The sequence below is a fragment of the Macaca nemestrina genome, chromosome 11 (genome assembly GCF_043159975.1).
Source record: "Macaca nemestrina isolate mMacNem1 chromosome 11, mMacNem.hap1, whole genome shotgun sequence".
NCBI lineage: Eukaryota > Metazoa > Chordata > Mammalia > Primates > Cercopithecidae > Macaca > Macaca nemestrina.
Genome location: NC_092135.1, coordinates 108,666,174 through 108,954,531, shown reverse-complemented (window position 1 = coordinate 108,954,531; position 288,358 = coordinate 108,666,174). Strand labels below are relative to the sequence as shown.

General features: G+C 35.8%; 2 long non-coding RNA genes across 2 annotated transcripts; both read right to left on the bottom strand.

Moving 5' to 3' along the window:
* Window positions 1–54,189: 54,189 nt before the first annotated feature.
* On the bottom strand, window positions 54,190–191,539 carry LOC105481140 (uncharacterized). Its single transcript, XR_986783.2, has 3 exons — window positions 191,132–191,539; window positions 66,285–66,342; window positions 54,190–54,314 (listed from the first exon to the last, which is right to left on the bottom strand). It is a non-coding gene; the product is annotated as an uncharacterized lncRNA (long non-coding RNA).
* LOC139357003 (uncharacterized) lies at window positions 75,761–77,579 on the bottom strand. Its single transcript, XR_011609608.1, has 3 exons — window positions 77,478–77,579; window positions 76,583–76,666; window positions 75,761–75,827 (listed from the first exon to the last, which is right to left on the bottom strand). It is a non-coding gene; the product is annotated as an uncharacterized lncRNA (long non-coding RNA).
* Window positions 191,540–288,358: the final 96,819 nt, after the last annotated feature.

Genomic DNA, 288,358 nt, shown 5'->3' with positions numbered 1-288,358 from the left:
TTTTAGAACCAGAGTGAATACAATGATATTGAGATAGAGAGGTTCATAAAATCTCAATAACAAGATTCATAATGAGGTATTAAAAATATAATGAGATTCACAGAAAACTAGAGAAAACAGAAGAAATTTCTAGGGAGAGAAAGATATTGCTTACTCTTAAAATACTGGCATCATTTACGAATATTATGAAAAATAAGCCCATCAAATTAGGTTTAGAAAATGTCATCTTGTTTTGTATGAAGAACTCATTTGATGTGTTCCAGAGCTTTATATAAATTTATCTTCTATATGACATAAACACAAATAATGGCCACAACTAAGCATATTGATTTTAATATTGAACCTACTCTGTTTTTTGGAAAGATCACCTGAATTAAGGTTATCAGATGTATTCAATCTGAATAATCTAGATTGAATTCATATCCCACTCAAATCGCTGCCCCACATGTGTACCTTATCACATCAAAATGAAAAGTAAAGAGAAATTATGTTCATTCTGCTCTATTCACTAAGACAAGAAAGTAGATGTATGAATTTTGTGAAGATTATCAACAATAAGGAATAAAACAAAAGAGGTTTCTGATTTATTCTGATTTAGCTAGAAAATAAGCTTAATCAGAGCACCTGTTCCACAAGCAGGCTAGTTAATTGATGTTTTACTCGATCACCTGAGATTTCAGTAGTTACGTAGTTACTCAGTGGATAGAAGAGATGCTAAAGACAGGTAATTCTAGAAGCAAAGCAAAGCTTGCAGATTAGGTACTTATTTCAAAAAGAAATATAAAAATAAATGAGTTCATCTTTGAATTTTATAGTATCTTGTTTTTGTTACACAAAAAAATCTATTTTTTATCTTGTAAAACTATACAAAGTCCCCCAAAATAGACAAATTTATTGCAAAGATCACCCATGACCAATAACCATGCTTTAATAAACTAAATGCAATTATGTCACATACTTCTGTTCCCTAAAGCTACTTCTGACTATCCTGTTCTTAAAATCAGGTTCTTTAACAATACACTAACTGTATTAGTCTATTTTCACATTGCTATTAAGAAATACCTGAGACTTATATTTATATAAGGTGATTTATAAAAGAAACAGGTTAAATTCACTCACAGTTCCACTGAGATGGTTGGGGAGGCCTCGGGAAACTTAAAATCATGGTGGAAAGGGGAGGAAACACATCCTTCTTCACAGGAGGCAAGAGAAAGACGTGCAAAGCAAAGGCGGAACAGCCCCTTATAAAACTATCAGATCTCGTGAGAACTCACTCACTCGCACAAGAAGAGCATGGGGAACCACCCCCATGATCCAATCACCTCCCAAGATGTCCCTTCCCCAACACGTGGGGATTACAATTCAGATTACAAGAGGAGACTTGAGTGGAGACACAGAGCCAGATCAAATCACTAATGTAAATTTCCTAAGTATGTATGGTTGGCAATCTTTCACACTCAGTATTTGATTTATCTATAACAGGGCCTAATCTCTTTATTGCCATTCTTACTATGTCAGTTCAAGAGTAAATCATTTATTTCTGGATCAAAATATCTTGTTTATTTTTATTATGTTTATTCTTTCTCCAACTCCAGTTTATCCTATATAAACTAAATATTTTCCAGGTTCGCCCTTGATCTCTCTGAATAAAGCCATTCACATCTGAAGAAGCACTGCTCATAGCAGAAATCACTTTAACAATCATTGCAGTTTAGTGTGTATTCCTTTTCGCTGTTTTCCAAAATCTTGCATCCCAAAACTCTTCCTCCAATTTCTTTTCGGCATCTAGCTACATTGCCCCATCTCTCTGAAATCTTTATTATTTTTATATCTCCAACATCTATTTAATTTCCCTTTCTCTTCTGCTGTAGGAGTTTTCTATTGCTGCTGAAACAAATTAACAAAACTTCTTAGCTTATAATAACATACATTTATTATCTTTCAGTTCTATCAGTCAGATGTCCATGCTGAGCTCAAGTGGGTCCTTTGCTTAGGGTTTTAGAAAGATGAAATCAAGATGTCAGTCAGATAGGCACTTATAGGTAATCTCTAGAAGAAAATCCACTTCCAAACTTAGCTGCCTGGTTAAATCCTGTTTCTTGCTGTTGTAAGACTGAATTCTCTCGTTTTCTTGCTGGCTGTGAACTAGGGATTAGTCTGTTTTAGAGGCTATTAGCATTCTTTGGATTGTGGCCCCCTTATCATCAAAGCCAACAAAGATAGACTCTTGCTTATGGAAAAAGGGAAGGAAAATGTAAGCTCCCTGAATCATTTTCATGCTTTGAATCCTTCTGAATTCTTCTGCTTCATTCACATGGCAGATTTCTTAAGCTTTTAAAGGCTCTCTGGTAATCCACGATAATCTTCCTGTATTGAGAGCACCTGATTACTAATAGCTGCAATTACACCTGCAAAGTCCCTTTTGTATGCAACTTTACATAACCATGCAGGTGTAACAGAATGCAAAGGTCATGGGGACCAAAAATCTGCCTCTCATATCTTCCATTGCTAGAAAATATCACAAAAGAGGATTGAGTCAGCAAAGACAGTTTTTCCTTTTCTTTTTGTCTCTCTAGTTCTTTTTCTCTTTGCTCATTCTTTTAATTCTGATCACCAAATGCGTAGGACCAGGACTGCTTAGAGAATGAGGAAAAGCAGATGTAAATTGGTAATTACATATTTCACTATAGATGCTGGAGACATAGCAAACAGGAATCTCTTTTGTTAACATTCACATATTGTTCATTTTATCACAATAATTATGCTAGCATTATTTTCCTAAAATATTTTTTCTCTCCTTCTAACATTAGTGTTTTTCAATCATGACAATTACCTATTCATAAAGCTCTGCCTATGAATTAAAATCCAGTCCAACTCTGTCTGCACCAGATTGTCAAGTGACCTTGTCTTCACTGAAAGTGACAAATTTATCTCTGTCATAATTTAAGACTCATGCATCAGACAATATGGTACCCTTGCAACAGCATAAGGCAGATAGGACATGGAAAGGAATCAAAACCTGGACAGAGACCCATCAGCAGAGCAAAACAGAAGTGAATAAAAATCTCGTTAAATAGCATACAAGTAGCTTCATCATTATATATGGGACATAGTAGTAATCAGTAAATGTTTAATAAATAAAAGTGAGAAAAAGTATATAACTATAAATATTAGTCTGAAATTTCCACAGATAAGAAAAACTTGTCTGGAAGCCATGGAAAGTTTTGTAATAAATATTTGAGATGCCAGGGTGAACAGCAAAAAGACGACAGAGTTTTGAGTCTGAGTCTCCGGATCGACCTTACCATTTTCTGCACATCTGACTTTTTTCTTTTTTTTTTTTTTTTTTTTTTTGAGGCGGAGTCTTCACTCTGTCGCCCAGGCTGGAGTGCAGTGGCACCATCTCGGCTCACTGCAAGCTCCGCCTCCCGGGTTCGCGCCATTCTCCTGCCTCAGCCTCCGGAGTAGCTGGGACTACAGGCGCCCGCCACCGCGCCCGGCTAATTTTTTGTATTTTAGTAGAGACGGGGTTTCACCGTGTTAGCCAGGATGGTCTCGATCTACTGACCTCGTGATCCGCCCGCCTCGGCCTCCCAAAGTGCAGGGATTACAGGCGTGAGCCACCGCGCCCGGCCACATCTGACTTTTTTCACTTGCACAATGAAAATAACTGCATTAGTCAGATGTCTATTGCAATGACGCATTTTAGGAAACAATGCAAAAATCTCAATGGCTTTTTACAATAAGTGTACATTTCTCAGTCTGCAGGTCCTCTTGGGCAATATTCTTTCAGCTGTGGATTATGCTCAGGAGTGTTCTGTGTCTCATATTCTGAGATGATGCTTTGAGGGGCATCAACTAATGGGGCATTTTTTTTCTTATAGTGGATGATAGAAGTTCTTCAAGGGGTCATTAGAAAAATGTGACATCTTTTGATTCCTAAGAACTGGTACACCAACATATACTTGGCCAGAGAAAGTCACACAGCAAACCCAGCACTAAGGGAGTTCTAAGAATACTTCTCCCTTGGAGACTGAAGGAGAAAGAATTATTAGTTGTTGAACAGTAATCTAATCACTACAAACACTAACCTTGAAAGTTTGTTAACAAAGCCAGCCCTTATGTTTAATCAAGTAAGTACAAAACATTAGTCTCCAATACGTTACCTTTCTAAGGAATTTTCACAAATACTTGTAACAATATAATTTTTACTTTATGTTATGACTTTAGAGCCAATATAAAATCCAAGTCTAGCATACAGTTCCTACCGCATTCAGAACATCAATTATATGTAACTTACTCACCATCTTCATCACTACCACTGTAGCTAATTCCCCTATTATCTCCTTCTCAACATCCAAAAAAAAAAAAAAAAAAAAAAAACAGAAATTCTGTTGGCTCTACCTCCAGACTGTATCAAATTCACCTCCAACGTAGGATATCCAAGCCCCAAATCTTTTGCCAAGCCCAGGCTACTAAAAGGGCCTTCTTCCTGGTCTACCACTTCCATCATTTCTCTCCTAAAAATCTTCTTAACACATCAATTGAGGATCACTTTTTAATAAAATCTCTTTTCAGCTCAAGATACTCCAGTGGGTCCCTATTTTAGCAGAATAAATTATTTATGATGGCCTATAAAGCCTATGTCGTAGGGCTAGCCTAAGTCTAGCCCTAGGTCATCTCTCTGATTATATTTCCTGCTCTTTTCCACTCACTTGCTGTGCTCCAAACACACAGTATTCAGCTGTTCGCTTGTTCTTTGCATGTGCCAGAGATGCTCCTCCTTCAAGAGACTTTGTGTCTCTTTCTAGTGGTTTGTTAACATTATTAGTGTTTTCAAAGAAAAAATAACTTTGTTTTAATCCTCTTTATTAATTTTTGCCTATTAATGTAACTTTCTTTACCTTACTTTGATTCTATACAATTATTATTTCCTAACTTCTTATATGGATGCTTAGCTCACTTACTATCTTTTCTGCTTTTCCAATTCATGAATCAGGCTATAAATTCTTTCTAAGAGCTACTTTTTTATATTCCATAATTCTGCTGAGAGGTATTTTCATTATCATTCAATTCTAAGGGTAATTACCATTGATAATTTTTTCTTCAGCCTACTAGGTATTTAGAGAAGTTTTGTTTGTCTTTTTAGTATGAGGTGTATAGTTTTAAAAATACGCTTTTTGGTATTGATTTCTAAATGAATATCATCATGCTCAGAGTATGTGTCCATATCATATGGGGTCATGAAAAATTTTTGAAACTTGATTTATGGCTAGAATGTGATCAATTTGAGAAATGTTCCATAAATGCTTGAAAAGTTGTTGCGTGGTAATGTTAGTTAGAAGTCTTATTTGAATAAGCTTGTTATATGCATTGCTCAAATCTTCTAATTATCATTGATTTATTTTGTCTGCTTGATTAATCAATAAGAGAAATGTATTAAAAAATCTCTTTTTTTCTGCAGTTTCTCCTTTTAACTTCTTCAATTTTACTTGATCTATCTAAAAACTATATTAGGGTCTTGCTAGTGCCTATAATGCTACCTTGCACAGAGTACAGGTTTGATACCTATTTGCTGAGTGAATGCATGAATGGTTATGGTTCCTTTGGATTTATTTTTGCTCTGTCTTTTTTTTTTTTATGGAGATATAATGGTATTTGGTGGTTAAGAGCTTATATTCTGGAGCCCAACTGCATGGTTTCAAATTTCATCTTTGACACTCAAAGTCCTATGATTTTGTGCAACTTTCCTAGTCTTTCTGTGTCTCATTACTTCATCTGATAACAGGGATGACAGCAATACTCTCCCCCTAAGGTTGTTGTGAGGACTAAATAATTTAAAACACAGAAAGCATTTAGAACAGTATATTGCACATAGTATCATATAAGCACTCTTATTCCCCCTTTTCCACCCCTCATTAAATTAGAAGTTTTATACTTTGTAGATATTGTAAAATTTTAATTTACCTACTTAACTACACAAAGTCTAAAATTAATGCCAAAGAATCATGAAACACTTAAGTTCTTATTACCATCTCTTGATATATCTGGAGTTTAGGCCAAGATTTTACATTTAATATTTTTAACCTTAATTAGACATAATAGCAGATGATTTATACTGCTACTGCTTACTTATATATGAACTTATTTTTGTTAATTTTAAAAATGCATCTTTCCCTCTTTTTCTTCTCCAATTTTTTTGAAAATCCTTTTAATTATTTTGTTTTTAAATTTTTTACTTGATGAATCTAAGTACAAGTTTCTTTTTAATGTTTTTATGGTTGGCTTTCATTGTGCCTCTTGAATGTGAAGGTTCATGTCTTTCTCCTACTCTGGAAAATTCTAAGTTATTATCATTCTAAATATTGCCTTTCTTTCTCTTTATTCTCACCCAAGACACCAATTAATTTCATGTTTTACCTTTCCTACTCAATATTTGGACTTTATTTACCCATATTTAATATATACTTTCTTCTTGTATGTCTGTGCAACCTCACTAAATATTTCTCTGAGTTCACCATTACTCTTAATGCTCTATTCGGCTATTTTCAACGTGTTCATTTATATTTTTACAATTTTAATTTCTGATAATCTGTTTCCTTTTTAATCTATGTTTTTGTCTTTTTTTATGTTTCTGGTTCCTTCTTCATACATTTTAAATTCTCTTTTACTTCTGTAATAAAACAGGCAAGTGTCCTCACAACTTTATACTTTTTAAATTCTCTTTTACTTCTGTAATAAAACAGGCAAGTGTACTATTGCAGAGTAGTGTTCTCCTCATGCCCCTAACCCCTAGTTTACTCAATAAAAGTATTTATTGTCTTCTAGTACAAAGGATGTCTCTAATTCAGCTCAGTCCTCTGCCTCTGGGCCCATGGTCCTGGTCTCTGCACCCAAGGGTCTGGTCTCACAGTAGTTTCTCTTTTTTCTTTAAGGATAACTGATGTTTGCAACTGAATAACTCCATCAGCCTTTTTCCTGAATGTAGAATTTTGGGAGTCTGATAACTTTGTCTCGTTTCATTCAGTCTTAGTCCCTTTCAGTCTAATATGATAGCATTTTTGGTGGTATGACATTTCACAAAAACCTCATGGGGCTCCCATATATGTCATAAGTATCTCCATCATTAGACAAGAGGCTTCACTACAGATTTTTCCTGGATAATCTCACCTCTCTTTATGGCTCCAGCTGAGATGGCTGAATGGATATATGAGTCTCATACCTCATCTCCTCAGTAAAATATTGTCCAGTCACAACCTAGGACCTCTCTCTAGGGTACACTTTCCCAACAGTGAATATCTTCATGTTAGCATTCTTAGAAACCAAGAGAGGCTAAGAAGCTTCCAAACCATCAAATGCTGGTTCCTTTTTGCTTAATAGTTACTTCTTCAATTTATTTCCTTCCTCTCTCATCTTACTATAAGCAGCAAGGAGAAACCTGGCTGTATCTTCAACACTTTGCTTGTAAAGACCCTCAGCTAAATATCCAAGTTTATCACTTACACATCCAACATTTTACCCAACAGTAGAATGTGATTTAGCCAAGTTTTCTGCCACTATATAACAAAGGTTGCCTTTCCTCCAGTTTTCTATAACATGTTCCTGTTTTCCTTCTGAGATCTCACCGGAAACACCTTTAATGTTTATATTTCTATGAATATTCTCCTCATGATTGTGTGCATGTGTATGTGTGTGTGTGTGTGTGTGTGTGTGTATATATATATATATATTCTTTAAAATGATAGAAGTTTTTTCTGTCACATTCTTTATTTCCTTGTAAACCTACACCAGAATAGACTTTAATTTCTACATTTCTATCAAAAGTCACTTCATGGCAATCTAGGCTTTTTCTATCACATGCCTCAAAGTTCTTCTGGCATCAGCATCTACCCATTATGCAATTCCAAGCCACTTCCACATTTAGATATTTCTTACAGCAGCACCTCAATGTTCAGTATCGAAATTTGTATGAGTTTCCTATGTCTGCCAGAGCAAATAACCAAAACATGATGGCAGGAAACAACTAAAATTTATCTTATCATTCTGGAGCCAAAAGTCTGAAATTGAGGTATTGGCAGGACCACAGTCTCTGAAGTTTTAAAGACGCCTCCTTCTTTGTGTCTTCCACTGCTGGTTGCTCTAGGTGTTGTTTAGCTTGTGGTAGCATAATGCAAATCTCTGCCTCTACTGTCATATGGCACTCTCACCTGTGTCTCTGTATTGTCCTTTTCATTGTGTTACAAAGACATCCTGGATTGGATTCGGGTCACACCCTAGTCCAGAATGATTTCATCTTGAAGTTCTTACTTTACTTTTATCTGCAAGGGCCATTATTTCAAATGAGGTCATATTCTGAGATTCTGAATGGATATAGCTTCCGGGTGGCACCATTCAACCCACCTTAAATATTTTTAAATAATACACCTATTTTAGACAGATATAAACTCATTGTTATTGAAATAATTGAAGTCAAACCTATCTACAACATTTATTTCTTATCTTTCCCTCTAATAGTATAAGAAAATGATCAAGGATTAAAATTTAATAACAAATAATATGTAAAAATTCAGGTCTGAAAATTGAAACTAAATAAAACAAAAGGTGAGGGGCTTTTATGATTTTTGTTTTCTTTCTTATATTGCAATAATATTTTAAATTACATTCCCAAGGGCACAGATATAAAAATATCCTAATGATATAACAAGGCATGGTAAACACAAATGATTAAGGTCTAATAATGTGACCACTTGAGGTCACTGAACACAACAAATCCTATGTCACCTATTCACACTGAGGTACAACATTCTTTAAAGTAACTTAAAACAACAAGCTGCTGCTGCTTCAAAGTACTCAAAAGGATTTCAAAGTCAAGATAAAAAGGATTTTGTTGGTTGTCTTTTCCTTGAAATAATGAAAAATTAAATGGAACTCCCTTTTACTACCACTTCAGTGCTATGCTATGTGAATATAAAATGGACATCATAATGCATTCAATATTATAAACTCTTAAAGCTTTATCTGGCATTTGTCCGTGAAATTCTTGCATTGCTGATGGGGAATCCCTAATGGGAATTAACTATGTTGTGGCTGATTCAAGGAGAACACAAAAAGTTAGGAGGGCAGGAAAACTTTTCTATGAATTGATTATTTTCATCCTCATTAGTAGCTTTGAAGAGAACAAGAGAATCACACAAAAAAATAATTCAGGACAGACATTTCTCAATAATGATAACTGCCAGCTATAATGACCTAAAGACACGTACCTAATTTTCACCACAACAATGCATGCATGATAAAATCAGAACCAGTTCTAGGAAAAACGAAGAGTTTGTCTTTAATATTCAATAATAGGTAATGGCCTCCTTTCCCCGTTTAATGTCTATTTTACAGAATTTATTACAGTAACCCAATTTCTTCATGCTATTCTACAATAATCCATAGTTACTAGTATAATAGTCTAAAAAATATTCTTTCTATTTGACTTCTATTATTATTCTTGTCTCCCATTATAGGCTTCTCTTTTGTCTCCTTGATATAGAGAAACCTTATGTCTACTATCAATGTCCAATGACTAATTTACCATAAAAATAATAAATACTTGCTAATTTGATAATGTTATAGTCAAAAGCACTGTTTTCCTTGTTTTGTTTGACTTTGTTTTAAATAGGAAAAAGGAATTATCACGAGGTACAAGTACACTTCAGGGGAATGACAAATATGTTCACAATCTTGATTGTGGTAATAGTTTCACTAATGTAGACATATGTTCAAACTTATATAAAAATTAATCTCCAGAAGCTAGAGACTAATTTTAGCTTGATATCATGCAGAACTTCAGAGCACAAATTATTCCATAGTTTTAGCCTTACCTTGAAACAAGGTGTTAATCAGTTATTGGCTGTAGGTTGTCCCAGCTAAGGGCCTCTGGCACACCTAAGGACAATCCTTTCATCTAAGAGAGCAATTGTGAGCATTAGGAACCAATATGTACAGCAACTGAGGAACAGGTACAAAGGTGTATTTGAGGGGATCTGAGTGGGACACCAACAGGATCCATGACATCAGTCTTGCCATAGTGTTAGCAATTTTATTAGCATTTTCAAAAACCAACTTTTGGCTTCACAGATTATTTTTTATTGTGTGTTTGTTTTCTACTTCTTTTGTTCTCTGTTCTTTTAAAATTAATTTATAATTGATAAAATTGTATACATTTGTGGTACACAATCTGATATTCTATAATATGTATTCATTGTGAAATGGTTAAATCAAGCTAATTAACATGTCTTTCATCTCAAATACTTATCTTTTTTGTGGTGAGAACATTGCAGATCTACTCTCTTAGCAATCTTCAAGCATTTTTGCCTGTTCTTTATTATTTTTGTCTACATTTGTAAGGTTTAATTGGCAATACCATTTCTAGATTCTTGAGGTGGACACTTAGGTTTCATTTTTTAGTCTTTTAAATATATGTATGTTTATAATATAAAATATAAAATTATGGTAGCATAATGCCAATCTCTGCCTCTATTGTCATATGGCAGTCTCACCTGTGTCTCTGTATTGTCCCTCTCACTGTGTTACAAAGACATCCCGGATTGGATTTAGGTCACACCCTAGTCCAGAATGATTTCATCTTGAAATTCTTACTTTGCTTTTATCTGCAAGGGCTATTATTCCAAATGAGGTCGTATTCTGAGATTCTCGGTGGATATAGCTTCTTGGTGATCTATATTTCCTTTAAATATTACTCTTTTTGGATTGCACAAGTTTAATATATCCTATTTTTATCGTTTCATTCAAAATATTTTCCAATTTCCATTGTATTTTCTTCTTTGAAAATATGGCACTTAAAAAATCTATTTTTTTAACTTCAAAATATTTAATTTCTAAATATATTTATTTTGGATATTTTATCTTTACCTTTTTTATTGTCGATTTCTGGCTTAATTCCACTATGATCAGCGACCACATTTTATGTGACTTAAATCCTTTGAAAGTAGTTTATTTTTGCTTCATGGCCTAGCATAGGGTCAATGTTAATAAATGTTCCATGAATATTTTAAAAGAATGCATATTCTACAGTGGTTGGAGGTAGTGTTCTTTTTAATGCCAATTAGGACAAAATTTCATTTAAGTCTTCTATATCCTTACTGACTTTATTTTCTATTTGTTCTACTTCTACATTGATCAATGACAAAGATATCTTAATGTGTTTCAACATTGTATATTTGTGTATATTTCCTTTTAGTTGTGTTAATTTTTTCTTTATTCTATTGAGTCTATATTATTAAATGCATCCATATTTAGAATTTTTTATCTTACTGGTAAATTAACATTTTTATTGTTATAAAGTGTCCTACTCTAACTTTATTTCAAGTAATTCTTATTATATTAATACCTACCTTGTTTAACACTAGTATAGTTACATAACTGTTCTTTAGGGTAGCTTTTGCATGATATGCATTTTTTCACTTTTTATTTAAACCACTTTGTTTCCTCTAGATTAGGATGGATCTCTTACAAGCCATGTATATTTAGTTTAATGATGATTATTGAATCAGATAATCCTTTTAATATTCTGATCTGTAGTTCTGATAGTCACTCGAATACTGTCACAATGAGGTGTGATAAAGGAATGAAATTATTCTAATAACATTTTTTGAAACCATTTTCCTGATACTATTGTAAAAGGACACTGATAGAAAATTCTTAAAAATTCAAAATTTTAAGAAATATTTTCTTTAAAATATTTAATGTAAAATATTAAATATTTCAAAACTCCCTTCAAGAAACAATAGCTCCATCTTGGTAAATCAAATCTGAAGAATTAAGAATTTCTCTAATGTTTAGAACTTCTAACTCAGAATGAGTGATGACAAACTAGTGGATAATATATTTTGGGTTTGTTTTGAAAGTCCCCCAAAACCTTATAGGCACATGTGACCATGTAATGAAGTCAGATATACACATCAACACCAAAATGTAGCCTCAGTTGTATTTCAGAGTAGTGTTCATAGTCACGTTTACAAGGCGATGGTCAAACATTTTTGAAAAATAAATTATAAGACGATACAGTAATGTAAATGAAAGCAAATATACCACAATAGTTTAAATAATTTACTTGTTTCTATTTTGGATAACTAATTGGGAATGAAGAGAGGAACAAACAACTTTTATTTTTAAAGAGCAGAGCTTTGTTTGTGTCACTGGGTTGATATATCCATCCTAGAAGAAACTTTCACATTACAAATCCTGAATAAGTTCTGCATTTGAGATCTTCTACCTGTCTTTAAAATAATTTTATACTAAATCCCAATTTTCTAAAATGTCCAGTAAAGTGCTTCAAGAAGGAGCTTAAAGGCAGACTAGGGCAATGGCAAAAGCACAAATAACAGAATTTTTAGTAGAAATGAGGCATGATCTGAACTATACTTTATGGACAATTGGTTTGACCGCAGTGTAGAATAAATGGAAGTGAGTTAGATCAATGGTGGGAAAACAGCGGAGAAGTTGTTACAAATATCTAGATGAAATTTAACAGACATGTGGACTATAATAATAAGTATATAAATGGGACAAAGTGGTAGAAAAAAGAAACTTGGAGAAATAAAATCCATGCAACTTGCTGGGTTTGGCAACAAACTGGGGAGAAAGGTAAATTCAAAAGTAGTGTTTCAAGCCTGGGGAGAGGGAAATCAAAAGGAAGATACTATATGGAGAAGAAAATCATGAATTTTTCCCCACATATATTAAATATAACATTTTTATTATATTATTCAGAGACATATGTTCTACTGCAACTGAAATTATGGAAAAGGACAAAAAGAAAGGCTGTGATTATTGGAATGAGTTATGAAGGCATTAAAATCCAATTAAATACACACGTAGTATAGAGAAGGAAGTGAATGGAAACAAAGCAGAAATTTTTGGCAATCCATGATTAGGGGTAGAAGACAGGAAGAAGAACCAGAAAAGGAGATGAACACAGCTCATATAGAAAGCAAAACTCCATGTCTCAGAATTCCTGAAAGTAATTATAAGAACAAGTGAAACAGCTTTTATCTTCTAGTATTGGTTTTACTAGAGTGAAAAGATTGTGAGCCAGATTTTAGGGGTTAATAGGTATATAGAAGTGGAGGCTGATAGCAGAGATTTCTTTTTAAATAGCTTTTGACTGAATATTTAGAAAGCATCAGGTCAAATCAGTAGACTAAGGTAGACCTGAGTGCATTTTTACATTTTAAAAAAACTAATTTTCAACAAATGATGCAGGAACAATTGGACATTGACATGTAATAAATAAATCAATCTTAAACACTGATCTTACCTTTGCCACAAAAATTAACTCAAAATGATTCATAGACCTAAATGTTAAATGCAAAACTATAAAACTCCTAGAATAACATAGCAGAAAATCTAGGTCACTTCATATTTGGTGTTGATTTTTTAGCTATCAAAGGGACAATCTATATAAAAATTGTTTGATAAGTTGGACTTCATGAACATTTAAACTTTTGACTCAAAAGATACTGCTGAAGAGAATGAGATAAGCCGCTCACTGGGAAAAAAATTAATAAGGTACTGCCATCCAAAACATACAAATAACTCTTAAAACTCAACACCAACACAAAAAGCAACCAAACTATCGCAAGGACAGAAAACCAAACACCACATGTTCTCACTCATAGGTGGGAAATGAACAATGAGAACACTTGGACACAGGGTGGGGAACACCACACACTGGGGCCCGTTGTGGGGTGGGGGGAGTGGGGAGGGATAGCATTAGGAGATATACCTAATGTAAATGATGAGTTAATGGGTGCAGCACAGCAACATGGCACATGTATACATACGTAACAAACCTGCACCTTGTGCACATGTACCCTAGAACTTGAAGTATTAAAAAAAAAAAAAAAGCAACCGGATAAAAAAAGTGGGCAAAAGACCTGGACAGACACTTCACCAAAGAAGATATGCAGATGACAAATGAGCATATTAGAAGATACTTAACATCATATGTCATTAGGGAATTGCAAATAAAACACTGAGTTACTACTGCACATCTATTAGAATGGCCAAAATCCTAAACTCTGACATTGAATGCTATTGAGGATGTAGAATAATAATAAATCACAATTATTGTTGGTGAGATTGCAAAATGGTCACTTTGGAAGAGAGTTCAGCAATTTCTTACAAAACTAAAAATGTAAATATACAACCCAACTATTAGGCTTCTTGGTATTTATCCAAATGAATCAAAAATTTATATCCACACAAAAACCTGAATTCAGACAATTATAGCAGCTTTATTCATAATTGCCAAAACTTAGAAGCAACAGAGATGTCCTTCATCAGATGAATGGATAAACTGTGGTACATTCAGACAATTGAATTACTGAAAAATAAAAATAAATGAGCTGTTAAACCGTAAAAAGACATGGAGGAATCTTAAATGACTATTACTGAGTGAAAAAAGCCAATCTGCAAAGGTGCATGCTGTATGATTCCAACTACATGACATTCTAAAGAAACCAAAACTGTGGAAGTAGTGAAAAGATCAACAATTGACAGTGGTTTAGTGGGTGGGAGGGAAGAATAGGTGAAACAAGAATTTTTTAGGGCAGTTAAACTAATCTGTATGATACTATAATGGTTAATACATAGCATTATAAGTTTGCCAAATCTATAGAATGTATAGCACCAAGAGCTAACCCTAATGTAAACTGTGGACTTGGGGTGATTGTGTGTCAACGTAGGCTCATCATAACACACCCCTCTGATGCATTATGTTAATAGTATCAGAGGCTGTGCATGTGTCAGGGCAGAGGGTACATGGGAACTGTATTTTCTGCTCAATTTTGCTGTGAGTGTAAAGTTGCTCTAACTGTAAAGTCTATGTGTAAAAAAGAGGGAAGAAGAAAGGCAGACAGATACAGGATATTAAAAAATTACAAGGAAGAAAGTAAGTAAAGTAATTGGCAGAACAAGAGGTAAAGTGTATATACGAAAAAAAGTAGAATAAGGTTTGGCATATGGTAGTACCAAAATATACATTTTAAAAATACAATATATATCTACATACTGAGAACTACTATAAATAAATATTTAATTACTTTTAGAGGAGCTAATAAAATGTATAAGATACAGTTTCTCTCATAAGAACTCAAAATCTAGCTGACGTAGGCAGAAATATATGGAAAGTTCTATAACAATGCTAGCGTTAAAAGTAATTTTAGAATATTTTTATATCTTGTCATAAGGCAGTACCCTTATGTTTATGATCAAAACAAGCATATGATAAATACTATACAATTTTTAAATGCAAATAATTCTAGACATTCATGACAAATGACTGACCCCTTAATTTCTGCCCTGCCCATTTTCCAGTATACCTTAATGTGTGAAGCGAAGAAAAAACAATCAAGCCAAAACTTGAATCCTAGATGGACACTGTATTTCACTGTCACAATTTTTTTTTAAATAATGGAACAAGCATTAAAGTAACCTAATTTTCTAGATGGATTTTTTACCTTATAAAATATTAACTCGAGTTCAAAGATTGGACTTATAATGGAAAAGATATGGGAAGCACAGAAACCAATGTCATAAAAGATAGCAATGGTATCAAAATAATCTTTTCATGGGGAAAGTTTCAGAAATCTTTATCATAGGATTTAGTCATTTGGGATTAAAAATCAGAACTGTTATAGTCAGTACATAATATGCACTGTGATAAAAAGCATCAAGCTTGAAATCAATAAGCTAACCACATCCTTCTAGGATTATCCCCCAGTATTTTAACCATTCAAATGGGATTCAATGGTCACTGTACTATAATTTTAATTATATTTAAAATGTGGGTGACTATAGATGAAATAATAACATCTTGGATTTGCATGAAATTAATACACAAACTGCTTTCACATATTCTTTCTTACATTCTTAGAAAAAAAAGCCTTTTGTTCAGTTCATTTTCTCATCTTCTGCTCCCTCCTACTTCCCCTACTGCCTGTTTTCTTTTCTCTCTTGTTCTCTCTCATACAATCATGTTCACACACACTTACATAGACATATAATACACAAAGACACAGTCTGAAACAATTCTTTTCATATCTATGGTTCTAAAAATAGCTTCCTCACATGTGATTTCCTTTTTGGTTGCTGTTTTAAGGACGATTGCATTACTTATAATTGGGAAATGTTTGTTTCGGTAAAGTAATCCAGAGACCTAGTCTGCTATCTGGAGGACTTCAGTTTTAAAAAATGAAATCAAACATATCTGTTGTGTTTACTCGTTTATCTATAAATAATTCAACTAGCATTTATTAGGTACATATGATGACTCTAGCTAGCACTATACATTTTTCCCATTTGCACAAAGAAAGGAGAGTGATGGATTTTGACATCAAAAATTTCATAATCTTGGTCTATAAAAGCACAAACATTACTATACTGGTCCAAAGCAAACACTTAGGTAGGGATATCGTATTTCTTATTGGTCACCAATTACTGTTCTGTGGAATGTAATAGTACTTACATGAAATACCTTTATAATGTTAAAGGACAATATATGAATAAACAAACATTTAAAATATTTATGTTTCTTTAAATTATTCTAAAATCCTTAACATATAGAAGTGATTTAATGGTAACTTTAATAAAAATATATATATTTAGAAACTCCTTGGTTGTTAGTGAACCTATTGGTTAAAGGGGCATTTAACTAACAATGGAAAAAATAACAACAGCAGAAGAAAGAGGAATAATGAATAATGAGTGAAATACATTAGTTACTAGATAACCAGAATGCATGTATTTTTATATTTAGAGAAAAAGTCAATAAATTTTAGCTTTAATAATTTTGCTTTTAATTTTTGGTAATTTGTTAGCTAAATCATATTAGATATAGATAAATAGATAATCTGTATCTATAGAAACGAGTAAATAGATAATTTGTAAGAATAAGTCTGGGAGAAAACACTCATGATCAGAGATGTTTTGAATGTAAATACATAAAGAATAGGCTTATTACATTAATAAATTCTTGATTCAAACTTATATGTGAATTTATCTTTGAACACAATGAAAAAACAGGGAACATATTTACCCTCAGTCTTAAATAACTAAGAAAAACTAGATAAAACTAACAAAATAATGACTTTCAGGCATTGTACAACAGGCAACATAGGGCAACGACTCCAGAGAAAATAAAGTGAGTCATATAGCTGAATCAATTTATGGTATTCAGAGATTTTCCAGGACACAAAGTAGAAGAAACCCAAACAGATCCAGATCCCGGCAGTTAGTTAATGTTGAGCATTTGAAGAAGTCAAGACAGCTGGCATTCACAACGCAGGGCACTGGAGTAAAGAGAGTTTCACAAATAGAGGGCTCTGGACATCTTCAGAGGGTCCCACTTCAGACTTCACTGAATCTATTTTTAACATTTTTTTATTGATACATAATATTTGTACATTTTATGGGGTATTTGTGATATTTTGCTATATGCGTAGAATGTGTAATGATTAAGTCAGGGTATTAAAGATATCACTTCCAGCACTTATTAAGTTTATGTGTTGGAAACATTTCAAATCTCTACTTGTAGCTATTTTGAAATATACAATACACTGTTTTTAACTATAGTCATCCTACTCTGCTATCAAACATTAGAACTTATTTCTTCTATCTAGCTGTATTGATTAGTGCATGCATTATTAAAAAAAAAAAAAAAAAAGCCTAAATGAGGAATGAGGCCAGGGAACAATAAACAAAGTAGCATGCAAAACAATTCCTAGTTCTAACACAGGGAAAGGAATATTTTATGCTTCTAATGGTCAGAGAGCAGAAGATTCATCAGAGGGAATTTGATTGAGTCATAAGGGTACTGCTACGGTGATAAGACTAAACTTATACTAGGATAAAGGTTGTTCTTGCTCAACATAACAAAAACTAAAAGCAAGCCTGAAAAGTTAAAGCTGTCTTCAAATAATTTTACTGTGTCTGGATCAAAGTTGAAAACATCCAAATGAATATAAAATTCCAGTGTCCAACTATATAAAATTTATAATGTCTAACATCCATTCCAAAATTAGTAGGTATGCAATAAACAGTAGAATATGACTGATAATGAGGAGACAAAATTAAGGAAAGAAAGACCCAGAAATGTCAGAGTCAATACAACTATTAAAAATATACATTAACACAGTCATTATTTAATTTATATATGTATGTGTATGTTTATTTCTTTCAATAATGTAGATAAAACATGAGCTCATTAAAGATACATGGAAGACATAAAAGAGTCAAAAATTAAATTTCTGGATATAAAGACATTCAATGTCTAAAATAAAAACACACTGGATAGGATTAACAGTAAAGATTGCGTGGAAAAAAGATTATTGAGTTTAAAGAGAACCATGGTCACTATCCAAAATAAAACACAGGGAAAAAACAACTCAACTATGTGAATTGATGAGTGAGCTGTAAGAAAACTTTATGTGGCCTCAGATATATATAACTGAAGTTACAGAAAGAGTAGGGAGGGGTGAACAAAATATAAATTATGAAATAATTATGGAAAGTTTTAAAATTTGATGAACACTATACCCATAGTAAAAATAATCAGAATGAACTTCAAGCAGAGACAACAATGCACAGCATAATCAAATGACAAAATCCAGTAATAAGGAAAATATTAAAAGCAGCAAGAAGGAAAAGATACATTACATAGAAAGGCATAATGAGAGAGATGACAACAAACTTCTCATAGGAAATAACAAAGCCAGAAAACAGTGTAGCTGCATTTGTAAAAGCCTGAATGAAAAAAAAAAATCAACCTAGAATTTTATAACTAATGAAAATATCTTTCAGACATAAAGGCTAATATTTTCAGCACCAGTAGAATAAAACTATAAGAAATATTAAAGAAATTTCTTCAAAGAGAAGGAAAATGATGCCAGAGTAATATCTGGATACAACCAAAAAATAAAGAGTACCAGAAATCGTATAATAGAGACAAATACATAAGACATTTTTCTTATTTGAAGAGTGCCTTTAAAAGACAACTGACAGTTTAATGCAAAAATAATATATTGTGACATTTATAACAGACAGAAGTAAAATGCATGTCAATAGGAGAAAGTTTTAAGGAGGGAAAAATGGAAGTATATTGTAAAACTTTCATACTATATGTAAAGTTGTATATTATTTGAAGGGAGACTTTAAATATGTATGCTATATACTCTATAATAACCAAAAACAAAACTAGTAACAAGAACAAAAATATAGAGCAATAAGAAAAATACACGAGACAAAATGAGATTATAAAAATACTCAATCCAAAAGTAGGCAGAAAAAGAAGAAAAGGAACAGAGGAGACAAATAGAAAACAAATAGAAATATGATGGATTCAAACCTATGTGAATAATCATATTAAATATAAATGGCCTAAACACCCTAATTAAAAAGCAGAGATCATCAGATTAGGAAAACAAAAAGAAGATCCAAATACATACTGTCTACAGAATCCAACCTTAACTATAAAGGCTTTCTTTTATCAAATACATTTAAAGTAAAAGGGAGTAATAAGAAAATACTATGCTAGCTCTAATTAAAAAAAAAAAAAAACTGGATTGACTATATTAATATCACAGAAAATAGTCTTCAGATCAAAGAACATTAGCAGGTATAAATGGGGTAATGTTATAACAACATTATAATGACAGAAGTAAACTTATCAAAAAGTCATATAATTTCAAATGGTTATGTTTCTTATAATAAAGTTTCCAAACAAATAAAGCCAATCAGATAGAACTAAAAGGAGAAAAAGATAAATCCACAAGTATAAATTAAAGTGTGTTTAAAGTTAAAAGATGGAACAAGATATACTATAATTATAATTGTGGATTTGCATCTTTCTTCCTTTATTTTTCAGTCTCTCTCAATAATTGATGAAGCAAGTTGAGAAAAATTCATTAATTAGATAAAAGTCTTGAACAACTTTATCAGTCAACTTTACATAACTGACATTTACAGAATACTTTTCCTCAAACAGTTGAATGTACATTCTTTTCAACTGCACCCATATTTATTTTTACTGATCATATTCCAGAGCATAATATATATTTTCATAAACTTAAAAGGATTAAAACTATACAACATATGATCTGTCACCACAGAGAATAACACTGAAAAATCAGCAACAGAATGTCATCTAGAAATCTTCAAGAATTTGAAAACTAAACACACTTCTCAGATGTTAGAGTAACCCAGGGGACAGATAAATTATCACAAGAGAAAGTAGAAAGTTTTTTTTTAATGAATGAAAATAAAAATGTGACATACCAAAATTTGTGTAGAACTGAAGCAGGACATATATAGAATTAAACACATATTAGAAAAGAAAAAAGTTCTCATTTAAATTATCTAAGCTGCAATCCTAGGAAACTAGAAAAGGAAAAGCAAAAATAAAGAAAAATAAATATTTTTTTAAAAAAAATTTAAAAAAAAAAATAAATATTAGAGTAGATGATCCATGAAACAGAAAAATAATTGGGAATATCAATTAACCCCAAAACTGGGTCTTTGAGATGTAAAAATGAAGGCACAAATATGTTTCATGTAAAAGGAAGCAACAAGATACATTATGCTGGAACTTACTTTAAAAAGACAACTGAAATGACTATATTAATATTACACAAAATAGGTTTCAGTGTGAAGTATATTACCTCTAGCCAGACTAATCCAGAAAAAAGGAGAGAAGACACAAATTACTAATCATAGGAATGAGAGACGAATGTTGCTATGGATTCTCAGACATACAAAATTTTCTTACCAAGTAGTAACATCACATAAATCTGATTTTGCAATTCACTTCCAGTTTCTAGTCAGAAAGGAAAATTTAGAGGAAAAAAAAAAAAAAAGGATGGGAAGCAATTCAGTGGGTTTTGTTTCTGTGAAAAGATAAAAGAAAGCAACCAAGTATTTTTTTTCTTTCTTCTTCTCTTACATTTTTAAACAACAGCAATGAGTTGTGACATATAGTTGCTGAGAGAAAGGACATTCGTTTTCCTGACTCAGTCCTGTTCTGAAATCCTACTCATTGATAAATATCTGAACAGAGTGAACCAGAACACTGTATATAAACTTACAATTTTTTCACGGATCCAGTACTGCACAAGCTCCAATGCCAGACTAGACTAATCTCTGCTGCTGCCTTGTTTCAGCCAGTAACTACTGCCAAAGACTTCAAAAAGATAACAATCCTTGCCTGTTCTGGATCAAATTGTCCCACATTTTGACATTCTGGAAAGAATCTCTGTTTTCAGGCCAGGCGCGGTGGCTCACGCCTGTAATCCCAGCACTTTGGAAGGCCGAGGTGGGCGGATCACGAGGTCAGGAGATTGAGACCATCCTGGCTAACACGGTGAAAGCCCGTCTCTACTAAAAAAAAAAAAAAAAAACAAAAAAATTATCCGGGTGTGGTGGCGGGAGCCTGTAGTCCCAGCTACTCAAGAGGCTAAGGTAGGAGAATAGCGTGAACCTGGGAGGCGGAGCACCACTGCAGTCCTGCCTGGGTGACAGAATGAGACTCCGTCTCAGAAAAAAAAAAAAAAAAAAAGAGTCTCTATAAGGTTCTATACCCATGTTAATTGATATTTTGGCACTATAGAATTATTTTTTCATCTGAGATGTTATAAACATATTTTCTGTTGTTAATAAAAGCCAAACAACTATTTTTATGACTTTTAAAAATGCGTTTCTCTAACATGTTGAAATTTTAAATACAAAGTTTGTGGATGAGAGGAAAAAAGTAATGGAATCTAAGGAAGCATGGCAAAACCATTCCCTTGAATCACTAATATAACAATAACATTTGTTTTGACTAAGTACTTACTACATTCCAGGAAGTAGGTTAACCACTTTACATGTAATGTTTTATTTAATCTTAAAACAATAACCCATTGAGGAAGTTATTATTCTAATTTTGCTTGTAAAAAAATGTTAGGCTTGGTGAGATTAAGCTACTTGATGATAGTTGCACAGCATATAGCAGCCTGTTTGGCTCTACAGGCATGGCTCTTAACCATTAGATTGTACTGCCTTTTTAAGAGGAAACCGAATCCACATGCATTGAGCATTAAAAATACAAATGTTAAAGACAAAGACAAGTTAGCATGACTGAGGACACACAAGGCTTTAATAATTGCAAATAAAACGATCCTGACTAATGAACAACTTACATGTTTTTCCTATCACATCCAGACAAATAATCAGCGTTTAAAATAAATTGTAAATAATTAATTTATAAAAATGACATTAGAAGATTCTTAAGGTTCTACTATATTGTTTCTTATTACTTATGCATTATTCATTATATGACTTCTCTAAACATTTCTATTAACTTTCTAAAATACCACTTTATTCACCTAAAAGTTTACTATAACTTCAGATTCCATAAAAGTTTGCAGATAATTTAAATAGAAATTTTCTTTGGGCAACATTCCACACTTTTCTGTGTCAAATTAACTGTCTAATTTCCAAGATTTCTTGTTTCATTATATCTCTCTCTTTTTAAAGTACTTCTGGTGAGTGTATGTGTGTACTACAGAGGTCTTATCTTTAATATAAACAACTCAGGAATGAACTCTTTTGTTAGAACTCTGTTCCATTCTGAATATATAGACCAGTAATTTGCTTATTTTACTACAATAATATTCGATATAAAAATATTATTATCACATCTGAAAGCATTTCTGTTTGGCGGCACCAAATAGAAATTTATGGGTTGTAAGCAAATAACTATTTTTTTTTTATCTCAGGGAGCAAGATTCCTGTCGACTGGCAGACGGTAATGCTCAACGGTGCCATTGAGAAAACAAGTTGCTTCTAGCTTGCTACTCTCCGTCCTTGGCACCAACATCTGGATGTCTAAGAATTGCATTTGTTTTAGGGAAGAAGGAGTAAGCTTTAGAAATTGCACAAAGTATTTCCATCTGATGGGCCAAAAATAAGTAATACAGCTATGACCACACCCAGCTGCAATGGAGACTGAGATATTTAGTTTCTGTTTTGTTTTGCTTAGCTTATCAGTTTTCAAGTAGAGAAAAGCAAGCAAGAAGGGAGAAAAAAAAAGGATGTTGAATGAACAAATCTACATCATTTGCTTGATTTTTATAGCAATATAATTGCAGGTAGTTGAGAAAAAGTACTATTCCAGCTGGATAAGAAGTCTCACCTGTTGAAGTTTTTATGACAGTAGCTGCTGTGATTGAAATGCTAGTTTCTCTCAAGATGATTTCATAAAAGGATTTAAAATATAAACACCAATGACAAATAAGTTATACTCGGTGCTATTGCTATACTCTTGTAGTTAACTTAAAACAGAAAATAATATGTTGATTGGTTTATCATTCACCTCATTTCAGACCTTAAGCATGAATCCATATATTTTTTCTAGTACATGATTTTGGGGATATATTTAAAGTAATCATTGAGTCCTTCTAATATCCAGTATAGGCTTCATGTATTTTTTCTTTTTTTTTTTTTGAGACCGTGTCCCACTCTGTCACCCAGGCTGGAGTGCAGTGGTGGGATCTCAGCTCACTGCAAGCTCCGTCTCCCGGGTTCACACCATTCTCCTGCCTCAGCCTCCCAAGTAGCTGGGACTACAGGCACCCGCCGCCGCGCCCAGCTAATTTTTTGTATTTTTTAGTAGAGATGGGGTTTCACTGTGTTAGCCAGGATGGTCTTGATCTCCTGACCTCATGATCCGCCCACTTTGGCCTCTCAAAGTGCTGGGATTACAGGCGTGAGTGAAGCGCCCAGCCAGCTTCACCTATTTTCTAAGGTAATATTTTTTGAAATATTTAAAATGACATTACTGGCCAGCCATGGTGGCTCATGCCTGTAATCCCAGGACTTTGGGAATCTGAGGCGAGCGAATCACTTGAGGTCAGGAGTTTGAGACCAGCCTGCCTGGCCAACATGGTGAAACCCTGTCTCTACTGAAAAGATACAAAAATGAATGAGGCATGGTGGCACACGTTTGTAATCCCAGCTACACAAGAGACTGAGACAGGAGAATCACTTGAACCCTGGATGCTGGAGGTTGTAGTGAGCCAAGATTGGGCCATTGCACTCCAACCTGGGTGACAGAGCAAGACTCCATATAATTACGAACTACACTACTCATGTGCGGTAATTTCAAATGAACTAAAACGCTTACTTTAGTTCTAAAATGAGAACTAAAATACAACTAAATGATCTTTAGTAACTACTAGTTACTACTAGGAACTAGTAACTATATAACTAAATTAATAAGAAGAACTAAAATAAAACTAAATTATCTTTAGTAACTAGTAATCCCTGGGCCACTGCTTCAGAGGGGCAAGCCCTAAGTCTTGGTTTTTGAGCCATGGCTGGGGCTGGAGCAGCCAGGATAGGTGTAGCAGTGTCCCAAGGCGGCACAGGGCAGTGGGGCCCTGGTTCTGGCCCACGAAACCAGTCTTCCCTTCTAGGCCTCCAGGCTTGTGATGGGAGGGGCTGCCTCCAAGCTCTCTGAAATGCCTTTGAGGCCTTTCTCCCATTTTCTTGGCTATCAGCATTTGCCTTGCTTTTAGTTATGCAAATTTATGCAGTCTTCTTGAATTCCTCCCCTGAAAATGGGCTTTTCTACCACATGGCCGTGCTGCAAATTTTTCAAACATTTACACTTTGCTTCCATTTTAAATATAATTTCCAGTTTCAGGATATTTCTTTGCTCATGTATCTGAGGATAGTTGTTAGAAGCAGTCAGGTCCCATTTTGAATGCTTTGTTGCTTAGAAATTTCTTCCCGCAGATACCCTAAATAGTCACTCTCAAGTTCAAAGTTCTGCAGATCTCCAGGGCAGGGGCACAATGGCCTCCAACTTCTTTGGTAATGCATAGCAAAAGCAACCTTTGCTCAGTTTCCAATAAGTTCCTCATCTCCATCTGTGACCTCATCAGCCTGGACTTTATTGTCCATATCACCATCAGCATTTGGCCAAAACAATTTAACAAGTCTCTAGGAAGTTCCAAACTTTCCTCATCTTCTTTTCTTCTTCTGAGCCCTCCACACTCTTCCAACTCTGCCCGTTACCCAGTTTCAAAGCCACCTCTACATTTTCAGGTATCTTTGTAATAATACCCAACTCCCCAGTACCAATTTGCTAGTTGATTCTTGCACTGCTATAAATAATACCTGAGACCAGGTAATTTGTAAAGAAGAAAGGTTTAATTGGCTCATGGTTCTACAGGCTTTACAAAAAGCATGACGGCTTCTGGAGAGGTCTCTGGGAATTTTTAATTGTGACAGAAGACAAAGGAGAATTAGGCATGTGCTACATGGCCAGAGCAGGAGGAAGAGAGAGGAGTGAGGTGCTACATACCTTTAAACAACAAGATATCATGAGAACTTACTCCGTATCATAAGAAGAGCACCCTGGGTGATAGTATTAAATCATTAGAAACCACCTCATGATCAAATTACCTCCCACCAGGCCCCACCTTCAATATTGGGGATTACAATTAGACATGAAATTTTGACACAGACACCGATCCAAACCATACCAAATAGTTTAGGAGAATGGAAGAGTAAATTCAAAAGGCAAATATAGTATGACTATGAGATAGCATTAAGAATCTCTTGACAGAGGTCAAAATTTTAACATGAGACTATTTCATTTTGGGTGATTTTTATTGTTCATCTCTTCCACTCAAATGCAGACACTATTACAAAAGAGATTTTTTTTTTTTTTTTTTTTTGAGACGTAGTCTCGCTCTGTCGCCCAGGCTGGAGTGCAGTGGCGTGATCTCGGCTCACTGCAAGCTCTGCCTCCCAGGTTCACGCTATTCTCCTGCCTCAGCCTCCCGAGTAGCTGGGATTACAGGCACCCGCCACCATGCCCGGCTAATTTTTTGTATCTTTTAACAGAGACGGGGTTTCACAGTGTTAGCCAGGATGGTCTCGATCTCCTGACCTCGTGATCCGACCGCCTCAGCCTCCCAAAGTGTTGGGATTACAGGCGTGAGCCATCGCGCCTGGCCAAAAGAGATTTTTTATTTGTGTGTTTTTCTAATTGTCATAGTCTTGGTGCCAAAAAGATTCTGTGGCATAGTGGGAACACAATAAATATTTGTTGATATATTTTCTGACTTTTATAAGTAATTTTTCATTTTAAAATTTTAACCAACAGAAATCCATACTTATGTACAATATTCTTACAGGTTTATTCATTCAATACCATCAATTTAAAGAATAATGTCTGATCAATTAAAACCCTTATATACCACTTACATGATCTCACACATACGTGCTGGGTTAGCACTGAAGAATCCTTTGTTTTTTGTTATTTTAAGCCCAAACATCACAGAAAAAAAATTTGTAGTATTTCTCCAGGTGGTTAATTTCTTGGGAGTTCATTTTAGTATACTTGTTCACTCCTAAATGATTATTTAATTCACATACTGGCAAATGTAATCACTTTGGAAGAGTGGTGTCTTTTGTGAGGGAGCAACGATCATGTAGTTCCTAACCCATTTCCAGTTAGAATCATCTGGGATGCTTTAAGAACATACGAATTCCAAGGCCTCACCCTTTACCAACTGAACCAGACTTTCCAGGGCTGTCCAGATATCAGTATTTTTAAATTATTCTAATGTGCATGTAGGGCTGATAATTTTCATAATTACTGTTGTATTTTTTTTCAAATAGAAATGATACGTTTTATGTATTTAACTGGTTGTAGGAGATATAATTTTAAAATGTAAAATTAATTTACTCCCTCTTTAGATCCATCTAAAGAGGGAGCAATTCATACGGCAGTGATTCATCTGCCGTAAGATAAGTCAAATTGTAATGAAATAATCCTTTAAAAGTTGCTCCATTGATTTGGTAGATATGGAGCAACTGTTGTTCAATATTCAAGCAGGAATCCAATAACAATGTTATTTTGCCTAAAAAGCTACCACTGGTGGTACAACGTTGATGGCAAGATGGCCGAATAAGAACAGCTCCGGTCTGCAGCTCCCAGGAAGATTGACTCAGAAGGTGGGTGATTTCTGCATTTCCAAATGAGGTACCTAGTTCATCTCATTGGGACTGATTGAACAGTGGGTACAACCCACGGAAGGAGAGCCAAAGCAGGGTAGGTGTCGCCTTTCCCGTCCCTAACCAAGGGAAGCCGTGAGAGACTATAGTGGGAGGAATGGTGTACTCCAGCCTGGATACTGCACTTTTCCCATGGTCATCGCAACCGGCAGACCAGGAGATTCCCTCCGGTGCCTGGTTCATTGGGTCCCACCACAAAAAGCCCAGCAAGCTAAGATCCACTGGCTTGAAATTCTCACTGCTAGCATGGCAGTCTGAGGTCAACATGGGATGCTCAAGCTTGGTGAGAGGGAGGGGCATCTGCTATTGCTGAGGCTTGAGTAGGCAATCTTACCCTCACAATGTAAACAAAGTTGCTGGGAAGTTCAATTGGGCAGAACCCACCACAGCTCAGCAAGGCCACAGCAGCCAGACTGCCTCTCTAGGCACCTCATCTCTGAAAAAAAGAAAGCAGCTCCAGTCAGGGACTTATAGATAAAACCCCCATCTCCCTGGGACAGAGCACCTGGGGGAAGGAGTAGCTATGGGAGCAACTTCAGCAGACTTAAATGTCCCTGCCTTATAGCTCTTAAGAGAGCAGTGGTTCTCCCAGCACAGTGTTTGAACTCTGATAAGAGACAGGCTGCCTCCTCAAGTGAGTCCCTGACCCTGTGTATCCTGACTGGAAGAAACCCACCAGTAGGGGCCTACAGACACCCCATACAGGAGAGCTCTCGCTGGCATCTGGCAGTTGCCCCTCTGGGACGAAGCTTCCAGAGGAAAGAACAGGCAGCAATCTCTGCTCTCCTGGAGTGTCTGCTGGTGATACCAAGGCAAACAGGGTCTGGAGTGGACCTCTAGCAAACTCCAGCAGACCTGCAGAAGAGGGGCCTGCCTGTTAGATGGAAAACTAACAAACAGAAAGGAATAGTAGCAACATTGACAAAAAGGACATCCACTCAGAGACCCCATCCGAAGATCACCAACGTCAAAGACCAAAGGTAGATAAATTCATGAAAATGGGGAAAAAACAGTGCAAAAAGGCTGAAAACTCCAAAAACCAGAACACCTCTTCTCCTCCAAAGAATCACAACTCCTTGCCACCAAGGAAACAAAACTGGACAGAGAATGAGTTTGATGAATTGACAGAAGTAGGCTTCAGAAGGTGGGTAATAACAAACTCCTCCAAGCTAAAGGAGAATGTTCTAATCCAATGCAAGGAAGCTAAGAATCTTGAAAATAGGGTAGATGAATAGCTAACTAGAATAAAAAGTTTAAAGAACATTAATAAACTCATGGAGCTGAAAAGCACAGCACTAGAACTTCGTGAAACATACACAAGTATCAATAGCCAAATGGATCAAGCAGAAGAAAGGATATCAGAGATTGAAGGTCAACTCAATGAAATAAAGTAAGAAGAAAAGATTAGAGAAAAAGAGTGAAAAGAAACAAACAAAGCCTCCAAGAAATATGGGACTATGTGAAAAGACCAAATCTACGTTTGATTGGTGTACCTGAAAGTGATGATGGGGAGAATGGAACCAAGCTGGAAAACACAGTTCAGGATATTATCCAGGAGAACTTCCCCAACCTAGCAAGACAGGCCAACATTCAAATTCACGAAATACAAAGAACACCACAAAGATATTCCTTGAGAAGAGCAACCCCAAGACATATAGTCATCAGATTCACCAAGGTTGAAATGAAGGAAAAATGTTAGGGCCATCCAGAGAGAAAAGTTGGGTTACCCACAAAGGGAAGCCCATTAGACTAACAGAGGATCTCTCTATAAGCCAGAAGAGAGTGGGGGCCAATATTCAACATTCTTAAAGAAAAGAATTTTCAACCCAGAATTTCAAATCTAGCCAAACTAAGCTTCATAAGTGAAGGGGAAATAAAATCCTTTACAGACAAGAAAATGCTGAGAGATATTGTCACCACCAGGCCTGCCTTACAAAAGCTCCTGAAGGAAGTACTAGACATGGAAAGGAACAACCTGTACCAGCCGCTGCAAAAACATACCAAATTGTAAAGACCATCAATGCTATGAAGAAACTGCATCAACTAATGGGCAACATAGCCAGCTAGCATCCTAATGATAGTATCAAATTCACACATAACAATATTAACCTTAAATGTAAATGGGCTAAATGCCCCAATTAAAAGACACAGACTGGCAAGTTGGGTAGAGTCAAGACCCATCAGTGTGCTGTATCCAGGAGACCCATCTCACGGGCAAAGACACATATAGGCTCAAAATAAAGGGATAGAGGAATATGTATCCAGCAAATGGAGAGCAAAGAAAAGCAGGGGTTTCAATCCTAGTCTCTGATAAAACAGACTTTAAACCAACAAAGATCAAAAGAGACAAAGATGAAAAGAGACAAAGAAGGGATTACATAATGGTAAAGGGATCAATGCAACAAGAAGTGCTAACTATGCTAAATAAATATGCACCCAATACAGGGGTACCCAGATTCATAAATCAAGTTCTTAGAGACTTACAAAGAGACTTAGACTCCTATATAATAATAGTGGGAGATTTTAACAGCCCACTGTCAATGCTAGATAGAGCAATGAGAGAGAAAATTAACAGATATCCAGGAATTGAACTCAGCTCTGGAAAAAGTGGACCTAAAAGACATCTACAGAACTCTCCACCCCAGATCAACAGAATATACATTCTTCTCAGCACCACATCACACTTGTTCTAAAATTGACCACATAATTGGAAGTGAAACACTCCTCAGCAAAAGGAAACAGAACAGAAATCATAACAAACACTCTCTCAGACCACAGTGTAATCAAATTAGAACTCAGGATTAAGAAACTCACTCAAAACCGCACAACTGCATGGAAACTGAACAACCTGTTCCTGAGTGACTACTGGGTAAATAACAAAATGAAGACAGAAATACAGATGTTCTTTGAAACCAGTGAGAACAAAGACATGATGTACCAGAATCTCTGGGACACAGCTAAAGCAGTGTTAACAGAGAAATTTATATCACTAAATGCCCACATGAGAAAGGAGGAAAGATCTAAAATCAACACCCTAACATCACAACTAAAAGAACTAGAGAAACAAGAACAAACAAATTCAAAACTAGCAGAAGACAAGAAATAACTAAGATCAGAGCAGAACTGAAGGAGATAGAGACACAAAAAACCCTTCAAAAAATCAATGAATCCATGAGCTGGTTTTTGAAAAGGTCAACAAAATAGATAGACCACTAGCCAGACTAATAAATAAGAAAAAAAATCAAGTAGATGCAATATGATAAGGGGGATATCACCACTGGTCCCACAGAAATACAAATTATCATCAGAGAATACAATAAATACCTCTATGCAAATAAACTAGAAAATCTAGAAGAAATTGATAAATTCCTGGACACATACACCCTCCCAAGACTAAACCAGGATGATGTCAAATAACCTAGAAAATCTAGAAGAAATTGATAAATTCCTGGACACATACACCCTCCCAAGACTAAACCAGGATGATGTCAAAACTCTGAGTAGACCAATAACAAGTTCTAAAATTGAGGCAGGAATTAATAGCCTACCAACCAAAAAAAGTCCAGTACCAGACAGATTCACAGTCGAATTCTACCAGAGGTACAAGGAGGAGCTTGTACCATTCCTTCTGAAACTATTCCAAACAGTAGAAAAAGAGGGAATCCTCCCTAACTCATTTTATGAGCACATCACAATCCTGATACCAAAAACTGGCAGAGACACAACAAAAAAGGAAAATTTTAGGCCAATATCCCTAATGAACCTCGATGAACATCGATGCAAAATCCTCAATAAAATCCTGGCAAACTGAATCCAGAAGCACATCAAAAAGTTTATCCACCATTATTAAGTTGGCTTCATCCTTGGGATGCAAGGCTGGTTCAACATATGCAAATCAATAAATGTAATCCATCACATAAACAGAACCAATGACAGAAAACACATGATTATCTCAATAGCTGCAGAAAAGGCATTCGACCAAATTCAGCCCTTCATTCTAAAAACTCTCAATAAACTAGGTATTGATGGAACGTATCTCAAACTAATAAGAGTGGTTCATGACAAGCCCACAGCTAATATCATAGTGAGTGGGCAAAAAATGGAAGCATTCCCTTCGGAAACCGGCACAAGACAAGGATGCCCTCTCTAACTACTCCTGTTTAATATAGTATTGGAAGTTCTGGCCATGGTAATCAGGAAAGAGAAAGAAAGAAACAGTATTAAATTGGGAAGAGAGGAAGTCAAATTGTCTTTGTTTGCAGACGACATGATTGTATATTTAGAAAATCCCATTGTCTCAGCCCCAAATCGCCTTATGCAGATAAGCAACTTCAGCAAAGTCTCAGGATACAAAATCAATGTGCATAAATCACAAGCATTTCTATACACCAATAACAGACAGAGAATCAAATCGTGAGTGAACTCCCATTCATTATTGCTAAAACAAGAATAAAATACCTAGGAATACAATTTATAAGGGATGTGAAGGACCTCTTCAGGGAGAACTACAAGCCACCGCTCAAGGAAATAAGAGAGGACACAAACAAATTGAAAATCATTCCATGCTCATGGATAGGAAGAATCAATATCGTGAAAATGGCCATACTCCCCAAAGTAATTTATTAATTCAGTGCTATCCCCATCAATCTACCATTGACTTTCTTCACAGAATTGGAAAAACTACTTTAAATTTTGTATGAAACCAAACACGCGCTCACATAGTTAAGACAATTCTAAGCAAAAGAACATCACGTTACCTGACTTCAAACCATACTACAAGGCTACAGTAACAAAAACAGCGTGGTACTGGTACCAAAACAGATATATAGACCAGTGGGACAGAACAGAGGCCTCAGAAATAACACCACACATCTACAACTATCTGATCTTTGACAAACCTGACAAAAACAAACAATGGGGAAAGGATTTCCTATTTAATAAATGGTGTTGGGAAAACTAGCTAGTAACATGCAGAAAAGAGAAACTAGACCCCTTCCTTCACCTTATACAAAAATTAACTCAAGATGGATTAAAGACTTAAACGTAAGACCTAAAACCATAAAAACCCTAGAATAAAACCTAGGTTATACCATTCAGGACATAGCAATGGGCAAAGACTTCATGACTAAAACACCAAAAGCAATGGCAACAAAAGCTAGAATTGACAAATGGGATCTAGTTAAACTAAAGAGCCTCTGCACAGCAAAAGAAACTATCATCATAGTGAACAGGCAACCTACAAAATGGGAGAAAAAGTTTTGCAATCTGTCCATCTGACAAAGGGCTAATATCCAGAATCCACAAAGATCTTAAACAAATTTACATGAAACAAACAACCCCATAAAAGTGTGGGCAAATGGTACAAACAGACACTTCTCAAAAGAAGATATTTATGCAGCCAACAAACTTATGAAAAAAACACTCATCATCACTGGTCATTAGAGAAATGCAAATCAAAACCACATTGAGATACCATCTCATGCCAGTTAGAATGGTGATCATTAAAAAGCCAGGAAATAATAGATGCTGGAGAGGATATGGGGAAATCAGAATGCTTTTACACTATTGGTGGGAGTGAAAATTAGTTAAACCATTATGGAAAACAGTGTGGCTATTCCTCAGGTATCTAGAACTAGAAATACCATTTGACCCAGCAATCCTATTACTGGGTATATACCAAAAGGATTATAAATCATTCTACTATAAAGACACATGCACACATATGTTTATTGTGGCACTGTTCACAATAGCAAAGACTTGGAACCAACCCAAATGCCCATCAATGATAGACTGGATAAAGAAAATGTGGCACATATACACCATGGAATACTATGCAGCCATAAAAAATGATGAATTCATGTTCTTTGTAGGGACATGGATGAAGCTCAAACCATCATTCTCAGCACACTAAAACAAGAGTAGAAAACAAAACACCTCATGTTCTAACCCATAAATGGGAGTTGAACAATGAGAACACATGGACATAGGGAGGGGAACATCACACATCAGGGCCTGTTGGGGATTGGGGGCGCTATGGGAGTGATAGGATTAGAAGAAATACCTAATGTAGATGACAGGTTGATGGGTGCAGGAAACCATAATGGCACATGTATACCTAAGTAACAAACCTCCAAGTTCTGCACATGTACATCAGAACATAGAGTATAAAAAAAAAAGAGAAGAAAAAAAAAAAAAGCTACCACTGGTGATGTTCACCCTTTCCCGAGTCTAAAAGGCCCTGCAAACTTTTTGAAGCCCAAACTTCCAGGAAACGGGTCTCAAATGTCTCTCTTTGCACTACTATCCTAATTGTAAGAATGTGTGTTGTTCTGTGTTGTGGTAAACTGCTCCCACCTTTCTTTGAGGGTCATAGTCTCAGAATTATGGCAAGAATTATTACCTTGTAATGTTGCAATCTGTGAATCAGAATAGTTGGGTTTAATATAGATGAAGAATTAAATCTAGATCTCAGATTTTTGTTTTGTTTTGTTTTGTTTTTGGAGGAACTTTAAAGCAATGGGCTTTTGCTCACTAGTGTTTTGAAGACTCTATTCTCCCAGGTTAAATCGGGAGCTCTTTATAGAAGGGTGCTACTTCTTTAGTGTCATATTTCCCCAAATCTACAAATGAACAAACAAATGAAAACTTCAGCCTGAATGAGGGTGTGGGTGTGAGATTGTTTGTCAGCTGAATGAAAACGTGGGTGTAAGACTATCTAAGAGAGTTTTGTTAAAAACTTCTTTATGTATGACCATTCCATGATGAAAACCATCTCAAATCAGTGTAGAGCATTATATTAAATTCTAGGTTAGTAACAATCCATCTGCTTCGAAGTCCACGTCATGAAATGCTAATTGATCATGGTACTATTAGTACTGAACCTTAGTATTCTCAGTGCAGAACTTCACAAAACCAATAACTGCTCTTTGATTGAGGTTAGCCATTTAATCAATGTGTAGCCTCAGTATCAGAGGTATTTACATAAATGATGAGACACAAGAAAATGATAACCATTATCACCACAAGTAATTAATATTCTCAGGACACTTTAGGTAATGCAATACAAGAAAAATAAGAAATAAGCAATACAAATATTGGGAAAAAATTGAAATACATATTCTTGGAAAAATAATTATCTAAAAATTGAAGAAAATCCAATTAAAATTTTATAATATATAAGCACGTTGTGTGGAGGTCAGTTATGATTATCTATCTACACACATAAACATGTGTGTATTAGCTTTTCTATATACCAGAATGAATTAGTAAGAAAATGTAATAAAAAGGTACCATTCCACAGAAGTAATATACATGTAAATATTCTATGGTTAAATTTAATAATAAATTTAGAGAAAATGTATAGAGAAAACAATAAAATTCTTCCAAGAAAGCTAAAATAACTCTTAAGAACATAGAACTAGCATAGTCTGTATGAGAATCAATAGTGTTATAAAAAGACTCCTAAAATTTATCTATAGATATAATTTAATTCCAAACAAAATCCTAATAATGGTGTTGAGATAAAAGTATTTCCAAATATTACTTGGAAAAAAAATGTATGAAACCAGACAATACAATTTTTGAAATGACTAATGAAGAAAGATTTGTCTTGCTAAATAAAATATAAATCATGGATCATTAAACTGTGAGGTAAAGGAATAAGCATTATAGCTATTAGACAGAATGCAACATCAGATATAGGACCAAGTATATATATGCTAAATAGTCAAAATGATGCTTTTAAAACCTAATCATTATATCCTTACTCTGTTCAGAACCTTCTCATGTCTTCCTAAATCACTCTGAGTAAATGCCAGTCTTCAGAATGCCTGCAGCACCCTACAGAACCTGACCCTTTTCCTAGCACACCCCCTTCACTCATTATTCCAGCTGAGAGTACCTCAGGCTTTTGCACTTACTATTATTCTACCAAGGATACTCCCACAAAATCACACTGCTAGGTCCTCTATTTTATTTTTCGCTCATAAGTCACCACAAGAGTGTGGAGTTCTCTAATTCACTCTTATAAGATAGCATCCTGTATCCAGCTGCCTTATTCTGCTTTATTTTTCCTTGGCATTTATTGACCGAAATGCATCTTTATTTGTGCATTGTTTTTCTCTTCTCACTAGAATGTAAACTTCATGAGGCAGGAAACTTGTCTTTTTTCTTCACTGCCTATGACAGCACGTAAAATCATGCTGGATTATTCTAGGCACGTAATCCTTATTTTTGGAATAAGTGAATGAATGAAAAATGAATGAATTGAAACAACTAACCTAATTCAAAATGCAATCAGCTCCCTAGCTTGCAACATCACCACTTCTGGGAAAGCATTAGATTAGGACCATAGTCTCACCAAGCAGTCTTAGTGGCCCTGAAGGGTTTGAGGCTCCCCCAAAGAAGAATCCAGCTGTTCCATAAATACACAGCTATGGTAGAAGATGTGTATTATGTTCCATAAATACACATCTTTCTTATGGTAGAAGATATCATCTTCTTTAATTCCCCAGAGTCTACTATCATGTACTATCAGATTTTTTTTTACAAGCTGTACAGGACGGTCGAAGGTACTCTGTGCTGGAAGAATAATATTAACTTTAGCTACTTCCTGCATAGTGGAATGCCCCAGTTGAACATTAATAAAATGTATTTCCCCAAACTGTTAAACAGCTGCACACCTCCATCAAGGAATACCCTTGGTTTTATTTTAACTGTGATTCATCCCCTTATCCCTCCATTATATGTATTTCTAAATGTAAAAAGTGATCATATCTGGGAAAAAAAATGAAAAGTAATTTTTATATTTTTGCCTCTTGTGTTTTGTACATCAAATATGTATTGCACTTATTATAAGAATGGAGTTAGAAGTTATAAAACTAATTGAAAAATAATAGAAGAATAAAATACTTAGAACCAAAGCAGGAAAGTATCACTTCAATATTAATCTCCTATCACAAAGACCTCCCTTACTTTATATTGTGTAGAAAGGAAGAACAGGATGATGATAAAGTGAATTTATGAATTATACCAAAAGGGGTTATGCTGTAATAATAGAGACCAGAAAGGATTATTTGATGTTCATTTAGCAAGCAACACAGTAAAATAATTTATTCCACTGTTTGTATGTATCCTTGACTATATCTAACAAGTGACCCATTCTTTCTTAATATGATTATTTCAAAGATCTGTTTCTCATTTTTTCTTCTTGCCTTCTCTAACATGCATCATTCTCCACCATTATATTTTGTAACAAAATGACCCAACAATATTATTAGTATTATATGCCCTCCCCACTCTCTGTTTTCTATGGTGGATAACAGGGACTCAGGGTACAAAGGAGTACAAATGAACTTTATGCAAGAAAAAAGAACCAGGAACACCAGACCAAAGATGAAAAGAATGGAAAGTAGAAACTTCACATTTAGAAAGAGTGATCCAGATTATAAAGATATACCTCTAAAGTGAGAAGAAAATGCTACGACAAACCAGTGAATAACTCAATTTCCATGCCTATGAATATTAGAAAAAGTATTTTAATCTAGTTGATTTTTAGTTTGTTTTAAAACTTTATCTTAAACTTTTTTTTGTACCTATCTTTGCACTACTTTTTTCCTCTTCTATGGCTACCATCAGTAGAAATACCATTAGAAAATGTCATAGGAAGTGTGGAAGTGTGTGCTCATTTCAGGGAACTGATGAGAAGAGGAACAGCCAGGCGTGCACTTTTCAGCTATTTCTTCTGTAGTCTCCTGCATTACAATAGAAGTCCTAATTTGCATAATCTCTTGGTTGGCTACCAGAATAGCAGTTGTCATGTTCTCAAGGCTAACAGAGAAAAAGACATGGGTCTAGCAAGGGAAGGGGGACTTCTAAATAAATTTCTAAACAATATAGACACTTTTTTCATTATAAAAGTAGTACACATTTTATTTTTCCACTATTGATGTGTAATTAGTTTAGTTCCATATCTTGGTTACTGTGAATAATCTTGCAATGAACATCAGAATGTATGTATCTCTTCAACTGGTTCATTTCATATTTTTTGTATATATCCCTAGTACATATTCCAATATTGGGATTTTAATATTCTATTTTATATATATGTGGTATATATATCCAATGAAATACTATTCAACATTTAAAAAAGAAGGAAATTTTGTCATTTCCAGCAGCATGGATGAACCTGGAGGACACTGTGTTAAATGAAATAAGCCAGGCACAGAAAGACAATTACCACATAATCTCGCTTATATGTGAAGTATAAAAATGTGAAACTTATAAAAACAGAGTAAACTGGTGGTTATCATAGGCTGAGGGTAGGGGATAGGGGGATTGGGCAAATGTTAGTCAAAGGACATAAAATGTTAGACAGAAAAGATAAGTTCTAAAGACTTATTGTACGTCATGGTGACTACAGTTACTAACAATGTATTATATATTTGAAAATTGCTAAGAGAATAGATTTAAAGTGATCTCAAACCAAAAAAATGATATGTGAGGTAATGTATATGTTAAATTCCTTGATTTAGCCATTCTACAATGCATAGATATATTAAAACATGTTGTGTACCATAAATATACACAATTTTTTCTTGTCAATTAAAATTGATTAGCCAGTTTTTTTTAAATAAAAGTGATTAATGTTTATAGCGGAGCATTTGGAAATACATAATGGAAAAGAAAAGAAATATATTCATAATCTTAATATCCATAGAAAACCACTGTTAATGTTTTAGTATAATTTCTATTTTTCTCGCAAGCACAGACACATATACAGTTGGAATATTATCACTATAGAGTTGTATGTTTCACATTTCTCACTTAATATTTTTATAATAATATTTGTATTAAATGCCTGACTTAGGCACTGTCAAATTTAGCTGTTACTTCCTTTCAGGGGTGAATTGTGGCTTAATTTTTATTTTCCTTTTTAAATATAACTGAAAGGAAAGTTTCCGGTGAGCAAAAGACACAGACCAGTAAAATTGCATATGAAACACTCTCAATCTTTTGATTACATATAAAATACTCTGTCAGAGATGAAATTCTTTGATAACCCAAACATTCTTCAGACACTAGAACTGTAGGAACACATCTTCAGCCTACACTGAAGACCCTTCAAAGACAACCTGGCCAATAGTCAAGTTTTATTACCTTCCTTACAGAAGAAATTGTGTGTCATGTGACATCTATGATTTTTTTTAAGTTATTGATCTACAAGGGAACCAATTTTAACTCAATTTACTTATAAAGACATAAAATGGAAATAATAAAGCAGGGCAGATTTCTAAACAAAGGAACATTAAACAGTAGTTGCAAATTCTCCTGTGTCATCTTCACAATGCATCCTGTATTTATTGGAAGGGGTAAAGAAACATAAGACCCATTGCTCAAGAATAATTTTTAAAACCATAGTTGATTAATTATTTCTGCTTCCCATAAAAATAAAAAGGAAAACAATGATTGCATGGGGTTTTCAAGGGGACATCCTATTACAAATTCCTTGAAAACACATTGCCCATGAATATGTGATAATTTGTCATGCAGATGGCCATAACTTATTCACCCATTTTTCTATTTAGTTCAGTTATAAATTCTGTTACAAGTCTGAAAATATAATACTGTGCAGGACAGTGATATATTGCCTCACCCATTGCTGGGTTCATGGCTGGGACCCTAAAACAATAGACAGGTTAACAAAACAAAAACATACACATTTATTTAAAATCAGTTTTGCAAGACACAGAAGCTTTCAGAAATAATGACCTCCCTAAACAGGGCACACTGTATTTTTATGCACAGTCGTGCAGGGTATTATTGGAGGACAAAAAGATATAGTATAAAGGTAATAAACTGGGAGGACATAAATAAGATCTGTTTGTTCAGACTCTTTGTATTCCTTATTCCTGTGTGACACTTCTTTCCTCTAGGTACAGGAAGGACCCCTCTGGAATGAGCGTCTTATGACTCACTTTACAGGAAGGTCAGATAATTCTTTTATGGCCTGTTTCAGGGAATAAGGGTAGGGGAAAGTCAGACTTTCCTGTTTCTGCTGGTTTTCCAAATGCTGAGGTGCCATATTTCGAAGTGGTATGTCCTGAACATCAACATTCTCCTGTCTGAAACTTCCCTAAGACATTGTATAGTCCAGAAACTGAGTTGGTGGATTGTCCCATAAGCCATTCAACCAGTTTCTCAGACCCCAGAATAGATAATATCAGTTAAACGATTAAATGGTATGTCTCAGTTCAGGAGATGATGTTGCAGGCTGGCTTCCATCTAAGTTAGGCCTCTATATGGTGTGATCAGCCAGTTACTTCATAAGAGGCATTTCTATAAAAACAAAAGGAAAACAAATGTTAGTGGTTACAACAAGCTACAAATTCAGATTTTTTTTTTTTTTTTTTTTTTTTTTAAGTCTAGAAAGCAACCGTTTGGGAAGATTTCTATATTCAAGCCTAAAGCACCTTCAAATGGAGTGAGGGCCGGCAGTGTCCAGCTGACAGATTTTCCTGGTTTGCAGTTTACATCAGGTGTTTCAGTGAACTTTTTTGAGTAGCTCATTTATCAACAGTACAAAGACTTTCTGTACATAAGCTATTGTGATGTTCTCTCCGAAGTCTGTAACTAGAATTTATTTTGTGCTTTCTATGTCCCAGCACTGTTATAAGTACTTATATTTAAATATTTACGTATCTTAACTCACCAAATCATCACAGCAGCCCTATATGGTAAGAACTATCATTCATCCTCATTTTATAGTTGAAAACATTAAAGCACAGAGAAACTTGACCAAGGTCACAGGGTAGTAAGGCATGAAGACAAGGATTTGCATATACTAATAGCTACTTGAAAAATTAAAAGTTTTAATAGCATTAACTCCAAATAGCTCTAGTTTGATGAACTATATTTTAACTATTTGTGCAAGCTTAGGCCAATATTATATAATTTGCTCTAAAACACTGGATAAAAATATATAAAAAAATTATACTTGTATTCTATAAATCTACTATGATCATATTTCCAAAGTCTAATAAAAGAAAGGGAAAACTGTGGTTTAATATTTATTCTAAATGTACAGGCAAAAACACCAAATATAAGCAAATTGAAATAAATCACTAATAAATAAAGGTTTATCTGCCAATTTACAAAGGTGACTTATGTTACTCATAAAATAAACCAGAGTCATATGCTGATTGCAAAATTTGTTCAGAAAGGGTAGCAGACTAGCACTTGCAAGATAAGCCTCCCGTGGTATATACTATGGTCATATTTGTCTGATCTACTTTCTGTTTAAAACATTAGTCTTGGGTAAAAATAATTGAAAATGCCCTCTTTTTTTCCTCCTTTTCCTCCTACCTGTTCAGTCTGGGAGTATTTCTCTGAATAAATATATAGAAAGAGAGAGAATGGTACTAAGTTGATCTTGAGAGAGGACTTTTGATGTAGCATAAAATTTCAGTCTTGTAATCTTAGATCATTGTCCCTACCCGGGTAAATGGTGGGCGGTATTTTGTTGCTGTTAGGTCTATTTTCTTCATCTGTTATTTCACATAACAGTAAAACAGAGATTCAGATGATTTATATAACTTTCATTAGTTTCATTAGGTGGTGTCTTAGCATTAGATGCTCTCTGAAAAAAGAACCTAAAACAAGGTGCATGTAAAGACGTTTTATTTGGGAAATGATTTCAGGCAGCAGTAAGTGGGAGACTGGTATGATGGAACAGAGAAGAAGGGCAAAGCAATGGAAAGCTGGATTCTCCAGCTGATCTCCACTGTGGGTAACTTGTGTACCATCCCACCAGGATCCTTCATGGAAATGTATTAAATGTGCGGCAGACTTGTTCATCTAAGGAACCAAAGATGGGAATGTTTATCCACTAATGCTAGTATCTCATGGTCAGTGATTGCCATAGGGGAAAGTAATGCCTAACACTTCTAGGCTGCACATGGGTGTTCGTTAGGCATAGTCTCTCAGGCATCTCCATTGCAATGTCAGCAAAGCTCTGGGGAAGAAAGATAGAAGGGGCCGGGTGCAGTGGCTCACACCTGTAATCCCAGCATTTTGTGAGGCTGAGGGGGGCAGATCACCTGAAGTCGGAGTTCGAGACCAGCCTAGCCAACATGGTGAAAACCCCGTCTCTACTAAAGTGACAAAAATTGGCCAGATGTGGTGGTGGGCACCTGTCATCTCAGCTACTCAGGAGGCTGAGTCAGGAGAATCGCTTGAACCCTCGAGGAAGAGGTTGCAGTGAGCTGAGATTATGCCATTGCATTCCAGCCTGGGTGACAGAGGGAAACTTTGTCTCAAAAATAATAATAATAATAATAGTAAATAAAAACTAAAAAGAAGGCTCTGCAGAGACACAACCGCACAAAGCTAGCTGGCTCATTCATGCCTGGAGTAAATGGTAGACCAAGATTATGTACCCCTGATTTTAAAGTCACACACAGAATAATCATATCAGTAAATATTTATTTAACCAATTATGTAATAGGCATTGTGGTAAGTGCTGGAATATAAAGGTGAACAGGATATAGTTCCTGTCATTGGGTGGCTTACAGTCTAATGTAAAAGACAGGCAAGTAAAAAGAAATTATAATACAATAGGATAAGTGCTACAATAATTATTAAGTTCTCCATGCTATGAGAAGATACAGGAAAGGCAACTAATCTAGACTTGTGGGAGTTGGAAAAGATTTACCAGTTCATATTAATTCCAAGTTAATAACTTCTTATGTTGTATTTGGTCATAAGGTTTTCTGAACCTTTGAGAAGATAAAATGAAACCAATTTTCATCTATTTTTGGACAGCATAAAACTCTGGTGGAATCATAGTTACCTGGCACATCTCTTCTTTAATGCATAGAAAATTACAGATTCCCCAGTTTGGATATGGAATTCCTTTTAGGTATGACTGTTGCCATTTTCTAATTATGTATATTTTAAATGAAAAAATGTTCTTATTCTTTTCATATTTTAGTAATATTATTTAATCTATTTCACCTTTGATGTCTGCTGATAAATACTCTCTGTGATTCTGGTCTATAATTTTTAAATGTATTCTTTATGCCTTAAAAAATCTCTAGTATAAACTACTTAGCCACATCCCAAGTTAAACATGAAATTATCATAAAAGTTTCAAAATAATATCTTAGTTATCAAAATGACCATTGTGAATACACACACTGCTTTCTGAAAACAAACACTTTAATAATGAAAATAAATGTCAAAAGTATTAACAATAAACATCATATCTAAGCTGAAAAGTCATTATGTATCAGTGACTAAAACATTTTGTCCTTGCTGACAAAAACTTCCTTTATGGTAGACTGTATTTAGGTCACTTTGATCCTCACTGAAACTGTTAATACACAAGAAAAATCACAGATGCATATATCTCTTTTGAGCAACAACAAAAAACATTAAATGGAGAAATGATTAAAGTTAGACAGCATCCCCTTTAAAATATGTAGGTTTTAAAAATAACATTATAAAGGTCTCAGTACTATACACTGGTACTTGATAAATACAGTTTTGAAATTAAAATTATGCTGTAATTTACAGTTTTGAAATAGCTGTATTCAAAAAAGTCTCTCTATGGTTACACCCAGAAAAGAAATCATTTTAAAAATCACTATAAATGGGAATATGATGACAATGGGGTGACTTTGGCTATACTTTACTAATTTGTCAGAATGCTGGTAGCCCAAAGAGATACTAAGTGGAATATTTTGTAAAGATTTTGAAGCATTAACATAAGTTTCATGATTTAAGGGGAAAAATGCCATAGACAATTCCTTCAGATTATCAAATAGTGCCTTTCTCAGTCTTCTACCTGGACTTACATCTGGATGATTCTATATGTCAGTCTGGCTTTGTCCTGCAACCTTCCATTGTCATTGTGGCTTTACACCCTAACCCTCTATGCCAGTGCACAAAACAGCAAATTTTAAGGAAGAGAGGTGGAGCTCAGGATATAGAAATGTTTGGTTGTCCCTGCTAAAGAGCAAGCAGAGATGTTTGAGCACCAGCTATGGATATACACAGACCTTAGAATCCCCTCTCTGCCACTCCTGCACTTAAAATGGCTGTTCAGTAAGGGAAGATAATGGAGACGGAGTTTTGAAACTGGCTTCTCTCAGAAGTGGCAGCAGGAAACTGGAAGTTGAACACCTGCTCTCCACTTAGGGTAGACCTACCTCCCAGGTATTGGCAAATTGGAATTTACCCATTAGCCTAGTCTGCCTGATTTTTCTCTTGACTCTATGCATTCTAAGGCCCACACAGCAGTTAAGGTCATCCATTTAATGGATCTTCCTTCTATCTTATTCAGGAGAATCGACAAAGTCCCTCCATAGCCTGCATGACCCTGAGCTGCCTGCCTCTCTAACCTCATTTCCAACAATCCCCTCTCTGTTCTCAGCCACACTTAAGAAACAAACACAAAAAGCAACTCACAAACATAGCATTTGCACTGTTCTTTCCTCTTCTCAGAATGCTTATTTCCAATATCGCTTCATGGCTTCTTCCTTAATTTATTCAGGTCCCTTCGGTCTTTCCTTACCAGGGCAAAGACCTCTGCCTACATATAGAAAACACTGTCCTCTCCACCACTTTCTATTCCTTTCCCTGCCTTATTCTTTACAGTACTTATCACCTAATATAATCAATGTGTATTTATTTTGTCAGCATCTTTTTGCCTTATATGAATTGGAAGTAGATTCAGGCATGAACTTTATCTGTTTTGTTCAATGGTACTTTTATCCCTAGTATCTACAACAGTGACTGCTACGTTGTTGGCACTCAAAAAATAGTTGTTGAGATATAGAAAAGCATGGAAGGAAATCTGACAATTTGCTCTATTTTATTAGCACTGTCAATAAGCTTATAGTTTCATTGGTCATAGCAAATTTTTCAAACCTCTGAAAATTCCGTCAGGTGGCAAATGGGATCCTCCAAAGCTACTCCAGTGTAAATTTCATTTGTCAAAGCCATCGAAAATGTTCAAGAGATATGAGATCTTATTGAAGGGTAATCAGAGAATCTTACCCTCAAGTACGTTTAAAAACAGCCATATTACAACTTTAGCATACTTTTAACCTGTTTCCAGGCCACCGGATATGTTTGATGCTAAGCATAACACAGTTAAAATTGGTTTTATGGAATTTTCTAGACTCACTAACTTGTGCTCAAATGGAACAATGCTGTTGATTAGAAATCCATTCATCAACAGACTATATGGGGCACTGACAGGAAAATGCCCTTGATTGCAAAATTGCCCACATTTTCTCTCAACGAATCTAGCAGTATAGATGTATCCTGTGTTCCCACTTAAGCAAACATTCTGTCAGGAAGACAGAAATGGAATTCTTCATCCTAGACCCTGTACTTTATGCTCTGGAAGACATACTATTTTTTAATACTCTAACAGCTTGTGTCCTAAATAAATATGAAGAGGAAATGTTAGAATTAGAAGGATTTTTGCTACGCGTGCAAGATGTGGCCAAATATTTAAGTCATCATTCAACTACCTCTATAGGATGGGTTGGGTATTACAGAAAACTAATTTGCAAACTTGCCTCTCAATTTCAGTCTTAATAATTCCTAATATGGGGCTGAAATCACACACACACACACATACACACACACACGTATATACCTCTGTGATCTAAAATTTAAATTTTATTGTCAACCAGATAAATAATCCCCTATTTATCTTGGAATCAGTCCAAAGAGCAGTCATCTTGGGATCAGAAGATTCCAGTTTTTCTCTCTCTCTATAATTCTACCATTCTCATTATACCAAATTACCATCTAAGGAGGACCAAACTGTCTTTGCCTGTGAAATAAATTAAATATCACCTACCTTAAGGGGTGGGTGAGAGGGTCGAATAAGTTAAATGATGTACATATGCCTGGTAGAGTGCGAACTACTCCAACAATATTAGTTATTTGTTCTTCAACATTTAACATCATATTCTAAATTATTGCAGAGTCAGAAGGATTTAAAGAAAACCAGTCGGTATGGAGTCAAGCACATTCGCCTTCCTATCATCTCCTCAGATCAGCACTGGTGATGTGCTTTTTACTGATGTTTTATGCACCCAAGTTTCACAGAAAACCCTGGCCTATTAATATGATTCATGATGAGAACAAATGCATTGCAAAATAATCTGTTCATAATACTCAGTTATTCTGTGGCAGAGCTCTTCTCACAAAATATTTTTTATTCATTTAAAAGGTCTGTTATGCAATTGCTATCTTGATAGCAAAATGACAAAAAAATTAAGTACTAGAAAACAATTTGCTCTCTTAATCTCTCTAGCCTCTTCTCATCTCCAGAAATCATTAGGAGAGAGAGAAGTTGTAAGCTTTGGCAGCTTGTGGTGGAGATCTGAGGCAACCTGATTTTCTTTCAAATTTTGCTTTGTGGTGAGCTAGCAGGAAGGTGGAAGAATATTTTCATATTCACAAATATGTCCTAGGTGACACAAAGCTCTGAGGACTCTTCTGGCTGCTATTGTCTGACAAATCATCTTAGAAGTTCACTGTTTAGCCGTTTTGTACTGTAAGACTATGTGCTTTTCACAATAGAACAACTAATGTGAAATAATAATTATCAGTGAAACGGGCATCCATATTACTTCTACTTGGTACTACCTAAGCAATCATTTTTCTCATTAAGAGACTCTTTTGCCCCTCTAGGTGTAGTTGGATTGGGTGTTAACAGAAAAATAATTTGCTAACTTGACTCGCAATGTTATTATCAATGACTCCTGATATGAAACTGAAATACGTGTGCCCTAACCTCCACTCATCATAACCTCAGTCTATTTATCATCCTATTTTTACTCATATATCTTACCTGATAAAGGAAGCCATTAACTGCAAGACTCCTATCCTGAAAATTCTCAGTGATAACTTTACTATTGTTAGGTGCTCATATTTGTAGAAAAAGTATAGATATTAAACATATATATATAAGACACAATTTTAAATGTACTGATGTCTTATACACACACGTACCCACATTTATATTCCACCCAATCAATAAACTGTATTTCAGTTGATCAATAAATTACAAGAAAAAGTCATTATTATAAACTGTAGCACGGAATGCTAATGGGTGAAGAAGGGGCAGCATGTTTAGTGGAAACCCAAAGGTTATATGTACATATCTACAGTTGCCAGGCTGCCACTACCTCTTGTATTCAGATGCATACATTATTTCACCCTGTATATTTCCCTGGTAATTCCAGAGGTTTTGTTGACATATCTTTCAAAGCAAACTTCAGGCAAACATTTGTTTCCATTGCTCAAAGAAAACCCCCTTAAAAGACAGATTGCGCGGTGCCATTGGCTAAGTAGCTTGGAAGATGGAGTTCTTGCAAATATCTATTAGTTACATCTTCCAGATCTGTAGAAGAAAAAATTCTCCATCCTGAGTCATCCAGGTGATAACACAGAGGAATTGTTTCCTGGGTGTTTTTCTCCCATATGACTCAGAAAGGAGATTTACTTTTTTTTCTCATCAAAATTAGCCCTCATTTCTTATTGTCTGATATTATGTAATCATTGTTAAGGTGTAAATCACCAGCAGGGTGCTTAAACAGTTACATTTCCCATACTCTGTAGTACAATTTAATCTTAGCTGATCCTCAAAGGATTCCTAAATGACGAAATTTTAGATATGATGGAAAGCCAATGGAAAATGTATTTGCCAGGAGTACCTTTGTTTTAGATGAAGTTGTTGAGATAACTATCATTTCCATTGATTTGCAAGGCTTTTCCTGCATACCTGGTCAATAATAAGATTATATCTAACCATTTTGTCACTATCACTGTTTCTTTCTAATATTGAACTAGATGTCCTGGGTAGTACAGTAAAAACTCAAGTAAACACACAATAATTGGAGATTCCATTTATAACAACAACCAAAATATTAGGTACTTTGAAATGTATCTACAAAAGATGTGAACGATCTTTATCGATATGAATTATAAATTTTATTGAAAGATTTAGAGAAGACATGAATAAATGAATAGACACATTTTGTTCCTGATAGAAAAACTCAAAGGTCATTTCTCTCCACGTTTTTCTAAAGATTCATTGCAATTTCAGCCAAAATTTCAATAGGAGTTTTTGTGGATGCTGGCAAGCGGCTTCTAAATATATAAAATATCAAAGGGCCAAGCAGAGACAAAGCTTTTTGAAGAAGAGAAGTACTGTGAAGAGTATGGTTAAAACAGCTAACAAATCTTATCATAAAGCTATAATATTAAGTCAGTGTCATATTTGTGCAGAGCTGGATAACTGGACACTTGAAGAGGATAGAGAACTCAGAAACAGCAAGTATATATGAATGAAACCGTGACAGAAGAAATGATAGCTAATAAAAGATACTAAGGCATATTGGCTTTCCTCTTAGGAAAAAAAGTGCATCCATATTCCACATTATGCATGAAAATTGATTGCAGGTATATTAAATACTTAAATGTAAAAAACAAGTCTTTTGAAACTTTAGAAGAATGTTTAGAAAAATATAGGAGGGATTTTTTAAACGTGATATAAAAAGCACAAATCATAAAGAAGAAACCTCTTTACTAAAAATTACTATGAAGAGAGTACAAAGACAAGTGACAGAATGAGAGAATTATTATCTATAACATGTATAACTAAAAAACCTTCACATCTTGAATCAGTAAAAACCATGATAGCTCTATAGAAAATGAAAAAAAAGTCAGTAAATATTTCATAGAAGCTCAAATCGCTAATAAACATAAAAGGTGCTCAAACTCATAGCTAACCAGAGAAATGCAAACAAACTAAAACCACAGACAGATGCTATTTTATATACACAAGAAAGACAAGGATGAAAATGTTTGGCAATCCTAAATATTGAAGAGAATATGGAACAAGATTTATCCTAAATGGTCAATGAAAGTATAAATTAACACCATCAATTAGGCACTTTGGCATCACATAGAACATACTCTAGGATTCTTGTTTACATTCAAAAGACCTCTACAGCAAACCATACACGTTCATGGCATCATTTTTATATCAATTCAAATATCAATTAGCAAAAGAATGAAATAATAAAATAAGATACATGTATAAATACACAACTAAAATGAGGCATATGCAATGGAAATAGCAAAACTCTTGTTATAAGAAATAGCCTGGATGAATGTCAGAAACATAAAAATGAGTAAGGAAAGCAAGTTAAATAATACACAAATTACAGTACCATTTATATACAAAACTAAAAATGTAAAAGTAAATGACAGAGTGTCAATATTCTACACATTTTAGCAAAAGTGTAATGACAATGAAGGCCACGATAAAGACAAACATAGGAAGTATGAACCTCCTGGGAGGGACAGTGATGAAATCAGAAATTATAACACAGATAACCACGTAATACCATTCTACTCTGTAAACCAGGCAGTGGGCACATAGGTGTTAATTTTAGTACAGTTTTATTCTCTAGTTGCACATGTCATATATACTGACTTATGTGTATTAAGTGTTTCATCATAATAAAAGCTTTAAAATTCTACTATTCTGAGGGAATACTTCAAAACATTTAGACCACATGTATGGCATTGAATTCTCTTTAGCACACCTACATGATTCACTCAGTCTACTTTCCTTCCTTGTTGGAGGTTATAATGATGCATTTGGAAACAAACTTGGTGTCTATTTTATTTTTGTTTTCATGAGTGATTTACTTTGTGGATTACATAAATTTAGTTTACTGAACTGTGAGAGGTTCTTTCTTTTCAAAATTATACATTATTAACAATATTCAGTGCTGATAATATTCTTATTCAGTTTATATTTCATTACCAGTGTTGTAGTTTTCCACTGTCCTAAATGAATTTTCTAAAGGAAAAGTTTTCATTGTTTCAAGGTCAAGTATAAATTTGGACAATGTGGTATATTTCAATGTGGCTAGGTGGAACCACTTAATATTCACAGTAATACATGATATTTATTGAGAGATGTCCAGAACACCAAAGCAAATAATCTCACAAATGAACACAGAAAAAGCTCATTGACAAAATATGCATAGTGTATGTTTTTTCACTCATAATTTAAATCATATTATGAAAACCTTAATCCATAATTATTTAGGCTGTGTTAGGCTACAATGAGTCAATAACAAACAGCTAAAGATGAGTTCATGACAAAATTCTATGACATAGCATCTTTCTCTTCGAAAAGAAGATGAAAGAGAAAGAGAAAGAGATGAGTAAGCAAAGAAATAGAGAAAGGCTGGTTGGGACAATCTCGGTTATCTAATACCTGAAGAATGTCAAGTCAAACCAACTTTGAATAATCAATCTGAGCATGACACAAATACCTTGAAAATACCTTGCCAAGAAAAACCATTCTGGGTTTTTACGGTAGCTGACCCCAGAACTGCTTTTACTGCTTAGCCAAGCAACTCCTGCTACAGAGAGAGCAGGCAATTCTAATGCAGAAAAGATTGTTCCAAACTCAAGTTGCTTTTTTGTCTCTTTGAGATAAGGCTTTCGATATACAGTTAAAGTATAAGTGCCAAAAAATAAGTAAGGTTAAAGTAGCACGGGAATTTATGTGGGTGTGCTCACATGCACATTTGCAAACTAGAAAATTTTTTAAAAATTATTTAGTCTTGAGCATCCCATACAGAAGGCATTTATAAGAAATATATAAATACATTGATATATTTGTGTGTACACTTTCAGAGTATCAAGAGTATCTTCGATTTTTATAAAATAAAACCACAAATGCATCACAGAGCTATCTCTTCTAGCACATTCTTCTTGAAATAAGAACTTCAGGGCTCACTTCTTAATATTTATGATTCTAGCATTCCTATCCTATTTTGTTTTATTTTTGTAGGACTAAGTCCTTATTTGTAGCTATTTTCTATAACTAGGATTTCTCATAGACCTTTATTGTACATAAACATAAGCATATTTTAGCTATGTTTTAATAAAAGAATATATTCATAACCTATGTAACTATATTAGTTGTTAATTTTTTGAGCATAGGATGAAGATTTTCTTTAGCTAGGCAAAAAAATTAACCTCTTCAACTTTTTTCTCCCCCCGCCTCCACCTAATTTTTTTATAGTGAGATGAAGGCTTTTGATGCAAATTTGAGGAAATAGGAGGCTATTTTAACTTAAATATAACTATATTATAAACTACTTGTTTCTTTGGATTCTGCTTCTGAGTGGTTATCAGGTGTCTTTCTAGCATGCTATTTTAAGCTAGTTAGGTACAAATGAAATAAATAACTATTGAGAAGGTTGTAACAGCAAGAGTAACAATGAGGTTCAGAAATCAAGCCTGGTTAAACAAAAACACAATAGAATACACATCGCAGACATAAGAACAATATAGACCATTTAAAAGGCAGGGACTCCGCTGGGCGTGGTCACTCATGCCTGTAATCCCAGCACTTTGGGAAGCGGAGGCGGCAGATCACCTGAGGTCAAGAGTCCAAGATCAGCCTGACCAATATGATGAAACCCCGTCTCTACTAAAAATACATAAATTAGCCGGGCATGGTGGCATGCGCCTCTAATCCCAGCTACTCGGGAGGCTGAGACAAGAGAATCACTTGAACACTGGAGGCGAAGGTTGCAGTGAGCTGAGATTGCGCCATTGCACTCCAGCCTGGGCAACAAGAGCAAAGATCCATCTCAAAAAAAAAAAAAAAAAAAAATAGTAGGGACTCATAACCCTACATTAATTTTCACCAATTCCCTCTTCATTTTAATTCAATAAATACTGTATAGAAAACTGAGAACCTTGATTACAGTATGACTTGTTATGAGGTAGGTATTTTTACTACAAGCTATGAAATTTTGGGGAAAATAACCACTGAAATATTTGCTTTCATAGATTTCTCAATGTTGCTTCCTACACACAAATAATTCACTTTGAAAATATGTTGTAATTCTCATAATACTTTCAGATGCTTTCATGTCTTTAAGACAAAGCGTGATTCTCTGTGGTAATATCTACCAAAGTTTTGTTTATACACACTAAAAGATAAATTTATACACAGAAGGTACTCTTTTCTGATTACAGAGACTTAAATGCCACCCTTCTTAAGAAGGAAAATTAGACTCTACGATGATTCAAGGTCATTTTTTTAAGATCAAGATGTTGTATGTGGCCAGAGGATTTCATTTTGAGAAAAAGATAATAGATACAATATATTGCACCATGAACTATGTGAAGGAAGATCTACATGTAACACCTGTCACTACCATTTACTACGAGTGTGACCTGAGACAAACCCTTCCCTGAGTCTCAAATTCCTTATCTCTTCAGTGAATCTCAGGAAGTGAATTAAATAATGTTTGCAAACAGGCTTCACAAATTATCAAGTGCTCATACATATTGGTGATAGGTATGTGATGTGTTGGTAACAAATAAACACCACACTATCAGGGTTTAATACTATAAAAGTTTGCTTTTCACACATGCAAAGATCATTATAGACCTCAGTTACTTTCTGACGTAACTACCTTCCACACTGTGATTCAGGAATTCAGATTGCGTTATTCGATAGCTCCACCATACCAACACACAGTCTCCTTGTTTGCAGGAACAACAGAAGAGAGAGAACTGTATGGTCACCACGCAATAGATGTCATTTCTGCCACTAAGACACTGCTCAGGACTAAAGACATAGCCCTACCAAACTGCAAGAGGTCTAGGAAATAAGGGAATGAAGGTGGAATTTTAGAAACTGCCACTGTCTTTGACTCAGTTCTAAAAACAATGCAAAACGTATTACTATTTTCCACCATTCCAGAGGGGAGATAACATATAGGATAGGCAAAGTAATATACTCAAAATCATTTCTATTTATTTAGAAATACATTTACATTTAAGTGTTACTTGAATCTGGGGCAATTGACATGTTTCAAGAACAATAAAGAAAATAAAAATAATTGGCTGAGCCGAAGAGCTGGCTATCACCTCAAATGGGAAATCTTTCTCTCTTTGGGGTTAGGTTACTATAGAAAAGACTGGCCAGGAATGAAATATTATGAAGATCATGCTACAGTGGCCTTATATAATGCTACTTCCACTGATGCCCCTATATCCAGGAATCTTCCAGGTTTCCTACTTTGGAACTAACCTTTTCAACTACAATGGAAGATAGAGTTACTGCAGGCCAAACATTATGTTATATATTTATTGTTTTCCCAAATGTTAGAAGGAAGATACACTAGCACATTCCCCAGCAAGAATGAAAAAAAAAAATAATTCAAAGTACGAAGCAAACAGAAAGACAATTCAGCTGAATCATTCTAAACAAATCAACAAGGTCATGTCTTAAAAATGGTTTACTGTTGCCTTGTAAGAGCTTGGGGGTTTGTAGGAAGAGAGTAAATACTTCAAAATAATCCAGCTGGAAGGTCAAAGAAGTTAGACGCCTGTGCACTCCTGGCATGTTGAGGGATAATATTTATTATTGACTCTTGGGCAATAAAATCGAAATCCCACATATGCTGGAATTGATTCTCATTGGTTTGGTATAGCTTTAGCTAATGGCTTATAGATTGTGAAACTGTAAGGCCCCGCTAGAAGAGCCTATTAAATCTGGCAATGGAAACAGAAGGTCACTGGGCCAGGGCCAGGTGAATAGATTTCCTCAGTCAGTCAGGAAAACCACTCCCTAACAAGGTACCCTACTTTCTGAAATCCAGATAAATAGAGACACCCAAAGAGGAGGCCATAAGAAATTACGATTATTTTGCATGACTGGGTCTCTATGAATGAAAAATTATGACTGCACAGGGTGTGAATGCTTTTTGAGCACAAAACAAGACCCACTTTAGTGAGTCAGGGCAATCCTCCATGAAGTCACAAAGGAACAGAATCAACAAAATGAGCCTTATACTTAATTCAGTGTACTTCTCTCACCTCCCTAACACCACTCAGCTGGGGGAAACAGACATATGCACGGCTCTTTATCTTAAAGGATTAAATATAAAGAAATGCAGAAAATGAAAAAAATATAAAAGTTGTAGATTTTGAAAGTTGCTCCCAACATTAACATTCAGAATACCAGATGTTATCTATTATTACATGCATATGGAGAATTTTGAATGCCTGCTTTTAAAAGGGAGAACTTTTTTCTCCTCAAGGAACTCTTGGAAACTCTCAGTTCAGCATTACACACATTAGTCCACAGAAGAGTTCTAAAACAAATTGCTATTATTTTAAGTTGTAGATTGAAAAATTGATTCAAATATGGTACAGAAAATACACCGTCTTCATTCTGGGTATGTTTGTAACCATTAAAGATTTGAGAATGCTATAGCATGCACTAGAGTTCCCAGGTTTTAAGTGTTGCTATTGGATCTCTGTGTTTAAATTGCTCACATGATACAAGCTGCTAGCTTGGTTCAGTCTTACTTGTTTTAAAAAAGAAAATATGCTGAGATCAGAAAACTGTACACCCAAAAAAGGGATACTATATCAATAGCATACACATAGAGATGAATATATTGAATTAAGCCATGCCTTACTAATATAAAATTGATCTCTAGATGTTTATCATCTAAATGTCCAATTATATCCCTCACTTAGTAAGGCCCTGGTAGTATTAGTTAAGTCTTATTCTAAATTGATACCAATAAAGACATGGGTAATACTCTCAAGGCAAAATAAATTAACAGAAAATGTACATGTTGCAAGTGTGTGCATATTTATATAGTATTAGAAATGGTCTGAAAGAACCATAAGATGTAATTTTATGCAAAATTATATATCAAGTGACTAACCATTGTATTTTCTGTTAATAGTTTAGGCTGATGTCTTGATAATCTTACAACTCATCTTTTCTCCTTGTAGGATTCATAAGAGATTATACAGAGCAAATAATTCAAAATTGTTCATATGCATTTAGAATAACTAGATGAAATATGCAATTCTGAGTGTTAATATTGGAAAGAGCATAAAATATGCATTTTACATTTAAAAATTTTTCTTTATTTATTTACATTTAACTATTCAAGGTAATGTCAAATACGAAAAACAATACCATTTTGTTGATATCTGGTAAACAATACTTTCCAGTGCAGGGATTATCTGATAAACTGTGCTCCATAACACAAATAGTTTCATTCTTCTTCCTTTCTTGCCCAGTACTGAAAAAAAGAGGATGGCTGGTTTATCTCAAGTAATCAGATATTTAATAATAATATAGAAAATATGCTCTATAAAATCACAAAATAGAGTAATTATTCTTCCACAGCACATCTGACACAGTGAATAAAACATATTATTACTTAAGGAAATGAACAATTTGTGGTAACATTTTTTAAACTTGGTATATGTGGCTCTGAAAGACATGCTGAACAAATGGAGAGCCCGAGGAATATCAAGGAAAACTAGTTATAATCTTGGTAATTGGTGTGATCTCACTTACATTTTCAAACAATGCATAGGACTGGTTGTCTATCATACTTTGGCACCAAATCAGAAGGTGGTACTTCTAAGAAACACCTCAAGATTTCTATCTCAATAACAAATTATTGCATTGTACAGTAGGGCACATTCTGCTGTAAATAAAACCAGAAACATTCTAGTTATATAAAAATATTGAACAATAGTAGCAATGACAACAGGCTACCCTTGCACTTTCTCTGCCTAAGTTTCACAAGCAGACAGAAGGTAGATACTACCCTATACAGTAGATGAAACCTGTATATAATATTGTATATAAAACATTGATTATTCACAATTTCATAGACATGTTTAATGAAGTAGAGGAACATGTTGGGGACCAATTTTTATTAAAAAGTTGTTATTAAATTATCATCCTGAAAACAAAGTTAGGGATCACCTAGCAATTAGAATCTTACTGAATTGCACTAGTGTCTTTTAAAACTAATGCCTATATACTGCATTGTTTCAAAACACTAAGGCCTGAGTCCAGTCTATGAGTCACTATGAACAGCCCTGGATGTTGGGAGATAAGAAAACCAATGAAGTCTCCATTGAAATGTGCACTGGGGTGAGGCAGTCTGTGGATAGTTATGAGGGGATGTGAAAACTTACCAGAGGAGACTTGTTTTAGGAGACAGGTGAAAAGGAGGCATTGCAAATTCTTAAAGGATGAAGAGTAGGGGCAGTTCTAGAAAGATAAGCAGAGTTCAGGGTGAGTAGAAAGGGAGAGAGATTGGAGTCAGTTCAGAAAGACAGTAACTTAGCAAGAATAAATGGAAGTTAGAGTAAGATTTAGCTAGAAACAGAAGCGTGGGATAAGAGGATGAGTAAATCCTAGGCATTTCATAAAAAGAAGCAACAAACCCTGTAGAAATACTAAATATGGGAAATGAGAGTAAGAAATTATAAACACGCTTCTTATAAGTGTATGTGAAATGAGATAACTCCAAACTTTTCTATGAAAACTGGAAAAAATAGCCGTCAACACAAAATTTGAAACAAAGACAGGGCAGTAAATCTGAATCAAGAGGGATAAACATGTAGCATTTACTAAATGTATTACCAGTGAAATACTTTCTTTGTTAAACTTGACCTTGGGCATGTTAAATTTGAGTAATAATCCAATTATTTTAAGGTTTTCACTGAGGGGTAAGAATTGAATCTCTAAAAGTGAATGAATTCAAACTTAGAGAGAAGTTGCAAGAAGACAAATAGCAAATTATTTTTTAATGTTTTTAGTTACTCCACCAATAATTGCCAAATAGATTTGGTTTGCCTAAAAATAACAGATACAGTTATTAAAAATCATAATTTTCAGTGAAGTCTAACTCACAATTCTATCAACAGAGATTTTATGCTCTTATTCCTAAAAATGAATAAAATATATCATTTTGCACCTGTCTTGTGGCTTTTTTGTAACAGAACTTCAGGTTTTTAAAATTCCCCAAACAACAACAAAATGCAAAATAAAAAAGCAAAACACCCAAAGCCTCATGCTTTCAATTAGAATTCGATGTACATTTCTTCTAGTTGTAATTTTCTTGTCTATCATTCCCCAGATCCCAAATTAGACTTATTTGGCACAATGCCAGAGGATTGGTCTCTAAATCATAATGGCACTCAGCTTTTATATACAACACTATTGATAATATCAGCAGCAAAGCTGGGCAGAGCTAGAAAGGAATAGGCCACAGATGTAGTTCCAAATCTGGCAGAGTGACTTAAAAAACACAACACATTCAATATTAAACACTGTTTAAAGAAATTAGACACACACTAACCATCAGTAGGGGCAGGGAGTGGGTGGGAGGGAGAAAGACAGATAACATCTAATTAAAATATTTTGAATCATGAACATTAAAAGTGTGTGCAGTTGCGCAGTATTTTTATTCTTCAAAGTAAGTTTAATGTAGTTAGATACTCCAAACACTTTTCAGAAAGGAGTTAAGACAGTTGATCTTAAAAACATGAAAATATTTTATCTACATGTGGGTTAGTTGGTATGTAAGTTTAGCAATAAAGATCTCAGAAAAACCCCACAGTCAAAAAAGCTTAAACCAGATGTCAAGAGAAAATGGAGTACCCCTTAAATTGAAACATTGATATAAACTTGAAGTATCAATTAGCAACTGGGAAAAGATAATACTAGAAGCTGGCTTTTCATATTTTTAAAATCTGAAAAAATAATTTCGTGCAACAATTTTACCAAAAAGAGGATTTCAGATTTTAGAACAGCCCTGTAACTAAAAGATCTTTAGATAACTTTCACACTTTTGATTAGTCTACATACAATAAAGATTTTATTTGATGTTAAAATCATATCAACCTATTTCTGTTTTAGAATTTTAAAAAGCTGGTACATATAAGTGTGTATGTTCATGTTGACATAAATCCTTCTGAAAATTTAGTGTGGCAGATTTTCTGTAATATTGATAAACTTTTGTGCTATTAAGTACGTAGCCAAACCATATGTATATTCACCATGAAAACAAATAGCAGGGAAAAGAGTATACCACCACAAGTAAATCACCATGTGTCTTGATGACTACTAAGATAAATGAAAAAACACTGCTTCTGTTGACATGCCAAGAACGGCATAATGAGAAAAAGGTTTGTATGTGTTTCTCTAAGAAATTCACCCTGAGAAGAGTCTTTTGACTTTATTTTTACCTTACTTTAGGAGACACTATTATTGACACAAATGCATACAAACCATCCTAGTCTTGGAGTTGGGCTTTCTGATAAACAGTTTTTCAGATTAAGTAAATGACATATAATTGTCATAATAAATTCCTTAGCCTCAAATGCTTCTTGAGAAGCATGACCTCAGAATTGTGGAAAACTATTCAAGATCAGTAATAATACCAATATGACAACATAGCATGTATAGATATTAACTCTTGTATTCAAAATCATTGCAAATAATCACTCAAATTCAATTTCCCTGTATAATTTGTATACCTCGATTTAACTTGTCAGTTGCTGTAAAATTGTTTCCAAAATGCATGCAAAGATAGCAGAGGAAGGTTGCCTCATTCTGTGAGCACATTCTCTCTAGGAGCCACCAAAAATGTTTATTGAAGGTGATCCCTGAAAATGCAACAGGAGGTACAATGTGGAAGCAACCAATAAATAAGCCAGATACCACCCAGGATGAATAAACCTTAATCCTACAGGGAAATTCTGGGAAAAGGTGCAAAACACATGGCTCAGAACCTTCCCACTCAAAGGACAAAGGAGTTGCAATATTTATCTACCAATTCTCAAAAGCTATTTGAATAGAATTTCTGGGAGAAGGTTTTGATTTTTTGGCACTTCGAACTTGCTGTGCACACGGACAGTGTGACTTTCTGCAGTTTCTTTGGAAAAGAAGTCATCAAACTCAGGTATTCTGATTATGGCAATTGGAAAGGTGGCTGGAATATACTAAAAAGTCCAATGAATATAGAAACAGTACTGACACTTCTATTAAATCTGTCTTTCGAGGGGAATAAAAAAATATTTATTTTTCTTCTCCATTTTTGCTACTCTTCAATTCTTTGAAAATAAAAGAAAAAACAGAAAGCACATCTGAAGATAGCACAATTTAATTTAACTGAATTTTAAAGTGTGAAATTCACAAAATTAATTCTCCAATATAGAATAAATAAGAATATAACATAATTTTTTCAGTTTCTTTCTACTAGAGACTAAAATTATGTATTCATATTAATAATCCTTAGCTCCATAAATTTGATTTTAATTCATAAGAATTATATGTTTCACCAACATCTTGAAAAATTGAAAGTGCACAGACTTTAAGTACATAGTTCGTGTGTTTGGGACATTGTATAAATTTATGTATCACCACTGAAATCAAGACATGAAATATTTCTGTCACCTCAGAAACTTTTCAACTACTACTTGCTAGTCAATACATTCCTTCTTTGCACTCATGGTCCTCACTTCTATTACTTTATCTCTTCTAGGCTTTGGTATAAATGAACTTATACTGTATGTACTCTTGCCTATGGCTTCTTTTGTTCAGTGTTTCAAAACCCATCCACGTTGTCGCATGCCTCAGTATTTTATGCCTTTTCTATTGCTCAGGAGAATTCAATTGAGTGAATAGACCAGTATTAGTTTATCTACTGTCCTGTTGATACGGATTTTAGATATTTTGAGGTTTTGGCTATTATGAATTAAAACTGCTGTAAATATTTTTGTCAAGTTGATATGATTTGGCTGTGTCTCATCTCAAATTGTAATCCAAATTGTGATCCTCATGTGTCGAGGGAGGGACCTGGTTGGAGGTGATTAAAATATGGGGATGGTTTCCCTCATGCTGGTCTCATGATAGTGAGTAAGTCTCATGAGATCTGGTTGTTTGATAAGTGTGGAGCTCCTCTCGCATTGTGCTCTCTTCTTCTCTCTCCTGCTGTCTTGTGAAAAAGGTGCCTGCTCCCCTTTTGCCTTCTGCCATGACTGTAAGTTTCCTGAGGCCTCCTAGCCATACTTCCTGTTAGACCTGCAGAACTATGAGTCAATTAAACCTCTTTCCTTTATACATTACCCAGTCTCAGGCATTTCTTTATAGCAGTGTGAAAACAAACAAATACACAAGTCTTGGTGGACATATGTTTTTCTTCTCTTAGGTAAACATCTAGGAATGAAATGGCTAAGTCATCAGGTAGGTTTTTTCTGTTCTGCTGATTTATTTGCCTATCCTTATCTAAATACTGCTTTCTGGATTGCCATAGTAATCAGGGAGTATAAGTCCACCAAATTTGTTGTTTTTCAAGATTATTTTGACTCTAAGAAGTCATTTACATTTTCATACACATTTTTAAGTGACATCATCAAATTTTACAAAAAAAGCTTACTGAGATTTTTTTTAGAAGGGTATTGAATCTGAGAACAATTTTGGAAACATTTATATCTTAACAATATTTAGTTTTCCAATTCCTTTTTTTTTTTTTTTTTTTTTTTTTTTTTGAGACACAGTCTCACTGTGTCACCTAGGCTAGAGTGCAGTGGAGGGATCTTGGCTCACTGGTAACTTCCGCCTCCCGGCTTCAAGCAATTCCAGACTGGCTGGGATTACAGGCGCCTGCCACCACACCTAGCTAATTTTTGTATTTTTTAGTAGAGATAGGGTTTTGCCATGTTGGCCAGGCTGGTCTTGAACTCCTGAACTCAGGTAATCTGCCCACCTTGGCCTCCCAAAGTGCTGGGATTACAGGTGTGAGCCATCGTGCCCAGCCTAGTGTTCCAATTCTTGAAGACAGTATATCTGTCAATCTACCTATCTTCTAAATGTTTTCTTAGAAATGTTTTCTAGTTTCTTGTACAATGTTTATGGTGTTTATAGTTAAGAGGTTTCCAAGACACGTTTTGATATGCTGCACAAATTTTTATTATCATTCAGGTAAAAACCTTTTTCTAATTTTTCTTGTGATTTTTTTCTTTGACTTATCCATTATTTAGAATTGTGTTGCATAAATTCTAAAACTGTGCAAGATATTCTAGAAATGATATTATACTGGTTTTTAAATATTTCTAATTGTGGTTGGAGAACATACCCTAAAGGATTTTAATATTTTAAAATCTGACTTATTTTTTAGCCCAATATATGGTCTATTATGGTGTTTGTTCCATATACAGTTAAAAATGAGGTACATTTTAGTGACTTATTAATGTCAATTTGGCCAAATGGATGTTGCTGTTTAAATCTCCTATATATTTATAGTTTGCCCGGGATTTCCTTACTTGTTCCATCAATTACAGAGAGAATGGTACTAAAAGCCTGCACTTTTAAAAAATTGTTCTCTTTATTCTGTTTTGTTTCATATATTTTGATAGTTTGTTATTAACCACGTGCATATTTGGTAATTATTCCTAATAAGTTGATCTTTGTATTATTATAAAATATTAAACCCTTCAATCATTTTTTAAATTAAATGTACTAATTTTTCCCAATTGTTGACTTCCCATATAGTTCTTTTTAATAATTTTCATATATGTCTTTCAATTTTCCATCTCTTAAAACATGTTTTTCATACATATTTCATTATGTATTTATCAGAGTTATTTTAATGTTCTTGGCTGATAATTCTAATATTGAGATAATCTGTCATTCTGTTCTACTAACACTTTTTTTTTTGGTATATTAACAAATCTTGTAATTGGGCATAATACCTTGAATATCTTGTAGATAGTCTGGATTTGTCATTTGCCTCTAATAATTTATTGAGTTTTATTCTGTCAGCCAATTACATTACTAACGGATCTCTTAATATGTGAAGGCTTGATTTTATGCTTTGTAAAGACTGATCTACTTTAATTTTTTTCCTTAGTCCTAGAGTCTCTCTAACTGAATAAGACTTTCTTTCCCCTCCAGGAAGCACCTGCTAAATTTCTGCTCAGTACTTTAGTTCAATTAATTCATGTTTTCCCCTGGACTACTTGGAATGTGTCCCATTCATGCATAGATTAGAGGTCGGCCAAACATTTGAGGGGTGTTGCATGCAGATTTGAAGGCTCCCTTTTATGCAGCGTCCTCACTTCAAAGACATCACCTTTCAATCTTCAGCTGCTTTTCAACCCCATGCTCCAACCACTGACTCCTCAGGTGATAAAACAGCAGCTTTCTGTATTCTAATTAGAGCATGTCATATCAATGTGGCTTTCACTCAGTGTTTTTTTTTTTTTTCCCCCCAAGGAGTGATTCCCCGCCCTGTTTCTGCCTACTTTTGATCACTCTCCAGTGCTTGCAAATAATTCTGTGTGTGTGTGTGTGTGTGCATGTGCACCTGTTACATATATATACACACACACAGATTATATATACACAGATATATATGCACACAGATATATATACACAGATATATATACACATAGATATGTACATATATATACAGATATATATATACACATACAGAGAGATATATATACACATACAGAGAGATATATATATACACACACATATATATATATATAGTCCAGAGTATTTAATTGCTTTTGACAGGATAGTTAGTTTAATACAACCTTTCTTGAAAGTCCATTTTGTAGTTGTTCTTCATGTGCATGTGTTTTATAAAATGCTAGTAATAGTAAGATAGTGCATTAGGAAAGTTTTGTACAAATATGCATAACCCAGCATCTGTTTATCTATTCACATTCATAGAATTATCAGTAGAACAGGTTAGTTTTTCAATGGAAGTTATTGCCACAATAAACAGCTTTCACATAAGTGATAGTTGAAGATAACAAGTATAGCAAAAGAAGACCCTACTAACAATTCACTTTTCAACACAAAAGCATATAGAAACATTCATCCGCTTGGGATTCATGTTAGAAAAGCAGACAATAAGTGAATATAAATGATGGAATATTTATTTGTTTGCTGAGAAGAGATCTATGCAACCTAGGAATTAAAAAAATGAGGAAGCAGCCTGTTACACATAGGAATAGAGCAGAGATAGGCAAGGCTCACCATGCTAGGAATTGACAGCAACTCAATTGTGCAGGCAGGTCACCCTGTATGTGATGAAAACCTGTTACTATTAGATAAGGTAATACATCTGCTGCAATGAAATATAAAGGTTTAATTAAGTACTAGCTGTGATATGCAGTTGGGAAAAGTGTAAGTACATTAAGGAAAATATTCACAAAGAAAACAAACAGAGGTAAGGGACCAAACCTATCATTTACTTAGGGATCCAATTAGTCTAGATTCAACTATAATCCAGGATCTTCTAAATTAATATATTCTTTAAAATTCCATCTATTTCCTAAATGGCTGACTCCCTAAAGAGAATGATCAATTTCATTATACTGGATAAAGCACAAAGAATATTAATTGCAGTTTCTATAGAATAAACGTTCTTGAAGCTCATTTTCCTTTCAGCCTTAAAGTTAATTCTATGAACAGGCTATTAGAAGTCAAAAGTAAGTGTATTGTTAATAAAAATTCAGATTAGTATATTATTTTCTAGCCACCTACCTAAAAAGAAAACAGTAGAAATGTTTTGAAGACTTCAAATACTTAATCTCAGTAACGGACAGTCTACCCATTATTCTTTTTAAAGTATATTTGTAGAGAAACCCCTCTATTCTCACATCTATTATAAGCTTGATGCTGGCAAAGGAATATGTAATGAAATCCCTACATACTCAATCCACACAAACCCGACACATTGTATATACAACTGAATTCCATTGATATTTCAAGATTCTTTTCAGAAAGGCCAATATTCACAAAGCTTTAATTACAGTACTTTGCTTTCACTCCACATCAATTTAGATTCTAAGCATCAGTTATGTCATTAACATAAATTTGCATACAAGTAAAGATTACATAAATGTCATTGCAAAGTTAGCACAGAGCAAATAGAAATAGATGAGTCTTGAGTTGAAATTTCTTTCAATATCCTTTTAAATAGTACAGGTTTTCACCTGGCCCATGAAATCCTTTAATGAGAATTTTCAGCTAGATAATTTGCCTACTTCAACATGAAATGTACTTATGAACTTGGATCATTTCTAAACGTAATCTCAGTATTTTAGGATACCAAATGCCTTCACTCCTCTCTGTATCTCCATTAATAAATAAAGGGAATGCAATTGTATGATTTCTGAGCATGGTAATATCATAACTGCACAAATAATTCATGGATTTATAGTGTTAAACACAAATTATGTGAGACCATTGTTTTCGACTGACCTCTTGCACTAGGTCCCAATAGACCAGACCAACCAAAAGTGAGTCACTCATGTTAAATGTCATACAATCAAAATGAAGCTTTAAAGAAGTGCATAGATCCTGAAAAGACTACTTTTTCCTAAAAACAGAAAATATCAGTCTACCCGAATCAACACAATAAGGACATTCCCTCTGCTTTAACCCTTAAAAAAAAAAAAAAAAGGAACCTGAATTTACTAAATATAAATCAATCAGCTTCTTCTTTTTCTCTATTGTTCTGTTTTTTGGCCCACACTTTATAAAACTCACTATTCCGCTATTGCTCAGTGGGAACTCCCATTCTATTTCGGAAAATCAAGACTGCCCCAATTCATGAATTGTGAATAAAAGCTGATGAGATCTATAAATAAATTCATTATACTTTTGTCTTTTGACAACGGTAATGTAATTTCTGCCTTAATATGGCATATTTGTGATTTTTTTTATTAATCTTGCCACTAATGCCAGTGTAACCCTTTTGCTTTCGTCACCCTCTGTTTCTTCCTAAAACTCTTACCATTCTGATCTTTATTCCCATTCAGATACAGAAGACTCCCAAATATACTATTCCAAACTCTTTCTTATACTTGCTATTACTTAAAACTATCTTAGAAGATCTATTATTCAAAAGCGAATCCACTGGGATTTTAAAGAATATTTTCCTATATGATGCCATTCTTAGGATGGTTTCACCATCTGTTCTTGATTTTCATAGTACCAATAACATTTTAATTACGTCTAGGAAAATTACTTAGCTTCTGTACCACACGCTACCGAACTTACTTTTGTCATATTATAAAAATCATCCAGCTCAATTGCCTTTTCTTTTCCTCATCTTAATTATTATCTTGGTAATATTTAACAGAGTTGATTACTCCTCCTTTTAAAAACTCTTCTTTTGGCATCTCATACTACACTTTTAGTAATATTCAAGCTCCCTCGCCATTCTCCCAATCCCTTTTGCTGTCTTGCCTTCCCAAGATCTACATTTTGAATGCCCAAGGGCTCAAATCTGCATAGTATTCTGTTACTTGCCCATGTAGTATCTCCCATGCCCATACATTTCTAATACCATATATTGTATTTTCTGATTACTCCAAATTTATGTCACTGGTCCTAACCACCCTCTTCAGCTCTAGAATCCTATGTCAATCTTTCTGCTTAGCATATATTCCTGATCAGGAATCTGTCCGAATATCCCATAGGCACCTCAATATTAATGTATTCAGAGCACTCTTAAATTCCCCCTGAAATGTATTTTTCCTGAGATTTTTTTTCAGTTAAGTGATTATGTCACTATCTACTCAGCTGTTTAGGTCAACAACCGAAAAATAATATGTGGTGCCTTTTTTTCTTTCCCTTGCCTTTGTATAGTATGTAAGCAAATCCTGATGGATCAACCTCAAAACCTAGTAAAATACATTCACATCTCAGTATGCCCACCACTATCATTCTAGCCCTACCCATTATTTTTTATGTAGACTACTGGAATAATGTCTAGCCAGTATATCTGCATTTTCCTTTGTTTCTTTTAATCTATTATAAGGCTTATTTTTATAAATATAAATCAGATTCAGCTGGGCGCAGTGGCTCACGCCTGTAATCCCAGCACTTGGGGAGGCCAAGGTGGGCAGATCACGAGTTCAGGAGGTCGAGACCATCCTGGCTAACACGGTGAAACCCGACTCTCCTAAAAACACAAAAAATTAGCCAGGCGTGCTGGTGGGCGCCTGTAGTCCCAGCTACTCCAGAGGCTGAGGCAGGAGAATGGCGTGAACCCGGGAGGCAGAGCTTGCAGTGAGCCGAGATCTCGCCACTGCACTCCAGCCTGGGTGACAGAGCAAGACTTTGTCATATATATATGAATGAATCTGATTTATATATATATATATACACACACACACATAAATTTATATATATATACATAAATCTATATATTTATATATCACTGAGTGCCTTGCCTAAAATTCTTAATTTTTCCTGTAGAAATTTCAAGCACCTTGTAATGTTCCATACGGCCATGGGTGACCTGCAGATAGATAATTCTCTGAGATCATTTCCACCTTCCCATGTCTGGCTCCACTCATTACTCTCTAGTCACACTGGCCTTCCTTCTCCTTGTCAAACATCTTCTAACCTCAAGACATTTGCACTCACTGTTCTTTCTCTTTAAATTATTGTCCCTAGATTTGCTCAGGACAAGCTTCTTCACATTATTTGGATCTCACTGAAAATGCCAGAAGGCCTTCCTTAATCACTGAATCTAAAGTCATCGAATCGACTATAATTTTCCAAACTACCTAAACGTGTTATATCATTATACTCTATTGTTTTCAGAGAACTTATAAACATCTAAAATTATTGTGCTTATTTTCTACTTGTTTTATATTTGCCTTTCCCCACTGGAAAATAAGTTCTGCAAAAGCCGAGATTTAGTCTCATTACTACAGTACATAGAACAGAAATTGGCAATCAGTAGGTGTTTAATAAACAGTTGTTAACTGAATAGATGAACACATTTTTTAAAGTGAAAGCTAAAAGAAATTAAATTTCTCAACATAAAATATCTAATAAACAGCAGAACCATGACACTACCTATAGTGTTTGCTTGAGACTATTAATCTAGCAAAAATGTGTGGTTAGAATGGGGACAGGTGGAGACTCAGACATTAGATAAAAAGCAGTTTTGACAGGAAAAAGAAAATTCAATGATGCCTAGGATGAAAATGAAGCAAAAAGAAATGGAAAGTGAAAGTGGATGCAAGAGTCTTAGAAGAATTAGGCCTTGAAATAATTGGAAGTTTACTGAATGTGAAGAAAATAGAGGAATCAAAGTTAACTCCAAAGTTTCTAGTCTGGGTGAGAGTAAAAATACTAGTTTTATCAGAAAAATCAAGACAAAGCTTAGACATAGATGTGCTTGGCATTCAGTATGCAATGTGTGTACCTGGTAGTACATCCAGGCGGAAATGGTCTTTAGTCAACTGGAAGTACAGTTTTGATATCTGAAAAAGAGATGAATATTTTAAGTCAGGATTATTAAGATATAATTTATATAGAATAAAGTTCACCCTTTTAAATATACAGTTTAATGATCTTGGAAAACATATAGACATTCACATCACCACCGCCACCATCAAGATATAAAACGGTTTCATCATCTCAAAGATTTTCCTCATGCTTGCTAGTAGTCAATCTCTTTCCCGATATTCCAATTCCTATCAATCACCAATCAAATTTTTAATGTTAGAATTTTGCCTTTCTCATAAAATCATTCAAATAGAATCAAATAATATATATCTTTTTACATCTGGATTCTTGCACTCAGCAAAATGCTCTTGTAATTCATTCATGTTGTCACATGTATTAGTATTTTTCACTGCTTAGTGGAATTGAATGATATCTCTCTATCCAGCTTATTAATGGGTATTTTGTCGATTCCAGTTTGAGGCTATGATCAATAAAAATGTTTACAAATATTAGTGTGTAGAACTTGGAATATACATTTTTATTTCTGTTAGGTAAATATACAGGAGTGGGATTGCTGGGATATATGGGAAGTAAGTGTAATGTTCTAAGAAACTGCGAAACTCTTTTCCAAAGCTGGGAATTCGTGTCATTTTAAATTCCCACTAGTAATATATGAGTTTAAGTTACTTTACACCCTCTCAGTACTTGGTATTGTACGTTTACATTTTAGCCATTCTAGGGGTTAGGGGTTAGTAGTAGTATTTCATTGTGGTTTTAATTTGTGCTTCCCTAATGACAAATGATGTTGACTATCTTTTCATGTGCTTTTTTGCTTAATGTATATTGATATGGTTTGGATTTGTGTCCCTGCTTAAATCTGAAGTTGAATTGTAATCCTCATTGTTGGAGAAGGGGTCTAGTGGGAGGTGATTGGATCATAGGGGCAGAATTCCCCCTTGCTGTTCTTGTGATAGTGAGTTCCCACGAGATCTGGTTGTTTAAAAATGTGTAGCACCTCTCCCGTTGCTCTCTTACTCCTGCTTCAGCCATGTAGGATGTGCCTGCTTCCCTTGCTTTCTGCCATGATTGTAAATTTTCTGAGGCCTCCCCAGTCATGTTTCCTATAAAGCCTGTGGAACCATGAGCCAATTGAATCTCTTTTCTTTAGAAATTCCTAGTCTCAGGTAGTTCTTTATAGAATGTGAGAACGGACATATATGTTTTGGTTAAGTGTCTTCAATTATTTTATACATTTTTGAGTTACAAGAGTTCTATGATATGGATATAAGTATTTTTATCAGGTGTATATTTTACAAATATTTCCCCAGTTGTGGCTTGCCTTTTCAACTCTTAACAAAGTTTTTGAAGAATAGAGGTTTTTAACTCTAGTAAAATAGGATTTATCAAACTTTTGAAAATAATTTGCATTGCTGTGACCTATATATAAAATCTATGCCTAATCCAAGGTCATATAAATTTTCTCCTGTATTTTCTCCTTAATAAATTTTATAATTTTAGCTCTTAGATTTAGTTATAGGATCCAGGTTGAGTTAACTTTTATATATAATGTACAATCGAGTACATGAAAAATTGAGTTTTTTAAAAAAATATATTATTTGTATAGTAATGTCCAATTGTTCAAATATCATTTGTTGAAAAGAATATTATTTCTCCATTGAAGTATCATGGCACATTTGTTGAAAATCTAGTGACCAATGGTGTGTGTTTGTGTGTGTGTGTGTGTGTGTTTCTGTATATGGCATCTTCATTCTTATCTGTTGTTCCATATGTCTATCTTTATGCCAATATGATTACTGTAGATTTACAGTAATACTTAACTCCTGATACTGTAAGCCTTCTCACTTCCTTTCTCAAAGCTCATTTTGCTATTTTAAGTTGTTTGCATTTGTATATTAATATTATAATTAATTTGCCAATATTCATTTTAAAAACATGCTAGTGTTTGGATAGAAATTAAATTGAATCTATAAGCAGTTCAAGAAGAAATGCCATCCTAATAATACTGAGTTTTCAGATACATTAACACAGTATATCTCTCCATTGTTAAGTGTCTTTAATTGCTCTCATCAATATTTTGTCTTTATCTTAAACATCTTTCATGTTTAGTCAGATTTATTCTTGTCATGTGTTTTATAATATTGCAAATGATAGTTTTTCTTTAAATTTATCTACATTTCCAATTGTTCATTGCATATGGGTCCAAAAACTGTGATAGTTCCAATATCTGCATCATCTCTTGATACGATTCTGTTGATTTCATTATCTCTTCACAATTGACCTCCTATAAAGCAGCTGGAATTTCAGAAGTATTTCAGTTGTTAATACTGTGGAGGAAAGACCACAGCTTTACAATTATATCAAGATCAAGGATTATTTTGTTGGAATAGAGAAAACACTAACCATAATGTTAAAAGACAGGAAACTAAATGTCCATCAAAAGTAATATTTATATATGGCATTAAATCAATGCAGATTGCAAATACAAGGGAAAAAGTTGAGCAGCATTATTTTGACACTTTCCTACAGCATAAGCAAAGCTGTGTTCTAATAAAACTTCATTTGAAAAAAAAAAAAGTTGATAGGCCCAATTTAGCCTGTGGGTAAAATTTACCACCCTTTGTCTTAGAGAAGTCAGAGAGGTATAAGATAAAATGCAGAGGAAGAAGAGAGAGAAAAGGGGCTCAAACTCTTTCCTATGTGCAAAGGCCTTTTCCCATTCTTCCCAAATTATCCTATAAAACTCTAGTAGATAAGTACATACTCAATGAAGTCTCTCCTTTCTTAATTATGGATTCTTCTTTTGGCCTTTACTTGACTCCATTATAATTCTACAAAGATACATCTATCTCAGCTAACATATTAAGAGGTCCTTGAGTGAAGGTAATAAGTCTTATTCATCTTTGTATAGACATTTTTAGGAGTATAGAAAAAAGTTGAAATAATCATGTGAGCAACAAAATGGACTTACCTGATATCAAACCATATTTATTTTGTTGTGGCAAAATCAGCTTCATTTTATTATTTTCTTGAGAAATTTTGGCTGTGAGAAAAGTGAAAGAATGTTTAAGAAGCAGATGATAGGGAGAGAGATCTGTAAGTGGATAACACAGAGTTCAAAAAATGGACTTCAAATGGTGGGTGTCCCAGAGTAATGAAAGGGGGATAAGCCGGGCGCGGTGGCTCACGCCTGTAATCCCAGCACTTTGGGAGGCCGAGGCGGGCGGATCACAAGGTCAGGAGATCGAGACCACAGTGAAACCCCGTCTCTACTAAAAATACAAAAAATTAGCCGGGCACAGTGGCGGGCGCCTGTAGTCCCAGCTACTCAGGAGGCTGAGGCAGGAGAATGGCGTGAATCCGGGAGGCGGAGCTTGCAGTGAGCCGAGATCGCGCCACTGCACTCCAGCCTGGGCAACAGAGCAAGACTCCGTCTCAAAAAAAAAAAAAAAAAAAGAAAAAAAGAAAGGGGGATAAAGGGGAATAAAAGTAAGATTTAGATAAGCTATAAGGAAGAAAGGAAATAAGATTTTTTAAAGTACAAAAATTATCAATGCAAATTTAATTACTTTGATACACAAACCCAGTCCACTAATTTTGATCATTCTACATGGAAAATGCAAACATGAATAAAGTTTTCTGTGAAATAACTAGATGGCACCTTCTTGAGGTAGAGAATGTTGTCTCTACAAGGCAGTGAGGTATTAAGAAGGTATTCACTAAAGGTGTTGATTGATGGGCAAAGAGTCTCTTTCCTCAGGTATTTCTAATTATTTCATCTGGATTGCACCAATTGAAGAGATAAAAATCAGGAAAAGAAAGACAGGATGTTTATGTTACAATGACAATAGAAAACCCTGTTGCTCCTGAAAAGAATATGGGTGTAACCTGTCAAGTTCTTCAAACTTAGAAAATGTGTTCAATATACAGTGAGATACGTATTTCCCACAATGTTTTTGTATTTCCTTTGAGCAATTCTTAGTAAATAGATTCAAGCTTTCTCAGTTGTGTCTCAAAATTCCAATTCTGATGTGACTTTTTATATTCCCCAGTGCTGCCGTGTTTCCAGACCTTTCATTTTTCTTCCATCTTATCTCAAGGCTGAAAGAAGTTTATCATATTATTAGACAACCTAGCAGAACAAAACAATACATCAAGCCTCAGCACTTGTTATTGTTTTGCAGAGAAAACCAGGTGAATTCCTTTATTGTATGATTAGTGAAACAGAAGGGGATGTATCAGATACTGTGTTTTAGAAATTGAAAAGAGTTGATATGTTTAATTAATGGTTAAAGGAACAAAAGTATAGCGAATAGACTAGAAAGTAATTGAAATAAATATGCAAAGCCTAAAAACACTAAGAGATTTATTTTTATAAAAATCTCAGGAACATGTAGGGGAGAAATAAATTCAGATGAGATATCTAAATTAGGAACATATTAAAACATTTTATTCAATAATATAAAAGTGGAATTCTGGGACTAATTGTTATACTTTTACATGTAAAATTCCATTATTACCATTAAAATAAAGATGTATTACAATTAATTCTAGTAACACACCTAAATTGATTATTAAATGTTCTCATCTATATAGTATCACATTGAGTCTTCTTCAAAAGTAAATATCTTAAATATCCATAACCAACATGTTTCAAGAAGTAACAAAAAAAAAAATTAACCTTTGTCATGTTAAAAGCTTTTCAGAGACAAAGTAACACATAGAAAATTATTTGTTGTTATATCCAAATAAATTAAAAAAAATCAGAATAAGTATCATCAAATCTTTGGGAACGAATATTGGATTAGTTTAATCTTCCATTTTGGAAATAAATGCTATGATTTGTGAGGCTATTCTGAATTCAACTTGCCACACTGAGCTTCAAATGTATGAGAAAGGTTGCTCTCTGGTATTTATAGATCTAAAACACAGCTGATGTCCTCATTCAGCTACACACTCTGGATGATTATTGCCTGCCTCAAGTGAGTACTATAAGGTACAAGAGATGTAGACCACATGAGAAATGGAGTCATTTTCTCCACATGCAGGACCTGAAAAATCCATCCGATTATGAAATGGAATGCGCATATTACAAGAAAGGCAGCCACAGGCATAAGTTAGGGGCTGCATGCTAGCAAATCATCAGAGCAAGAGCCTGTGCTAAACACAGAGCAAGGCTTCAAGGCAACTTAACTCCCCTCAACTTTCACCTTTAAACTTCTCTTTTTGGGTTGGGTGATAATAGATTCCTGGCTCTTATGCTTCTCAGAAAAAAAAAAAAAAAAGAAGGAAAATGATTATTGTAATGATTTAAAACATGCTTATTTTTCTTTTATCCCTTATTTTTTTCCTGTCTATACTATTAGGTTGGTGCAAACGTAACTGCAGTTTTTGCTATTTCAAAAACCTCAATTATTTTTGCACCAATCTCATACTATGTAAAACAAAAAGTAACTGCCTTCAACTAAACTAAATTAATTAAATTTTTGTATGTCAACTATGTTAAACTCTGTGGAAAGTTACCTGCATAGAGCTTATTATCTAATAAAGAAAATTCAATGAATCTTGATATTAATAGTACAGTGAAATTCAGATTAGCCATTGAAAACTTTTGAATTACTAAAATTATGTTAGAACTTAACAGTTGTTTGTTAAATGTAGAACTGTTACTCCGGCATTGTGAGAAGAAAAATAAATCTTCATTATTTTACAGGTGTTTTGGTTTAATGGATACAGATTAGTATATTATACTTAGACCAGTATTTGTTCATTTAAAAGTGAACACTTCTGAAATAATCAAGGCACTTAAAAGTTTATTCTGTTGATATTACTGACATTAAACATTCAGCAGTTGAAGTTATCTGAGAAATTGTGTTTGCATTGCTATCTACATAGCCATTTTTTTCTCTCTCTCTTGAATTTGTGCATTTTCAGGTAGGACAAAGAAAGAAAAACAGAATGCAGAAAGGGGAAAATATTTGGCATTTTCTGAGACCAACAAGTTATTCTCAATTTGGCTAGCATAAAGAATTCCTGAAAGAGAGGGGGAGCAACAGTGAGTGGTCTACCTGGAAACCTCATCATAGTTATAAAGAGAGAAGGCAGGTGCATTGGGAATAAAGGAGGAGACTGCAGTGGTGAAGAATTAGAAATACTATATGTAACATTTTGAATAAAAGATGTTTTTTCTTAGATATACAAAATTTTGTTCCAGTTTGTTTGACATAAAGCTTATAGACTCAAGTCAAACTGCTCAAGACAAGAAGGAAAGCTTTGTGATGCTGAAAGAAGCCGAAGTCCTTTAAAATCCTTTCAGTGTGTGGAATACATTTCAGGGTTGCTTTCCCCTGGAGCCAGTCAGCTTATGCATACTAAAGTTGTCCAGTTTTATTTTCCACACCAAATGCATTTGAAATCCTTGACCACAGTATATACAATAAAAAAGTAGAATAGGGCTCTTAAAGCAGTCTAATAATTTGTTCATATTGTCCTTTAAATTTAAATAGCAGGAGTAAACAAAAAGTTCAATGTTCCATATGTGAATTTCAAAGAGACAAAATTATATTTTTCTGTGGTGTGGTCCATATGTTTAGACTAGAGTTTTTAATGGGTGAGCCAGAAGACAATATATAGAGAGTCATATTTTATTTCCTTTCTCAACTGTAAATGATGTATTCCTGTGTTGTCTCCCGTTAACTACATCTACTATAGAAAATAAATCATACTTATTGCTCATCTTAGATTCTTGCTGAATTTCACATAGAAGTTTCAGTTTCCATGAAAAATACAGTGCTACTAACCTCAGAATTCTCGTTATAGTTACATCAAAATTTACCACATAAACAGGATTTGAAACATTAGTATTAATATCACATTTAACTCTGTCATATATTCAACTACATTATTTAAAATTGATGCAGCAAGAGACATATCCAAAAGAAAGATGTTATTGCCTATTGTTGAAATTAAAACCTCAAAAGGGCCAAGAACATACAACTGGGAAAGGATGATATCTTCAGTAAATGGTGTTGGGAAAGCTGAATAACCACATGTAGAAGAATGAAACTGAACCTCTCTCACCATATAAAAAAATCAAACCAAAGTTGATTAAAGGCTTAAATCTAAGACCTGAAACTATGAAACGACTGGAAGAAAACATTCAGGAAACAACCCAGGACATTAGTCTAGGTGAAGACTTTTGTGTAAAACCTAAAAAGAACGGACAACAAAACCAAAAATAGACAAATGGGATTACATCAAGCTGAAAAGCTTATGCCTGGAAAGGAAACACTCAACAAAGTGAAAATAGCCTACAGAATGAAAGAAAATGTTTGTAAACTATTCATCTAACAAGAAATTAATAACCAGAATATATAAGGAATTCAACTGAATAGCAAAATAATAACAACAATAATCTGACTGACAAATGGGCAAAACCATCCCGGCTTACATGGTGAAACCCTGTCTCTACTAAAAATACAAAAAATTAGCCAGGTGTGGTGGAAGGCCCCTGTAGTACCAGCTACTTGGGAGGCTGAGGTTGGAGAATGGCGTGAACCCAGGGGCGGAGCTTGCAGTGAGCAGAGATCGCACCACCGCCCTCCAGCCTGGGGGACAGAACGAGACCCTGTCTCAAAAAAAAAAATAAAATAATAAAAATGGCAAAAGACCTGGATAGATATTTCTCAAATGGAGACATAAAAAATTTAACATACTTCTGTGATTAAAAACTCTCAATACATTAGGTATTGAAGGAATGTACTTCATTATAAAAACCATATGTGACAAGTCCACAACTAACATCATATTCAATATTGAAAAATGGAAAGGTTTTCCTCTAGGAATAAGACAAAGATTCTCATTCCCACCACTTCTATTCCATATATTACCAAAAGGTCTAGACTTAGCAATTAGACAAGAAAAAAAAAGGCATCAAAATCAGAAAGAAAGAAGTAAAATTGTCTCTGTTTGCAGATGACATGATCATATATGATACCGTTTAGATGTTTGCTCCTCCAAATCTCAGTTGAAATGTAATCTCCACCACGGAGGTGGGAGGTGTTTGGGTCATGGGGCCAGATCTTTCAGGAATGGCTTGGTGCTGTCCTCATGATAGTAAATTAGTTCTCATGAGATCTGGTTGTTTAAAAGTGTGTGGCACCAGGCCCTCTCTCTTTCTTCTGCTCTTGCCATGTGATGTGCCTGTCCCACCTTCACCTTCTATCATGATTGTAAGCTTCCTGTGGCCTCCCCAGAAGCTGAGCAGATGCCAGCACCATGCTTCCTGCACAGCCTTCAGAACCGTGAGCCCATTAAATCACTTTTCTTTATAAATTGCCCAACTTTAGGTATTTCTTTATAGAGACTTAAGAATAGACTAAGACAATATATAGAAAATCCTGAAAACTCCACCAAAAGTCTGTTAAAAATAAAAGTTTAAAAATAAAAACAAAGATATTTGAAATTAGTAGAAAATCAGATATCTATATATGTAATGAAAGAAATGTTTTCTCCCCTAAGAAACAAATTTACCTATCATAATGGCATACTATGTATAGAAAAAAATTGATTCTGACCTATCAACAATATAATCTATTCACATAAATTTAATTAGTGACAAAGACAAAGGAAGGGACTCATGTATGTCTACATTAAAAATATAAGTCATACAGAATAAAAATTAATTTACTTGGCATCAAACATTTTTACAATAATCTCCAATACTATGCTACCGTTAAGCAATATTTTTAAGAGGAAAATAAATGACACTAAAAAAATAATACCCAGCCAGATGGTCCTTTCTGTATAAAAGAAACAAACAAGAAAATTTCCCAGTAAGTCCTTTCTGAAATAAAACTATTTTGTGCTAAAAAAAAAAGAGTTTTGCTGTGGAAAATATGTCTCTATGAGAACCATTTATATACAGCATTGAGGCTAATCAACTATGAGAATCATGGTATCAAAATGGAATCTTTCTTGCAAAACTGTGTATTCATCAATTGTGCCAATTAAATTACTTTCTAGTTCTGTTGAAATCAATTAATTTGAAGTATAACATTTTATTAAAATAGAAACCTATAGCATAATCCCATTCTTGCAATATTACCATCTCGTCCTTCTCTTAAATATTTATTCTTCTATTAATATCCAGAATCATGTACACCAAGTGGTTATGTTTGCATAGTATGTATTTTTTATAGTATATTACTTTTTATTAATTCTTTTGGTTCTATGTTATTTAAATTTTTGTATTTAGCATATTATATTTTAAAAACTTAATGGAATTATTTTTAAAATATAAAGACATTTGTTCAAATGAAAACAAACAAAAACCTAAGTACAAGTCCCACACTTGCTCAATCTACACAACCTGGTCATATAAAAGGAACCATAGAGCAATGATAGAACTGTGCAGTAAGTAGAGATTTACTTACCCAGAGTAACACTGTGGAAGTCTGAAACACATGGAATGAAGGACAACAATCAATATTTGTTTCTCAATCTATAAACATATGAGATGACCACTCATTCATAAAAATGGTAGTTTACATTTAAATAATATGCATACATGAGTCATTGAAAACAGAAGTGAAATCCTTGATTGTTACAATTTCTTAATACAAAAGATTTATTTTGGGAATGCATATTTTGTATAAGAAATTAGAGCATCAAAATTCTAATGCTAAAGCACTAAAGAATAATACAACCCAATGTTTATAATTTCTGAACAAATATTCTGCTTACAATATTAATAACAACAATGTAAGACCCTTCTACTTCCCTATGTGCATGAGAAGCGAGGGAGTGGTATTGTCGTTTCTAAAAATCTGTGGCTATTCTAAGTAATGTCTAACTACATGAAATAATATTTGCAAATATATCATCTATAAAGCTGTATACTACGATATTAGGAGGAATAGACATTATTTACATAGAGACTATATCTCTTATTTACACAAATCATTATGGAAAACTTTGGCTAAAACTGACCCTCATTATATGGGGAGATCCTGTTACATAACAAAATAGTTAGAGACCCAAGCACTTTAACTGAGAGGCACTAATTATTTTAATGAAGGAAGAGGACTTAAGTTCCAATAATTATTGTTGAAAAGTAATACCCTAAAATATTTTAATCAAGTGGTTCCTATATTTTACTCATAACACATTTTAAAAATAAGTTCCAAAAAAGTATTCCCTCAAGTGGCTCTTAGTTGTTTCAGTATAGATTCTGAGGTTTTAATAAACATAACTTACTTTCAGCAACTGAAGTTCATTAAACAGTCAAGGTCTATGCTTTAAGGTTTCTACTGAATGTACAGATCAATAGACTCAGGTCTTCTGGTTATTAAAGTAATTAAAATGTACATATCACTATACTCTTAATAGTCCAGTAGTCTCCATGTCATTCTAGAGTTAATGACTTTAAAAATGGCTGGCGGGGAGGTCTCAACAATTCACTGGACTCAGCCCACTACCTTGTGCAGATTTGTATTTAAACTCTCCAAGTTGGTTAGCTTTAATTCTTGTTTCATGTATCTCTAGAGATATGTGCTCATAAGTTCTCTGCTTTAAACAGAAAGAATAATTGTGCAATTTTCATTTAAAAGATGAATGATGCACTGACCATTGAATCAATGTTGCCTTTTCTCTTACAAACTAAAAATAAAATCCTAAGCCCCCATCAAATAAACAGACCTCCTCTTGGCCAAGGTGACCCCGGAGAAACCTTAAGAACTGAGTTCCTGGCCATGACAGGCAAGCAGATCAGATACTCCTCGTTGTAACCACTCCCCTTTGAAATTTAGACAAAACTGACCAGAATTAATGTGAAAATAGAGATGATAAGACTGATAAAATAGATTATTTTTGGCAATAAGATACCAAATTATTAATAAGACCTAAGGCCATGCAAGGCAAGGGTTAAGTCATGCCTGTATGTGAACAATCTTGCTGAACAGGTTGTATTTGGTTGACTCTGACATAGCATTTTTATCTTAACTTAAACATTCTTTTTTGCTAACTCCTAGTGTTTAGACACAATTTTGTTCCTTTAGTCAATGTATATTTTTAAAAAATCTCTGAATCCATCTGTAATTTGTAAGCCCCTGCTTCACTATTTCCTGCCTTTTTGGGCTAAACCAATGTATACCTTCCATATACTGATTTAGTTCTTTGCCTGCAACTCCTGTTTCCCTGAAATGTATAAAACCAAACTCTAATCCACTGTCTTTTGTATGCTTTCTTGGGACTCTCTGAGACTGTTTCTGTGGGCCACAGTTACTCATGTTGGCTCGGAATAAACCTCTTCAAAATGTTCTAAAGAGTTTGGTTTTTCAGTTAACATTTTTTTTTTCATTTGGCTTCCAAATATTTTACATTTGTGCTGTTTTCCTCTCTCTACCACGGAGGTAACATTTTCTTTCATCACATTTTTCATAAGTGATAAATATATTCTTTATGATTCTTGTATATATTGAGTACTTTAACTGCTTTACATATTTCAACATTCACAATTATTTTCTTATATAGTTTTGGAAGGCAGCTATGTTAGCCACTATACCACCAACGCAGCCTATATAGCTTTGATTCATTGTAGGCATTTCGTTGTTTTTGCTTTTTGAATTTTGTTTTTGAGACAGGGTCTCCTCTGTTGCCCAGGCTGGAGGGCACAGGCATCATCATGACTCACTGCAGCCTCTACCTCCAGGGCTCAAGCAATCCTCCTACCACAGCCTCCCAAGTAACTGGGACTACAGGCACATAGTACCATTTCCAAATAATTTTTTTGTTGTTGTTTTTTAGGGACAGGGTCTCACTATGTTCCCCAGGCTGGTTCAACCTCCTGGACTCAGGCAATTCTCCTGCCTCGGCCTCCTAAAGTGCTGGGATGACAGGTATGAGCTACCCCTGCAACGTGGTTTTTTTTTTTTTTTTTTTTTTAAACTTACTCTGAAAAATAGTGTTTTTTAACATATATTTTTAAAAAATTATTTTAGAAATCTTGCTACACGGGGGAAAAATGCAATTTCTGACGTGTTCGTGAAAAGAGTTAATCTCTATTACATCAATTAAATGGTCACAGTTTACAATTTACATCATATGGGTTAGTGAAACTAGTTTTGCAAGAAGGATGTTGTTAAATTATGTAAATCTCATAATAAATTTGTCTGCTAATATAATCAGTATAACAGACAATGGTTTGCTAATATCATAACTTTAAGTCCTCTTTTGTGATAAGGAAACTAAATAAACATTTTATCTATTATATATATGCATACCTCTTACATAGAGCTTTATTCACCTTTTACACTAAAGGAGTTGTTGACTCCATATCCCGAAGAACTTGAAAGCTAAGAAAATTTACATAATTACAGTAAAGCTTATACATAGGGAAGAGGGGCGAGAGACTAACCCAGAAATATCCAAATTTTACAGTTCTAGTGGGAATAGAAAATACATGCAGTGTGTGTGATGAACATTTGAAAAAGTTAAAGCTAGGTCTATTGTCCAGGTCAAGCACCAAAGAACATTTCACACTGGCAAGTAAGGCAGTGACTAAAGTGATGTAATTTGAAGGGTCCTGAAAAGTAGCCTCCAACTCTCTGAACAAAAATGTATCTCCCTGCTATCCCACCACAATGCCTAAAATGTTTAGTATTGCTACAATTACTTATGAATTAAGGTAAAATCTGTAAAGTGCAACACATTACTTAGAATGGTAGGACTGAATAATGGCCCCCAAAATATCCAGGTCCTATATTACTGTGTATGTATTTGCAGATGTGATTAAATTAAGAATCAGTAAGTGGAGAGTTTATTCTGGGTTATCTATGTGGGTCCTAAATGTAACCATGAGTGTCCTTCTAAAAGAGAGATAGAGGGAAATTGTACTATAGATTCAAGAAGAAGAGGCAATACGTTGACTGAAGCAAGATGCTACCCTCCTGGCTTTGAAGATGGAGGAAAGGACCAGGAGCCAAGCAAAGCAAAGAATGCAGCTATGGAAGGTAGAGAAGGCAAGGAAACAGACCTTTCCTAGATCCACTGGAAGGAGCTCAGCCCTGATTTTGGACTTCTGATCTCCAGAACTACAAGATAATAAGTTTGGGTTTTTAAGCCACTAAATTTGTGGTAGTTTGCTATAGCAGCAATAGAAATTTAATACAATTAGTAAGCTTATGGATGGTTAAGTCATTTGAATACCACCCATATAGGTGTATTCTGATTAGGAATGGTGTTAAGAAGCAAAGAGTAGCAACATGGATGGCATCAGGTATTACAGAATTTTATTCTGAAGTTGAAAAGTTGCTAAAAAAAATACAGGGGCTTCAACAGGTGACAATTGAAAATACCACATTTTCTATCACTACTTCATATTATTATTTATTTAATTCTGTTCTAACAAACATTATCAGACTTTGTCACGTAATCTCAATAAAGTAATCAACTTCTAACTTGATGGTGGAGTGGAATTCCAATCGCTTTTTTATCCTAGAAAATACATGGAGAGCAGACTCTTATAAGAATGCAAAAAAAAAAAAAATGTTGTAACATTCTCTTTTCAACTGAGTGAGAAAACACCCTACACACATAGGGTATTTCAATTTTTTCTTTTTTTTGTCATTTGTGTCAGAAATAAATGCCCTACTGTTGAAAAGGCTTGCCGTCTGACTATCTGTACTGTATTCAGATGAATGACTGAAACATTCAGACTGAATGTTTATGGAAGTATACCAAAGAAATAAAAAATGCTTGCTTAGTGAGAACTAACAATCTATTTATAAAGGTGATTATATCCTTATCATAATCTAAAAATATATTATTTATTATGAAATTTTTATATCAACATAAAAACATATGTTGTACATTATGTATTACATATTTATTACATATAATATATATTTTATATGTAAATGTATCATATGTAATATTTTATATAATACATGTAATAGAATTTTATAATATATAAAATTATATATAATATATGAAAATATATTTTATATGTAATATATATTTTATGTATATTTGTACATGTACTATATAATAATAATATATTTTAAACTTCCCTTCAAACCAATGTCAGAAATATTATTTATGCAGTGTTTAAGATATTGAAAGGAAATAATTGAACGCAACTAAATCAGGAAAGTTTCAAGATGTGTTTTTAACAAAAGACAGTCATGAATTGACAAGGAAGAAAACAAATTTTTGCAATCATTGAATCTGGATCTAAGAGGAAAAGCAGTCCAGTCACAAAAGGCTAGAGAATTTCCCACAAACCAACAAAGAGTGACAATGTAAGTGACACCTCTATGGTTTAAACTGGATATAGCAAGTAGAATCTGAGTACATTTTAAACCCCATTATGGCACTTCGTTTAATGGCAAGTGTGAAACACCCCTGCTAAATCATTCCTGGCATAATCAATGTAGTCACTGCCGTGTCTAACTGCATTTTCATAGGTCTGCTGCCTTAGCACATTTCCAGAGTTATTTCTTCCTCTCCTTCACCAGCTCTCTACTAAAATGCTCTGGTAATCATCCTTTACTGAACTTGAAGGCTGTGTCCTCTTCAGAATGTTCGTCTATGCCGATGGCCTTCTGAGTTTAATGGCTTGTAATTACTGTTCCCTCCTTAAACTGTGTAACTTTTCTAACTGTAAAAGTAAGCAGTATTCTGCCAAAATCCTTCCCTCTAGGAGAAACAAGAACGTGAAGCAAGGTTATTGGTATCCATGCCAAAGAGAAAGAGACTGACAAAGCCGATTCATCCACTTGTCTGCAGGATCAAATTAAAGGCACAAGCCAACGCTTTTCTTTAAGCCTTGACCTCGTTGGGGCAACATGAAATAACCTTATTCCTCATCTGTGTCAGTTGAAACAGGGTCGTTTTGAGAGTGAGCCAAATTTGGGCTATTTATTTCCGTTAATACAATCAATTATTATGACAGTTCATCAAGGTTGGGAGTGAGTGAAATTTCTAAAAATGCTCAGTCTATAAGAATTCTATTACGAGTGGTTCTGTAGATTAGTGTCAGCACACTAATATTCAAACATCCTTGACCTCATCTCATATAAATAAATCCAAATGCAAATATCAGTCAGTCAATATATATTGTATGTCTAGCTCCCACACAATTTTTATAGTACTTAGGCAGCTTCTCTACCAACAAAGAAAGTAAAGTAAAATATTTGTAAAAACTGACAAATATGGTTAGTGATGTTCTTCATAGATTTTGACTGACAATTTTTAAAAAGTGCAAAAGAATATCCCCAGAGCAAATATCACTAAAATATTTTTGAAGTAAATAAAATCTGTACAGAAAAGTAAAATTTTATTCTATTTACATTCAGATAGTATTTTAAATAATAAAATACACAAACAGAAAATACGATCATGAATATAGACAACTTTTAGCACCCTGAGGCTATCTCACACGTTTGTGTATACAGTCCTGTGTCATTGTATTGGTCCATTTTCACACTGCTATAAAGAAACTACCTGAGACCGGGTCATTTATAAACAAAATAGGTTTAACTGACTCACAGTTCCACAGGCTGGGGAGGCCTCAGGAAACTTAGAATAATGGTGGAAGGTGAAGAGGAAGAAAGCCACTTCTTACCTGGAAGCAGGAGAGAGAGTGAGAGCATCTGCAAGGGAAACTGCCACTTTTGAACCATCAGATCTCCTGAGAACTCCCTCACTATCATGAGAACAGCAGGGGAAACAGCCCCTATGATCCAATCACCTCCCACCAGGTCCCTTCCTCGACACATGGAGATTACAGTTCAAGATGAGATTTGGGTGGGGACACAGCGCCAAACCATATCAGTCGTATAACATTTCAGTCAATGACAGACTACAAGTACAATGGTGGTCAGATGCCTTGTAGCCAAGGTCTGTAGTAGGCTAAACCATCTGGGTTTTTGTAAATACATTCTATGATGTTCACACAACAATGAAATTGCCTAATGAGGCACTTCTCAGAACATATTCCTGTCATTAAGTGATGCATGCCTGTATACATCTGGTATAAAGACAATAACACTTTTTGCTTGCCAGGTATATATGAAAACACAATTTTCACAATGGCATAAGGATTGAAACTTCCATATTTAGAATATTTTACACAGTGTAAATGTATCTCAAGTAGTCCCTTTACCTCTATAAGTCAAATTGTACATGTGCAATCAATGCAAGACCATTTTTCTTTCCCCTGAATTACCATAATATTTTGAAAAAAAACTTCCCTTTTTCTCCAGTCTTGGAGGTGAGCTGAACTGCTTATATTTCTGTTTAAGAGAAACTGCTTGGGATGCATAGCCGATTGACAGTCTGCAGATGCTACAACTTTAGACCCACCCCATGCACATGCAAGGCCACTTCCAGTTTGCTGCTTTCAGTCAACAATTTAGTATGGCAGGGGGTGGCAGACAGTAGTAGAACTCTCAGCCACCTGAGAATTCTCACCCGTCCAATTCTACTTGATATGGGACGCCTCTAATGGGCAACTTTGGCTATGGGGCTCTCCATTGGCCTGGCTAAAGCTATACTTGCACTCTGAGACTCTTAATCCAATTTTTCTCTCCATTGCAATTGAGATGTGAAGCCTCTCTTTGCCTACTCCTGTTTCTTCTCTGTTTATCCTCTAGAAGCATTACCCTGGAAATCTCTTGCACATCTAGTTTAGTCTTGGCATTTTCTTCTTGAAGGGCCCAAATAGAAACAGGTGATTCCAGGAAAGGAGTCACCCCCATCATTATCATTCACAATCTTCTTCTGACTGTCACTGAGCTTCTCATTCCTATAACTCACATTCCCACAACTCTAGGCTCTGCAGGTTTAGAAGTCCTGCTCATCAACAAGTGTGTACTTTTGCCAGGGGCACAGCACAAGTTTCATTGAATTACAAGCTACAGCCGCTACCTGGGCTCTTTGGACTCCTTATGCTCAAGAATCCATAGACATGAAAGACTGACCATCGTGGCATGCTAAATTGACTGGGCAGCACAAGGAGATAGAATTGCTTTTATACAATAGAGTTGGGAGGATACATGTGAAAGCCTGGCGATCCATGTGAGTGCCTCCTGTACTCCCTTGCCCTATACTAATTATAAATAGATACATGAAACGACCTGAGAGTGAGAAAGATATAATTACCTAAGGCTTAGACTTCTCAGGAGTGAAGATTTGGAACACACTCCCTGGTAAGCTATTAAGACTTGCAAAGTAACAAGCTAGGATAAAAGGAATTTGTAATTAGAAGAGGAGTAATTCAACCTACTAGCCAATAAAATCCTTCTTCTAAATTTTCTCCTAGGAATAATGGCCCCCAGAATCATGGAATAACCACCCATATATAGGTGTAAAAATGGATCTCTGTAGCACGAGGAGACTGCAGCAGGTATGCAGGTGTCCCGTTTAGTTGTGGGAGCATAGCTGGTTGGAATCCTCCCGCTGCCATGACTTTGGATTCACCACAGCATTCACGGAAGTCCACACCTCTCCTGGGAGGTCCCAGCCAAAGACTGGCCCCTACAGGGGTATTAGAATCTGACCACTCCTGCCCCACGTTGATTCTCTGATGAGCAGCTTTCATCTGAGGACTCCTGATCAGCTTGGCCGAAACTTTCTCAGACCTGAGCTTTACCATAAAACTAGTTCACAGACAGGCAGAGCTTCACCATGACATGGAGGTCTTCATGCCTATGCTGGTTATCATCTTCTTTGTTTCACAACCATTTCCCCAATAAACATCTTACATATTTAGTCTACTCCTCAGAGGATATAAACTGACACGATTTCTTATTTTTTTTTTTTAAGGAAAAAGAAGCTCCACTTTAATTCAGCATACCATAAGCAGATTAAATTTCCTAAAACACAAGTTGGATTGTGTCACTTCCTTGTCACTATATATTTCAATCAGAATCAGTCCCAGCCACATTGCAATACAATGTTCTCACATGATCTAGTCAACAGCATTGCACATACTCTTTTCAAAAAACTTCTTGCTTCGATATGACTAGTCTTCTCTCGGACCTTAACTGGGAATGAACAAGCATTCTTCTTACTACTTCCACAATATTCTTTGTTTTCTACAAATATAAATCTTAATCTTTTCTCATGAAATATTTACTGATAACTTAAAAATTAAAATTTTTGTGGATTTTCATATCACTAAGAGCTATAAAATCTAGCAGTAGCATGAAACTTTTTAGTTTGTATATTAAACTTTTATTGTATTTACAAAATTGATTAGAGTAAAAATGGATTCTAAGTTTTAACACTATGGCCCACACTTTCTCTTTAGAAATTCGGCTTTTAAAAATATATATGCAAAAGAATTGTTTCAATTCAAAAAGCATTTTTACCATAGACCAATTATAAAATGTATAAAAACACAATATAAAAAATAACACCTGATCACATTGTCGATGGTTATTAACCATTAATACTACTATATAAATATCTAGCAATTTTCTATGCATGCATACATATATTAAATATTAAAATGTAGCATTTTACCAGCCATGGTTGCTCAGGTCTGTAATCCCAGCACTTTGGGGGCAGAGGCAGGTGGATCCCTTGCATCCAGGAGTTTAAGACCAGCCTGGGCAACATAGTGAGACCCTATCTCTAAAAAAATTTTAAAATTAGCCTAGCATGATGGTGGTACATTCCTGTAGTCCCAAACACTCAGGAGGCCAAAGTGGCAGGATTGATTGAGTCTAGTAGGGTGAGGCTGCAGTGAGCCATGATCACACCATTGCATTCCAGCCTGGGCAACAGAGCAAGACCTTGTTTCAAAAAAAATAAGTATGTAGCATTTACACACGTAAATTTGAAATCAAACAATATGGGCTGCTTTGTTGTCTGATATTTTTGCTAAACAATTTTGTTAACATCATTAACATTTAAAGGTTAAAAGTATCAGAAGTACTAGGATTCACTGAACCAATTTTATAGTATGCAAAGTTTAGTTTCTTCAGATTTTTAAATAAATAATTTCACAAAATATATACTTATAAAATATCTTTGATGTTTCCTTAAGGGTAAATCTCTAGGATTATGGATCAAATTTCTTTATCCCTTTTTTAGGCTCTTGATGTATGTTATCACCATGCATATTGCTAAAAATATTCTGCTAAATGTTAGTATTCTCTCAAATTTTAGGTTTTTAAATTTTTTTTCAATTTTATGGATGAAGTATTTTTGTATTTTCACTTATTTGTATTTTTACATATTCTTTTTTTAATACACTGACATTTTCTTAATGATATACTGCTTCTATTATGAGGGGGCATAGGAGTCATTCAGAGCTAGATTTGAGTTCTGGTTATGACATTTACTCTTGTGATTCTAAGCCAGTCACCTAACTCTTTAAGATCCAGTTTTAGCCAGGCTCAGTGGCTCATGCCTGTAATCCCAGCACTTTGGAAGGCCGAGGAGGGCGGATCACCTGAGGTCAGGAGTTCGAGACCAGCCTGACTAACAGGGAGAAACCCTGTGCTTATTAAAATACAAAATTAGCCAGGCATGGTGGCACATGCCTATAATTCTAGCTACTTGGGAGGCTGAGGCAGGAGAATTGATTGAACCTAAGCGGTGGAGTTTGCAGTAAGCCAAGATCGCGCCATTGCACTCCAGCCTGGGCAACAAGACCAAAACTCCGTCTCAAAACAAACAAACAAACAAACAAAAAAAAGACCTAGTTTTGCTGTTGTTTTTCTGTAAAATTGAGATAATAATATTTATATCATTCACTGGTAGCAAGGATGACATAAGATTAAAAAAGTTTTAATTCATTGCTTAGTATACCATGACTGTTCAAAAATTCTAGTTATTATTGGCATATATATCTTGAATCTTTTTTATTATTGTTAAATTTCTATTTCTATTCTTTCTCATTGTTCTCTCTGAGGTGTTTGATTGTCAGATCAGACATACAAATGTCAGTGGTTTTATCTACTATCAAGTTTCCAAAGTAGCATTAAGGATATGGGCAATTGTAAGACACCGGCAAAGCATGAAGATGTATTATATGGTATATCATATAATATATTCCTACTATTTCCATATAGGGAGTCAGTGACTTTTTTGAGCAATTAGAAATGGGAAAAAGGTAAATTACTCTTTATTTCTTTGTATATATCTTAGTTTTTTACTGGTAACATATTTCATTTTCTGAATAACTTTAACAGTTCCTATAGAGTAGAGCTGTCAGCATTAAATTCAAACAACATTTTTTTTTGTCAGAATATATTTCTACTTTACTAAATATTTTGCTGGATATAAAATACTGAACTGAGATATTTTTTTCCTTTAGCACTTTATAGATGCCCTCCATTGTCTTACAATTTACATTGTTTCTAAAGAGAAGTTTGCTGTGATTCTCATCTTTGTTCCTCTACATGCAGTGTGACTTTTTTTTTTTTTTTTTCTGGCTACCTTCAATATTCTTCCCTAGTTTTATGTTTTCATGTGTGTTACCTTTTCCTTTATCACCTAATTTTACTTTACTTTTTAATTTAATTTAATTGAAATCTTATCTTTATTTATTACAGTAGTTAACCTGTTTGGTATTCTCTAATCTGTGCTTTGAGTTCTATCATTAATTTTGGAAAAATCTTAACCAATAGCTCTTCAAATGTTTCCCCTATCCCATTCACTCATCACATTCTCAAATTCTGTTTACACATATTTTATTTTATTTAGAGACAGTGTCTCACTCTGTTGCTCAGGCTGGAGTACAGTGGTGCAATCATATCTCACTGCAGCCTCAACCTCCTTGGATCAAGGGATCCTCCCGACTCAGCCCCCTGAGTACCTGGGAAAACAGTTGTGAGCCACTATGCCCAGCTGATTTTTGTGTTTTTGTAGAGATGGGGTTTCACCATGTTGCCCAGGTTGGTCTTGAACTCCTGGGCTCCAGTGATCCACCTACTTCGGCCTCTCAAAATACTGGGATTACAGGCATAAGCCACCGTGCCTGGCCTATTTGCAAATATTTTAGATCATTTAAGATTGTTCCAGAGCTTGGATGCTCTATTCTTGTTTTAGCTTACAACTTTTTTTCTTTGTTTCATTTTGTGTAATTTTAATAGCCTTGTCTTCCTGTTCACTGATTCTTTCCTCAGCTGTGTTGAGTCCACTGAGAAATCTTCATAACCATTTTTGTGTTTCTCATTTCTACCATTTTGATTTCCTTCCTTATACTTTCTCTCTCTCTCTCCCTCTTGCTCTCTCAGAAGCTTTTGATTATTGTTCACTCTCTTCATTAGGGACTTTCCCATATTAATCATAGTAAATCATAGTTTTTTCTATTTCTTGTCAGATAGTTCCACCATCTTTAATATCTCTGTCCAGTTCCGATGATTACTTTGTCTTTTGGTTTGTGTCATTTTCTTATTACCATATTGTGTGCTCCACCTGATTTTTTACTGATAATTAGACATCTGTGTAGGACAGTAAAGACTGTGGCAAAAACTTCTTTTTAGGAAAATGGTCTTAACTCTATCTCAGCTAACCCTTTAATGTATGAGTTTGAGAAACAGGCTGGCTTTGCAGCTTGTTCTAGCTAGGTATAAACTCAGCACATTATAGACTTCAAATTCTCTTAGCAACACCTTGTGTTTAGGGTGGTGGCTTCTTTGCCAAAGAGAGTTTTGTTTTTGGTTTGTTTTGTTTTTGCTTAAATAACTGTTCCACACTCAGATTGTATCTGCTCTTTGCACTGTACATTAAGGAGGGTTTATTTGGTGCAAGTTACTTGCTACTTGATGTTTGTTAGCTTGGCAGTGGGGAGAGGGGTGTGGACATTCTGTGTTCTGTTAAAACTTTAGGCAGACATTATGTCTTGTGGGTCTTAAAGCTGACTTTTTTCAGTGCCCCTTTCTTCCCTTGGCCTTGGAGACAGTCTATTCCTTTCCCATGGATAGAGGGTTTTTCTCCTGTTCCCTTCATCTAGCTACAATAGATTTTCTCTAGTGTCCTTAGGACAACAGTATTTATTTGCCTCTCTCCTCACAAATTAAGGGTTTTTTTTGTTTTGTTTTGTTTTTTCCCTGGGGAGATAAAAGTGAGAGGACCAGTAAAGTTCTGTGCCTTTTTCACAACTCTTCTCCTTCTCTAGTTCTGTGTTATGAACTTTTTCAGGACACATCTAATTCTGTGTATGATTATCTGATGGGGTTTGTTTAAGAAAAACTTGCAAGAGGATGGGACATTTCTTATACTTGCAGTTATCTTTCTAGTGCACCTTTGGCTGCCCTCCTTCAATCTGCCATTTATTGTAAGTGTTAATAAGGAAAAACTGAGTTCTACTATTATCTAAATGAGCCTTTGAGGAAAGCACCAATAAGAACTTGTGGATAACTTGAGGTTTGTTAAAATAATAGTTTACATTTACATTTTTAAAATAGATTTGATACCGGAACAACAAGAAAGACACTGTTATTTACTGAATGGATCTGTTCTCACTTCAATCACTGATTGCCTTTTATCTGTCATTGACATGATTACTGTACAAAGATTAAACATCCAGTGAGTCGGGTTGTAGAGTTAAAAGTCATATGTTACAGAGTGGTGTTGTTTAGTACATGGAAGAAGAAAAGGAAATAGAAGAATACAAAGTCATCAGCCATCTTTCCTAACAACTAGTGGAAAGATAAAAGCTTTCCAAAGGCTACTAGGGCACTTCAAATTAAATAAATTTTATCAAAAATAGACTACATGTTGAGAAAAAACAGATAAAAGTAATTTTCTCATGTTATTTTACCCTAAATAAATGCCTAACCTTCTTGCTTAAAGGTGACCAGATATTCTCCACCTTGCAAGCAAAATCAGGCCTAGGCTCAGTCTATAATCAACTGTCATTTGGTCAAACCAAGAACAAAATGTGACTTTATGTCTGAGCAGTGTATTTAATTCTGTCAGCCTGACTTCTTGGGGTTTTACTCATCAAAAGCTCAGCACATAAACACACTGCCTGCAGCCTTGCATTGATTGTCAGCACAATTAATTGCCAGGAAAACTGCAGCTTTATTAAGTGTAGGGCACTAACAATAAAAACATCACTATTTATAGCACAGAGCATGGCGGGATATCTATACAAATAAAATATAACAATAATAAACAAAAGGCCAGCCTGTAGTTCCACAGAAGAACATCAATGAATTTGTTTTAATGCCAAGCCTCAACAGGATACTCAAGTGTCCCTGAGCATAAGATACTGCAACCTCTACTGAGAAACAAGAGCTTTTTGTGATCTCTGAAATGTGAAAAGTGAATGTCAGTCTCTTTAAAACTATTTCTTATAGTTTCAAATCTCTAATGCCCCTAAGCCCAGCTACAGAAATGCCATCTAGGTAGAAGAGAGAATAGAAACAGCATAGGGTTCAGTTATAGTAGTTCCCCCTCATCCATGGTTCTGCTTTTTATGATTTTAGTTACTGGTGGTCAACCTCACTCTGAAAATAGGTGAGTACAATAGATACTTTGAGAGAGAAAAAGACCACATTCATGTAACTTTTATTACAGTACATTGTTATAATTATTGTATTTTACTATGAGTTGTTGTGATTCTCTTACTGTCATAACTTATAAATTAAACTTTATCATAGCTATGCACATACAGGAAAAATATAGGACATATAGTGTTTGGTACTGTTCATGGTTTCAGGCATCCAATGAGGGGGGTCATGGAACATATTCCCCGCAGATAATGGGGGACTGTCTATGTATGAAGTGTTGAAGAACGTCCTAGAATTTAATTAGTGGTGGCATTTTAAGAGCAGATACATCTTGATACACCTTGGAAAATATAAACTGCATATATGTATCATTGAGGAAACTGTAGAATAAAAACCAAATAGTCTCCTTTACAACTTCAGATTAAGGTTTTGAAAAGAAGAGAGTAGTTTCTATATTATTTCATTTATATAGATATATATCTTTATAGCTATTTACTGTAATTTTACAGTGCAATGTTGTCAAAGTCTGAAAGAAGCTAACACACTTAAAAAAAGATGATGAAGAGTATAGAGACTAGCACATATTGAACAGTGTATGAATTGTTTGAGGACCAATGGTTGCCTTCAATACAACATCAGTTTGTTCCATCATATCAAAATATGTTGATTATCATGGCTAAAGAGTCTATGCAACAAGGCTTGTCTGCATGGGAATCATTTAAAAATGATATATCCATTCCATCTAAATTAGAAGGTATGCATTTGATCAAACATCCTTTTAAAAATTATTTTTCAGATATGTGTTGTGAGGCTCAGTGAAGTAATATATACAAGGACATCAAACTTGGCAGTAGTGATGCTGAGAATCAAACCAACCTTATTCTTCTATTGAATCTAATATATTTGCACTGTGTACAACAAGAAAAGTGACAGATGACTCCTTAAGGCCACTTAACTATGAAGTTTAACTGAATTGAAATGTAAACCGATTATTTTCTTCATAACGTCTTTATCGGATGTTTTGTTAAGTGCGTTATATACTTCACTGCAGACCTTCCAGTTCATGCACAGAAGAATTTCAAATGTCGTTGAGAACAAACTCTAAATTTAACAGGAGAAAACTGAGACTCAGGCTAAAATTACCTACTCAGGTTCTCCTGCTGATTAGTGACAGAAGCAGCACAGAACTATCCTTATTCCTTTCCTTAAACTCTGTCATACAATAAGATCCCATTAAACAAGCAACTATCATACATGATTCCAGGAAAAACTGTAAGAGTAGAGATATTTCAGTGAGGAAACAATGATTTCTAAAATGAAGAACTGAATTGAGTTTCAAAACTTTAAAATATTTTTTAACTTGTCACAGTACAAATGCAAAACTCCTTAAATACAGAAAATCATATCTTATTTATATTTGTAGTCTGAGCACATGGTACAGGTACAAATACAACATATTTGCAGTTCTTTCCAGTAACCTAGATCTTCACTCATTTGTTCATCTTTGCAAAATGAAAAGTTTTCAGTCTCTCACCTCAAAATAAATTTTCTACATGGAGGGTTTTCTTTAACAGAATTTGGCACATAATTTTGCTGTTACTATTCTACTTGTTGAGAAGGTGGAAGAGATGAGAAAACAACAGAAATCCCCCAGAGCTCCTGTGAAAGAAGGTTTGCAAATTATTCTCTGTAATCCTAAGTTACTCTCAGTCATGTAAAAGGATAAAACAAAACAAAATGGACCTTTGACAAGACAGAAAAAAGTTGAGACAAAACACCACACACACACACACACACACACATACACACACACACACACACAGCATCAGATGTTGAAAATACGATTATTTAAGTATCTGCACTCTGGACATCTATCTAGTTTTCTATTTCAGACAAGGCAAATGCCTGTGGCAACAGTGAAAACAGAGTAGGTACAAATACAGGCAAATTCTAAATATAGTCTTATAGTTTCCTTGAAAGAGAATGTCTAAATTTCATATAAATTATATGTACACATACAACACATATTTTTATATAAATTTTATATATACATACATATATATTTAAAATTTGTTTCTAGCTTTGGAGTCAAGTTCAAGCATGTGACCATATTCTCATAATTGTATGATCTTGAGAAGATACTAATTACTTTTGTCTTCAGTTTTCTCCTTTGCAAATTGTAACTAAGAGTATGTCATAAACCTTTTGTAATAAGTAAAAATAACATATCTAAAGTTTGTCACAAAGAGAATACTCAATAAATTTTTGTAATCTTCTTGAGAATGTAATTTTATAAGAGTTAAATTCTCTAGAAGCAACAAGATTCTCAGGAAGCTATTGATCCTACTGGTTAAACTTAAAACTCTTTCTGAAATGACTCCAATGATGGTAAGAAAGGTACCTCAATTAAATTCAATTAAGAAAGGTACTTCACAAGTTACATAAAATTTCTTTCGGTAAAGAAAATATTGGAGCATATTTTTGGATTCTATAAACTGCTGGGAGAGCAACATATTTTATGGCTGTCTATATTTTGTCCTTAGGACAGAAAAATCAGAGCATAGGAATCCTAGGAAGCAATACACTCCCAACAGCCATTTCTACAAAGAGCTACTCAAATTCTGTGTACAAGACCATATCCGGCCGGGCGCGGTGGCTCAAGCCTGTAATCCCAGCACTTTGGGAGGCCGAGGCGGGCGGATCACAAGGTCAGGAGATCGAGACCACAGTGAAACCCCGTCTCTACTAAAAATACAAAAAATTAGCCGGGCGCGGTGGCGGGCGCCTGTAGTCCCAGCTACTCAGGAGGCTGAGGCAGGAGAATGGCGTGAACCCAGGAGGCGGAGCTTGCAGTGAGCCGACATCGCGCCACTGCACTCCAGCCTGGGCAACAGCGTGAGACTCCGTCTCAAAAAAAAAAAAAAAAAAAAAAAAAAAGACCATATGCAATAACATATGGAGTGATTTTTATCTGACAACTGTGTTCGGCTTTTCAACACCCCTGTTCTTATTATTTGAGGAGTATTATGTTGAGAAACAAGAAGCAAGCAGTGAACTGACATTCCACAAGGAGGCCTTCGTTGTTGCCAAATTTACTCTTAACTAATCTCTTCCTTCTGTAAATTATGGCAGGCAACTATGGAACCAAAACAGAATAAAATGCTGTCATCTTGTAACTGTAATGTTCAGCAGAAATGTATCATAACATCTTTAAGAGAAAACATAAACGTTTGTTTTGTGGAGCTATTTTGTTATTTCAGAAAGAGAAAACACTTTTTAAAAAATTCAAATACCATATTTGTAGCTCTACCTCTCTTAATGGACGAATTTATGGGACATGTGAAGTTCAAAATATATACAACAGACAGGTGACTCATAACTACATTAAACAAAAGGTACGTCTTTATTTGTTGTTATTTGTGGTGTGTGTGTGTGTGTGTGTGTGTGTGTGTGTGTGTGTGTGTGTTTTCCGGTTGAATTAAGTAATTTATATATTCTAGATATTAGAATATTAGACCTTTGTTGGATGCATAGTTTGTTAATATTTTCTCCCATTCTGTACTTTATCTGTTTACTCTGTTGATAGTTTCTTTTGCTGTATAGAAGCTCTTTAGTTTAATTAAGTCCCACTTGTCAATTTTTGTTTTTGCTGCAATTACTTTTGAGGACTTAGCCTTTAATTCTATCCCATGGCTGATGCCCAGAATGGTATTTCCTAGGTTTTCTCCTAGAATTTTAATATTATGAGGACTTACATTTAAATCCTTAATCCGTCTTGAGTTAATTTTTGTGTACAGTGAAAGAAAGAAGACTAGTTTTATTCTTCTGCATATAGCCAGCCAGTTATTCCTGCACCATTTATTGAATAAGGAATCCTTTCTCCATTGCTTATTTTTATTGACTTTCTTGAAGATCAGGTGGTTTTAGATCTGTGGCTTGATTTCTGGGTTCTCTATTCTGTTCCCTTGGTCTATGTGTTTTTGTACCAGCACTATACTGTTTTGCTAACTGTAGCCCTGTAACATAGTTCAAAGTCAGGTAACATGATGTCTCCAGCTTTGTTCTTTTTGCTTAGGATTGCTTTGGTTATTTGGGCTCTTTTTTGGTTCCATATGAATTTTAAAATAGTTTGTTCTAGTTCTGTGAAGAATGTCATTGGTAATTTGATGGGAATAGCATTGTATCTGTAGATTGCTTTGGGCAGTATAGACATTTTGATATTGATTCTTTCAACTCATGAGCATGAAATGGTTTTTCATTTGTTTGGTTATCTACGATTTCTTTCAGCAGTGTTTTTTAGTTCTCCTTGTAGAGATCTTTCAACCAGTTGGTTGACTGTATTCCTAGTTTTTTTTTTTGTTTTGTTTTGTTTTTGTGAGCAGCTATTGTAAATGAGATTTCAATCTTGATTTGGCCCTCAGCTTGAATATTATTGGTATATAGAAATGCTTTTCTATAATTTTTGAACATTGATTTTGTATTGTGAAACTTCACTGAGATCATTTATCAGTTCTACGAGCATTTTGGACTGACGTTCCTCAAAAGAGAACACACAAGCAGCCAATAACATAAGGAAAAGTGCTCAACATCAATAAGCATTAGAGAAATGCAAATCAAAACCACAATGAGATAGCACCTCGCACCAGTCAGAATGGCTATTAATAAAAAGTCAAAAAATAACAGATGTAGGAGAGGCTACAGAGAAAGGGGAACACTTACACACTCTTGGTGGGAATGCAAATTAGCTCAGCCACTGTGGAAAGCACTTTGGAGATTTCTCAAAGAACTTAAATCAGAATTACCATTCTATCCAGCAATCTCATTATTGGGTATATACCCAAAGGAAAGAAATCATTCTACCAAAATGACACATGAACTAATATATTCATCATATCATTATTCACAAAAACAAAGACATGGACTCAACCTAAATGCTCATCAATGTTCGGTTGAAGGAAAGGTGGCACATATACACCATGGAATACTATGCAGTCATGAAACAGATTGAAATCATTTCCTTTGAATCATCAACATGGATGCAGCTGGAGGCCATTATCTTAACTGAATTAACACAAGAACAGAAAACCAAATACCACATGTTCTCACTTATAAGTGGGAACTAAACATTGGATATACATGGACATAAAGATGGGAATAATAGGCACTGGGGACTACGAGAGGGCAAAGGGAGGAGGGAAGGCAAGGGTTGAAAAACTACCTATTGGGAACTATGCTCACTACCTATGTTTTGGGTACACCAAACCTCAGCATTACACAGTATACCTGCGTCATGAAACTACACATGTACCCCCTGAATCTCAAATAAAAGTAGAAAAAATTAGTTAAAATAAATACAATTTTTATTTGTCAGCTTAAAAAAATTAAAAAATAAAAAACTTTTTAAAGACTGGAAGAACTGCTTTCTGAAATCTATGCTGAAAACCACATTCTCCTGAATGCTGAAACACATCCAGTTCACACATCTGTTACTCATTTATGCCACTGAACCAGAAGCTAGGTCAGAAGAGTGGAGTTAGAAACATTAGTTTGCTAACCCTTTCCTTCTTCATTTTTTTCCTCACCACTTCCATCTTCACAACAAGCAGCTTTTTGACTACCAGATGATAGAAAATGTATTAGTTTTGACCAGTACTAAGACTGTCTGCCAAACATTGCTTATCCACTTTTTTAACATTGGTTTTTAAACTTTTATTTTGTACGGTTTTATATTTACAGAAAAATTATGAAATAGAGTTCTTATACAATCCACACCAGTTTCTGCTTTTATTACCGTCTAACATTACTACAGCGTATTTGTTATAATTAATGAGTAAATAATAGAACATGTTAACTAACGTCTATTTTATTCAAGTTTCATTCATTTTTACTCAAAATTGTTTTCTGTTTCAGCATTCCAAACAGGATATCACAATATATTCACTGGTCATGACTCCTTGGGCTTTTTGTTGTGTTTCTAAAATTTTCCTTGTTTTTGAATGTGATTTTGAGGGGTGCAGGTCAAGTATTGTGTAGAATGTTCCTCCAAATTGGGATTTGTCTGATGTATTTATTATGATTCAACTGAGATTATTCATTTTGTGAGAAATATCTCAAAGGTAAAGTACTACTTTCCTCACATCCTCATATTAATTAAAGAGGGCAACTGTGTTAGTTCGTTTTCATGCGCTGATAAAGACACCTGAAACTGGCAACAAACGGTTTAATTGGACTTACTGTTCCACATGGCTGGGGAGGTCTCAGAATCATGATGGCAGATGAAAGGCTCTTCTTACATGGCAGCAGCAAGAGAAAATGAGGAAGAAGCAAAAGCAGAAACCCCTGATAAACTCATCAGATCTCGTGATACTTATTCATTACCACCAGAATAGCATGGGAAAGACCAGCTCCTATGATTCAATTACCTCCCCCTGGGTCCCTCCCACAACAGAGGGGAATTCTGGGAGATACAATTCAAGTTGAGATTTCGGTGGGGACACAGCCAAACTATGTCAGCATTCTATCAACATTACCATTGGCATTAAACTTGGTCACCCACATGAGTTAGTGTTTCACAACGCAAACCTGAAAATTGAGGAATTATGCTTTGTCTCCTTGAAGGAGGATGGACTATCTACATAAAATGGGATTATTTCCATTTGGAATTATTCTGCATGGGAGATTTGTCCATTATCCCCACTTATGTAAGTATTCAATAATTTTTATCAGCATGGGCTCACAGTTTTTTTTTTTTAACTCTGTTATGTAATCCAATATAATTTCATTTATTTTGTTGCTCAAATTGCTCCAAATTTATCTATTGAGAGCTTTCTCAATTATGGCCCTTTGCACTGCCCCACAATTGTTTGTTTTTCTTTTTTTCTGTTTTTGTTGTTGTTGTTGTTTAGCACCTTCTCACTTTCTGGCATTGCTGTATGTTCTACGTTCATGTTATATATTTTCTGCCACAGTTCTGGTATCAACCATTTTTCCAAGGAACCTTGGTTCCTTTCATTAGGGAGTGGTAGCAGAAAACAAGATCTCGATGCTATTAGAAGTCATTGCTTCTAGGCCCTCTCAGCTGACAGAGCAAGGATGTAATTATTTGCTACATATAACTATACATATTTCTATAGTTGACTATCTGTATCTGTGATAAGTTGAATATGAATTCATAAGATATCTCCAACTCTAATCTATTACTACATAGATCATTCTAGCCTCCTTCTCTATCTGTAATCAATAGGGAAAATTCGGCTCCCACCACCAGACATGAATTTACTTATTGGCACAATTCCAGCATACATGAATAGTGGTATCATAATTGTTAATCCATACCACCAAGGGAAACAACTAGAATAGAGTGCTTCTATAAAGCTTCTTTTACCTTTGCTCTTACAGATTCACTCATTTTCAGTTACTGAGATCAGAACCTCTCCTATACTCTCTTCATTAAGGACATTTTATACATTGAAACACAAGATTGTGTTGTTTCAAGCTATATTCTATCCTGGGATACCCAACTTCCTAAATGTATTTTTTATATTTTTATACATTAGGGTTCACTCTTTGCGCTATAAAGTTTTATAAAATATATAGTATCATGTATCCACCATTACAGTATCATACAAAGAAAATTCACTGCTCTAAATAATTCCCCTTTCTTCACCCATTCAACCCTCAACCAACTTCCCACATCCTTGTCAACCACTAATATTTTTCTCATCTCATAGTTTTGCCTTTTTCAGAATGTCATATAATTGGAATCATAGTATTTGTTAACTTTTTGAGCTGTTTTATTTCACTTAGCAACATACATGCAAGGTTTATCCAAATTCATGTGGCTTGATGCCTTCTTTCTTTTCAAACTTTTGTTTAATTGCTATAATAAAACGCCATATATAAGTGGGTTATAAACAACGGAAATATATTTTTTTAATTTTAATTTTTGTAGTACCTAGTAGGTATATATATTTATAGGATACATGAGATATTTTCATATAGGTATTGAATACGTAATAATCACATCATGGGAAATGGCATATCTATCCCTTCAAGCATTTATCTTTTGGGTTACAAACAGCCCAGTTATACTCTTAGTTACTTTAAAATATACAATTAAGTTATTATTGACTACAGTCACCCTCTTGTGCTATTAAACACTAGATATTATTCATTCTTTCTATTTTTTGTATCCATTGGCCATCTTCAGTTCCCCCTACACCACCCCACTACCCTTCCCAGCCTCTGGTAACCATCCTTCTACTTTCTACGTCCATGAGTTCAATTGTTTTGATTTTTAGATCCCACAAATAAGTGAGAACATGCAATATTTGTTTTTCTGTGCCTAGCTTATTTCACTTAACATAAAGCTCTCCAGTTCCATCCATGTTGTTGCAAATGACTGGATCTCATTATTTTTTATGGCTGAATAATACGCCATTGTGTGTATGTACAGTATTTTCTTTATCCATTCATCTGTTGACAGACACTTAGGTTGCTTCCAAATATGGGCTATTGTGAATAGTGCCACAATAAATATGGGAGTGCAAATATCTCTTCCTTTCTTTTGGGTATATATACAGAAGTGGGATTGCTAGATCATATGATAGCTGTATTTTTAGTTTTTTGAGGAGCCTCCAAACTGTTCCCCATAGTAGTCATACTAATTTACATTCCCACCAGCAGTGTACAAGGATTCCCTTTTCTCCACATTCTCACCAGAATTTGTCATTGCCTGTCTTTTGGATAAAAGCCATATTCACTGGGGTGAAATGATATTTCATTGTAGTTTTGATCTGCATTTATCTGATGATCAATGATTTTGAGCACCTTCTCATATGCCTGTTTATCATGTGTAGGTCTTCTTTTGAGAAATGTCCATTCGAATCTTTTGTCCAGTTTTTGATCTATTTGATTATTAGAGTTTTTCCTATAGAGCTGTTTAAGCTCCTTATATATCCTGGCTATTAATCCCTTATCAGATGGGTAGTTTGCAAATATTTTCTTCCATTCTCTGGGCTGTTCTTTCATTTTGTTGATCATTACCTCTGCTGTGCAGGACCTTTTTAACTTGACATGATCAATAACAGAAATGTATTTCTCACAATTCTTGGACTGGGAAGTTCAAGATAAAGGGGCTGGCAGAGTCAGCATCTGGTAAGGGCCTATTTCCTGGTGCACAGAAGCCTTATTTTTGCTGGGTCCTTACATGGCAGAAGAGATGAGGGACAACTGTCAGGCCTCTTTATTAAGGGCACTAATCTCACTCCTCAGGGTTCTGCCTTTCATAATCTAATCCTCTCCAAAGCCCTATCTTTTAATACCATTACCTTGGGGGTCAGGATTTCAATATTTAAATTTTGAAGATATATAAACTTTCAGACCATAGCAATTGCTGAACAATATTCCTTTGTATGGCTGTACCAGTTTATTTACCAACCACATACTGAAAGATATCTTTGTTGCTTCCAGTTTCAATGATTATGAATAAAATTGCTATAAATATTTGTGTGCTGGTTATTGGGTAGACATAATTTTTTCAAAGTAGTCATGTGGACATATATTTTTAACTCATTTGGGTAAACACCAAGAGCATGATTGTTGAATTACATAGTAAAAGTATGCTTATATTTGTAAGAAAACTGGCAGCTGTCTTCCAAAGTGACTGTATAATTTTGCATGCCTACCAACAATGAATGAGAGTTCCTGTTGCTCCATATGCTTGCCAAAATTTGGTGTTTTCAGTGTTTTAGATTTTGGCCATTCTAATGGGTACATACTGGTATCTCGTTGTTTTAATTTACAATTTCTTCATGATGTAGGATGTTGTGCATCCTTTCACATGGGTTATTTTCATCTGCATGTCTTTGGTGAGGTGCCTGTTCAGATCTTTTTCCCATTTTTAAATTAGGTTGTACCTTTTCTTCTTAGTGAGTTTTACCTTGATTGATTTTTTAATATTTAATTAACCTTGTATATCTGGAATAAATCCCACATGGCTCTGGTGTAAAATTGTTGGTATATATATATACATATAATTGGATTCAATTTGCTAATATTTTGTTTAGGATTTTCATATTTATGTTCGTAAGAGATGTTGGTCTGCAGTTTTTCTTTCTTGTAATCTACTTATTTGATATTAGTATTAGGTTATTACTGGATTCCTAGAATAAATTTGAAAGTGTTCCTTGTTTCTATTTTCTGAAAAATATGGAGAATTGGTATCATTTATTTATTTAATATTTGGTTGAAATCACCAGTGAAACCATCCAGGACTGGTGCATTTTTTTAGAAGGTTATTAATTATTGATTAGTTTCCTTTTTAAAAATAACTTCAACTTTTATTTTCCGTTCAGAGGGTACATTTGCAGGTTTGTTACATGGGTATATTATTGCATGACACTGAGGTTTGAGGTACAAATGATTTCGTGATCCAGGTAGTGAACATAGTACACAAATAATTTCTTTAACAGATACAGTCCTATTCTTATTACATTTTTTTCCTTGTATGAGTTATGGTAGTTTATATATTTCAAGGAATTGGTTTATTTCATCTGAGTTATCAAATAGTAGGCATAAGGCTGTTTAAAATATTTCTTTGTCATCATTTTGATGCTCATGGATTTAGTAGTAATGACTCATTTATTATATTGGTAATATGTATTCTTTTTCTTCCATTTTCTCTTCTTTCTTTCTCTCTTTTTCCTCCATTAATCCTGTTTGAGATCATCGTTCATTTTATGTGTCAACTTGACTGACCCATGGTGCCCAGATATTTGGTCAGGCATTATTCTATGTTTCTGTGAGGCTTTGATGAGATTTACACTCTAATTGATGGATTCGAGTGAAGTAAATTGTCCTTCACAATGTGGGTGGGCCTCAGCCAATCAGTCGATGGCCTGAATAGAATAAAAGCCCAACCTCCTCTGAAACAAGGGAATGTTTCAGGAAATAGCCTTCAGATGTCGTCTACTACAAAGGCTCTCCAGGGTTCTACAGCAGGCGTCTTAAACTGTAACTCTTTCATAAGTCTCAATCCAGCCTTGTGGTTCTCCTAAATCAGATTTTGGACTTCCCATAAAGCATCCAAAATTGTGTGAGCCAATTCCTCAAAATAAATTTCTACATATATACATATTATATAGGTTCTATTTCTCTGGAAAATCCTAATACAGAAATTTATACATTTTATTGATATTTTTAAAGAGCCAGTTTTTCATTTTATTGCTTTTCTCTATTGATTCTGTTTTCAATTTTATTGATTTCTGCTTTAACTTTTATTATTTCTATTCTTCCTCTTGCTTTAGAATTAAATTGCTCTTTTTTGTCTAGTTTGCTTCTGTTGAAATTTGGTCTTGCCGTGTGTGTGTGTGTGCTTGTATATATTTATACATACATGCATATACACACATATGTATACACATATATACAAACATATGTATGTTTTCCTCTAAGCACTGCTTTTATTTCATCCCATAAACTTTTATGAGCTATATATTGATTTTCTCTAGTAAAAAGTATTCTTTAAATTTTCTTGATTTTTTTTTTCTTTGACTCATGTATTATTTACAAGTGCATTGTTTAATTTCCAAATATTTGAGTATTTTTCGGCTATAGATCTACTGCTAAGTTCTAGTTTATTTCAGTTATGGTCTGAGTATATAGCTTGTTTAATTTATTTTCTTTTGAATCTGTTAAGGTACATTTTATCACGCAAAATGTTGTCTGTCTTGGTGAATGTTCCATATGGGTTTGGAAAAACCATGTACTCTGATGTTTGTTGGAGTATTGTAATAAACATTAACTACATTAAGTTCATTGACGGTTATCTTTAGGCCAGCTAGATCATTACTGAATTTTTGCTTCCTGGATCTGTCAATTATTGAAAGAGGGATATTAAAGTCTCCAACTATATTAGTGAATTTTTTGTTTCTCCAATCAGTTTTGTCAATTTTTATCTCACCTGTGTTGATGCTTGTATTAGTCCATTTTCATGCTGCTGATAAAGACATACCCAAGACTGGGTAATTAACAAAAGAAAGAGGGTTAATTGGACTTACGGTTCCATGTGGATGGGGAAGCCTCACAATCATAGTGGAAGGTGAATGGTACGTCTCACATGGTGGCAGATAAGAGAAGAGAGCTGTGCAGGGAACCCTCCCCTTATATAATTATTAGATGTCATGAGACTTATTCACTATCACGAGAACAGCACAAGAAGGACTTGACCCCATGATTCAATTACCTCCCATCGGGTCCCTCCCACAACATGTGGGAATTCAAGATGAGATTTAGGCTGGGGACACCGCCAACCCATATCAATGCTCTATTATTAAGTACTTACATGTTTAGAATTATCATGTCTTCTTGGGGAATTAAGTCTTTTACAATTAAGTAATGGCTTTATTTAACTTTGATAATTTTCCTTATTTTGAAGTCTACCTTGAAGTTAATTTAACTACTTCAACTTTCTTGTATTAGTGTTAGCATAATATACCTTTCTTTATTCTTTTATACTTTTAACCTATCTGGGTCTTTATATATATTTGGTGGGTTCCTTATAGGCAACATATAGTTGAGTTTTTCTTTTTTTCAATCCAGCAAGATACTTTTTATCTTTAAATTGGTATACTCTAACCATTATATTTAAAGTGATTATGAACATAGTTGGAGTAACATATACTATGTTTGTAACTATTTTCTGTTTGTTGCATTTGCCCTTTGATTCTTCTTTTCCCATTTTCCACGTTTTTAGAATTTTATAGATTTTCACTGATCTCTTCCCTAAATTTGTAAATTATACTTCTTTTAAAATGTGTTTCAGAGTTTGTCTAGAATTACCCATATATACAGTTAAGTAATCTAAATCCACATAAAAATAACACTATATTGCCTTATGTGTCATACTCTTTCATGTGTCTTAAAATAGAATATTTCTGGTTCTTCCCTCCATTCCCTACTTTGATAATTTCAATTGAATAGTTCCTTTATTCCTCTACCCTCTATTTTCTATTTTCTCTGCTTTGCTTGAATGCCTTTCAGAAGGCATAGGCTTCTAATACTAACACTGAGTTGCCACTTAGTGAATTATGCAAATGGATATTTGAATTCATAGTAAAAATATAAATAGTTCAAGGAGTTGGATGATGTTCAATCTTGATCAAGAAACCAGTGACTTAGGGAGTTGAAGGGGTGTCTAAGTTTGCTCTCGGGGCCCTTATGTATCTTTAGGATGTGTGTTACTGGATGGGGTTTTTATTAATACCTGCACTGACAGCACCTCACGGGTTTCCAACACAGCACTGCTGACTCACACCTGACTTTGTATGTGGTAACAGACTGAGAAGCCTACCTCAGTGTCGGTAGCTAATCACACACTTTGAAGGGCCCAAACAAACCTCAAGCATTTGAATATGTGAGAATATGTGGGGTAACTGCCTCTTTGACAAATGTCCAGTATCTTTATTAAGGGTGCTGACTGGGCACATGATAGAGATCTAACACACTGCAGTGAAATCTGTTTCCTTCCAAAACACCTGGTTTATCTCCACTCATTTTTATTTTTGAAGTGAAATGTTCCTGACAACCAGGAAATACACGTACTCCCTCTTGCGCACCTAAAACGTCTCCTCTCTTTTTCTTTTCTCTTCCATCTCCTTCTCATCACCCTCCTCCTTCTCCCAAACAGGCTTGAGAAATATAAACGTAAGAGAAATTATGCTGCAAGCTTGTTCTTCATAAAAGAACAGCTTTTAATTAAATTCGAAAAAAATACTGCCACAGGCAACACTTAAACTGACAAGGAATGCATTCTGTTAATCTTTGCAGAAAGGCTCTGTACACGGCATTTAATTTAATTAGGTAGAGAAAAGGCCTGTTCAGTCCTAGGGGGTTTACCAATGTCCTTTTAAATTGAGGACACAGCATTTATATAAAGTCATTTTAATATCAGGCAATACATTTCTAAACAGTAATTTAAAAATATTACTTGCTATTATTAAATGATACTTTGTTGCAACTTCTTATTTGAGACAACTTTCATTTCACAGAGAAACTTCACCCACCAACAGGCCTTTTGCTCCCCTCCAGTAATTTATTGTCTCTGAAAGTGTTAAGTAGTTAGGACTAAGTTCTCTGGAAACAACGGCACTAGAGAAATACATGTCAAACCTATATTACAATGGCTAATGTATTTGGATTATGTTTCACTTTTGGGCCATAGTAGTGAGTGATAACAAATAACTTTTTATATTAAAAATTATATTACAGTTGAGAAGTAGGTTATATTGTGAGTTTACTCCCAGCACTACAGACACATTAAGGAAAACTTTAGAATATTTTAGTTCCTGGTTTTTTTTTTAATTCCAAAGCTTTCTCTTTGACACTTAAAAAAATTCTCATTGACGATTTTTACCCCTTTGGACCACCTCAAGCTAGACAGGTTATCAGTCTGTCATGTTCATAAACTATAATAGAAAATCATCTAGGGATCACACTGAGTAGCCAGAAATAAGCAACTAGAGTTCAATGAGCAAGTTGGATACAAGAAATGTTTCATTTTATGCAGTTTTTTCTTTACTTTATCCAGAATCTCAGAAAACACTGTTGAAGTGTTCCCAGAGAACATTATATAATAAATCAAAATGAAGATCTATTTGCTAATTCCTTGGATTTTATTCATGAATTTATCTATTCAGGAGAGTTGTTGAGTGCCTAATTAAGGGTACACAGAAGCCTAGGTGAAAATGATAACCCATTGGATTAGTCACACCCAGTCTCTAACAGCATAAAGCTTAGGATTTATCAGTCTTAGGAGACGTTTCTATCTATGGTTTCAGGTTTAAGAAGTGGTTGGAGCAGTTTTTGAGCAATACTACTCTACTGAATAAGGGATTGATTAGAGATATGCTTATCCCATTATTTGTTATTTATCAGTACAACAAAACACTTTTCCAATTATAAGAATGAGATATTGAAGAAATTAATCCATAACAAGTGGCAAAAATTCACTTTGAGCAATAGCTAGTAAACATCTAATTTTTGGTTCTGGTCTGAGAATTCAAGCTGATCTCAAATTTAAAATTGCTGTTTAGGGACTAACTAAAGAGTCCATTTCCAGACAGAACATTTTTTTGGCATTCATTTGCATAGAGACTTACATAATTGGTCTAAATTCATCCCACCATTTATGCAAGAAGAATTCATTAAGTGCTCAGCACATGGTCAGGACAAGTAGAAGTCTCAACAAATGCTGGGTATCCTAATTACATAGGAGATACTACATCAGTTTTAGGAACACAGGGTTTGCTGTCAGGTAGACCTGGATTTGAGTCCTAGTTCTATCACTTATTAGTTGAAGTATCTTAAGCTTCTTACTTAAACTCAGATTATTCGTGTTTAAAATAATAATGACAGCTGTCCAGAGTTGTTGTAGTAAGGATTACATCTTAATATAATCCAAAATATTTGTTACTGCACTTACATATAGTGAGTACCAAAAAAATGTTGGCTATTATTGTATTTGGTAGCAGCAAACAAGCCTTCAAAATCATTTTGCAATCCTTGATGACTTAGATGAAATGCATTTGCCAGGTAATAGAAAACCTGCCTCAGATGGTTTAAAAAAAGAGAAAGTATATCATCACAACTAAAATTAATCTAGAAGTAGAACAATTACAAAAGTTGTGATTAGGGATTTAACAATATTTTCAATGGCCTATGTTCTCCCCATCCTTTTTGTTCTGCCATGCACGGCATTGACTGTTGTTTCCAGACTTGTGTACTCATGATTTTAAGGTGGCTGCCACAGTTGTGCCTCCATATTTTCACAGGGCATTATTTAATGGCCAAATTGGGAAAGAGAGTATTAAGAAGTGTAAAAGGTCTGAGATTTGACACTACTTGCAGGTTATCAAATTAGCCTGCTAGCTTCATGGATGCTGACGGAAGATGAGACCTCTGAGTAAACCAGAGATGAACAGTCTATTACTCATAACAAAAACAATGGCCACAGTATCATCATTTTTTGAACAATTTATCAAAGCTACAATTCCCACAAGCAAATGTGACAAGGGTCTGGTGATGCCTGCATGCTTGGCAGATTGTTTTCACAGGAGAGGAATTCTGATATGAGGGTATTATAATCTTTTATAATGGACTTTAAGCAATCCACTTGAGTTTTGTGCTGGAGGGGGATATTATCTTTGTTCTTCTGGGCAGTAAACAAACATGTCCTTGGCTCCAAAACTGTCTCTAACTTCAAAGGCCGTTAACTATACAAACTCCTTAAAAGAGTCTGGAATAAAAGGGCAGTAAGTACAGAACACAAGACCCCTATGCAAAGAGCATATCTCATCTTCGAGTCCCTTGTTAAAAATAACAAGAGCTTTCTCAGAAACTTCCCAAATTTATTTGTTTCATTCTATATATTTGGGTCTCATTTGCATTTTTAGTTCTAACGCTAGAAAGGAAAATGGGAGTGCTTGATTGACTTATTAATCAAGATGTAACTCCTAGGACTAAGGAGGAACCAGCCTCCCATATGGCACTTCAGCTTCCCCACATCTGAAAAAGGGATATTGGAGTTTTTCTTAAAAAGAGAAAATAGAGACTGGGCACGGTGGCTCACGCCTGTAATCCCAGCACATTGGGAGGCCAAGGTGGGCAGATCACGAGGTCAGGAGTTCCAGACCAGCCTGGACCAACATGGAGAAACCCCGTCTCTACTAAAAATACAAAAATTAGCCAGGCGTGGTGGCGGGCACCTGTCGTCCCAGCTGCTCAGGAGGCTGAGGCAGGAGAATTGCTTGAACCCAGAAGAAGAGGTTGCAGTGAGCCAAGATCGCACCATTGCACTCCAGCCTGGCCGACAGAGCAAGACTCCATCTCAAAAAAAAAAAAAAAAAAAAAAAAAGGCGGGGGGGGAAGTAGAGATTTATTATTAGGCAATTAACCAACCAAACAAGGTCTGCCATACATTTGTGTGTGTGTGTGTGTCTTTACGAAATGACTTCAGTCAGACACACATGTATGGCAGATACACCTGTATCAAAACATCTCATGTACCCCATAAGTATATACATCTGCGATGTACCCGCACAAGTAAAAAGTAAAAAATTTTAAAAATACTCTACCTCCGCTTCTGCTTCCACTTTTGGTCCCTACCAATTCTGCTGCTTTTTCTGACTATGCATCTTCTTTTTAAAAAAATTGTGGCGATAAGCACATAACATAAAATTTACCCTCATAACCATTTTAAAATGTGAAGTTCAGTAGTGTTAATGTGAATGTACATGTACATTGTTGTAAAACAGATCTCCAGAACTTTTTCATCTTAGAAAACTGAAACTCTCTAGCCATTAAACAATAGCTCCCTTTCCTCTCCTCTCCCTAGTCCCTAGCAACCACTATTCTAGTTTCTTTCTCTGCAAATGTGACTACTTTAGACACTTCATATAAATGGAATCATACATTTGGTTTTTTGTTTGTTTGTTTTTGAGATGGAGTTTCGATCTTGTTGCCCAGGCTGGAGTGCAACGGCACGATCTCGGCCCACTGCAACCTCCTCCTCCCAGCTTCAAGTGATTCTCCTGCCTCAGCTTCCCAAGTAGCTGGGATTATAGGCATGCCTCACTGTGCCTGGCTAATTTTGTATTTTTAGTAGAGATGGGGTTTCTCTAGGTTGGTCAGGCTGGTCTTGAACTCCTGACCTCAGGTGATCCACCCGCCTCGGTCTCCCAAAGTGCTGGGATTACAGGCATGAGCCACCACGCCCGGCCCATACATTTGATTTTTTGTGGCTGGCTTTTTAACATGTTGTAATGGCCTCAAGTTTTATCCATGCTGTAGCATGTAACATGATTTTCTTTCTTTATAAGACTGAATAATATTCCATGTTATGTGTATACTACATTTTGTTTATTCATTCTTCCATCAGTGATCATTTGGGTTGCTTTTACCACTTGGCTATTGTGAATAATACTGCTATGAACATGGGTGTGCAAATATTTCTTCAAGACCCTGCTTTCAATTGTTTCAGCTATATACCCAGAAGTGAGGTTGCTAAATTACATGGTAGTTCTAGTTATAGTATAGTTAAATAAAATAATGTGTACTTTTTTGAGGAACTGCATACTGTTTTCCATAGGCGTCGCATCATTTTATCATCCCACCAACTGTACATAAGAGTTGCAGTTCTGACTGAAGTCAGGTGTCTCACACACACACACACACACACACAATGAATCAGATAATATATACATTGAATATGTATTATGGTAACTGACTCACAGTAGGAGCTTTAGTTATTAAATTAATTAGCATGTAATTTTTAAAACCTTATAATAAAGGAAGTTTCTGTTGAGATACTCTTCTAAGAAAGATCATAGAGTATTAATAATATTGCCTCTTTTTCATTTGCTGTTCACTAATAATTATTTCCCAAAAGGGTATATTACTACCAAACGTCTGAGGAAGCAATATTTAATATAGCTACTGTGAATCATATACTACCTTCGTCATGCACTTGGTGCTTTACTTATCACCTCAAGTGTTTTTGTGGTAAGATCAAAAGGACAGCACCTTGGATTAGCCCATGTGTTCATGTGGGTGTCAATAAGGAAACTACCTCAGGAGTTCTAAAATTTCCTTTATAAGCAATAGATTTATGTTGCCTGTACATAAAAGATGTCTTAAGTGGAATATTTCTATTATTGCAGAAAGTGTTGAACACACTATCTTGGTTATTCCGTATGCAGAAAATAAAGACTTGCTCATGTGAAAGAATCAGCTAGAAGCCACCCTATAGCCTAGATAATTATGCTATTGAAAAGTTGGGCAAAAATTACATAGTACATACAAGTTAATAGACCCTTTTCATATTTTTTCTTTCTCTGTAAACTTACTGAGAAACCATGGTCAAGAAGCCATTCCGATTTGGGGAATGTTACTTTTGGACTGTGGAGCGCACTCCAGATGATTTAAACTATAGTTCAACCTCAAGTTCCTGCTAGGACAATCATAGGCCTGTGCAGATTCTCTAATAGTATTTCTTGCTACGATATATGTAATCATTCATTCCGTAAACATACAATGAAAGTTCATTATGTCTAGTGGATAAAAAAATGAATGAGACATAGTTTCCAACCTCAAGGGCATTCACAGGGGAAACTTCAATTAAATATGATTCTTTCTATAATCAAAGAATACATGAGATGCAGGAAGGGCATTTAACTGTTGGAGGGTCAAGGAACATCCCTAAAGTGTGCTTTAACCCATAAGTCTAAGTCAGTGAGGTCAAGGACAAAGATAAATCTTCCAGTACGGAATATCATGAAGAAAAGCATGGAGGCTTGAAAAAATATGGGAGAGGTCTCATTACTTAGGGACTGCTATGGTAGTTCCCTGTGGAAATGTAGAAATAGAGGAAACAAATTTTCTCTTTAAGGGTCAAACTGTAAAGCAAAAACATAGAGTGCCACATATAGGCAAAGTATACAAGGCAAACTGAATGACTTTCAAGAACAAACTGCCTGTACTTTGCTTGAAATTATAAGTATACACAACAAAAGAGGAGGGGTTTTAGTCTGCCCTGGAAATGAAGGATAAAGGAGAAGCAAAGAAAATTTTGACAGGCACAGTAGTTCTTTCGGTACTGTGGACTTTAGGAATTCCGGTCCCATTGAAAAGTAGTGGTAGACTTAATGTAATGCCACTGAGCACCCAGTTCTCTTCATTCCCCTTGTTTGATTCCATTTCTAACAGTCTGCTGACCCTGATTCAGCTTCACATAGAGATTTGCCTAAAATGATGGAATGCACTAATCTTGCCAACCTCAGGTTTTCTGTTCCACTTATGAATGAATATGCATCAGATCACAAATTAAGATAATACCTTCCATAAAAGAGAATGTGCCAATCATGCCAGGTACAGTTCTCTCATCCTTGTGTTGAATATGTTACTCATATAAAACTATTCCATTGTTATTTTTATTAAAATGGTTTAATAGAATAAGGTGATATAATCTTTATACCATCTTGTCAAACTTCTCATTTACCCTCATTTAATAGTTAGGACCACTAATTTTTTGTATATAGTTTTCACATAGTTATGTTTATAGTCATGTGTCCCTTAATGATGAGGATACGTTCTGAGAAATGTAATGTTAGGTAATTAGATCATTGTGCAAACATTGCAGAGTGTGCTTACACAAATCTAGTTGGTGTAGCCTACTACACACCTAGACAATGTGGTATAGTTGATTGTCTTTGGCTACAAACCTGTTCAGCATGTGACTGTACTGAATACTATCAGCAACTATAACACAATGGTAAGTAATTGTGTATCTAAACATAGAAGAGGTACAGTGAAAATATGGTATTGTAATTGTGTGGATCACTATTGGAGATGTGGTCTATCATTGACCAAAACATCATTACATGGTGCATAAGTGCAAATGTATATTATTTTTATATATGTACATATATATAGTTTTGCATAAAATTATTGTCAATTTTTCTAATATTTACATTTTACCTAAATAAAAGCATATGAGAAGCTCATTCTATATGATATAGAACAGTGGTCCCCAGTCCCTTGGCCTTGGTCTGGTACCCGTCTTGGCCTGTACCCGTCTGCTGAACCAGGCCGCACAGCAGGAGGTGAGCGGCAGGAGAGCCAGCAAGCATTACTGCCTGAGCTCTGCCTCCTGTCAGATCAGCAACTGCGCTAGATTCTCGTCGAAGCACGGACCCTGTTGTGAATTGCACATATGAGGAATCTAACAGGCTATGTGTTCCTTATGCAAATCCAACTAATGCCTGATGATTTGAGGTGGAACACTTTCATCCCAAATCATTCCCCTAAACCCAGGTCCATGGAAAAATTGTCTTTCATGAAACTGGTCTCTGAAGGTTAGGGACTACTTATGTACATTTTACATAAATAAAATTAGACATGAAATAAGGGTGGTTTATTTAAAGAAAGGGTATATAATAGTATTATCAGAGAATGGGATAACTACTGTAAAAGAGAAACAAAATCAGGCAAAGCGGTAATAAAAGCTCATTTAAAATGTGAGATCAAAAATTTTAAATATACCAGCTATTTAGTTGTGTTTTTTTTTTCATCTATGATCTGTTGTCTCCAATGACCATCAAATGCAGCTGTGCATGTGCAGACACTTACATACACATACACAGCACGGGCCCATCTAAGTTTGAGCTTTTCAAACAGAATTCCTAAAAGGTAGTCAGGAGCAAGGGTAACAGAGGTTTTTCAAAGGAATACTCATTATAAACCATAGAATCTGGGCCAGCAGAAAAGGAGTATGAGGCTTATTCAACTGAAAACAGTAGATGGGGAAGAAGGGGTCATCAATGAAGTGAATGTCTCAATAGAAATGATAGTAATGGAAAGAATTTAAGCAAGTGAGCTGTAAGGATGGGATGCTGCAGTTGGGAGTGGCTGTTTGCATTTGAGAAACCCAAAATAATGTAATTTAGGTGAATGACAAGGTCCAAGGTAACAATATGGAAAGAAGTGAATATTGAAGGCTACCAAACATGTGAGGAGATAGAAGTACAGAAGTGTAATGCCTGGAGGTATTTTTTTTCCAAATTGTATTTTAGGTTAAGCGAGTACATATGCAGGTTCATTTCATGAGTAAATTGTGTGCCATGGGGTTTGGTGTACAGATAATTTAATCACACAACTAATAAGTGTAGTACATCATGGGTAGTTTTAAATTCTTCCCTGTGCCTGCCTACACCCACAAGTAGGCTCCAATGTCTGTTGTTCCCTCTTTGTGTCCATGCGTATTCAGTGTTTAACTCCCACTTATAAGTAAGAACATGTGACATTTGGTTTTCTATTCCCTGCATTAGTTCACTCAGGATAATGGCCTCCAGCTCCATTTACGTCATTGCAAGGACATGATTTCATTATTTTCCTGGATGAATAGTATTTTATGATGTATATGTAACACTTCGTTTTTTTTTTTTTTTTTTTTTTTAATCCAGCCTGCTGCTGATGGGCACCTAGGTTGATTCCTTGTCTTTGCTTTTGTGAATAGTGCTGCAATGAACATATAAGTGAATGTGTCTTTATAGTAGAATGATTTATATTCCTTTGGTTACATACCTAGTAATGGGATTGCAGCATTGAATGGTATTCCTGTTTTAAGTTCTTTGAAAAACCTCCAAATTGCTTTCCACAGTGGCCTAACTGAATTTACACTCCCTCCCACCAGCAGTGCATTCCCTTTTCTCTGCCACCTCAGCAGCCTCTGTTGTTTTTTGATTTTTTAATAGTAGCCATTCTGACTGCTGTGAGATGGTATCTCATTATGGTTTTGATTTGTATTTCTCTAATGATTAGTGATGTTGAGTATTTTTTCATGTTTATTGGCTCCATGTATGACTTCTTTTGAGAAGTGTCTGTTCATGTCTTTTGCCCATTTTAAAAATTGGGTTGTTTGCTATTTGCTTGTTTATTTGTCTAAGTTTCTTATAAATACTGGATATTAGACCATTGTTAGATGCATAGTTGGCAAAATTTTTCTCCAATTCTGTAGATTGTCTGTTTGCTCTGTTGATAGTTTCTTTTGCTGTGTAGAGTTCTTTAGACTAACTGGATATCACTTGCCAATTTTTGTTTGTGTAGCAATTGCTTTTGGAGTCTTCATTATGAAATTTTTGCCAGGGCTTATTTCCAGAATGGTGTTTCCTAGGTTTACTTCTAGAGTTTTTATAGTTTTAGATTTTACATTTAAGTCTTTGATCTATCTTGAGTTGGTGAAAATTTTTATATATGGTGAAAGGAAGGGATCCAGTTTCAATCTTCTGCATATGGCTAGCCAGATATGACAGCACCATTTATTGAATGGAAAGTTCTTTCTCCATTGCTTGTTATTGTCAACTTTGTCAAAAATCAGATAATTGTAGGTGTGTAGCTTTATTTCCAGATTCTCTAACCTGTTCCATCGATCTCTGTGTCTGTTCTTGTACCAGTGCCATGCCGTTTTGGTTATGTTTGCCTTGTATTACAGTTTGAAGTCAGGTAGTAAGATTCCTCTAGCTTTGTTCTTTTTGCTTAGAATTGCATTGATTATTTGAGCTCTTTTTTGGTTCTATATGAAGTTTATAATTGTTATTTCTGATTTTTTTAAAAAAATATCCTTGGTAGTTTGAAAGGAATAGCATTGAATTTGTAAATTGCTTTGGGCAGTATGGACATTTTAACAATATTATCTCTTCTTATCCATGAACATGAAATGGTTTCCATTTGTTTGGCTCATCTGTGATTTCTTTCAGCCATGCTTTGCATTTTTTTCTGAGACGGAGTCTCACTCTTTCGCCCAGGCTGGAGTGCAGTGGCGCTATTTTGGCTCTCTGCAAGCTCTGCTTCCCGGGTTCACACCATTCTCCTGCCTCAGCCTCCGGAGTAGCTGGGACTACAGGCGCCCACCACCACACCCGGCTAATTTTTTATACTTTTAGTAGAGATGGGGTTTCACCATGTTAGCCAGGATGGTCTTGATCCTCTGACCTCGTGAGCCACCTGCCTCCACCCGCCTAGGCCTCCCAAAGTGCTGGGATTACAGGCGTGAGCCACCTTCCCCGGCCCATGCTTTGCAGTTTTCATTGTAGAATTCTTTCACCTACCTAGTTAGCTGTATTCCTAAGTATTTTATTCTTTTTGTGCTATTGTGAATGAGACTATGTTCTTGATTTGGCTGTCAGCTTTGATGTTATTGGTATATAGAAATGCTACTGATTTTTGTACATTGATTTTTATACCCTGAAACTTCGCTGAAATTGTTACTCAGATCTAAGAGGCTTTGGGCGGAGATTATGGGATTTCTAGGTATAGAATCCTATTGTCTGCAAAGAGCCATAGTTTGACCTCCTCTCTTCCTATTTGGATGCCTTTTATTGCTTTCTCTTGCCTGACTGCTTTGACAAGGACTTCCAGTACAATGCTGAATAGGAGTGGTGAGAGTGAGCATGCTTGTCTTGTTCTGGTTCTCAAAGGGACTACTTCCAGCTTTAGCCCATTCAGTATGATGTTGGGTATGCATTTGTCATGTATGGCTCTTATTTTAAGTTATGTTCCTTTGATGTCTATTTTGTTGAACTGTTACCCTGATATGGTTCCCTTTGTAGATGACCCGCCCCTTCTCTCTAGCTGCCTTTAATATTTTTTCTTCCACATTGATCTTGGAGAATCTGATTACTATGCATCTTAAAAATGGTCATCTTGTATAGTATCTCACAAGGGATCTCTGAATTTTCTGAATTTGAATGTCAGCCTCTCTAGTGAGGTTGCAGAAATTTTCATGGACAATATCCTCAAACATGTTTTCCAAGTTGTTTGCTCTTTCTCCCTCTCTCTTAGAGATGTCAATGAGTTGTAGGTTTGGTATCTCTACATATTCTCATATTTTTAGAGGTTTTGTTTTATTCTTTTTTATTTTTTATTTCTTTATCTTTATCTGACTGAGTTGATTTGAAGAACCAGTCTTCTAGTTCTGAGATTCCTTCCTCAGCTTGGTTTATTCTGCTGTTAATACTTCTGAATGTATTATGACATTATTTTGTTTGTTTGTTATTGAGATAATGTCTTGCTCTGTCACTCAGGCTGGAGTGCAGTGGTGCAACCATGGCTCACTGTAGCCTTGACTTTCCAGGGTCAAGTGATCCTCAGACATCAGCCTTTCAAGTGGCTGGGACTACAGGCAGACACCACCACACCTGGCTAATTAAAAAAATATATTATAGAGATGGGGTCCCACTCTGTTGCCCAGGGTAATCTCAAACTCTTGGGCTCAAGCAATCCTCCTGCCTCAGCCTCCCAAAGTGTTGAGATTATAGGCATGAGCCACCATGCCCAGACCTATAAAAATCTCATAGTGAATTTTTCAGGCCTATTAGATTGGCTTGAGTCTGTCTTAAAATGGCTATTTCATCTTTCAGCTCATATCATTTTACTGAATTCCTTAAATTCCTTGAATTGGATTTTAGTTTTCTTCTAAATCTCAATGAAATTCACTGTCAATCAGTTTCTAAATTCTGTGTCTGTCATTTTAGCCATTTCAGTCTGGTTTAGAACCACTGCTGGGGAGTTAGTGTGGCTGTTTGGAGGAGAAAAGACACTCTGTCTTTTTGAGTTGTCCTTTGGTGGGGCTTTCTGCTTTTATATTCTTTGATGTTCTTGGTGGTTTCACTGTGGTATAAGTCAGCTTCAGTTGACTAGCTTCATTTCTGAATAAGTTTAGGTGGTCAAGGCTTAGCTCAGCACTCCTGGGCTTGTGTTCTAACCCTGGGAGCTTGGTAGCATACACACAGCTTCGTTCTCTGGCCCCTCAAGGTTAGGCACCTGCTTCACTGGAAGGGCAGAGGATTCCCATTCCAACAACACTCTGATGGGGGGGTGCCAGCAAAAAAAATAAAAAAAAGAAACTTAATTATGGCAGTGGCAGTGGGGTCGGTGCTGCTCCATGTGCAATGTTACCAACAAGTTGGCAAGTTCCACATGCATGTGCCAGCAGAGCAGTGGGGGGAGGCTGTGGGTGATTGCATGCTGCCAAAGAATTGGGAAGGGGCCATGTGCAGGTGTGCACTGGCAGAGGCTCATCTGTAAAAGTTGTTGGTCAGATGGGGTCTGCTGGTGAAAGAACTATGGAAGTGGCTCCTGGGAAGCACCCTGGTTGGGCACCTGAGGTTGTGCTGCAAGTAGTTGAGGCCAGGCAGAGGCCCTGGGTGAAGCCAGACTGGCCCTATCCTATGGGCAACATAGCCATGTTCTGTCCAGCTTTGAAAGTCAACAAAGGCCAAAACCACCTATAGAAGTGTGGCAATCCACAGGGAGATGGGCTTCCCTGACTGTGCTCCACTGTAGCCGTGGCTGTGCCAAACCCTCTGGGCTCTATGGAGGCCTGAGTACTGTCCCTGCCAATTCTCCCTGCCATCTCAAATGTCTCTGGTAGTCATAGTGTGCCCTGCAGCGAGGATTTCAGAGGTCCATGGGGAGAGTGGGCCATTCCACACCTATTTAGCTAATTTCTTCCCCAGGAGCCACCAGGAACCAGGAATGAGTCCTGGTGTGTGGCAGCCTTTTGCAGGGTTCCCAGCTTTCTCCCACTTCAGCCCAGGGTCTGCATCCTCCCTCTGTCCACTTTCAATGCTTTCCTTCTGCTTGGAGTGTGCCCATCTTATTGACGGTCTAGTCTCTCAGTTTGAATGTATTTTTTTTTCCTTGTACTATATTGACAAAATCAGGTTTCCATGCTTTAAAAAATGCAGAGACAGAATTTTTACCATACTAAATTCAACAGAGTAATAAAGACTCGCTTATTATGTGGCAATAATCTTCCCGTGAAGTCTCTTAAGAGAACACCCAAGACATTTTTACCTTAATAGTTACACTTAACCCACACTTAGTAAGTATATAGGCGTTTTGAATATGAACCTGACATGCTTAAGGAACAGTGAGAACCTCACTGCCTTAGCTTGGGCAATCCCAAAATTAGACCTTGAGGCAAGAAATTGGAAAGCACAAATGAGCAATAGGGAAATGTGATAGGAAAGTCAGCGAGATAAAAGAGTATGTGTTAATGGGCAATTTGCTCTTTTAGGCTAACAGTGTTAAATCCTTCAGGGACTAGGTAACAAACTAAATATAACAGGCATCAACATTCTCACTGAACGATATGAGGCTGTGTCATTTACCCAGGACCCCCATCTCTCGTTATTGAGGGTTATCCTCAGAGTGGTTCTCTCTCCCCACAACTCTTTCCCCATACATTTACACATTTCTGGGTTACTTAGATGCAGAGAAACAGGCTCCTGATAACTTTGAGATAGCTTTCGAGCAAAGGCAATGTGAGATTCAAACACTTAAAGTAGGAAGCTGTCAGCCTGCTGGGTAACAGAGCTTCAGATGAACTTAAGTGGAACAAGGGGATAGGAGATAGCATCTGTGCCAGAACCCTCCTTGTATTGTTTAGCTTTATCATGCCTTACTTGGAATCGTCTTTGTTGAAATTATTCAGCATTATGCCAGTCAAAATCTCAAACACACACACACACACACACACACACACACACACACACACACACACGAAATAAAGCTTAAAGCAAAGTCGGGAAGGGGAACATCACACACCGGGGCCTATCATGGGGAGGGGGGAGGGGGGAGGGATTGCATTGGGAGTTATACCTGATGTAAATGACGAGTTGATGGGTGCTGACGAGTTGATGGGTGCAGCACAGCAACATGACACAAGTATACATATGTAACAAACCTGCATGTTATGCACATGTACCCTAGAACTTAAAGTATAATAATAAAAAATAATAAATAAATAAATAAATAAATAAATAAATAAATAAATAAAGCAAAGACGAAATTGGTGTAGCTTGTTCTATGAGCATACCTGGACTTAATATAAATTTCCCTCACCCTTACATAGTACATCCACTGATCTAGAGTAAATTGCCCAGTGGGGTGAACAAAACGTTATTTCAGAAGGGTCAAAATCCCTGATCATCTGCTCTCAGCAGGCTATGATGGGTACAATTACCCACTGTGTGTTATTATTAGGTATAGAAAGAGTAAGAGGCATCCTAGTGGACCCCTGAGTTCCAGTCACACTCTGCTCTCTAACCCCATTATCTAGCAGCCATCCTAGATCTCAATCCTGGGAGTCAATCAACCCTTCCAGTATAAAAACTACATTTTTTGTCCAGGGGTCTCTTAGCATGCGAACACAAAATGCATCTTTATGTTACTTTCACATATGTCCTTGTTGAAAATGTTACCACATATAGAGTTTCAGAGACCAGGACCCACAGCCCAGCAGAATCCATAGTTGTCAGGACAGGAAACACAAATATATCAAGTGGGTCAATTCAAGTCTTACTTCCATCCCCTTGGTTCCTGACCTTATGTGTATATTCACGTGTTTTAGCTACTGGGAAAACAGTACCTTATAATGTCTGTTGGTTTAATATTTATAATGCATTTTACGGGACAGTTCTCAAAACCTGTAAGAAATTTTTCCCAAGATTTCACTGTGACTGAAACTTAAAGAGGCATTTCCATACTTTGCAATGATGATAATTTCTAAAAGATGCAGTGTGTGGTAGAACCAGTTGATCCTGTGATTCTGTGCCCATTTTACCTTTTTTGCTTAAAACAGGTCTGTTTATTAAAGTCATGTTATGTAAGGCCTCATGTTGTTAATCAGATACTGTCTAAGCTAATAGCAGTGCTGATACCAGCACTGAAGACAAGAAAGTAACAGATACTTGGAACAGTATCAGTTCCAGTAAGAATAAACTGCTGCACCTTCAAAGATAGAAAGGATTTCACGTAATCAATTTATCATGAAGGGCTGGTTAGTCTCCTCAAAGTACCCCATCTAGAACTTTAGGCTGATTTTTTGCTTTTGATAGGTTGAACATTCAGCAGCGACAGTACTGCATCAACCTTCATGAAATGTAGTCCTTACTGACAGGCCTGTGTATAGCCTCCATTCCTGGCACCATCTATACTCTGGTCATGTACCTACTAGGCAAGCAAGGGCTGAAGATCAGAGGCTGATCAACCTTCACCAAAAAAGCCATCCTATCTACCTGGCTTCTCTGTGCATTATCTGTGGAGGATATTTTCTTTGAGATCAGAAACAAATACATACGTACCTTTAACCCAATCTCAGACAGTTCATCCACATGACAGACCACCTTCACTTTTCCAATATTGCTTTTTCCAGGCTTCTGTGAATGACCTAACCATTTACCACTGCCCATTAAATCACATACATACTTTTCACTGACACCTTTTCCAAACAAAGGAGATGATCAAGTATACTGATTGAATATATTACTCCTAGGAGGATTCTGCTCACCATTGACATCTATGACCATACCTAAATGGACTATAATGTAGCAACCATTCATTTTCAGTTAGTGCCAATGCATTCACAGATCCGTCTTCAAAGCAGGCCCAACATTATCTTCCTCCATCAGCTGGCCATACAGAACTCCTCATGAACCCATAGGTGTAAACTCAGGAAGAGTTGTCAGGGCAACCCATATAGGTAATGCAGGAGCCTGGGCCACCTACTTGTATAACTTACATATGTATTCTGGACCAGATTTAGCTCTATTCCAAGTATTCCATTTTCATCACATAATAGATTATTGCTGTACCTGCTATATCTTCTAAATTGGTGGATGTATGGCAATTCCACGGTCATAATAGATGGCTTTGCTTGCAATGTCAGTTGACGGCACTTGGTCAGGGGTTCAATCTGTACTCTTCCCAGAAGCATTCCAGGAGTTGCTTTTCAAAGAGTAAGTGATTATCTACTTCAGAATATATAGTCATGCATTAGAAGTGTAGGGGTCTATGCTATATCTCTCCTATCTGGACTTGTCAGAGACGTCACACAGTGTAGCTTCCATGAATACCTACAGCACCATTGGAACTGCTAAGTCATATGGCCTCAGTAGTAGGGAAGTAAGGAATCTTGCTGACACCACAACTTGAACATGCTGCAAAACCCTTTCTTGTTTGAAACATAACTCACAATTCCCAGTCTTCACTTATTAAATTGTTAAGAGCAGTACTGGCAATTGTGATATATATTCAGAGAAACCAATGGGTTAATTAAATAGAAACTACTCCCTTTGCATCTTTTTTTTTATTGAGACCTTACAGTCTGTCACCCAGGCTGGAATGCAGTAAATAGATCTTGGCTTGCTGCCGCCTCAACCTCCAGGGCTCAAATGATCCTCTAACATCAGCCTCCTGAGTAGATGGGACAACAGGTATAGGCCATCATGCCTGGTTACCTTTTTAACATTTTGTAGAGATGGGGGGTTCACTATGTTTCCCAGGCTGGTCTTGAACTCCTGGGCTCAATGTATCATCCTGCCTTGGCCCCTCAAAGTGCTAGAATTATAGGCTTGAGCCACCATGCCCAACTGTATCATTTTAAGTCTTTGAGAATGGCACTAACCTCTGAAATTCTAACATGAATGTGTTATTGCCTCTGATTTACTATTTTGACCCATGAGATAGTTTCAGGAGTTTCCACATGGTTCTTCTATCATAACGACTCATTCCATAGACCAGGAACCCATTTAAAGGGTTTTAGCAGCTGCTATGAATATCTATCCTAATTATGCATTCAGGAATCAGAGAGATAAACTTGGGCTATGCTCTATTTATGACTTTGCTCCACTTGCATCAATTCTAATAACAGGCGCATGAAGGTGTTTTGGGGACCACTGACATCAATGTCAGCTTAGATGCTATACACAATGACTCAGAGTATCTGAATATTACTTTGGGAAATGGGTGCAGGTCTCTTTGGAAAATGAGCAAATTGGGTCATATTTATTGTTAATTGTTGCTGTAGTGTTGTAGGGCTTCTTTCTGAAAATGGTCCCAGTCTCCTACTTAATTGATGGGCTCTAAGTCTGATAAATGTCTCCGGACTAGTAACTAGTGCAGCAGTGGCTACATGTCCCTGCTTGTGCTATACTGAGCTATGGTGGCAATAAAGAAAGTTAAGTTGTTCTTCAGAAAGAAAGCATTTTCAGATGAAATATCTGTATCAAATGAAGCCATCACATGGTCCCTAAGTAATGTGATACTATTTCCTCTAACAAGAAGGAAGACATTCATTTTCAGGGAATCTAGGTATTTCAAATGCATCCAGCCTAATAATCCAGGTTTCAGGGTTCCAATCCTTTCTTGTCTTGAGTATAAAACTGCAGGGTTGAGTATTCAGTCTCTCTAGTAGCTTTGCCATTTTTCCCATCAAACATTGGCCTGCTCTTCACCAGAATCTCTCCTCTAGCTGTAGCAGAAGTGGGTCTCTGAAAATGCTGGTATAGAAGTTTTCTGGAAGTCACAGCACTCCCTGAGAAGATAGTCTGTTAATTTGAGATTTATATTCTTTTTCTTCATGGATTCCAGAGCATTAAAAAAATTCCAGCCAACTCCCCCATCCTTATATTCACCTTTGACTTTATATGTTCCAAGTAACAGAACTTTTGTAGAAGCCAATGCTTGTCACTCCACCTCTACCTGGTCCCAATTTAACCTAGCACCAATGTCATCCCCACCTCATGTACCACCGGCAAAGTGATCCTTGTTTCCACCTCACTGACAAATGATCCAATTTTAGAGTCTAATGCTGAGGATCTGCTTTCAAGGGTCATTTCCAGTACTGTCTTGACTTTGGTTCCCCTAGAAAGCACACTTTTAGTCAAACACTTGGGTTCAAATAGTTTGGTGAGGTGATTCCAAGTAGTACATGTGAAGAGTGGGGAAACTACAAAGGGAGAAACATCACAACAAAGCATGTTATCAGGTCTAATATTGTTGATATAGCCAGAACTCTGTTTCACTAGAGAAGCCTTGAGAAATAATTTTAAAAAATGACTAAGAATTATCCCATTAGAGTGAGGGATATTTATCTACTGAGATATTTATGTAGTAACTGATAGTGAGGCTGAGATATTTATCTACTAACTCTGATCCCCAATTATTTGAGGGTTGTCCAGGAGTTTTAATTCCTAGCATTTCAAGTTGCACCTGGTGAGGCACCCCAAACTCTGGTTTGGAAGAGAAAGCCGTTGGTCAAAGAAGAAGAGCCACAGGACATTGATGGGGAGAGATTTCAGAGTGCTGAGAGGTAGAACCAGGTGGACTTGAGAGAACATGCAGGAGTATCAGTAGCATTTGCTACATCAACGATGGCTGTAATTTACAGCGTAAAAAGGTTGTCACAATCCTGGTTGTAAAATGTCTTAAATTATGTGCCAAAAATCTGTCATTTCATCCTGAAAGTAATGGAAGGACATTACAGAATAATAGCAGAAGTGTGCTAGGTGTGGACTTCCATTGTAAACAAGTCTGTCTAGTAGACTTGTGGAAAGTAATCTGGAAAGACTAACACTAGAAGCAATAAGAAGAGATAGAAAGCTTCTATATTAGCACAAATCAGACCTAATAAAGACCTCATCTAGGGTAATGATAACGTAGATATGCCTATAACTCAAATGAATAAAGAATTTAGAAACAAAACAATTATCTTTATACTTAATGGTCAAGTTGAAAGGAAAGCACATATTTTTAGGATTACTTGAAATCTACAGTAGGAAGGGACTGAGAAAGAAAACTCATCATATTTCTTATTGTTACTGTATCCTTTCATTTCAACAGTAGTGGAGAGTCTAACTAAATTACCCAGAGCAGTGTTCCTGAAACTGTGATACACATACACACTTCCTGAGGATGATCTTAATATGCCAGTTCTTATACAGTAGATCTGGGGAGAGGTTTAATAGTCCACATTTTTAAGAAGATTCCAAGCGATGCTTATTATCTCTCTTTGAGCATCAAGATGACAGAGTATTTTAGGATCACTTCATCTATTCTTACGCAAACTTAGGTGAAAACCTAAAAACAAATAAGTGTATTTTCTGAACATTGCGCTGTCCTTATCTGTGCTTTATGTATCTATATCACAAAATTATCTGTTCATCAGGGTACACATAAGTTGAAGCAGGATCTAATTGATATCAAGGCCCATTCCGATACATTGCACAATTCACAGAATAAGGTTTCATAGGTTGAACTAAAAATAACACAATTATTTAAAACACCTCCTGCAAGATCACAAAATAAAGGCAGTGATTCTTGGGCCATTTTGGTTGCTTAAATGAATTTACAGAGTATTTTCATGGTGAAATACATACAAACTCACAATGTTAGATGCAAAAGTTGAAAGCTCATGCCATTCGGTCTCATCAGTGTGGCACACAGAACACAGAAACTGCTTTAAAATAAATAAATAATAAATAAAGGACCTCATCCTGCAGATTAATTTTTTAAGCAAGAAGGAAATCATGGTAGGTTTTCTGGGCAGCTGTATTTCAATAGTATAGCCTTTACTTTGTTATTTTGCTTAAATGCCTATTGGGTTCATTAATTGGAAGTCAAAGAGATGAATCAGGCTGAATTTGCTTCACTAAAACACTTTTGGGATTTTCAGTGCTAGAAAAATTAAAATTTTTCTCCATTATTAAATTTACAAAAATCTATTTAAGTAGGGGTATCTATATCAACTTGGGAAACTAGGATTTCAGGAAATGACTTCAAGATGTAACTCAAATGAGACAAATTTGAGAAATGGCTGAATAATCCACCAACAGGAATAGAGAAGTCAACTGGAAGAATTCAAAGAAATGACCTCAGGAAAAACAATCCCTTGGTTAGAGTAGCAGTGGCAGAATGTACTCAATTTCATTCAAGGGGCCAACTGATAAAGAGGCAAATCTTAATCCAAAAGTGCTTTACTTTAGGAAGCATTCAAAAAGTCAGCAGTTCACAATGAATAAGAGAACTAAGGGCGACTTACTTGTAGCTCATATTTGGTGTCCACAGACTCCAATGCCTACCTTATTTCTGACATTTAGGAAATAGAGATTCTAGGTAGAAGATGACAAATTGAATAAATGCACCCATTCCTCCTAGCACCAAACACACTCATGCATGTGCACACATGATATGCTTAAAAACAGAACAATTGTTGGGCCATAAACTGTAAATAATTCTAAAAAGAAAGAAATGGAAACCGATAGAGGAAAGGAACACCCATAAAAAGCAAAGGAAACTTCTGTCGGAGATTGTAGTAGCAGCAGTCTAGGCACCACTCTTGTGAGGGGAGGCAAAGCTAAGAATGGGAGATTTGGAGACAACCAGCAGAGGAGTTAGTTATTGCAGTAGGAGTCATTTTGTCCTCACCATTTCCAGATCACAGTTAAGTGGAAGTTGCAAGGAAACTCTACATGCCAAAAACTGTGAGATGCATTAAATACTTCATTCAAAGGAAAATGTGCTATCTTAAATGCAGTCATTAAAAAACAAGGAGAATTAAAAGTAAATGCATTGTGTTTTTAACTAAAAGGTGTAGGAAAAGAACAACTGAGAGAAATTGGTGTTAAGAATTAAAAACAAAGTAGATTTTAAAAAGCAAAAATATCTAAGAATATTTTGCAAAAAAACATCAAAGAGACTGTAATTGCCCTATAAGAGATTAAAATATACTATAAATCTTAAATATTTGAAAGTGGTATTGGCACAGTAAAACATAAATAGATCATGGAAGCTGAACAGCCATACAACATAAAGCCATACAGGAAATGATTGACATATTAGACTACACAAGTAAAACTCATAAGTGACTAGAAGTACCATCAGGATGTTAAATTATAAGTGACTAAGGGAAGAAATTACAATATGTGCAACAAAAGATTAATATTCTTTATATATCAGAAATTCTTACAAAATACAAACAACTCAATAGAAAAAAAGAAAAGGATATGGATGGGGAATTCCCAGAAAAGAAAATACAAATGGCTATTTAACATGTCAAAAGTGCTTGATCAGAGAAGAAATCTGGGAAATGATTATGATAATGAGATATAATTTTCCTTATCAGTTTAGTCAAAGTTTGAAGGTTTGACAATTTCAAGTTTTGACAAGCAGAGAGGAAGAACTTTTAACACCACTGTGGAAGGTGATATCTCTGTATCTGTCAAGTTTTAAATAGATATTTGACTAGTACTGGCACTGTTTGATGACTAATCTAAAAAATAGCACTGCAAGCACAAAAGAAGCATGTTCAAATATGTTCATAATAGCATTTTTTGAACGTAAAAATTTAGAGAAAATCTAAAGTCAAAAACTTGAAAAATAATTAAATTAACTGTGGTATTTAAAAACAATCAGCACTACAGCTATTGACAGCGAAATGTCTCTAAGACCACATATTCTTGTGTCAAATAAAAAAAAAAAGAAAAACAAGTATAGTGAGCTTCTATATATACATATATATACCAACCTATGCATGTGTGTACATATATACATCAATTTATGTACATGTGCATACATGTATATATGTGTGTATATATGTATGCACGTGAGTGTGTGTATATACATATTTTATATCTCTAGGAAACTTAATTGATAACAGTATGTAGAATCCCTCAAATGATAACAGAGAAGGCTGGGATTTAGTGAATCTGGGAAAATAGTGCCAGAAGTCAGCAAAAAAGACTTTATTTATTAGGTAGGTGCAAAAGTAATTGTGGTTTTGCTATTATTTTGTTGTTGTTATTTTTGTCATTGTTTTGAGACACAGTCTCTCTCTGTCCCCCAGGCTAAAGTGCTGTGGTGTGATCTCTGCTCACTGCAACCTCCTCCTCCTGGGTTCAAGCTATTCTCCTGCCTCAGCCTCTTGTAACTGGGATTATAGGCACACATCACCACACCCGGCTAATTTTTTTGCATTTTTAGTAGAGACACGGTTTCACCAAGTTGGCCAGGCTGGTCTTAAACTCCTTACCTCAAGTGATCCACCTGCCTCAACCTCTCAAAATGTTGGGATTACAGGCACGAGCCACAGCGCCTGGCTGCCATTACTTTTAAACAGCAAAAACCGCAATTAATTTTGTACCAATCTAATACTTTCCCTTTATTATTTAGAGAATATTTTTATTGCATAATTACCTTGATAATTATTAATGAATACTGAAGAGATTGGTGGTCTTAGAAGCTCTGGGCATTTTTTTAGTATGTGTATTATTTTAAACTATGCTTAGTTACATAAGTCATGAATAGAGGCCATTTAACTAGAAAAGCCTTAGAGAAACGTTACTGGTCAATGTAGTCACCTCCTCTCACCATATTATGATGTCCAAAGGTGGAGGAAATAGGGGTATGTCAAAAGAACAAAGGAGTCAACTTCCATACTTCCCAATGGTTACAGTGGATTAATTTAAACTTTGATCAATAGCCATATCATTGGGTGACAATTGAGAGAATAAATATCCATGAGTCCATACTGGCATAAATTTAAAAAAAAATGGGAGTGAAGGACAGTTCTTCAGGTGGCCTTGTCCTGGCCCAGCTCTCATCCCTTTCTTGCTTGCAGTTCTCAAGAATAACAGTAGAATGTACTGGGAATGCAATATTCTGAGATAGGGAGGAACTGTCCGGAAGAGCCTGGGATTTGTTCCTGTCCCTCTTACGGAATGTAACACCTTGAGTTAGGAAGGAACTGCCAAGGACAGCCTTTTTTTCTCTCTCTGCTGAAGCAGGATGTCCTTTAAAGTTTTACCCAATGAGTCATGTGACCCCTGAGCTATATAACCTAGGGAGGGAGGCTGTTTTTTAGGGTCCCTCAACTGTAGTGCAAGTGGGGCAAGCACAGTCAAGAAATCACCTGTCTCAGATAGCTTTTTTGAGCCTTGGAGGACCTGCTCACAATGGACCCTGGGCTTCTTTTGATTCTTACTGCCTGTAAGTAGCAAATCTGCTTCATGTAACTTGTGTCTGAGTGTGTTCCGTCTCAACAGATTTGCACAAATGGGTAACTAGTCCACAACAAGTCTGCTTCATGGGGGGTGGGGGAGAAAGATAAGTCTTTTTTTTTTTCTTTTTTTTTTTTCTCAGACAGAGCCTCACTCTGTTGCCAGGCTGGAGTGCAGTGGCGCAATCTCGGCTCACTGCAACCTCTGCCTCCCAGGTTCAAGCGATTCTCCTGCCTCAGCCCCGCGAATAGCTGGGATTACAGCCGCTTGCCACCACATCCAGCTAATTTTTGTATTTTTAGTGGAGATGGTGTTTCACCATGTTGGCCAGAATGGTCTCGATCTCTTGACCTCGTGATCTGCCTGCCTCAACCTCCCAAAGTGCTGGGATTATAGGCATGAGCCACTGCACCTGGCCAAGATAAGTCTTTGTAACAAGAATTACAATATTAACTATGGAAGGAAAGAAGAAAATAGAAAATCACCATGAGAATCTCACAGTAATAATTTCTGCAAGCAAGATTCACTAATGAATGTAAAATTAGGGGGTAAAACTTCAAGAGAATCAGGGTATTTATACAGCTTCAAAGTATCTTTACCAAAATACATTGACTACTATGGTGGTTTTAACATCTGACCACAATACTTTTAATAGTCTTACCTCCAAATGATAAAGTTTAATTTGTCTCCACTTGAGTGTAGACTGAACTTAGTAATTCCCTTCTGACAGATACAGTGTTAAAAGAGAGAAATTATAACTTTGCAGAGGAAAAACCTAGCTAACACAACCTTAACCAAGGTTGACATCACCAGTTTTAAGTTGATATTAAGTGCTCCCTGGCATGATCTGTGGGGAAGAGGGTCTGAAAAGTTAGCAATTTCCATCTTAAACTACCTCTAATATGAAGGAAAGTGAAGAGTTAAGAGATAATAGCAGTAGCCTATACGAGAAATTATTGACCCTGAGCAAGAAACTTCACCTCTGTGAGTCTGTCAACTGGAAATAATACTATTTTACTGTTATCCAAGCTTCATATAAGGCACAGCATTAAGTATTAGAGTGATCTAATAATTAAACAAGCATTTAGTTTGCATTTCCCTCTTGGAAAGACAAAACAAAAACATTTAAATAAATTAGACAGCTTATGCAAAGGTGGGTTGGGTTGTGAGTTTTTGTGTTTGTATGTGTGTGTTGAAATCAATAGAGTTGGAAGCACAGAAGAAGAAGAAATTAAAACACATTCTCTGGGACACCTTCATCTCCAGATGCACACAGTGCAACAAAAGCAATGGTTAAACCAAACCTGTACTGTCACATTGACCCTTTAGTTATATGCATCACTTCAAGATCTTATGCAGTTAGAATTCCTTCATTTCTTAGATTGTAGAAAATATCACAACATACCCATAGGATAAAAATAGATTTCATTTTTACTTATCTATTTAAATATTGACCCTAAGTCTGTGTGGCCATCCACTGTTTTTTGGGATCTTGGATCCAATCACGTTCTGAAAAACTGTCTCATGCAGGTCAAAGTCTTCCTAAAGAAAAATGTGTTTCTATTGTCATAAACTGTCCTTCTGTTTGAATGCTACTTTGCAAATATTACTCCCTCTCCTCAAGCTAAACATATCCTCTCTCTTTCTAGAAATGCATCTTCATGATTATATTTGTATATTTTATTATTACTCTAATTGGTTTTTTAACTTGGCAAAATATCTCAGATTGTATATAAAGATGACTTTTCTTGAGGCTTACTTTTAATGTATGAGCCACACAATAATATTTAGCATCAGCTGCACACCAAATGGAAGAATCCTAGAATATACCATAAAATGTGGCAATACAAACATGCTGATATTTGGACAAATAAAGCTAATAAAGGAAGATACATATTACAATATTTTTAAAAAATATAATCACTAATCATCCTACAAATTTTTTTTTTGAAGTCTTCTGTTGCTAGTTTTCTATGGAAACTTTTCTTGGTTATCTTTTTCCACTAATGGTCTACTTATAACAAAATAGTGTCAAAAAATACTTCATATATTCATCACTTTTGGTGGGGCAATTGGCTGGGTGCCTATAATATATTTAGTAATATTTTAGTCAGAAAATAAAATGGTAATGGAATAAGATCTTTTTATTCTACCTGGAGGGTATTTCTGCCTCTGAAAACATTTTAGAAAAACACTAAAAGTAAATGATCACAATACTACATACTGAGTGAGATCAGAGAATAGGTATGTGTGAGCTCTAGCTTATATGAAAATAACTAGAAATAAGTTTTCAATAATTTGTTTAATTGATAACTAACCAGAGTTTTAAAATTTCAGCAGCTTTTGGTTCAGGGGATATAAAGAAGAATTACAGGGAAGGATTTGGAGAAACAGAGAGAGCGAGCTTTCCCATAATGTTTTTGGTTACAAGGTCATAGAAAAAATAATTTATTTAGATATGAATTTGTCTTGTGTTTCTGCTGTAATACCTTCCTTCTTTTACAATAAGGCAGTCAGGTTCTCCTTGGACAAGTTTGTATGCAGTAGCACATTGAAGAGACTTTGCTTGGTTCATGTGTAGTAGTAGGTGAGGAGGACAGAAAGTAGAAAGAGGGAGAAAAAGAAGAGAAGAGATAATGTGAGAGAAATGAGGAATATTGCCAAGTCTGAGAAAAAGACAGAATTAGGTAGATAGAAATGAAGCTATCTTGTAGTCCATCATGGACAGTCCTGAGGAAGTCTCAGGACTAAAGAGGAAAATGACTACAAGCAATCTAAGTAAGCTAGACCCTGGTCCCAGGGCTGGCATCATTTGCAAAGATATCTATGCTGAAGCGTGGCATGACAGAAGTAGAACTGCTAGTTTCTGTGGAGCCACCACAAGGGCTTAGAGAATTAGAAAGTTATTAGCTATCAAGATGCACTGAATACAAAAGAGCTCTTCCCCTGTTTATTGTCATATCAGTATTGTCACACCAGTTTTGTGGATTCTTGTGCAATCCCAAGGCATGAGAGTGTCTCAGTCCCCATTCCTGACTAACAAAAAACTGTGGAATTACTTACGAATTTGAGTTGACAAGTAAGACTAATGATGTTTTCACATGGTTTTATGATCACAAATGAAGTTTTCAAATGTTTCCTGTTTTATTTCCTAATTGATTGGTAATTATTATGGACTAAGTATTTGCATCCCCCCAATACTCTTATGTTAGAAACTAATCGCTAAAGTGAGGATATTTAGAGGTCGGCGGGTGGTTATTAGGTCATGAGAGGGGAGACCTCAGGAATGGGATGAGTACCTTTATAAAAGAGACCCCAGAGAGTTCCCTTACCGCTTCCACCATCGGAGAACACAGCCAGAGGTCAGCCATCTATGAACCAGGAAGCAGGCCCTTACTGGACTCTGAATCTGATGGTGCCTTGATCTTGGGTTTACTAGCATCTAGAACTATAAGAAATAAATTTCTGTTTTATATAAGCTATGCAATCAGGGTTTATTTTTTTGTTTTATTTTAGCATCCCAAATGGACTAAGATAGAAATGAGTATTTCATATACTCACCATGGTTCTGTTGAACACTCGATTTCTCTTATTGTTCATAATTTACTACTCTATGTTCTAAAATTTTAAGTGTTCCATCTCATACACACACAGCCTCCAGTTTGTCTTTCTTTCCCACTGCTCCAGCACATGGGATTTGTGGATTTATTTCTCTTCAAATCAATAGAAACTGACAATAATGGGCCAGTTTATGTCTTTGCACTGGTGCTTTCCGCTCCGTTTTAAAGTTCATGCTATGTGTACCAAGTACCCCTTCCTTGTACTAGCACTCCCTAGTTTAAGAAACCAAATTTTTTAAAAAAATAACACGAACTGTGCTTCCACCATCAAGAAGAAATCTCTCAGTGAAATTCTTTTTAGAGAAGGATTAATGAGCACTTTGCTCTGCGTGGCGGCTAGGATAGGAAGCATGTGGTTTCCTTTCAACCAGAGATCTTCCTCTTTCATTTTCGAAGTTTCAAAGATTGAGGAGACAAACACTGGCAACCTCTGTCCTAGAAAGTTGCTATTATAACTAATATGTCTATCTGCATAGTGTTTAATATACGAGGTAAAATGGCAGCTGCCTGATCTCTAGCATCACAATGTGGTATGTTGTTATTATGTGCACTGGAAAAATTATCTAAGTATTCATTCATTTATTCAGGCAATAAATACTTAATGAATTGCTATACTAAGAAAAGTATAATTTTAACCTTAGATATTTAGAATAGCAAAGAGGCCAGTTGTTAAAAATGTTCGATGAGATCAGAGAATTAGGACCAAATTACGTAGGGCTGGGTAGGCCATTATAAAGAAGTGGCTTTGAACTCCGAACAAATAAGTCAGTCACTAGAGAGTTCAGGCCAGAGGAGTGTTGTAGTTTCACCTTATAGTTAAAAGGATCACTCTGGCTACTTTTGAGAGCAGACTCTACCGAGGAAAGGTTGAAAGGAGAAAATCGAGGTAGGAGGCTTTTATAACAATCGAGGTAAGAAATGACAATGGCTTGAGCTAGGTATTACGAGTGGAGATGGTGAGCAGGTTTCTGCTCAGGTTTAAATTCTTGATAGATTTTGAAAATTAATAGAATTTACACATGTATTTGAATTTGATGCCGGATGTGAGGGAATAAAAAGGAGTCAAAGATGACTCCAATATCTCTGGGCTGATTTACTAGAAGAATGAAGGTGATATTTACAGCCATTTAATGCAAAGGAAATTAGGCTTTAAACATGTTGGGTTGAGCTATCAGCCATCTTAGAGGGGACATCAAGTAGGAGTTAGAGAAACAATCTTAAATTCAGTGACAAAGTCTATGATATAAGTTTAGATAAGTTTCTAAAAATACAAGCTTGGGAGAACCATAGTATAAAGTGTATCTAAAGCCATTAAGATGAATACAATGACTAAAAAGTGACTATAGATGGGCAAAGAAAAGACCTGAGATTCAAGGTCCGAGAGCTCCAATATTTATAGGTAAGAGAGATGAGGAAGACCACGCAAACAACACTAACAAGGAGTGCAAAATGAGACAGGAGGAAAATCTAGGGCAGTGTGGTGTTCTGTAAATCATATTTATAACAGTGTTTACAGGAGAGAGTACTTTCTATGTCAAATGCTGTAGCTAAGTCAAGTTGAAGACTGAAATTTGACAAATGAATCAACCTGGAGGTCACAGATGACTTTGAGGAGAGCAGTTTTAGTGGGATGGTGGTGGCAAAAGGCTGATTTGGATACCTCGAAGACAGAAGAGAATGAGATAAATTAGAGACATTTCCTACATTATTGAGCAGCAAGGCCCAAGTGGGATTTTTGCCCATTTATTAAAATACATGCACATGGGAAAAAGTGAGGAGAACATTCATCAGCGAGAAGCCAGGTGGCAATGACACCTTGAGACCTAACACGTCGTTTTATAAGTCCTCTTTTGTGTGTGCATATAGTCCTCTGCCTTTCAAAAACTGTTTGGTAATCCACAGGAAAGGGGGATTACTCACACATAAACCAACATATATAATATTTATATACCACATATTGCATATTTTGTGCATTTATATATTACATATAAACAGATTTGGAGAGTTTTTTAAATATAAAATTCTTTCAAAGTTGTGTTGCAAAGTAGGGGCCAGATAAACGGAGGTGGTAACTGGAAGAGAATTGAGAGTAAATGAGTTTTTGTTTTAATTTTTTTTTAAGTTATGGGGTAGATGTGTATGATGTACAGGTTTGTTACACAGGTAAACATGCACCATGGTGGCTTGCTGCACCTATCAACCCATCGCCTAGGTATTAAGCCCAGCATGCATTAGCTATTTTTTCTAATGCTCTCCCTCCCCCAACCCCTCTCCTTCACAGGCCCCAGTGTGCGTTGTACAACTCCCCGTGTCCCTGTGTTCTTATTGTTCAGTTCCCACCTATAAGTGAGAACGTGTGGAGTTCAGTGATCTGTGTTCTGTTTCTGCATTAGTTTGCTGAGGATAATGGCTTCCAGTTCCATACATGTCCCTGCAAAGGACATGATCTTGTTTCTTTTCATGGCTGTATAGTATTTCATGGTATATATGTACCACATTTTCTTTATCCAGTCTATCACTGATGGGCATTTATGTCAATTCTGTGACTTTGCTATTGTGAATACTGCTGCAACGAACATACATTTGCATGTATCTTTGTAATAGAATGATTTATATTTCTTTGGGTGTATACCTAGTAATGGGATTGCTGGGTCAAATGGTGTTTCTGCCTCTAGGTCTTTGAGTAATTGCCATGCCATCTTCCACAATGGTTGAACTAATTTACATTCCAACCAACAGTGTAAATTGTTCCCATTTCTCTGCAACCTCACCAGCATCTATTGTTTTTTGACTGTTTAATAATCGCCATTCTGACTGGCATGAGATGGTGTCTCATTGTGGTTTTGATTTGCTTTTCTCTAATATTCAATGATGTTGAGCTTTTTTAAGTGTTTGTTGACTGAATGAATATCTTTTTTGAGAAGTGTCTGTTCATATCCTTTGCCCATTTTTTAATGGGTTTTTTTTTCCTCATAAATTTGTTTAAGTTCCTTGTAGATTATGAATATGAGACCTCTGTCAGATGGATAGATTGCAAAAGATTTCCCCAAATCTGTAGATGGCTTTCTCACTCTGATGATAGTTTCTTTTGCTGGGTAGAAGTTCTTTAAGTTTAATTAGATTCCATTTGTCAATTTTTGCTTTGGTTGCAATTGCTTTCAGTGATTTTGTCATAAAATGTTTGCCCATGCCTATGTCCTGAATGGTATTGCTTAGATTTTCTTCCAGGGTTTTTATAGTTTGGGGTTTTACATTTGAGTCTTTAATGTATCTTGAGTTAATTTTTGCATGAGGTGTAAGGAAGAGGTCCAGTTTCAGTTTTCTGCATATGGCTAACCAGTTCTCCCAGCACTGTTTATTAAATAGAGAATCCTTTCCCCATTGCTTGTTTTCATCAGGTTTATCAGATAGTTGTAGATGTGCAGTCTTACTTCTGAGTTCTCTATAATGGTCCGTTGGTCGATGTGTCTGTTTTTGTACCAGTACCATGCCATTTTTGTTACTGTAGCCTTGTAGTATGGTTCAAAGTCTGGTAGCATGATGCCTCCAGCTTTATTCTTTTGCTTAGGATTGTCTTGGCTATATGAGCCCTTTTTTGGTTCCAAATGAATTTTAAAACTGTTTTTCCTAATTCTGTGAAGAATGTCAATGGTAGTTAAATGGGAATAGCACTGAATCTATAAATTACTTTGGGCAGTATGGCCATTTTCATGATATTGATTCTTCCTATCCATGAGCATGGAATATTTTTCCACTTGTTTGTGTCCTCTCTAATTTCCTCAGGCAGTGGTTTGTAGTTTTCCTTCAAGACATCCTTTACTTCCCTTGTTAGTTGTATTCCTAGGTATTTTAATCTCTTTGTAGCAATTGTGAATGGGAGTTCATTCACAATTTGGCTCTCTGCTTGCCTGTTGTTAGTGTATAGAAATGCTTGTGACATTTGCACATTGATTTTGTATCCTGAGACTGCCAAAGCTGCTTATCGCCATAAGAAGCTTTCAGGCTGAGACAATGGGATTTCCTAGATACAGGATCATGTCATCTGCAAACAAAGACAATTCAACTTCCTCTCTTCCAATTTGAATACCCTTTATTTCTCTCCCTTGCCTGATTGCCCTGGCCAGAACTTCCAATACTATGTTGAATAGGAGTGGTGAGAGTGGACACCTTTCTTTTGTGCCAGTTTTCAAGGGGAATGCTTCCAGCTTTTGCCCATTCAGTATGATATTGGCTGTGGGCTTCTCATAAATGGCTCTTATTATTTGGAGGTATATTCCTTCAATACCTAGTTTATTGAGAATTTTTAACATAAAGGGATGTTGAATTTTATTGAAGGCCTTCTCTGCATCTTATGAGATAACCATGTGGTTTTGTCTTTGGATCTGTTTGTTGATTTGCATATGCTGAACCAGCCTTGCATCTAGGGGATGAAGCCAACTTGATCGTGGTGGATAAGCTTTTTAATGTGCAGCTGTATTCGGGTTTTCAATATATTATAGAGAATTTTTACATTGATGTTCATCAGGAATATTGGCCTGAAGTTTTTTTTGTTCTTGTTATATCTCTGCCAGGTTTTGGTATCAGGATGATGCTGGCCTCATACAATGAGTTAGGGAAGAGTTCCTCCTTTCAATTGTTTGGAATAGTTTCAGAAGAAAGGGTATCAGATTCTCTTTGTACTTCTCATAGAACTCAGCTATAAATCTATCTGGTCCTGGGCTTTTTGTTTGTTGGTAGGCTATTTATTACTGTCTCAATATCAGAACTTGTTATTGGTCTATTCAGGGATTCAACTTCTTCCTCGTTCAGTCCTAAGAGGCTGTATGTGTCCAGGAATTTATTCCTTTCTTCTGGATTTATTTAGTTTATTTGCAGAGAGGTATTTATAGTACTCTCTGATGGTTGTTTCTATTTCTGTGGGGTGGTGGTGATATTTCCTTTATCATTTTTTGTTGTGTCTATTTGATTTCATTCTTTCGTCATTAGTCTAGCTACTGGTCTATTTTATGAATTTTTTCAAAAAACCAGCTTCTGGATTCATTGATTTTTTTGAAGGGTTTTTTGTGTCTCTATCTTCTTCAGTTCCACTCTGAGCTTGGTCATTTCTTGTCCTTTGCTAACTTTGGGATTTGTTTGCCCTTGGTTCTCTAGTTCTTTTAGTTGTGATATTAGGGTGTTGAGTTGAGATCTTTCTAGCTTTTTGATGTCGGCATTTAGTGCTATAAATTTTCTTCTTAGTACTGCTTTAGCTGCATCCCAGAGATTCTGGCACATTGTTTCTTTGTTCTCATTGGTTTCAAAGAACTTCTTGATTTCTGTCTTAATTTTATTATATACCCAGGAGTCATTCAGGAGCAGGTTGTTGAATTTCCAGGTCCACAACTACAACCAGGTAGTTGTGTGGCTTTGCGTGAGTTTAATCTTGAGTTCTAATTTGATTGTGCTGTGGTATGAGAGACTGTTGTGATTTCAGTTCTTTTGCATTTGCTGAGGAGTGATTTACTTCCACTTATGTGATCAGTTTTAGAGTAAGCGCCATGTGGCACTGAGAAGAATGCACATTCTGTTGTTTTGGGGTGAGAGTTCCATAGATATCTATCAGGTCCACTTGACCCAGAGCTGAGTTGAAGTCCTGAATATCTTTGTTAATTTTCTGTCTCAGTGATCTGTCTAATATTGAAAGTGAGGTATTAAAGTCTCCTGCTACTATTGTGTGGGAGTTTAAGTCTCTTCATAGGTCTCTAAGAACTTGTTTTATGGGCTGGGTGCGGTGGCTAATGCCTGTAATCCCAGCCCTTTGGGAGGCCAAGGTGGGAGGATCACTTGAGGGCAAGAGTTTGAGACCAGCCTGGCCTACATGGTGAAATGTCATCTCTACCAAAAATGCAAAATTTAGCCGGGTGTGGTGGCACATGCCTTTAATCCCACAAGGGGAACTTCTGATCCAGGGGTTTCAAGGTTCCGTGGAAATGTGGTTTTCAGGGAGGAGGTAACACAATCCCTCACTGCCTCCTTTGCCCTGTGCCACTCCCAGTGGGTCCTCACTCCACCCTGCTTTTCCTTACTCTCCTGGGTGACCCCAACCGCCTAGTCAGTCTCAGTGAAAGAACCTTGGTACCTCAATTGAAGATACAGAATTCACTCACCGTCTTCGTCCTTCTCAGTGGGAGCTGCAGAGTGGAGCTGTTTTAATTAGACCATCTTGGCTGCTCCTCCAAATTTGTTATTTTTCAGATGAAAGAAACTGAATCATATGAACACAACTGAATTTCTTCCTTCTTAAAAAATATCAATAAAGAGAGTAAAACATATGTGCTAAGGGAGAGTTGTAGCTTTTTACAAAATTTCTACTTAAAATATCTGCTTTGAGTACATGCCTAGATAAAGACTGCCCTACATAAACACCAGGCTATCTCTATGTGCTCTCATACCATCTTAAATTTCCCTCGTTTTAGTTTTTACCACACTTAGGATTAGTGCTTATATAAATATCTTTCTCAGTGGATTTTAAGTTCTATAAAGGCAGAAACCAAATCTTTCTTGCTTACTAAAGTATCCTCAGCAATGATAACATAATAGTTGCTTAGTAAATATTTTTAATGCATGAATAAACAAATAAGAGAATTGAAGAAATATATTAAGTCTTAACCATAAATGCTGGAAACTTAATAGCTACAATACTTAATATATCAAATTTCCAAAGTTTATGTACAGTTAAAAATTATTGCACAAAATAAAACATTATCAAATGAATTCAGAATACTGAACAGTGGTAGAGAGTACAAATACTAAATGAAAATTTTGCTTATCATGGAACTGTAAGTAAAACTCAGAGGTGAAAGAATTATTGCTAGTTTTTTAGTAAGAGTAATAAGTATGCTTTTGCAAATTATTTCTTCATACAATCAGAGGGATAACTGATAACTAATCATTAGCTCTTACTATTTTAAATTATTATTGGCACTTTATTTCTTCTCTACCTACTTTGCATGTTATACTTATACTGCAACATAGATAAAATAAATCTTATGCACTATGTCCTTCATTATGGCAGACTGCTGTCTTTTTTTTTTTTTTTTTTTTTGCCAAAGTTTATCTTCTTTTTCCTCCACAGAAATATATTTATTTGCTCAAATAGCCACCAGACACTCTCAATTTTCAGTTTCTCAGTAGCCATGCAACTAAATTCTCTTCATTCTGGAATAATGAAAGTGATGTAAGGCAATCCCTGAAAGATCTTTAAACAAGTAGGGTCTCTGTCCCACTGTCCCTGGACTGTTCTTTTATCTCCTCCCATTAGCTGAAATGATGATGACCATAGCAAACTTAGAAGCCCCAAGTTAAGCCAGGATACTAGTTTTCTATTGCTGTTGTAACATGGAAACATGTTTTAAGCCGTTTAAGCCATGGAAATGGCTTAAAATAACAAAATGTATCATTTTACAGTTTTGAGATCAGAAGCCTAAAATCAAGTTAAGATGTCTATAGGGATGGTCTCTTCTACATGCTCTAGGGCAGAATCTTCCTTGCTTTCAGAGGATTTGGAGGCAACTTGCTTTTCTTGGTTAGTGGTCCCTTGCTCTATATTTAAATCCAGCAGTATATATCACCTTTAAAGGTCTCTCTCAATCTCTGACCTTTGCTTCCATTGTCACATTGCCTTCTCTACTCTGACCTTCCTGCCTCCCTCTTATAAAGACCATGATAATTACCTAGGACCCACCTGGACAATCTGGGGTAATCCCATCTCAAAATCTTCAACTTAATGACATCTGCAAAGTTTCTTTTGCCATGGAAAGTCAGCTATTCACAGGTTGCAGGGATTAGGATGCCAAAATTTTTGAAGGGGGGCATTACTTGACTTGCCAGCATCCAACAACTTAACTCTCTAACTGCTCTGATGGAACAGAGTCACCCATCAATGTATGAATAATCATACTGTTACTAAAGGCACTTACTAAAAGACACATTTCTTTGTTCTATAAACCACTGAATTTGGAGTGGTTTGGTGGTCACCTTGCTACATCAATCTAGCCTGCCCTAATGCATCTGTTTTGCAGCTCTGTATATAATAGCATAGAACATTTAGAATTGTTAATGTGATTAACCACATAAATTAATATTTCTTCATGTGTAAGCCATTATCTCATAATAATGCAGCATTTTCTCTGTTAATTTGTAACTTATTCTTACTGTTTATTTTCCAGATAAATTTCATTTAAAATGAAGACTTTTTTTTAAAGTCACCTTAGAAATTAGATGTAAATTGAGGCTGTGGTCCTGTGCAAGTGTTGGAATTGATGATCTTGACCCTTGGATTCCAGATGGATCATTAAAAAAATTCCTGCCAGTTATTCCCTAATTTCATACTGTGCACTCCATCTGTTACCCCACTTGCTTTGGTTAGGGGCTGCTGGTCTGGCTCACTCTCTACTACTCCACAGAGATAAAAGTCAGCTGAAATATACACATATTATAATGTATAATAGAAGAATTCTAGACTACCTAGTCTAATAAGCATAAAAAACCAACTAGGTTAACCAACAAGTCCTAAGTTTTAGAGGGAATATTTTCAGAGCTTGCACATTTGTTTTAAATTTAGGTTGAAATTCAGATCCAGAGCATTTATGAATTTTAGCTTGAAAGCTTCTGAATTTATAATAGAAGCTCTTAACAAGCATATAGTCAAAAGACACTGGAAATGTCTAGAGGTACTAAGCCAGTCCCTAAGAAGCAATCAGAATTGGATGTATTGCTGCAGTATCCAATTTGGCGAGTCAGCTCATTGTCTCATTCACAGTTATTATTCTGCAACAAAATAATTGTTTAAAAAACTCAAAATAAGTTTCCAAAAATAGGCATGTTCTTACTTTTACTAATGAGGACAAATATTCAGGAAATAAAACCAAGGCAATATGCTTCTATTTTAGATAGTGATGACTTGGATTTCCTGCATCCTGTGTATTTCCTGCCACATGAGAAATTCTCCCTGAACGTATGCTTAACTAGCTATCTTAACTAGAAACTATATAACTAAATCCATAATGTTCACTATGACAATGAATAAAGCACAGGGTAGCAGATTAAAGAAGTGACATATTTTTTTCACGTGCTGCACTATTTAATATAGAAATATATACAAGGTTCTGAACCCACTTTGTGTTTCACTACTTCATGGCAGACATGTGGTTGAAATACAGATGGTGTGAATAAAAGCAGTTAGAATATGAATACAATTGAAAAGCAGAAGCTGCGCATTCTTTTGCCACCATTCTAGAATAGGCTTAAAAAAAGAAAAGAAAAAAAAAAAAGACTAGCCAAAGACAGCACCTGTAGAATTATATTTTTTCCACTTTTTTTTTTTTTTTTTTTTTTTGCCTCCTCCTAAAACATTCCTCCCTCAGTGTCAATCTTCAACTCACACACGCTTTGGTGAGTCATTTAAAGTGTAAAATCTATTTTATTGAAGACAGAAAATCTTTAAGTATAACATATTTTTCAGAAAGGAAGACTTTTGTATAAAATATATCCAGACCAAGGGAGTGACAGATATAGTGGGGATGCAGTCACTATCTATGCTTTGTTTACTACTGGAATTCAGCAGTGACATTTACAACAGACGAGGACTGGGGAGGAAAGAAAAGGCAAAATGAAGACAAAATGATGTTTGACTGGGAGCTGCAATATCAGCTCAGGTCCAAGAATTTCCATATGAACTACATGGGGCTACAAGCAGAGGCCCCTCTTACCCTGCGATTCATGGCTTTGCTACTCAAGTGAAAATGTGCTTTGAAGGTTGAAGAATGCATGGATTTAGTAACTGTAGTATGTACATAATGGAAGGGAATGTCAGGAGACAACATCCTTGGCACACATATCAGTGACTTCATAGAGAATGCTCTCTTTAGAGGACCTCAAGTGACTATTATCTGTGGCCATCAGTTGGAACTACAGTGAGGAATATGATGGGTTCCACTGGTAGTAGAAATAGTCTTCATAAACCCAACAGAGATTTGTCCAAAGACTCCCAGAATACAGTAAAAGTTTTAAGAGAACTGTTCATCAAACATAAGCAGATTAAGGTAAAAGTTGGTGACAGACTGGTTACTGCTAAATACATGTTTGGGAAACAGGATTAAGCCCCAGGACAAGCTAGAAAATCCAAGGGCAAATGGTTTTTACTATGGATTTTTTTTCAGATTATAGCTTAGAAAGACAATAGTCAAAGGAAAATAGAAAAATTTAGACTACAAGTGATGGCATCGCTCTGTTAAAATATCAGAGAACTTAAAGCACTAATATACAGCATATCTGATTCAAATACTATTGAAAAAGCTTCAAATTTAAACATATCGTAAATAATAAACAAGGAAGCAATATTTTTTCAGTCTTCAGTAAACTGCAATCAAGGTAATGGGATTATAGGTAGAAAACTCCATCTGTGATTTTAGCATATCATACAGAAAATAAAGGATTTGAGCACACAAAATGTTTCCTTTATTTTGAATTATAGCAGGGGTTGCTGTCTCTGCCAGAAATCTTGTGTTTTGAATACATTTCCAGATGCAGTTTGTTGGACTAACTGAACCACAATGAATCATTTCCCTCTGGATAGCCTAGGATTCAGGTGTACCAGGCAGTAATAGTCTGTATGATAATGAATAGAATCAGCCTCCATGTACTGTTTTATGTGCAATCAGAACTTCCGCTAGGATATTCATTTAGTTTAGTATAGTATGGGGTCCAAGAGTCTTGACTTAAAATTTTCATGTTTTGTTCTGACCTCAAACAGATTTCAAAACATGTTATTACTGCCTCCCTCCCTACAGGTCACACATGAAGTTCTTGAGTGTGGCAGTTAGCCCCAACTCCCCCAGATACCTATGATATTACCCTATCTCACTTTTTGATAATCAACTTTGGTTTGGAAATAGAGTCAACAACAACAACAACAAATTCCACAATGCTTACTAATGCATCACTTTCTCATCTTGCTCATAGAGATAGGGACTGCTCACATTTCCTCAAATATCCCATGCCTGACATCAAATCTTCTAGCTTTCTTAAGGCCATTTTCTAAACTACAATTCATTTGCATCATTTGTGTAGGAAAATTTTAATTTCTTCAAAACCACTCTTGCCAAGAAAGGTATGATTTGAAAGTGGCAGCAAACACGGTATGTTTGCTGCTGAACTTAGGCAGGGCTACACAGAATGGCAGAAAGAGCACAGATTCTATGAGAAGACTGCAGCTCATTCTCAACTCTACACTCACTAGCAGCAGGATTTTTGTGCAAATCACTCAATCTCCTTACACCCCCCATTTCCTTACTTAAATAGGAATTCCAATTCTGCCTATGCCCACTTCAAATTGCAAGGTCCGCATATGTGCCTATTCTATAATCTGTAAAGTGCCATAAAACATATGATTTTTTAAAATACATAATGTGTCCTTAAAAACAGTTCTCTAGGTCAGTAGCCTGTACATTATAACCGCCTCTCCCCAATATGTGGGATTTTTTCCTGTCATGTTTGTTGGCCTGTGACTGGCAAGCAATTACAATGAGTAATTCCATTTTGGAGAAGATAATAAAACGTGATATCGTAACTACCCACAGAGCCTCAAAAGTATTTATGTTTCCTCTAATAACCTGGTGTGATGCTGTTAATCTTGACAAAGCCTGCCTGGCAGGTGCTGGGGAGCTGAATCTTCATATTCTCTCACTGTTTGCTGACTCTTCCACAGGGAAGACTCTGAGCTATTAAAAGGCAATGGCCCTGCTCTATTTTTAATTACGTTTAGTTTATTAGAGGAACAATCCGACGCATAGCAAATACTGGGAACTGACTTCCCCCTATTACCTCAATGAAGGCCTGGAACATTTCATCATTTACAAAATGGGTCATGGGGAGCTATTTCTTCACCAAGATAAGTTAAAACACAATTTAAAAGAGTAACAGAAATGTATCCCTTCCAGAGGGATCCAATTCTTCATTGATAATTTCCCCTTCGACCTAGTTAATATTTTGGTTCTAAAACTCATTATAAACTTTATGTAAATAAGTAGGTATGCATCAGGATGGAAACTTCAAGGTTGCAAAATAGAATTTTGCAATTCTCTTCCATGTTGATTGCAGAGTCACCATGAAATAAACCAGAAATGTGTAATATACAATATTTTCTTTAGAAGAACTTTGCAGGTTGTAAGATATCAATACATATAATTCCCACAGTTCTGAGGACAATAAGCTATGTTTCTCGGTTGACCAAATCAATCCACTTCCTTTCAATACACAATATTATAAAAGCTGTAATTTCATGTATTATTATGTGCAAAGAGAATTTAAAAATGCCTTCCATCTTATGTATAAAGAAAGGTATAAAGCGTAGAAGAAGAAATACATATTTTCCACATTTATCATAAAGTTGTTTTCCAATCCCATCTGTGAACTGAGTCTATACTTTGGGCAAATGGTCATTATCATTAATCACCTAGAGCAGCCAGAACATGGCAGGGTGTGAAATACAGATTATATTTTTTTCCCCTCTCCTCTTCTCATTTGAGAAGGGGGTTGCGTTATTGTTTCCAAAGCCGATGCAGGGCTATTGTAACACACAGCAGAGATGCAAACGGAGCAAATGGCTAAAGAAAGGATTAGAGAATGGGCCAGGTAGGGGTGCTTGGTTTGAAAGAAGCAAGCATCGGGTCGTACATTTTTGTTTTGTTTTGTTAAATATTAAACACTGCCCTGGTGAATAATTTGGTTTCCCTTTAATCCCCACGAACTCTTATTTTTTAAAAAAGTAATCAATGACCCCCCAATATATTAAATCACACTTAATAAAGGGAAAATAGTACTTATAAAGGATTTAATTCTATTTTGCAGCCTTAGAAAATCTGAAAAAAACAAGTTTTTGTATATGCTCAGAAGTTTGGTTTGCTTAGATCTGATTTCCTCTTTTAGAAATGTGCTTTAGTTTCCTTCATCTTTTTCCAATCTGTAAGCATAGAGTAACAACAACAAATAACAGGAAACCGAGGAAAGTAGAAAGAAGTATGCAAGAAATTACATTTCTTACTTATTTTAATCATTTGATGCAATTAATATTTTAAGTGATACATTCAATAAATATGCATACGGCATCTACTGTTACCTTTTGTTAGCCACTGGATATATATTAGAGAAGTAAACATGCAGTCCTGCCTTCTGGAGAGTTTACAGACTCATGGAAAAGAAACACAACACAAAACAATTTCATTTTTATGGATGTTATGAAGCATAAATGAAAGGAACTATTGAAATTATAACAGTTTGAATTGAATGGGTAGGAGAAGAGTCAAGGAAAGATCCACTGTGAAAATAATATTTAACATAAAACCTGTTGGATAGGTAGAGATAGCCTATGTGTGAAGAAGGATGATGGGCAATGGGCTGTGTTTGGCAGCCTTGAGAAGATAAAGACTGTGGCTTTATGGGGACTGAAAGAAGCCAAGGTGTGGAAAGCTAAGGGGTGGGAGGCATATGGTGAGGTTGGAAGACATAGGCAGTGGCATCTTTCTCAAGTCTCCATGGGTCATATTGAGGACCATGAAAAGCCATTTGAGGATTTAAGCCGAGAGAGACTAATTTTAATTTTGTAAAGATCACTGTGGCTTCACTATAGGATCTAGAAGGGGGACAGGGTAGTTACATAGATTCCTGTTAAGAAAAAATAAAGTCAAAATTCCCCCACTCTGTAAGTACTGGCGATAATTTCACCAAGATATATAAACTTCGATGTTACAATTTCTATCCTCTCAACCTGTTTGAAGTGATAGTGGATTCTACAAGGATATTCAGTGAAAACAGAGATAAATTCACAAATAAAAATATATTAATGAAGATACAAAAAAGGACTTAGTGGTTGTTTAAAGATGAGAGAGTGAAAATGTGGTAAAAGTCAAGAATATTCCAGATTTACAGAGAGCCTAAGTGCCATTTGAGCATCCTGGAACAAAAGCTAATTTAGAGGAATGAGTGTGTTTAGCCCTGTGATTAATAGAAAAGAAAATAAGATACTCCCTGGCCCTCACAGGATTAAATGTTTGAATCCAAATTTTACAACAAAAATCGAACCTATTTAAGAAGTAACTGCTACAATACTGATTTTATAGATAATATAAACTATAAAAAAGAGCATCAGTATTAGCTGAAGTGGTCAGAAAAGGAAAAATTATAAAAGTTATGTCATTTGAACTGTGCCTTGATGGAGCAGTAGGCTTTGGAATGGTAGATTGAGTGACGGGGCAATGAGCGGTTATGCTCAACTGAAGCGCGAGCTTCCTATGGAAGAGAAAAACGTAAGAATGAGCAGCCTTGGCAGATTCTAGATAGTCTGGAAAACCAGAAATAGAGGCTCAGACTTAATATAGTAGATATTGTGGAATGATTGTAAAAAGAAATTAGGCCGGGCGCGGTGGCTCACGCCTGTAATCCCAGCACTTTGGGAGGCCGAGGCGGGCGGATCACAAGGTCAGGAGATCGAGACCACGGTGAAACCCCGTCTCTACTAAAAATACAAAAAAAAAAAAAATTAGCTGGGCGCGGTGGCGGGCGCCTGTAGTCCCAGCTACTCAGGAGGCTGAGGCAGGAGAATGGCGTAAACCCAGGAGGCGGAGCTTGCAGTGAGCCGAGATCGCGCCACTGCACTCCAGCCTGGGCGACAGAGCGAGACTCCGTCTCAAAAAAAAAAAAAAAAAAAAAAAAAGAAATTAGATGTTCCTGCTGATTATTGTAAATGATAGGCTAGAGTTGACTGACAGATCAAACTGAGGATGGAGAATGTCAACAGTACATCCATGACAGGATTCCAAACATAAATTAACTTAGCTCTGGACCACAGATGTCTTAATGGAAATGGACAGGAAAAATAATTTTTTAAAATATATTATGAGTTACTTCAAATAACTCAATAGTAATACAGAAGATAATCAGTATTCATGTACCCACCACCCAGCTCTATTAACTATTATTAGTAAGAGTTTTTTAAAGAGCATCTATAACTGGCATTCTCTGTTTGCCTATCTCAAAGGGCAACTACTATTGTGAATTCAGCGTTTATCAATTCCATAAATCTATACCTTAGCATATTTAAGTACTATAATTTGTCATTTTTCTGGTTGTTATATTTTATAGAAATGGCAGCAAACAGTACATTTTCTTTTGTAACTTACTCTTTACACTCAATACTCTTTTTCTGACATTTGACCATGTCAATAAATGATGCTTGTTCTTCTTAAACAATGTATTGTTTTTAATGTTACAATTGTAACATGAGTTAGATTTACATCCTTCAGTGATAGGAATTTAGGATGGTTTCAGTTTTGGCTAGTGAAAGCCACGGCTCCACAAAAATTCTTGTATCTTCCTATGCACAAATCCTATTCACTTTTTCTATGTATGTCTCAAGAAGTAGAATTTATGATTATATGATAAAAGCATCTTCATGTTTATTAGCTGTTGTTAACATTCTCCAAAATAGTGATTTCTGTCTGCACCAACGGCATGCATATGTTAGTTGATCTCCTTATCTGTGTCAATATTGGTTTTGTCAATTTTTGCCAATCAAATAGACATTAAATGGTTTATAATTGCAGTTTTAACTTTCATTTCTAGGATTACAAGGGTATCGGCCATATTTTCCTTACTAGGCTTCTTCCTTTGGAAATTGTTTGTTCATGTATTTTGCATATTTTTCTATTGTATTGTTTGTCTTCTTTTTATTTGTAGGAGTCCTTTATTCCTAACCTTTTGCCAGTTAATGTATGTTGGAAAAACTACTCTCATTTCAAAGCTTTTGTTTTAGTCTTAATAGCATCTTTGTTTGATCTTGTTTTTAAAATGTGATTAAATATATGTATTTTCTTAATTCTTTGTATTTTTAATCTTGTTTAAGAAATTCTATATTATTTAGAAGTTTTAAATAAAATTTAGCTTTTCACATTCAGGAAGTTAATTTATCTGAAAATCACATCAGTGTGTGCTATGAAGAAGATATCCAATTTTATAGTATTTTTCTATTTTCTTGTCAATATGCATAAAATAATTTATTATTTCTCTCTTTATTTGTAATGCCTACTCTTCTAAATATGAAATCATCCTAAATGTGTAGATCTTCTTGGAGATCCTCTGTTTTGTGTCATTGGGTGTATTTCTGCTAATTTCACAGTGTCAATTATCATGGATCTCTGGAAGCCTAGGTATCTGGTAGATCAAGCCTGGCTACCTTACTATTCATCAAAATTGTTATGCCTGTTTTTTCTATTTCATTATACCTATGAATTTTAGGGTCAGCACTTCTAATTTAACCAAAAAACTTGTTAGTAAATGTAATTAAATCCAATTTATATATTAATTTAATAAAAATTGATATTTTGATGTTACCAATAGTATCCAGTCTTTGAACAGGTACAGTTCTTTTCATTTATTTAGTTTTTTTATATCTTCTATTATTATTTTATAATTTTATCCTAAAGGTTTGAACATTTTTGTTCAAATTTGTTTCTGGGTAACAAACTTTTTATTGCTACTGTAAATTGAAGCTTATTCCCTACATTTTCTGATTAATTTCGTCACTGGTATACAGCTTTGTTATTAGTATATAGAATTTTTATATGTTGAGTTTTTATCCTAAAATCCTAAGTCCTAAAAATTTAGTAGAGTGTATCAACTCTCTAATAAGTTCTAAGAGTATGACAATTATTTTGAATAGTCTATGTAAATAATCATATCATATGCAAATAAGTTCTATACCTTCATTTACAACTGTATTTTATATTTTTAAGGTAAAATGGTAATAATTTCTGTATTTAATAGTTCATTTTTAATGTTTACCTTTATTGTGGTACATAGGACTTATTTCTTCCCTCTCAGTTTGTGTTTTCTTTTTACCTTCCTTTATCTCTGCTTATCTTAGTTTGTTCTTTTTTAATTAGTTTTTCTCCCTCTGTAGTAGGTAGTCTCTACGATGACTTCCAACGATCCTTCTTTCTGTGTTTACACCTTTATGGAATCACTTATCCTTCACTGTCTTCAAGTGAATAGAACATGGCAAAAGTAATAGACATCACTTCCAAGAATAGGTTATACCTGCCTAAAGAGATTGGCTTAAATCACAAATGACCTCCCATTCACAATTGCCACAAAAAGAATAAAATGCCTAGGATTACAACTAACAAGAGAAGTGAAGGCCGTCATCAAGAACTGTAAACCACTGCTCAAAGAAATCGGAGATGACACAAATAAATGGAATAATACTCCATCTCATCGATAGGAAGAATCAGTATTGTTAAAATGGCCATGCTGCCCAAAGCAATTTATATATTCAGTGTCATTCCCAATAAACTACCATTGAAATTCTTCACAGAATTAGAAAAAAAAAAAAAAAACTATTTGAAAATTCATATGGAACCCAAAATTGCCCAAATCACCAAGGCAATCCTAAGTAAAAATAAGAAAGCTGAAGGCATCATGCTACCCACCTTCAAACTATTGAGGGCTACAGTAACCAAATCAGCATGGTACTGGTACAAGAACAGACACATAGACCAATGGAACAGAACTGAGACCCTGGAAATAACGCCACACACCTACAACCATCTGATCTTTGACAAACCTGACAAAAAGAAGCAATAGAGAAAGGACTCTATATTTAATAAATGGTGCTGGGAGAACTAGCTAGCTATATGCAGAAAATTGAAACTGGATCCCTTCCTTACACCACATACAAAAATCAACGCAAGATGGTTTAAAGGCTTAAATATAAAACCCAAAACTATAATAACTCTAGAATAAAATTTAGGCAATACCATTTAGGACATAGGAATGGACAAAGATTTCATGAAGAAGATGCCAAAAGTAATTGCAACAAAAGCAAAAATTGAAAAATGGGATCTAATTAAACTAAAGAGCTTTGGTACAGAAAAAGAAGCTGTCAACAGAGTAAACAGACAATCTACAGAATGGAAGAAAAGTTTTGCCATCTATGCATTTAACAAAGTTCTAATGTCCTGAATCTATAAGAAACTTAAACAAATTTACAAGAAAAAAAAATCCCATTAAAAAGTGGGCAAAGGACATAAATAGATAATTCTCAAAAGAAGACCATGCAGCCAACAAAAATATGAAAAAAACCTCAACATCACTGATGATTACAGAAATGCAAATCAAAACCACAATGAGATACCATCTCACACCAGTCAGAATGGCTGTTATAAAAAGTCAAAAGACAACAGATGCTGGTGAGGTTGTGGAGAGAAAGGAATGCTTCTACACTGTTGGTGGAAGTGTAAATTAGTTCAACCATCTTAGAAGACAATGTGGTGATTCCTCAAAGACCTAGAGGAAGAAACACCATTTGACCAAGCAATCCCATTACTGGGTATACACCCAAAGGAATATAAATCATTCTATTATAAAGACACATGCATGTATGTTAATTGCAGTACCATCCACAATAGCAAAGAAAAGGAATCAACCTAAATCCTCATCAATGATAGACTGGATAAAGAAAATATGGTACATATACACAATGGAATACTATGCAGCCATAAAAAGGAATGAGATAGTGTCCTTTGCAGGGACATGGATGGAGCTGGAAGCCATTCTCTTCAGCAAACCAATGCAGGAACAGAATATCAAGTACCACATGCTCTCACTTATAAGTAGGAGCCGAATGATGAGAACACATGGACACATGGGGGTGAACAACATACACTGGGGCCTGTCAGAGAGTGGGCACACGGGGAGGAGGAAAAGCATCAGGAAGAATAGTTAATGGATGCTGGGCCTAAGATGATCTGTGCAACAAACCACGATGCCACACATTTACCTATGAACAGACCTGCACATTCTGCACATGTAGCCCTGAACTTAAAAGTTGGAAATAAAAAAAGAGAGAGAGAGACTGATTTTTGTCTTGGGAGTGCTCTCTCACTCGTTTTTGGATTGCTCACTTTGGGGGAAGCTAGTTACCATGTCACAAGTTAGCCCAGTTGAGACGCCCAGCCAGGTGAGCAAGTTTAAAAGCATCTTCTGAAGTCTGCTACAGCCATGTGAGTGAGCTTAGAAGCAGAGCAGAGTCACCAAAGATGTGGACAAGAGTAGAAACTATTGACATGAAAATAGTTGAAATAATGATCTTTGAGTTTGGACTGGGTTGGAAGTAAAATGATGACAGAATGCTCCAGATATTTAAAGAACTGGAGTTTAAAAGAATTTTTAAAGAGAACAGGAGGTACCAAGTGAGCAAAAATAATAAAGGCAATCCACACCCAAGAGCAGGTTCAAAGATGGTGAAGTAAATATAGAGATGTGATATGAAGAAGTTTGGAAAGAACTTTTATTTACCAAGAGAAGGATCTTGCTGTATAGACTAAGAGGAAGGTTATGTGATACAAAATACAATACTGGTCACTGCGAATCAAAAAGTTGACATAGTCAAAGTTATTTAGCTGTTTAACTAAAGGCTTTATGTAAATTTTAAAAACCACAACTATTAGAATTCCTGCCTTTTTTCTTTCCTTGAGAGAAAGTCTCATTCCATCGACCAAGATAGAGTGCAGTGGCACTATCTTGGCTCACTGCAGCCTCGACCTTTCTAACCCAAGTGATCCTCCCACCTCAGCCTCCTGAGTAGGTGGGATTACAGCTGTGTGCCACCATGCTGCGCTAATTTTTGTATTTTTTGTAGAGATGGGGCTTCACTATATTGCCCAGGCTGGTCATGAACTCCTGGGCTCAAGCAATCCACCTACTTCGACCTCCCAAAGTGCCAGGATTACAGGTGTAAGCCATCATGCCTGGCCAGGATTTCTGCTTTTTTGCATTTTGTGATAAATGAAAAAGCAACAAGATGTTTTGCTTATCCTTTACTTACCTTTTATAACGAAATCATTTCCACAAAATTTTGAAGTAGCTTCACAAATTTTAAGTCCAGTTTTATGCTTGCTTTAATGAAAATAATGGTATTCTTAATTTTCCTTTTAGTAAATTATTTGTGAATTAGAAAATATAAAAGGTATGCATGTGGGTATGCATGCATTTGTGTTTTTATACACCATTTTTTGAATAAAAAAGAAAAAGACTTGTTCTTTTTCAAAGGAATCATTATAAATTATTTCTGAAAACATTATAATACTATGCAATTTAATGAGATATTTCATTACTGTTAAAGTCAGCTTATCAAAGAATACCAGTGACAGAAAATCAGAAAGTTTCTAGACTAGGATTTTGTATAAACCATTTAAAACCAATCAATTATTTTAACTAAAACAGTTCTTATTTAAATAACAAGTTTTCATAAACAAATACAATGTTTTCCTGCAGTGGTACCCTTTTCTTAAATTTTGCCTAACTTCTATTTCCCAGACAGGTTTGAGTTCGGTCAATAATTCAATAGATTTTTTGTTTTTGTGGAGGTATTTTTGCTTTTGTTTTTATTAATAACAGCACATATTATCACAGCACACATTCTTTCCCACATTGAGAAATTACTATTCCTAAAATAGAAAAAAAATAGCGTTCTACTCCATAAACTTTATCATATCTTTTATTTTAATTAACCATATTCTGGATATGTGTGTGTTTGAACATTTCGCATTATTTCCATTGTCCAGGAAGATCACAAATCTAAATCAAAATAAAGCAGGCTAACACCTGTCAGGTTAATGGTAATTGTCTTCAGCTTAGTAGCAGAATAAACAATCGTATACCATTAAAAGCACCAGACAACTCCCTCTCAACAAAAGTGATTTTATTGACTCCAAAAAATACTGGATTCTATTTCTGACCAAACAACTGGCATTTTGTATATTCTTAAGTCAAATGACTTGTACTCACAAGATAGTTATTTCTTAATATTGCATAACATTATAGCAAGAATAATAGTTTTGCAGATTTTGGTGGATTATGTGAAACGCAATGCTCTTTTATCCCAAAATAGTGCTTTCCCTATAACTTACATACTTTCTAACCATTATTACAGGACCTAGCATGTGTACAAATAGACAGTAATAGGTAAAACATTTATTTAATGAATTGCGTTTAGTAAAACTTGTTTTGCATATTATAGTTGCATAACAAAAGGAATTTTTATCTGTTTTTATGGATGGGGTCCAAACACTTGTCAAAATGACTGGCAAGTAGTGGTGCTCAATATTTACTGGATAAACAGTTAAATGAAAGATAGTTGACAAGTTGCTTGTGCTAACTTCTTATTCCTCTCAAGATCTACAGTGCTCACTTTAAATCTATACTATCAAACCGAATATTAAGTGAATCTCAAAAATACATTAAAATTATCTAAAACACCAGCTATGAAACACTCACATAACAGCATAACCTATGCATGTTTAACCCTATGAAAAGTTGTGATGTTTATATTGTGAAGGTGAAACTGCATTGACATTTGTTATGCAGTGAAGACGGTGTTCTCTCATACCCCAAAAGATTGTGTTCAGTACAATGGTTTGGCAAAATGGTAAGAATTCTTAACTGTTATCTTCCATCAGGAAGATGAAAGGTAAGGTATATTTTCAATTGTGTGCCTCTAAGCACTTAGCCAAAGGTTAGCACAGAAAATGTGTTAATTAATATGAAAGTTGACCTATATTCTTTGTGTTTAAATATGGAGTTTTGTAACATGAAAATTTATACTTAACCATTTTGGAGACAATGCAGCTATAGAGCCTTTAATTTCTATATCTAAGTAAAATGTGAAATTTAGATTACTAAATTAAGTGTAAAATGTTGAAATAGAGAAGGAATTCCTATATACTTGGTGTTTACCATGTGTATGGTCCTGTAACATATACAAACACAGAGCGAGCGCGTGAACAAGCAAGATAAAGACAACACACTTTAAGTGTGTTTCCCAAAGGTTCAGAGTTTTCCTTTGATGACTTCAGCTAATCTAATGAAGGGGTAAGCATTCAGCAATGACATGAAAATCATACCTGTTCAAACAATAACACTGACTGGTGACAGAGAGTAACTATAGAATTATGTGAATTCATGAATGTTTATTTACTCCATCAAAGGTTCGAACAATGTAGAAGGGGCAAACATAGCAGAACCTTGGAAAAGAACGCAAAGAAATCAAAATTTTAATACAACTTTAGAGAAGTCATCAATTTGACTACGGACTGAAATGAAATTTGATGACAACAAAGACAGAGAAGACTGAAGAAAAAGCAAGATTGGAAATTGGAAGAGAGCAAAATGCTGTGAATTTAATCAAATACAAGTCCCAGATGTGAGTAATCAACACACTAATCAGCATGGAAAGGCACTGCATTGGAAATGCATCACAGCTGCCAGCACTAGTGGGGCTGGACACTCTTCTCACAGGGCACACACCTCATTTCATTTAATGCTAACAACACTTTCATAGTCAAACGAAGGTGATTCCTAGAGGCTTACTCCTTTTAATGATTATCTGTAAGTAGTGGACACAGACTTTTGGCAGAATCTGCTTATACTTACTGAGAGGACCCAAACAAATATATGTTACTATTCCAAGAGTTTAATGTTTAGAGTCCCTTTTCATTATGCCATAAACTGAGAATTTTTAATGTGATTGCATTGGATAAATGAATATAATTAAGGTAATATGTAATTAGTAAATACCAATTGCTTAAATATCTCTGGCATAAAGGGGGATTTTAACAAGAAAATTTAAGATAATATTGAATTTCTTTCAGCACAACTATGGCAAAAGCATGGTAGCCTTGACAAAACTTCTTTACTAGCAATGATCATAAGTTATTAGCCCCATCAATTCCACAGAAAAGGACACATTATTATGTAGCAGGGCCAGTGGAATGAGACCCCATTTCCTGAGGATCAACCATAACATCTTATGACACAGCAATTCCACCCATAAGAACATATCTTAAGGGAGAAAATAGATAAAGCGGGCAAAGCCTTTTATGGATACTGTTCCAATGTTGTTTAGAATTTTTAAAAATGAAAAGGAATTTTTCTCCAAACAAAAGAAATGTGATGTTATTACACATTCATGTTATGGATGCAGCTGCTAAAACAAGGTTCTTAAAAATAGTTAATGACATAAGAAGACACACATAAAATTAAGTAAAATTTCATTATTCAAAACTCAATACAAGATAAAATGTTAATTTTATTAAAAATGCAGTATACATTAAAAATCTTAATTTTTTAAAAAATGTGATGTCCTTTTTTATTCTAGGAAATTTGCTTGAATGAGCTCAGTTTCATCAATATATAACAAGTCCCTAGTAATTGTCTTGAAGAAATACATGAAGCCAAATATTTTTCTGACTGCTGAATGGTAATATTTAGGCTGAGAATATAATGTCAACTATGTACACTTCTTAGTAGTTTTGTCTCTAAAGGCTTTTTTGCTTCTTTGGCAAAAGTGTTCTTTGCTGCTTAAGCATTTAAAATATTCTATGCCTGGAAGTTCTGTTTGTTCTCCTGGAGATAAATGTGTGTGTGCATGCATGTGTGTGTACTCATGTACGTGCATGCATACGCACACAGATCACTGTTTGAGCAGTTGCTCACAGAAAATCTGAGATTGAGATTCTGAAAACTAGATGAAAGGCATAAGGAGATTCAGGAATGATCATCTCATACAGGGGATCAGACTGACTAAAGGAATCTCACTGGAAGATGGAGGCTTTACATTTATAGGTTTGTCTAAGGTTTGATAACTCTATACCATTGTTAGATGGAATGTTTTGATTGTTTCATATGGCTAGAGAACTGGGACCCCACAATGTGTACAAGAAAAGTTCCCCTTAAAGGGGGTCCTTGGTTACCCTACATACGCTGTCTTAGCCTATAGATATAGACTAGATATGTATGGCAAACCCTGGCATAGGAAATTAGAATTGTGAAGGTAAACCCAAGGCCATTAGAAAGGAATTCCCTTTGCTTTTTGAGAGATTTTGGGGGGTTTGGAAAGACATGGGAACTATCTTGTTGAAAGGAGAAGAATCGTACTTTGGCACAGAGTGACAAAATAGGAGCTGGGCAGAGAAACACCTGACCCCGGTTTCCTTTATCACAGGTAAGCCCCAGAGTAGCCAAACCTAATAGAACTTTATAAATTATTCTCTGCGTTTGACTTCCTGATATGCACTCTTGAACCTCAGTCGAGTTTTGTTGTAAGTGTCAAGTCACTACAGTGCCATAGGAGTTAAGGAAAGGGTCTGCCACCCTTGGTGGGAGAGACAATAAATTCTCTCCGCTTTCCCAAGGTTAGTGATGGTAGCAGAAGAGCCAGATTAAACGAGGTGCCTTTTAAGCAGTTGTTAAGGGTTCCAATTTGACCGGGTAGCTAAAATATCACATAAAATGTAGTGAGAGAATGCAAATATAATTAATCAGAACTCTTTTCAAGTAATGTCCTATAAGTGTTTGAAAGAAATATTTTGACAATCCACTAGTGTTGAGTTTAAAATCCCCAACAAGCACACTTGTGTACAACAGTGGAATGCTAAACTACCTTAAAGCGCATGGTTAATGGTTACAAAAGTACAGTTACATAGAAGGAAAAAAATCTACCATTTGGTAACACAATAGAGCAACTATAGTTAACAATGATTTATTGTATGTATTTTAAATATTTTAAAATAAACTAAAGGAAGTGAAACTGGAATGTTCCTAACAGAAAGAAATGATAACTGCTTGAGGTCTTGGACACCCCAATTACCCTGGTTTAATCATTATACATTGTATGTTGGTAGTAAAACATCACATGTACTTCGTAAGCATGCATAACTATTATGTGTCCACAACTAAAAACTAAAAAACAAAAAATAATAATAAAGATGAGGCACCCGTTAACTTTCAGGACTTTGTAGTGCAGAGGAGGGTATGTAAGCCTGGGGCTAGAGCTGAATCACTTGGAACAGTATGTACAGATAATCACCTTACCCAGTTGTGGCCAGCTTCTTCTCTATATAATGGAAAATATTTAGAAATAAATATTTCACGTGATGGCTGGCATCACATGGCTAGGCTGCCTACAGTGTCCAGTCCTGGGACTACCCCAGGCAGCCACATGCTGAGTCTGGCTCTGGAAAGCCATCGTGGGCCCTGGTGATGGCTGTGTCCAGTCTCCAAAGGACATCAGCCACATGTGCAGGGATGCGGTGGGACGAGGAGGAGGCTAGAGCTGAAGAAGAATAGTGAGCGTAAGACAAAACTTGAGTGATCCTAAGGAAAACTTGTGGGGCATTTGAAGGGAGACTAAAACTAGGATCTAAACCACTATAATTCCTGGCATTGAAAGTTAATGGCTTACTTCCAAATAGACTCTGTGAGGGCAGAGGTTTTGGCTGTCGTTCACTATCAGGTTCTTAATGAGGGAGACAGTGCTTTGAAGATAGTAGACTTTGATGATTGTTTATTGAATATATTAAAACGATCTCATTTTACACTCATATGCTAGAAGAAGCTTATACATGCGCCTAATATAGAAGTGAATATATACATACCTACATATGTATATACATACTACATATATCTTACACAGAGAATAAAATACACATATAATATAAGGAAGTATACTCAAATGCCAACAATGTCTATCCCTGGTTTAAGTTATTGCAAGTGATTACCTTTTCCTTTTTCATACATTTCTGTATTTGTTTATTTTACCTAATTACAATTACTGCTACTAGAAGAAATGCAATTAAAGATCTATACAAATATACCCTAACAAAAGATATTAAATGAAAATATTCAATAGATGGCAAACCATAATCACAAAGACCTTACATTTAAAATTGCCTCATATCACAACCCCTGCTACATGCTTCACAAGCACAGTTCTTTTACATGTTGAACCAGCAAGTACCGTATCAGAAAGCAACACTGCAAAAAGAAAACATTTAAAAACTGATAGGGCAAAAGCGCATATATTATTTTCTGTGTCCTGTGGAGTGGCAGTTAAAAAATAGGGGTAAAAATGCCCTAGCTAAGGTTTCAGCCCCCATAAATGATGCATTTTCCCCCAGAAAGCAATCAGATGGAAATTGAAAATATATACCTTTGTTTTTGCCAAACACTATACCTCTATAACCCACTATACCTCTGACGGACACATTTCTTTTTCAGCCTTGTTAATACCTTTGACCAGGAATAATTTTATAATTTGGGCTTGAAAATAATTTGATCTTCCTAAATAGATTATAAGTATTGTTGGTCTGATACTTTTTCTGTTGGTTCAAATTTACCTAATTTTCTTTCTTCATAAATTCTTTCCTCATGTACTGATCTTCCCTACAGGGAAGAACAAAGAGATCTATGCAGATCGGCCATTTTAATGAAACAGGCTTTTATTCCCTAGTCTGATTCTGCTTTGATATCTTTCACAAATGAGTTAAAGGGCAATAAAATGTCAAAAGGAAGGAGGACAAATATCTTCCAGGATTAATGGCTGTTTTACCTCCCTCCAGACATGCATCTTTTTTAGGAAGGCAGGAAGAATCTGCGCATCGAGGAGCACAGAGAAACTGAGCAAACATCAGGGTTGCTTTCATGGGTCCTCATTACAAATTAGCAATTAAAATACTGGAAAAGGCACTCATCCCAGTGATTTCTGTGGCTTTACATTCCACATTCTTTAACTGGAAGCACTTTCCAGAGACACCTAAGACTACTGCTTCAAGAGTGATTTCTGAAGGATGCCCCTGACTTTCCCTAAAACTCAAGCAAATTAACTTAAAATATGTCTCTAATTAAGAATCATCATTTCAAAAACAAAGTTGTAAAAGAACAGGTAAACCTCCCAATCCTAAATTTGTTACATAGAGATCTATTTCTCTGTGTTTATTCATAAGGCCAAAAAATATACATTGATTACCTACTCTAAGCCAGGCACTGATCTACGTAGTATTTGACAAGGGTGGCAAGGTTTATGTTCTAGTATTGTGTGCATTCCAATGGGACAGATAGAAAAAAAAGTAAACAAATAATTTATAAAGATGGACTGGACTGGGGCTCTGGGAGACATGAGCAGAGTGCTGTGGCAGGAATGAAGAAGAGTAGTAGGGACATGGCTGATCAGTCATGGCTGCTCTAAGGGGCAGCCCTTCTTAAACCATTAACATGTGTAAGATGGTGGGATTAGGAGTGTCCAGGAGGGAAGAATTGAGAGTGAGATCATTTGGGCATGAATAAAATATGCTTAAATATTGTGTATTAAATGAACGCTATCTGTGTCTTCCTTCATACATCTTCATAAGGGAGACCACCAGGTTTTTAAAACGAGGTGGGTGTTTCCCAAATTGAGTCTGTATCATTTGTCCTCCTGGACCATAGGCTTCAATATTTACAGGCGTATTAGGATGTTCCTGTGCTCATGGTTCCTAGAGCAATGGTTTTCTGTTTTTAATGTGCATAGGAACATTCTAATATACCTGTAAATATTGAAGTCCTGGATCCCACTCTACAGATTTGATTTCCTAAGTTTTAATAAGGAGGTCCTGAAATTTGTCTTCATGAGTGATTCTGATACAGATAGTCTAAGAACCAAACTTTAAGAAAAACTTCTCAGGCCGGACACAGTGGCTCACGCCTGTAATTCAGCACTTTGGGAGGCCGAGGCGGGTGGATCACCTAAGGTCAGGAGTTCAAGACCAGCCTGACCAACATGGGAGAAACCCCATCTCTATTAAAAATATAAAAATTAGCCAGGCATGGTGGTGGGTGCCTGTAATCCTACCTACTCAGGAGGCTGAGGCAGGAGAATCGCTTGAACCCTGGAGGCAGAGGTTGTGGTGAGCTGAGATCGTGCCATTGCACTCCAGCTTGGGCAACAAGAGCGAAACCCTGTCTCAAAAAACAAAAAACAAAAAAACAAAACAAAACAAAACAAACAAACAAAAAAAACTTCTCTCAAAAATTTCTTCTCCTCAGCAGCATAGCCTGGACTTTGCCTAAGAGTTGACATCATAAGTGGTTAAGCTAAAATTGAGGTTGGTGGCCCAACATTCTTGATTCTGCCTTATCCCAAAGCCACTATTAAGGCAAAAATGCCTTTGTATATGTTAGGAAAAAAACCTCTCTCATCTGAGTAGGGCTTTATAGAAAGTCTCCTTTCCTCTAGCAGAGATAACACTGAACTGGGATGCAAAGTTTGGCTAAAAGAGAATGTACTGGATGTTGGCTCCACTATCCCCTGAACTAAGTTGGGCCTGTCAGCAGGGCTTGACCAACTGCAGACTGTAGCCCTACCTTCATCGCAGGGCATACAAATCAAGATGTGCACCAGCAGACACAAAGATGGAAACAATAGACACTGGGGACTCCAAAAGAGGGGAGGAAGTGGGTGGGGGTAAGGTTGAAATACTACCTGATGAGTACTATGTTCATTATTTGGGTGACAGGATCATTAGAAGCCCAAACCTCAGCATCATGTGATATACTCACATAACAAACTTGCACCTGTACCCCCTGAATCTAAAATAAATATGCATCAGAATCAAGAGTGCCAAATTATTTTCCATTAAAGTGAATTCATCTTGTTTTGTCTTTCTCCTAGTTTTCAGCGGCTATAACTAGTTTTACTGGTTTTGTGTTGCCAATCACATGTTGCTTTTTCATTTGGCAGCATAATTTATATGATGTGAGAGACACTTGGGGGATATTTTTTGTATATTCTAATTCTTTTACTGTCCTAAATCCAGGAAAGCCTCAGCTCTTTCTTAGTCTTTTTGCAGGTTCTTCCTCTACCAGCCAACCTCAAAATCCTTAGGATTCAGTTCAAATCCCTTTTTCTCTTGTCTTTCTATGTCATTCCCACAACTATAAGCACCATCAATATCTGATAATTCAGAGATTGATAATTCATAGTCTAGTATGAATTCTAGACTTGCATACATAATTAACCCTTGGATGTTTGTATTTAAAGGTATGAAGACCAGGATTTTCAAAAACGAATTACTGACTTCCCTCTTTCAAAACTATACTTGTCCCAGTTTTCATACCCCTTTGATCAAAGTTGAAACCTGGGTAACATTCTTGTTTCTTTTCCTCTACCCTCTGCATTTATCATGGTCTAAACAGGAAAGGAGAAACCACTTACATATTTACATCCAAGGAAATCTTATGCAGGGAATTGATTACACAGGTAATTAAAAAAAAAAAATGCTGAGCAGCTAAACAGGAGTTGATGAGACAACTCAAAAATCAGCAACAGAGCCAGGGAAGGACATGGTGTTATGGGGGCTTAGAGGCTAGCAACATCTAGTGGAAGCTAGAACCAGAGCAAGCCAGTCTGGAGTGAGTTGGCGCCATGAATGAAATGCTGCACCTGCAGAGATGTGCTCTCTTATTTCAATCTGCAGCCGGTGCCTGTGGCAGTGGAAGCCGGCCACAGTCAAGGAATGCAGCCTGAAACGCAGAACAGAAAAGGTAACAGTAAGGGGTGGATCTGATGGCACAGCCACCAACACAAACAAATATTCCTAAAAATCTATCTCTTATCTTCATCCAAGCTATCTGTATTCTTCCTGCAGGCTTCTAACATGTCTCACTCCAATTTATACTCAATAGAGTAGCCAAATAAATCTTTTCAAATGTAAATTTGGCCTGTGTGAAATATAATGGCCCACTTTCACTCCTCTGTCTGCTGAAAACATATCAATGGCTTTTTTTTTGTACCTAGCATTGGCAAACACTTAACTTCTGCCTGCAACACTCTACATAATCCAGGCCTTGCAACCTCATCTTTGACTACTATCCATCTCACCCAATTCATTGCATGACCCTAGCCTACTGTTAGCTTCCAGACCATACCAAACTCTTTTGATTCTTAAAGCTTTAGCAATCTTGCCTCTGTTCAGTTCTTAAATGAATGCCTTCTTTTCATCCTTCAAAGTTGATGCGATGCCACCACATTAGATGGCCTGCCCAGGCAACCACATCTGAGTAGCACACCTGCCCACCACCCTGTTTGTTATGCTCCGAGATTTTTTTCTCAGTTTTTTTTTTTATCTGTTGCTCCTATCTTCTACTATTAAACTATAGGCACCATGAGATTAAAAGCTCATACTATTCCCATTTTTCTTTATATATTCAGAATTTAGCACAGCGTTTGGTACATTATCTCTATTAAAACATGTTCATTGAATAAATGAATGTATAAATCTAGAGAAGACATTGAAGATGAGTGGGAATTTGAATATATTAACTTTAAAAAGAAGGTACAAACATGAGACAAATAAAAAAATCTGCACAGATGACTGGTATTTTTGTTTTTCTAAATAGTCATTATTATAGAACATGGCAATTATAGTACTAAAGATATTAAGAATATCATAAATGCTATGAAGGAAAAGTTTCCTGGTTGTGTTATGGAAATCTAATAATTACACATACTTTTAGAGGTATAAAAATCACTTTTTAACTTCCTGTAAAGCTGTATTTCTGAAGCTTGTTAAACTACAGATGCTGATGTAATAGGTCTGAAATGGGACCTGATATTCTGTATTTTTAACAAGCATGCTGGTGATTTCCAAGCTACTGATCCAGGGATAACATTTTTGAGTAGCAAGAAAGTCATCAAGTTGATGAGCTGGATTTACATGAATGTTTTCTAATGTCCACACCTTTTTAGCTTCTTGGCATTCTGAGCTGGAAAGCAGAAAGAAACTACAAAATCAATACAATGCAATGTTCAATTAGTCTAATCAGTTTCTCAGTTTCATTTTGTTCATCTGAAATTATAGTCTCAACCTCCACTTACTTTACACCAGCATTCTCTAACAGACATTTTAGTTAAAATTTTCATCATTAAAGCATTAACTAACTCATGTTCAAGGACCAACAATTAATGTAGAAATCAATAACCGTAACTTTCATTTGTCCAATGCTTTACAGCTTACAAATAACTTTCAGGTACATTATCGTGTTTAATACTCACAGCAATCCAAGATGTAGCCAAGAATCATTAACCTTATACTATAGAAGAAAAAGTTGATGTAGAGAACATTAACTGTGATAATAATCAGCAATACATTCATAATTTTACATTTATAAATCACTTTAATATGCATTAGTTAATTTGATTTGCATAATGATCCTCAAAAGCAAATAAATATCTGTACTTGGTTATTGATCATATGCAGCTGTAATGCCCCAAAACATTTTTTCACATCAGTTTTTGTGCATATCTTCCTCCTTGACTATGTTTAAATAATCTAGACCATGGAATCAGAAAATTTAGATTTGAATTCTTGCTCTATTATTCAATCCCTGTAAAACTTTGTGCAAGTAACCACAATAAGGCTCAGTGATTTTATCTACAAATTGGAAGACATAATAACTTGTTGCAGGAAGTCAGGAACCCTGAACAGAGGGACTGGCTGAAGCTGCAGCAGAAGAACACAAAGTGTGAAGATTTCATGGACATTTATCACTTCCTCAATCAATACTCTTATAATTTCCTATGCCTGTCTTTACTTTAATCTCTTAATCCTGTCATCTTCATAAGCTGAGGATGTATGTCCCATCAGGACCCTGTGATGATTGCGTTAACTGTACAAATTGTTTGTAAAACGTGTGTTACAACGATATGAAATCTGGGCATCCTGAAAAAGACAGGATAACAGAGATTTTCAGGGAACAAGTGAGATAACCATAAGGTCTGACTGCCTGAGTGGCTGGACAGAACAGAGTCATATTTTTCTTCTTGCAGAAAAAGCCAATAAGAGAAATATCGCTGAATTCTTTTCTCAGCAAGGAATAACCCTGCAGAAGGAATGCATTCCCAGGGATAGGGCTACAGATGGCTGCTCTAGGAGTGTGTGTCTTATGTGGTTGGAGATAAGGGATGAAATATGCCCTGGTCTCCTGCAGCGCCCTCAGGCTTACTAGGATTGAGAAATTCCAGCCTGGTGAATTCTAGTCAGACTGGTTATCTGCTCTCGAACCCTGTTTCCTGTTAAGGTGTTTATCAATGACAATGCATGCCTAGCAGGACATGGAACCTCATCAGTAATTCTAATTTCACCCTGGCCTTGTGATCTTGCTCTGCCTCTCTGCCCTTGTGATCTTTTATTGCCCTTTGAAGCATGTGATCTTTGTGACTTACTCCCTGCTCATGCCCCCTCCCCTTTTGAAATCCCTAATAAAAACTTGCTGGTTTTGCAGCTCAAGGGGCATCATGGAACCTACCTATAGGTGATGTCACCCCCAGAGGCCCAGCTGTAAAATTTCTCTCTTTTGTACTCTTTCTCTTTATTTCTCAGACTGGCCAACACTTAGAGAAAATAGAAAAGAACCTACATTGAAATACTGGGGGCTGGTTCCCCTGATAAAAACTTCCATTAAAGGAAACCACATTCCTCTCCCCAGGTTTCCAAAAAGGTGACATCCACTCCATGACCTGGGAAAGAATAGCTTTGGAACAACACTTTGGGACTATCTGTCTTTATACTCCTAGAGCATACTTCCTTCCCAGAAGTAGACACTGACTTATCTAATTGGAGAGATGGGAAAGAGTCTGACATCACTGATCACACCTTTCTACTGAGAAGGGTTAAGTTATTAAATTGATGGTTTCCATCTGGTATTCTTGATATCTTGTGTGCAAGACTAAAGCATTCTCCAGCATACATTAATACTCCTGTTCAAGGATGAGGGTTTTCATCTAAAAGCAGGTGTAGAGTGTCAAGTGATTCAGAATCTAGACTCTGGAGGTTCTTTGCACACAAAGTTATAGAAAAGACTGAGATTCTTTCATGTAGTTGACAAGGTATCTTCTCCAAGTACTTTATCAACCTACAGATGGGGACCATGGTTTAAATCCAGGAGAAATATATTAGACCAGGAGGTTAATTTGTGGATGTATTATCCAGTCCTGCTTTCCAACTAAAAAGTTTACATTCTAACCCTTCTCAGATACCTGTATCTACTTCTCAATTGGTTTAATGCTTGGAAAGTAGGTAGAGTGTAATTAATTATCATTTTTCAGAAAAAAATCCAACATCTGCATTGAACTAAAGGGGAACTATAGGGGAAATAAAGATTTATTGTGTTGCATAGTTTGTAACACCCAATTATTGGAGCTACCATTGTTAATATTGCATCTTAACTGGCTTGTTGGAATGGGAGTAATAAATTTCCATGTTATATAAAAAGTGAAAAGAGACAAAACAAAAAAAACTGAGGCTATATGATAGATACATCAGCATTTATGAAGATATAAGTACCAATTGTTAATTTTAGCTTAACAAAACAAATTAACAGATCACATTCTTGAATATGGTTCTCCCTCCTTATCCATGGGGGATACCTTCCAAGATCCAACTCCTACCCCTGCCATGAATACCTGAAACAGCATATACTACTGAACCCCATATATGCTATGTTTTCTCCTATACATCCATAATAATAATGAACATGAAGTTTCATTTATAAGTAGGAACAGTAAGAGATTAACAATAACTATTAATAATAAATTAGAAAAATTGTAACAATGTACTGTGATACAAGTTACACAAATCTGGCCTCTTTCTTGCTCTCAAAACTAGCTTATTTGCATTGTACTCACTTTTCTTCTTCTTGTGATGATGTGAGATGATACAATAAGGTGAACAATCTGCAATGAGTTGAAGTGTGAGGAATGAAGTAGCTATTGTAATGTAACATTAGGCTACTATTGACCTTATGTATTCTTGAATCTCTGCCATCATCCTTGACTTGCAATAAATGACTTGGTGTCACTGTTTCAGGGGATCCTTTGCTGAAGTCTTTGTATAAGAGCAATGTTTTATGGCACAATATATTGCTGTCAATTGGAGCATGCTTCCTGTTTATGTCATACACTTACAAATTTAATGCCTTTTCCATCTTAACTAAGCACTTACCATGCACTGTGGCTGTAACTTCTGCAGTTTGAGGTACGACAGTAAAGCTAGCACAACTTTCTCTCTCTTCACAATTTTACAGACAAAAGATTCATTCTTACCATAGATCCTAGCAACCTCAGCATGATTTTTTTTCTTAAGTCAATAACTTTCATCTTATTACTTAAATGAAGCATTTTATGGCTTTTCCTTGGCATATCTGAATTGCCAGCACTACCACTTTTGTGTTTTGGGGCTATTAAGTAAAATAAGGGTTACTTGAACACAAGCATGGTTATACTTGACAATTCATCTGACAACTAAGAGGGCTACTAAGTGACTGATACTAAGTGATTGATGGGTAGCATATACAGTGTGGATTCACTGGATTAAGGATGAGTCATGTCCTGGCCAGGAAAGTAAAGGATGGTACAAAATTTCATCATGCTACTCAGAATGGTACACAACTTAAAATTTATGAATTTCTAGAATTTTCCATGTAATATTGTCTGACTGTGATTGACCCACAGTAACCAGGGAAGGCAAAACTGCAGATATGGAGGAACTACTTTATTATCTTTAGCTCTGTTTAGCAGTTTAGAGTGTAGAGTCTCAAGCAGGTGATTTGCCCAAGGAAATATACTTGATAAGTCTCAAGGCTTAGGCTTGAAGAAGTGATTTTTTACTTATATGTGTGTTATTTTTGTTATGCTTAATTAATAATTGCCTCTTATTTCAATTATCTCACTGATATAAAACAATATCAAGATATCAATTGATATAAAACATAACTAGATTATAATCTGCAAAACAAAAAAGTATATATACATCTCAGTTATACACTTTGAGGTCTTACAATTAACCAAATATTATCTGTAGGCACTGTAGATTTTTTCTTTATTACATATATAATTTTTAAAAATTTATCTTACCTTACAAATTTCTCACAATCAAATTTTACTATTACTACAATAATTATTATCTATGTTTACATTTATAGATTTTACTTTGAGTCAAAGATTTCAAAAGGAAAAATAACAGCAATTGTTATAACATAGGTTCAGGCCCAGAAAATTAAATATCTTATAAGATATCTCCTGATATGAGAGCCATCTGCTTTCCAGGAAAAAAGGGGAATGACCCTGGGCCATTAGCACTGAGGAATGTCCGGAGAAGCAACCAAATATCCACCATGACCAAATTGGTTCAGACAAATATCCACCATGACCAAATTGTCTCATTAAGGCAAGAAATGTCCTATTGAATCAGAAATACCATAGTCATTATCCAACTGTAAAAAATTGTGTTGCTAATTTAAAAATATAAACACAAGGGGAAAAAATCCAAACATCTTTCTTCACAAAGGTTTTGACTGACAAATGAAGGACAAAGGAATGTTGAAAATGACCAAAAGATTCATGAAAAAAGTAATTTGGAGTAAGAAGTACCCGAAACATATTAGATACATATACCAGGTTTACATACTACCTTTAATTTCATTTGAGAGCGCTTATAGATAAAGGTATAATGACTGCTAATATTAGGGCAAAATATAGATTTTCCACATCTTCCCAAGTTGAGTACAGTCTCAATAAATACTCAGGATTTAGAGGCGCTTCTAAATTTTTGATACACCTATTTGAGTGAGTCCTGAAACTGAATAGAAGGGAAGGGGACAAATAAATAATCTAATCTCATATAATACAATTATATATTTGAAAACACTTTACAAAAGTGCTTCATAATTAGATTAATGAACTCCCAATTTAAGCCCTCATTTTAATCAATTTAATAAATATATGTTAAGTATTTACAGAATAAACAAAGATGAGCACAATACTATGTTGAGCCTCAAGGGCATTCACATTTATCAGAGTTGAACCCCATGGCAATTATCCAAAATCTAAATAATAATTGCATAACAGAGGTACATAGAAAAATAATGGAATCAACCAGGAGGCTAGAGAAAAGGACATATCAATGGAAAGAAAGTCAGAGAGATCAAATAAGATCTACACAATTAGGAAAACACAGCTCTCAAATGCTCAACTTTCTTTTTCTGGCTTATCCATTGAATCACATAGTCTCTTTCTCAAAAAAGCCCAAATCACAAAATTCAGTGATATGGCCTAAATCTGGGTGGGGGTTGGAGTGTTTCCTGGTGCATCTAATGCACGGTGTGTCACATAGGCAGACAGTATGCAATAAATGGCTCTTGTTGATAACGACATAACTATAGGTAATTTACACTTTCAGTGTATATAATCACAGCCCACTGATTATCAAAAGATGATTAGGTGAAAGTTTACAGTCACTCACAGAAAAGGTAGCACATAGATAAGAAAGAGAAGAGAAATCTGTTAATCATATGGATGACCTAGGAAATAGAGCAGAAAAGCATCAATGTCATGAAAGGCATGAAGCAAGGTAACATGCTAGCTTCTGTGCAAGCAGTTTCATTAAAACATGCCAGGTCTGGAAAATAGTGAGGAAATTGTTATTTTTAGGGTGCAGAGAACATATTCTCAAGTCCTATGAAATGGTGTGAATACAGTGGGCTTCAATGGAAAAATGTATTACTTTACACAGAAGGCAAATGACAAGAAGAGTAAGAGAAAAATCCTTTCATTTAAAAAGAAATAGAAAGGAAATAAAGGAAGAAATTCTCATTTCCCATGATATAACTGTATTTACTCAATAAAATATAATGCAGACATGAGAAATACTACACATTTCCTGTATTTTCCTCTTCAGGATAAAAATTATATCATTTAAGAAGTCAATGTAGAAAATGTTATTTTAAAATCATGTGCTACATTCAGGGGGAAGAAGGCTCTAACAAGATATTAAACATAAGGAAAAAGAGTTTTAAAGTAAAAGAGAATGTTAATTCAAGGAGATAGTGACTTTGCATTTTCATGGTGTTTTATAGTATGCAAAATATATCACATTATTTGAGGTAGGATGAATAGATATTATTATCTAATTTTACAAAACAGAAATGAGAGGAAGAAATTTAAATGTATGGAATGCTTTCTATACCTGGTAATATTCCTACAATAAAATGTTGAGGAGCTGTAGAAATTAAGTTAAAACAATTTTTGATCAAAAAGCTGCCAAATTAGGCAGTACTTAAGGGTCCAGGTTCATTGAGAAAAGGAAATCAGGTTGAAATTAATCTAACATTTGGTGTTGCTGCTTTTACCTCATGGCATTTGATGATTGGTGATTGGCATAAGGCCAAGAGGCTAAAAGGTTGAGTTGAATTTTGTGGTTGAAAGCCTGGAAATCTGAGCCAAATTTTTAAGTCTTAGAGGGATGTAGGGGTAAAAACTGAAGTATGGAGCTTCCAAAACATCCAAGATTAGAGGCCAAGACACTGGACAGAAAGGAAGTGCAATGAGGTAAATCCAAAATTCTGTTCCTATTAAGATGAGGAGAGCTTTCCACAATCTCCCAGAGCATGGGACACAAAAATTGAAATCCAAGGCCAACCAAGTAAACATATCCCTGAAATATACTTTAGAGTTTGAGTTAGACTCCTGAGAGGAAGACAGCATCAATCAGAACCTCACATCATTTGTAGAATTTTCATACACAGCTCTTGGCCCTCAGTAAAATTACGAGACATGCCAGAGGACATGAAGTGAAGGTCAAGACCTCAAGAAAATCAGAAAATAGAACTGGTGATTCAGATATTAGAATTACAAGACTTGGACATTAAAATTACTCTGGTTAATGATTAAAATAAAACAGATCAGAAGGAGAATTTCACCAGATAATGGGAGTATATAAAAGGTACCAAATAGAAATTTGAAAACTGAAAAAATATATATAACAAAAGTTAAAAATACAGAAGTTGAATCTAACACAGCAGAAATGATCACTGTAACAACTACAGTATACACATTCTTTTCAAGCAAGATATATTTTGGGGTGAAAACTGAATAGCCAAATTAATCTTGATGATCAACATCAGATGACTTACATAACACCAGCTATCAATATCTATCACATAGGTATATTTATTCAGACAAAGTAAACATGACACAACTATAGTCAATGGAATAGAATAGAAAATCCAGAAGCAAACCCATATCTAATTAGATAGTTGATATATTTCAAAAGTCATCGTTCAGTGCAATGTGAATGAATAGTACACTCTTTTCACAAATAGTACTGGGTCGATTGAATATACAGATGGAAAAATTAACATTGTTTATATTTCATAGTATAAAAAAATCAATCCCTGATGGATCTTTTTATCAAAATTTAACAGTTTGCAATAATGTTTTCTGAAGGTAACACAAGAGAATATTTTAGTAACTGGCGAATATCCAAAGTTATCTTAAACAGGACACACACACACACCCCCTAAACATTAAAAAAATGATAAATTGAACTGCACTAATATTAAGGACTAGGTTCATCAAGAGGCACCTGTAGAAAAATTTAAAAATAAGACACTGGGTGGGAGAAAATATTAATACCTGCAACAGAAAAAGGGCTTTTATAAAGAATGTCACAATGTTTAATGACTTTTTTTCCCCAAGATGGCAGATAGGAGGCTTTGCTAGTATGTCTAACTGACTTGGAAAGAGCAAAACAGTGTGCAGAGATACATACTGTGAACTTTTATCCAAGAAGCAACACAGGACCACGACAGAAAAAGCTGAAAGAAACTACAGACACTTTTCAAGAAGCAACAGGCAGCAGCCTACATGAGCCAAGTGGAAATCTGTGTCTCCAGAGTGTGAAAGTGCGAGACTGTCTTGGTGATACACACTCCCACTGGGGAGCTGGGCAATCTAGACCATAGAAGAGCATCTTAACCCTGCCCAGTGCTTGAGCTGATTTGAGCAGATGCTTGCATTAGCTGATGGGAGATGAGAGGACACATCCGTTCATTCCAGCCCCACCCAACATTGCCCCACTCTGGACTTAAGAGCAGAGCCCAAGTCATTACATGTCCTGCAGAACTGTCCACAGCCTGAGCATTACAGAGCTTCTCCAGTTGGCTGACAAGAGATATTAGTGACAAATCCTCCTCAGAAGGAAGAACCAAAATTACAGATGAATAATCATAGCCAAAATGGAGTGTTAAGGAGAGAGTAGTACAGCATATATGAGAGTTCACTGGAAGAATCTAACACGCACACACACACACACACACGCAGGGAGAGATCACACTCAGAGACTTAGTAATCAAGGAGAAGGGTGGGTGAAAGTGCTCTTGGCATCCCTCACCCTTACAGCAAACTTCTGGTATCTGAGCTCAAGGAGAATTTCTTTGCCCTCACAAGCACAGATACTGGAGGGGGCTGCAATTTGGAGACTTCTTGAAGGCATTACCTCGCTTGCACAAGGTTCCCCATTTTTCCTTGGACATGAGCTGTAGTAGCAAGTGCCATACCGGGCGCTCACCCATTGTGGGACTTTGTTCAGCTCAGTGTCCTTCAATCCTTATATCTTCACGTCACTAGATCCCTTGCAGATATCCCCCAGCACCAGCCTGGATTGTGGCTGCCCTACATGGCAGCTAGACCCAGAGGAGCAGCAAGATTCACAGTAGTCTGGCCCTCAAGGACTGTCACTTCTAGGGGAAGGGGAAGTATACCACATCAGGGGAGCACCTCACGGGACAAAGTAAACCAGAGTGCAGATCTTGAGTCCAAACTTTTCATTTGTTGAAAGTTTCTTTCAGCAGAGGCACAGGTGCAGGGCTGGGCTCAGTGAGAAAAGACTGAGTTTCTACCCCAGCAGTTGGGCAGCCCCAGTGCACATGAAGGGACTTTGAAAAGGGAACTCCTTCTCCTCCTTGCCCACCACTGCAAACACAGCTGGGGCTTCTCCCATAGGAGCTTGGTGCAAGTGCACCTGTAGACGACCTTTCTGGAAACCTCCAGGGTAACTGGATCCCCACAGGCAGAGTGCCCTCCAGGCTCAGGCTTATATGAGTCCCAGCGCCTCTCTATATTGAACGTCAGCACTCCCGCAGAGAGAAAGAGGTGCCTATCTGATCTAAATAGCTAGAACATTGGGATAGGAGCATGACAAGGAGGTGGATTGCTTTTCTACCGGCCTAGAAAGGGAGCTGAGCTGACTCCCTCCCTTCCCCCTGAAAAAAATCACAGTGCATTTCACTATAAATATAATTTGTATTAATATATCTTAGGAACAAAACAGAAAAATGAACTTTAACAAATGATACAATGTATAGTAGCATCAAAGAAACATTGAATACTCAATAAATCTAAAAATGATGTAAATTATATGGACAGCTATAAATTATTATTGAGAAAATTAAAAATCTAATTTTAAAAAGCAAGTGGTAGAATATATAAAGTAGATGAATTGGAAAACTGAGCTTTGTAAAGATGTCAATTTTCATCAAATGGATAACCATTTCTTCAAACAGATCAACTAGCCATCTGTCAAGGTTGAGACCTCTGCCCACCATTGAGGCATTGCATATACCTACTTGCTTCTGCTGCAACTGTTTTTTACCCATGGTTATCTCCTACTGTACTGAAGGCTGAACTGTTCAACTTTGTGGAAAAAAATACTCTGGAAAAGTTAAAAAGTGCACACCACTATAGAAGGAGATATAATTTGGATGTTTGTCCTGCTCAAATCTTTTGTTGACGTGTAATTCCCAAGTTGGAGGTGGGGCCTGGTGGGAGGCGTTCGCATGAATGGTTTGGGCCATCCCTTTGGTGATCAGTGAGCCTTTGCTCTGGGCTCCCATGAGATCTGGTCATTTTAATATGTATGGCATTCCCTCCCCAACTCTCATTCCTACTTTCATGATGTGAAGTGCCTGCTCCTGCTTTGCTTTCCATCATGAGGAAAAGCTCTCTGAGGTCTCCCCAGAAGTCAAGCAGATCCCACTGCCATGCCACCAGTACAGCCTGCAGAACCATGAGCCAATAAAGTCTCTTTGCATTATAAACTACCCAGCCTCAGGTATTTCTTTATAGCAATGCAAGAGCAGCCTAATACAGATTAATGACACCTCTGCTATTCTGGCCCCACAGGAGAGAGTGAACCTACCCACACACCCAACATATTACTACTACAACCAGCACCTCAGAAAGCGATTGCACAAAGATTGTATATCACCAAGGAATTCATACAGAGACTTTGCCACTGAAAACACTCAGAGTCTAAGATAGGTGACCATAAACTAAACACATTAAAGTCACATGTTCAAGGGGAAAAATATTCTTTTAACACCCCAGTAAAATAAAAAATAAATTTAATAATAAGAAGAAGAAATAGTCTACCCAAATGAGAGGAAAGCAGAAAAGTAATTCTGGTTAAATTAAAAAAACAGTTTCACAACACTGCCAAAAAATCACACTACCTATCCAGTAGTGGATCAAAACTAAAATGAAATCTTTGAAATACCATTAAATAATTTTAATCGTTGATTATAAAGTTGTTCAGTGAGATCCAAGAGAAAGTTGAAAATCAACATAAAGAGATTATAAAAAACAATTCAGGATATAAATTAAATTTTCTAAAAAGAGAGGTATTTTAAAGAAAAACCAATCTGAACTTCTGGAAATGAAAGACACACTTAGCAAATATTAAAATGTGGCGTGAATTTTTTTTTTTTTTTTTTTTTTTTTTTGAGACGGAGTCTTGCTCTGTCACCCAGGCTCGAGTGCAGTGGTGCAATCTCAGGTCACTGCAAGCTCCACCTCCTGGGTTTACACCATTCTCCTGCCTCAGCCTCCCTAGTAGCTGGGATTACAGGCGCTCACCACCACGCCTGGCTAATTTTTTTTTTTTTTTTTTTTTTTTTTTGGAATTTTTAGTAGAGATGGGGTTTCACCATGTCAGGCAGGATGGTCTCGATCTCCTGACCTCGTGATCCACCCGCCCCGGCCTCCCAAAGTGCTGGGATTACAGGTGTGAGCTATCGCGCCCAGCTAATATGGTGTGAAATTTTAACAACAGACTAGACCAAGTAGAAAAAGGAATTTCAGAGCTTTAAGGCAAGGCTTTTGAATTAACCAAATTAGACAAAGATAAAGAGAAAAGATTGAAAAGAAATGAATAAAGCCTTCAAGAAATATGGGATTATGTTAAACATCTAAACTTAAGAATCATAGATGTTCCTAAGGAAAAAGAAAAAGCAAAATGTTTGAAAAACCTATCTGAGAAAATAATTGAGGAAAGTTTCCTTGGTCTTGTTAGGTATTTAGACATTCAAATATAAGAAGCTAAAAAACTCCTGGGAGATCCATTGCAAAAAGGACATCACCAAGACATATAATCATCAGGCTATCCAAACTCAATGTGAAGGAAAGAATTATAAGAGAAGTGACACCAAAGATTCAGAAAACATACAAAGGAAAACCTATCAGACTAATAGCAGACTTCTTAGCAAAAACCTTACAAGCCAGAAGGAATTGAGGTCCCATGTTTAGTCTCCTTAAACTGTCATGCAAGAATTTTGTATCCAGAAAAGCTAAGTTTCATAAATGAAGGAGAAATAAAGTCTTTCCCAAACAAGAAAATGCTGAGGGAATTTGTCATCACTAGATCCCTACAATAAATGCTAAACGGAATTCTAAATCTTGAAAGGAAAGGTTGATATGGACCAGTATAAAACCACTTGAAAGCATAAAACACACAAGGTTCATAAAATAGTAACATAATGGAGAAAACAAAGTAATTACGTAAAAAAATCAATATAATGACTAAAACAGCACCTCACATATCAATATTAACATGGACTATAAATGGTCTAAATGCCCCACTTAAAAGATGTACATTGGCAGAAAGGATTGAAGAAACACAAACCAAATACCTGTTATCTGCAAGAGGTATATCTAACATGTAAAGATTCCTATAGACTCAAGGTAAAGGGATGGAAAAAATATCCCATGCAAATGAAAACTAAAAGTAAGCAGCAGTAACTAATTTTACATCAGATAAAGACTTTAAAACAACAAGAGTAAGAGAAGACCAAGAAGGTCATTACATAATCATACAGGGATCAATTAAACAAGAAGATATAATCATCCTAAATATATATGTAACTAATATCTAGAGATATCAGCTTTATTAAAAAAATTACTATTAGACCTAAGAAAAGAGACAGACAGCAACATAACAATAGTGGGGGACTTTAACACTCCACTAACAGCACTGGACAGATCATTGAGACAGAAAGTTAACAAGGAAGAAACACAGGACTTAAATTGGACTCTAGAACAAATGGACATTTACAGAACATTCTACCCCAAAACTACAGAATATACAGTTTTCTCATCAGCACATGGAACATTTTCCAAGACAGATCATATGACAGCCAAAAAACAAGTCTCGATAAATTTTTAAAAATCAAAGTCTTGTCAAGTATTTTTTCTCAGACCGCAGAATAAAACCATAAACCAATTCTAAGAGGAACATTCAAAATTACATAAATACATAAAAAATTAAACAATCTGATCTGAATGATCTTTGGGTCAAAAATAAAATAAGAAATAAAAATTTTAAAAAAAATTTAAATGAACGATCACAGTAACACAAGTTATCTAAACCTCTGGGACACATCAAAAGCAGTGCTAAGAGGAATGTTTATAGAGCTAAATGCCTATATCAAAAACACAGAAAGGTTACAAATTGACACCCTATGTGATACCCCAAGGAACTAAGGAAACAAGAAAAAAATTAAATTCAAAGCTACCAGAAGAATACAAATAACAAAAAATAGAGCAGAATTAAATAAATTTGAAGCCAAGAAAATACAAAGGATCAATGAAACAAAAATTTAGCTCTTTGAGAAGATAAATAAAATTGACAGACCACTAGCTAGATTAACCAAATAGAAGAAGATTCTAATAAGCTCAATCAGAAATGAAAATAAAGGCATTACAACTAATACCATAGAAATACACGGGATCATTTAAAAGCACTGTGAACACCTTTATGCACACAAACTAGGAAATGTAGAGGAAATGGGTAAATCCTGGAAACATACAATCCTACAAGTTTGAATCAGGAAGAAACAGAAATCCAGAACAGACCAATAACAAAAAAATCTATTCCAAAAGATTGAAGCTATTCCAAATGAAGAGTGAGAAGGAAGGAATCTTCCCTAACTTATTCTGCAAAGCCAGTATTCCCCTGATATCAAAGCCAGGAAAGAATATAACAAAACAAGAAAACTGCAGGCCAATATCCCTGCTGAACATAGATAAAAAAATTCTCTACAAAATACTAGCAAAACAAATCCAATAGCACATTAAAAAGATAATTCACCACGATCAAGTGGGTTTTATCCCAGGGATACAGGGATGGTTCAACATACTTACGTCAATGAATGTGGTACATCACATAAACAGAATTAAAAACAAAAACTATATGATCATCTCAATATATACAGAAAAAGCACTGATAAAATTTAGTATCCCTTTATGGTAAAATCCCTCAACAATCTAGGCATAGAAGGAGCCTGCCTCAAAATAATAAAAGCCATATAGGACAAACCCATAGCCAACATCATAATGATTGGGGCAAAATTTAAAGCATTCCCCCTGAGTACTGGAACAAGACAAGGATCCACTTTTACCACTTCTAATCAGGAAAGAGGAAGAAACAAAGGGCATCCAAATTGGAAAACAGGAAGTCACACTATCTCTGCTTCTGATAGGTTATTATATCTAGAAAACCCTAAAGACTTCCCGAAAAGGCTCCTAGATTTGATAAATGAATTCAGTGAATCTCAAGTTACAAAATTATTGTACATAAATCAGTAGCACTGCTATACACTAACAATGACCAAGCTGAGAGTCAAATTAGAAACTCATCCCATTTACAATAGCTACAAAAGATACAAAATCCCTAGGGATATACTTAACCAAGGAGGTGAACTGTTTCTACAAGGAGAACTACAAAACACTGATGAAAGAAATCATAGATGACAAAAACAAAAGGAAAAACATCCCATGCTCATGTATCCGAAGAATCAATATTGTGAAAATGACCATACCACCACCCAAAGCAATCTACATATTCAGTTCAATTCCTACTAAAATACCACTGTCATTTTTCACAGAATTTGAAAAGCCAATCCTAAAATTAATATGGAACCCCAAAAGAGCCTGATTAGCCAAAGCAATCCTAAGTGAAAAGAACAGATCTGGAGGCATCACATGACCTGACTTGAAATTATACTACAATCAGTATGATACTGATATAAAAATAAACACAGACCATTGAAACAGAACAGAGAGTGTAGAAATAAAGCCAACTACTTACAACAAACTGATTTTTGACAAGAAAGTAAAAGCATACACTGGGTAAAGGACATCCTATTCAATAAATGATGCTGAGAAAATTGGATAGCTACATATAGAAGAATGAAATTGGATTCCTATCTTTTACTGTATACAAAAATTAACTCAAGCTGGATTAAGTATTAAATTTAAGATCTGAAACCATAAAAATTCTACAAGAAAACCTAGGAAAAACTCTTCCAGACTTTGGCCTAGGTAAAGAATTTATGACAAAGACCCCAAAAGCAAATGCAATGAAAACAAAATAAATCAGACCTACCTAATTAAACTGGAAATTTTCTGCACAGCAAAAGAAATAATCCACAGAATAAACAGACAACCTATACAATGGGGGAAAATATTTGGAAACTTTATAACTTTGATAAAGGACTAAAACCCAGCATTTCAAACAGAACTGCAAGAAGATGCAGCCTGGGAGACAGACTGAGACCCCATCTCAAAAACAAAACAAAACAAAACAAAAACTGCAAGAAGAAAACAAATAATCCCATTAAGAAGTGGGCAAATGACATGAACAGATATTTCTCAAAAAAAGATATACAAATGGCCAATAAACACATGAAAAAAATGGTCATCACCAGTCATCAGGGCAATGTGAATTAAAATGACAATGAGATACCACCTTACCCCAGTCAGAATGGCCATTATTAAAAAGGCAGAAAACAACAGGTGTTGGCATGGATGTGGTGAAAAGGGAACACATACACTTTTGGTGGGAATGTAAATTAGCACAACCACTGTAGAAAACAGTATGGAGATTTCTCAAAGTACTAAAAGCAGATTTACCATTTGATCCTACAATCCCACTACTCGGTATCTACCCAAAGGAAAATAAGTTTTTCGATTAAAAAATCATCTGTACAAGGTTGTTTATCAAAGCACAATTCACAATTGCAAATGTGGAACTGTGAATAGGAATTAACCTAAGTGCCCATCAGCTAATGAGTGAAGAAAATAAACGTGGTATATATACACCATGGACTACTACTCAGCCACAAAAAAAGAATGAAATAATGTCTTTTGCAGCAACTTGAATGAAGCTGGATGCCATTATCTTAAGTGATGTAACAGGATTGAAAACCCAAATACCACAAGTTTCCACTCATAAGTGTAAGCTAAGTTATGAGCACACAATGGCATACAGAGTGGTAAAATGAACATTGGAAACTCGGATGGCGAGAGGACAGGCAGAGGGAAAGGAATGAAAAGTTACCTATTGGGTACAATGTACACTATTCAGGTTGACAGTTACACTAAAAACTCAGACTTCACCACTATACGATGTATCTATGTAACTCAAAACTACTAGTACCCCAGCAACAGCTGTTGAAACAAATAAAATTTTAAGAAACAAAATAAAATAAAATTTGCCCTTCCCATAGAAAAAAGAATATTTGAGGAAAAGATAATTAAAAACAATGACAAAAAACACAAATTGCTCGAAAAGGTGCTTTATAAAATGACTAACAAACATATAAAATATTCTCAACTACTATAATCATGAGTAAAATATAAAGTAAAATTACAATGAAATACCACCACACACACACTAGAAGGACTAAAATAAAAAGACTGACAATATAACGTGTCTGTAAAAATATAAAGAAACTGGAACTCTCAAACACTACTTATGAGAGTGTAAATTGATACAATAACTTTGGATTTTATTGGTGTCTAGTAATGTTATACATAAACCCTGTCACCCAAGGATTTGAATTTTAACAGTTGTACATATATGTTTATATGAAAACAAATATAAGAATATTCATAACAGTATTGTTCTTGACAGCCCAAAACTGGGAGCAACCCAAATGTCCAGCAATATTAAAATAAGTAAATTGTTTTATTTTTACACAATGCAAAATAGTGCATAATGAAACTGAACAAATTACATGCAACATAGATGAATCTCAACATGATGTTGAATTTTAAAAAAGGCAGACACAGAAGCATATATTCTTTATAATGTAATTTATTTTTTAGCAGAATTCAAAAATTCTGTTAAATGGCAGAGTAGGGATTACTTTGGGGAAAAGAACCTAAGACTAGGCATGACTGGGACTTCTGGGCTATCTGTGATCTTTCGTTTCTTGATCTGGTTAGTGAGTATATGAATGTGCTCATTTTGTGAAAATTCATTGAGCTGTATACTTATAACATGTGTACCTTGCTGTATACATATTACCCTTCAAAAGTAGCTATATTTTTCAAAAATATGTTAAGCACTGTTAGGTGCCAGGCACTATGTACAATGCGTAAGGTTGGCATTTTTTTCAGAGCTTTTTCATACTAGAACTGAAAAATATCTCACCCTTCTTCCTTGTTGATGTCATGTGTTAAACCCTAACTAATAAAAGGGGGCATTTGTAAGTACAATCTCAAGTGAGAAAATGCATACAGGATATTTTAGCATAATCAACACAGAGACGTGGAAAGAAAACCATTCTAGCAATGGAAAACGTTCGACTCACAAATATTCCACCTAAAATATCTTGTCGGGCTATCACCCCTCAGCCCATCTAAAATAAAATATGATAGAATTGAGTGACTGGTGACTAAATTGAAGAATTAACAGAATTCAACTCTACAAGAAAAGGATGGAAGAGTGGTTGAAAAGAAAAGAAAATACGTCAATTCAAAGAGAGAGGGATATGAGTTCACAAGTGATGACAGACTCAGACTCTGAGACCTGAGAGAGAAGAATCCATGCCTGAAGAAGATCTCAGTGACACTTTTCAATTCAAAATCATGAAAGGAGTACTCTACAACAACCACTTTCTATGGATGTGCACAAGTTGGTAGATACAACTGGAACTCAAAGTAATAGTTATACTAAGCTCTGAATAGGTATTTGCCTAGCAGGTAAGGGCATTCAATAATGCACTGTACAAACCTTCCCAATTATCAGTTAATGCATTGCACTAGGATTATCCTGCTAGGGGAAGGGGTACGGAAGGTACTACTATAGCGCAGGGTAAGGCTGCGCCTGAGTCAAAGTAAGCCATGGAACTGAGTCAAAGAACAAGCTGCCTGTAGTGAAAGTAGATACCAAATGAGAAGTAATTGTGCTTAGAACACCCTCATCAAAAGAGAAGGACATGTTGAAGTTAGCCATGTTCTCGGCCCTAGAGTTGCTAGGAAAGCAGGCCATTTAAAGTAGATACTTAAACTAGATTACTGGAAACGTACCTTGATATGGAAAGATAGTTTCTGCATGTTGCTCAGGGAAAATGCCGGGAGTAGAAGACCTAGGAAGGGCAGTATATGTAGCCACATCATTCATAAGATAATTTTAAATAAAATCTGTACTGTTTTTTGAAATACAGGAAAGATCCATCATCAAGATAGAAGAGCTGGTAGAAAGTCCAAAGAGAACTGTGATCTGTATTATAGTCCCAGTCATAGGACCTACAATAGAAGATAGGAGAAGAAATGCAGCCATGTGGGAATGCTATTAAGGTACTGCAGCCGAGGACTTCTAGAAGGTCTAGAGTGGGTGCCGGGAAGGAGGAGTTTGCATTGTAGATTAAACAAGATGAATAACTGTAACAATAATCTCTTAGAAAATAGAAGTGTGTTATGGAGCACCCTTGGGATTCCTCCTCCTGGTGATAGGAGGTTGAAAGACCCAGGATGTATCAGCCTTAATGCAGGACTCATGGTGTGTCCTAAAATCAGTTTTTAGGAGCAGAAAAGGCCAAAAAGGCAAATACCAAATCCTTTTACCACAAATAAATGAGGAATAAAAATAATTCTGTTCCTGAGGTAAGACTGGAGAAACGTGTACAGTGTAATAGAGAAGGATGATAGGGATTCAGTCAGGAAACCAGCATGGATCAAATGAAAGTTAGCAGGAGCCATTGAAAGTGGGTTGGGGGCAGATCTAGAAATTCAGTTTTAGATAATTTGGACATTAATGATACCTTAGGATCTGAGCGATGGGAGGAAAAATTAAAGGGAGGCTGATGCTAAACTGTTTTTTCCTTCGTAGATCTGCAGCCACCATCCCCATTTGTGTTTTTCTTTTCTATACAGGTTCCATTTGAAATGCAAAGGCAGACTTCCTTGAAACAACTTATCTTCCTATCTTAGGGATAGCCTAACTTATCGAGGAGATTGTGTTTGGAGTTCCAGAGAAGAGGGAGGAAAGGAGAGTGACAGTGAAGGGGAAGATTTCCATGACACAAAAAAGGAGAAAATGCCTGCATATTATTTCCAGACTCTTTTTCAGTGTTCTGAGGAGGTGGCTTCAACTCTGGGGGAAATGGATGTAAAGTATACCTAGGGATGTTGGATTCGGATTTCCGAGCTCTGGTGCATGGACAACTGAGCTATGTGATTTCAAGTGTGCTCTTGGTCCCCAACAGCAATGTGTATCTGCATATCATGGCTCCTACACGTTCCTGATATTGCTTCAGTATTATCAGCTGTGGAAAATGCCAAACTGACTCAGTATAAAGGAAAGGAATCTGTACTGTTGTGCTATGCTTATAAAAAACCAAGGGAGGGTTTCACACTATTTAAAATCAGATATGGCACAGGCATCTCTATATCAGGCACTGGCCCTGAACAACATGCATGAATATCAGACATAAATATCTCAGCCCTGGACATATGTCTTAAAATATATATGATTTATTTTATTACATGGGAAGATAGACGTGTTCCAGTAAACATTTAAATATTTTATGATTTTAAATAAAGTTAGACTCTCATCTGTACATACCTTCTGGTTTATTATATAGGTGACTAAAGCCTAGTCATAATAATTACTGGTGAAAGAAGGCTCTGGCTTATAAAATAATCACACACACACACCTTGTGTCAGAAATGTTCTTGTTAAGATACCCGAGTTGCAGATGCCCCAGCTCAGCTTTCAACAGTAAAACCTAAGTCAATTTTGTAGCTCTGGGACCAACACAGCAGGGCTTCACTGCTACTCACAGTGTGCTCCATGTATTATCGTGCAGAATATCAGTCTTCTCCCTCCACTGCCCCCACAAACATTAAAGTTTGAGAAGCACAATGGTATGAGTTTGTCCAATTTAAGAAAGTGCATGATTTAGCCTCTATGATCCCCTACTGTTTCAATTCAGTTTGGGCAGTTTAATTCAGTTCCTTCTAAGTGCATTAGAAACTCCTCTTCCCACAGTAATGCCCCAAGAAAAGACCTGATTCATGGGGCTTAAAACATACCCACATACAGCTTTAATAGCTAAAGACTTGCACAGGCTTCAAGGACATGGACTGCTAGTGATAAAAGACAGAATGCATTTTGCATTTTCATTAGTAACATAAAAGTAGCTTCATGTCCCAAAGTTTTCATCAATGCTTCCACAGAGAATAACATTTAATGATCAAAATAGGTCAACAGTGAATAATTCCTAATCATTATAAGTATGACCACTAGGTCTGTAACATACTGAGGGCCTTTGGTTTATGAATTCTACCTTGTTTTCCTTGAATATCTACCCTTTTCAAATTCTGTAGTATTTTTATAAAAGGTAGGAAAACATAAGTTTATAAGTAATGCTATTGGTGAAAAATTCTAAGAATTTTGGTAATGCATAAGGCTAAACAAATTAGCTGGTATAATTCTAGATTATTAGTTTTTAATTTTACTTTAACTTCTAGGATACATGTGCAGAATGTGCAGGTTCTTTACATAAACATGTGCCATGGTGATTTGCTGCATCTATCAACCCATCACTTACCTATTAAGCCCAGCATGCATTAGCTATTTATCCTGATGCTCTCCCTCCCTCTGCCCCTCCGACAGGCCCCAAGTGTGTTGTTCCCCTCCTTGTGTCCATGTGTTCTCATCGTTCAGCTCCCACTTATAAATGAGAACATGTGGTGTTTGGTTTTCTGTTTCTGTGTTAGTTTGCTGAGGATAACGGCTTCCAGCTCCACCCATGTCCCTGAAAAGGACATGATCTCATTCCTCTTTATGGCTGCATAGTATTCCATGATGTATATGTACCACATTTGCTTTATCCAGTCTATCATTGATGGGGCATTTGGGTTAACTCCATGTCTTTGCTATTGTGAATTTCACTCACTTTTCAATTGCATCGTTTTTGTGTGGGTACCTAGCAGTCTTCATTTTTTAAATATAGAAACTGAGGCACAGAAAAAAACTAAATAAGTTGCCTAAAGGTACATAAGAAACTTACATAACTTTAGAACAAGAACAAGAAACAGTAAGGTCAGGATTAGAAAGCTCATGTTCTTTGTATACTACAACACAGTTTCTTCTTTCAGGATTAGGTTGAGGGCTTTATTTTAATAAAAATATAACTGCAAACTTCAATAAATTCTCTAAGAAGCTGATGCCCTTCTTAGAATATAGCATTGTTTAGATGCCATGTTGGTTTGCTGCACCTATCAACCTGTCATCTAGGTTTTAAACCCTGCATGCATTAGATATTCGTCCTAATGCTCTACCTCCCCTTGACCCCACCACTCCAACAGGCCCTGGTGTGTGATGTTCCCCTCTCTGTTTCCATATATTCTTATTGTTTAATTCCCACTTATAAGTGCTTATGAGTGAGAACATGTGGTGTTTGGTTTTCTGTTCCTGTGTTAGCTTGCTAAGAATTATGGTTTCCAGCTTTATCCATGTCCCTGCAAAGGACATGCACTCATTCTTTTTTATGGCTGTATAGTATTCCATGGTATATATGTGCCACATTTTCTTTATCCAGTCTATCACTGATGGGCATTTGGGTTGGTTCCAAGTCTTTGCTATTGTAAATAGTGCTGCAATAAACATACATATGCATGTGTCTCTACAGTAGAATGATTCATAATCCTTTGGGTATATCCCCAGTAATGGGATGGCTGGGTCAAATGGTATTTCCAGTTCTAGATCCTTGAGGAACAGCCACATTGTCTTCCACAATGGCTGAACTAATTTATACAGTGTAAAAGAGTTTCTATTTCTCCACAGCCTCGCCAGCATCTATTGTTTCCTGATTTTTTAATGGCCACCTTTTTTTTTTTTTTTAACTGTGTAGAAGTTCTTTAGTTTAATTAGATCCCATTTGTCAATTTTGGCTTTGTTGCAATTGCTTTTGGTGTTTTAGTCATGAAGTCTTTGCCCATGCCTATGTCCTGAATGGCATTGCTTAGGTTTTCTTCTAGGATTTTTGTGGTTTTCAGTTTTACATTTAAGTCTTTAATCTATCTTAAGCTATTTTTTGTATAAGGTGTAAGGAAGGGGTCCAGTTTCTGTTTACTGTATATGGCTAGCCAGTTTTCCCAGCACCACTGATTAAATAGGGAATCTTCTCCCCATTGCTTGTTTTTGTCAGGTTTGTCAAAGATCAGGTTGTTGTAGATGTGTGGTGTTATTTCTGAGGCTTCTGTTCTGTCTGTTCCACTGGTTTATATATCTTTTTGGTACTAGCACCATGCTGCTTTGGTTACTGTAGCCTTGTAGTATAGTTTGAAGTCAGGTAACGTGATGCCTCCAGCTTTGTTCTTTTTGCTTAGGATTTTCTTGGCTATATGGGCTTTTTTGGTTTCATATGAAATTTTAAGTAGTTAATTCTGCCAAGAAAGTCAATGGTCACTTAATGGGAATAGCATTGAATCTATAAAATACTTTGAGAAGTAAGGCCATTTTCATGATATTGATTCTTCCTATTCATGAGCATATAATTTTTTCCATTTATTGTGTCCTTTCTTAATTCCTTGAATAGTGGTTTGTAGTTCTCCTTGAAGAGGTCTTTCACGTCCCTTGTAAGCTGTATTCCTGGGTATTTTATTCTGTTTATAGTAATTGTGAATGGGAGTCCACTCGTGATTTGGCTCTCTACTTGTATATATTAATTTATTTTGAGCAGAAAAATAAAATGATTCACACTGAAATAAAAATTATTCTGGCAAACATATGCAGTGGTTTAAGAAGGCATGTTTTTGTCAATTCCCCATTAAATCCCTTGGTTTCTAAGCCAAAGCTATGGCTAACATAAATAACAGTTAACATTTATTACTTTGTGTCAGGTGCTATGCCATGGCAAAACTGTTGTCATCCTGGGTTCTTGAATGATTATGTGGCACAGAGCCTGCCTACTAGCTTGTTATACAAACAAGAAACAAACTTCTATTTTATTTCAGCCATTACATTTTTGCATCTATTCATTACAGCAGTTTGGCATACCCTAAGACAAGTAGGTATCATTTATTATTCCCTTTGTTACAGGTATGGAAATGAAGACTTGGGATACTTGCTCAATGTTTCACAACTAGTAAGTGGTAGAATTGAGATGGAGTTGACATTGTCTAAGTCTAGAGCAATTGTTCCCAACCACCAGATCACAATGGCCCAAAGTTATAAGGCTTCATGAAGGGTTCAATTTCTTATGTAATATATATGGCTCTACATTTAATCCTAAATTCATAAATATAATTCCTCAGCATTTTAATGTTCCTGTACCTTTGTCTTTAGTATTTTCCACCTTGGAATGCCCTTTCTGTCATTGAAATCCTTTCAGTTTCCCAAGAATCTGCTCATATGTTACTGCCTTAATGATTGACCTGACCCCCTAGCTAAAACAATCTCATCCTCCCATAGTATACTTTTTAACTTTGTTAGACTGCATGATGATCTGTCTTGCTCAGTGATTTACTTCAAATTATCATCTCCTTATTCAATTTGGAAGGCTTTTGTTTTCGCCTCGTGAAAGGTGCTCCTGTGTTCTCTCCATAACCATTTGTCCTTTTTTTAATCCAGATGTACAATCTTGTTCAAGGGGCAAAGTGTCTAGCTCCAGATGAAGAAAGATAGTAAAGGCATGATGGTCTTCTAAATCGATTACACTTATCCTTTGACCCATTTTCAGATACTTTCCCATCTTTCCTGCACCTAAGAGTTGCCCAGTGACAGGGTCTTACTAATGAAAAATAAAGGATAATCTGCTAAGAAAGCAGAATTTTTTCTTCAAGGAAAATATTCCTTCTGATGTGAGAGAGACAGAGAAAGAAAAAAACAGACAGAAATCAAAGAAGAAAATCTGCTTCCTCCTTCCTGATTTGGGATGGACAAATGAGGATTTGATATTTATAGCTATAGAAGTCTTCTGAAAACCATAAGATGGCCAGGCTAAGGACAAAAATCCATGATTCTGGGAAAAGTAGTACAGATATATGAAAAAAGCCTAATCTTGTATATCATCCTCGAGCTCCTATATCAGCTTTTAGACTGCCTATCTACCCTTATTATGTGAAATAACTGAATATCTTTATGAGCTAATCTTAGCCATGTTTTAAAGCTAAAATCATTACCGATATAGAATAACACCTGAAACAGTGCCTGATTATGGTCACCAGGACTATTCACAAGTATTCCACTTCCCCTCCTTCCACATTCATATTCAAATTACCACTTCCTCACCCACTTCGCAATTAGGCGCATGGCCATGTAACTTGTATTAGTTGACAATATGTGAGCAGATGTGTTGTGGGACACCTCTGGGTGGAAGTTTTAAGAGCGTATACTACTCACTGTAAGTATCCTTTCTCCTGGCACAGTCATCATGGTGCATATGTACAAATTCAAGTCTCAGTCCGGATTCTCTAAGAACTATGAGGTACAGAGCTCCCAGATTCACACATGTTAGACATGTAGATAAGCAACAGATGAGCCCTTGGTTTATTAAGCCACTGGGATTTTGTAGTTGTTTTACGTGTAGCGTAATTGAGCCTACCTTTACTTATCCTAATAGAATCAATAGTCACAGCCTGAGGACACATACTTCCTTTTTCCAGGATCTGCTACATCAATTCCACTGAAACATATTAAGTTTGAGAAGTATTAAAACAAAGAAATGATAAGCACAGTTTAAAAACAAAATTATTTAGAAGAATATTTTTGTGCATGTGAAGATGTATTGTTAGCAGAAACTCAATTTTTACTACAAGTAGAGAACTAATACTTATTAAATGCCTATTAGCCACAAGACAATAAAATATAAATAAAAGATTAAATAACATAATGAATAATGTTACCAACACAGAAAACAATGGTAGTTTCATTTAAATAAATCTTTAAACAAGATATTTTAAAAGAAAATGTATGTGTAAGTTCCCAGAAATATTATGAAACACTAAGTATCATTTAACAAAGAATAGTTGTCTTTCTTATCACTGTGGAATGCTGCCAATCAAGGTTTTAGCCTCAATATAATTAGCTATAGTACTAGCAAAAGTTAAACTAAAAAACAAAAAAAGCCTTACTTTATAATAATCACTAACGCCAAAAAAATTTAAATTTATAATTTAACACGGTAAACACTGTAAAAAAAGACTAAATTTCAAAATCAAAAGCTCTAATTTTAGGCTAAACTGTATTAGCTTGTATATGCATCAGAAAGTCTTTGGAATTTTATTAGGACAACATTTTTGGAATTATATAACACCAATTTTTTAAATAAACCAATATAAAACATTACAACCCAGTTGTGGTGATTAATTTATCTGTTCACTTGGCTGGGCAACAGTACTCAGATGTTTGGTCACACACCAGTCTAGATGTAGCTGGGAAGATATTTTTTAAATGTGATTCAACTTAAGTCAGTAGACTTGGAGATTATCCTACATAACGTGGGTGGGCCTCATCCAAACAGTTGAAGGCCTTAAGAGAAAAAAACTGAAGTCCCCCCCAGGGGAAGAAGGGATTCTTTCTCCAGATTACCTTTAGCCTGGAGACCAACATCAATAGGTCACCAAACTGCCAATCTGCACAGATTTTGTACTTTCCAGCCCCCATAATCACGTAAACCAATTAAAATTAATCAATTAGTATCATTATTTCTCTGTGTGTGTGTGTGTGTGTATATATATATATATATATGCAGAAATGTATACACACATAATGAATATATATCCACATAATCAGTTAATATCTCTATATACAAGTACACACACACATGCATAAATTTTATTGTGTGTATGTATTGGTTCTGTTTCTCTGGAGATTCCTGACCGATATACCCATTATTTTAAATTTTTCATCACATGGCTTCAAAAGTCCTAGGGGTTAGAAATTATGTCAGCCAAAATTAGGAGCTATGTAATATAGAAATTTAATAACATGTATAGCTCACAGAGTGTAAATTAGTCCTATTTCGGAAATACCAGTGTTACAAGGGTGTCAGGTTTTAAGGTTTATAGATACATAAAGACATCCACAAGCAGAATTCTTCAGCATGTAAAACATTGTATAAAATCTTTCACCAGGCTCCTAGATCATGCTACCAAATTTGATGACTAAGGTATCACTTACAAATCTGTTATGGGTAATTTATAAGCACTAAACCAAAAGTTGAAAGAAATGAATAAAAGAGACATCATGATATACTGAAGCTTGCACATTCTCTTCACAGCAGAGAAAGCATCAAACTGAAAAGATCGCTGTTACACAATAGATTAGCTTCTGGAATGACATTGCTAAAATATGTTATTTTTAGCATTACTATCATTTAGAAATCACATTGTTGTGTGCCTGGACATGTAAAAAGCATTCTTCCAGGATCAGTGACAGTGATAGGAGAGAGAAATTTTAATAGAAGTGCATGTTCAAAGTCAATCATTTCTTCTGATACTCTCTAGACTAGTTCCAGTATAAACATCACTTTTGTGAGTTTGGCTTTGTCTAGTGGAAAGAACAAAGGCTTTCAAATCAGGAGTCCTGAGTGTTTTTCTCTGCTCCAAGTATTTAGACCACGTAAGACCATGGGACCACATAAGACCATGGGACCACATAAGACCACTGCACTTCTCTGTTCCTCAATTTCTTACCTCAGAAATAAGAGAAGTATTTTTCCTTAAAGTAATAAATTAATTAGTTAATATGCAAGAAAGCAGAACCCATGAAAGATATGGATATTGAGCACAGTATTGAATAAAATCCCAGGATGAAATCAATTATAAGAAAGTATCAAGTATCAAATACTGTGCTTCTGTTTCTTTAAGTATTGTATTTTTCACGCAACGTTTAAACTTGTTTTACAGGCAATAAACAGAAATTATAATAGAAAACAGGCTGGGAACCATAGCTCATGTCTGTAATTCCAGAACTTTGGGAGGCTGAGGTGGGCAGATTACTTGAGGTCAGGAGTTCAACACCAGGCTGGCCAACATGGTAAAACCCTATCGCTACAAAAATATAAAAATTAGCTGGGAGTTGTAGGGCACACCTGTAATTTCAGCTGCTCAGAAGGCTGAGGCAGGAGAATCACTTGAACTCAGGAGGCAGAGGTTGCAGTGAGCTGAGATCGTGCCACTGTGCTCCAACCTGGGAGACAGGGCAAAACTCCACCTCAAAACAAACAAACAAACAAACAAACAAACAAAAACAAAGTCAAGTCATGTCATACAGAAAATAGTATTGAATGAAAATAGTTTTGAATCTCATGGTACAAAGTAAAGGTGAACTATATGAGACTTAGTAACTGTGATTTGAGAAATTATTGAATTGTTGAAACAATTATTTTTCTACCTGAAATTGACAACACATACTAAGGTGTCCATGTTATAAAAAAGATACGTGGGGAAATATCAGAGCAAAAGAAAGATACCCTATGAATAAAGAAGCTCATGCCCTCCTAGAACAACTAAGAAAAGTATTGAGCTTCAGAATAGACGCTACAGAAATTAGAAATGTTCTGGTCTTTATTGGTTACTTATGCATGCCCTACGGAGGAGGTTATTTGTGCTTCAACAATAGACTTCATCTGGGTACCATCTTTGATTCAATATTACTTAGAAAAATTAGCCAAATAACTGGAATATAATTTAGAAAATTACCACAGAAAGTGTCAACACACTGGGTAATATAGATAATAGTTTAAGAAGAGGAGAAAAATACATGCAAGCTCTAATTGTGCCTGGAAGTATACCAATAACACAACCATTGAGTCATCTGTTTATCTTATGGTTCATCAGCAACCTATACTGACAAGGATATCTGAAAATTGGATCCATTTCAGAGAGAATGGCAGAAGGACTTAAGGCTCAAGGTAAAATATGCCTTGCTAAGCAGGAAACTGTTAATTAACAAGGCAAGCACAAAAGGCAGTTAGTAAAAGAATGGAGACTGAGACATGGGTGAGAGCTTTACCAAATAAGACTCCAAAAAGAACAGATGTTTTTGCTTTAAGTCTATTCATAAATACAGACAAGAAAATGAGGATGTTTGCTCTGAACATTTTACAGTTAGGTTCAGATCATGGGAGTTAATTGTCCTTCACACTCATGAGCCCAACCATTTTAATAACACTAAGTGAGAAATACCAACTTAGAAGACAATGCAGTGTCAATGATAATAGCCTATGTTTATTCAGAATGTACTATATACCAGGCACTCTGCAAAGCACTTCACATGCATTCTTTCAGTGAATTCTTAGCAATCTGGTATGTACATCTTGTTATTATCGCTCCTCACAGGATTAGATTCTGAGGGTAGTAAAGATCTCACAGCAAATTAGTGGTAGATATAGGACTCCACTGGTAAATCTTTATTTTTTGCTTTTTTTCTTAATTCCAAATTCTATATTCTTAGCACTATGCAATCACTATATCATCTCTTGACACAGAAATTACACAATGGACATGATGATATAAAGAGAGCTTTAATATTCTTTATTCTTTTTGTTGATGAAAACCTATCTTACAGGAAAGCAGAATGACGATATTTCTCTTACACCATTCAATAACTGCCTGGCAAACAGCAGCCTAGGACATTATGTTCAATTAGTTCATGTCAATCACATGCATATTGTCATCCCCCTTACAAATTCGAGATGTCTTCATCAAACCGTTTTTCAAAGCACATTAATTTGCATAAATCTGAGAGAACTAACTAGTACCTTGACTACATGCATACACACAAACTACAAATACATATGCATATACGCATATTGGTGTTTGCCTGTTGTAATGAAACTGTTTCTTCCTAACCACTTTTCACACAGGCAGATAGAGGTCTACTTCTCTCCATTGCTCCTGTCAGGGATGATGCCTGATTGCCTTGTTCTACACCTAAATTATTATTTAAAAGCACAGATACCAACACTATGAACTCCAGTTAAAAGGTTACAGAGCTCCACACTCTCACCCTGCCATAGTCATTATATTGTAAAATATATTAGAGATTAAGAAAGCCTCCTGCAAAAATCAATTCCCAGTTGTCAAAGCCTGCCTTTTGAGAAAATTTCTAAAGCAAAATCTAAGCCCTAGGAATAACTCACTAAAGCAAAAAGCCAACTTCTCAGTACAGATAAGATCACACAGAAGGAGAACAAAGAACCCTCGCTGTAGCAAGGCCAATCCCTTAGTCACAGCAACTCAAGGCCAATCTCTTAGTCACAACAACTAAGGGTATGATGCAAAGAGAAACAGGAAACTACTTAAATATCTTTGATAATTTGTTATACAGATAAATATGCACAGCAATCTCGGTATTGTTCTTATTACACACAGTGGTTCCCGTCATTCTCAACAAATTCTATTGTCGTCCACAGAAAGTTTATAGGTAAAGAATATTGTCACAGAGTGTTGAATCAAGGAGAAACTACTTCTCTGTTACAGACTTGGCAAAACTTTTTATACCACATGTCTTGCAAAAGGCAGTAGTCACCTGTGAGATACAAATATATGTCAGGTGTTTTTAACCTGAATATCAGAAACTTTCATTTTTAAAAAATCTGTAAATCTCTTGAAATTACGGTACATGCAAAATTCATATGTATATTAATTTTTTCTGTAAAAAATTTTTGGCTTTCATCAGTTTCTCAGAAGTATCTGTGACCTCAGAAATGGTTAAGGACTACTATACTATAGTATGGTATGTTAGGAAAACATGCATGTACCACTTTAAAAGATAACATTGTAAAGCAAAGATCCTCTCACCTGTCATCTGGGGTAAAGAAAAAATAACAGCAAAACAAGCATTCATTGGGGAAGAAAGCAAAAAATAAAAATTAAAAAGTAATACTCCAGGAATAATAGACATAGAGAAATGATTCTTTCACTTCTCTACAACATCTAAAGCCCAAATTATATTATTATCAGATTTTCTTGATGCTATTTAAAGGGAAATAATTCACCTAAAACTTGGAGACAACAAACAAGCAGCAATGATGGGTGTGGGTTTGTTGCAACTTGTTTTTATTTACAAATGTATTATGAATATCTTTTTCTTTCAACATAAGGGTGAACAGATTGTCATCTCTTAATTTTTATGGAAAGATAAAGAAGCAATAGCTGATTAAAGCACACATATAGTGGAAAGGTCAAAGAATAAAGACCTATGGGCTCACTCCAAAATTCAAAAACAAAAAATAAATAAAACAGATAAAGAAAAAAAAAAAGAACTGAGAAAAGGTTAGGCATTTACATTGCAGAGTTAATCTAAATATAATTAGGCCTAACTTGGCCTTTCTCCCAGAGTTCATAAACCTACACCAAGAAGCTCTCTGTGGAGCAATATAGTCAAATGTGTCTTCTTTTAATGGCCCACTTAAAGGGCCAGTCTTGTCCTACCTGCTCTCAATTTTTCTGTTTATGCCATCTACTGCTTTTTTTTTTTAAGTACTTGACTATTTGCCTGTATATAAGCTGTTTATTATGGCAACTTGAAACTAAAGCAAAAAGAACCTGTACTATAATGTCTATTCTGTCCATTTCAGCCCAGTTACACCTAATTTCCCATTTTATTTAATGTAACTATGGACAGTTACATGAAACTCACATGCATCTGTGACTCAACTCAGAGAGAAAAACTAGAAATGTAAGAAAATGCCATTTTAAAAATGTTTAACTAGAAAATCAAATCTTATTAATGATGGGATTTTTAAAAATTAATGAATCATTGCATAAAGAAAAAATCTAAACATCCAAGTCAGGCAGATCCAGGTTTAAATCCCAGCCTCAGACTTCGGGTTTCAGTGTTCACATGAAAGACCTTAGGAACTGTCATTCTCATCCTTACAAAAAGAAATAAACAGCAACGACAACAAAAGAATGAAGTGAAAATAAATTATTTTCCTTGGATTCAGACAGCTGAGGTCTCAGGGCAAACTTGAAACTTGGAGAGACAGACAAGATCTGCTTACCTGGAGGAGAAGCTGCTAGAGCCATTTACTGTAGAATATTTAAAATGATCACTTTGATGAATTAGTAGAGGCTGAATGCAGACAGTCCTGAAAGTGAGAAAGTACTGGGGCCAAAAGTGTTCAGAGGGATCCCACATATTCACGGGTTTTAACCTCCGGGTACCTCATAAAGTTTTCATGGTGAAGAGTCAAGAAAGATTTTCTTGTAGCTCTTGCAGGGGAAGGAAATGTAATCATTGTGAAATAAGCCCTAAAGATTCTTCATAACACAGGCCTACTCTCCAGAGAAAAAGACTTTACCAGACCTACGGGAAGGGCATTTCTCCCATTTTAGCCCCCTCCAGCCCTCCTGTCTAGTCTAAAGGAGAAACAGTGTAGCCTAATAGAAACAATTGAAGGTCACAGTCCAGAAACAAGTCCACCAAAATTATAAGATGACAGAACATTTTTTCTTCTCTATGCCTTACTACCATGCCAAGTCTCAAGTAGATTATAGCTGAAAGAGCTGCAAGACAACTGTTTGAGGAGGGAAACTTAGAGAAACTCAAAGCCAAAAAAAAGAAGAGAAAGACACGAAAAACTAACACTTACACTTACAGAAAACACTTGAAAAAGCAGATTAACATAAAACTTTACACTAAAGCTCTATTTACTTCAGTTATTATTACCCAATACAGCATTCTGGTTTTCAACAACAACAAAATAGAAGATAGTCAAAAGGCAAATAACACAGATTGAAGAGACAAAGCAGATATCAAAACTAGATTCAGATATGACATAGACATTGGAATTATTAGACAGAAAATATAAAATAACTGTGATTAATAAGCTAAGAACTCTAATGGAAAAAGTAGACAACATTCAAGAATAAATGGGTAGTGAAAGCAGAGAGACTGAAATTCTGAGAAATAATTAAAAGAAAATGATAAAAAATTTTAAAAACACCATAACAGAAATGAAAAATGTCATTGATGGAGATATTAGTAGACTGGGCACAATGGAGAAAAGAATTAGTGAGCCTGAAGATATATCACTAGAGACTTCCAAAGCTAACATGCAAAGAGAGAAAATAATGGGGAAAATAATAAAACAATAACATCCAAAAACTGTTGTGGAAAAATTTTTAAATGTGTAACATAAGTGATATTGGACTATGAGACAGAATATAAAAAGAGAGCAAAAAATTAAAATAATAATTGCTGAAACAATTTTAAAGTTAATGACAGACACTAAACTATGAATTCAGAATATTTAAACATCTAGCAGAATAACAACAACAACAAAATTAAATCTAGACACATTAAATTGAAACTGCAGAAGGCTGGGTGCGGTGGCTCACGCCTGTAATCCCAGCACTTTGGGAGGCCGAGGCAGGCAGATCACCTGAGGTCAGGAGTATGAGACCAGCCTGGCCAACATGGTGAAACCCTGTCTCGACTAAAAATACAAAAATTAGCCAGGAGTAGTGGTATACGCCTATAATCTCAGCTACTTGGGTGGCTGAGGCAGGAGAATCGCTTGAACCCGGGAGGTGGAGGTTTGTAGTAAGCCAAAATCATGTCATTGCAGTCCAGCCTGGTTGACAAGAGCAAAATTTCATCTTAAAAACAAAACAAAACTGCAGAAAACCAAAATTAGAGGAAAAAAAAATAATGTTCCAGTGGTAGAGAAATAAGGATACAAATTACAATGGATTTTTCATTTTCTATTAGAAACTGAAAAAAAAAAAAAAGCAGTAGAAAAAAATAAAGTGTCTTTAAAAAAAAATCTAGAATTATATAACTAGTAAAATTATTCTTAAGTAGATAAGCGAAAATAACTACTTCCTCATACAAACAAAAACAGAGAATTCATTACCATAAGACTTACTCTACAAGGAATGTTAAATGAAGTTTTTCAAGGAAAAGAAAATTCTTCAAGGAAAAGGAAAATTATGTAAGTCATAATTTCATATCTACACATAAAGAAAGTGTATCAGAGAAGGAATAAATTTTTAAAAATATTCTTGCTCTAAATTCATCTACAAGAAGACTTTGTTTAAAATAATAACAGTAATAAGTAAATAAATGACAGAAGTGTCATAAGGAAAGGGAGGGAGATGTAGGAAATACTTTATAATAAAGAACCTTACATAAGAAGTGGTATAGTGTTATTTATAGGAAGACTTAGATCAGTTAAAAATGTATACTGACTGTCAACAGTAATTTATTGTACACTTTACAATAACTAAAAGAGTATAATTGGATTCTTTGTAAAGGATAAATGCTTGAGGTGATGGATACCCCATTTACTTTAATGTGATTATTATGCATTGCATGCCTGTATCAAAATTTCTCATATACCCCATAAATATGTATGTATACTATACTATTTACACACAAAAACTAAAATTTAAAATAAAAAAAGTATACTGAAACTCTAGAGAAACCACTAGTTTTTTTTAAAAGAACTATAATTGCTATGCAAAGAGAGAGAACAAAATGGAAGCATACAAAATAGTCAACTAAAACAATAGAAGACAAAGTGTGGAAAGAAGAAAGAAAAATAAATGTAATGAATAGAAGAGAGACATGGTAGATATTAACCCAACTATATTAATAAGTTTTTAATGGGAGTGGGGTAAATGTACCAATTGAAACAGAGATCAGAGTAAATAAACCACATACTGTCTACATACTATTTACAAGAAACTATACTGTATGCTGTCTATAAGAAGCCTACTTTAAATATAAAAATACAGATAGACAAAAATTAAAGGGATGGACAAAACTATACCATGATGACACTACACAAAAGAAAGTTCAAGAAGTACATTAATTTCAGACAAAACCAACCTCAGAACAATAAAAAGTATTGAGGATAAAGAGTCATTACATAATGATAAAGGGATTGATTCTCCAAAAACACTATTAAAGGAATGGACAAAACTATACCATGATAACACAAGCAAAAGATTTGGAGAACTACATTAATTTCAGACAAAACCAACTTCAGAACAATAAAAAGTATTGAGGATAAAAAGAGTCATTACATAATGATAAAGGGATCAATTCTTCAAAAATACAGAACAATAATTAACATATATGCACCTAAAAACTAAGCATCAAAATACAGGAGGCAAAAACTTACAGAACTTAAAGTAGAAACAGATGAATTCACTATTATAATTGGCGATTCAACACCCTTCTTTTCCCACTTAACAAATTAAGCAGTCAGAAAATCAGTAAAGATAAAGTTGACCTGAAGAGCATGATCAGTTAACTTAACCTACTTGACATTTATATAACACTCCATCCAACAACAGCAAAAAACACATTTTCTCAAGCTTGAAAAAAAAAATTCACCCAGATAGACCAAATTACAGGCCATAAAATACACATGAACAAGTTTAAAATAATAGAAATCATACCAAGTATATTCTTAGACCCCAATGGAAAGAGAATCCAATAGCAGAAAGATCACAAGTAAATTCCAAAATATGTGAAAAGTAGGCAACACATTTCTAAGTATCATATAAATTACCAATAAATCTCAAGATAAATTTTTGAAATATTTTTAACCCAATGAAAATAAAAATACAACCAGTTAAAATTATAAGACAAAGTGAAAGTAGAGCTTAGAGAGAAATCTATGGCTATATATATTTGAACAAAAATCAATCATCTAAATATGTACCTTAACAAACTAGATGAAAAAGAGCAGTCCAGTCTAAAGCAAGCAGAAGGAAATAAATAATAATTCATGCAGAAATAAATTAAATGAAAAATAGAAATAGAGAAAAATCAATAAAACCAAAAGCTGTTTCTTTGAAAAGATAAATTCCAGCCTCACCATTTAACAAAATGTAAATTACAGTAAACAACATGCTTTCTATGTTTACTCATTTTTTTTTTTTTTTGGTTAATAAAAGTGAGACAGTGATGCCTATTTTATAGATAATTATGAAAAGGCAATTGACAAGGCATCTGGTACTAAGAGTTCAATAAATATTACTTAGGAATTATTAAGTTTATATCTCTCATAATAAGAGGTATACCAAAGGGCATATGTAAGACAAATAAATGAAATAAAGAGAAAAGGGAAAGAAAAGAGAGTTAGTGTAGATCTGAAAACACATCAGAAGCAAGTTGAACCTTCCAAAACTAAGCAGTGCCAATAGTGTTACTATTACCTTCTTAATAAAAGGTTTTCCTAATTGAATTTCATCCCACAATATATTCTGGATAAGCAGCATGAATTAACACACAGGCTGAAGCTGAAACTAAGCTTCTTTCTGTTTCCATTTTCTCATTCAATCCTCACTCCCTCCAAAATGCTCAGCTATTATCCTCTAGATAACAGTCAGGTTCCTACTTGGGTCTCTGGTTGGAAATAAGATTGTAGTTTTCAAGTGTATTCTTTAATCCTTCCCCCCCCCCCCCCATTGGATAAGGAAACCAGAGCTTGAATTACAGAATGCTGTTATCATCAAGAAATTATATGTATTTTCTAAATATTATAATTGTGAGGTTGTGCTCTGATAGCTTGCTATTGAAACATTTTATTTTGGAAAATTGGAAGTATGAATTAATACAATTTTGGGTGTCCTTTGTTATCTCTACCATTTCTGGGGAAAATGACTCAGAGCATATTTGCTGGCAGAAACCAGAGACCAACCAGGCATCTATGTAGGATTCCTATGGCTGAAAATGAGTATAAAAAAATAAGGAATAAATGATACCTGGATTTTAAAATTTCTTCAAAAGAGAAGATATTTTATGCTATAAATTAACATATCTTTGGTAATTAAATTTTTTGATTTGCATTTTAATTTCCATTATGGAAATTAATAACAGAGGGTATTTATTTTGTGACTGTATATTTTTAAAACAATACTGTACAATACTTTTTGCATACTCTCTCTGATGATCTGGATTGGCTAATATAACTGACTATAGTTTGAAATGAGAAATAAAATACTGAGTGAATCCTCAGCAAAACCCATGACATTTTTCTAGTTAAAATGAGTTATTATGAGCAAATAATCCAAGCTTTTGCAGGCAATATCTAAACTGTTCATTCTATTAGCACTATTTGGTAGGCTGTGGCTATGACCCAGCTAGGTTCACTGAAAGCTCAAGTATACCAAATGACACAGCAAGGAATAATTATGGATACATGTAACTGTGTCACCGCAATACATTCCTTCTATAAGGATGAGGTAGGGCCTTGAGGGTTAACATAACCTCACCACAAATAGTACAAAGGCAGTGAATCTACACTGTTGAGTTTCTCTGAATTGGTAGATTCCTTACTCCATTAAGATCTCCATGAGAATTAGGGAATGAGCTGGATGCTATATTTTATTACCTGAATGCATTAGCCAATTGTCTTCCCATGATAACACGTGGCAAGATACATCTACATCTTCTGAGGCCACCTTTCCCAGGAAGTTGTATCCTAAAAAATACTCTAAGAACTATAATTTCTTTTTCATGAATTTCTATCATGTTCCATCTCCCAAAGATTAGATGAGTGTCTAATGAACTTATTCTTTAGCTTGGAAATCAAGTTATCATATTTACGTTACATTTGTAAATTTTGTTAGTTGATAAGACAGCAACAAATAACCAGTGCATTTCATGTGTCTTTGACTATTTTAACAAAATAAGGTATAGGAATTAACCTATACACTGTTAATGCTTTGGAAATTTTGAGAATTCATTCAAAATTTTTCTTTTCTAAGTAGTAGTTTTAACATGATTTATACAAATAATTTATTCAAATAATTTTAAATCTGATTTGATGTAAATTAGAAAAAATTAAGTATTGATCAGGTAAAAATATATTAAATTTAAATAGCAATTATAATCCCAAAGAACTAAAATAAGAAAGAGTGCTTATGACAGAAGATTACAGAACATTATATTTTATCTGGGAAAAGAGACCACTCTTCAGGTAAATTAATAATAATTATTACCTACATGATAGATTATGCAAGATGTTGGCCAGCTGTTTCTCATTTCCACTGAGTACTGACTATGAGAAAACATGTTTCAAAACTCAGCAGAATTTAAAAAAAAAAAAACCTGAAGAAATATTTTGGAAAACTTTTTATGGTAAAGAGTGATTATTAACATAGAAAAGTGTAACTATAAGTTCGATTAAGATTTCTTTCTTAAGGGATGTGTTACATATTAGCATACAGACTAAGTATAATATTCAAACATTTGATGGCCAGTAAAGTACTTACCCTCTAATGTTAAAGTTTTTCCTACAAGACTAAACATGTTGTAGTTAAAAATAATGTGACTTACTTTAATTAGCAACATTTGCAGATGTGTTATTCTCCTTGAGTGTTTCACTGTTGCTATCACATTGCATATGTTTGAATCTACTTGCTATTTTAGTAAATAAGTGAGGGGAAATAACTTACAATGTCACACAGAGCCCTACATTGTCTACCTGCTGGCGCATGTTACCTTCATAACCTCCTATTATTAGTCTTCTTCTTCCTTAGTCCTCTCCAGTCATAGTGACCTATTTGCTACTCCTTCTGCCTGGAACTCTCTTTCCCATATATTTGTGTGGCTAAACCCCTTATTTCTTTCAGGAATTTGCTGAACTATTACGTTCTCATGAGATGATCCCTGGCAACTCTATCTAGCATTAAAATCTGCTCCCTCTATTACCATTAGCCAGGACACTCTCAATTCTCCTTTCCCTGTATTTTTTTTTCTTATAACACTTGTCACCTTCCAATATATTATATAATATTTTTATTATGTTTACCATTTACTGTCTCATTTCTTCCCACTAAAATGTAATCCCCATACATTTAGAAAACTTTGTTTCATTCACTGAATTACAGGTATACAAAATGTCTAAAACAGTGTTTGGTACTCAGCGCATATCCATTGAATAGTGAGTAAATCAGTGAATAAAAAATCTAGATTCAACTGAGTACCCAAATTGAGTCACTGAATACCTGATTATACATAATTCCAAAATGTCTTGTCTGCTATTAACCCATGAGGATTCTGTAAGTTCAAGTGCAATGAATTGTAGGCACAAGAAATAGATGGAGATATACATGTATACAAACATAAAAGTAGATTAGATGTCCTGGAATCAAAAGATAATGGCAGGAACTACCTATACAGATTTTCTAGAGACTTGAAACCCCAAATACCTTAGAATTTTATGTCAGTCTTCATATAATTATATTTGCCAAGTTTCTGATACCATTAATCTTATCTCAAATATTGTGATAGCTAATTGGCAAGTAAAAGGAGGATACTATTTTAAAACTAGGAAATTTTAATTCAAAGAAAAAAATTGCAAGTTTGTTACATAAGAAAGGTGCTAAACTGAGTTAACCTACTCATCCAGTGCTTGCCTTCTGTAACTTTCTTTAAGCCATGACATTTACTAAATTTTTTTCTAAATCAAGAAATAAGGTAGGTGCTTTACGTTAACTACTTCTGATCCTCTAGTAATTATTGTAAAATAGGTATTGGTGTCATGTTTTACAGGAAAGACAAGATTTTAAGAGGTTAAATTCTGCAAACGCACAGCTAAAATGTAAAAGAGCCTGGTTTCAGGCCGAGATGGTCTGGCTTTAAGACCCATGGTCTTTCTACTAAGGAAGCACCTCCCTTACTTATGATTGTTTCTGTCCCTTTCCCTAGAGGGTGGCATTGTTACAGGTCATCAATTCAGCCAGTATTCTGGCTCCACGGCAGCCATCATGAAAGGGAAGCCAGGGATGTGGAGAAGAAACTTGTAAACTCTCAGACCCTTTTGCCCATAACACATCGCAGGTTTTTGCAAGACTTCAGATCATTAAATCAGTTCCTTCTTGACTCTTCTCCTCTGCACTCTACACTCTACTTTTTAGGCAGAATATTTAGTGCTACAAGCAAAAATAAAATAAAATAAAATTGAAAACCAACCATGAAACCTATTCTCAGAAGGTCTGGTAGATCAAGCCTTTGGACGACAGCATAGCTTGTGTTTTTAGCTCTAGTTGGAAATTATTCTGTTTATTTAATTTTGTTTCAAACTAACAATATATGATCTCATTAAATAGAAATTGACATTTCAAGACCATATAAAAATTGCCAGAACATTATACATAATATCTATACAAAAAGTTTTAATGTGAACTTTTTATGACTTCATTTTTTTTTTTTCATTCTCTCCCCTTCACACACTACCTTTACCTTTTCTATGCCTAAAACTTGTAATTGTCACTCACTGGTAGAACACAAGACTCAAGCAGTGAAATTCTCTCAAGGAGAATTAATTATTCTTTCATTAATCAATGAATTAATCATTCATTCATGCTCACTTTCTACCCAGGAACATCTGAAGCACAGTAAAGAATAAAAGCCAATAGGTACTTGAATTTTAAGTAGAGTCTACCAGTTGAATCAGATACCATTTATTGACAAATAGCTATCTCAATTGCCAATGAATGAAGGTAATACTTGGCCTCTGCTTTCAAGGATTCTATGGCTTATGAATTGTGGAATTTAAAGTCAACTATGTATATAGTCACCACGCACTATCCAGTTGGGTGATGTTAAGTCATTTCACCTATCCGTATCTATAAATATAATAATAGTGGTAATTATAAAATGATACCAGATATGTAATACACACCTTTCAATGTTTTAGAGTTGCAGCAAAGGATAGATGAGCTTGCAAACTGAAAACATGCAGCAGAGACATTTGCCATCATTCTAAACATCACATGCTCCCCACATTTCCCAGCCATGCTTGCAACTAGGCAGGACCATGTATTTCTTGCCAATGGCTTATCCTAAGTGTTATGAGTCACATTCAAACCAAGCCATTTAAGAAGTGAAGGTCGACACCACTAGCATTTTCCCTTTGCTGAAAATGGATACTTTGTCTTCAGTGATGGGTAACCCTAAATCACTGAGTCACTGCACTGGTAATGGAATCATAATAAAGTTTTCATGTGTTAGAAATAACCTCTCCTTTGCTGAGCTACTAAGAATTTCAGTTTGTTTGTCATTGCAATATAAGTATAGCCTTTCTTGAAAAACAGAAATATCCTGGTATAGTGAAATATTGTGGATGCTCGATAAATTTTTGCTGAAAAAAATTCCATGGACACTACATTCTACAAGACAGTATGACATCTGGTGCTAGACTGTGCAGTAAAAACCACAACTGGGAATTTATCTGGGACGGAGGAATATCATCAATGTTGAATGGGATTTCATGAGGCAAAGTAGACAGAAGAGTTATTTATGCAAATAAGAAAAATTACATTAGCAAAGGAAAGGTGAGCTGGGATGAGCATGGTAAGTTTTTGGTAGAGAGATCTGCATGTCTTGAGCAGATATGTGAGCTGTAGAATGTTCATTGTGAGATAATGAACATGCTGAAAACTGGACAGAATTTAGATTTCATTCAAAGGCCAATAACAAATTAGAAGAGATTATGAGTCAGTGATAAAAGTAGTGATTAAGGAAAACGTCTACCTTTACCATTTATAAAATATAAGTCAGAACAGGATTTCTCAAGTGTGCCTGTGCATTACAATCACAAACAATCCCATTACTGGGTATATATGCAAAGGAATATAAATCATTCTACCATAAAGATACATGCACGTATACATTCATCACAGCACTATTCACAACAGCAGAGACATGGAATCAACCTGAGTGCCCATCAACAGTAGACTGGATGAAGAAAACGTGGTGCATATACATGGAATATCATGGAATAATACACAGCCATAAAAACAAATGAGATCGTGTCCTTTGCAGTAACATGGATGAAGCTGGAGGCCCTTATCCTAAGCAAACTAACACGGGGACAGAAAACCAAATACTGCATGTTCTCACTTATAAGTGCAAGCTAAACACTGAGTACACATGGACACAAATAAGGAAACAACAGACATAGGGGGCTACTCGAGGGTGGAGGGTGGGAGGAGGGTGAGGATTAAAAAAAAACTGTCAGGTACTATACTTATTACCTGGGTCATGAAATAATCTGTACACCAAATTCCCAGGACACATAATTTACCTATATAACAAACCTGCACCTGTACCCCTGAACGCAAAATAAAGGTTAAAAAAAGAATCATATGGGAAACTATTAAATGACACCAAGGACCCTCCCCTTATTCCTGATTTAATGAAGGAGTCTGGGGATCAATGTGCTTTTAAAGCTGAAAAAGTGCTTCTAATTATTCTAAACTGCAACAAGCATTGAGATACCGGGGAATCAGAGGATCTTGTCTTCTTGAAGGCCAGTTATAAGAATGATACAAGATACCCTTATAAGTATAATAATACCAAGATTTTGCTTATTTTATGCAGGGTTGAAGTGGGTGTCATAATGAGGAAGTAATAGTCTGTATCTTTGCCATTTTTAATTCCAAAAACATTGGAGCAAGAACAAACTGCACTGGGGCCCTTCTATTCTTTTCTCCATTTTTTAAAAATCTTACTCTGTAAATTCAGGGTTCTATTGCACAAGTTGAGAAGCTGAACTACACAAATTCCTCTCTGTATTCCATCTCAGCAACCCAACATTCTAAGTCCTGGATCTAACCATCATATGAAACACTGAAGATTAAATATTTTGTTTCATGTACTTGTTAAAGATTTATCCAAACCTCTAAGTGGTTTGACCAGGCTTTCTGTCTCCGATGCTTTAAAATTTTTAACTCTGTAACATACTAAAAATTAGTGTGGCCTTATTACAAATATCACCTACTTGTGATCAGTCCTATTCCAAATCATATACCCAAATTATAAGGTACCAATATAGTGATTTCTATCATTTATTACATAACTTCTTGTTCCCAATTCCTTTTCCCACACTCCCTACAGGCGCCCAAACACATATCCCAGAATATGCACACAATATTTGAGGCTGAGTGAGCTAAAAAACAAAAACAAACAAACAAACAAACCAATCAGCTTTTTCAAAACATACAGACTTCAGCACAATGGAACATTTCCTCGCCAGAGACTTTTATGATGGTGGTGATCAATTTCTTAAAAGGCTAACAGAATTCTCTTTAGCTTTTTAACAAAATTATCCCAGTCATTCAGACGTTGTACAGGCCAGAGACTCTAGCATGTTCAGCTTCATAATTTTGCATAAAATGTTTTAAATATCTGAGGACCTCTTACATAATGACACTTATTTATTGGCCCCACATAATATTATGTTTGTGTGTTTGTTGAGGATAGCTTTTTGTTTTACTCTTTGTGGTTTGCAGGCTTTGAAAAACTGTCTGCCCCCATAGGAAGCCATTTTGATCTAAAGGAGTCATTCTCCAAAGAGCATGAAACTGTTGCGATATTTATGAAATCTAAAACCTCTATTCTTGATCTTTTTAATAAAGATCCCAGAGGAAGGTGTTGAGGCTAATAAAGAAGGAAGGAAGAAGGAAAAGCAACATATAAAAAATCTAACAGTGTGCTCTCAGCAGACTGCTAAAATGTAAACAGAGTGATCAATGATAGACTGTTTCTAAATTAAAATCTTAAAATGCATATTAATGAGTGCTTTTTGAAAAAGCATGTTATATTGAGAATGGCACTTAGGCAAATAGAAACGACTTTTATTTTAGATTCCAGTTCTCATTCAGCTGAGTTTCCTGACTAGAAAATACTTGCCTAGTTAGTGCACAGAGTTGTATGGTTCATTTTTAAAGTAACCTGGAAAGATTATTTTTAAAAAATACCCCAAACATAAACAGGTCAAAATGTGGCTCTCAACGTATCCCTGAAGGGTCTCTTAGAAAGCCTCACAGATGCTCATTTTTATAAGGCCACCTGCCATACTGATGAAAAGGATGGGATCGCTTTGAATAGCAAGGGAAAAAAGCCAACCACCTGGAAATAAGCATGAAAAACTGAAAAGATTAGAATTCAGTATCTCGATTCTAGGAAACAACTGTGCAACATAAAGCAAATTCATGAATCCAAGAAGAAACAAATTTAGAATTGGCCTAATTCAAATGGAATATTTTTCTATGGTCAATGGCATAGTAAAACCCCATCTTTTTTTTTTTTTTTAATCAAGTAAGTGTTTAGATGAGTGTGATGAAGCATAAATTAAAAGGCAAGAGGGTTTTAAGGGATTGGGCTGACAAGTTGGTCAGTGGGGAGGCAATGCAGACTGTTATCACAGAGGTTGGTGGCTTTCAGACTTTGTTAAAGCACTCAGTTCCCTCCCTGCCCTCTACCTCTTTCATCCATTTACCTAAAAGAAAATGCTTTGTGGAACTAAAATATCCAAAAGGATAAAAATGGAACTAGTCTGGTTAAGCAGGGAAGTACAGAGTAAGAGTGCAGTGAGAAGACAGAAACCGCTTAAATTTCCCCTCCTAGCCCCATCACCACCACAGGGACCCTGAATTACTTCCAATAATCCTTAAGGCTTTCAGAGAGCCATTTTGAACACTACTTAAATAGACAATGATAGATACTTTCACACTTTAAGCAAAAGGTGAACATGTCCAGATTATTATTCAGATGCCAAGCATCATTCTGAGAGGATAGGTTTGAGCTTGTGAGTTTGAGGGCAGGGAAAGAGTTGGGAGACTATTGCATTTGTCTGGAATAAAGAAGGCTAGGCGTCTCAACTAAGATAGAAGTGATCAAAATGGAATGGAGACATATTTGGGAGGTGATTTGAGAAGACTTGGTGATTGATTAAACATGGGAAATTCATGGATAAGGTGGATTCAGTAGTATATCCTAAGTTAGTTCCAAGCACCATGACTGGTGAAAGGGTACAGAGAATTTAAGAGGAAAAGGTAGATGTTTCCGGGGGAAAATAAATTGTTTTAGCTATTACCAGGTTGGGGGTGTGTGAAATGTTTAGTTGGCAAGAATATATATGAGTCTGAGTCTTGAAAGACAATTCTAGTCCGCAGATTTTTTATTTAGGGTAACTAACACATACACGGTAACTAAAATCCTAGCAAAGAAATAGGAAAGAATAATCTATTTAGACTTGAAATCTATGGGCCAACAACACTTAAGGGATGGATAATGAAGAGAAGTATATGATGGAGTCAGAGAAGACAGTGTGAGAAAAGAGAACAAGGAGAATGTCCTATCAAAGAAACCACCAGAAAGTTCTAATTAGAAATAAAAATGTCAGCACTGTGAAATGCAGCAAACAGATCAAGAAGGATGAGGATAAATAAAATATATTGAGTTTAGCATTTAAGAAGCTATGGGGGGCCATAACAATCAAAAGTCAGGCAGGCTACAATTGGTTGACAAATGAATAAAAGTCTAAAAGGAACAGGTGATGACTACCAGAAGAGCAGGAGGAAAAAAGAACTGGACAATGGAAAAGGATTTCTAAGCCAAGTGGTCTAGCACACAAAACAATGGCAAATAGTACATATACAATCAATATTTCTTGAAGGAATAAGTGAGTGAGTGACTGCCAGAATTAATTAATTAAATAAGTGGGCAGAATAGTGTAACAGGTAGCATGAAATTGGAGAAACATAAGGTATGCTTATAGGGATTATTTTAATTTATGTTCATCAAGCTCCTTCAAATCCTTTTGGGAACTGGATGAGAAATTAATTATTTAATCAATAAGGAATCCTTACAGTATTCAAATTTGCTACAAGTCTGGCCACATTTTCTAATCCTGGCACTTGTAAGAAAAGGAAGGGAACTGCGCTAACATTTATTCATTGAGAGCACTTTGCCGGCATTATAGCATTTGATCTTCAAACAACCCTGTGAGGCAAGTATTATTATTTCATCATCCTACAAATGAGGAAACTGAAGTTCAGAGGGGTTAAGTGATTTGCCTCAGGTCTTATATCATTATTTATATGGTACTATTCTCAGCTATCAAAATCAGCGGCTATAAATACTGTATAAAAGAAGAAAATAGGTCTGTGAGTGTAATTTAAAAACCATTCTGACTGGGGAAATTGAGTGGCAACAGAATATGTTTAGAAAAATTGAATGGAAGTCAGGAAATTCTTTGAACACTGCAGTATATAGAGGATGAGAGAGTAACAGTAGGTTTTGGAATCAGATTGCCTGTGTTCTATGACCTTGGGCAAGTTATTAATTCTCTTAATGCCCCAATGTCTTCATCTGACAAATGGGCATTAGAATTCTCTCTCCCTAATGCATGAAATAATATATGCAAAATACTTAACACATTGCCTGCCACATAGTAAATTCGAATATTTTATCATTTGTAGCATTATTATTATCACTTTCTTATCTGGTACTAGAGTGACATAGAGGAAAATTGTAACTGTGACATTCTTTTTTTAAAAAAAATGTGTGGAGATCCTGTGATACGAAGTACAAAAGGGGATCCTAACAAAACCTGGTGTCAGAGTATGCTCTAAGCAGAAAAACTCCAGCAGCATCTCATAGGTGAGAGATGTAGGTTTGCTGCCCAAGGGAATGAGAGTCAGGCCAGATTTATCCAAGCTCTATACCTGAAACCATGAAAGAACAAAAATAATTTCCTGATTTGTGCTATATAGATCATGGAATGAAAACATCCTTTAGCTCTGTAGCTGAATGATAAGGTGACTTGATTTGGAAGAGTGGATATTCATAATATATGACAGGCAGTCACGCCAACATGGTGATGCTGCTTCTAAAAGGTATACCCTGCTATGGAATAAACCAGCCCTCTGGTAGTAGAATTTTTTTTTTCTAAGGTGAGAAATCCAAGGAAGAAAAGGCAATTCCGTTTCTCTGGATGTTCTGGTAAATAACTGTCCTTGAAAAAGTGCATTCGTGCTCCATCACCCTGAAGTTAACCACTGAATTATTTGTCATCACCCTGTTGCATAGCCTCCCCTTAATGCAGCTACCCAACTCTGGATAAATCCAGTCCTGGAAAGAGGGTTCAGTGTTGAAGATACTCTTCCCCCTCATAATATTGATGACACTGATTAAATTGATTGAAAGGAGGTAAGGAGGTTTTGATTCTAGAAACGAATGTATGAAAACAAAGTGACATTCTGGAGCAAATCAGGATGACAAAGTAAAGTTATTTATCAAGCTTGGCCTTTGAGTGCCAGAGTTTGCAGGGACCATGTTCTGTAATGGAAACAAATTTCTTAAAGGATGCCTATGGGAGTCAAACAGCACATAAGGGTAAAATATAGCTGAGAGCTGAAAATGATGAAAAGATGACCTGTGACCCTTGGGCATACCTTCAGTTTAAGGAAACATTTTATTAGCTTGGGATAAAAGGATCAGCAAATGATTTTCCCTCCCTCATTTATGTTCTTGCTATCTTTGAATATAAATATCATCTATGGACAGTGAAGATAAATACTACAGAAGGGCACAATGGATTGGAAGAATATGACTGAATTATGTGCAAAAATGTAATAAAAACATAATAATACAAATGCAAGATGTCCCTAGACAATACTACGAGAGGAAATATATTATCGTTATAAAGAGCCTACAGGCACTAGCATCAAACTGTCTAAGCCCGAATCCCAGCTCTATCATGTATTATTAAAAATATGCTTTTTGGGGGCCGGGCACGGTGGCTTACGCCTGTAATCCCAGCACTTTGGGAGGCTGAGGCGGGTGGATCATGAGGTCAGGAGATTGACACCATCCTGGCTAACGCAGTGAAACCCCGTCTCTACTAAAAATACAAAAAATTAGCTGGGCGCGGTGGTGGGCGCCTGTAGTTCCAGCTACTCGTGGGACTGAGACAGGAGAATGGCATGAACCCGGGAGGCAGAGCTTGCAGTGAGCCAAGATTGCCCCACTGCACTCCAGCCTGGGTGACAGAGCGAGACTCCATCTCAAAAAAAAAAAAAAAAAAAAAAAAAAGAATATTCTTTTTGGGGAGTCATTTAACTCCTGGTGGTGTCAGTTTCCTTATCTGAAAAATGAAAATTACATTGGTACCTTTGTCCTGGGGGCCAGGTAAAAAATGTTTCTCCTCTTATTTAAGTATGTAAGAGTTTGTTTAGGTCTCAGGGTTTATTTCCTGTATTCATATTTATATCCCAAATTCCTGAGAGTATCTGGCACATAGTAGGCACTAACATACTTGTTGAATAAATACGGAACAAATTATCTGTTTAACGTAATCACTGGATCACCGATGAGTTTTCCTATGATATATTCAAATTTATATGTGGCTTAATGCCAAACAGAATCAAGGGTAGTTTACATGATCTTAAACTGATAGTTTATATAATCTGAAAGATTATTTAATAAAAAGTGTAAAGATTATAATCAAATCTTGGCAAGCCACAAAAATGAGGGGCAGTAAAGAACTGCTTATTAAAAATATTTGAACACGGAAAAGCTTAATAGACATTCTAAAATCACATTGCTTCTTAGTGTTGTTAGTTATATAAAATTAGGCTGTCAAATACTGCTTTACGAATAGTCAGTAAGGAAAGAAAGAATCGCAAGGGACAAATCACTGTCATTCACAGAAGACTACCTGGCAGACTAAGAATTAAGTTCACTCTTCAGGGCACGCTATCCTCAGCTGTTGTAAATACGCCGGAATGTCTCTGTCAGCAGGCTCAACACACAGGCTGCCTTCACCAATATGGTGCTTGCAAAGAGCAGTCTGTTGCTCAGAGGGAAAGGGAACAAAGACATTTTGTTTCCAATTATTGTCACTTTGCCTTTTAGCTCAACTGAGCAATTTTAGGACCAGTAAGACAGAAAGGATTCTGAACAGAAGAGTAACTAAACAAAATCTTTCTAATTAAATGCCAGTTGGCTAAGGGCAGAGGACACCTACAGTCTAGTTTGGAGGAAGTTGTCTCTACATGGAGTCAGTAGGTTAGAATTTGGGGATTAGAAAACACATTTGCAGACTACTCCACTGCCTCTCTCTGACCCACATTTAGTCCTTAGCTACCTATGAATTTTCTCAGGGGCTTGCTGATTTATAGATTTTCATGATATATCATAAAATAGAGGTCTTGGGTATGACCATTGTCTTTTATAAGTGATGCACAATAGCAGTTTCTTGGTCTATTTTTCTGCCTGCTGTTTTAAGCATATACAACCTTATCTATATACTTGCATGCCTGACATTACTTAAGATTCTCATATTTACATATTCAGCTGAATTAGTAGAAGTCAGAGAGCTGGTTTGTACACTGTGTTCAGGAAAATCTCAAGATTTTCTTTGTCAAATGATGACCTGTGCAAATCATAATAGAGTCAATCTGTAGCTATCCTTTTAGTTCCAGTTCTGAAGTCACAGAACCTTCTGGAGCTCTAAGGTCTAAGATACTCCAGGGGCCAGGGCAGGAAGTGAATGATGATACCTGACCAACAGGTCTTCATGGACCACTGAATGAATGAAAGGAATATCATTGTACAAATAACAACACAAAATGTTAATGATTCTATTCTTATAGTCATTTATGGAATATATAACTGTTGTTCTAGAATCTTCTACTGGAAACCACAGAGTTGTAACCTACCTTGGGGGCTATGAATCCCTTGGAGCCTCTCTGGAGTAATCAATGTTCTTCAAATCCAAATGTAAAGGAGGCATTGTTAGAAGAATGAATAACCATCTCTTAATACATAAATGTACTTTGCAAATGTATACTGAAATCAATAAATACATCAAGTTAATAAAATATTTCCTAAAAGCATAATATCTACTCATTGGTACATATTTTTACCATTAACTAATTTTAAAAGTTGAAGATGGAAAGTGACTGCAAAAAAAATGCTGATATTCAAATGAGGTCCTCTCATTCAAAAAGATTAGATGCAATCCCAAAGAGCAAACAGTAAACTTGATAGGCGTCAAAATGGGCAAGAAAAAGGAAAAGTGTCTCAGCTATCCAATCTTCAGCCCAAAGAAGAGATCTGGAGTTACTGAAACTTATTTTAGGTGCACTAAAACCTGTCTACCTTCATAGAGTATCAGTATTCTGCTGTAAGATACACATCAATGTGGCTCTCTAATTAGCAAGGTGATATTTTCTCCTTCTTCTCCTTTTACATAATAGCTAAATCTAAACACTAAATTTGCCAGTCTACTATTACAGCATAAGTTTTATGAGACTTTCAGTAAGCCATTATTCTTGATTATTCATTCTTTCCATTTCCTCTATCACCTTCTATCTGCAGAGATCTTAGTCATAGATGAGTGGCTTATGCTGACATACTGAGATTTTTAAAAACATTTATCTTGTGATAGGTGAAATGGTCTATATGTTTTAATATCTGAATATATGCTCCAAGTCTGACTCAATTCCCCAAGCAGTATAGAAGGGGCAATCTAAACACTTCAGGTAGAAGTGAATCATTTACACTAAGAAATAGTTCTTGCTAATAGCATGTACAATGATTTCTACTTTACTCACTTCTCAGTGAGATGAATGCTTTCCTCTACTAATGACCTTCATATTATGACAGGGATCATATGGAAACCAAAAGTGGAATTATTAACGGTTGGTTCTCCAAGAGCAGAAATTTAGTTCTTTCTTTTTTATTTTATATTATACCATTACCTCCTAGCTTAATAATTGGTGTATTGAAGATGCTTATTAGCTTTCAAATGAATAAATGAGTGAATTATATCAGCAAATTAGTAACTCAACAAACTCACTTTGGCCTGAAATAATTAACTCAGTAGTAAGAACAAGATGTAGATTAGAATAGTTGAGCAGGGGTTTAGAATCCATACCCCCACTAACTCTTCCTCAAAGTCATTTTAAACAAATAATATGCAATTTGAGTGAAAACAGTCTGTTATCTTTCTAGGCAAATCTTTCTTCAAGGTAGCTTCTTTGGCACATCCTTCCAACAAGACTACATCCCAACCCCAAGCTTACCTTATAATATCATTCTAGAATTGCAATTGAATCATCGACTAAGCCAAATGCATACTTTTTCCTCATTTCATTTTCCTGCCAAATATTTTTGTTGAAATTTCCAAAATTCTGTACAAGCCAGCCATGGCATTACCTTTCTTGATTATTCTGAATCATTTGAATATAAGCTCCACAAGGACAGGGATCTTTAATCATTTTGTTCAATAATTCATTCTATGCACTCAGAACAGTGACATATAATAAAACTAAATATTTGTTGCATTTGTTAATGTTCCATCTATCACACTTAAACACACCATAGCCTTTGAGGCTCTGTGCCACTGTAAACTTCTCTGCCTACATTGATTTCTTATTATCTGCCTTGATACTTTGTTTTCCAAATTCTGTTTCCTTTACTCAAAAGCCAATTATGAGAAAAAGCACTTAAATGATACAGTGGAGACATTTCATTATTTACTAGACTTCTACTTAGATATTGTTTTTTGGGGATGTTCACTGGTTCCACACTATAAGACGCTACTACTAAAGTGACAGAACAGGAAGGTGTCAGATGAAGGGGGTGAAATAATCTTTACACACATCCACAGTTACAATTTGTAAAGCACTCTGTATATGCCACCTTATTAAATCTTCCTAACTGTACAGTAAAGAAAGGAAGGTCTTATTTTCTCAGTATTCAGAAAGAGACACTGAGGTTCAGAGAGGATGCCTGGCCCAAAGCACGTACAACTAATAAAAGTTTGAGCATTTCTGTATCCCTTCCCCCCTTACGCATTTGCTTCCCATCTAGCACTTTAGGTCCAAATGCATTCTGGAGGTGGATGCATAGGAAGTTAAAAACAAATGAATGAGAGACAAGGATACATCTTATGTTTGCTACTCTAGATTGCTGTGTGATGGCTGTAATCACACTATGTGAGTAAAATGAAAGACTGAAGAACAAGCCTTAATCTCTTAAAAACAAGCCCTCCAGTGGAACAAATCTATGTGCAGTAAAAATTGGAAAACTGTGCAGAAGGTAGAGAAGTATGTAATGGCATAGGTGGACAATCTTTCAAAGTGAAAGAGATAATTGTAATTCTGCAGGGATGCACACCCTCCAGACCATGTGGCAGCTGCTTTTGAGACCTCTGTCACACTCTGCTCTGCATGTCCCTGAAGTCAGTGGGGGAAGGCGGGCTTCTTTCCTTTCTCACTAATCATCCTTGACATCCAGTTGGCACACCCATCAGAAATAGTCTATTTGCGGCTTACTAGGTCAGCCTGGCACTGTGCAAGGAGAGTGTCAGTATTTATAGGTAGCCTAGGATTGTAATTAGAGTTACTCTGCATAGTTTGGGGAGCTCTGTGATACCTGTGCTATCCCTGGGATTCAATTTGCCGACATGTTTCTGTGTCCTTCGAGGGAGGTAGATTCAACCTGAAGTTAAAGAATCTTAAGCTTTAAGGTCCTTCACTTTCATGGGCCTATTCCAAGGCCCTAAGAAGAGTCAAAGTAATATCTGTACATAGCCAAGTATTTTGTTTTAAATTAACAAAAAGTGCTGTGTTTACCTATTCTGTCTACTCTTCCATTACATTTTCCTCGTGTCTGGTGGCATTGGAGTAGCTGCTGGTACTTATTAGAGAGAGCTAAAGGTGGTTTAAATTGGAGATACATTTTATATATATATATATGTGTGTGTGTGTGTGTGTGTGTGTGTGTGTGTGTTGTATTTACTATGGAATATATAGTGGGATATATTACATATATATGTTATTTATATATGTGTGTATATATATAGTGGGATATATCTATTATATATATTACATATATATATATATATATGTTATTTACAGTCACTTCCCTGAATAGTTCAACTGTTGATATTAGGATAGTCCAGCTGGTAAGTATAAAAGATGGTACACAAACTGAGCTTTGTCTGGCTCTAACCCTAATAAATTTAGCACTACAGTATATTGCCCTTCAAATGCTTGGTGATCTGTCAATAGGTGTTCAATTCCTTAAATTAAAGGCAAGAGGGGAGAGGCTTAGCCATTTGACATTTGACACTAGATGCCATTTTTTTTACCTGGCCCCAACACACTTGTCTCTTATTGCTAATTGTTGCCTTCTTGTACACACCAAAAATATGCTACATTTCTCTATATCCTTATCTATATATTCTTGCATATGCTCTTTCCTTGGCCCGAAATGGCCTGAACCAATAACATTTCTAGAGGTTCTAAGTAAATTCTGGTTGATTTAACATGAGGTACTGAAATTGATGGATAAAAAAGTCGTAATATGCCAGTATTATGAAGATGCTAATAATTGTTTAATGAATGTTGTCAAATAGTATTTTAAAATTCTTATGGTACATGGAAACTTGTAATGACCCAAAATCTTACAGTTACATAAGAAATTTTTTTCTAAATTTGACAATTCCAAAATCTCATGACGACACCAAAAATGAGTTCTGACGATAAAAATAACTTTTCTAAGTTGTCTATTATCCAATGTAATTTTTTAAACTCAAGCCTGGTCAAAAAGACTTAATTGTGTTTGTCTTTTCTCTGTAGAAAATGATTATTACAAAACTGTTGTCAAAGATTATGTGGTAAGAATGTAGGTAAAAAGTTATTACAGAGGTGTGTCAGACATTGAGTTAATAAAAAAGTGTGCCTTTTTAGATTTTGTTATTTCTGTAGTATTTTTTACCGTTTTAAAATTTGTACTTTGATATTTTTTCATCCTATTTATTTTGTTTTGATAATTTTACACTATTTTCCATAAAGAAGACCATCAAATTTTATAAGCTCTTGGCTCTTTGAAACTTGAGTTTGGCTTTACTGGTGGATTTTATAGATAATACAGATTAAGGATGTGTCCTACAGACCTGAGTTTAGATGCTCTCAGGGCAGCACAATGGGCCTCCCTGGCAATATAGAGTAAGATGAAAGTCACCAGGAGCTGAAGAACTCAAGGACTCCTGCCCTACTTCAGGACTCAGCAAAGGAAGCCCTTGGGAGTCAGGGTTGCAACATTCTCTTATGTTCCATAGATTTGTTTCTTTAGGCAATTATAAACAATACAGGGAGAATTCTTAGGAAAGTTGCTCTCAGCAGACCTGCATGTGAGTGGTGTTGATGCTGGACAGCTGAGTAGGAAGATGATTTTGCATGTCCTCTAGGGAGGTTGGGGGAGAAGCCTAGGGGAGAGCCTCTAGGAGTTACTATAAAGGACTTCTGGAACCAGGATATCTGAAACCCTCAAGGGCTAGTCAGTGGTGACAAAGGGTCAAGAAGCTTTCTTTTAGAACTACTGATTCACAGGATGTGAAAAAGCAGAATGGGTGAATGCAGAGAGCAGCAATGCTCAGTGGGAGCCATATCACACTTACAGGATGTTTGGAAATATGTAGAGATATATTTTGTTATTGAAATGATAATGAAATGCTGCTGGCTTTAGGGAGCAGGGATTCTGGATGGTCTTCATTGTGCAGAATGGTTAAAACCAGTAAATCCATGCTCTGCACTGATTTATAGTCCTCTGCTGGATATTAGCATTGAATGGGTGGTGACCACATTTTGAGTTACTTGCGTCTTTTTATATAAACACAAAGTACCTTTATACAGTTTTAATATACACTGAATTTTATGCCATGTAAATGATAGAAATTTGTTTATAATTCCCCAGGCTTGTTCATCTCTTCAAACTATGATGACATTTATTTTTGGCAAAGTACAGTGTGTCATTTCATTATTAATATACCCAAATTATTCTCTATGTGTAGTGTTGCATTTATAGGAACTGTATGTATACACAGAAATATATTTACAAATCAACTTCAAATTGTCAACAGTATTTTAAAGTCTTATAACCTATCCACTATAAGTATGTGTAAGCACAGATTTCATTATTTATTCTATTGTAGTGGTACCTGAAAACATATGACCAAAGAATAATTCAAAGATGTTTACTTAGTTATTTTTCCACAGAAAATTGGTATCTTATATATGAAGGAGTCAGCTGATAAGTTGAATCAAGTAATAATGGCAAGGCAGACTATATGAGAGAGAGGGTTAAGTTGCAGTCTGGAGACAGTGAATTTTATTCATACAAAACTTTAGGTAATGATATTGGCTGGCAGCAAACATGGAAGTCAAGTTAATGCATTTTGACTTCAAGTAGGATAGTTAGGTTACAAAATAAAACAATTTCAGTTATTTATGGATTCTCTAGGAAGCCTTGAGGGTTGCTGACATGAGCATACACGACAGGTTGCCTGTGTTGTATCCCCTTAGTTAGGTCTGCATCATTTCCTTCATTACAAATATTAAGTCTTAACACATTAATAGTTTATTTTAAATTATGTCTTTTAATTCTCTTTTATATTAAACTAAAGATAACATTTAGTTTTTAGGAATTAGGTAAATAGAGGGTTTACATCATCTATGACTTTTATACCAAGACAATAAAGGGGTTTTATTAAAATATTTGCTATAAAAAGTTGAGCATGATAGGGTTTGGGACTGTTAGTGCCAAGCAAAGTGGGAAGCAAATTCTTAGAGGCTTTAAGAGTCTCCCCTAACTCACAGGTGTCTCCCTCACACAGAAAGGGATCTCTAGCAGAGTATCTTCCATATGAGAGGAATCCAATTCAGGTCTAACAAACAGACGAATGCATTTAAAATAAAATTAGATTTCACAACCCTCATGTGCCTGCCTCTGGAAATAGAATGAAGGAATTTTTTTGTTTTGTTTTGGGTTGTATTTAAATGATCCACTGAATAGAAAGGTGACTTGAGAAGTTTGGTGTCTCCAAAAAATTGTAAGAAGAGAAGTAGAAGAAACTCAATATTTCTCCTCAGAAATCCTTCAGATTTGGCCTGGGGAAGTTCAATTGAGTATCTTCTAAAAATGAATAATTTTAAAGAAAATTTTATGAGAAATAAAATCAGAAGGCTTCTAATTACCAAAACAGCGAGGCCATGTTAGATATGCTTGCAGCTAAATAATTTTATTGCTTCATGTAATAAATGGACAAACCAACCTGGATATTGCAATTTTTTTCAGGAAGAGTGTTTCACATATCAGAACGCAGACATATCAGCACTTTATTCTGATACGAATAGTCACATCACAATTTTTCTGAAAATGATGGAGATTGTGACACACATGTGTGTACATACATGTGTACACATATGGGCAAATGTATATATACACACACATACCTTATCCATGAATTCTTGCTTCCCCTCCCAATGCAACAGTTGAATATACTTTATTTTATTTATTTATTTTTTTGAGACAGAGTTTCGCTCTTGTTGCCCAGACTGGAGTGCAATGGTGTGATCTTGGTTCACCACAACCTCTGCCTCCTCAGGTTCCAGCGATTCTCCTGCCTTAGCCTCCTGAGTAGCTGGGATTACAGGCATGCTCCACCACGCCAAGCTAATTTTGTGTTTTTAGTAGAGATGGGGTTTCTCCATGTTGGTCAGGCTGATCTCAAACACCCAACCTCAGGCGATCTGCCCGTCTCGGCCTCCCAAAGTGCTGGAATTACAGGCGTGAGCCACCGCGCCCGGCCAACAGTTTAATATTCTTAAGTTTGTAGTAGATTCACAATGATGTTACCTTTGTAATACTTCTCAAAAATTACTCATTTTGTTGTATTGGTTAAGATTTCAATTGTCATGATACAGAATAATTAAGCATTTAAAACTAATAAGCAAAATGCCATTTAAGAGTTTTGCTTATTAAAATATATCATAATAAACATGATATAACAAATCAAAAACTGGGAACAGATCTTTGCAAAAAATACAAAGAATCTATATGTTAAATTTAACTAACAAAATACTGGGGGAAAAAAATCACAAAATCCTAAGAAAAAAAAAGCAAACTTCTGAATGAGACTATCATAGAGGAGCAAATATGAAAGATCATTCCTTATAAAAAGTCAAACTCTTAGGTAATCACAAAAATGCAAATGAAAATCAGAGTGAGTTACCTTTACAAAGCACTGGCTTAGCAAAGATTTGAAATTCTGATAATATTGAAAATTAATGAATACATAGAATAATGGAAGTTAGTAAGCATTAAAGGAAAGCACTAATGTTTAAATTATGATTTTATGCCACCAATCTAGAAAATAATACAGCATCAGTCGTTAAATAACAGGTATATATCCATCAATACAACCTAGAGATTTTACATATAATCCAAAGAGTTTTAATTTCAATAAACAGAAAGAAATATGAAAAGGAAGAAGGAAAAGAAAAGAAAGGAAGATAAAGGAGAGGGGAGAAGAACAATCTAAGTGTGTCTGTCAACAGAAGAGATCAGTGTTTTGCTATTTCAATAATGGACTACTATGTAGCAGTGAAAATGGAAAAAACTGCCACTATACTCATCTGTGTAAATGAAGTTTAAGCATTATGTTGAGAGAAAAAAGTAAGTCACAGAAGAATATATAATACCATTTACATATGTTCAAAAAAGCAAAACTAAAAAAATAGATTTAAAGATACATATGTAGATCACAAAAATTTAAAAACAAGGGAATGATAAACTTTAGAACAATGTCTAGCTCCTGAGAAAGGCAAAGAAATATGATTTAGAAAGACATTCAACAAAGTTTTGGAGGCATTAGTAATGCTCAAGTTTTTAAACCAATCAGTGATTTTCTTATTTAAATAATAATGAAATTATTGAAATAATTATATTTTCTATAGTAATTATAACTATATAACATACATATGTTACATGTGTATGTTTTGCACATAAAATATTTTAATTTTGGGGAAGAAATTAATAAGCCCCAATTTTAAAAACCAAAATTTAAAGTATAACATATAGAAAACCCTTCACAGTCAACATCTTTTGGGTAGTCTTCATCTTCTAAACCCTGGATATTGGTGCAGGAATGGAGCATCACAGTCGCATCTCATAAATAGCACTGCTCCAAGTTTAAGTCTAAGGCAGGAGAGAACTATGCATAGAAAATAACTGCAAACTTCTTTAGGTTTCCTCTGGCTCCCAACAACTGGCGGAAGGATATCAAATATTAATACAAGTGATGTTGAAAGTAAAAAGTCACATGTGTAAGAAGAATAGTTGAATCAAGAAACAGCTCATGAGAAAAACTGACATTAGAGACTTTCGCGATATATGGGATTTGGACATGAAAAATGTCTTCAAAAACTTCATAGGCTGACATCTGCTGCCAGGAGGCAGGCTCCTTGACACAAGACTCTTTAAATTGTCTGCTAAGCGTGGCATGTACTGTAGTCTCTCATTCAGGATGAGTGGGGGCATGGTTTTGTCTGGGCCTTTACCCTGTGCCTGGCTCTATTTCACTTGCTTGCGGAGAATATATGGGCTAGAATGGCTCTCCCTTAGATCCAGTTTTCCCTAAGAGTAGGTACTAAAAGAGATGCTGGCGACGATAAATGCTCTCTGAATTTGATATTTATGAGTCAGAATATGAGGAACTTCTGTTGTCATAAAGTGTGACCATATTCAGTACAGTATTTCCACCAGTACTCTACCTCTGTCTCCACTATCACCACTTACCTATTAAGTGGAGGAAGAGCCTGTTCCCCCTACAGCTCCAATTCATGTCACTTTATGAAAGCAGAGCTCACACTACAAAAAAAAAAAAAAAAAGGAGGCCACCATAAAAAAACAAAAAAAGCTCTGAATCCAGAGATGGTTCTGCTATAACAGGGAAGGAGGTACAACCACACGCTGACAAGCAGGAAAGGTCTAGTCACAGGATTTGGTGATGAGCATATGTTACAATCAGATATGCAAGGGTAGCATGGCCCAGAGAAGGTTAATGGTAAATAGCCAGTGTTTGGTTCCAAGAAGTCAAAAAGCAGGTAATTTGTGAGGCTGCAGTGAGGGAGAAAGGCAGCATCAAGGAGGTCTGAGAGCAGATGCTTGGGTTACTTTTGTGCACTGAGCTTCTGAGGTGAAATTCAAGGGCCACAAACTGGCAAGAATAAGGCAAGACCCTAGTCTCAGAGGAACTGTGAATGAGAAATCAAAGTAGAGATGAGAGATGAGAGTACAGGAAAATGGAGATAGCATTCATTCTCAGAACCTGAAGTACACAATAAAAGACGTGTTAGAAGAAATAGTAAAAGTCAGAATGAAGTCGAAGCAGGAATCTGGTGAGAGGCTATCAACAACAAAGCTGGCAATGCATGCATACTCCCTCTGCTACAAGGCTGGGGCTTTTCAAAATCCCCTTCAGATAAGGAATCCCAAATCCAAAGCAGATTTGAATTTGCAGATGGAAGAAGAGTTTCACAGCTCTAAGGAATGAAGTGATGAAAATGCTAGGCGTATGAAAGACTCTTGTTTCATTCCAGCAGACAAAAATGTTCTACAAAACTAAAGAGTAATATAGAAATTGCCTGACCAAAGTTGGACACTAAAGCTGACTAAGGAGGGAAGGGGATCAGAAAATATGATCCCCAACCATGCCTGTTGACTCCCAGACCATTGTCTTTGTACCCAGCAGCACCTAGAACACGTGCTGGCATGTACCTAATAGACTTCATTAAACACTGTTGAACGGATGAATGCACAAACCTGTGGGCATAGGTGGACTTGCGATTTCCCATGAACACCTGGAAACTTGATATCTGCTCTAACACCCTCCTTTAAAAATCTAACCAGGTGAATAAGCCAATCTGACACTTGGCAATTTCCAGTTGGGTGAAAGTATGTTTCAGGTACTCCAAAATTATTCCACACATCCATCGCAATTTCTTCACTGCAAGTAGCTCCTCATTCCTATACAAAAAGAGCCTACTAAAAATACCACATTCATACTATTTTTTAGTCTTCCTTCTTGATTTACACAGGTCAAGATCAAGCTTTCTAAGTACAGTTTGAACTCTTTCCCTAAGTTGCAAAATGATGATATTCATACAAGCAGCCAATATTTTATAACTGGGTAACCAAGTAAGTGCCAGTAAAGACTTTGATGTTCTATACATACAAAATTCAAATGGTATTCTGCTGGTTAAATTGTTTCCAATTGCAACTCCTCAAGAAATACTCATTTCCAAAGTCATCTGTCCATACCAACACCTACAAATACCTTTTCTGAATAATATAGTCATCTTACACTTCCCATAGACATATATCCCAGATAAACTCTCATCTTAATTTTTTCCTGTATCTAAGCGGTGCCTCTATTATAACAGACCTCAAAACCAACTTTCTTTCTTAGACTCAGCCTATCTTGCCAGCTCTTGGCTCTTAGTGGTGCTTTGTTCCTTTCTGCAAATTACTAGCAATTCCAATGATAGTAATGGGTTGACAGTGGAGACTTACTAGGAATTGCTGTATTTCTGAAAGTTTCTTAGTATTCACATATTCAAATACAACATAGGTATGATATATATTGTACATATTTATGTGTATTACATAATATTACATATATATATAGGTTTGTGGTTTTGTTCATGGTTTCTGGCTCATAACTCCCATAGTCCTTGTTATAGTGAACAGAATCCCCCTCTCTGCCCTCCTTTTCACCTGCCCACTGAAGAGCTCTAATCTGATTGTGGGTCATAAAACCCCTATTCCAGAGGGGGTCCTGCCCTTACTCTGGAGGAAGGAACATTGCACAGAGAGGCCAAGGAGAGTTTGAGCAGACAGGCCTTGTTGGGTTTAGATCATACCCCTTTGTCTAAACACATTTGTACATGGCTGACATGACAATTGTGTCTATCCAATGCATTCTCCATAAAAGGCCCAAGAGAACAGGGTGTGGGGGCTTCCAGAGAGCTGAACACATGGAGGCTGACAGGAAGGTGAAGAAGAAGTCATCCACATGCTGAGATGTGGTGCACCCCAACTCCACGAGGACGGAAGCTCCTGAGTTCTTGGGACCTTTCCAGAACTCACCCTATGTATGTCTTAATTCAGCTGTTTATATATATTTAGAATATTGTTTGTAATAAACCAGTAAATGTGTTTCCCTAAGTTCTATAAGCTGCTCTAGCAAACTAATCAAACCCAAAGGGGGGGTCAAGGCAATCACAACTTAAAGCCGGTTGGTCAGGCTTGCAACTGGTGTCCTTAAGGGACAGACTTGAGGACTGAGTCTTCAACCTATGGAATCTGATGCTCTCTCCAGATAGACAGTGTTGGAATTGAAATGGAGGATGCCCAGCCTGTGTTCATTGCAGAGCACATTGCCTGCTTGCTGGTGGAGGTTAACATATTTTAGGGTCATAGAAGTCTTCTCTTGATTGTCGTCATTGTATGAGAGTAGAGGAAAATGGTTTGAGAGTTTTCTCAACAATAGGATAGCATAATAATTATTTCATTCACTCATTCATTCACTCACTCACTCACTTACTATTGGACAAGTGGTTACATTTTTCTTTGGGTACTTACCGTGGCTTCAAGTCTGACACTGTATCGGCTAGTGCAGAATGAACACATTGCCATCATGAGGCCAAATATTTTCTATCGTTTGTCAGACTGCTGCCAAGGTGGCAAAAATCACTCTCTGTATCTGACAAGGCTCTTTAACTGAACAAAGAACTCATATGAAAATGATCGATGACTAAGAGTCACTAAAAATACTTTTCAGGCTTTTGGAAGTCAAAGAAACAATTTGTGATTTTTAAAATAGAGCAACTGAAATCTTTTCTGAGTCTTTTCATTAAAACACTGTGAATCGGAGTTCATAAGTAAAACTCTAAACTTTTTTTCTGAGATGTAAACTGTGATGGCTATGGCCTAGAACTACAACCAAATGAGACAACATCCCAGGCACTAACACAATGCAAGCAGAGCATCACAAAACATTTGACTAAGCAAAAAGTAATACACAATCTCTACGCTACTTTTAATTGATATGTTTTTAAGATTTTTTTTTCTTGATCCTAAATATGGCAACCCTGCCCAACAATATTTAGGCAGGATATTACTGGCTATTACAAAAAAATTAAAATTAAGGAAAGGAACTGAATTGGATTATTTGACTTAAAAGTGCTTTTACTACTCATCTTTCTTTTCCAGCAGCAGCTGAATAAAGGCAGGGACAACACCATGCTTCAGTTCAGCTATTCTTTTCAGCCTGGCTGGCTCCAGATGCTAGGATTGCTCTGGAAATGTAATTAGTTTCAATTAACTAACATCTGTCTAAAAAAAAACAATATATTTGGAATTCAGGTAAAGGAAAGCACATTTCCACCGTGCAAGCTTGTTTACTAAACAGTCTGAAAAAAGAAGGCTAAGAAATCCTGTTTTGGCCATTAAGAGCTAATTTATTAGAAATGGATTTTAAAACATATTATCTGAGACTTTCTTCATTTTTAGGTTTCTAGGTTAACCTCCAACATAATTACATGAGTCAAAATCTGTATACATAATACTAAGCCAAATCATATTCCAACAAATACCAATTCAGCTGAAATCTCAGCATGTCTCAACTCCAGCCAAGAGTTCATCTAGTCCAAGGAAAAATGTAAATCTAGCTTCAATATGACAAAAGAAGAGTCCCCTTGGAATTGGCTGTAGCAAAATTTGAGTGGCTTTTCCATGGAATGACATGCATGAGGGAAGAATTTGGCCTCATGACAGTTACGAGTGATTCTTTATATAGGAGCTATCCATAATAATAGAGATGATAAATCTCTAATTTGATGTACCACATGGAGAGATCATACTCAACATTGTCAGGCTTAGTGGGAATAAAACTCGTGCTTCATTAAAGAGAGCTTGTGCTTCACATGTGCTTATGGAGCCATTAGCATGATACACTTCTATTCAAATCTGAGACTTCTGTGAATGCAGAATTGCCCATGGCTGAACATTGTAAACACAGAAAACAGATTTTAATCTGACTAAAGATGGTAAATAATTCATGTCCTATAAGACCTATGTGGAAAAACACTTGGTGACTTGCTCATTCTCATATTTGTAATACATAGGTAGAATTTCCTTTAATCATCATCCATAATAAAAATTCAAATCAAAAGTAATGTTCAACTTTAAGGGGTTAAAAATTTGACGCTACTAGCTTCAAGCCTCTACCAAATGAAGATTTGTAAAGCACGTTGGCACTTCACTGCCATCCTGTACCAGAGGAAGAACTAAGCCAATGCAGACACTACATTTGACCTTCTAAAAGTAGCTTTTTCACATTAACTATTCTATGTGTAGAATGAGATTGTCAGTGGTGACACGTTTCAATCTAGTCAGTCTATTAGCATCATGGCTATATTTCTCACAGCCCAGTTCAGTTACATAAATCATACACTTAGAATAAACAACAATACTAAGAAATAGATACTATACTCGTAAGATTAAAGTCACTAAAAAACAACTTCAGCCGGGCGCGGTGGCTCAAGCCTGTAATCCCAGCACTTTGGGAGGCCGAGACGGGCGGATCACGAGGTCAGGAGATCGAGACCATTCTGGCTAACACGGTGAAACCCCGTCTCTCCTAAAAAAAAAATACAAAAAAATAGCCGGGCGAGGTGGCGGGCGCCTGTAGTCGCAGCTACTCGGGAAGCTGAGGCAGGAGAATGGCGTGAAGCCGGGAGGCGGAGCTTGCAGTGAGCTGAGATCTGGCCACGGCACTCCAGCCTGGGCGATAGAGCGAGACTCCGTCTCAAAAAAAAAAAAAAAAAAAACCTTCACATTTACTTCTTCCCTTTGCATTTATACATACTAAATCTTCCCATTTGGGAAAAAATCCAACATAGACACACACACACACACACACACACACACACACACACACACACACACCAAAAAAAAGAAAAAAGAAAAAAAAAAACATCCTTAACACTATATACTTCTAATTCATGACCAAAATTCTTGGTGGAATAACCTACATTGATTCTCCATTTTCTCATTACTCATTCATTCTCAAACGATGCTCTAGTTTTATCACTTCATTAAAAAACAAATATCTCTCAACGTTCTTCTTACATTATCTTTATGTTGAGTTTAACACAATTAGCCTTCCATTCATTTGAAAATATTTTGCTATCTACCAGACTCTTGCTTCTATTTTCAGTTTCCTGCTCACTCCTTCCCTGTCGCCTTTGTTGGCTCCCCTCCCTCTGTGTCCACTTTAAATGTTGGTGCTGCCTTGGTTTTCATCTTAACCCTCCTGTGTTCCCAGGCTATGCAGTCTCCATGGCCAATCCCATTTATGGCTTCAACCACCATCTCTCTGCTGACAACTATATATTGACTCCATATCTCCTTTCTAAGCTCTAAACCTGAATTTCTAACTGCCCACTGCTTAGTTAACTCTACATGATTGTTCTCTATGTCCAAAATGAACCTCTTCAACTTTCTTCATCAATTGGCTCCTCCTACTAAACTCCCAATGCAATGTATCTCATCATCATCCACACAGTCTCCCAAACCAGAAAAATGAATATTGTCCCAATTTCCTCTGTCTTCCTGACAACCACTGTTTCAGGTCAGGCCATTATCTTCTCTCATTTGGATAAGTACAACAGCCTCATAACAGCCTCCTTGCTTTGAGAGATCACCTCCCTACCTTCAACCCCAGGCCTTAGCAATTCATCTTTCACAGTCTAGATGCAAACTGACCATGTTACTTTCTTAATTAAAAGTTATAATTGGCAATTAAATGTCTTACGGGTAAAATTCTTTCACTTAGGAAATAAAGGCTTTTTTATTAGGTTAATATCAACTTTTTCACTTAGAGTTACATACCACCAAGCTCTGGTGTGCTAGATGTTCTGTTGTCAAGTTGGCTACACTGGGAACTACATTTTCTAGAATCCTCTTTTTCTATACAGTTTCAGGTAAAAACGGACTGAAGGCAAGATCATGAGGCATTTAGGAGTGAGAAGTAAAAAACATTATTACATTCTGAAGGTCATCGATAGTTAGAGGTGATGACAGACAGACGCACAGGTGCTGGAAAGTTCTAGCTTAGTCTCTCTCTATTCCATGTCAAGCTCTCACTCATGACTGCCAACTCTGCTAAGTGATGGAGGCCTCAGGCCCCACAGCAGAAATTCCGCTGCAAATTCACTCAGGTGGTAGCCACACAAACTAACAAATATCTGCAGCCTTTTATACCAACCCTCCCTTACAACTCTACTCCAGAAGCTGCTGCTACCTCCCAGGTTTTCTTGGCAGCTTCATACCAAGAAGACATTTTTCTGATTCTTCAACTCTCCTTTTTGAACCTTCACTTTCCCACATCCTCCTATAATTGTGTAAGTCTAATCCTTATAATAAATTCCTGATTTGGTAATATTCCCTGACTGAACCCTGACTGATCCATGAAGATTGTGCATCAGATGTACCATACTCATGTACTTGAGGTCCTCCAAGCAGGCTTGTGCCCATGCTGTTCCTTTGGTCTGCTGTCTATTTTACCCAGGCTAGCTCTTTTCTCCCCAAGTTTCTCTGATTAATCTCATATTAAGCCTCATATTCAACATCATTATAATTTCCTGTCATGATTTCCCTGCTATGAACTGCTTGCCTTCCCCTGACATTATATCAATTACCATAACATATCATAATTGCTAAGTCATCTGCTGTCATCCTCCCTAGATGGTGAGACTCCTAAAGGTAGGTACAATACTATAATATGTCTATATTTTTAAGGCCTTGCACAGACTTTGTGAATGAGATCTGAAATAGTAGCCAGATAAGAAACGACTTCAGTCAAATTCCCTGACATCCAGATATATGGAACAAATTTTTTCTTTATTTGCAAAAATTTTGGCCTCAAAAGACCCACACTAATTGAAATGTGACCTCAGATAGCAACTACGAATATTTTGTAGAGTTCAAAATTCAAATTCAATGCCCAAAGGACTGTTATCTCCATTCCCATTTCATTTTATAACGTGTTAAAAACCTTCCAGGTATACTTCATTCTACTGTAGTAGTTTTCTAACGGGGTTTCTAAAATCCCAAGATTTCCTTGGAATTGCTACAATGTTCCTTGTAGAGGACAGGAAGAAGCTGGTAAACCCCAGATAGGAGAATGGAGGTGCTTAGCCCAGGCACTGACATCATCAGTGTTCAAAAAGTCATTATTGAATGAAACCCTTCCACATATAAAGGATCACAATTCACTAACAATTTTAGACTAAAGAAAAAGAATGAGAAAAAGAAATAGATGGTGACTCTGTTTACTTAGCTCCCAGAATGTGCTAGTCTATTTTTATACATTTCCTATTTGACTCTCACAGACATTATTTGAAACTGATACTATTGTTCTTACTTTACAGGTAGGAAATTGTGGCTTACAGAAGTTAGGTAAATCACATGGAACTGGGTGTGTAGGAAGTGAGTAAAAAGAATTAGATTTCAGTGTTACTTCAAAATCCATGTCTTTATGCTAGAATAACATGTCAATACTACTAGCCAAGGGTGTGAACCTCTGCTCTGTGTAAGTCCCCCATAGTATTGCAGTCTATTTGGTTTTTCCAAATTTTCCTTGCAACCAAGATTTAAAAATAAAACAAAGAACAACAGTCTATTTCTAAGTATATGACACCTACTTAGTCAATATAATAAACATTTATTTAGTACCAACTAAATGCAAGTCACTGCATACAGCCTTAGGAAAGATATAAAATGAGAAAGGCATGGTCCTTGCCCTTCAGGAGCCCATAATGTAAAAGCATACATTAACAATTCTGAATGGAGGCAGATGGTGATAAGTGCTGTAACGGAGGCACTTACAACGTGCTAAGGAAGCATAAAGCAGGGAGAGACTGATTCCAACCATGGCGTAATAAAACACCTTGGTAAATGTATCTTTCACTCTGCATCCAAGAAAATCTTTTATGACCCAAGCCAAAGGATGCATTTCTTTGTAAAATACCAGAGCTTATTCAAGAAACTAATAGACAGGACTTTTGTTAGCAAGAATAGAATTTAGTTACAGTGGAAGCAGACCTACCTATATGCGTTTTTGATAGTAATTGGAGGAAACCCACAGGTCTATTTATTTGAAGGGCCCTCAGTCTCTTTAGAAGAAACTGTACATGGTTCTACCTACAAATTCCAGTTCATTCATAGTATTTCTTTTCAGTTCAGTTATACTCTCAAAATGAGACTAGTCAATCTTGATGTAGGAAATGTAGGAGATTTCAAAGAAGGCAGGTCATATCTAACCAGTGAAAGATGAAGGTAAATAATTTTATTTTCTTTTTACATTTTAACAAGAAGCAACTATAGCATCTTAGCTAGTTGAAACTTCATTTCAAAGTGCTTAAATAACTGTGAATGAGGCCAAGAAAGCTAAATGACTTCCTCTATGTGTCAAGTCGATTCATTAGGTGCTGGCACCACTGTACCAGCTTAAATTGGTTAGACTAGACATAACAGTGAAAGCACAGAAAATTCATACAATTCCATTACTATAGGATCAACTTATGGAATTTGCCCTGTTGTTTAGAAGTCAGAAGTATGCTCTATACACAAAGGAAAATAGATCATACAAAGTAATAGTATTTTAAAATAAGGAGGCCCTTGCGTAATGTAACAGTGCATCATATAGAATAAGCTTGTTTAAAAAAATAGTTTTCTTAAGGTAAATATATCCACCAAAAAATGTATATTAATAAAAGGTCACAGTATTATTATTTCTAAAAGCTGTCTCCCTGGTAGAATATTCATACCATATAGCAAAGGACAAGTAGGAATTTGCCGAATGCCAAGGATCAACGAAAGGTTTTGCTTGTGTGAAATCTTGGATTTGCTTTAGACAGAACAAGGAAATTGAGGGGAAGTTCTATGTTTTGAATTTAGGTTGTCCCCAATACTCATGTTGAGGCTTGGCCCTCAATGGAACAGTGTGAAGAGGTGGTGGGACCTTAAGAAGCATGCAGGTCACGAGAGAACCTCCCTTCATGAAAGGATTAATACAGTAGTCTTTTTGGAATGAATTTTTGCTCTTGTGGGAATGAAGTAGGTCCCACAAGAGCAGGTCATTATAAATTAACCTCTGGTGTTTTGCCTTTTTTCACACGTCCCTTCCAATTCTCCACGTGTTTTTGAGGAAACACATGGTCCTTACCAGAAGCCACCAGATGCAACCTAAATTACCTCATCTCAGATGTTCTGTTATAGCAACAAAAATGAACTTTGACAGTAAGAATTCATGATCTTATTGCCTTCTAACTTTTTGAAGTCTTTCTACTTCAATTATTCTCTCTCTCTAGCATCCTCAATCTTTCATTCTGTAATACTAACTACCTCTGTAGTTTCAGAGTTGAAAAGAACCTTCTTATATTGGGTAAAAACTCCATTCCTACCAATATATTCTATTATAGTAGATTTTTTTTCTCTTTTCTTTAATTGTAACAAGCAGTTTATAACAGCTGCTTCTACTTTTTCACTAGTGGTTTTTTTACGTAGGACATTTAACCTGGCATTTGTCCCAACTCTGGCCATTATACTAAAATAGTCACAATGTCTATCAATTACATACTCCAAATTTAATAGCCATTTTCTAGTTCTTATAATAATGATAGCTTTCTTTAATCTAATTCCAATACTGCTTATTAGGTGGAAAACACTTCTTCCCAACTCCTGACATCTTTTTCCTGTGAAGAAGGCTCAGTTAATATAACTCAGGGCCTTCCATTGTCCCTTTACTCAGTCTAATCTTGGAGAGATGATGCGACTTACCTGATTTGTAAATTTGGTAGGAAAACTGCACATGTTGGGCTCATCTCCAGCTTCTTCTTTATCTTGGGGTGAAGATGCTGTTAGTCCATTCTCACACTGCTATAAAGAAATACCTGAGACTGGGTGATTTATAAAGAAAACAGGTTTAATTGGCTCACAGTTATGCAGGCTGTGCAGGAAACATGATGCTGGCATCTGCTCAGCTTGCAGAGCAGGAGGGAGAGACAGCAGGGAGGTGCCACACACTTTTAAACAACCAGGTCTCATGAGAACTCTATCACAAGAGCAGCACTAGGGGGGCAGTGCTAAACCATTAGAAACTGCCCCATGATCTAATCACCTCCCACCAGGCCCCAATTCCAACTTTGGGGATTACATTTCAACATGAGATTTGGCTGGGGACACAGATCCAAACCATATCAGCTGCCTACTGAAAGCTTGCATTCTTTTCTGCTTCCCTATACCCTAGTTTTACACATTCAGTCACCCACATCAGCCTAGATAGAGAAATGAGTGTGATCAGATAAGTTAAACTGGTCTAATTCTAAGTTCCTGTTAACAGGACTATTTAAATCCCATTTGGCTCCTGGCCTCCACCAGTAGTAAAGTTATCTTTGTGTCCTTAATTTTTCTTTATTGAGCAAAACCTAGGTATAGAAGAAAAGTGTCTCTTCTAAACCCCAATAACATTTTGTTCTTGAAAACCCCTCTCCCATGACTTCTGTTTTTCCTCCCACCTCTCTTATGGTTCCTTCTTTATTGTTCTTGTATTAATAATTCCTTTTCCTCTTCACAAAGATGTCATGTTTAATGTACTGTTTCTCTCTTCCTTCCCCCTTTTTCCCCTCTCTACACACACACACACACACACACACACACACACACATCTGATACATACATATACACATATGTATATATACACACACGTGTGCACGCACACCCATATATATAGCTGTCCCTTCATATCCATGGGTTCTGCATTCATGGATTTAACCAACCATAGATGGAAAATATTTGGGGAAAATATTCCACAGTTTCTAAAAGCAAAACTTGAATTTGCTGTGTACCAAGTACTACATTGAATCTACAAAAATGAAGTGATGTGTAAGCAGGCATTGTATTAGGTATTATAAGTAATCTAGATATGACAAACTATATAGGAGGATATCATTAAATGATATGCAAATACTATGCCATTTTATATAAAGGACTTGAGATTTGTGGATTTTAGTATCCAAGAGGAGTCCTGAAACCCATTCCCCATGGACACTGAGGAACAACTGTATATGTTCTCATTGAACACATGGGGGAAGTTCAGCACCTTCTTCTACTGAATAAATCTTCAGACTGCTCCTCCTACAGTGTCCATTGTTTTTGTGATTAAAAATGACCATTAGGCTGGGCGCCATGGCTCATGCCTGTAATTCCAGCATTTTGGGAGGCCAAGGCAGGTGGATCACCTGAGGTCAGGAGTTCGAGACCAGCCTGGCCAACATGGTGAAACCCCGTCTCTACGAAAAATGCAAAAATTAGCTGGGCGTGGTGGCGTGCCCCTGTAATCCCAGCTACTTGGAAGGCTGAGGTGGGAGAATTGCTTGAACCCAGGAGGTGGAGGCTGCAGTGAGCCAAGATTGCACCACTACACTCCAGCCTGGGTGACAGAGCAAGACCCCATCTCAAAAAAAAAAATTACCATTAAACCCACCATTCTGCCTACAAAAAATGGAGTGATCTTAGACATCTTTTATCTAATTTCCTATATCCAAGCATTTGCTAATAACTGTCTGTATATCATCATTAACTTTTAGAGCTTTGTTTAAATATTCTTAATAAATTATTATCAACAAATTTATATTTATGAAAAATTTACAACATGACATGCATAATATTAGATAAACAATAGTAATGAACAAAACAGACATGGACTCCACTCTCAGGGAGCTTACATTCTAGAAAAGAAGGTATATAATAAATATCTCTAAATACCAACTGTGACACATTATGGAAAAAAGTGCTATTATAAGAAATAACAGAAGGAACTGATTTACAGTGACAGATAAGGGAATGCTTCACTGATTGACATGTAACCTGAAACCACAATAATAATTTAGATTAGGTGAGATCAAGCATAAATCATAATTCTTAGATGGAAATAGATGCTTATTTTATTATACTTAAGTGACACACACACAACCTTCATTCAATTGCAAATTATAAATGTTATAAAATTAAAAAATCAAATATCATTGGAAGATGTTTTTTCTAGATTATAGGAGAGATATTATGTTACAAGGTTGTATATATAAGTACATATGTATAGATATACACGTAAACATGCGTATTCTTTTTAAGTTCTGAGATACATGTGCAGAACATGCAGCTTTGTTACACAGGTATACATGCGCCATGATGATTTGCTGCACCTGTCAACCCATCATCTAGGTTTTAAGCCCCACATGCATTAGGTATTTGTCCTAATGCTCTCCTTTCCCTTGCCTCTCCACCCCACAACAGGCCCCAGCGTGTGAACTTCCCTTCCCTGTGTCCATGCGTTGCAATTGTTCAACTCCCACTTATGAGTGAGAATATGTGGTATTTGGTTTTCTGTTCCTGTGTTAGTTTGCTGAGAATGATGACTTCCAGCTTCATCCATGTCCCTGCAAAGGACATGAACTCATTCTTTTTATATGGCTGCATAGTGTTCCATGGCATATATGTGCCACATTTTCTGTATCCAGTCTATCATTGATGGGCATTTGGGTTGGTTCCAAGTCTTTGCTATTGTGAACAGTGCTGCAATAAACATACATGTGCATGTGTCTTTATACTACAATGATAATCCTCTGGGTATATACTCAGTGATCGAATTGCTGGATTCAATGGTATTTCTGGTTCTAGATCCTTGAGTAATAGTCACACCGTCTTCTATAATAATTGAACTAATTTACACCCTCACCAACAGAGTAAAAGCATTCCTATTCCTCCACATCCTCACCAGCATCTGCTGTTTTGACTTTTTAATGATCACCATTCTAACTGGCGTGAGATGGTATCTCATTGTGGTTTTGATTTGCATCTCTCTAATGACTAGTGATGAGCTTTTTTTCATATGTTTGTTGGTCTTATCAATGTCTTCCTTTGAGAAGTATCTGTTCAGCTACTTCACTCACTTTTTGATGGGGTTGGTTGTTTTTTCTTATAAATTTGTTTAAGTTCCTTGTAGATTCCAGATATTAGACCTGTGTCAGATGGGTAGATTGCAAAAATTTTCTCCCATTCTACAAGTTGTCTGTTTATTCTGATGATAGTTTCTTTTGCCAAGCAAAAGCTCTTTAGTTTAATTAGATCTCATTTGTCAAGTTTGGCTTTTGTTGCAATTGCTTTTGATGTTTTAGTCATGAAGTCTTTGCCCATGCCTATGGGTATTGCCTAGGTTTTTTTCTAGGGTTTTTATGGTTTTAGGTTTTACATGTAAGCCTTTAACTCACCTAGAGTTAATTTTGGTATAAGGTGTTAGGAAGGTGTCCAGTTTCTGTTTTCTGCACATGGCTAGCCAGTTTTCCCAGCACCATTTATTAAATAGGAAATCCTTTCCCCATTGCTTTTGTCAGGTTTGTCTAAGATCAGATGGTTGTAGATGTGTGGTGTTAATTCTGAGGTCTCTGTTCTGTTCCATTGGTCTATATATCTGTTTTAGTATCAGTACCATGCTGTTTTGGTTACTGTAGCCTTGTAGTATAGTTTGAAGTCAGGTAGTATGATGCCTCCAGCTTTGCTCTTTTTGCTTATAATTGTCTTGGCTATATGTGCTTTTTTTGTTGTTCTAAAATGAAATTTAAGGTAGTTTTTTTCCAATCCTGTGAAGAAAGTCAATGGTAGCTTGATGGGGAATAGCATTAAATCTATAAATTATTCTGGGCAGTATGACCATGTTCATGATATTGATTCTTCCTAACCATGAGCATGGAATTTTTTTCCATTTGTTTGTGCCCTCTCTTATTTCCGTGAGCAGTAGTTTGTAGTTCTCCTTGAAGATCCTTCATGTCCCTTGTAACTTACATTCCTAAATATTTTATTCTGTTTGTAGCAAATGTGAATGGGAGTTTATTCTTAATTTGGCTCTCTGCTTGTCTATTATTGGTATATAGGAATGCCTGTGATTTTTGCACATTTATTTTGTATTCTGAGACTTTGCTGAAGTTGCTTATAGCCTTAAGGAGTTTTTAGGCTGAGACTATGGGGCTTTCTAAATATACCATCAGGTCATCTCCAAATAGAGACAATTTGACTTCCTCTCTTAATTTGAATAACCTTCCTTTCTTTCCCTTGCCTGATGTCCCTGGCCTAACTTCCAACACTATGTTGAATAGGAGTGGTTAGAGAGGGCATTCTTGTCTTGTGCTGGTTTTCAAAGGGAAGGCTTCCAGGGACAGTATCATATTGGCAATGGATTTGTCATAAATATCTCTTATTATTTTAAGATAGTCTATCAGTACCTAGTTTATTGAGAGTTTTTAGCAAAACATGCATTTTTTTTGGAGAAATCCATTAAGCTTCATGAATGCCAAGAACCAAGTTAGCCAAAGACTCTTGGGCTCAAGTTTTTAAAAAAAAAATCTTAATCTTTGCTCAGTCGACATATTTTAAAATGGACCTGCACCAATAAACGTAACATATATGATTTTCACATCAGTCACACTATAGCCACTCCTTTAAAAATGAACTTAAAGTAGGAGGTTGACTCCAAATTCATTGATTACCCATCCTGTTACCCTCAAAAATGAAGACAATGATGATGATAATGATGACAGCAGCTCCAATTTCATAAGGCCAGAGCATGAACATTGTACTCAGATAGGCCTAAAATTATATCCCAGATATAATTTCTCTTTCCTTATAAAACTGAACTCCTAAATTTAAAGAAATTATAGTACTATCATAGCAGCCTATAGACTATATTCTTATCATTTCCCAGAATAGCTCATTCCAACTTAATCTCTACATCATCTGACAGGTGTACAGCCATGAAGTCTTACGTTGATGGGGATTAGGCAAATTCCTGAGTTTCTCCATGTAGCATTTCATGTTTTAAAGCAGAGGATTAATTACTCATATAATTATCACTGCTTCCTGCTAGGACATTTTTGTTTAAGTTATGAAGTCTTCTGACAAATAATAAAATTATTATGTTGAAACTACTTCAAAAAAACTTAAGATATTTGTTGGAGTTAAGATAGTCAAAGAATATGTTTAAAACATGATTAGATAAATATCATACTTTTATAGCTCAGTATATATTTTGTGAATTTAGTTTTCTAATGAATATGTGCAATTGCTTCACAGGTATGAAATAAATAGTAAATGCATTTCTCATTTTTGTTAAATGGATATTTCTAAATTTTGAACCCAGTTGTGACATTGCTTGTTATTTAGGCAATTTCCAATGTTGCGTGCTTAGGATCAATTTTAGATGTTGAAAACTACAGCCCAGGTTTCCATCTAGATTTCACACCCATCAGTACCGCAGGCTAGAGCTTAGTCCTAAGGGGACTGGTGCTCAGAAAGTATCGTTCATTTTCCTTACTAGTCATTAAGGTTTCAAATACACAGTTAAGAATGAAAAATGAATAAACAAATTGGACTTGTCAGAGCTTGCATCGCCCAGAGAGGCAAGGAAGGAAAACAAAGAGAAAAAGTTAATATGGTCTTGTTCCATTGGCAGAGCAGCGCTAAAGCACATAGTTCAGAAAAATTCCCTTTGCCTCCATTTACCCAACATGGAGACAAATGTAGTTCTAGTAGTGCGGGGAAATACATGCTTGTGCAAGGAATCTGACAGAAAAGGGCCTCCGCACAAACTTCCCACTGTTCGCTCTGCTCTCCTCGAATGCAGGACTGTGTAGAGACTGCTGACAATATCACATGCTAAATTCATTTTGTGCTTTGGTGGGCATGATTTGTTCTCCTGACAGAGACAGAAATTCACTAGAGACACAAATGAGACTGTGACACTCACTCCACTTGTGTGCTAAAACAAATTGAAATGCCACAGTTGGCGGAGTGGGGGTTACATAAAGAAGTAGTTACTGGACCCCCTCAGTCTTCTTTCTTAGTGAAATCAGAGCAGAATAGCTGAGGCAGGCATCTTTCTCAGCTCTCACTAGGGAGAAATCCTCAACAAACATCGCCAAATACATGTAAAAAGGAAAGGGCACCCATCATGATTCTTTTAAGTTTAGGTTTAAAATGCGTTGGGGGACTTTGAGTTGTTATTTTAAGTAGAATCATCCTACTCTGTAAATGAATATATATTTTGACTCCTTTTTCTGTCTATCCAACTCCTCTTCACAAAATACCCTCCCACCTTTCACCGCCCCATGCATCCCCACATCCTCTCCTAGGAAGAGCAATTAAACCCCATTATCCTTTAGGGGTGCCACTCAAGCACAATGGTTACTGACAGCCTGTGAAATTGTTACCAGATAATCGCCATCAAAGTGGCTCAGAGCTTCTGTCAAGAGCAGCCTGAGGAATTCAGCCTGGAGCCCTGCAAGCTGCTCTAGCACTATCAGGAGTCCTTCCCACTCTCAGGGAATCCTGTTTCAGGAGCGTCCTTAATGATCAGTTCCCACTGGAATAAAGTCTTCCATGGGGAAGAAAGCTGCCTGCCCGGTCATTTTTCCAGAGTATTTAACTGCCACCAGTATGGTAGTCCTTAATGTGGCCAGTTCACATGACCCTGGAGGGAATAAGAGCTTCCTGTCATTTACATATCATTAAAGAAAACCCCAGGGCAAACCACAAGATGTCATCAGTAGCAGGGAAGGTGACAGTCATGTATCATCCTATGGCAAATCCCAGCCTTGTCAGTCATTTTGTCCTTGGACACCTACAAGGTCCTTTCCCTGCTGGTCTGAGAGCAGGATTTGAAGGCTTCCATAGCGTAGTGTTTTCTGTTCAGTGCTCCTTCTTTACTCTCAGACTGTACTAGGTATAAGCGCAGTTTTCATAAGTCATGTCAGTCTATTAACCTTTAGAACATTGCTATTTTCTAGGCTTGATGTGAATAAATCTTGTAAGAAATGGAGATAGACAATCCCCAGTATGCAACTCTGAGAGCAGCATTTATAGGCATCTGGCCTGGCTTAGAAAGGGCAGCTATCTCCAGCTTCCTCAGTACACCTTTCAACAGGCATCCCATAGAAAATGCTTAACAGTGTTGCCTTTGCTCCTCAGTTCATAGAAGTACAGGGGAGTCAACCAATGGGGTGTGGATAAGAAATATTCACTAAATGCTTTCTTTAGATAAGTTTTCCATAGAAGAAAAAGGTGAGTTATAATGTGATCCTTCCTATAAAATTAAAAAGGAGAGAAAAAGAAAAAAAAAATGGAAGGAAGCAAAACCATACTTGTTTTGCATATTTAGATTTCATGAAGTCAGTGGTTTTTATACCAGCAATAAATTACTTCGGGATAAAGCTTTTATGAAATCAGAGTTTATAAATATTTAGTGGTTAAAAAAAAAAAAAAAAAAAAAAAAAAAAAAACCCTAAAGGTAGACATCATCGAGCACTTAGAATAGAAAACTGGATGAACTGTAGAGATTATTTTTATTAACCTTCTTCATTTGCTGATAAGGGAAAGAGAGCCCTGGTGGGTAAATGGCTGAGAGCTAGCACACTGTAGTGTAAACACTGTATAAATACTCTGTGAATAAATAAATGAACGGATTGGCCCAAAATTACCCAGAAAGTTAGTACAGACAAAAAATTAGAATGACTCTGGATTCTGAAGCCTGTGTTTTCTTGCCATATTTCTCTGTATATTATTCAGCCCATTTATGCAGATGAAAAGTCAGGAAACTACTATATGGTAATAGTAAAATATTTATTATTGAGGATAAAAGGACAATTAAAGACAAAAGAAAAGCAATAAACAGGCACTGTAAAATCAGTAATTCTAAGTTCCCGGAAGATGGCAGGGAGAACTGCCCTGCTTGGGTGAAAGCCAATTTTATATACTTTTCAAACTTTCAAGAACATTCAAAAATACAGATAGTAAATTGTGGTCTTAAGAAGCTACTTCTGAATCAATGTTCATGAAAACACACGCACTTTGCTTCATGTGTGGATATAACTTCTCAAAAGGTATGTGATGGAGATGATATTTTGAAAATCCTCCAGATACATTTTATTTCTTTTTAATACAAATTTTCTCTCCTCCATAAGCCCTTGTACTACCACAGGTGGGCCAAGAAATGTACTGCATAGAAGACGGAAAAAACAAAATTCAGTGTAGAAAGCCATCCATCACAAAAGAAACTACAGGGAAAAACCTCGTTTGGAAAGAGTATGGGGAAATGATGATGGAGCCTGGACAGGAAGAAAATAGTCAGATCAAAGGGTGTGAGATCACTGTTTTCACTTCCTTAAGCTCAAAGCCTCTTAAGAAGACCTGGGAGAAAGGGAGAAGTTATAGAGGTAGATACAACTAGGTAGATTTGACGGAACCCACAATTACATAGGCTAGGACCCTACTACTCTGCACATAAACTGGAGGGAACTGTGAATCTTAGAAAGTCTTCATTTTGGCATGGTACTCAATCCAACATGGCATCATTGTCTCTGCATGAAGTGACTGTGGCTGAGCAGGTGCCTGAGTGCAGTCTCCCTGAGCCATGCCCATTGCAAATGAATATGCAGAGAAACAGTGAAGATAGGGGTGTGTGTGTGTGTGTGTGTGTGGTGGACAAGCATATCCTGGGCTTATAGGTTCTAAGATAAATAGTGGACTGGAGTCAGCCTGGAATAAATACAGGGAGTCAGTGGAGGCCTCTGAAATCCCTGATTTTTCACATGTAAATGAATCTCTTACATTCACAAATTTGTCTTCTTTCACTTGGTTGCTCTGAGACCTAGCTCATTTTTGAGGTAACTGTCTCTAACTGCTGGTGGTTTTTCCTTTCCTATTCTTCACATGGCTGGTTTTGGAGATCGCTTCTCTCATCTCTTCAACTGCTCATTCTATCCGACTGGACCCCTCCTGCACTACCGTATCTCAGTAACCCACAGACTCAGAGTGGGCTGTGGAGTCACTTCTTTCCATTTCTTGAAATGTAAGACCCTGGTTCACTGACAATCTCACAAGCACCACTTGTTTCACAACTGACATTTCCATTTCCACATAGTTACACACAAAATGTTCAGATGTACCGGCTTTTTAATTCCTGGCTTGGTCCTTGATCTGCTCTTTAATGGTCTTCCAGTTTTTTTCTGCAAATAAAACTAAAAGCCATCTTTGACTCTTTTTTTTTTTTTTTTTTTTTTTTTTAACTCCCACTGGCCTATCAGCTTTTGGGGCATCTACGTCACCTCCAAGTAGCCCATTTGCTTCTGAAGATGGTTCTGGGGATGAGGAGGTAGGGGAGTATCTTGCTAACTTGAGCCAAACTGCACACCCCTGCCACAGTGACTGGTTCAGAGAAGGGAATATGATCCACATGGCTCAGTAACTATAAGGAGATGTCTGTGGGGAGCTTTTGGAAAAGCATCTTTCTTGATCATCTGAGAGAGCTACCTAAAGTTCTTACTCTTTCTGAACAACATGGTATAAAAATGTGCCATCTGGAACTGCTGCAGACAGTTCTGCTATGATGTTATCTGCTCTGAATCAAAGCATACCTAAAATTAAGTGAGCAAATAGACCTCGTGGTCTATTTTAATGCACTAAGGCAAAAAAAATAGTCTGGGAAAAGAAGTGGCCAGAATTACTAAAATAAATAAATAAATAACCAAAGCTTTGATTGGCTGAGATACACCAGCAAATTCTTCAGAGAGTTTCTTGAATCTTGAGTTGGTAAATTCATTAAGAAACAGGTAAATTACTTAATTTTTCAGTATTCCCTTAGAAAAATTTAAGACCACTCCAAAACTGTTACTGTGTTAACCACTGAGAGGTTGTCTGTTAGAGCAGCAGGCACTATCCTAACTAGTGTACCCCTGAAAACTCTGGCAAGAAGTTTGAATTCTATTCTGCATGCAACAGGAAAAAGTCAGAGGAGGGTAAAAAAGCAAGAGAGTGATGTAAGCATTCTTTCTAACTTTTCTCATCTACTCTCTAAAATTTCAAGTCTCAATGAACAGATTCTGACTGAAAAGTGGGCCCTCATATATAGACAAGTGCATTTTTAAAGGCTGTATTCACATAAAATGATGATAGCTATCACTCTATGAGGCTTCCTTTTGCACTATAGGTCTCTCTTGAATTTGTTTCTTTCAATTTTTCCCTAATAGTCACTTAAGTCAGTAATATATTCAGAAACACAAGGAAGGCAACTTCAATTCTACCCAAATAATTGTACATTGCTCTGGCCTTTTATTTAACATAGGCCCTCATGCTTTCTATTGCTCCTTGCTTGAATCAGCTGTATGGGCACACAACCTGTGTGGTCAAACAGCCCACAGATTTAACAGGGCCCAGTGCTTGATTTAATTTTTTTGTTGCTATCTTCGAATTATTGATATTTTGAACAAGAGGATCCATATATATTTTCATTTTCCCTGAGTCCCTCAAATTATATAGCCAATCCTGCTTCCACTCATCACCATTACACATACCACACACACATATACACACTGACAAAGACTCTCTCCTTGACCTAACTTTAGTCAGAGTTCCTCTAAGCCCACTTTTGAAATAGGCCTTGATCTTGGCCCCCATTCTGTCTTTGACCTGCCCAGCCAAGTAAAGAATTCTGCTTAAATCATTTTGGAGATAATCTTCCACCCTTGATACCTAATCAAGATATTTATCCCTCACTTTTGATGTCTAAGTCCTTGGTCTGTCTTTAGCAATGATTTTCTTAGAACAGTTTTGCTAGAATCCCCTTACCTTTGATGTCTCCTTTTAGTAATTTTTCATCAATTGATCCCCTCACTCTGTTCATTGATTATCAATCTCCACCTGTCTTACGTGTCTTTTCCATTTTTGGAGTTGAGCCTGATCTTGTTCCTCCATTGCAATACTTCTATTGCAATAGCCTTGAATAAAGTCTTTCTACCATTTTAACAAGAATCAGTGATATGGTTTGAATTTATGTCCCTGCCAAAATTTCACGTTGAATTGTAATCCCCATTGTCGGGGGTGGGGCCTGGTAGGAGGTGTTTGGATCATAAGGGTATATTCCTCATGCATGGTTCAGCCCTTCCGCTTGGCAGTAAATTCTCTGAGTTCTCACAAGATCTAGTCATTTAAAATTGTGTAACACCTCCTTGCCCACTCTTTCTCTCTTGCTCCATTCTCACCATGTGATGTGCCACTCCCCATTTGCCTTCTGCCGTGATTGAAAACTTCCTGAGGCTTCCCCAGAAGCAGATACCACTATGCTTCCTGTCCAACTTGCAGAACCATGAGCTAATTGATTCTTTTTCCTTATAAATTACCAGGCTCAAGTCTTTCTTTAGAGAAATGCAAGAATAGGCTGATACAGAAAATTGGTGCCAGGAGTGAGGTATTGCTATAAAGATACCTGAGAATGTGAAAATGCCTGTGGACCTGGGTAATGGGCAGAGGTTGGAAGAATTTGGAGGGCTCAGAAGAAGACTGGAAAATGAGGGAAAGTTTGAAACATCTTAGAGACTGGTTAAATGGTTGTGACCAAAATGCTGATGGTGATATGGGCAGTGAAGTCCAGACTGAGGAGTTCTCAGATGGAAGTGAGAAACTTATTGGGAACTAGAGCAAAAGTCATTCATGTTATGGCTTAGCAAAGAGCTTGGCTCCATTCTGTTCCTGCCCTAGGGGTCTGTGGAAGTTTGAGCTGGAGAGTGATAACCTAGAATATCTGGCAGATAAAATCTCTAAGCAGCAAAACATTCAAGATATACCTAGCTGTTTCTAGCAGCCTATGCATAGATGAAGGAACAAAGGAATGGCTTAAAGTTGTAATTTACATTTAAACAATAAGCAGAACATAAATGTTTGGAAAATTTGCAGCCTGGATATGTGGCAGAGAAAGGAAAACCTTTTTTAGGAGAGTAATTCAAGCAGTCTGTGGAGCAACCACTTAATAGAGAAATTTGCATAACTAAAAAGGAGTCAGGTGCTAATAGCCAAGACAATGGAGAAAAAGCCTTGAAGGCACTTTAGAAACCTTTGCAGCAGCCCTGTCTATTCCAGACATAGAGGCCTAGAAGAGAAGAGTGTTTTCATGGCTAGGTTCAGGGCCCCACTGCCCTGCACAGCCTCACAACACTGCCCCCCATATCCCAGCCATTCCAGCTCCAGCCATGGCTCAAAGAGGTCCAGGTACAGCTAAGGCTGCCACTTTGGAGAATGTGAGCCGTAAGCCTTGGCAGCTTCCATATGGTGTTAAACCTGTAGTTGCACAGAATGCAAAAGTGAAGAATGGTTGGCATTCTCCACCTAGATTTCAGAGGGTATATGAGAAAGCCTGACTACCCAGGCAGAAGTCTGCTACAGGGGCATAGTCCCCACAGAGGGCAGTGCCAAGGGGAAATGTGAAGCTGGAGCTCCCACACAGAGTCCCCAATGGGGTACTGCCTAGTGGAGCTGTGAGAAGGGGGCCAATATCCTCCAGACCTGAGAATGATCTATCCACTGACAGCTTGCACCCTGGTCCTGGAAAAATCTGAAGGCACTCAACTCCAGCCCATGAAAGCAGCACTGGGGGCCAAACCCTGCAAAGCCACAGAGACAGAGCTGCCCAAGGCCTTGGGAGCCCACTCCTTGCAGCAGCGTGCCCTGTCTATGGGACATAGAGTAAAAGGAGATTTTGGAGCTTTAAGATTTAATGACTGACCTGCTGGGTTTCAAACTTTCGTGGGGCCATTAGAACCTTTCTTTTGGTCAATTTATCCCTTTTGGAACAGGAATGTTTACCCAATGCTTGTAACTCAATGCCTATAATGTATCTTGAAAGTAACTAACTTGGTTTTGATTTTATAGACTCACAGGTAGAAGGGATTTGCCTTGTCTCAGATGAGACTTTGGACTTTTGAGTTAATACTGGAGGAGACTATTGGGAAGGGAAGATTGTATTTTGCAATGTGAGAAGGACAGGAGATTTGAGAGGGGCCAGGGGCTGAATGATATGGTATGAATATATGTCTTTGCCCACATTTCATGTTGAATTGTTATCTCCAGTGTTGAAGGTGGGGCCTAGTGGGAGGTATTTGGACCTTGGGGGCATAACTCTCATGAAAGGTTATCTGATTTCCTTGGTGGTAAGTGAGCTTTCTGAGTTCTCAAGAGATCTGGTCATTAAAAAGTATGTGGGATGGCCCCCATCCTGCTGCTCTGATCTTGCCATGTAATGTACCTGCTCACCCTTTGCCTTCTGCCATGATTGGGGCTTTCTGGGCTTCAGAAGCAGATGCTGGTATGATTCTTGTACAGCCTGCAGAACCATGAGACAAATAAATAAATGTTCTTATAAATTACCTAGTCTCTGGTATTTCTTTATAGCAATGCGGGAACAGCCCAATACAATCAGAATAATTTTTTCCTCAACGCACACCCATACACATGCCACATGTGCACACAAATATACAGTTTCACTCCATTGCATCCATTCTTGAATAATAGCACAAATAGCTAAGTTTCAATAGGTTTTATTCCTGTTATTTGCTAAGCAGTGAACTTAGTGTTTCATACACATTACCTCACTTTGCTTTGATAATTACCCAGTAGGAATAAGGTTTTTTATTTTGCCTATTTACAAGTGAAGCAGGAAGAAATTAAGTCATTTACCCAAATTTGCCCATCATTTAAGAGACTGCACTAAGATTTGAACCAAGGGAGTCCAACTTTTAACTGCTTAGAAATCTTTTAAAGTAGACTTTAGGTTCTGTATTTAAAAGGGAGAGAAGGAGGAAAACACTGCATCTGGTTTTACTTTTCCCTGCAAATCACCTCTGCTACTTTTATTCAGAACCACATCATGTAGTCCATAGGATTATCAAAACCACAGATAACAACAACCTTTCTTGAGTAAAACATATGAATATGTGGCTTCAGTAAGAGAAACAAATTTATTTCAAATTGTGCTCCACTAATATTCTATGAGGCAGCTAAGAAAACTAAAATTTATGCACAATATTCCCCTTAATCTCCTTAAATATCAAATTTTGACTCATTCAGTTGTTTAACATTCATAACATAATGTTATAGGAGTTGGGGATGAATTATTAATCAGAATCTGAAAAAAATTCATAATTACATATTTATAAAAGTAATCCCTATCTTTGGTTCTACACTTGCAAAGAAAAGGCAGCTGAGTCTGTGCTACAAGGATCCAGCTGCCAGCTCTTTTCATTGCAGCAAGAAACAATTGCAGATGTGATATCTTTTAAATATGCTCAAAGTGCACATTTTAAAAATACTTGGATACTTCTAAAAAATAAACTGAGAAACAATATTTCTCAATTTTTTAGAAAGATCCAAGTATAATATCATTGATGTTACTAACATCAACCTGTTAGTAAGAAACAAAGGCCATTTATTCATTTTTTAAAAAATCAGGTTAATTTCTGCCAATGTCTCAAGTTAACGACACTTAACCTAGGGTGCCTTCTCCTTCTCATTTGGGGCACTGAGATGTGACAAACCATTCTACATTTAGAGATGGATGATCGTTTCTCCCTGCTCTGTCACCTCCTACTGTACGATGCTCTTTTCAAATCATTGCTTTACTTTCTCCTTACTTCCAAGGGATGAGCCATACTTATTGTAGCAATGACTCATTTCATTTTCCAGCTTCATGATACAAAAGCCCTAAATGAGTTCCATTTTCCTATGCCATAGGGTAACAACAAGAAATTGTCATTGCATTTATCTTTAAAATAGTCATGTTTTATTTGCTTATGATCAAACATATCCTTTTTGAGAGGCAACTCTTTAAAACTTTAATTGCATTTTCCCATTCATAATAAATCACATCAAAATTATTTTTAATTTTCCTAAGATACTATGTTTCTTATATTCCTGTGCCTTTAATATTCTCGTTTGACTCACCTGGCAAGTGAATCCCATCCTTCCAAAATAACTTCAGAAGCAGCTTACTTAAGAAGATTCCCTGCACTCATCCTTCCCCAATAAGTATGTGGAAATCAAATGCCTTACTCATAACCTTACCTTTATTATAGCTCTGATTATCATATTGTAGAATATCAGCATATTTTCCTGATTGGATCTTTGATGTTAGATCCTATCACAATCTAACACATCATAAAAAATGTTTGTTTAAGGAATATCAAAGATAATAGAAATTTTAGGGAATTTTTTTCTGTACAACTATTAAGGTTATGTGTGGCTTTTTATATGTGTACAATGGGTTACATCACTGCACAGTGTTAGTACACACTGTTTGATCAAGAATCTCCTAGTGATTATTTGAATAATTTCATAATGGTTGAGCAACAACACTCCCAGTATTTATTCTGGTTGTACATTCTACTGGTGTCAGTCAGAATGTGATTCCCAGATCAAGTTTATAGTATTTGAGAAAAACATCCCTAACAGCTCGCTTTGTAAGTCCTCACTTTATTTCATGAAAGAGATGCTGAAAAAGGTGACAGCCAATTTAGTTCCCACATGGGTTGTGTTTGTTACACGGTATTTAGTTACTTTTGTTTGACTCTTAAACTAGGTCTTTCCTTGGAACAAATTAAGGTAACTTACATACCATCTACTTACAACACCAACCACCTAATAAAAACACTACCTGATAATACCCTTAGGAAAGAGATTAATTCCTGAAGGGTAATACTCCCCTCTTTATCCCTGCAAAAGCGTCGAAGTAATGACTGTTCATAAACCATATCATTAGGACTAAGCATGATGAATTATTTTCTTTAGAATATACCTTCTTTAATGGCATGTGACTTATTCTCATCTTATAAACCCCATCTAGGCCACCTGGAAATATCAAGTATTTATGAAATCACTAATAATTTCAAAGAAATGTTTTTGGTAATACATAATTTTATAAAAATATAAATGTTAGTGTTCTCATTGTACATGTGCAATAAGGTTTAGCTATAAAGTAAATTCTCAGTAAATAAGTCTTGATAAGAGTAAATATTAAATCTTTATTATGTGCTTACATGAAACAATGCATTTTCACAACAAAATGACAATGAAGCTTTTGTGCATTATGACATTCTGCACTTCCTGTAAGAAAATTTGTCTATATTCTTTCAGAATTCTTTGCTCTTGGTGATCTTTTTACTGTTTTATAAAAAGCTAGATTTCTCTTTTTATAAAAAATAAAAATACATATTTCATGGGTTTAGAGTAAATGATGGTACTGAAAATATACGCCACCAAGCATTCTCGAAACACTCCCTGTGAGGCCTTGGAGGGAGGCTCTTCAGAAATAAAAGCCAGCACCTCAGAAAAGGTGAAATGGGGGTATATAAGAGAGTCATGTAAATTTCCAATTGCAAAAATCATATCATATATATTTAGAGTCCAGAAAAAGGAAAATGTGGCTTCAAATATAAGCCTCAAAGCTATTTTCAAGGATAGATGTTTTAACTTGCAGGTGCGAATTTTCTATCTAGCTGTTTCTCATATGGACAACTGTATAATTCCAAAATAAATATCAACAAGAATTTATTTACTTAACAATAAGTAATGATTATCTGCAACTCCAAGAAGGTAAGCTAGTATGGTGCGAGTTTGGGAGAACACCTAAACACAAACGCTGAATATTTAAATGAAACATACCGCTACTTTGGAAAATAAATTCAAATAGGCTAAACATTCCGCACACATATACACAAAAAAATTTCATTAGTGAAGGGAATTATTTCCTTTCATATTCATTTAAAGTTTGGAACATCATGTGTTTATTGTTAAGTATTCTGAGTAGTGAAATGTTGACAAATCAGGACATTCATTTAAATTACCTAATAATCCGTCATTTGTATTTTATGAAATGGAAAGAATTTAATTTAACATCTTGCCAGTTTAACCACTGATCTAGGTTCTTTTATATGCCAGTAATTTTGATAATATTTGCTCATAGAAAACAAATACAAAGCTTATCCTTGTAGGATATATAAACTCATTTATATGAATAATCACCAACAGATTATGACTGTGATGTAGCTTCACAAATCCCCAGTGTGTAAAACTGAACAGAGAAATTAAATAAATCACAATAGCCCAAATCAAACTAAGCAAATCTCTCTTCTTGCTGGATTTTACATTAAATTTCACAAGGTCGTTTGATTTACCCTGAGGTTACCAGGGATCATTTTACAGGTGCTAGAGACAGACAGAAAGCAAGCAGCTAATAACTTGTGCCCTCTTGGAATTTATATTCTAGCAGAAAACAACAAAATAAATGACTACTAAGTTCCCTCTGATTTTAGCAAGATTGGTTGCTAAAATTTCCATTCCTGGGACATCTGATTGCCTGTAAGTTAACATCCTCCTTTCACAAAACATCAGAATGACCCAACCTGACTGTCCCACCAGTAGAGGAAAGACAGCCCACTGAGAGCTCCTATGGGAGGAATGGCTGATATTTCAGATTTGTAACAGAACACAGCCATATCTCTGGTATTCTTGCCAGACCTGATGTTCCCAATTTTGTGTTATAAAACCAGAATCATTATACCCAAAATAATCCCAATGAATACAATCTAATTCCTGGTACCTTATATTTTAGACTCTAAGAAAAAGATGTATGTGATCTGTACACAACATGCTTTGGTTCAAAGTTAAAGTCTGATTCCTTGAAACTTTTTCCCAGCGCTCATTGCATGCTGAAGGGACAGGATTAGCCAAGAGTAATTTTTATAGAAAAAAAAGGGAGTTTCTGAAAGCATGTTCATCTTTTGCCTCTTTTTCTGGTCTAACACAAAACAATTCCCAACAACAAAGCAGTCTCTCTTCCCTTGATTGAATAACCCATCACTAGAGATCAAACACATTGCAGCCCTTCCTTACTCGAGTGCTTTGAGAGTCTTGCTAAATACAAAACAAATGTTTTATTTGCTCTTACTTTCTAACTCACCCACTTTCAGTTTGGGCTTTTAATGATTACTAGTCAGATTTTTTTTAAAAAAACAAACAAGACTGACCCAAGGTCTATTTTCTTTGCCAAGGTCATTCTCCTTGCTCAAGATTTCTAATCACTTCTTCAAGTAGATTGGCTTCTACATGAAGTTTATCCACACTGTTGTGAACAGTGAGGACATACTGAATGATCTTATTTGCCAGTATACAGCAAATATTGTTACCAAATTTTATGATGTTTTCACTTTGGCCTAAAGTGTTTCTGCCACAACAAAACAAGCAAATGTTAATTTGGCTAGTGTAGATGCTAAAAGGGGATTTCCCTTGAGGTTAAGCGATACAGACAAAAATCAAGCCCCAAGACATAAAAAATTATTTTAAAAATAAACCTTCAATGAACCAAAAAATTAGAATCATTTCACTCACACAAAAGTCCCATTAAGCCCCTCCTTTCCTGCACTCATTTAATAATTTATGCACTCAACAAATCTTTACAGAGCAATTACTTTGGATCATTTTATAGGTGCTAGATAAAGATAAAAAGAAAGCAGCTAACAACTTGTGGCCTCTTGGAATTTACATCCTAGCAGAAAACAACAGAATACATTGTCTACATAAAATATATGTCAGATGGTAATCAGTACTGTAGCAAAAAAAAAGAAGAAAAGAAAAAGAAAAAGCACAGAAGTGAGGTAGGGAACAGTCAAGGAAGGAAGGGGGCAAGAAAGGATAAGGAAGGTAAACAAGCAGAGGACCCACAGGAAAGGAGGCATGTGAGTAAATGCTTAGCAGAGATGAGGGAATAAGCTGAGGGCCTATCCAGGGGAGACAACAGACCTGTGTCTGAAGGCAAGTGATCCTGAATAAGGAGATTAAAGGATAGAGCTGAGGCAAGGGCAACCAAGGCTGGAGCGGGTCAGGATGGAGGACCGTCATCCTGCACAGCACCCAGGCCCAACCTGGATTTACTCAGTGAGGTGGGGTGACCTTGACAGAGTTGGAACAAGAGAACAACACAATCTGGCTTCGGTATCACTTTGGCTGCTACATACAACGAGGAAGGGGTTGGAAGGATAATGGCAGGGCAGAGAAGGCTGGCTGCCCAGAACTGTCAAACAGAACTTTTGGACCTGCTTTCTCTAATGAAGATTCTCAGCATCTGTTTCCTCATGTGATAAAAGCATAAGTGTACCTGTCACATCTTCCAAAGGGAAACTCCTCCACTAATACCAAGGCAACTTCCTGTATGTTAAGAGTCACTCTATCAGTGCAGCCAAAGCTCCCTCTGGACCTAAATGCTTTGAGAGGGCTTCTTAATTGCATCTAATTGAAGAGCATGTAAACAGTCTTAATTTGAGATGTCTATGTGAGGATGAAGTTTAATTATATAATATTAAATTTAAAAACTCTTCTCTATAAGTGGATTATTTCCCCCTCATATGAAAAGCTGATATTGCTACATTCTGTGGACTAGACATATGGTATGGTAGTTTTATAACCAAGAAAATATAAACAATTTAACTCTGACACATGCTTAGAATTCTATCATATGGTATCAGATCACATACGTTAAAATTCAGAATTATAGAAGATAAACTTAAAAACATTTTTGTGTTTTAGGGAGATGTTTTTAATCTTCACATCAAATTGCCATTGGATTTCATTAAATAGAAAGTTCCCATAGGGAATTTTTAATATAGTAATGTCAACATGTTTAGAGAAATGTAGTTATGATTTAAATTGAGATTTCTAATTTGGGCTACTAGGGTTCATTATTAGTTTTCCTGGGTTCTGCAAAATTCATAAAATTATATTCAAAATATTGTGTGTGTGCACGTGTGTACGAAAATTGTGGTCATAGATTTGCCAGTTTCAAAGAAAAGCTTTACCCAGTGAATTTTAAAAGCTTGGCACGCTCAGTATGAAGAAATAATTTCATCACAAGAGAAGTAAGAGTATAAGTAACATGTTAGTATTTATCCTGAAATGCTTTTTCAGAGTCTTCTAAGTACAGAGTACTGCAGAGCCCACAAAGAACCTAAGGCAAGAACTAACTCTCCTAAAACTTGCAGTTTTCCCCTAAAAGATAAATAAAATCTACACACACAAAAAAATCTACACACAAAAAAAAATCAGGAAAATGACAAGGAAGTGATCTAAGCCAGGAGCAGAAACCCAATCTCACTGAATTAGGTAAAAGTGAATTTATTATTAGGTCAGTGACAAATAATGGCAAAAACTGCAATTACTTTTGCACCACCAACCTAGGAATCAGAAGAAATGCACAGATCCCAAGTGCCTGAAGTATGCCCAACTGTCACAGGAGTTGAGACATTTTTTTCTTGCTCTTTTCTTTTTCTTCTGCTCTGCAGAATATGTGATCCATTCTGCTGTCTGCCAACTGTTTCTGAGAGGCTTACAATTTTTGCTTCTCCAAAAATTGGCTTATGACCAGTTTTGGACTGCCATAGTGACAATGGGGAATGCCTAATTCACCAAGCTTCTCTGTCTCCCAGCTTGACAAAATCTGATGCAGCCTCTGTGTTTCTTAAGAATACATCAGTTCTTTAGAGAAAGGGAATCTGATAATTCACACCTTGAATTCTGAATCCATCCCTGGTCCATGAAGAGGTAGCATCATCTAGTATAAGCCTAGCCACCTGGGGACTTAAACACATCCATAGACGGTTGCACAATACAGGTTGACAGCCCAAACCCATCTGTCTATCCTGGTAGTCTATGACTAAGTGCCCAAACTGGCCAGTGTTACGTTTTGTCCTTTAATTTGTAAAGCATCTGGGACATAATTTGTGCACATTAAATATTTTTTTAAGTGAAAGCAAGTTTATTTAGAAAGTAGAGGAATCAAAGAATGGCTACTCCATAGACAGAGCATCCCTATATTCATTAAATATTAATGCTTTCACCAAACACACACTTTCATGAGTCTCACATACATATTCAAACACAACTATTATACTTACAAGGTCTCACCTTGTCCTGGGTAGCCAAAAAGATAATGACAATTATAAACCTCCTTCCTGTCCTCAGGGCTCTTACAATTCATTACAATATAAAAGAGTATGTGGTAAGTGCCAAATGGGTGATCCATACAGGAGTGCTATAACTAGAATATCCAATACCTGAGGCAGATCATTTTTCAACACACCTCTGTTCTGTATGACAAAATTATTTTCACCAATAACCTTTCAATTAGCCATAGTAATAAATCCTTCAGTAAGCATCATATCTTTCCATATAACATGAAAGTTAACTTGGACACCTCCCGGTATATTTGTAATGGGTCAGAAAAGTTACATTGAGCACGGTTCTTGTCCTGGACTCACACAGCACAACATATTCCTGCATTTAAGCAATAGATTTGAAATAAACTATGAGAGCACAATGATTGTAAAGACAAAAAGCATTGAGTTACTTCGAATCTCTCATTCTGGAGTCTTAATTGTGCTTAACATTAAAATACTAAAATAGAGTGGCTAGAGTGAACATTTACAAATCAGACCCTGCTGAATCTGATTCTAGAGAAAATCTCTTTAGTTTCTTCTTTAAATTAACATGTGTATCTGCATCAGCATGTCTTGATTTAGTGGTAGTTACACATGTATTACTAAAACTCACAAGTAACTAGAGCAAATGTTTACAAGTTAGATCAACAAAATGTATTTTTAGGAAACAGGGTTTATTATTGATGTTATTTAGAATTGCCATCGGTGGTGGTAATAAAACAGACCGAGATTTAGCCTGTGTTATTATTGTTTTTATATTCTCTACAGACAATGCATCCTGGGCAGACTGCTCCTTCTGCCTCCAATATCCTGCCTTAATATGTGATACCAGATACCAAATGCCCTGGCAGTGGAGTGAAAGGAGATTTTAATACTAGTACTATTTAGGACATAAATACCACTAGCTAAGTCTGAAAATATATATTAATATATTGGCTTAAGGGCTTAAGACATGGAGATGAGTGAAAACTGTGCTGCCAGGAAATGTTAGGAAATATTATCAGGACCTTCTCGCACTCTATCTCTCAGTTGTAATTCTTCCTCTGTCGTGTCCATTCTCAGATAGGCTCATCTTGTCAGGTACAAACGTATCTGCCAATAGCCCTCAGCCCTCCTTCAATTCTCTAAGCAGGCCCACCAGAAAAAAAAAAAAAAAAGTGTTTTTTTTCCCCCTCGCTGTCATTCTAACTCTGACTAGGTCATATGCCCATCTTAAACAAATTAGTGAGGCCAAGGATGTGCAAGGACTGGACAAATCTGGTGACTATGTCTATTCTTAGAGCTAAGAGTCAATTAACTGCAATCCAACCATAAGAGTGGGAGTAAGACATGGTGCTTCAATTAGTAGAGAAAAGAGAACCTTCTGGGCAACAGTCATAGCTACCCTGTGCCAGTCTTTAGGCTTACCTGTGATGGTTTAATTTGTGTGTCAGGTCAGCTAGGCTACTGTGCCATTATGTGGTCATATACTGATCCACATGTTGCTGCTGAGATTTTTTTTTTTTTTTAGTTGTAATGAATATTTAAGTCAGTAGACTTTTAAAGTAGATGACCCTTTATAATGTGGGAGAGCCTCATCCAATCAGTTGAAAACTTTAAGAGAAAAGGTTGAGGTTCACTGAAAAGGAAGGAATTGTGCTCCCAATTGCCCTTGGAATCATGACTGCAATGTCAATGCTTGCCAGAATTTCCAACCTGTCCTGGACCTACCAGCCCTGATAAGTGCCTCCATCTTCTGTAGAGGAACGGCTCCAAAAGCCGAGGGAGATTGTAATGTTAGAGTGCATTTATCACTTAAGACCTGCTCACCTACCCTGAAAGGGTCCAGAGGGCACATCTTTAACCACGTGATAACCATGACTGAGAAATCACTTTGTGAGGGAAGCCTGGCATCCTTGAAGAGTTCTGTAGTTACTCTTCTCTATAGGTCAGAAAGTACAGTGGGGACTGCTGCCACTGAATTGGAAACCTAAATGCAGTGGGGAATCATTGGATCTGGAAGTGGCAGGGGCTAAGATGCAACACTTGATTGCTAAAGGCATGATGGGCATGATTACCACAAGGGACAGCAGAGTCAAAGCAATAATCAAAATAGTCCAACTTACAGAAAACTATGGCTAGTTGATCACAGTGTTCCTAGATATAAAATAGTTGAGCAGTCAACTAAATTCTTACTTCATCTGTGTAAGTGGAAACGTTCTAGGTCCAGTGAACTAAAGTCTTACCTGAATCACAAAAAGTGAACCATGGCCCATCAATGAATTCTCTAGAGAACCCTGGCTGACCTAGGGTTTTTCCATTTTGAGATAGTATAAACTATCTTTATATACATAAAGAAACTGAGGGTGAGAGAATTTCAGTAATTTGTCCAAATTCATACATTAAGGAATTCTGTAGTCCTGGGATTTTTACCATGCTCTAGAAATATATCCAGATTATTAACCACTTAAGTCTAGCTCCTAGCCAAGTACATGACCTACATATAGTAACTGTTCAATAAATATCTGTTGAGTGTCCAAAAAGAATTTTACAATGGTTTCTCAAAATATATTAAACATTAATATTACAATGGTCATTATAAATATATTACTGATAATATTCTAATAACTAAAAGCTAACAAAAACATGTTAAAGTTACTAATAAAACTGACTTGGTAGACAGAGGGAGAAAAAGGGAGAGGGAAGTTGCATAATAACCACAGAAGAATTTTAAGATTAATATACTATGGTGCAATGTTAGAAGATGAAGACTTCATTTATCTTACTTTTTGCTCTTGATAAATATAATAAAAAAAAATTTAAAAAGAAAAGTACAATTTTTAAAGAATATCAACTTTTTGTGCTATATTTTTTCTCCCAAACTATTATTCTTAAATTTGACCTACATGAATAGCTTTGAAGAAGAAAAAAAAAAAGTTTTCACTTGGAAGTAAAAGACTATAAATCTTCTTTCCTTGCTCTGGCTATAAATTTGTTGGGGGAAAAAAGCCCATCATGGGTTCCTGACTCTGTCATCATTCCCAACTCTGTGAAACTAAAATGTAGGTGGTACATTTTCCTGACCAGAATTCCATCAAGATATTACCTCATTAAATTTTAACAATGACAATGAAAAATAATTGAGTGACAGTAAGTTACTGGTAAGATCTTTGTATCTATCAAGTGATTTTTAAATAGATATATAATAGATACTTTATTGACTACAAAAGTATTTATATGTTGGCAAACATTCAAATCTAAATTCAAGATAAATAAAAAATGATTGTTTTCCATCTATTCTGAAATTTTATTATTTCTCTTTTTTTTCACTAAACATATATATTACTAAATATTTATAAGTCTCATTTCTTCAGACTCCTCAGCCTCCAGAGCTTTAGGAATACATTTCAATTGTTTAGGCCACCCAGTATTGGGGTGATCAGACCCAATAACAGGTCGCGGGGGTGACAAAGTCTGGCGGAGTCAAAGGAATGAGAAAAGACAGTTTGAGAGAGAAAGTGGGTCCAGGGGGCCATCGCTAGTGTATGGAGGCTGCGAAGGCCCTGAGCTCTGGGAGTCCACCCTATATATTGGTAATCCAACAAAGAAACAGGTGGTGAGAATGCAGGGGTCGAAAGGGCACGTTGCGTTAAGCACATGATTTACAGCTGTGATGGTTTAGCATTTCCTCTGCTACTTTACATAATGGAGAGCAGGTTCTTTTAACTCAAGATACAATCGATCCTGGGAAAGCAAGGAGCCAGCAAGTCTAGTCACATTCCAGAGCCAGGAGCCCTGGATTCTATCCAAGCCACGAGGGGTTTTACGCCCTGGGCTTAGATTATGGTGCCTCAGGGTAGCCTCCCACACTCGAGCACAGGGCTTGGCATTCCGAAGGCCACAAGGGGTTTTAGACCCTGGACCCCAGACATGTTCCAAGACTCTTTTACATTATGTCAGACATGCAAGCCCTGCCTCAGCTTCTCCCAACACTCAGCTTTTCTCCCAACAACCCAGAATATAGTAATTTGGTATAGAAGCACAAACTGACTGAGACATGAACACATATGGCCACTCCCAAGGTCTTGCTAAAACATCCAAATGATTTCTTTAAATTGTGTCTGACCTCAATGGGACTTATTTTATGTTATTACTATTGCGGTATATATGGCCTATAAAAATAAAGGAAGGAAGGAGAACTTTAAGTTTGGTAATTTGGGAATTTGAAATGTGAGTTCAATATGCTTTTATGTAGGCCCAAATTTCTGCAGTGGCCATGCAGTAAAGTAGAAAAGCATAAAGTAATAGAGAAGGCAGAAATGTAAAATTGTAGAATGCAGTCAATGTAAAGTGGGATTGTAGAATCTCTTCATTCTAGTTGAGATTTGGCATGTAGGAACTTGGGTGTAGCATTGTCAGATGCTTTAGATTTTCAAGATACGCCAGAAATCCAAATTTCATGTGATTTTAAAATGTCACTAACAAATGTTTTAACATTTAAAGCTGTGTGGGTGTGGCAGGATGCACATGTGATGGAAAGCTCATGTGCTCTATCTTCAGACCTATGGCCCACTAGCTTGTAATTCCTGGTTCAAATGGTACACAAAATTAGTTTAATATTATACAGCCTTCCTTAACTGATGGGAGCAGAGTGCTACAAACTGCAGATGTTCAGAAACAAAACTGAACTATGATTCAGCTTATGAAAAACAATATAGAAAATAAATCAATTCCTAGTATAAAACTAATTGAGCAATCTTACCTCACACATGCAACAGAACTGGGGTGGGCTTATTTCAATTCAGTAAACACACAGTGCTCTGCCAGGCAGAACCATTCTAGGAAGTAAAATATCAGGAAAAATCCTACATAAGCAATTATGTCATAATCACAAACTGCTTCAAGTCAACATCATCAATCTGTTTTAAATAAGCAAAAAACAACTAATTAAATCCAGAATCATAACAGATTCAACAGTTAAAAATTCTTGTTGCCAAACCAGCTATTTTTTATCTACAGATAAATCTTGATTTGACATACCCATAAGTTACAGCTTCTAGGCTTCTATGTGCCCACCCTCCTTTTATAAAAGCAAAGAACACATCATTTAATTATTTCACAAGTGCAACAATTACAGAATGCAATCCAATCAAAAGTTTGGTCAGCATCCTAACTTAGAAATATTTAGAGGCTTGACTAGTGAAGTCAGTTTTATTGTCCCTTCTTGTATCCTGCCTGTAGCTGTCCCTGATATTTATTGTTTCACTTCAGACTTGAAAAGTCTACTCTAATAAAAAGGCTGGCAAGACTTAACAGTATTTATGTCAAAGTCTCAATACGCAAAGGAATTAATATTTTCCCAATGGAAACATTTCCTAAAGCTTTCAAAAATGCCCCTCTGCTTCTAGAACTCTAGATAGGTACCCAACACCTGACCTTCTTACAGAGCGTTTGCCCATGCTTCAGATTTAGCATTATTATAGCACTTGTCACAAGTCTCATCTTGTTTTTAAATAACTCATGTATGTGTTTGTCTCCACAGACTTGTTCTAGATATCTGGAAGGTAATGATTTGGTCTTATTTATCTTTTATTATTCTTTGATAGATGACCAACCCATAATAAGGCCCTACTCAGAGTAGATACTTAACAATGTTTATAAATTAATTACAATATAAAAACCTGAAGATTTAGAGATATGAAAGCAAACCATCCTTTCCCTTGTATTTTTTGTTTTAGATGGTAACTTCTTTCTGACTGTAGCTGTTGCCACTCCATAATGTTAGAAGATATACATCTTCTTGTTGAATTACACAGAATAGCTTTTGAGTTTCCCATTTGTCAACAGACGATATCTCTTAAGACTATGGGGATAATACACATATACATTATATACACTGACTCTTTAATAGAGTGTGGTAACCGATGAGAGCAAGGATCGCATTATATTAAATTCACTGTTTATCTCTTGCTTAGAATACAAGTCCTTGAGAACACTGATCATTGCAAGTCTCTTCACATTTCGAACACTAAACAGAGTGTAGAGCTCGACAAGATATACTCAGTAAATAACATCTCTTAAAAAATGATCAATAATATATAAATATGAATAAAAATGATAATAGCAGGCCAAGTGTGGTAGCTCACACCTGTAACTGCAGCACTTTGGAAGGCCAAGGTGGGAGGATCACTTGCGGCCAGGAGTTTGACCAGGAGTTAGAGACCAGCCTGGGCAATATAGCAAGACCTTGTCTCTACAAAAAGTAAATAAATTGAAAAGACAATTGCCAGGCATGATGGTACACAACTGTGGTGCTAGTTACTGAGGCAAGAGGCGAGAGGAGGCTGAGGCAAGAGAATTGCTTGAGCTCAGAAGTTCAAGGTTAAGTGAACAATGATTGTGCCACTGCAGTACAGCCTAGGTGACAGGTCCTGTCACAATTTTTTTTTTTAAAAAAAGACAATAACAGACAAAAGAAACGAAATAAAATGTAGTAAAAGGATTTCTGGTTAAGATAATGATAGCTGTCTAAATTTAAATCTCCAGGTATCATCCAAAAATTATACAGATAAACAAAAAGAAAAATAATTATAAAATAAAATGTATAATTTAGATTATATAATTTAGATTAAAAATACATAATTATATAGAAATATTACATAATTTAGATAAAAAATAAAATTTTTATCTTTTCAGAAAAGCTTAAAAACAAAAAATGCAACAATCTTCATTTACCTCAAAGTAGAAAAATATGTACCAATTACTATGGGAACTATTTCTATAGCTCCTGCTACAACCTTTTGCAGAGACTATGTGGGATTTGGAAAGTGTATAAAAAAGAGAAGAGGGGATTGAGAAAAAAAATATGTTCCCACAAATAGAAAGTCCCAAACTAAGAAGAAAAGATAGATTAAAAAGAAACAAAATAAAAACAAAAATAGTCCAGGTACATCCAAGCATTGACCATAGAGATGTGATGTAAAAAAATCACACACAGAATGACTTCAACAAAAATGGCAGTGTAGGTAGCTCCAAGGACCTGTCCATCCACAGAATTTCTGAAAAATCAAGGATAACTTTGAAAATCAACTTTATAATAATTCTGGAAAAATTCAAAGACTTACAGGAACCAAGGAAACCCTGAATCAAGGAGGACACAACTTAGAAATTGTAGAAAAGCTTTGTGGCATTGTTACTTGCCCTAGCCCCACCTAACTTCCCAGCCCAGTGGTTGTCTTGAGAGGGCAGCCCACATTCATACTGTGGGACACTGGTCCCTGATTCTGGGGACAGCACAGCAGATCTTATTCTTGAAGAATTGTGTTTGTCTATGCTAACTTGCCTGGGGGCTACCTTAGGAGCTGACTCAAAACATTTGCTTTTGTTTTACCTAAAGCAGAGTACACTCAGGCAGTAAAGCAGGTATGCAGAGGGTATTCCTAAAAGTCATTGCATGGGAAGTGAATAATTGTGTCAAAAAAAGGACATGGCAATCCTGGGAGGAAAAGTTGGTGAGAACATTCCTTTGGGTTATTAGGAAATTCAGAAGCACTCCTGTATACTGAGAAATTTAGGAAGTCATGTGCATATGCAAGGCAAAGCACACGTGCAGAAAAGACTTTAGAAGACCCTAAGCTTTCACCTCTAGCTACTCAGGGTGAGCAGTAAGTTAAGGTCTAGGCAGAGATGTACATAAACCAGCCAAGTGTTGGAGAGCCAGTCTGCAAAGACTGACAGAGTTTTGTTTTCCTGTTTTTTTCTTTCTCTTTTTGGAAGAACTTAAGAGGGATTGGTATTTTCTTAAAAAGGCAAAACTATACTGAAAAGGAAGAAAAAAACTGGACCATTGATACTTCTCTACTTTAAATCTGACTACTAAGCTACAGTAACTGAAATCATGTGGTACTACCATACAGATAAGCATATAGACCAATGGAATAGAATTGAGAAACCTGTACTTCTATGACAAAGGGTGCCACAGTCACTCAGTGAAGGAAGAATAGTCACCTAAGTAATGCATGCCATAGCGATAATAAATGACGCATTCATGAATAGTCACTTTAACAAATTATGCATTATAGGTACCCATATGCAAAAGAATGAAGTTGGACTCCTACCTCATACCATATACAAAATAATAAACTCATAATGGATAAATAACTTAAATATGAGTGCTAAAACTATAAAGATGTTAGAAGAAAGCATAGGAATAAATCTCCATGACCTTGGATTTGGCAATGGATTCTTAGGTATGACACTAAAAGCATGAGCAACAAAAGAAAACTCTTACTCCTCAAAAAGCATAACAAAAGAAAACTTATTCCTCAAAACTAAAAACATTGCTGCATTCAAAGAACATATTCAAGGAAGGGGAAGGATACCTACATAATGGGTGAAAACATTTGCAAATAATATGTCTAAAAAGGATCTAATATCTAGAATATATATTTTTAAAACTCTTAAAATTCAATAACAAACAAACATTTAAAAATCACCTTAAATAATTTTAAAAATTAAAAACCAAATAAGTTTATTAGATTCAGGAAAGATAAAAAAAGGACAAAATTATATCAAGAAGGAAAAAATTAGAAATTGCCAAAGAAAATTAAATTTGAATGCAATATAATAGCATTAAAGAAACACAACTAGCAGATTAAAAATAAGAAAAAGTTGTACAAAAAGTCAGAAAAAATGGCTATGAAAGTATTCAAAACAATCTAATATTTGTACAATTTGAGTCCTTGAAAAAGGAAAACAGAAACAAAGACAAAACAACCTTTAACCTTAGCACAAGGAACTATTCTGGAAATAAAAGATCTAAATTTATTAATTGACAGGGCCTAATTAGCACCTAGACAAATTGACCCAGATTTATGAATGCCTAGATATATCATAGTAAAACTGTTAGAATTTAAAGAAAAAATATCTTCTCAGCATAAACCTCTAGGCACAAAGATCAAATAATGTACAAGTAGAGTGTCAGGAAATTATCCAAAGCAACCCACAAAGTAAAGCAATAGTGGGGTATCTTTAAAAAAAAAAAAAAAAACTCAAGAAAAGCAGATATGAACAAAGGGATTGTTTTAATCCAACCAAGCAATCCAATCTCTTAAGTGTCAATAAAAAAGGAAAACAAATTTTAAAAAGCAAGAATTTAAGCAGCTATGTAACTATGAGTTCTTTTTGAGTTATCTACTAGACAATGAACTTCATTCAAATAAGAGATACCAAAGAAACTAGCAAAGTAACTTATGATGAAGATTTAATGTATTTAGTTACAGATCTGAAACTTTCATAAAAAAGGAACCAAACATTTGAGGAAGAAATTATTCCAATTCTCTATAAACTATTCCAGAAGATGGAAGCAGAAGCAATACTTTCTAACTCATTCTAAGAGACCAGCATTACCCTAATACCAAAACTTAACAAAGACGTTGTAAGAAAACTAGAGCCAATCTCTCCCATGAATAGAAACAATCCTCACCAAAATACTAGCAAACTGAATCCAATGATGTATAAAAAGAATTATACACCATGACATGTCCAAGTAAGATTTTGTCCCAGGTATGCAAATCTGAATCAAATTTTAAAATGAATTAATGTCCTAACATAAACATTGCAATTAAAGAATATAAATATATATGAAAAATTGTGTATATACTGAACATGTACAGACTTTTGTCCTTGCCCTTATCTTCTAAACAATACAGTAAAACAAGTATTTTAATAGCATTTACATCATATTACATATCATAAGTAATCTAGAGATGATTTAAAGTATGCAGGAGAAGCCAGCTGCGGTGGTTCAGACCTGTAATCCCAGCACTTTGGGATCGCTTGAACGAGCCAAGAGGCAGAGGTTGCAGTGAGCCGAGATTAAGCCACCGCACTCCAGCCTGGGTGACAGAGCAAGACTCTGTCCAAAAAAAAAAAAGAAAAAAAGGAGACAGGAGAATATGCACAATTTATATGTAAATACTATGGCATTTTATATCGGGGACTTTTTTTTTTTTTAATCTATACAGAGTCCTAGAACCAATTCCTCAAGAACACCAAGAGACTGCTGTGCTTTCTTACAAGACTTTTCAGCATTCATGTAAAAGCAGCAATTTAAACTACAAATTTTTCTTTATTCCCTTTGATATAAGGGGCAAAAGCAACATGGTTTACATAAAGTAAAATACTCTTTTTTTCTTTTAAAAAATAAAGCCTGCAGTTTTTTTATATTAAAAATGAATTAGTATAATCCATCATATCAACAGGCTAAAGAAAAGAATCATAAGATTACAGCAAGTTATAGCAAAAGATGCAGAAATCACATTTGAGAAAATGTAACAGCTAGTCATAATAAAAAACTCTCAGCAAACTAGAGAGGGGGACTTCCTCAACTGAATCAAGATCGTCGACAAAAGCCTACAGCTGACATCATACTTAATGGTGAGCTTCTGTCCTACTGAAACTGCAGCTGGAGTTGCCCCTAAAGCAGAAGGAGAATTCCCAAGAAGGACTACCCCAAACTGTCTGAAGAAAAGGCTGGGTGGAATTCTAAAGAAAGAAGCACTAAATGCCAGGATGATGAAACCAAACCATTTATTAAGGGAACTTAATAGAGAGGGGGCTTCAGCTTCCTCGTGATGGACAGCGAGGAAAGATTTTCTACCTAGGAATATCCATTACAAAGGGGTGGGGTGATAGAGTTTATATGGAGGTTAAAGAAATTTAAACTCAGGGCCCAGGCTAGTTTCTAACTGTTCAGAAACATGTTTGATCTTTCAGTGTTTTGGGCATAACACCAAGAGTGAACGCTAATTTACACTACGGACTTTGGGTGATAATAATGTATCAGTGGAGGTTCATGGAGTGTAGCAACGGTACCACTCTCATGTGTGATGTTATAGAGGAGGCTATGTACGTGTGGGGACAGAGGCATATGGAAACTCTTTGTACTTTCCGCTCAATTTGCTGTGAACCTAAAACTGCACCCTTAAATGAATGCGCTTACCTCGATTTGATTTAATAAAAGAATCCATGAATCTAGGCTGATATAAATAAATGAATAAACAAATAGACATAAATCAAATTTCTTCCTTATAATGGAATCCAACTGACAAATGTAGAAACAGTGAGGAAGTTAGAAAATTAGCATTAGCACCCATGATAATGAGTCAATTATGCAAAAATATTTATTGGATGCTAAAACTGATGGTTAAAGGTTTGATGAAAAGCAAACTATTTACACAATTCTAAAGTACCTTCTCACAAATTACTTAGTAATTACAAAGAGTGAAAAACTACTTTCTAGGGGAGAAATCAGGCAAACTCTACCTCAACCAAATGATTAAAGTTGAGATCACTAGTAAGGGGACAAACCAACATCATATGACTTCTGATATGACACACTGAGGATATATCACATCTGTGGCGCTCCTGCCAGAAAGTCATATAAAAATATCAAACATTAAAAGAGGTATCTGGGGTTTTTGTTTGTTCCTTCAATTTTTAATTTTTGTGAGTACATAATAGGTATACATATTTATGTAGTATATGTGATATTCTATACAAGTATACAGTAGGTAATCACATCCGTCAGGATGAGTATACATCACCTCAAGCATTTATCCTTTGTGTTACAAACAATTCAATTATACTGTTATTTTTAAACATACTTTTAAATTATTATTGACTATAGTCACCCTTTTATCAAATACTAGATCTTATTCATACTGTTTTTAAAAAACATTACCTAAAACCAGTTAATACAAAAGCTGACATAATACTAAAGCATATGAAAGTAGCAATTTAATAAAGAGAATTGAAATACTGTCTTTGACAGATATATATCCCTTAAATAACATTCATTCCTCATTATTCTAAGGGTCTTTAAATTCTTCATAACTGGAACATAATCATGTGGAAAATATCAGAAAAACTGAAGTTGATGGCAATTCTACACAAAATTAGCTTGTACTAAAAAAATGGCAAAGTCATGAAAGAAAGAAAATACTGAGAAACAGTTCCAGAATAAAGAGATATTATAACCAAACTCAATGTGTGATTTGGGTTCAGATCCTCAACTAGATAATATATATATATGTATACACACATATATGACTATAAATGACATTAAAAGTAATTGGCAAAATTTGAATAAACCCTGTAGATTAGACATCTCTACATTAAGTTAATGAGTTGGGTCACTATTTTGTGTTGTATAAGAGTGTCCTTGGGTTCTTAGATAATATATGTTGAAGTATTTAAGGATAAAGGGGCATTTACTCTCTCCATAAGGTTCAGAAAAAATAATTGTGTGTGCATGTGTATATTCAGAGAATGATAAAGCAAATGTGGTAAATGTTAGCAACTGGGAAGTCTAGGTAAGAAGTAAATAGTCATTCGACTTCTTGCAATTTTCTGTAAGTTTGAAATTATTTTAAAATAGAATATTATAAAAATTTTAAAAATAAATCTAAGTATGTAGTAACAAATGTTACAATGTTTAGTTGTAGGATATGCTTATACAGTAGGTTGTAGGAATAGGATATCTAGTAATAATTCTGATAAACCTATTTCCTTGTTTGGATGGAAGAAAAAAAGGAACTGGAATTGACTCTACTGCCTACTATTCTTAATGATTCACTGAAATGCAATTTTTTGAGCATTTTATGGCAGTAACCTAACCTCTCTTCTCTTCCTTATTCATCTTTTCAGAAAACCATGTTTCTTTATCGTTTCATGAGATCCTCTTTGGGCTTTAGTATAACAGAAGCTTCCAACAGATTTGTAAAATACAGAACCACAAACTCTCTAAGCAGAAAACCCTTTATCTAAGACTTAGTTGATTCCTGGATGAGTATCTCCATTTGAGGTACTGGAAGTGAATAACTTATAATGTTATTTCAGCAGTATGAGTTAGATTTCTGATATAAACCTATTTAAATCAAATAAAATATTAAACAGTTAAAAATATAACAGATACGTATCAGAAGCATCAATTTCCTAAAACCAAACAAAAATGTTATAAAAATCGACAAAATAAAGCATGTTAAACTAGCAGTGTAATAAACAGAGAATAATTTTTTTTCTCCTGGGCGCAGTAGCTCACACCTATAATCCCAGCACTTTGGGAGACTGAGGCAAGAGGATCACTTAAAGCTAGGAGTTCAAGGCCAGCCTGGTCCACATAGTGAGACCTCACCTCTACAAAAAAATTTAAAACAGTGCTGTCAGCTATTCGGGTGGCTGAGGCAGAAGGGTCATTTGAGCCCAGCAGTTCAAGGCTGCAGTGAACTATAGTCATGCCACTGCACTCCAGCTTGAGTGACCGAGCAAGAACTCATCTTGAAATAAATAAATACATTTTTTCTCTCGTCAGGCATATCTCTCTTAAATATGCATGCATTCTTCTAGTGTAAAGATTTTTCAACTGCATTCAAAATTATCAACATCACTCTCAAAAATTTTATTGCCAATTTTATTTTAATGAACATGTCAAATTATTTGAATGAAAAATTCTAGAAGATATAAGATTTCATGGCTGCTATTTATTCTTAAATAATTATTCCCCACTTTATAAACATTAGATATCTGAAGTAAGCAATAGCATTTCCATTGATTTCAGCTGGATTCAGTGCTAAAATTCTTCAGTGTTTCCATAACCACTGGTAGCTTACCCCCAGACTTTGTGGCTATTTCAGTCCGAATTTCTAAAGTCACCACTCATTTTTTGCAATAGCAGCTAATTTCTATACAAAGCAAAAGATGTTGTTTTATTTTGAGACATATGGATTCAGTGAGTCTGACCACGCACCCATGAAAAATCAATGTTTTCCACATCATGACTTAGCTTATCTTGTTATCCACTGATTTAATTGATCAAAACGAATCAACTTCAATCATAGGTTTTGTGTCCATATTAGCCATTTGCATAAGCAATTGTAAATATATATTTTTAATGTTACTGTAGAGGGTTCTATACCAGTAGTGCAGCAAATACCTACTCTGACCTGGCAATTACCAATGGTAATGTAGAAAGTTGACTTTTAAAATGATCATGCACTGAGTAAACATATTGCGGTATGTAGCCACTCCACCAGTATTAGCATTTATTGGTTCTCTTGCTATATATAGTATTTGATAAATGGTAGGATACTACTACAGATTTAAAAAAAATGAGGAGCATTATGCATGATATACTTCAAACAAATCCAGCATCTTAAAGACTCCCATTTTTGTCATTAACTATCCAATAATAAGGTTTGAGATTCACATCAAAACAATATAGAACAAAAAGAAAGAAGGTGAAAGTACAGATGACAAAAAACTGCCTGAGAGTTATTAATTTTTGAAGCTGGGTGATAAGTTGACGTAAGTTCTTCATAATGTCTTTCCTATGGTGCCAACTTTTATGTATGTTTGAAATTATCCATTATGTTTTAAATATACCACCTTTCATGCTATTGACATAAAACTATATGCAAAAAAGTCAAAGTTTAAAAAAAGGTACAGAAGATAAGGATAATATTTTAACTTTTGGGATTAAAAGAATATGAAGGTAGGAGTACACATTTATTTATGTGTATAAAATTGATTCTAAACAAAATAAAACTTAAAAATTAAATCATACTACTGTATAATTTAATAAAAATGACTGGTTTTAATTAATCACCTTAAAATAATTGTGTTTAAGACGTTGGACTGGAACTTGTGATCATGTATGACTGCTCATAGTCCACCAGGACATGGCTCAACACATTTTTACTGTCAAGCATCATATGTATCAGTGATTTACTGGTATTAAGGGTTAGGTAAAGCTAAGAATTTAAGTTACATCAGAAACATTAAAAAACTGAGACCATAATTGATGAACTGAGTATTTTCAGGTCCATAAAGAAACAATTCTGAAGAGTTTACATTTCAGCAAACAGTTAAGAGCATGAAACAGACTGCCTGGTATCAAAATCTGCCTCAATTACTTACTAGTTGGCTAGCTCTTGGGCTAATTCCTTGACCTCACTGATACTCAGTTTCTTCATCTGTATAATGGGAATATCATACCTCAGAGGGTTGTTGTATTATTGTGTCTGGAATCGGTTCCTTCCGGTGGGTTCTCGGTCTCGCTGACTTCAAGCATAAAGCCACAGACCCTCACGGTGAGTGTTACAGTTCTTAAAGATGGCGTGTCCGGAGTTTGTTCCTTCCGATGTTCCCATGGGTCCAGAGTTTGTTCCTTCCGATGTTCAGATGTGTCCGGAGTTTCTTCCTTCCGGTGGGTTCATGGTCTCACTGACTTCAGGAGTGAAGCCGGCAGACCTTCGCAATGAGTGTTACACCTCTTAAATTAAGGTGGTGCATCTGAAGTTGTTTCCTCCTTCCGGTGGGTTCGTGGTCTCGCTGACTTCAGGAGTGAAGCTGCAGAGGTTCCCAGTGAGTGTTACAACTCATAAAGGTAGTGCAGACCCAAAGAGTGAGGAGCAGCAAGATTTATTGTGAAGAGTGAAAGAACAAAGCTTCCACAACATGGAAGGGGGCCTGCAGGTTGCCGCTACTGGCTGGGTGGCCAGCTTTTATTCCCTTATTTGGCCCCACCCACATCCTGCTAATTGTTCCATTTTACAGAGTGCTGATTGGCCCGTTTTTACAGAGTGCTAATGGTGCGTTTATAAACCTTTAGCGAGACACAGAACGCTGATTGGTGTGTTTACAATCCTTTAGCTAGACAGAAAAGTTCTCCAAGTCCCCACCCTACCCAGAAGCCCAGCCAGCTTCACCTCTCGTTATTACATGAGTTAATCCCTGTATAACTGGGTTTAAGGTTTCCTTTTAATATTTTTAACCACAAAATCAGCCACATAACAAAAGTAGGAACAAAAATAATAGTTCTACAGTATGTATTTTGCTAAATAATTTACAATGGTGGTAGCACAAGTCCATAGTCCCTTAACTAAAACTCTTAAGCTTCATATATTTCAGAAATCAGAATTTTTCAGATTTTAGAAAGATAATACACAGCAAAGGCTGCATATTTTATACCTCCAGTGAGGTCTGAAGTAGCACCCAATAATCAAACACATTAATATTCTGTATTGAAATGCATGAATATTCAAATCGAATATAGCTTTACCAAGAGTATAAGTCACCTCAGCTCAGTAGAGGTCAGGTTTTGCAGCCAAATGACTTAAAAGAAAGCTTTTAGTTTTCCGAGATTCGAGATTTCAGAATTGTAGATAAGAAATCATGGATCTGTATTTGCATAGCTATTAACAAAGCTAGGCACACAGAGATTTCTTTACGTACCTGTTAACTGGGGGATTGTCTGATATAAGAAAGTTTTCACAAAAACATTCTTGTCTCTTGCAAAAAAAGAATCAAATGTGCACTTTACCCACATTAAGTTTTATGACTTAACTGTGAACTCATGTGCTTTTCTAGCCAAAAAGATCTGGTACGCCCACAAAATACGGCCATGTACCCACTAGGATATCTGTAACAGTTTCTATATCTGGATTAGATTCTCTTTAGGATATTCAGTAGCTTTGCTTCAGGTCTTCCTAGACTACTAAAATACAAAGTAACATACAGGTAAAAAGGATTTCATTGAAGGAAGAGAATAAGGAGGAGGCGGGAGAGAAATCTTCTGTTCAGATTAATTGGGTCCTTTTGCAACTCAGAGTTTAATCCTATAATAACGAGCATTTTAAACGGTTTTGTCCAAATTTTTGTCTATACTTCTTTTTAATGCTATTAATATAATCCAGAGTGTAAATTTTATCTTTTCCAAGAAAAGTGTGTCCATATAATTTTTTTCTTTTTCTTTTTTTTTGAGACAGAGTCTCGCAGTGTCGCCCAGGCTGGAGTGCAGTGGCATAATGTCAGCTCACTGCAACCTCCGCCTCCCGGGTTCAAGCGATTCTCCTGCCTCAGCCTCTCAAGTAGCTGGGATTACAGGCACCTGCCACCACACCCAACTGATTTTTTGTATTTTTAGTAGAGACGGAGTTTCATTATGTTGGTCAGGCTGGTGTCAAACTCCTGACCTCGTGATCTGCCTGCCTTGGCCTCCCAAATGGGATTACAGGCGTGAGCCACCGCATCCTGCCTAAGTGTGTCCATATAATTTTCTAGATGTCATTCGTTTGAATGGTCTTTAGAAAATGACTTTTTTTAAAACAAATGGTCAATAAATAACTATACTTTTAGTTGTTGCTCTACTTGCCTGGATTTATACTAATTACTTAACTCTCCATGTATTTAATTAACAGGAGAAATCAGAATGCTTTGTCTGGTTGAAAGGCCTTATAATTATGCTGACAACTATTATTAATAATTACAAAAGTAATTCAGGATAACTTAATTTTGCATGTAGTAAAATCAATAAGAAAAACCACATACTGAGCCTGCAAAAACATTATTTATAATCAATTTTAATTTCTTTCTCAGCAAATTTAGTTTTTATATTTGCCATACATCAAAGCTATGGATGTTTAAAGCCCAGAAGCTGAGAAATAAAATGAAATAATCCAACAGGCATTTTTAAAGTGAGAGGCATTTCTATTTATAAGTGGAAATCCTATCATTATCTCAAATAGTATATTATACTTGACCAAAGTCACTTTTAGGAAGATAACCAAAAAGAATGCTAAATGTTAGAAAAATTATTTTTCTAATATTAAAGAATCTTACTTAGGACCCCTGTTGATCCATTTATGTGGGATTTTTATTATTTTTACCTTTCAGGCTACAAAAATCAACAGTTGACATCAAAGCCAAGGTAGACACGTAAATTTTAAACTTGTTTATTCTTCGTCTAATGAATGCCTTAACCATCCATGAGAAAGAATCGACAACCTTCTACTTAAAAGACAGCAGTTGTTTTTAAAGCTTCATGCTTTATCCACTATGTCTGATAAGAGTGATTACTGGGGATCATGGTCCATTCATTTAAATCTCCAGAGTAAAGTTTCAAACTCAATGGGAAAAGACCATACCTACTACCACTGCTGTACCTGACCAGGCTGGAAGTACTTGTTTATCATGCTCAAAGCTGAGGTACAAACCTTATCTTTTCCCAAACCAAAATAAATCACTCAATGTCCAGCTTGACACTAACTACAAAAGATTTTACAAAAGAAGTAAAGGGTCTCTTCGGGTTTACTGAAGGAAAGGAAGAGACATCTAATTCTTGTGAGTGCCAATTGCAAATGATTAATTGAATCAACCCAAGCTAACAGGAATGGGAGTAAATCAACACAGGGTCAAGTGGTCTAGGTGTCAAAAGGCCGAGCAAATAAGCAATTTGTTGTGATGTTTGTAGAGGGTTTTCCCAGGGAAGGTCACAAGGTACTGTGACTGCAAATAGAAGAGTTATGAAAATTCCTCTGCTGACTTCTGGGGAGAAGCCTGTCTGCATTCCTGATGGGTGCACACAAAAGCGTCTGTCCTTAGGTGCCTGCTGATCTTGTTAGAAAGCAAGGTGTCTTGAGAACGTTTTCTCTCTACTCTGTTTACCAGAGCAGACAAACAGATTCTAGACTGCACAAAATGAATATTCAGAAAAAGGTGAGAGGAGAGGGAGTGGGAGGAATCCTAGAAGGTGAAATAAACAGAATATAAGCCGTCATAAACTGAAAGGAAGAACATAAGAAAATCTGCTTCTCTGTTTATCAAAGTTTCAAAGGTTTGCAGAAATTGTTGTTAGTAATAAAGTTCATAGGCGCTTACCACCTACTGCAGATAAACAGAGGATCTTTAGGCCGTAATAGACAAGAATCTCTGTTCTACACATAAAGAAACCCTTTCAAGAAGAGAGAAGATTGCATTCAGACCAGTTATTACTAACCACTGTTACTGTTTCTGGTAACCACTGGGAGAAGCAGACTGCTGTTCTGCTGAGGCAGAAGCAAGATGAAAAAACACTTACCCATCAAATAACCTGTGTGTTCTGCAATCTCAGAAGAGTGAAAAATACCTCCAAAAACGTAACAACAAAAAACCCTGGGTTGTAACTTCTGTGTGAGAGTATCGAATCTAGGGTCCACAAACACTATATTAAAAGTCCCCAAATCTTTTTTTTTTTTTTTTTTTTTTGAGACAGAGTCTAGCTCTGTCGCCCAAGCTGGAGTGCAGTGGCGTGATCTCCGCTCACTGCAAGCTCTGCCTCCAGAGTTCATGCCATTCTCCTGCCTCAGCCTCCCGAGTAGCTGGGACTACAGGCGCCTGCCACCATGCCCAAAAGTCCCCAAATCTTACTCCCTCCATGTACATGTGATATACTGATTAATCTGTGTGCATTGTTCTGACTCTTATAGCCTCCATCAGATTCTCAAATGGTCCTTAAAGGTTTAATAACCACCACTTTAATATCCTCATAGCCAGTAGGAGGTAGTACAGGACTGAAAGGAAGAAATAGCAGTGATCCTCTGTTTAGCTAGCTAACTCCAAAAGAGGGTTTGTCATGACCTTCTCTTTCTCTGTGTATCTGTGTGTGTGTGTTAAACAAAAAAACTGAGTCAAGATTCAAAAGTCTTGGTATATTGTTAATATTAATAATCACACAATTTTTAATCAATTTTATAACAGAGTGGAGAATTTTACCAAGTGACAGGAAGACTGTAAAAAGAACTAAGGATAATATATTAGATAGGGTATTTGTTGATTAATCAACATATTGTTAAATTGAAATTTAAGGAAATGTTTTATAAGTCCCCAAGCAGATACAAGGCATAGCATCAAAAGGTAAATTGAAAGAACCATGGTGATGCATACATGGGTGAGCAAATACTCCTCAGATTTCATTGGTTCATATAAAGAAATAACACAGATTAAACATTTTCATTATTAAGGAGTACATATCTTGCATATTTTTTCCTTTTCCATTCTGCTGGTGCTCCAAAAGGAGTATTCAAAGTCAAATGTTTTCTCATGAAACATCCACGTGAAATTATTTTGTAAGATAAGTGAATAATAACCTTTGCATTGAAAAACTTAGGAATTTTTAAGACTGCTTATGAAAGATAATATATTGATATGAGAAAGCAAAATCATTAAAATCCTGATTAAAATCCTTTAATTTCAAAATTGAAAGAGTAAGAAGAAGCATAATTTACCGATAACTAAAATTAAATACAATGTAGATAAGAAGATATTTAGCTTTTTCCTTGCAAGATGAAATCCAAGAGACATAAGTTCTTAGATGAGGTGAGTAAATTGTTATTTGAGTCTTCAAATTATGGAAACCTGAAAGAGGGATTATAACACTAACACAGTCAAATATTTTGATTTTCAAAAAGAGATTATTAAATTCTGCTTGCACCGAATGTTTAAATTGGCATTGTTCCCCTTCCAAAGTTTAGAATAGGTTATTAACAATGGATTTGAGTACTTAGAATAGAAAGTGGGGCTACTCATGGCCATCATGAGCTTACTGGGAAAAGTGATGCCAATAAGAATGGTGTTCCTTGTGACAGAGCTTCTTCATCTTGGAGAGTTCTAGATCTTTGAGCACACTCTGTGGGTATTTCTCTGTATTGATCAATATTTTGTATCAATGAATTTGAGTGAAGGCCTAAAAAGGGAGAAAATAAATGCCTACTGCATTTGGTGGGATCAAGGCAATTATGATAGTTGAATGATTCAAAAGCACAAAGACTAAAACTGGAAGGACTTGGAACCAAAACAAGATGGAACTTCTTGCAAGCTCAGTGGGATCCCTGTAAGATATGTGTTTATCATAAAAAGTAAACAAATAAGAATGTATAGATATTTTAGCTTAATTATACAAGCTAGAAAATAGTAGATATTCAAATAGACTGAGGTATAATTAGTGATAAAGTATATGGTCATGAAAATGCAATACTCAGAACCACAGAGTATGTAGAGTCAACAATTCACCCTCATCCAACCATTCTCACGCTCTTCTTTAAAGTGCCAAGCTCAGGATACGGATATAGTGATCTACCGGATTCCTTGGTTCTGAGACCCTTAAACTTTCATACTTGAGGCTAGGTAACTCCCAGATGCAGACTCTGAAGCAGTGACTGCAAACTCAGAAACTCAGAGCTAAGAAGCATGAATGATAGGGTTGCTAACAAACCAGAGGGCCCATAGGCTTCCAAAGGGGGAGACCCAATTCTGTTCCAGCCTGTTATCAAGTGGCAATATAGGCCCATGTGGACAGACCTTCCAAATGCTTGACAAAAAACAGAAATATGCATTTTCAAATGCAATCTACTGGTTTCTTAATATATTGGCAAGTAATTTTAAAAATTGTATAAATGGAAGAAGATACATTAGTGAAATAGATAAGTTAACATTGCTTTCTTATGGGAAATTTAAAGTGCTCTAGGCCTAGCTTTCATTAAACCTTCATGTTAGTGCTACTTTGAACTTATTCTTGGGTTTCACCTTCCCTCTTTTTGTCCTAACTCCTCTAATACAAGCTTCTACCTTGGTTCTTGGCATGGTCTGGAATCCTAAGGGCCTGGTCTGATTGTTTTTGCTCTTCACTGTTCTGAAAGCCCTGCCAGGGACAGTGGAACTTCTCAGAATCTTCATTTCTGTAGCTTTTATCACAGGTCTCCTCTATTGCCCTCAGATGTGCACTGCTTTCATGTCTAGGCTGGAAAAATTGCACATTGTTGCTAAAAAAAGTCCACTCCCTTTTTTGTTTAGTGTCTGATAAATGAAACAGGGTCATGTCATAACGTCAGGCGTGTCAGGCAAAACATGCAAGGTACACCATCAAAGTCATGGTCTTTGCTATTTGTAGTGTATTATGGCAATTTTCTGGCAGAAGGAAATAAACTGTCTTAAGTTGGGAGTTCTCTTTCTAATTTACACAAAGGTATCTTTTGGGCTGGATGTGGACCTTCCCACTTTGCAAGTTCTGCCCTTATAGATTTTACTGTAAAATGTTTTTGTTTTAAGTTGGATTGGCTACAAATAACAGAAATTAACTCAAGCTGGCTTTAGCAATATTAAAAAAATAAATTAGATGTTATAGAATCCCAGAAATAATGCAGATTGGGAAAAAGTGATCTAACTACATTACAAATACATAGAGCAACTTCGTTAAAACACCTGGGAGAGAAAGGTGATGACATGAAGAACTTTGGAAACGAGCAAAGTCTATAAAAGGCAAAATAAGCTTCACATTAAGCACTGTCATCTAGTTGATAAAGTTATTTTCCACAGGCAGATGGGTTAACAATTCTGATGTTGCTATCCATGTATAATGGAGTTAAGTAAATGAAGTGCAGAAGATGAGAGAGCCATGTTTTTCACTGTTCAAGTGAGAACTTAAAGATAAACAAGGGAAACAGGATAGAATAATTCATGTGGCAGTGTGTTTGAGGTGTAGACATGAGTATGAACTTAAGTTTTGTTTAATATAGATCCAGATGATTGCATATAAAAATATTTATAGATAGGTGTATATGCACGTTAGTATATATAAGGGTTATTAAGTATACATCTATTTCCTTGCTCTGTTAGCTTAGAGGGCCTGAAAGCAATGACACTCCATTAGCAATGAGCATACCTAATACCCAATGTTGGCTTCTAATACTATTCCTCAATAATAATAATAAAAAAGAACAAGGGTTCTTTGGTTGATTCTAGGAATGGTTGATTCTAGGACTGGAGCAGGAAATGTACAACATGAACCTGAAATATCTTACAGTGCCAGAAAGTAAGGAAGTGCTTTAAAACAAAAGCAAAAAAGAAACAACCCTACAACAAGATGTACTCATTTGCTTGGGCTGCCATAACAAAATGCCAAGGACTGGGTGGTTTAAACAACAGAAATTTATGTCTTACAGTTCTGGAGGCTGGAAGTCTGAGATCAGGGTACCAGCATTGTGAGTTCCGGTGAGGGCTCTCCAAATTGAAGATGGCCACCTTTTCACTATGCCCTCACAGGGGTAGAGAGAGATGGAGAACAAGCTCTCTGGTGCCTTTACTTATAAGGGCACTACCACTTTATGAGGGCTCCATGCTCATGACTTCATCTAAGCCTAATTACCTCAAAGGCCACATCTCCAAATACCATCACATTGAAGATCAGGGTTTCAACTTATGAACTGCAGAGGTGGGGACTACAAAGTTCAGTCCATAGTAATGAGGACATGTCAAATGGACAAAAAAGCCAACTGAAAGAGGTTCCATTAGCCACAGGAACAATTTGGGCAACAAAATTAAGTTTCATGGGATTATAACCCAAAGTATAAAGTAAATACCCATGAACCCATACTTACATGAATGTTAAGTACATAAACGCAGAATAAGAGAAAAATCTCTCATGCAGAATTTCAAATAATATATGTGGATACTCAGTTCTAAAGGAGATGAATGAAACATAACTCCCTAAGTCATAAGTGTAGGCTGTGCATAGTGATTTCCTTCCAAAGATTACGTTATAAAAAGGAGGAGGTAAAAGTATAAATTTATAGTTAAGAAATCTGACAAACGGTATCTCAACCAGGCCATTAACATTAATATCGATACAAATATGCCACCTGGATAGTATATATCTTGATATGATGTGATAGAAGGATACTTTCTTTTTCTGGTCTTCCTTTCAAAAACATGTAAAGCTCAGTCTAACCATGAGAAAAACATCAGGAAATAATTGTGGGATAATCTACAAAATATTTGGCCAGTACTCTTCAAGACTGCCAAGGTAATCAAAAACAAGGACCATCTGAGAAACTGTCAGAAACAAGGAAGCTGATGAGCAAATATAACCTGGTGTCCTGGATGGGATTCTGGAACAGAAAAAGAATATTAGGCAAAACCTAAGAAAATCTGAATAAAATACTGACTTTAGTTAATAATAGTGTTTCAATATTGCTTCATTATTTCTAATATTATAAATGCGTGATACTAATATATGTTAATAATCAAGCAAACTGAGTGTGAGGTATATGAAAACTCTGTGCTATCTTTGCAATTTTTTGATGAATCTAAAATCATTACAAAATGAAAACTTTATTAAAAAATAAGTACATCGGGAGACTGAGGCAGGAGAATGGCGTGAACCCAGGAGGCAGAGCTTGCAGTGAGCTGAGATCACGCCACTGCAGTCCAGCCTGGGTGACAGAGCGAGACTCCATCTCAAAAATAAAAATAAAAAAATAAGTACATCAGTGTGAATATACAGGAATATACTACTAAAGGTAAGGAAGACATTTGAACAACCAGACCTCAAGAAAAGCATGAAGAAGTAAAACTCTGTAGACCTCAAGTGTGGAGTTCTTGTGTCTTCATCTGGTTTACTGCCAGTAAAATGATTCAACAAGCACCGGGGCCTATCATGGGGAGGGGGGAGGCGGGAGGGATTGCATTGGGAGTTATACCTGATGTAAATGATGAGTTGATGGGTGCAGCACACCAACATGGCACAAGTATACATATGTAACAAACCTGCACATTATGCACATGTACCCTAGAACTTAAAGTATAATAATAATAATAAATATTAAATATTCAACAATTGATATAAAAAAAAGAACTACTCACAGCCTTTGCCTTTCTCTTGTCCAAATTCTAATTTCCAGGAGAAAATGTTGATCAGTCTAGCAGAGATCAGATGTCCAACATGAACTTAAGTGGCCATAACACAGAGAGCAGTGGTTTAATGGCATGTCTGCATTCTGTTTATTGTGAACAGATCCAAGAAATAGGGAATGGTAGTCCCAGCTACTGAAGAATCTATACTCTAAGGAAACTTGAAAGGAAGCTATTGAAACAGAACTGGGCCAAGCTATACCCAGACAGAAGGATAAATGAAAGCAATGAACATTTCACTGCCTTACATTTTTAATTGGTATATCACTTAGGGTTTGAGTGAAGTGCTATAACAACAAGAGCCAAAAATTAATTCAATAAAATAGAAGTTTATTTTTATTACATATAACTATCCAAATATAAGTAGCCTCAGCCTGTTGGGTGGCTCTGCCATCCTCAACACTTGGCTTTCAACTCTGGGACCATGGCTGTTCATTTGTTACCACCATTTCCCGGCTACCAGGGAGAGATTAAAGAGTAGAAGACAATAAGCTTTCTTATGAAAAATAAAAAGTAAAGAGAAATTGTATACATCATTTCTATTCACTTCCCACTTCACTCCCACCCCTCACCAAAACATTTATTCTACCTGTTACAGGTCATGCCTCATTGCCAAAGAAGCCTGGGAAGTATAACCTCCATCCCGGTGTCCATAACCAACTATAACTTGGAATATTCTATTTTAAAAATGAAGAGAGAATACTGGGGATTATTAATTATCTCTGCCACCACCAATAATCCTTATCCATTTGTTCCCATGGACAATATTTTCTATGTTGATCAATTTACCTTGCTAAAATCTTATAAGCCTCCACCACCTGTGTTTAAAGGTATCCAGTGAAAACTTGCAGTTCTATTTTATCCTAGGATTTTTAAGTAGGTTTTATGATTGGCCTATTACTATATAGTTAGAGTTGAGATGACGTGATGTAGTCTTGATATAATCTAAACACCACAAATATTGGGATTCTTTCCCAGTATCCATCCTAGTCTCCACAGTTATGAAATAGCCCGGCTCATAGAACCACTCAAGCTTCAGAAAGGTGATCTAATTCCCCTTGCTCCAGTTATTAGTTCAGGGGCAAGCACATGAAATAATTGGATCTAATAACAGTGAATCTCAGAGATTTTGTTTAATGGTTTGGGATAGGGAAGTTCTTTTTCTCCCCCAGGAAATAGGATCATCCAAAGTCCTGATGATATCATAAACTTCTGCATCAAACCTACACCACTGATGAAATTTCTGTGCAAATTGCTTATTATATATAAGCTGGTTTGAGCTGTGCTTTCTATTACTAGTAAGAGAACTCATTCTGACTGATGATTTTTGTGTCTACCTTATCAAATGCTTCTGACAGTTAGGAAGGACAGTATGCCTCGGAGCAGCATTTTAACAGGGACACCTTAATCAATACAGGATTATCAAGTCCTGGTTAATTGGTGCTCTTTCGTATTTGAAGGGCACATGTAAAAAGGATAAGATGCCTTGTTAAAACCTTGAAGACAACTCTGAAGTGAAGACAGAGTTTAAATTGTTGACTTGCTCTTCTACTTCTCTTATTGTCTAATCAAAGATCTCACCCCTTATAATGAAATGGCTACTGTTAGGATGATCAGAGGGGGTTAAACTGTGAAAAGATTATTATGAATGATCTTAACATATGATATGGAAAAATATGGTGTAAATAAACTTGTAAAAGTTTATTCCTTTAAGTTACACTTTGAAATGTTATCACGTAACCCCATGATGCCAACATGCATCTCAAAGTCAGTGGATCCTTTTAAGATTTGGTGAAGTCATATACATCTTTTAGCACTATGACATCTAGCTCCATGGAGGGCATATCTACTGTATGCAGTATGGGGAGAGGGTGAAATGAACAGACTTTCAAGCCAATATGTGTCAAAGATTAAATAAAGCTAAACAAAAAACAAATAATAGCAACACATATAGACACTAAGTCAACAACTTTTTAAAAAGCCAAGCCAAAGTGTTTGGCTAAATTTGACTAAGTCTTCTTTTTATTTAAGCAGGGGGTTGGGGGGAATATGGTCAACGCCTAGGAACACTTAATTTTTACTCTCTTTAATGTGACTGCAAGATTCCATGGGGATAAATACCAGTTTTACATTTCTCTTAAATACCTTCTCCCCACCTTCCCTGCAGAGCTGAATTTCCACATTCCTCATATAAAACTTACTTGTTGACCAGGTACGGTGGCTCACGCCTGTAATCCCAGATCTTTGGGAGGCCGAGGTGGGTGGACCATGAGGTCAGGAGACCGAGACCATCCTAGCCAACATGGTGAAACCCCATCTCTACTAAAATACAAAAAAATTAGCCAGGCGTGGTAATGTACACCCGTAGTCCCAGCTACTTAGGAGGCTGAGACAGCGGAATCGCTTGAACCTGGGAGGCGGAGGTTGCAGTGAGCCGAGATTGCCCCACCGCACTCCAGCCTGGTAACAGAGCAAGACTCTGTCTCAAAAACAAACAAACAAAAAAACTTCCTTGTTGATGGATGGGTCTGAGTTCAGAAAATCCCCAAATAAACCTTTTTTATATCATAATGGCTACCCAATGACTTATTTTACCTTTTGTTTCCTATTTTTCAATTATTTGTGGACTGTAATAAAGATGTATCCAAAACACTGCATAGAAAGACAGTTCTTATAATTATACAATCTACATGAATGAAAAAAATTTAAAATAAGAGCACTGATGAATTAAATGTAATTAGATTTGGTGGACTAGACTGCTTCATTACTGATTCATTTGAACCTGAGGAAATGGTAGCTCATTAAATGCTTTTCAACATACTTATATGAAGCTGAAAGATATTATTTTTTCTATATCATGATTAAAACAGAAAAAAAGGAAAAAAGTGGCTGAGAACTGATAGTGAAACTCCAAACTAAATTGTATGAAGATTAAGACAAGAGACCAAGCGCCATTTACAAATTGGCATAAGGAACTTGGAGTGATACATTCTTCCCCTCTTAAGCATCTAGGGAATTTCATAGCAGTGGGAAAAGGTTATAGTAGAAGAGAATAAGATACTGCTTTCTTCCTTAAGTTATGTTTATAAATTCAGCACAGAGGTTCTTCTCCAGAGTTTGGTAGAGAGGCTGAGCATAACTACATAGTCCAGCAGTGTCTATTACCATTGTTTGGATGCAAGCAACAAAACCAGCTATGGATAAATTAAGAAAAATCTGTAAACAATTCAACGTATAGCAGAAGACTCCCTCCCCCCTGCCCCCCGCAAAAAAGCTAGATAAATGAGGCTTAGGAATTGGCAGAAACCAGATTTGTTCATTACCTAGGGAGCAGGCAGTCCCCCATAATCTCTTCTCAAAAGAATGAACTCCAGATGTTTTCTGTCATTATTTTGCTTGACACAAAATTCAAATTCAAGGGAGAGAAGTCTCATAAACCTAGCTTAGTCTCATGGTTAGAAGGGCTACAACCTCCCAAGTAATAACTGCAGTACACTCTATACAAAGAGAAGACAAGGAATCCCCCCTGTCAAATTTGGGATTCTATTACCAAAAGGATGGATGTCAGGCCATTTTTAAAAAATGACAAACATCCACTTCCACAATTAGAAGTCTGAATCAGGCATTAGACAAATGTTCATTTCACCACCCACCTTTTTTTTTTTTTAAGAAATATCAGGTTTTTTAAAATCCACACTGAACATAAAAGTACCTGCTAATCATTCATCAGAACAAAGATAGATTCTTACAATTTCATTTGCAGATAAGCTAATGATTGCATCAGACACTAAAATTAATATGAAGTTTCAAAATAATTGGATCTACTTTGGAAAGATAGTTATTAGTTCAAGAAATGAGAGAATATTATAACACTGTTTATATTTTAAATTTCTTATCAGTAGACAACTCTCATTTTAAAATCTTTCTTATGTAGACCAATGTGGATTACATAAGTGAATAGGTTTTATAATAAAAAAAGACAAGATTCATTGTGAGACTGAGAAATGAAAGCCTATTAATTCACAATATTACTCATTGAGGGGGCTTTCCTAGCCTTCTTTAGGCTTTAGCTGGAATGTCCACTTCTAGTAGACATCTGCAACTATCTTCCCAGGAGGTGGTGGAACTAGCAGTCATACTACCCTACAGTAGCAAGAGCTGTTCGTTGTTCCCCAACATATGTTTTCCCCTACTTTCATAATAACACAGTGAATTCATAGCCAATCAAATAAACACTGTGTTTCCCACTCTTTCTTTCAATGGTCCTCTATGTTTTGGTAGATGAAATAAAACTTCATGAGACACCTTCTGAAATCCTCTTGAAAAGACTTTTAACAAAAAGTCCATTGCCTTTATATCTATGGACTTTCTTTCCTGATAACTGGAATATAAATATGAAAGTAGGAGCTGGAGCAGCAACATTAGAGTATGAGGTCATCTTGAAATGGATCTTGAGACTTCTTACATCATAACAAAATAAACTTGAGTCCCTAAAACTTTTATGAAGCAGAAGTGCTCCTTAGACTTCATTCTTGCCACTACTGTAATTGGAATCTGTTACTCACTAATCCTAACTATAATACAGCTACCAACCCACCCTAGTAAATGGCCACTGCCCCCACACCCGGCTCATTACAGTAGACCCTTACCCCACAAGGTGGTCTTTCTAGCAAAAAGCACAGACTTCAAGTTGGACCAATTAGTGTCCTTAATGGAGACTTCATGTATAGAAGCCTACATCCTTTGGGGCTGTCTAATTTGAATAAGTATAGCATTGATTGCAATAAGCATAGCAAAGGAAACTGAGAGGAAACAGCTGCCAGTAAGATCAGAAGAGTATCAGAAAGAGGCTTTCTCATGGGCAAGTGAGGCAGATTTCTAGGTGGAAGGAGTAATCAAATACTCCTGATCAATTTATCTTCAAATTTATGGTTAAGAAGTGTTCCCAGCAATGCCACTCTATCAATGCTCAGTATGCCCCCAGCCTTAACCTTTACTCTGTCATCAGCATAAGACACCAGTACACTGACACCTGACAAAGATTGGTTCTCTCCTAGCAACTGGAAAGTATCATTTTAATTCTTAACATCTCTTCCCCAAAATATGGTAACTAAATCACATTTGTTTTGGGGTCAATGCAAGGTATAGAAGAAGCAAAGAAAAACAATTCATGCCTGGTGCACAGTTATAGGTGCTCAATGTGTGTTGATTGAAGAAGTGAATAAAAGAAAGAGGTTGGGCTACTTTTCCGCTGTGATCATACCAAAGATAGGAAGGATAATTGTGAAAAGAATAGTTTTGACTACATGCTATTAGGATAGTCCAAAAAGTTTCATAAAGTTATATATGATGGACTCTCTTTTTTTCATTATAATTAGGAAGCAAGGAAAATTATCTTAGACATAAAATTAGAAGTTGTTTTAATCAGGTAGAAAACTTTGCAATCCTTTGGCATTTTTAATTTTCTTGCCTCTGTAACTCACTATGGCAATATCACATGCAGCTCAAGGATTACCCCAATTTAGGAGCTTCAGTTTTTCCCATATTGAAGGTAATTCTGATTGATGGTATTAATATTATAGTATTATATCAGAAAAGCTGTCAAAAAATCCAACACCAATTTTTATTACGTGGAATGACAATAACAATTACCTGGGAAAGTACAGACAATTTGCCAAATGAATTCTAAGATTCCTATAAAGTTTTATTGATTTTACTTTGGAAGCAGAGACCGGGACATCAGATGAGTTAACTAAGTCTTTCTCAAAGTATGATCCTTATACCAGCAGAAGCAGCATTACCTGGGAAATTGTTGGAAATACAAATTCTCAAGCCCTAACTCAGACCTACTGAATCAGATACTCTGGGGGTACCCCAGAAGCCAGCAATCACTGTTTTAACAATCTGTCCAGAGGACTACAATGTGCAGTGGAATACAGTTTGAGAAGCACAGAGTTAAATGATAGGAAAACGGGAAAGCAAGCTATAAAGAGGAGGAAGAAGATTAGCATAGGAAAGAGAGAGAAGAAAGATAAAGGGAGAAGAGAAGTCATAAATGAGGAGGCAACAAGGAATAGGAAAATGAGGAAGAGAAAGGGAAGGAAGGATTAGCAGGGGAGTAAAAGGAAGGGAAAAACGTAGGTATCCTTTGATAGCAATAAACAATTAGGTGTCTACCAGCTAATTCCAAAGATTCAACTCTTCGCTGTTTGATAAAAACCATAAAATTCGCCTGGCTAGGAAATTTAAAGATTAAAAATACCACTAATTACTTCACAGAATTGTTAAGAATTGAGAAAGATAAACAATTTTCTAAATATCCTGGCACGAAATATTGGTAAAATCTGTACAAAATTTTTGGCCAAAAAATAGTTTAATTTTAAATGACCTCAACATAGCCACTCTAACAATCCTTCTATTTCTCCATTATTAATAATAATTTTCACTTATATTCTGCTAGAAATTCTATTCTTCGTTTCATTCACCTCTTGACTTGCTTTAATTCTGCTTTCATTCTAGATCCCTCACAACTTTCTCGAAAACCCCTTCAGAGTCAATACTCTAACTCATCCAACTGACTTCCAACTAATAGGAAAGGTTGAAAAGGTACTAATTGAGGAGTGAAAATGTTCAACAGTGTGACAATTTTGGCCAGGAATCATAGATGAGATGGATATTTCTTTAAACTAAGACAGGAACACTGTCCTTTTAAAAGAGCCTAAAAGAAACAGAGCCAAATGATTTTTAGTATCATTTGACTTCCTTATGAAGATTCGAAGATTTCCTGGAGTTTTATTACCAAGAGAAAGCACCTGAGAGGCCAACTAATTCCAAAGATTCAGCTCTTCTTCGTTGTTTAATAAAAACCATAAAATCCACCTGGCTAGGAAATTTAAAGATAAAAAAACAACTAATTAAACTTAATTGGGTCAGTCTAGGCAGGCTGATTGCCCTGTTTGATTGGCCTCAGGAGAATCTGATCATGGATTCACCAACTGCAACTTGGCAAAAGCAAGCCTGAAGCCAAGACAGGCGCTATATTTCTATCTGGCTAGAGAATTTAGTTTTTAGGAAGAAATACAAAAAAAGAGGTTAAAAAAGGAAACAATGTACTGGGGCATAGCACAACCAACCACAAACAAGTCATTCCAGACTCATCCTATTTTCTCAAAGTGAGCAAAGGGAATTATTTGAATAATTCAAACAGCAGGCTTATTTTGTAGGAGGCCTTAGATTTTCCTCATCCAAATTAACCAAATGTATTTTGTCAGTTTTTCTTTGCAAGTTTTGTTTTTCTCGCTTGCAACCCAGAGGACATAAAGAGAGCTATGTAGGATGAATCAAATACATGCAGGAAGGTGAAGTTTGTCTAAGTGACCCAAATCACAATATACTATAGATTAAAGCATCGATTTCTAGAATCTAAAAGCAATCTTATCCCAACAGTGTACATACTTACGGTAATCATTTATTCTACAGTCCCTTATTCTGAATGTAGTAATAGTTAATCTGGTTAATATTTTGATTGCATCAAGATAAAAATGGTTTTGGACATAGAAGTTATTTTATATTTAGAAAATTACTTTAAGCTTTCAGTCCTATATTTTACCTTTTAGAAGAACTCAAAGGAGTAATTAAATTTTCTTGAAGGATATGTAGATCCATGCTTCTGAAAGTGGCCTGTGGAATACCTGCATTACAATTATGGGTTAAAAATACAGATTTCTAAGCCCCAACCCTGGCTACTAAATATCTGAATCTCCCATACTAGGTTCAGGGAAACTGTATTTGAAAAACAATGCTTCCCAGGTGGCTCTTGTTCATGCTAAAACCTGAGAAATGTACTTCCAGAATTTTGCTGAGTGGCATAGTTGTTAAAACTTTGAAGGTCAGCTCCATTATATCATGCGACCTTGTTTTACCTTTTTGTGCCTTGTTACTAAAGATTGTTAAGAACTTCTATTCCAAAATGTTGTTGCAAAGATTAATACATGGAAAATTTTTAGTACGTACCTGGCTAAATAAATCTTACCTCCTGCTGTCTTTAACATTACCTAGATAAAAATAAGTCAATTAAAAAAAGTGACGTCTCAATGAGATCCACATGGTGACCCTGTTGTATTCCTACATTTTCACAGTTCCTGCAATGCACTAAACAGTCTTCACTAAAGGCTAATTTATATGTGGTTTCTTGAACCTTCTTTGGGTCTTTTATTGCATTCCTAGCACAGTTAGCTGTCAATCTCATGAAAGAAAGAAAAGGAGACAGAATAACGAGATAGGCAAACTTTTTTTTTCCCTATGGCACAAGAATAACATAAGAGATCAAACCTTTATGAAGTGCTTACCATGTGGCAGGTATAACTGAAGGATGTTGCTCTAGATCCCATGACCCCCAATTACCCAAGATAAAGCCTGATGACCCAAAGAGAAAAACTCAGACACAAGCCAAAACTGTAAAAAAAAAAAAAAAAAAAAAAAAATCAATCAATCAAGTTGGTGATGCAGATTGTGAAATATATTGTGTCTCAAGACTCTGGGACATGTAAAATATTTCATAAAGAGAATAAGAACAAAGGAAAATAATGGGTTTCATGCCATGTAAAAGCTACATCCAGATTATACGTGCTTCATCAACCATCGTTTTTAGGTTGCTCCTAAAGATTCATGTGCATAATCTCATTTAATTTCATTCCCAGAAAACTATGCAAGGAAGATATCATTCCTTTTCACATGGAAGAAAAATAAGGTTCAGTGACCCACCCCTAGTCTCACTTCATATTCTACCAGCGGCTAGCTGTTTTCGGCTCCAAAATTCTGCTCTTCACCACTAGGCCTGAGTAGTAAATACCAAGGATCCTCCTGGGTAACCAGCACTGACATAGGGTCTGCGGACACAGCAGTGACATGACTTCATGGAGCTTTCAGTCTAGCAGAGACGGTAGAAAATGAATACATTCTGATTAATATTATAAGTGCCGTGGACCATAAGGAGGTAAAAGGATTTGTAAGAGCATTTAACAAACTAGTGTTATTGTGAGGCTGAATAAAGGCCTTCATCAGGGAGAGACATTTAACCTGAGATGTAAAGAATGAGTAGGGTCAATAAGACAAAGGGAAAGGAGGAGTATTAGTAATGGAGGGAGCTGCATGTGTGAAAAACATAAAGCAAGAATAAATCAGATGCTTTGAAGGAAAATAATATCCAGGAAGGTTGGAGTTCCTCAAACAAGACTGGAAAGGTGGGCTGGAGCAAAATAACAAAAGGCCTTATGGGTCAGGTAAGACTTTGGAAGTTTATCCTAAAAGCAAAAAAAAAAAAAAAAAAAAAAATCAACAAAAGGATTAAGTAGATGACTGGCAGGAGCAGATTTTTCTATAATTCACACTCATGTCAGTGACTGGTAAAAACAAGGTTAGACTAGAGTGAAGGGTTTCAGCCTTAACTCAACATTCTATGGCTTTCTTGATACTAAACTTTTGCTAATTCAACTAATGCACTATGAATACAATAAGTCCTATAAATACTTTGTAATTTCTACTCATGTATAGCTCCAAGCACCACCTCTTAGCTTGATCTCAAGATGTACATCAGCTGTTCCACTCTTGGCTTATTGTCTGCAGCTGTGTAATAACAATACCCTGAGCACCCATTAGAGTCAATTTTATTGGTAACTTCTGCTTGCTTAGGAAGACCATCATCAATCAGCTTCTGGAAATCAAAGCCAACAGCAGCTTCTGTGGTGACATATACTTGCTTTACACTGAGTACAAGAACCATGTGGAAAGACAGATAGAACAATTTTTTTAAAAAAAATCAGTACACAGAAGTAGCCTTTTTGTGTCATGTTGATAAGTGACTGGTGGCCTTAATTTTAGTTGGAGTTGCCACTGACTATAGAATGAAACTCATTGTGCTAATCTTGAGTAATGCTTCAGTCATGAATGTTTCTTAGAGCTTCTAATTTTAATTTTTCATTGATTAGCTGGAGATTAAAAAATAGGTGTGTGAGTAAGTAACTAGGCTGCCTTTCTTTTTTGATTTGCTACTAACTATAAACAAGATTACAAACTTTACCCTTTTATTCCCTTGCCATTCCTGCTTCCCTCTATCTCACGTGCACCTGTCTCCTGAAATCTTCCCCTTGGCTAACCCAGTCTCGCTTCTTCATACTTTTTCTCTCTCAAAGTTCCTCTTCTACTTTAAGAATTGAGTTTAGAACTAAATGTTTTCAAGATTGCACCTAACCCCTTGGAGGAAGCAAGCCTCAGGATGTAAAGGAGAAATAGAAAATAAATAATGTATGTTGTAATTCGATGTTGTGATTCTCATCAGTGTCTACAGAGCAAATAGATAAAAGTTGGGGCACTGCCTTGAGAGAAGAGATTCTGCATCCAGAAAGATGGAAAGAAAAATGCTCAGCAAGCTCTTCCCCCTGAACTGATTGTTCAGCCAGTAAGCCACCACTGACTATTCTGAAATTAAATAAAAACCTTGAATATTGGCACTAAATATTCTTTTAAAATTGTCTTAGTATAAAAAAAATTGTGCCCTCTCCCCCACAATGGGTCATGCCCTTATATAATCTTGAGAGCAGGTAGGACTTGTACAGACTTCTAAACAGTAGATTATGACAAAGGTGATGGGATGTCACACCCATCATTAGGTTACTTTATATAGCAAAGGTGATACTTTATATTTAGCAGGTGATGCTCCCACCAGTATGTTATATTATATAAGACTCTGACTTACAAAACTGAAGAAGGAAATTCTCCTGGTGGCCTTAAGATAAGCTGTCATGTGAGAGTGCCTAGGAGGAAGCTCCCATAGCAAGGAAATGTACGAGGTCTCTAGTAGCTGAAAGCAGGCCCCAGCTAACGGTCAGCGATAAAACGGAGCCCTCAGTTCTACAGCTGCAAGTAGATAAATTCTGCAAAGACCAGAGGGAGCTTAGAAGCAGAACTTTTTTTGTTCCAGGATCTGATGAGAATGCAGCTTAGCTAATATCTAATTGCAGACTATGAGACCCTGAGCAGAAGAAAGCCCAGCTGAGCTAGGCCTGTACTTTTATCCCACCATGTGTTGTAAGCGCACCCGATAGCAACTACTGAAGCATACCCTGAAAATGACCCTGTATAGCAGATGCACGTGAATGTGTATTTGGAGCTAAGGAATCTGGGAGTGGCCAACCCGGAGATTCGTTGCTTGTCTATGAGGAACATCTGAGCCTCTAGCTTGTGAAACACAGGAGATACAGGGCATCAAGGCCCTGAGTTTGGGTTGAATGGAGGTTGCCAGGTGGGGGTTGTTGGGGAAAGGATGCTAAGTGAAAATGTTATATAAATGGTTTGCCTTTTGCAAGAAGTTGCAGTTTCTCTGTCCAGCCCACTGCCACTGGACTCTCTCCCCCGTATATAAACCCCCAATAAGACACTTTTTTTTTTTTTTTTTTTTTGCCAGTTCTGGGTCTCTTCTTCAGCCTCTTGAACCTGGTGTGACCCCATTGGAGTTGACAGGGGTTTGATACAACATACAGAAGTTATAATCGCTGGTTCTATTTTTTCACTTCCACGCTACGATAGTATTTCATTAACATTTCCAACTTGGTTTCTGTTGCAAGAAGTATGACATAAAATGGACTTCTCTGTAGGCATTCTACTCTTGTTCTTTTGTACTTTGTTAGAATTTTCTTTGTGTTAACCAAATTAACCTACACACAGTCTATACGTTCTTCTTAAAAACACAGGTAAGAGACATCTCAGGAATGGCAACATGAGGCTGTGAACCCTGTTGCCAGTGAAACAATCATAACTGGTGAAAATTGCTATAAGGGAAAAAGATTTAAGGTCTCTATTGTCCTAAAGACATATAGGAAATGGAAAACACTAAAATCTCCCCCAATCAGTGAGAGTCAGTGGCATTTTGAGGCATTATCTGCCCTTCAGCATGATGGTAGCTGCACTTTAGGCAGGTACAGCCAAGAACACAGGGACCTCTTTCCCTCTAGCCTTCAGTCAAAAGCTATAGTATTTCCCCTGGCAGGGTAAGCCACCAGTACTTCTCATCCTGTATCTGGTTTGCAGAAGCTCTATTCCAGGCAAGAGTGGCTGGGAGGTCTGGGGTTCCCTTCTTTCACTCAGCCCTCATTCAATTGGTAGAGACTTCTCCAGGTGCATCAGACCAAGCATACTGGTTCCTGATTGCCCTTGTCTCAGCTTGTTTGTGAGTAAGGTAGAGTTTCTATGCTTCAAGAGGCAAACCAAGAAGACCAGAGGCTCATGCCCCACATAGTGCCCCACCTGTGGAGAAAGGGTATTGCTTTGGAAACAGCTCACTGTCCTTGCCCCCAGCTGTGGAACAGTGGTACAGAGGACTTGCTCTTTTGCACTTAAAGGGAGACTAGTAGCTCCAGGAAAGCAACAGGCTAAACCACAGAACACATGGAAGTTTCCCAGAGAGAACCAGAGAGAGAGACAGCAGCGAAGACTATCCCTTCGGGAGTAAGAACAAACCTCAAAGTCTAGTTTCAGAGTGTACCCCTTCGAAGATGCTAGAATTAAATTGGATCAGACTGAAGCATTTTATGACCCAGGACACTGCTGAAAGCAATAACACAATTAGCTACAACTAGTGGTGACTAGCAGCTGAGTGTGGCACCAAAGGACACAGACTGTTAATCAGATACCAGGGGGAAGAGACAGTCAAAAAATGGTGTTTTTCAGAGGCTACGTGGTTAAAAGGGTATGGGAGGATGGGAAGATGCTGGTCAAACGATTTATAATCACAAGTAATGGGAGGAATAAGTTCAAGAGATCTGTTGTACAGTGTGGTGACTATAGTTAATGATACATTGTGTTCTTGAAAAGGCAAATAGAGTGGATGTTAAGTGTTTTCACCAAAATATAACTATGTGAGGTGACACATTTTTTAATTAACTAGATTTGAGCCTTCCACAATGTAAATATACTTCAAACTATGTACATTATACATAGACTCTTATCTATCAATTTAAAAAGAGATATCCCTGATAAAGTCATTGTCATTCCAAGTGACTGTGCGATGCCTAAGGTTACATCCTCTAAGGCAGTACACTTGGAAAGAAACAGACTTCACTGAAGATAATCCAGCAAAGCAACTGAAAATCTAAACAAACATCAACCACAATGAGCTCTGGAGGAGCATGAGTATTAGTATCAAGATTTGGGGCTGGGTACAGTAGCTCACATCTATAATCCCAGCACCTAGGGAAACTGAGGTGGGTGGATTTCTTTAGCTCAAGAGTTTAAGACCAGCCTGGGCAACAGGGTGAAACCCTGTCACAAAAAACAAACAAACAAAACCAGGCATGGTGGTGCATGCCTGTAGTCCCAGCTACTCCAGTTTCAGCTACTCCAAGTGGGAGGATCGCTTGGGTCTGGGAGGCAGAGTTTGCAGTGAGCTGAGATTGCATCACTGCACTCCAGCCTGGGCAACAGAGTGAGACATCATCTGAAAAAAAAAAAAAAAAAGTTGGACCTCACATAGATAGCTGGAATGCAAAATGGTATAGCCATTTTGGAAAAAAGTCTGGCAGTTCCTCTAAAGGTTAAACATAGAGTTATCATATAACCTAGCAACTCTACTTCCAGGTATATATCTCCACAAAATAAAAACAAATCTCTACACAAAAACTTGTACACGAACGTTCATAATAACCAAGAAATGGAAGCAACACAAATGCTCACCAACTGGTGAATGGATAGATAAAATGTGGTGTATTTATATAATGAAATATTTGGTAATATAAATGAATGAAGTATGGATACGTGTTAGAACATGAATGACCTTTTCAAACATTATGCTAAGTAAAAGAAGCTGGTCACAAAAGACCACATATTTTCCAAAGAGATAGAAGTAAATAAGTGATTCCACAAAATGGGCCACTGGGAGAAAATGGAGAATGACAGCTAATAGTTATGGGTTTGCCAGGGGGGTCATAAAAATATTTTAAAACTGATTGTGGAAAAGCTTGTACAACTCTGTGAATGTATACATTGAATTGTATACTTTAAATGGGCAAATTAAGTATACAATTGAATTAAAGTTTGTAATTGAATTGTATACTTTAAATGGTTGAATTGCATGGTAGGTAAATTATATCTCAATAAAACTATTTCTTTAAAAAAGAACTGTAATACAACCAGTTATTTTCCTAACTGAACCAATATTATGTTTACCCTATTAGAATTTCCTTTAAAATTTTGTTTGCCTGATTTTTAGAGCATTGCTTTAGTTGTGTGTTAGAGAGGAGAGAATTTTAAATTTCTTGGCCCCTTCCCAGATTTCTTTTAATAATAAAGTATATATTGCTATAAATGAATACACAGTCAGGAACTGAAAGGTTTGATATACCTCAGTAATATGTGGTTTGCCTCAAAAGATTGTGAGGCTTAGTAAATAGAACCCACATTGTCCTTCTGTTCCTAAATCAACAGTTTGCTTAATTCATCATCAGTGCTTCTATTCAGGCATACAACATGCTTCTATGTTGTATTTTCAGTTTGGAAGAGACAACCTTTAAAATGAAGCTTATTCACCCCTCAAAAACACTGGGCCTGTAATTTTGAATCACTGCACAACATCTGTGCTCTTTAAGGAGGCAGAGTTTAGTCATTTAAGAAAAGAGATTGAAATATATCTTTTGGTATTGAAACATCACTTTATGAAAGCAAATGCGTGTAAGTAATATTAACTAATGAAACATAATTCCAACAGAGAAAGTTTTCTTTAAGAAATAGAGTTATGATGCACTCCTTAGTATTAAGCAATTACAAAGACAGACTTTTTAAATGCACATTACCAATCAAATCTCAGCTGTGGTCGAAGACACTCTGAAAATTCATTTTCTACAGTACTCAGCATTGGAGGGTACAGAAGTCTATTAACTTCTTTGTCACAGCCACAGAATATTTTTCAGAGTGTCCATATTAATTATAGGAAAATTAGTTTACCTTTGCAATGTACTTGTGTTTAGAACTTCTAGATCCTTCCCTGATGTAGTGGAAGGGAGAAACCTCTGTATCTAACCTAACCTTTCACACTTGGCCAAGGTCACCCAGAT